Here is a 243,793-nt window from a genome sequence, read left to right on the forward strand (position 1 = left end):
CCCTGGAAGGTTTCTGGTGTGGTGGCACAGCCTGTTTGGGCTGGTGGCATCAGGGTGGTGCTCTCTGGCACCTCTCCCCAAAGCTGGGCTCCACCCCAGCTCACGACAAACCCACGCCTGCCCCAGCCCCTGCCCAGCTCCCAGGAGGCCTCTCTGGTACCTCCAAGGAGGCCAAGGAGGAGCCACAGCAAACCCCTGCAGGGAGGTTTGGCCAAGAGCCACCTACAGCCACGGTGGCACAACCACAAGCAGGGACAGAGGGCACAGAGCAGCCCCTGCCCCTGGCCAGGGTGTCCTTCCACCCCTGGCACTGTCCCCATCCCAGCCAGGCAGGTGGCAAGGGACACCAACTCAGGTGACCTGCAGGGACAGGGACAGGTTCTGTCCCCTGCAGGGACACACGGCCTGGCAGTCTCAGCCAGTCACTTGTCACCTTGACATGTGGAAGGTGCACCTCCAGAACCTTCCTCGTTCAGCCTCTCCTTCATCCCCCCTGCCCCCCTTCACCTCCAGAACCTTCCACATTCAGCCTCTCCTTCACCCCCCCTGCCCCCCTTCACTTCCAGAACCTTCATCATTCAACCTCCTCTTCCTCCCTGCTGCCCCTCTTCACTTCCAGAACCTTCCACATCTGCTGCCCCTCTTCCCCCCAGCCCCCCTCCTGCCCCTGCACCATTCCAGGTGGGAATGCTCCAGTCCTGCTGCCCAGGGTCCTGCTGGGCTGGCTGCTCCAGGGGCAGCTCCTGGGCTGTGAATAAAGACCAGACTGGTACCCCTAGGTGCCCTAGGGGCAGCTCCTGGGCTGTCAATAAGGACCAGACTGGTGCCCCTGGGTGCTCCAGGCAGCTCCTGGGCTGTCAATAAGGACCAGACTGGTGCCCCTGGCTGCTCCAGGCAGCTCCTGGGCTGTGAATGAGGACCAGACTGGTGCCCCTGGGTGCTCCAGGCAGCTCCTGGGCTGTCAATAAGGACCAGGCTGGTGCCCCTGGGGGCTCCAGGCAGCTCCTGGGGGATGCAGCCCCAGCCCAGGGGTGGCACTGCTGCTGCTGGGGCTGTCACGTGTCCCCTGTGTTGTTGCAGGAGCTCCACGGACCCCGTGGGCCATGAAGTGATCTGGGCCCTTGGAGCAGGCTGCAGGGACATCATCTCCCTGCAGGTCGCACCTCTGCATCCCTGGTAAGGCCTGGAGCCACAGAATGGGGAGGGACCCATCCAGGGCCACCCCTGCCACGGCAGGGACACCTCCCACTGTCCCAGGCTGCTCCAGCCCTGTCCAGCCCGGCCTGGGACACTGCCAGGGGTGGAATTGGGTTAGGAGGAGGCCACACTGAGTGTGAGGGGCACCGCTGAGCCCGAAAGGAATTGGGCTTCAGAACCTGATTTGCTTAGGGGATGAGCAGCAATCCTGGAGCCCAGCCCGTGGGACAGGAGCTCAGCCCATCCCTCCCTGTGCACACGGGGAGCTGCTGGGTGTCTGCACCTCCCTGCTGAGCCAGAATGTTCCAGGGAGCTGCTCACATCCAGATGAAAGGGATCTGTGCTGGCTCTGGGAGATGGCACTGAACATCAAAGGCCTGTCTGAGCTCTCCCTGTTCAGCAGCAGCAGCCCTGGAGGGCTGAGAGGGTGTCACTGCTTGGGGGGCTGCAGCAGCTGCTCTCCTTTTGGGAAAGCATTTTGGGGAGATGCTGGTGGAGCTTCATCTCCACCCCACAGTGTCTGGGTGCTCAGGAGCTGATGGCTCACACAGCAGGACACTCAGCTCTGTGCCTCTGGACAGTGCCTGGCACTGTTCATGGCCATGTCACCCCCAGGGGATGTCACCCCCAGGAGATGTCACCCCGAGGGGATGTCACTCCAAGGGGATGTCACTCCTGGGTGTCATGGCCTTGTGGCTCCTGTCTGGCCTGGGGGAGCAGCACATGGCTCGTGGCTTCTCCACCTGAGCCAGAGCCCAGGCCCTGCTGCTGCTCTGATCCCTGCAAGCAGCAGAGCCCAGGGCCTGATTTGGGTCTCCAAGGTTGGAATCACAGGATCCTAGAATGGTTTGGGTTGGAAGAAACCTTAAACACCACCCAGCGCCACCCCTGCCATGGCAGGGACACCTCCCCTGTCCCAGGGTGCCCCGAGCCCTGTCCAGCCTGGCCTGGGGCACTGCCAGGGCTGCAGGGACAGCCCCAGCTGCTCTGGGCAGGGTTTGGGGCGCTGGGCACACGGAGCTGCCCTGTCCCCGTGCCAGCACAGCCCGGGCGGTGCCGCTGGGGTGGGAGAGCTCCCCGTGCAGCCCCTCCAGCAGTGCCTGGGGGGCTGGCAGCCGTGCCACCCCAGCTGTTGTCCCTGTGTCCCCAGCCAGCAGCCGACCCGCTTCAGCAACCGCTGCCTGCAGATGATCGGGCGCTGCTGGCCCCACCTGCGCGCCCTCGGCGTCGGCGGCGCCGGCTGCGGCGTGCAGGGCCTGGCCTCCCTAGGTAGGCACTGTGGGTCACAGAGCGGGCACCGGGCTAGGGAGGGGCTCTGGGCCACCCACACCTGTGCCCCATGCCCACCCTGTGCCCAGCCCAGCACTCAGGATCACGGGTCACACAATGGGTCACTGGGCTTGGGAGGGGGCTCTGGGCCACCAACACACCTGTGCCCCATGCCCACCCTGTCCCCAGCCCAGCACTCAGGGTCACAGAACGGGGCACTGGGTTTGGGAGGGGGCTCTGGGGGCGCTGGGTCCACCCTGTCTCAATGGCCCCGTGTCACCAGCCCAGGGCACTGAGTGCCACCTGCAGGCATTCCCTGGACACCTCCAGGGGTGGGGACTCCAACCCTCCCCGGGCACCTCTCTCCTGCTCTGAAGGGACAAGGACAGGGCCCTTGCTGTGGGCAGGGAGGTGCTCCCTGGGGTCTCTGGGCAGCAGCCCACCCACCCCAAGCTCCATGGGTGCTCCTGCCCCCTGGTGCCCCCCAGCCCCTCTCCCTGGGCTGTCCTGGTCCCTTCCCCGTGGTGCTGATGGCTGTGTCCCCCAGCCCGGAACTGCATGAGGCTGCAGGTGCTGGAGCTGGACCACGTGGCCGAGATCAACCAGGAGGTGGCGGCTGAGGTGTGCCGGGAGGGGCTCAAGGGGCTGGAGATGCTGGTGCTGACCTCCACGCCGGTGACCCCCAAAGCCCTGCTGCACTTCAACAGTGAGTACCACTGCCTGGCAGCCCGCCCCACCCACGGGAGCTGCTGGCACTGGAGCTCTCTGGGGATCCAGCATCCCCCACCAGGGACGGGCCAAGGGGGGCTGATCTCGCCTTGGGCCACGGGGAGGATGGAGATGCTCCCTCCAAGGCCCCCAGGGGAACCAAGGCCTCGATGTTTGTCACACACCTGGGGCTTGTGACAGGCCCGAGTCATTGGCTGAAGCCATTGGCCAGGGCAGGAGGTCCAGAGCCCCAGGAGGGCCTGGCCTGGAGGTCACAGCTGGTGACTGTGGCTGGAATGCTGGAGCCACCCCTGTGGGTCCAGAGTCAGGGATCCCGAGGGGAGAGGGAGGACACCAGCTTGGGATGGTGTGGTGTTGTGAGGTCCTCAGGATGAGGTAAGAGATGAGAATTTGACTCCATGTTCTCAGAAGGCTGATGTAGTATTTTGTGATAGGATATTATATTAAAGAAATGATATACTAAAACTATACTAGAGAAATAGAAAGGATACATCAGAAGGCTGGACAAGAAATGAATAATAAAAACCCGTGACTGACCAGAGAGTCCGACACAGCTGGACTGGGATTGGTCATTAATTAGAAACAATTCACATGGAACCAATCAAAGATGCACCTGTTGGTGAGCAGCCTCCAGCCCACATTCCAAAGCAATCAGATAATTACTGTTTACATTTATTTTCTGAGGCTTCTCAGGAGAAAAATCCTGGGCAAAGAAGATTTTTCACAAAATATCATAGTGACAGGACAGGGCAGCCAGGGGCCATCTCACAGCCTGTGGTCTCCCCTGCCCAGTCCCTGGCCAGGCCTCCTCCATCCTCAGGAAGAGGAGTCCCCACACACAGGGGGCCCTGAGGAGCACAGGGTGGGCTCTGGGGTCCTGCTGCCCGTGGGGAGGCTCCTGTCTTCAGGGGAGGAGATCCAGGTGCTGTCTGTGCCCCCAGGTGTGTGCAGGAACCTCAAGTCCATCGTGGTGCAGGTGGGGATTGTGGACTACTTCAAGGAGCCCCACAGCCCCGAAGCCAGGAAGATGTTTGAAGAAATGGTGAACAAGCTCCAGGTAAAGGAGCCCAGTCCCGCCTGGCAGGGTGTCACCAGCCCTGTGTCCTTCCCAAGGCAGGGGCCACACGTGTCCCCCTCTCCCTCCCTTGCCTCTTTGCTTCCCCAGCAGGGATGTGAGATGATGCTCCCCCTCTCCCTTCCCCACCCATGCCTTCCCTGAGGCAGGGATTGGAGATTTCCCCCCCTTCCCTCCCTTGCTCTGTGTCCTTCCCATGGCAGGGATTCCCTCCTCTCTCCCTCACCCCATGCCCTTCCCATGGCAGGGATTCCCCTCTTCCTCCCTTGCCCCTTTCTTTCCCATGCCCAGATTGGGGCATTCCCTGTCCCTCCCTCACCCCATGCAGGATTTGGGCAGGATTTGGGGCATTCCCTGTCCCTCCCTCACCCCATGCAGGATTTGGGCAGGATTTGGGGCATTCCTTGTCCCTCCCTCACCCCATGCAGGATTTGGGGCATCCCCTTGTCCCCCCCTCACCCCATGGCAGGATTTGGGCAGGATTTGGGCAGGATTTGGGGTGTTCCTTTCCCTCCTCACCCCATGGCAGGATTTGGGCAGGATTTGGGGTGTTCCTTTTCCCCCTCACCCCATGGCAGGGTTTGGGCAGGATTTGGGGTGTTCCTTTTCCCCCTCACCCCATGGCAGGATTTGGGCAGGATTTGGGGTGTTCCTTCCCCCCCTCACCCCATGGCAGGGTTTGGGCAGGATTTGGGCAGGATTTGGGGTGTTCCTTTCCCCCCTCACCCCATGGCAGGATTTGGGCAGGATTTGGGGTGATCCTTTCCCCCCTCACCCCATGGCAGGGTTTGGGCAGGATTTGGGGTGTTCCTTCCCCCCTCCCCACGGAGCAGTGGCCCTGCTGGCTCCCCCCAACCCCGCTGTGTGCTCCTGTTCCAGGCCCTGAGGAAAAGACCCGGCTTCTCCAAGATTTTACACATCAAGGTGGAAGGAGGCTGTTAGCCCTTCAGGGAGCCCAAAGCACATTCCCTGCTCTGCCCGGAGCCCCGGCGGGGCCGGACGGGGACCCGCGGCTCGGGCACCAGGAGCCCCGAACTCTGGCAGCCCTGGGGGCTGTCCCAGGTGACAAGGTGCTACTCAAGGACAAGTTCTGGCTGCCCCAGAGCCGGGGCCGTGCTCTTTGCCAGCAGGGAGGATGGCTCTGCAGCCCTGCGGCCGCTCCTCGCCCAGGATCAAGGACTCTGCTTGGGGATCCCTGACCCCGTCCTGGGGCTCTTGGCTGGGCTGGCCACCGCAGCCCCAGGGTGCCGGACGTGGGCTGGGAGGGGGCTGCTCCTCCCCCAGCATTCCTGCAGGGTTTCTGCTCCTTTTCCTTTGGGATTTGGCAGAGGGGCACCGAACCGGGAAACGCTCCCCGGAGCCAGCAGCCAGCACAGCACAAGCCCGGGAGCAGAGCTGCACCTCGGGGAGCCACAGGACACCAGGAGAGATGGGTGCTCCTCCAGAGGGCTCCAGCCTCACTTCCTCTCCACCACACCCCTCCTGCCAAGGCAATAAACCATCTCCAAATCCTCACCCACCAGGAGACACGGGTCACGCTCCTGTGCCCACCATCCTGGGGTCCGTGGGCCCATGTGGAGAGAGAGACTGTCACGGGACACCCACGTTTGCCTTCCCGAGCAGCCTGAAGGAGAAACCCTGGCCAGATTGTCCTGAAATGATCCTGGGAAAAGCACCAACCAACAGCCCTGGCTGAGCCTTATCTACAGCCACCATTTTCTAAATCTGTTTTTTCTTCGGAGTGTCCTCAGCCTGCAAGGACATCTTCATCCCCAAAATATCATTTTTCCATGGGAAATGGCTTTGGAAAGGCATCCAGCAGGGTCAGGCATGTCATTCCTCCAGCCCGGGGAGAAGGTACCAGGAGGTGGCCCCGGGACTGGGGACACCCACCAGAGCACTGCCAGCAGTGGGGACAGCCCGGCCTTACCCACAGCCCCAGCCCCCTGTCCTGGGACCCACCGGGCTGAGCGGAGAGGAAGCGACTGGGAGAGTGGATCTGGGGCTTTTCCCTCTTCCCTGGACCAGCTCTGGAGGTTTTGGTGCCCGCTGGCCAGCGTGGCTGGGAGGGGACCCCTCCCCAGCCCTCCTGCAGCAATGGGCTCACGTGGAGCATCCCCCCAGGAGGGACCGGGCTGCAGAGCCAGCACACGTCCCTCACCCATGGCACAAGAGCTGCTGACCTCAGCTGGGCTGCCACACTGCCCGTGGGGATCCCCAGAGCAAGGAGAATCACCCCCAAATGGCCGAGGCTGGTGGGGCTCTGGAGGCAGCTCGAGACCCTTCAGCCACCCTCCATCCCGCCTGCTCTGAAGCAGGGTCGGGGTTTTGTGGCCACAGCCCCGTGGGAAGCAGCCCTGCTCCCCCTCCCGTGCAGCTTTCCAGGAGAAGGCTGTTCCTGAATGCACAAAATGTGGGAGCCCGAGAATGCCTGCGAGAAGCTCCTGCACCCCCAGGTCCCAGGATGCCGCCGTGGGTTTGCCTCCACCCCGGGGAGCCTGGAGCACTCCTAACCCAGGGGCAAGAGGAGCCGGGGATGCCCCAACCAGCAAAAACCACCCAGCAGAGCTACAACCCCAGGGACCCTCTGGGGCAGGAGCGTGGCCCGGTGGAGATGGCAGCGCCACAGCGCAGGGACTCACGGAATCCCTTAAAAACAAAAACACAACAAAGTACCTATTTATTTCTATAAAGAGAAGAAGGCAAAAAAAAAAGATTTTAAAGGAAAATTATATACTCAGCATGTTTATACACTCTATGCTTAAAGACTCTCGTGGCCCAGAGTGGTGGCCCAAGCCTGGAGGTGGCTGCTCCGGGTGTGCCTGGAGCCTCTCCCGACTCTTCGGCCGTGGGGAGGGAGAGGATGAGGGGATGGAGAGAGGGGAAGTGTGAGGACTCTCAGAGAAGCCTTCTGTGCCAGAAGAAGGGGTCAGTGAGTGGCTGCATGTGTGGTGGCCTTGGTGACCCTGTGACACCCCCATCCCTGCACTGCCCCCGGGGCTTTGGAGGCACGGCAGGACCCTCTCCTGGATTCTTGGTGCATCCCCAGGACCCTCTCCTGGATTCCTGGTGCATCCCCAGGACCCTCTCCTGGATTCCTGGTGCATCCCCAGGACCCTCTCCTGGATTCCTGGTGCATCCCCAGGACCTTCTCCTGGATTCTTGGTGCATCCCCAGGACCCTCTCCTGGATTCTTGGTGCATCCCCAGGACTCTCTCCTGGATTCTTGGTGCATCCCCAGGACCCTCTCCTGGATTCCTGGTGCATCCCCAGGACCAGATCAAACCCTCACCTCTCCTCGGGGCATTCCCGAAAAACCCAGCTCAGCAAAGGCACCTTTTTACACAAATCCTCTGATGACACAAGGCTTTGAGCGGGTTCAAGGATTAGAAGATGGAAAGTGGGGGTTTCTCCCTGTTTTGCTTGGGCTTGAATGGATCCCTTCCTCATCCTCCTCCTCCTTGGCTGGGGATGAAGGCGGCTGGCGCAGTGACGGGAGTGGTGGGAAGGAGGGCCCTCCTGGTGGCTCCTAATTGCCCAGCTTGTTAACGAGCTCATTAACGGCTCTGAAATGTCAGCCGATCCCGCCCCTGCTGCGTGCTCTGCCCTGTCCCGCACGGCTGTGGCTCCCCAAGGGCCCATCCCCGCGGGAGGCTCCAGCCGCGCTGGCCCCGGCTTCACCCCTGGATTCACCTCGGCCCCATTTCCTCTGGAAGTGATGGGAACAGCCAGAAATTTCCTGGGAAAGCCTTCAAGCCACACACAGCTCAGCCCCGAGGAGAAGCGGCAGAGGCGCTCTGCGATGACAATCCCAGTGAAATCCAGGGATCCGGGGACAGGACCGGGCTCAGAGCTGGCAGGGGCTGGATGGACGGTGGTTCTGAGTCTGGCTCCTGCAGGGCCAGTTCTGGGGAGATTTATTCCTTTTCTAATGGTTTTCCCAAAGTTTCCCCATGGCTGACATTGCCAGCATTCCCCTTCCCCTGCGTTTGGGCGCTGGTCAGGGATTTCAGGAGGAACGACATCACCAAAGGCAGCTCGGGGGCCAAAGCCATCCCAGATCCCTGGCTTTGTGTCTCCCTGGTTGGATTTCACTGGTTCCCCTCCCTCCCAGCCCCAGGGATGCTCTGGGGATCAGGGCCCTCCTCCTGCCTTGTCCCTCTGCCTTGGGGCTCCGGGGTGTCAGGGACTGGGGGGAATGGGACCCCCAGGCTGGCTCTGCCCCACCGGGGTTTAAACTGCTCTGACCCTCTTCTTGCCATGTGTCCTGGTCCCTGCTGCCACCAAGGGCAGGGCCATGGCAGGGGCTTGTCTGGATCCCCCAGAAAAGCCTGGATTTAGGGAAAACAACAAAAACAAACCAGGAGAAGTGTTGGTAATGGCTCCTGAAGTGGTTAATAGATGTTTTCCTTCAGCTTTTAGGGGAGGCCCCAGCCCAGGAGCTGGAGCCTTGCTTCAGCCTCATTTTGGGGTGAGAAAAAGCAGGTTGGGGCGGAGCAAAAGCTTTTGGGAATTGGTGCCAAATGAGAAAGTGCTTTAAAAGGGAAAAAATCCCAGGGCACAGGGAGATTTTGGGAAGCAGAGATGGTTTGTTGTGAAGCATTGCAGAGTGTTGTGAGGTGGTGATGGATCTTCCCCATCAGCAGGAGGCAAAATAATCTCTGGGGAGGCTGGGAGAGCACTGAGGGAAAGCTGCTGCAGCAGCGAGGAGGGAAAACTGCCCAAAAGCAAGGAAAAAAAAAGGATTTTCTAATGCAGCCTCGGGATTGAGCCTGTGGAGGCCAACGAGGCAGGTTGGGGCCGGGGACAAGTGGGTGCAATGGTATGGGGCAGTTTTTGGGAAGCGAGGGGGTGATGCACAGTTGCTTCGAGATAATCAGAGGAGATAATCAGTGCAGAGGATAGAGATACAGGAATCAGGAACTGGAGTCATTCCCTACAGCCCTGGATGGCAGCGGTGTACAGCGACCTCCCCTCCCCAGAGCTTCCCGTGGCCTCCCTCCCAAGTTATTTTTTTAACTCTCTATAAATTTAGGTCTATTTTAGTCTTTCTGCAGCGATGTGCCAGTGTCTGGAGAACCAAACATCCCTTCCTGCCCCCACCCCGTGGTCCCTGGATGCTAAACCGGGCGTGGTGTGAGATGTGCGAGCAGGGCTGGCTGGGCAGGGCAGGGCAGGGCTCGGGAGCAGGGCCAGCTCCGGCCGGCAGCCCGCGGGTTTAGCACTTTGGTTGGAACTCTCACCTGTAGATGCACTTTGATGTTGTTGCTTTGAAACTTTGGCAAGTGTAAACAATGTGTATTTAAAGAATTACAGAGAAACGACCCCCAGCCAAGTGTGTAAAGAGCTATTTTATGACTCAGTGTTGAATAAAGACTCTGGAGATCGAGCTGGGTTTTCACTCTGCCGGGGCTCACGCTGGACCCACACCAGTGACACCAGTTGCAGTCTGGGGCTTACTGGAAGTGAACTCCTGACTCCCTCTGCAGGTCCATGGGCTGCACTGGTCTGGCATCACAGGGCAGGGGACCAAGTGGGATACAGGGACACAGCATGGGGGGAAGCACCGAGGGTGTGAGGCCCTGGCACAGCGTGCCCAGAGCAGCTGTGGCTGCCCTTGGGTTCCCCAAGTGTCCAAGGCCACGCTGGACATCGGGGCCTGGAGCACCCTCGGACAGTGGGAGGTGTCCCTGGACGATCTTTATGGTCCCTTCTAACCCAAACCAGCCATGATTCTGCATTTCTTTCACTGTCCTCCTTTAACACCTGTAACCCACCAGACCCAAGTCTCCCCACATTCTCCCAGCACCATTTTCCTCTCGGAGTCCCCCCAAATGCCTGGATCCATTCTTGGAGCCCCTTGGAGCTGTCACAGCCGCTGCCCTGAACCTCCTTCCATGAAGCAAAGTGGAAAATGGAAATGCCCCATTGAGCAGAAGCCAATTAAAATGTCACTGAGCAATATCTGAGAGCTCCAAGCACACAGAGGTGCTCCATCCCAGACCACTCCTGGGCTGTGCCTGGAGTCTGCCCCGCCCTGCAGCACAGCACCTGCTTTGAAACGGGGCCAAAACCAGCCCGAAAGGTTCATTCCTAACCCCAGTCCTGAGGCCTCCCTGTGTGGAATGAAGCAGAGAACAGAGGACAAGCCCAGCTGCCACTGAGACAAACTCGTTTTATTGTGCTGGCGCCTGGCTTCAAACTGCCCAGCAGAACAAAACACAAACCGGTATAAATAGGCCCCAAAGCCTGCCAGTGCTGGCTCCAGCCCGCAGGAAGGAAGGGTCCCCAGGAAAGGAAGGGTCCACAGGAGGGAAGGGTCTGGTGGAGGGAATGCTCCTGAGGAGGGAAGGCTCCCAGGGAGGGAAGGCTCCCGAGAGAATACCCAGGCCACAGAGGCAGCTCCAGGGCTGTGGCTGCCAGCGCCAGGAGCTGCCCGTGACAACGCCCAGCCCGAGGCTGGCAGCCCTCAGCAGGGGATGGAGCAGCCACTGGCTCCAGCGGGTTTTGAGGAGCTCTCAGTGGCTGTGGGGCTGCCAGCCCTGGGCAGGGAAGGAGCAGCTGCTGATCCCAGTGGGTTTCCAGGAGCTCTCAGTGGCTGTGGGGCTGCCAGCCCTGGGCAGGGAAGGAGCAGCTGCCAATCCCTGCAGGTTTCCAGGAGCTCTCAGTGGCTGTGGGGCTGCCAGCCCTGGGAAGGAGCAGCCGCTGATTCCCGCAGGTTTCCAGGAGCTCTCAGTGGCTGTGGGGCCGGCAGCCCTGGGCAGGGAAGGAGCAGCCGCTGATTCCCGCAGGTTTCCAGGAGCTCTCAGGGGCTGTGGGGCCGGCAGCCCTGGGCAGGGAAGGAGCAGCTGCCGATCCCAGTGGGTTTCCAGGAGCTCTCAGTGGCTGTGGGGCTGTCAGCCCCGGGCAGGGAAGGAGCAGCTGCCGATCCCCGCGGGTTTCCAGCAGCTCTCAGTGGCTGTGGGGCTGCCAGCCCCGGCAGGGAAGGAGCAGCTGCCGATCCCCGCGGGTTTCCAGGAGCTCTCAGTGGTTGTGGGGCCGGGCGCGGCCGCGGCCGCGGGGAGCAGCGGCGGGGGGCTCCACGCTGGAGCGCGGGTTGCGGATGGTCTCGTCCACGGACACGATCAGGCACGCGGCCTCCGAGGCCGCCGTCAGCGCGTTGATGCGCACCACGGCCGGCTCCCACACGCAGGCCGAGAAATTGTCAGCGATGTCCTCGTTGGTCACGTCCACGCCGTACCACATCCCGCCCTGGGAACAGAGGGACAGAGGGACTCATCAGTGCCACAGCCTGCTCTGGGGACAGAGGGACACATCAGTGCCACAGCCTGCTCTGGGGACAGAGGGACACATCAGTGCCACAGCCTGCTCTGGGGACAGAGGGACAGGATCAGTGCCACAGCCTGCTCTGGGGACAGAGGGACAGATCAGTGCCACAGACTGCTCTGGGGACAGAGGGACACATCAGTGCCACAGCCTGCTCTGGGGACAGAGGGACAGGATCAGTGCCACAGCCTGCTCTGGGGACAGAGGGACAGATCAGTGCCACAGACTGCTCTGGGGACAGAGGGACACATCAGTGCCACAGCCTGCTCTGGGGACAGAGGGACACATCAGTGCCACAGCCCGCTCTGGGGACAGAGGGACAGGATGAGTGCCACAGCCTGCTCTGGGGACAGAGGGACACATCAGTGCCACAGCCCGCTCTGGGGACAGAGGGACAGGATGAGTGCCACAGCCTGCTCTGGGGACAGAGGGACACATCAGTGCCACAGCCTGCTCTGGGGACAGAGGGACAGGATCAGTGCCACAGCCTGCTCTGGGGACAGAGGGACAGGATCAGTGCCACAGCCTGCTCTGGGGACAGAGGGACAGGATCAGTGCCACATTCTGCCCTGGCAGACAGAGGGGACAGGGATCAGTGCACATCCCACCCTGCAGGACAGCAATCAGTGACACATCCTGCCCTGGGAAATGGGGATCAGTGCCACATTCCACCCTGGGGAACAGAGGGACAGCCATCAGTGCCACATCCCACCCTGCAGGACAGAGGGGACAGGGATCAATACCACATCCTGCCCTAGGGACAGAGGCACAGGGATCAGTGCCCCATCCCACTCTGAGAGGACAGAGGGGACAAAAGGGACAGGGACTGCTCATGGGGCTGGGTGGGACCTGGGGAAAGCCTGGGAGGGAAGGCCAGACAAAGGTGAAGGGAGAGGCTGGAGCCTCCCTCGCGTTCCACTGTGAAGGAAAACACAAGAAATCCAAGCTGAGCAGACTGTGCTTTCAGCCACCAGGGCCAACAGTGCCTCATGAAGAGGAGGCTCCTTCCAGTTTGGATCACAGAGTCACCGAGGCTGGAAAAGCCCTCCCAGACCATCCAGTCCCAGCTGTGCCCCATCCCCACCTTGTCCCCAGCCCAGAGCACTGAGTGCCACCTCCAGCCCTTCCCTGGACACCTCCAGGGATGGTGACTCCAAACCTCCCTGGGCAGCCCCTGCCGTGAAGCTGCAGAAGCCTCCCAGGCCTGACTCCCCTCTGCTGCTGCCTCACTGCCTGGTTGTGCACCCTCATTTTGGGGCACTCCCCTGAGCCCCACACCAGCAGCAGGGTGAAATGTGCTGAGAGTGACAGAACCCAAGGGACAACCTTAAAGCCCTGGAGTTGGGATGTCCACAAGACCAGCACTCGGGACCTTGAGCCTGCAGCTCCTGTGTAAAATGCTCAGCTCAGCCAGCTCCTGCACTCTGCTTCCTTTAATGTTAACACAGCAGCTCCTTCCTGACAAATGATGAGCTTTTAAGGAGCAAATCAGAACTCCCAGCTCAGAAAGTCACCCGACAGCTGGGATCAAAGGGAAATCAGCTCCTTTCCATTTATAGCCACCTGTGCCAGGCCCACACATGACGTGAAACAAACACGGTGCTGAATCAAAGGGGACACGGCTCCAACACGGGCTCAGCTGAGCTACACTGGCTCTGACAGGCTCCAGGAGGGAACTGGGGACAAAGGAACCACACACACTGCCTCTGGGATGCCCAGGTGTCTGAGGTTGAAAGATGCAACTGAGAGTGTGTATTTTATTGCCACCTGTCAGAGGTGGGGCAGGTATCTGCTGCTCATGGGGCAGTTTTCTTTATCTTTTCCACAGCCAATCCTCCCTCCAGGAGATCTCTGCTGTCCATGGGCCATTCATTATTAATTATCTTCTGTCCATGGCCAGGGAGTGTCCCTGCACGGCTGATCCAATTCCATCATCCCATGGGGAGATGCTGTGCCCAGGGCAGGAGCCAAGCATTCCTACCTGGATACAATCTGAGATTTCACACATTCCTACCTGGATACAATCTGAGATTGCACACATTCCTACCTGGGTACAATCTGAGATTTCACACATTCCTACCTGGATACAATCTGAGATTTCACACATTCCTACCTGGATACAATCTGGGATTTCACACATTCCTGCCTGGATACAATCTGAGATTTCACACATTCCTACCTGGATACAATCTGCCCTGGAACAGCACAGCAGCCTTTGCCCCCTGCATTCCCAGAGGAGCAGCTTTCTCCTGCCCTGCATTCCCAGAGGGAGAGCAGGCCCATCTCCAGCAGCCCTGGAGCTGCAGAGGAAAACTCCCCCCTTGTGCAGGATCCTGCTGCAGCAGAGCCACAGCTGGCACTGCAGGAGGGCTGAGCCCCATGTGATGGGACTGTGCCACCCTGGGATGGGACTGTGCCACCATCCTGGGATGGGACTGTGCCACCCCCATGGGACGGGACTGTGCCAGCACCGTGGGATGGGACTGTGCCACCACCCTGACACACAGGGGGACCAGGCACGCTCTCACTCTGGCAGGGGTTTGTTTTCTTTTTTTTTTTTGTACTATTGCATTTGTATTTTTAATTTTCCTAGTAAAGAACTGTTATTCCTGTACCCACATCTTTGTCTGAGAGCCCCTTAATTTCAAAATGACAGTAATTCAGAGGGAGGGGTTTCCATTCTCCATTTCAGGGGAGGCTCCTGCCCTCCCCAGCAGACAGCTGGCTGTTGAAGCCGTACCTGGGCGTGCTTGGCGCGCAGCTTGTTGAGGATGTTGGTGGCGTCGAAGCCGGCGTTGTCGCAGAGCTGCCGGGGGATGATCTCCAGGGCCTTGGCGTAGGCGCCGATCAGCAGCTGCTGCTTGCCCGGGATGGTGCGCGAGTAGTCCCGCAGGAACTTGGAGAGCTCCATCTCGATGGCGCCGCCGCCCGCCACCACCGAGTCGTTCTGCGGGGACAGGCACGGCACGGGGGCTCTGTCAGGGCTCTGCAGCCGTGCAGGGATGGCAGTGCACAGCCCTGCCAGCCCACAGCAATGCACAGCCCTGCAGGGATGGCAGTGCACAGCCCTGCCAGCCCACAGCAATGCACAGCCCTGCAGGTGTGGCAATGCACAGCCCTGCCAGCCCCAGCCCTGCCAGCCCATGGCAATGCACAGCCCTGCCAGCCCCAGCCCTGCCAGCCCTCAGCAATGCACAGCCCTGCAGGCGTGGCAATGCACAGCCCTGCCAGCCCCAGCCCTGCCAGCCTATGGCAATGCACAGCCCTGCAGGCGTGGCAATGCACAGCCCTGCCAGTCCCAGCCCTGCCAGCCCCTGGCAATGCACAGCCCTGCCAGCCCATGGCAATGCACAGCCCTGCAGGCGTGGCAATGCACAACCCTGCCATCCCCAGCCCTGCAAGCCCACAACAATGCACAGCCCTGCCATCCCCAGCCCTGCCAGCCCACGGCAATGCACAGCCCTGCCATCCCCAGCCCTGCCAGCCCATGGCAATGCACAGCCCTGCCATCCCCAGCCCTGCCATCCCCAGCCCTGGTGCTGCTGTCCCTGGGACCATCTGACAGCAGCACCAGGGACACACCAAGAACCTCCAGTGGCAGCTAGAGCAGTTCAGCCCAGCTGTGCACAGGACAAAGGGGGGTTTGGGGACACTACACCCAAAGGGAGGGATGGCAGCTCACAGCCAACTCAGGCCAGGGAAACTTCCCCACTCTCATCAAGGGTCCAAAACTAAAGCTATTGGCAGCAGCACCCTGCAGCTCAGTTCTGCTGCTTTTTCAGGAGAGAGATCAGGACCTTCTTTCTAAAAGCAACAGCTCCAAAACTCCTGACATGCTTCTCCCCAGCCCCCAGGACATGCAGCCTCAGAGCTGCTTTTAACCAGAAGCCCTTTTTACAGCAACACCTTTTTCTGTAACACAGAGCTCAGCAGTGTCAGCTAGGATCAAACACACATCCTGAGAGGGACTGTCATGCCTTCAGACTGGGCACCAAGAGAGGGGTCAAGTGGCTCTATGGGCATGGACACACATGTGCCATCAATCTGCTGTTCCATCTCCTGCAGATCCACCCAGCATAGCCAGGAGACTGTTCCCTTTAGGGTGGAGGATGGAGCAAGCACAAGGCACAGCTGCACAGAAGTGCAGGCAGAACCCAGGTGTGCCGGGAGAGCAGCTGCAAACACTGCAGAGCCACCGAGCCAGCCAAGGAACTGCACTCGAGTGACTGCAGGAGATGTGCTCACTGTGCAGAGCCCTCAGCCGAGCCCTGGTGCGTGTGTGAGGTGTCCAGCAGCTCTGGCTGTGCAGGGCACAGCGCTCACCTTGATGGCCCTCCTGACGATCATGATGGCGTCGTGCAGTGAACGCTCCGTCTCCTCCATGAACTGCTCGGCGCCCCCGCGCAGGATGATGGTGCACGTCTTGGCCTTGGGGCAGCCCGTGAAGAAGTTGTACCTGCCAGAGGAGGGTGTGCCATGCAGAAGCTGCTGCTGGACAGGCAGCGTGGGACAGAGCCAGCCCTGCAGCCGTGAGCCCCCCGCAGCCCCAAGGACGAGCAGGGCCAGGGAACGCAGAAGTGACGTTCCAGATAATCCAGGAGAATCCGTTCTCGTCCTGCTGCCAGGGACTCACACCGAACTGGTGCTCCCAGTCTGCACTTGGCAGGGCCACAGAGGGCAGCAGCCAGCCCCAAACAGACTGGAAGGACCCCAGTGTACCGTCCCCAGCTTCTCCTGCACTGACAGGGAAGTGTCAAGCTGCAACATCACAGAAGTGCCACAATCAACCCCAAAATGTGGTGGTTTTCCATTACAGATGCAACAGTACCACTGTGCTTTTTACAAGGCACTGCAGAATAAACATGTATTTTAAAACCTTTTACAAGAGGTAGGATCTCAATGAAATCTTGCTCCTGCCCCCTCCCCAAGCCTCAAAAAACAGCTTCTGGCTACAATAAAATATACAATAAAATATACATTTTGTGACAACCTTGTTTTCATCTCAACAGCTTGAGATGTTGACCCTGCCAATGCCTTGACCCCAACTTTTCCACCTGCTACGAGAGGGCTTGCACAGCTCCACAGGTTTGCATCTGGTGTTTTTACCTCTCTCCCCCAATCTGGGTCTCCTCAAAGAGCTCACAGCGGCCCAGCACATCATCCGACAGGGCATTGACACTGGTCTGGATGGATCCCCCACAGGCCTGCAGGGAATGGAGGCAAACATGGAATTACCACTGCTGAAACCCACACCAGCCTCCCAGCAGGCTCCACTCTTCAGGGACAGCCCAGCTGCTGAGTTGGTGCAAACCCATCCTTCAGATTCAGGAAAACCCTTCTCCCTCCCTCCCCTCTCATGGATCCAGACCAACCCTCGACAGCAAAATAAGTTTATGCAGCTTCAAGGTGCTGACTCACGGGCTCCAGAGTCCAGGAGATACACAAAGAAAGCTCAGGAAAAAAACGACTCATGATGGAACAGGGAAGAACACAGGAAAATAACTCTCTACTGATGCACTGATCACATCTTTGTATGTAACACCAGGCTGTCAGGGTGTGAGTGCTCACCCTGAAGGAACAGCCTTGTCCTCCCAAACCCTTGTGAGGGTGTGAGTGCTCACCCTCAAGGAACAGCCTTGTCCTCTCAAACCCTTGTGAGGGTGTGAGCGCTCACCCTGAAGGAACAGCCTTGTCCTCTCAAACCCTTGTGAGCAGCTGTTTGGGAATGCCCAGCCTGGGGTGTCAGCACTTTCCAAAGGCTTTCCTCAAGCCAGGGGAGCTCACCATCATGGTCCTCTTGAGATCCTCCTCGGGGACACGGCCAGCACAGAACATGTCCCTGTCTGCAAAGTACTGCGTGGCCACGTCCCCAATGGGCAGCTTGGACAGCACCACCTTGGCTCCTGACTTGTGGATTTTGTCCAGTTTGTCATACAGGATGTTCCACTCCGCATCCACGATGGCCTGGTAATCCTGGAGGAGGACAGGGGGACAGGTGTTCCAGTGCCAGGGGATGCCCCACGTGCAGCCCTGGCACAGTCACGAGGGCCCTGTTCCGTGGCACTGCCCAAACGGCTGCTGCAGCCCCAGGAGCTCCCGCAGCACTCCAGGCACTGCTGCATGAGCTGGCCCTGCCATCACCCCAGAGCTGGTGGCTCAGCACAGCTGGGGCACAGGACAGCTCACCAAGGTGTCCTGAGCCTGCCGTGCTTCCCAGTCTGCTGCCCCATTCCCACAGGGCAGCACAGCCCACCAGGCGTTTCCAAAGGTGAAGGGTGGGCAGGAAGCAAACTCATTTATCATGGAACGGTTTGGGTGGGAAGGGACCTTTTAAAGGTCACCCAGGGCCACCACCTGCCACGGGCAGGGACACCTCCCACTACCCCAGGCTGCTCCAAGCCCCATCCAAACTCACCTTGGACACTGCCAGTGATGGGGCAGCCATGCCCTGTGCCAGCCCCTGCCCACCCTCCCACCCAGGAACTCCTTGCCAAGATCCCAGCCCAATCTCCCCTTTCCCAGTGGCAGCCATTCCCTGGCTCCTGTCCCTCTGTCCCTTGTCCCCAGTCCCTCTCCAGCTCTCCTGGAGGCCCTCCAGGCCCTGCCAGGGGCTCTGAGGTTTCCCTGGATTTTTCCCTTCTCCAGGGGAGCATTCCCAGCTCCCCCAGCCTGGCTGGAGCCCTCAGCAGCTCAGTGGCCCTCCCATCTCATCCCTCCCAGGGGATGAGCAGCCCCAGGGGTGACAGGGAGGAGGAAGCAGGCCAGGCTCCCCTGGGGCTCTTACCTCCACCGTGTTGACTCTGACCTCGGCGTTGTCCTTCTCAGCCTTGAGCTCCAGCTCCACGTTGAGCAGGGCGATTTTGGGGGACTGGTACTTCTTGGGCTGCATCTCAAAGCCAGCGTAGGAGAAGGTTTTCTTAAAGGCAACTCCCGCCACCAGCTGTGAGTCCTGGAACACAGGGATTTGCCCGGGCTCAGCCCCCAAGGCTTTCTGCACAGGGTTAACAGCAACTCCCACAGGACACTCCCTGCTTGCAGAGGCCTCATTTACAAAGCCTTCCCAGCACTGCCTCCTTTGATTAACCCACTTTTAGAGGAAATAAGCAGCAAGCATTTCTTTCAGCTCACAAAAACATCTTCCTCTCTACCCATCAAAACTCCACAGCCAAGAACTCCTCAGACAACCTGAAGATCAAGGAATGGAGCCATCAGCTCTCTCCCTGATCTCCTTCCCATTCCTCCCCTTTGAACTTTTCAATATTTCTCATCCACAGTCCCACTGGGGGCTGGTTGTCTTTCCAAGTTCCATCACCACCTCCTGGATTTTCTGCAGCAGGACAGCCCTGTCCAACACCATTCCCTGGCATGAGCTCCTCAATTTCCTGGGTGAAGAAATCAGGATCTGAATCTCCCTCTGCACAGGGGCTGTCCCACAGCCAGGATCAATCCCCTACCACATATCCAGACACAACAGGTTCTCCAGCACTGAGGCATAAACCACACATCCCACCTGCCCTGCCCATCACTAAATCAGCTTCATGAGGTTTGCTCGCATTTTTCCCAACCCAGTAATCCTACATGCAACCAAGACTTTTGGATCCAGAAGAAACAAAGACTTCACACACAAAAAAAAATTATTATTTGTGGAGAGACAAATGGAATTTTATCAGTAGCAACTTTTGCTGCAGTGAGGTGAAGAGTGAATTTAGCTCAAAAACCAGAAACTCTACCTATGGAAAAGAAACCCTGCCAGGCTTCCTCCTCACACCAACAGCTTTGTTCCACTTTGGGAATTCCCCAACAGGCACTGTCAAGCCAGACTGCACTTCTGCTAGAGCCAAGGCACCACCAGAGCTGGGATCCCTGTCTCCCACCGCTTCAGGAAGGCTCCAGCACTTACCTCCAAAGCTCCTCCTTGCACCTTCTTTATCCCAATCATCTTGAGCTGCAACAAGTCATCCAACATCATCACAGCATCTACAACCATCTTGGAGAAAAACTCCTTGCTCTGGGAGATGAGCTTGGAGCTCAGGGCTGTGGCTGCACACTTTTCCAGCAGACTCCTCTGCTCACTGCAGAAAGGGAAGGAAAGGAAAAACAAAGCTTTGGCCACCTGCCAGACCTTTTCACAAGCCCCAAACACCATATGTGGCTTCACTAATCAGAGCTTTAGGCTGGAAAATATCTTTTAAGATCATTCAGTCCAGCACTGCCAAGGCCAGCACTGCCCCATGTCCCCAAAGGCCACATCCACAGGGCCCTGAAATCACCCCAGGGATGGGGACACCACCCCTGCCCTTTCCATGGGGAATGTCCCCAGTGCCCACCCTGAGCCCCCCTAGGGCCGTTCCCTCTGCTCCTGTCCCTGTTCCCTGGAGCACAGCCCGACCCCCCGGCTGTCCCCTCCTGCCAGGAGCTGTGCAGAGCCACAAGGGCCCCCTGAGCCTCCTTTGCTCCAGGCTGAGCCCCTGCCCAGCTCCTCAGGGATTCTGCAGCTCCTGCCCAGCTCCTCAGGGATTCTCCAGCCCCTCAGGGATTCTGCAGCCCCTTCCCAGCTCCTCAGGGATTCTCCAGCCCCTGCCCAGCTCCTCAGGGATTCTCCAGCCCCTGCCCAGCTCCTCAGGGATTCTGCAGCCCCTGCCCAGCTCCTCAGGGATTCTCCAGCCCCTGCCCAGCTCCTCAGGGATTCTCCAGCCCCTGCCCAGCTCCTCAGGGATTCTGCAGCCCCTGCCCAGCTCCTCAGGGATTCTGCAGCCCCTGCCCAGCTCCTCAGGGATTCTCCAGCCCCTGCCTAGCTCCCTCAGGGATTCTGCAGCCCCTTCCCAGCTCTGTCCCTGCCCTGGCCACGCTCCAGCCCCTCAGAGGCTGTTTTGTCATGAAGGGCCCAAAATCCTCTCTGACAGAGGCAAAGATCAGCTCCCTCCTGTCAACAGGGAGAACAAGGCACAAATCCCAGAGTGACAAATCCCAGTCTCCTTTTTAGAGCTTGAGCATCAGGCCAGCACTGCCAAAGCTGACTGACTTTTATGCACCTAAAATCAGAAAAGAGCAGGTGCTTTCCTTCATCCTGAGGCAGGAAGATGTTCCTGAAACCCTCTAAAGGCAGCGTTCACACTCCCTGAAGTACTAACTCAGGCAATGTATGTGCAGCAGTGGGTGACACAGAGACACCAGGGAGATGTGCATGCAGCTGCCAGGCTCTGTCCCCCATGGGAACCACTCTATTTCCCATCTCAGGACCACATTTGGGCGGTTTTTTCCAGCATTTTTTTAGAATTTGGTTTGGACAACCCATATTGGTTTATTCAAGATGCTTATGAAGTTGAAATACTTGTAACTCAACGCAGGTATCAGCAGGGTCAGGTGAACAAGAGCCTAAAACCCAGGGAGAAAAAGAACTCCAGTATTCTCACCTCAGCTGAAAGGATCACTGCTATGAGCTATCTACCTTGGTGTGTGACAGCTAAAAGGGGACCTGATCCTCAGGGAATGCTGAGATTTAACACTGCCACTGACTGCAGCAAGAACTGCAAAAAAGAAATCAGGCCACTTATTTTGGTGCCCAGCTTCCTCCATGAGCACTGGGAGACCCTGCCCTACATCATCCCTGCAGCCAAGTGGGAGCACAGCACCGTCCCTGCAGGAGCAGGAAATTCCAGGGAAACTGGGAATGACCCCAGCATGGGGCTGCACTCCAGGTCCCACCTGGAGATGTCAGCCAGAGCCACAGAGTCCAGGAGCACCCTCAAAGCAGTCAGCTGGAGCCCAGAACAAAACCAGGTCACCTCCAAGGCAAACTTACTCTTTATCCTCCTTCTTCACGGAGACAGCGATGTCTTTGATCTTGTTCACAGCCTGGCAAAAAGGCAACAGCTGGATTAATGATTTATGCTCCCGAGCTGCTGAGACCTCCAACCTCTCTCTCTGTACTTTATCTTTTGTTCTCTGCACCAACGTCACTGAAGTTGCAAGTTTTTAAGTTATTCCACCCCTGCCAGCACAGTAATTCCAAGGAATACACCAGTATATGAGGAGTGGGAGGAGGCCCAGAGCTGCTCTGCTGCTTCTGTTTTCAGCAGAGACCCTGGGAATCAAAGGGCTGTTGAGGAGAGAACCTCCAAAAATCAGCTTCATGGGACCAACAGGCTCCAGGAGACACACAGGTTACTAAGAAGCAGCAGAGAACAGGAGCAGCAGGAGAATGGGAAATGAGTTTTTACATTTATTCCCTGGGAGAAAACCCAAAGGAAGTGAAGGCACTCCAGAGGTACGGACTGCTAACAGCAGGCCTGGCACAGGAGGGCAGTGCTGCTGGCAGGGAGGCACAGGAGAAGGCTGCTGGCACTGCTCACACCCCCTCCCCCGTGGGCTGTCCCTGGCAGGGTGTCCCTGTCCCGGTGGGGCAGGCCCAGCTGTCCCTGCGTGCCTCACCAGCTGCGTGGCCGTGCGGAAGGCGCGGATGATGATCTGGGGATGCAGCCCCTCCTCCACGTAGGGCTTCACCTGCTTCAGGAACTCAGCTGCCAGCAGGGTCACAGACGTGGTGCCATCACCCACCTGCAGGGACAGGGGACACCGTGTCACCCCCCCTGTGCCACCCCCACACTGCCTGAGAGCAGCTGCAAAACCATTCCAGAGCTTCCAGGAAAACCAGAGCTCAGGATTTTCTCTGCTCACAGATTTGTGGCTGAATTCCTCAGTGATTCAGAGTGGTCTGGCTGGGAAGGGACCTCAAAGCCCATCCTGTGCCACCCTCAGCCTTGGGCAGGGACACCTTCTGCCATCCCAGATTGCTCCAAGCCCTGTCCAACCTGGCCTTGGGCACTGCCAGGGATCCAGGGGCAGCCCCAGCAAATCTGGCAATTCCAGCCCAGCCCCTGCCCACCCTCCCAGCCAGCAATTCCTTGCCAAGATCCCAGCCCAATCTCCCCTTTCCCAGTGGCAGCCATTCCCTGCCTCCTGTCCCTCTGTCCCTTGTCCCCAGTCCCTCTCCAGCTCTCCTGGAGCCCCTCCAGGCCCTGCCAGGGGCTCTGAGCTCTGCCTGGAGCCTTCCCTTCTCCAGGGGAGCATTCCCAGCTCTCCCAGCCTGGCTCCAGAGCAGGCAGAACAAAGCCCAGGACCCCAAGAGCAATTCCCAGAGCTAACACAGAGCCCAGGGCAGCAGTGGCACTCAGGCTGCTCTGTGTTCACCCCCAGGCCCAGCCAGGCTCCCCTCCCACCTCAGCATCCTGGGATTTGGCGATGTCCACCAAGGTCTTGGCGGCCGGGTGCACAACGTCCAGCAGCTTCAGGATGGTGGCCCCGTCGTTGGAGATGGTGGCTTTGCCTGGGGTTTGTGGAGAAAAGGAAGTTAAGGCAGCTTTACACCAGCAGGGGCAAGCCCTGTCTCTGGGGGCTCTCAGGAGATCGCAGCAGGTTCCTCTGCTCCACCAGAACAGAATCCTGCCAGCCTATTTGTGGAGCAGGTTCAGTGAAGTCAGTCTGAGAGCAGAACAAGTTTCCACACTAACAAAGGTTTGGAATTCATTTCCCTCTTCTCAAAGGTCTCCCCAGACAGATAAAACCATATTCTAGCCTGAGACTCTCATGAACAAAGAGCCTAGAAATCATATTAGTTATCACAGGAGACATTTAAATCAAATTATCCTTCTGAACAAGGATTTTTTTACAGTTCCTATCTGTAAAAACTACTTAAAGATAATACTAAACATTTTCACTCCACCCTTCAGTAACAAAAATAATAAATAATTAGTTTGGTGACTTCATATAAGTCTTTTCAGAGTGATGGCAAAGCTCATCTCTTAAATCACACTCAAAAAAAAAAAAAAAAGATTAAAAATCAACCCAGGAACATCCACTGACCTCACACTCAGCACACTGCTGAGTAACTCCATAGGTATCATGAGCCTCATTTAAAAATAGAGATGACCAAAAATACCTGAAAACAGGTTCAAGCCTCTGCTTCTCCTGTCTGGCACACATTTACACCGGATGCATCCAACTGATGCCTCGGGTTTTAGCTTTTCTATTCTTCAGACTCTGTGCTGCTCCAGTGTGTGGGTCTGAGCTCCATATTATGGGATGCTGAGCTCTCTGCACAGAGCAGGGAGACAAAACAATTCCTGCTCCAGCTGGGACCAAGGACAAATGATCCAAATCTCAGCCCAAGAGCACAAACCCCGTGGGCTGGAGAGAGAAAAACAAGCAGGGTGGGACTGCAGGGGCTAAAGCTGGGATGGGACAATGAACTGCAAGGTGCAAATGGAGCAGAGCTGATCCCAGGGAGAGACCCCGTGCCCGGCCGTGCATTTTGGGGCCATTTTGGTTTATCTTGGGTTCTTTTTGGGACCATTTTGGGTCATCTTGAGTTCTTTTTGTGACCATTTTGGTTCACCTTGGCTGCAGCCCTGGCTGGGCTCTTGTGCTGCCCAAGGTGGATCCATGGAGGGGATCCTTTTACTAAATCCCTGCTTTATTCTTGAACTCTGCCCAGCCTCTGCTCCCTCTGCTCTAGGGCAGCCTTCCCAAAGCATCACATCCCCCTGACTCTGCATGTCCCCAGGGGAGCAATCAGGGAATCCTCAGGCTGGACTGGCAATCCTCCTGCCTCCTACAGGGGACACCGAGGTGTTCTAGTGACACGCAGAGTGCCAGCCTCCCTCTGCCGTGAGAGGGGCAGGGGCTGAGGCTGCCCCAGATGGCCCAGATGGGTTCAGTGCTGCCCAGCTGGGTTCAGGGCTGCCCAGCTGGGTTCAGTGCTGCCCAGCTGGGTTCGGGGCTGCCCAGCTGGGCTCAGTGCTGCCCAGCAGGTTCAGTGCTGCCCAGCTGGGTTCAGTGCTGCCCAGCTGGGTTCAGGGCTGCCCAGCTGGGTTCGGGGCTGCCCAGCTGGGTTCGGGGCTGCCCAGCTGGGCTCAGTGCTGCCCAGCAGGTTCAGTGCTGCCCAGCCGGGCTCAGTGCTGCCCAGAGGGGCTCAGGGCTGCCCAGAGGGGCTCAGTGCTGCCCAGCAGGTTCAGTGCTGCCCAGCCGGGTTCAGGGCTGCCCAGATGGGCTCAGTGCTGCCCAGCTGGGTTCGGTGCTGCCCAGCTGGGCTCAGGGCTGCCCAGCTGGGCTCAGTGCTGCCCAGCTGACGCGCCGTACCCACCCCGGTCGTCCACGATGAGCTTGTCCATGCCGCGCGGGCCCAGCGTGGTGCGCACGGCCTCGGCGATCACCTGGCAGGCGTTGATGTTGCTGACCAGCTGCGGGATGCCCTGCGAGGTGTCTGTGCCCTCCTTCAGCAGGATAACCGGGGTTGGCTGCAGGAGGAGCACAGCACAGCTGTCAGCCCGAGCCCAAGGACCCACAGTGAACTCCTGACAGCTCAGAAGAGACCGGTGTGCAGGAACGAGAGCAAAAACACAGCCTCGCTCTAATTCCTCAGCCCCACACCACCCAGCTGCCTCCCACTGCCCCCACAGCACTGGGAATTCACAACTGCTCCACCCCAGGCTCAGGGACGCACAGGAACTGTCCCAGAAACAACGGGGCTTCTTTAGGGCAGAACCACTGAGGCTCTGATCTGAGGCTGGCCTGAAGAAGACAGAGCGTGCAGGAATTACAGAGACACTGAGGAACCAAACAAATCTGGGTGGTGGAATTCCCAGAGCAGTTGTGGCTGCCCCTGCATCCCTGGCAGTGCCCCAGGCCAGGTTGGACACTGGGGCTGGGAGCAGCCTGGGCCAGTGGGAGGTGTCCCTGCCACGGCAGGGCTAGCACTGATGGGATTTATGGTCCCTTCCATCCCAAACCATTCCATGAGAGCTGCAACCATCTCACAGGCAGAGCTCAGGCAAAGCCCAAACACTGCCCAAATTTGGGATGCACTGGCTCGAACAGCTGCCAGCAGCTGCAGAGCAAAATTGAACTGTGCTTGGTGCTCTGAGGGGCCACAGGCACAAGAAAAGGAGCGACTGCAGAGGGTTCAGTGATGGGCACAAAGAGCATCCCTGGGCTCTGGAGCATCTCTCCTATGAGGAGTGAGGCCTGCTTAGGCTGCAGAAGGGAAGGCTGAGAGGGATCCCATCAACCCATACACATCTCTCCGAGGCGGTGCCAAGAGGTTGGTGCCAGACTCTTTTTGGTGATGCCCAGTATCAGGACATAAATTAAAACACAGGAAGTTCCACCTCAACGTGAAAAACTTCTTGCCATGGAGGGTGACAGAGCCCTGGGAGAGCTGCACAGGGAGGGCCTGGAGTGTCCCCCCGGAGACATCCCAAACCCACCGGGACATTCCTGTGTCACCTGCTCCAGGTGACCTGCCTGGGCAGGGGGCTGAACTGAGTGATCTCCAGCCCTGACTATTCTGTGATCCCTGAATCCTGGAAAGATTCTGTGGAAAAAACGTACAGCTTTCCTCCACACCCCGCAGAGCAGGAATCCCAAGGGAAAAGGAACCGTTGGTGCCCGGGGAAATCAGGCTGGACACACCTCCCGCATCACCGCGGGGCTCGGAGCCGGCGGGGGCGCGGGCCCGAGGCTCCGGCTGCGGGGGCCAGGGCCGGGCGGAGGCTCCGGAGCGGGATGGAGCTCGGGGCTGCCCGCTCCCACCCTGCAGCCAGCGCAGCCCGGCCCCGGCCCCGGCTCCGGCCCCGGCTCCGGCGGGGGCGGCCGCGGCACAGCCCGGCTAGCGGCAGGCCTGCGCGCCGGGGCGGCTCCATCCGCGCGGCCCGGCCCGCCGCGGCCCCGCCACAGCCGCTCCCTGGGAGCCGGCGGGGGCCCCCCGGCCCGGGCAGGGCGGCGGGACGCGGGGACGGCGGCGGATGGCGGCGGATGGCGCGGGTCACTCACCATCATCGCGGCGGCTGCTCGCTCCCGGCCCCCCACAATGCACCGCGCACGCCCAGAACCTTCCCGGGGGCGGGCCGGGGGCGGGAGCACAATTTGGCAGAGAGGGAAGAAGGCGCGCAGCGTGGGGAAATGGAAAGGATCACTATTTGGCAGCGAACGCCGCGGTGACAGCGAGCTGCCCGCGCCGGCTCGCGCGTGATTGATGGCGGCGCAGACCAATAGGAAGGAGCGCCGTGAGCTCATCCACCAATGGGAAGCGCGGGGCGGGGCGGTGGGCGGGGCGCGGCGCAGCCATGCTGCTCTGGCTCTGGCTCTGCGTCTGCTGCTGGCCGGCCCGCGGTGAGTGAGGGACGTGGGAGGCACGGAGCGGGGACAGCGCCCGGGCCGCGCCGCCACCGCCCGCACCCCGCACCCGGACCGCGCACACACCCCAGGCATCCCGGGCCGGCCGCCTCCCCGCTCGGCGCACCGCGATCCCGGTGTATTCCCCTCCCGGCACCCCGGCCCCGCTGCGGTTCATCTCCCGTGTGTGTGTGCCGGTGTATTTCCCGTGCCGTGCCTGTGTCCCGGTGTATTTCCCGTGCCGTGTCTGTGTCCCGGTGTATTTGCCCTGCTGTATCTGTGTCCCCCTGTATTTCCCGTGCCGTGTCTGTGTCCCGGTGTATTTGCCCTGATGTATCTGTGTCCCCCTGTATTTCCCGTGCCGTGTCTGTGTCCCGGTGTATTTCCCCTCCCGGCAGCTCGGCCCCGTTGCGGTTCCTCTCCTCTACCCCTATCGGAGTACGGGGGCATTTCCCCTTGGTGCGCCCCCACCTGATTGCGTTTCTCCTCCTACATCCCGATCCGGGTGCATTTCCTCTCCTGCACCCCAGTCCAGATGCATTTCCTTGACTGCGTCCCAACATGGGTGCATTTCCCCTCCTGCATCCCCATCCTGGTGCAATTCCCCCAGTGCAGCTCGACCTAGTTGCATTTCCCCACCCAGCACCTCAATCCATCAGCGTTTTCCCTCGCTGGGGTCTGAGCCCCTTGGATTTCCCCCCGATCCAGGTCCATTTCCCATCACTGCGCCCCAGTTCCATTGCATTTCCTGCTGCATCCTAATCCAAGTGCATTTTCCCTCCCATTTGTGATCCTGGTGCGTTTCCCCTGTGTTCCCCTCGGTCTGGGTGCCTATCACCCCTCTCCCCTCCATGGTCCAGCAGCATTTTCCCCTTCCCCTTGAGCACCTCAGTCCCTGTGCTTTTCTTGCCCCCATCCCCTCTCGGCCCCTGGGAACTGCCCTGTTTGCCCTTGGAACACCCCAAAACCCTTGGGGTATTTTTGGTCCTGGGCCCAGCCAGGATTTGGCATTGCTGGAGGGCCTGTTCTCTCCCCCGTGGTTCAGGAGTGATAACTGGGACTTTTCCCCTTTTTTCAGGGACTTTGCCTTTAGTTTCCCTTGCCTCAGCTCTGTCCTTTCACCCCCAGGATTACGCATCCATGAGTATTTGTACTTCCAAGTGCTGAGCCCCGGAGACATCCGCTACATCTTCACTGCCACCCCAGCCAAGGATTTCGGTGGCGTGTTTGTAAGTATTAAAAACTGAATTTGCTTCTTCGGGTCCCTCCATCCCAATATTGCTCCTGGGTGGGACTCAGTGGTTTGGGGTTTTGATTAAAATGGAGCTCATTGCTCTTCCACAAGCATCCTAGGCCTCAGCAGAATTCCAGAGGAGGGGATTGGCCCTGGGGCTGGCTCTGAGTGTCCCTAAACGTGGGAGCCCAAAATCTCCCCCAAGCAGCCCCCAGAGGGATGAGCAGGGTGTAGGACAGCCCAGGTGGGCAGGGCTGGGGAGGGGGAGCAGCTCCATCCCCCGGCTCACCCCTGCCTGTCTCCTCGGAGAACACAAGGTACGACCAGATCCACCTGGTGCCGGCGGATCCTCCGGAGGCCTGTGGAGAGCTCAACAATGGGGTCTTCATCCAGGACCAGATCGCCTTGGTGGAGAGAGGGTAGGTCTGGCATCATGGCAGCTGCTGGGGGACCCTGCTGGGCAGGGGGGGCCCTGGCCACATCTCCCCATCACCTCCAGATTCATCCTGAGGCTTTCCCCACATAGATAAACCAGGAAAATGTGAGGGTGTTCCTACCCTGGAGAATTCAATCTTGTATTTTTTAGCCTGTGGCAAGGTAGAAAAAATGCTGTCTGGGTTCAGATTGAAAGAGAGTAGGTTTAGATTAGACAGTGGCAAAGAACTCTTCTCTGTGACAGGTTGCCCAAAGAAATTCTGGATGCCTCATATCCCTGGAGGTGTCCAAGGCCAGGTTGGACATCAGGGCTTGGAGCAGCCTGGGACAGTGGAAGGTGTCCCTGCCATGGCAGGGGTGCAACTGCATAAGTTTTAAGGTCTCTTCCATGCCAAACCATTCCAAGATTTTATTTCATGTTTTTTTAGCAGTGTGGGTGGCTTGTACCTAAAATGAGACTCAGAGGAGCAGGGTTTGGAGGAGGTGTGGAATCAGGGAGACAATCCCTAGTTTGGCTGTCTCCAGGCCAGCTCTGGCAAGTGCAGGCTCTGGAGCCACCTGTGGCCACCCCAGGTTGGTGACAGCATGGTCCCTCTGTGCCACAGGGGCTGCTCGTTCCTGTCTAAGACACGAGTGATCCAGGAGCACGGCGGGCGGGCCGTCATCATCGCAGACAACGCCTACGACAACGACAGCTTCTACATCGAGATGATCCAGGACAGCTCCCGGCGCACGGCCGACATCCCCGCGCTCTTCCTGCTGGGCAGGGACGGGTACGTGCCGGGCTGCCATCCCGGGTGGGACAGCTCTCCCTGCTGGGCAGGGACGGGTACGTGCCGGGCTGCCATCCCGGGTGGGACAGCTCTCCCGGGTGGGACAGCTCTCCCTGCTGGGCAGGGACGGGTACGTGCCGGGCTGCCATCCCGGGTGGGACAGCTCACAAACAGCTGAGTGACAACCTCACAGCAGGGAGGTTCAGATCTGTTAATTTAGGGTGCTCGAGGGGAAGGGGAAAATGCTGCTGGACCATGGAGGGGAGAGGGGTGATAGGCACCCAGACCAAGGGGAACACAGGGGAAACACACCAGGATCACGAGGCACTGAGGGAATATGCACTTGGATTAGGATGCAGCAGGAAATGCAATGGAACTGGGACGCAGTGATGGGAAAGGTACCTGGATCAGAGGGGAAATCCAAGGGGCTCAGACCCCACTGAGAGGAAATGCTGAAATTCAGTAATTAATCGAGTTGGGTTCAGTCCTGGTTAGTGGGCAGAGTTGGAGCTGGGTTGTGGTTTGTACTGGGGTCTGGCTGCACTCTCCCAGCCCTGGCAGCTCGGGAACAGCTGTCACCCCTCCGTCCCCCCAGGTACATGATCAGGCGCTCCCTGGAGCAGCACGGGCTCCCCTGGGCCGTCATCTCCATTCCTGTCAACGTCACCAGCATTCCCACCTACGAGATGATGCAGCCCCCCTGGACATTCTGGTAGCAGCAAAAGGCTGTGGGATCAAGAACTTCCTGGTGCATCCCAGGATCTTGCCCTAAGGACCAGGTTTGAGGAAAGGATCCCAACATGCTCCAGAGATCCCGCTGGATTCAGCCACAGGGAGATCTTTCTGCTGGCACTGGTGTGTGGCCAAGGGCAAACACCAATGCTAGGGGAAGCCTTGAGCCTGGCAAGCTGTGACTGTGTGGGAGGGAGGTGAGGGCCCAGAGCAGGCCAGCACTTCCCTGGAAACATTTGACCTTGTGCTGCTGATTTGGAGGGATGCAGGACTGGCAGGGATGGGGGGAGAGCGATACAGGCTTGGTCTGTACCAGCAGGACTCACCCAATGTCTGTATATTTTTGTCTGAGCTAATGAAGTCTGAGTAAGTTTTAGAGAAAGGGAAGTTTCTCTTTTATTTCCAGCAGTCAGCAGATGAAGGGATAAATCTCATCCTCAAATTTTTTCCTAGTAAAATTCTCCAAGTCCCTCCTGCAGCTGGGGCAGGGCTCATCAGAGCCTCATGGGACAGCACAGCCTCCAGTAGGGGAGGGCTGCTCACAAATCCAGAGCCCACACTTGCACAGGTGTCTGTTCCCTGAGCATTGTGTCCCCACAGGACCAGCCCCTGGCTCACAGGGGGGTGCCCTCTCTGCACTCAGCGCCCAGCAATACAAAGCACAGGTCCCCAGCTGTCACCAGGCTCGGTTTATTAGGAACACTGAAGGGGATGTGGCCCGGGACGGTTGGGGACAAGCAGTGGGAGGCAGGGCTGGCGGTGATGGCAGTGCCACAGGTATGCCACCCTCAGTCCCACAAACCAGCTGCCACAGACATAGCAGGAACACAGCTCCCTGAACTCCATGGAGGGAGGAAATAACCCTGGATACATCCTTGACCTGCTCCTGTCTTGAAGCCATTGTCCCTCCAGCCACATGGTCTGCACACAGGGACAGCACTGTGTGGCCTTGAGGGTGGCAGCATGGGATGGAAAACAAGGGGACATCCAGGGGGGCCATTCTGCATTGGCACATCTCCATGTGGAAGCACTGGGTGCAGGGAAGCACCCAGCACATGCTGCATCCCTGGGCACACCTTTGTCCCACGGCCAGCTGGAGGCAGGGACAACTCCCTCCCTAAAAAACCCAAAATGTCTTCTGGGTTTGGGATGACACCCCAGCCCACGTCAGCTCCTGGCCATGCTCCATCCCCACATGCTCCTGCAGTCACTACCCGGGGCTCTGTGTCACGGGAAGGATGAGCCAAGCTGGGAAGGAGGTGTCTGCAGGGTCAGCTCTGCTCTCCCTGCTGGACTTGAGCTCTAGGCCACCCTCCAAGGCATCCCCTGCAAGATCCTCCTGCCCCTCACTGCTGGCCAAGGCATGGGAAGGAGGATATATAAGGGCCTCAGCTCCATAGTGTGTAGATAGTGCTAATATAGACATTAAATAGTACCCTCGTGCACAGACACACGGACATACACACACACACGTTCCCCTCATCCCTGCAGGGTGGGAAGGACAAGCTCCTCTGCATCCACAGCCTGCACAGACACAGCAGAGCCACCTCACAGGTGACCAGCGTGGCGTCCCAGGGGCTCAATGGATCCCACTCTCCTCCAGCCTCCCCTGCAAGCACCAGCCAGCCCCACCGGGAACTGGGATGTGCTGGAGGGCCACTGGCTCACAGCTTGTCCTTGCAGGGAGGACAGGGACAGCCTGACACACACACACACGCACAGGGACAACATGGACAGGCAGGAGCAGGGCCTGCCTCCGGCTCCCAGCTGCCCCGCTCCAGCACCTTGGCACGCGGCCCCACCCGACCCCACAACACAACCCTGTTCTAAATTAAAGCTGCTGCCTCTTGGAGGAGCCTCCGGGCCCTTCCCTTCCCGTCCCATCCCTTCCCTCTCCTCTCGCCCGGGGCCAGGATCACACATCAGTCATCTCATCCTCCAGCTCGGCATCGTCCGTCTCTCCTTCGCCCTCCTCCTCTTCGTCCGACGTCACGTCGGCGTCGTCGGCTTGCGCGAGGCACTTGGGACACGAGCAGGTAAACAAGTAGTTCTCCCTGGCAGGAGGGCAGGCAGGAGACAGAGGCATAGTGTGGAGACAGGTACACTCCCACACTGCTGCTGGCCAGGGGTCGGGAAGAGAACAGCCGGGAAGGGGCTAAATGTGTCAGACCCAGAGGAGTCTGGGGGTTCCATGCTGCTGGCTCAGGCAGGGTAAAGGTACCCCAGGTGGAGAGGGGGATTCCTCAGCCCCACTGAGGTGATGGGACGGGGGACAGTGACCCCCAGCATGAACCCTTACCCTTGAGGGACAGAGAAGGAAAAGGAAGGGTCTGCAGGTGTAACCCTGCAGAGAGAGGGGGGAACCCAAATCCTACAACACATTACAAGGAGCTCAAAGCACCAGAAGCACCAGGTGCTGCACACATCCCCTGCCACGTGCCCACTGAAGTTCACAGCAGCCTGTGCACAGCCACACCCCGAGGCATACACAGCCCCGGGGTGGGGATGCTGCCCTGCTGCATGTTTGGGGTGTCAAGGGGTGTGAGGTGCCCCCCAGGTGGCTCCAGGCAGCCCCTACCTGAGTATCTTGTTGCGGCTGTGTCTGCTCCGCTCCCTCTGACAGCAGTCTAAGTAACTGATGCAGATTTCCTGGCAGCAAACAAATGGGCTGGCCTCAGAATCACTCCCCATGATCCCAAAGCAGCAGGATTTCTCCCAGTCCCTCTCAGAATCAGGGAGAAACAGGGGGTCTAGCAGCCCCTACATGGGATGGGGACTGAATTCCTCTGCCAAGATGATGCAGGACACAGGAGGTTTTGGGGCTGGGGTCCATGGAGGATGTAGGGGACACAGGGATGATGCCAAGGTGTGAGGTCATCTCAGGTCCACCCAGGCCCTGCTGTCTCACCTCTCCTGCTTCGATGTCCTCCAGAGCAGTGAGATGCAGGAGGAAGTTGTTTTCTGGGAAGGATGTCTCAGCATTGGGGATGCAGCTGTGGTTACCTACAGGCAATACAATCTCTGCTAAATACCTGAGTGACGCCTGGAACCACATCACATCTGAGTGCATTCAAGGCAGGACTTGGACCCATCACATCCACCCCATCCCGTCCCACAGACGGCAAGCACAAACCCCTTTCTCCAGAGAGAGAGGTGAGCCAGCCTAGCACGGGACATTTCCTTCCTCACTACTGGTTTTCCTCTCAGTCCTTGTTACTTACAGCAGCTCTGCAGCACGTAGAGCCCTGATCCCTCGCAGTTGAGGAACTCTCCCGACTCTGCAGCACAGAGAGAGGGGTTAGAGCTCTGCATGGTCCATTCCAGCTCTTCCACACACAAGCACGAAGGAACATCCATCAACATGGAACACCCACAGCCAGCACGGCCTGGGCGCTGCAGAGGGATTTCCCAAGAGCCTTTCTCTCCCACTGGGAGGGGATGGAGGACCAAGATTCATACCCCGAGGCTGCCTGCCCCGTCCCTGCACTCCCAGAGCCTCACCCTTCTCAATGTCCTTGTAGAGCTGGTCGATGAAGGCGTCCAGCTCCTCCCGCTGCAGCATGGGCAGGTCCAGCGCATCACACGCGTGCACCCACTGGCTCAGGGAGCTGGGGGAACAGGGGACATGCGACAGTGTCACAGGGCTTCAGGGAGCTGGGGAGCAGTGGGACAGTGCCACAGTGCCTGGGAAGCAGTGACACAGTGCCACAGTGCCTGGGAAGCAGTGGGACACTGCCACAGTGCCTGGGAAGCAGTGGGACACTGCCACAGTGCCACAGTGCCTGGGGAGCAGTGGGACAGTGCCACAGTGCTTGGGGAGCAGTGGGATAGTGCCACAGTGCCACAGTGCCTGGGGAGCAGTGGGACACTGCCACAGTGCTTGGGGAGCAGTGGGACAGTGACACAGTGCCACAGTGCCTGGGGAGCAGTGGGACACTGCCACAGTGCTTGGGGAGCAGTGGGACAGTGACACAGTGCCACAGTGCCTGGGGAGCAGTGGGACAGTGACACAGTGACACAGTGCCACAGTGCCTGGGGAGCAGTGGGACAGTGACACAGTGCCTGAGGAGCAGTGGGGCACTGTCACAATGCTGTCAGAAACAGCAGAACATTTTTACACTCCCATAGTGCTGTCAGCACACAGTGAGACCTTGCAGAGGTGATCCAAGGTGGCTCAGAGCAGCCAAGGTCTGACAGAGGGATGTGAAAGGGTTGGACACAGCCAAGATGAAGTTTTTTTAAGTCTGCCCCTGTCTCCCCATCTCTTAAACCCAGCCATTCACATTCCACATCTGCACTGCCTGGCAAGGAGCACCCACAAAGCCCCATTACCTGGTTCCTATGCCTTGGCCATTGGTCCCGACGAGGGCAAAGAGGGATCGAAAGCCTTCTGGAGTGAACCACTGCAGAAGGGACAGACAGAGGAACTGAGGCCAGCAGCCTGCAGGAGCTCCTTGCTCTGCAATGCTTCAGGGAGCTTTGGGGAAGCAAGGAACCAGCAGAGTCCCAGGGGAAGCCCTGGCCAACGCTCCTGGGCTATCTGGGAGGCAGATCCACTCACCCTGCTGAGATATTCATCATAGAGGGCTTCGGTGAAGAGCAGCCGCAGCAGCTCCAGCTGGCCCTGGCAGGGCACAGAGCACAGTCAGGGTGGGGGTGCTGTGGGTGCCAGCCCCGTGCTGAGGCTGAGCCCAGGCCAGAGGCTCCAGAAGGGCTCGGGCTCCCCGGCCTGCCCTGCATGGCTGGAGGCTGCTGCCCTCAGAGCCGTGAAATCCACCCATCTTAGCAGCAAAAGCCACCCACTCAGCAGCTAAATATCACGCTGTCCCAGCCCACAGCAGGAACATCTCCCCCACAGGAAGGAGCAGTATAGCCCATGAAAGCATCACAAGGCCAAAACCCTCTAAGCAACAACTTCCTCACTGTCAGGGCCCTCCCTTTAAGCCTGGAGTTTCCAGTGTTTCATATCCCTGCAGTAATGAGGCTTTTGCATCTGTCGGCTCACAGACACAGGCAGGAGGAGGAAGCCTCAAGGATTTAAGAGCTGCTGGGTCTTACCTTAAATTTGTCCCCCAGCAGCTTGTGCACAATCTCCTCTTCTTCATTTGCTGTCTTGTTGCAGAACTGGGAGAAAGCCTTGATCCACCACTCCTTGTCTTTAGCCTGACAAAAAAATCAAGCAGAGGCATTGCACCAACACCACTTTCCTCCCCAGCCCAGAGAGAGGGAGGATTGTCAGAATAAATGCTGAGAAAGCCAGGCCAAGGAAACAGAGCCTTGGGAATAACATCCACAGTGGGATAACAAAACCACCCACCGTACCTGTTTGATGGTGGCAACCATCCTGGCCATCAGCATGATGCTGGAGGTCTCTGGGGGGTAATGCATGTTTCTGTGGGATTAAAATGGAGAAGAGATGAGCAAATCAGGGCTGGCATGGGAATGAAAAGCTGGAGAGAGGCAGAAACAGCTGCCATAGGTATGGTCAGGCCTGCACTGATCCAGCACACCAGAGTGGTCAGTGCAGCATTGCTCTGTGGAGAGAAACCTGCACTCACCTTCCTGTTCCACCCATACAAACAATCACCCTCCATCCTGCTCACTCTGCTGGGGCTTGGGACAAGATTTGGGTCAAGGATGTTGCTTATCCCCTCTGGAACCCTTTTTTTTTGAAAGCAGAGACAGAAATGGGCCCATGGGATACTACAAGGAGGATCTCCCAGAGGGTGGAGATCCGCAGGAGCACCATAAAACTGCAGGAGTGAGGGATGTGCATAGCTCAGCGCTTTGTAGCTCTTCAGTGGGAGAGAAATAAGGAGTGCTCAGCCCAAACTCTTGGGCTGCCAATGTCACAACACCCAACCAGGAGAAAGAGCTGGGCACTGTACCACGGCCACCTCCACCCTCCAGCCACCTTGTGCAGGGATGCACAGCAAAGAGCCAGCCCAGGAGAGCCACCTCCCTTGCCATGGAGCCACAGGCAGGTCAGGCCCTACCTCCATGCCTCCTGCAGCTTGTTGAGGGGGTGCGTGGGGTCGTCCCGGGACGGGCCGAGGCAGAGGACCTGGTGGTACTGCTCCAGAGCTGCCTGCCTGCATTCTGCACTGCAGTACGTCACCTAGAGAGAGGGGACAGCACTGGCATTGGCTGTGGCAGCAGGAAAAGGGGCTCCTAGATCCAGATGAGCCAGCTGTGCCCCCTCCCTGACCAGCAGAGCCCTGGCTCTCTAGCCCATGGCATGGAAAGGCAGACAGCACAAGAGCCCAGCTGGATAGGAAGGACTCAAGGATCCCAGGAGAGCACAGTCCCTCCTGGAAGCCCCATACCTGGCAGCGGGGACACTGCTGGTGCAGGTCTTTCCTGATGCTGCACTGCTCCGGGTGAGGCAGCACCAGGGAGCTCTTCCCCAGCAGGCGCTGGGCGTTCTCCTCGGCCGTCTCCAGCGCCCGCAGGCAGTGATCACAGGCTGTGGGAGACAGGAAGGGTGGGTGGGTGGGTGGAGGGATGGAGGAATGGAGGGATGGATGGATGGATGGATGGATGGATGGATGGATGGATGGATGGATGGATGGATGGATGGATGGATGCCACAGGAAAGCCTTCAGAAAGCGAAGGGACCAGAACCCAAGGCAAAGCAACACAACTGGTACCAACACCAGAGAGGAAAAAGGGGATGGGGCTTGGAGCAACCTGGGCTAGGGCAAGGTGTCCCTGCCCGTGCTAGGGGTGGAATATGATCTTTAAGGCCCCTTCCAACCCAACCCATTCCAAGATTCTATGGTAGCACATTCTATCTGGCACATTCCTCCAGAGCAGATGGAAATCACCATCCCTCAGATGACACCTGAACTTGTCAACAGTTTAGTGCAGAGGAAGAAAAGGCAGCAGGGCCACCTTTACAGAGGCGCTATGACATATCCAAACCCTTCCCTTGGTACCTCTGCGGTCCCGCGCTCACCCCACCGGGACAGGTGACAGGGATGGGGACCCGCCACCAGCGCCAGCCGCTCACCCCGGTAGTTGTACAGGGCGTTCCAGAGGAACTGGGATGACACCACCGGCCTCTCCACGAAGACTGTTTCCCCTTTGCGGATGTTTCTGGTGGCGAACAAGCCCTTTCCCTGCCGAGGGACGACCACGGGTCAGGGACGCGCCCGAAGCCGAGTCATACCCGGGAGCTGAGGGAATCCCTCCATGTCCTCCATCCCTGCGGGCTTCTGCTCGCTGCGCCCCCCAGGCCGGGCGGGAAGGGAGGGACCCTCACGGAGGGCAGACCGCGGGCTGCTCACCTTGGCGCTGCTGATGAACCGCGCCTCCGCCGCAGCCCCGGCGTGTGGCCCCGCCGCGGCCGCCATCTTCGGGCGGCGACTTCCCCGCCCTGACCCGCCGGGCAGCGCCTCTTCCTCTTCCTCCTCCTCCTCCTCTTCCTCCTCCTCCTCCTCCGCCCCCTGCGCCCCTCAGGGGTCCGCGCTCGCCATCTCCCCCCTCAGCCGCGGGGCGCGGGGGCCGGCGGCCATCTTGGCCCCCCTTCCACAGCCCCCGGCCAGCGTCTGAAAACAGCGCCAAAACACCCGAAAACGGCGCCAAAACACCCCAAAACAGACCAAAACGGGGCCGGGGCGCTGCTGCTGCCGCCCCAAATCGTACAGGAGTTTGCTGTCTCTCCCCAGACAGTTATTATTATTTAATGGTTGAGAAATAGCCGTCACAGCCCTGTCAGGCACAAGTTCCCCCCTCACCTTGAGGTCTCCCCTCGTGGAGAGAGGAGGCATCGCCCACTGCCCTGCGCACCCGAAACTGGCCTAACTTCCCCAAAAAAGCCTTCAAAACACGCTACTGTGGCCGCTCTGCCCTCGCTGCCTCCTGCCTGGGGGTCTGCAAAGCCTTAAAGCCCAAGGAAATGCGTGTTTGGTTGTATTTACTAATTCACAGCGCCGCGGCTCAGCCCCGCTCCTCGCTGGCCAGGCGGCGGGAGCGGGGTTGGGAACGTTCGGGGCTTTGGGCAGTGCTTCGGTGTCACTAGATGTCACTGTCGGCTCGTGGCGGGGACACGACACCGGCTGACAAGGCGGGAGCTGCCACCTCCATGCCCGGGCCAGCAGCTGCAGCGTGGCCTCAGGACTGGCCCCGGACCCAGGGCTGGCCACTGCTCCGGCCACCCGGCGGGGGGACAAGGGACAAGCAGGCTGCCAGGGCCACGTCCCCTGGCCGTGCGGTGGGATCCAGGGCCGGTGGGGCCAGCGCAGGCGGTGCTCCGTCACACTGTGCCATGGCAGGGACAAGCGAGGCACAGTGGGGCAATCCTGCTGTCTCTCACCATTACATCCTCAGCGATTCATGGAATATTTGTGTGGGAAAAGCCCTCTAAGACTAATGAGTGCAATGTTCCCTGGCACTGCCAAGGCCACAACTGAGCCATGTTCCCAAGTGCTACATCCACACAGCTTTTAAATCTCACCAGGGATGGGGATTCCACTACTGCAGATATGCCAGGGCTGCACAGCCCTTCCTGTGAATGAATTTATCCCAACATCCAATATAAACCTTCCCTGTCACAGCCTGCGGCCATTTCCTCAGATTTCTTTATGGAAAGGGGTGGAATGGGCATTGGCAGGGTCTGCCCAGGGAGGTTTGGAGTCCCCATCCCCTGAGATGTCCAAGGAAGGCTTGCACGTGGCACTCAGAGATTTTGGGCTCAGTGACCTTGGAGGGATTGTCCAGCCTCTATGATCCTGGGATTCCTCTGCTCCTGTCCCTGTTCCCTGGAGCAGAGCCCGACCCCCCGGCTGTCCCCTCCTGCCAGGAGCTGTGCAGAGCCACAAGGGCCCCCTGAGCCTCCTTTGCTCCAGGCTGAGCCCCTGCCCAGCTCCTCAGGGATTCTCCAGCCCCTGCCCAGCTCCTCAGGGATTCTCCAGCCCCTGCCCAGCTCCTCAGGAATTCTGCAGCCCCTGCCCAGCTCCTCAGGGATTCTGCAGCCCCTGCCCAGCTCCTCAGGGATTCTGCAGCCCCTGCCCAGCTCCTCAGGGATTCTCCAGCCCCTGCCCAGCTCCTCAGGGATCCTCCAGCCCTTCCCAGCTCCTCAGGGATTCTCCAGCCCTTTCCCAGCTCCTCAGGGATTCTCCAGCCCCTGCCCAGCTCCTCAGGGATCCTCCAGCCCTTCCCAGCTCCTCAGGGATTCTCCAGCCCCTTCCCAGCTCCCTCCGGGATTCTCCAGCCCCTTCCCAGCTCCCTCAGGGATTCTCCAGCCCCTTCCCAGCTCTGTTCCCTGCCCTGGCCACTCTCCAACCCCTCATGCTAGCAGAACAGGAGCTGCAGAGAAGGCTTGGCCACATCTTGCAGACACAAGTTCTTGTTCTCCAGGAGCCTGAGCACCCCATATTCACCCAGCATGACTGCTCTTCCTGAAAATGTAGTTTTTTCTCGGAAGGAACCAGCCCAGAGATAGTAACTCCCTTCATCTACTTTGATATGGGGTCATCAATCAATTGAAAAAAAATCTTTATTATATATTTTGTCCAAAATAATTTATTAAGAAAAAAACCTCAAACTCTTTTGAGAAAGATGAAAATATATCTGGTTGGGGTTTTTTTTGTTACTAATTTCAAGTGAAAATTCAAGTGAGTACTTGGAAATTTTTCCATCTGGTTTTTGTTTTTACACTCAATCTATCTCTTTTTAAAATTAACTCGATTTTTATCAAGAGACAAAGTAAATAAATAAGTGACACATATTAAGGCAAAAAAAAAAAGGTATTTCTATAAATAACAATGTAAGAGTAAAGTGATATACAGTGTTCTAGGTCAGAAAGAGACAGAATAAATTATCCTGAGCTGATGGGCTGTGCTTGCTGCCGTAGGAAGGCAAGGTGACAGCCTGAGTCCTTAGACCTGGCCCCCCAAAGCCTTCCCTGCCCCCAAAAATCCAGCTGTTAACTGCATTGGGCAGCTCCAGATGTGCTGGAGCGCTCCAGGTGCTGTGTCCCAGGGCACCTGCGGGGATAATGAGGAGAGAACAGAGCAGCTGCTTGTGTCTGGGCCACAGTGGCACGTCTGGCCGCGGGGCAGGGGGCTGTCTGGTGCAGCAGCTGAGAGTTGGAGCTGGTTTTTACTGCAGCCTCCAGCCCTGCACCTCGGCCAGCCCCGGGGCCGGCTCCCTGCAGCAGCACACACACACACACACACACACACCCTGGGCAAGGACAGCAGTGCCAGGGGACACACACTGCTGGGGCTGGATCCAGCTCTGGGGAGCCATGGAAAAGGCACAGACACAGCAAGGCACTGACGGAGGAGGCACTTCTGCTCCAGGGCAGGGGCAGACACTGCTCCTCACATCCAGGAGTCTGAGTGTGGCAGCAAAGGGCTCCCCTCTTTGGAGTATTGTGGTTGTGATTGATCTGAACGTCAAACATGGGAGTCAAATTCAGAGGAAGAAGCGATCAGGGAGATTCTCCTCTTTCCTCCTTGGGGCACGCAGCCACACATAACATGAGTGACCCTGGTTTGAAATGTCCTTGTGCTCAGAGGCATCAGAGACAGCATCCCATTGCCTGCCCAGCATCACAGACTCTCTGATTGTCACTCCAGCATCAAAATCACCCTCTGATTGTCACCCCCACACCAGAGAAACCAGCAGATTGTCACCCAACATCAGAATCACCCTCTGATTGTCACCCCAGTATCAGTCACTCTGATTCTCATCCCAGCACCAGAGACACCCTGATTGTCACACCAGCCTCTCTGCTGGAAACTGTGTGTGTCCTGGTGCTTCATGAGCAAACAGGAGATCACCTGCCATCAAGTGTCGAAGCCCCAGGAATTACAGCACTTGGCTACCGAACAGCAGCCAAAGAAATTCGGGGGGTTCCTTCCAGCCAGCTGCAGTTTAGTCCTATGGCTCTCAGATCAGTCTCACTTGGACCAAAGCAGCCCAGACACGTCCCCAGGCACCAAAAACCAGCCCAGTCTCCTGGGCTGTTCAAAGCTCCACGTCCACGGGGTCCTCCTCGTGGTCCTTGCTGTCGGTGGAGTCGGCGCTCGCAGGCTGGATCACCCCGAACTGAGACAGCTTTGCCGCCTTCTGCTCCATGCTCTGCTTCCTCCACTTGATCCTCCGGTTCTGGAACCAGACTTTGACCTGGATGGGAATGGCGCAACAGCTTAATCCAAGGGCTCCAGAAGGCCTTTTCCAATCCACGTGCTTCTGAGGTGGGTAACCTCAAAAAGCAGGGTTCCTTAAATGGGGACCTGCGTTATTCCCTCAGGGAATAGTGACTGAGAACAGGAGGAGGTGAAACTACGGAGGCCAGAGCGGTGATGGGAAAGGATAAGGGGACAGCAGCTACACTGAGAAGGCTCTGGGCAGGGAAGTGAAGGAAGCAGCTCCCTGAGGAGCCCCTGAACCCATCCTCAGGACTGCTGTTACCACAGGGCATGAGACCCCCAATAATTATGCATTGTCCCCCAGAACTAGCCTTGTTTTTCTCTCCCTTTTTCCCAGCTGAATTTAGATCCCACTGTGGAAGATCACCTGGCTTCTTCTTTTCACACTAATCAAGCAGTTTACTGTGGGAGGAGCAGGAACTCACAGGGCAAAGCAGGGAAATAATTATATCCAGTGTCATAAAAGGACACTTGAAACAGTCTCCAGAGCATCATGGCAATGCAGACACAGCAACCAACCCAGCCTGAACTCTAAAGCACATCAGGGTTGTGCTCCTGAACGCTTTTTGTTCCACTTCATGGATTCAGAAATCTTATCCAGAAACCATCCAAACTCCAGGCACATCTCTTGAATGTCACCTGGCAGCAGGGTGTCCCACAGGTCACTTTGCACCGTGTTATCCTCCCACCACGCTTCCCAGTGGGAAGGTCAACACAGAGCAGTGGGACCATCAGCACAGAGCAGCCCCAGGATCAGTTCCACAGCTCAGCCCCACCACCCCTTACCTGGGTCTCTGTGAGATGCAGAGTTGCAGCCAGGTCCACCCTCTCCGTGCCCACCATGTACTGCTGCTTGAGGAACTCCTGCTCCAGCCGCTCCAGCTGCTCTGGTTTGAAGACCGTGCGCACTCTCTTCATCTTGCAGGGCCCCCCCGACCTCCAAGGCCCAGCAGGACCCAGCGGGGTGGTCCCCACACAGTGAGACAACTCCAGACCTGCCAGAAAGCAGCAAAAATTGAAGGGGTCTGCAGCAAAGGAGATGGGAGGAAGTAGCACCAAACCCAGCAGAGATGTCCCTGCCCTGTCCCTACCCAGATAATATCATCCAGGCTCCTTCTCCCATGAAAAGCTGGAGTAGAAGAACTTTTGAGGGCCTGTTTTGTGGTTCTACCCTCAGGGTCCACCAAGGACAGTCCTGGACAAGCAGCCAGACCCAAAGAAATCAGCACTCAGTGGGCGGGCAGGATTTGACCTTTGCCTGCACAGGACCTTTGTAACAGGACAATAAATTGCATCAAGAGCTGCAGAACACAAAATCCCACCTGTCTCCAGAACCCCTGAAACACAAATGTTAAATGTCTGGGGGAGTTGACTCCTGCCTGGCCCCTGGTTTTCCCCTTCCCTTGGCACACGGGCTCAGTGTCCAGGATCCAGCTCTCATTCAGGACCACATCCTGCACCTCTGCTCCCCATAAAGTTCCCAGGGGTGCTGATGATTTAGCAGGACTAACAAGTGTATCTGACCTGTCTGGTTTCCAGCTGTGGCCTGAGGATAACCGTAATTAGCATAAATTAACATACAATCCAACACCAGCACTGCCACTGGCCCCTGACTGAGAGCAGGTCTGCCTTCCCCAACCCCTCGTCCTCCCTGATCCAGCTGATGTCCCTGCTCACTGCCGAGCAGGTCCTTGAAATTCCCTTCCCAGCCCAGCCACCACGATTCCAGGTGATTGCACTGGAGAGCTCCTCCAGGGCTCCCAGCACAGCCCGAAGGGTTTAGGAGCCATAGGAGCCACGGAAGGCCAGCACTGATGGCACCACGGCTTCTCCAGCACCAGACTCACTTTAACATAACCCACTACTTACAGCCAGTGGGGTTTTCCCTGTGGAAAGCACCGAATGCACTGGCAGGATCAGACCATTAATGGTCCCCATCTCTGCTGCTCCTAAATATTGTGGCAAGCCAGGTTTCTCTAGCTTTTATGGAAATACTGCACATAATGATCCCCATTCACACCTGCTACTTATCTCTCCTTTAATGACTGATCTTGTCAAGTTCTCCAGGCACAAACCTGCACCTTGACCTACTTATTTTCATTAATTGGGTGCAAGTTCTGCTGTGTTTAAGGATTTGTGGGACGGAGACCTGACAGCTTAACAGCCGTAATTGCACTTTAAACTATTTTCATCATTAAAATCTTTTCACCCATCACTTTTTCTTTCTATTTTAACACTAGAATAATAGCAAGTGTAATTTCCAACATGAAACGCTGAGTGGAAATCGCTCTGCAAATTGTTTAACTGTGTTTTCATACCTGGATGTTTGATATAATACAAAGATTAACACAATTCTGCAGATGCTGTCTCGTGAAATAAATAATATATTAAATAGTTGTTCTAAGTACTTAATAAAAGATCAGCAAATGCTTTTGGTGTGTGAATATTGTAGCATCAGGATCAAATCTGGAGTTCTTTATACACAGGGAAACCTGGCTGCAGGTTTTGCCTGGACAACAGCGAGATCACCCTCTGGATGCTAAAAAGGAATACTTAATTGCAAGAAAAATACTTTGAATAGAGATACTTTGTTAAAATCACTTGGTCGTTGTCCTTATAAAGTTCCAGTGAAAATAGATCCGGCAGTATCATCCATCACCACGGTGCAAATTTTACCCATAAATCAACAAAAACATTTTTCTTAGATGCTTCTGCATTAAAAATATGCAGTTTTGAGGGCCAAGTGCTGCAAAACACTTGGCAGTTTCACTTCTGTGAGTGAAAAATTGCAGGGAAAGCAAAATTAGAGAGGGATGAGGGCAAACTTGGGAGAAGAGGGACCCACACAGCAGCAGAGGTGAAGAAATTAATTTTGGGAGAGAGGCTTTGGGAAATTACAGCAGGTTTTTGACTAAAACTCTGGCAGTGAAGTGCCTTCTTGCTGTATGAAAGGAGAAATGAATGCCAGCGTATGTAAAGTCACCCGTAAAATCTAATGGAACCACAGACTGCTTTGGGTTGGAAAGCTCCTTAAAGATCATCCAGTTCTCACCTCCGACAGCTTCCACTAGCCCAGGCACCGCAATACTGGTTTTAGCTCTGCCCTTTACTATTCAATCTATTCCAAATTTCTGGCTCCATCTCAAGTGCAAACAGTGAGTTTGGATATTCTGCATCGGGTTCTGGGCTGGGGACTGAATGGTGGATTAGTAAAATCCTGCAGCATCTTTAGGAATCAACCACAGGCTCTTTCTTTGGCCAACAGTTCAGAGACATCAGGTATGTTAGTAACTGCCTCGCAAAATAAACAAATAAACAAAAAACCCACACAAACCGTTCATTTTTGGTCTCGCTATATTGATCACCTACAGAGGGGAGAAAACTCCAAGGGAAGTTTTCCCTCTGCTCGTCCCCGTCCCTGTCCCGCAGCCCACCGCTTCAGCTCGGGGCCGCTCCAGAGGCTGCAGGGTTGAAAGCACAGCGGCAGCGGGGATCGAAGTGTTTTGGGGTGACCCCACCCCGTTATTTCCCCGCTCGGGTGCCGGCCGAGCGCCCGGCGTTCCTGTCCCGCAACCGCCCCGGTGCGCGGCATCCCCGCTCCCGCCCACGGCCCCCGCTCACCTGCACCGGGCCAGGGCCAGGGCCAGCCCCACGCTCCGGGCAGCGGCCCCAGCCCCGCTGCTGCGGCCGGGGCCGGCCCGGCTGCGGGTCCCGCCGCGGGCCAGCGCGGGGCCGGCGGCGCGGGGCTCACGGGGGCGGCGGGGCCGCGGCGCGGCGGCTCCCGGGCGAGCAGCGCTTCGATGTGGAACGGGGTCTTGGGGGGCGGCGGCCCGGGCCGGGGGCACGCCGGGCTCTGCAGCATGGCCGGGCCGGTACGGCCGCCGCCGCCCCGGCCGCTTATATGGAGGGCGGGGGCCGGGGACAGCCGTGCTCCTATGCAAAGCGGCGGCGGGGGGGCGGCGGGGGCTGCACACACCCCGCTGGCCGCATGCAACACCCCTACCGACAGCCCTGCTCCCCTACCGACGCCCCACCGACACCCCCGCTTCCCCACCGACGCCCCACCGACACCCCTGGACACCCCTGCTTCCCTCCCGACACCCCACCGACACCCCTGCTTCCCCATCAATACCTCACAGGCACCCCTGCTTCCCCACCAAGACCTCTGCTTCCCTACTGACACCCCTGCTTCCCTGTCAACATCCCCCCGAGGTTACCCCAGTTTCCGCAGTCACCTCTTCCTCCCACCGACACTCCCATGGAAACCCTCCTTACACTCAAGCTCCTCCATGGGCACCCCTTCTTCCACACCAGCACCCCCATGGCGAGCCCTGCTTCGACAGTGACAGCCCCACGGATCCCCTGTTCCCACGGACAGCCTCACAGTCACCCCACATTGCACAGCAGCACTCCCACAGACACTGCTCCTTCTGCCCTGGCACCCTATGGACACCCTCTTTCCATGTTGTCACCTCCAGTGTCACCTGCCCTGCATCTTCCCCTACAGTGACTGCACTCTTTGCCCATGGATCACCACACTGGCACTCCCTCCTTCCCCAAGGATGCCCCATGGATAATGGTTCCTTCCTCATGGACGCCTACACCAACGCCTGTTCCTCCCTCAGACATCCTGAACAGCACCTAAACCCCTTCCTGATGGACACCTCACACCAGTGCCAATCCCTTCTGCATGGACACCCACAGGGACACAAACACATCCCTCAGTGGCATTCCCAAACTCCCCCTGAGATCCCCAGGCCTCACAGGAGCCTCCTCAGGGCCCAGCCTATGGACCCCAGGCTGTGCCAGCACATCCTGCCCCTGTGCCAAGGGGTACCTGTCCAGGTGTGCCACAGTGAGTGGGAATATCTGGGATACAGGACAAGCACCTCAGGAGCTCACACAGGATCCGAGGTGACCATGTCCTGGGAATGGAACTGGTGCCATCCCTGTGTGACACCCTCAGAGCTGGGCACAGCCACATGGCTGATGGGGAGCTGTGGATGGCGCAGACACCTCTCCCAGGTGGGGATTCCTGTTCAAATCCCACCAAATTCTCACTGGAAATTCACTCTGGTGTGTACAAAGACAGACAAATCCCGGAGTCTCCAGGTTAATAAACACAGAGCAAAAATCCCCTGTGGTTTAATAACCTGGCATTAGCCAACCCTGCATGCACAGGCCCATGGGCCATATCCAGTAAATCCTGCCTTAAACAGGGATTCATGCCATTAAAGTTTTGTTTCCCTGCACAATGCATAGAAATAATTACCAAAATCTCTGTATTTTTGAGCATTTCAAAGCAGATGGGAATACACTGGCAGGATTATCCTGCTCATGAGGAAGCACCCTGGTGATGGCTACAGGATCCTCAGGGAGGAGGATGCCACAGGAGACAAAAGAGTCCCTGAAGTTTGCCTTTAAAACGCGTTTTTTTCCTGCCTTTTAGCATCCTGTCTTCCCCAGCAGCTTCCAAATAAGTGAATAAATACAGCTGCTGCTTTATTGCTCCTTATCCAAACAGGCAGCTCTGATCCCGCTGCCGTGGAGCCACGGCCTTAATTGGAATCACACGTTCAAAGCTGGGCAGGTGCTGAAGCCTCTCCCAGAAAAAGTCACCTTGGGAAAAAAAAACATCCTCAGAGATTCACAGCTCCTGGCTTTGCTGGCAGAGAGGATGTGTGGGGTTGAACCTGGGTGTCATTAGATGAGGTTTGGGGTTATTAAAAGGTTATTAAATCAATTCATGATTTTTGCTCTTTATCATAAGTCCTGACTGGTGCTGTGATTCCCAGGGAAAGCAATGTCAGAGATGCTGCAGTTATTAAAGGATCTGTGTTGGGGTTGTTGGGATGGGCGAGCTGCAGGAAGGGCAGGGATGCTGATGGATCCCCCTGGCAGGATGGGTGGACAGACAGATGGACAGGGAGCCACTGGGATGGACAGGGAACTGCAGCAGGGGTGGACAGGGAACTCCTGAGATGGACAGGGACCTGCAGGGACGGACAGGGACCTGCAGGGATGGACAGGGAGCCCCTGGGATGCACAGGGAGCCCCTGGGATGCACAGGGACCTGCAGGGGTGGACAGGGAGCTCCTGAGATGGACAGGGACCTGCAGGGACGGACAGGGACCTGCAGAGACGGACAGGGAGCCCCTGGGATGCACAGGGACCTGCAGGGATGGACAGGGAGCCCCTGGGATGCACAGGGACCTGCAGGGATGGACAGGGACCTGCAGGGATGGACAGGGAGCCCCTGGGATGCACAGGGACCTGCAGGGATGGACAGGGAGCCCCTGGGATGCACAGGGACCTGCAGGGATGGACAGGGACCTGCAGGGATGGACAGGGAGCCCCTGGGATGCACAGGGAGCCCCTGGGATGCACAGGGACCTGCAGGGGTGGACAGGGAGCCCCTGGGATGCGCAGGGACCTGCAGGGATGGACAGGGACCTGCAGGGACGGACAGGGACCTGCAGGGATGGACAGGGAGCCCCTGGGATGCACAGGGACCTGCAGGGATGGACAGGGAGCCCCTGGGATGGACAGGGAGCCCCTGGGATGCACAGGGACCTGCAGGGATGGACAGGGACCTGCAGGGATGGACAGGGAGCCCCTGGGATGCGCAGGGACCTGCAGGGATGGACAGGGACCTGCAGGGATGGACAGGGAGCCCCTGGGATGCACAGGGACCTGCAGGGATGGACAGGGAGCCCCTGGGATGCGCAGGGACCTGCAGGGATGGACAGGGAGCCCCTGGGATGCACAGGGAGCCCCTGGGATGCACAGGGAGCCCCTGGGATGCACAGGGACCTGCAGGGACGGACAGGGAGCCCCTGGGATGCACAGGGAGCCCCTGGGATGCGCAGGGACCTGCAGGGACGGACAGGGAGCCCCTGGGATGCACAGGGACCTGCAGGGATGCACAGGGACCTGCAGGGACGGACAGGGAGCCCCTGGGATGCACAGGGAGCCCCTGGGATGCGCAGGGACCTGCAGGGGTAGACTGAGGGGTGCCCCAGCAGCCAAAGCCCAGCTGACTTTTCCCTTCACTCCTGTGCTCGGCGCAGCCGCTGCCTAATGACGTGTCCTGTTTCCCATTAGTGCTGTGTGCTCAGCTAATGCATTTTGGTGGGAAAGCTGGAAATTTTCACCCGCTGGTAATGACTTGGGAAATGTAGCACCCAGCAGCCAGGCAGCACGGGGGGCTCTGGCCGGGACCCCCCACCTCCCCTGCCCACACCTGCTCCAGCCACTGGCCTCAGACCCTCCAGAGAGGGGACATGAAAGGATGGGATCTGATCCTCTTTGGTTTTCTGGTGGTGGTTATTTTATTTATTTTATTTTATTCACTTTATTCTATTCATTATATTTTATTCCCGTTTTGTTTTTCAAGAGTGTAGAAAATAAAAGGGGAAGGGGGGGCAATCTCTTAGGGGGAGTTTCTTAGAGAAGGGGTAAAAAAAATCCCAACAACAAAACAACAACCCAAAAAGCCCCCCAAAAAGCCCGCAGCCCTTTGTAAACATCCCCCCTGAGCAAAGGGAAGGAGGTGAAAAGCATTTCCTGATAACTCCATTAAAGAATGAGGCTGCATTAACATTCCAAGTCCCTCGACAAGAGATGAAAGTGGGGAACTCAGTTCAGCCTCTCCTGCTCCAGATGTTATTATGGGCTCCCTGAAAGGTTTTTTTATTTCTTTTTTTGCAAAGAGACAAAGATGTTGCCTACTTCAAACGGGGCTAATTGATGCTAATGACTATCAGATAGAGGGGGGGCCCTTTTTCCCCCTGCCAAGGGGAAAGAGAGAGCGCATTTTACAATCCCCCCATAGAAAACGCCCCACTCTTCAATCCAGGTTGGTGCTTTAGGGATTTTTGTTCCTCCCTGGCTGCTGCTTTCTCTCCTCCTCCTCATTCCCCCCCTCCCCGCTTCATCTTTTCTGTCCCCCTTCTTCTGGGCACCCCGCAGCTCTCGCTTGTTTGCCCATGAGAAATTTCACACCTCGCCTCTGGCCGGTGGGGAGAGCCCGGCTCCATTTCCATCCCTCTCCCAGCCGCAAACCCATCCCAGCGGGGCAAGAGGGGCGGCGGAAATTTCCCCAAACGCGCAGCAAGCACACGCGAAAACGTGACGGGGATTTGGTGCATCTGTAATCCGAGGCGTGAGTGCTCCCGCCAGCGGGAAACACCGCCGGGAGGGAGCGATCCATCGGGAGCACCCTGAGGTCAGGGGAGGATGGATCCCAGGATCCCTGCACTCAGGGGAGGCTGGATCCCAGGATCCCTGCAGTCAGGGAGAGAGGATGGATCCCAGGATCCCTGCAGTCAGGGGAGGATGGATCCCAGGATCCCTGCACTCAGGGGAGGCTGGATCCCAGGATCCCTGCAGTCAGGGAGAGAGGATGGATCCCAGGCTCCCTGCAATCAGGAGAGGATGGATCCCAGGATCCCTGCACTCAGGGAGAGAGGATGGATCCCAGGCTCCCTGCACTCAGGGAGAGAGGATGGATCCCAGGATCCCTGCAGTCAGGGGAGGATGGATCCCAGGATCCCTGCAGTCAGGGGAGGCTGGATCCCAGGATCCCTGCAGTCAGGGAGAGAGGATGGATCCCAGGCTCCCTGCAATCAGGAGAGGATGGATCCCAGGATCCCTGCAGTCAGGGGAGGATGGATCCCAGGCTCCCTGCAATCAGGAGAGGATGGATCCCAGGATCCCTGCAGTCAGGGGAGGATGGATCCCAGGATCCTGGTGTCCCTGCAATCAGGGGAGGATGGATCCCAGGCTCCCTGCAGTCGGGGAGAGAGGATGGATCCCAGGCTCTCTGCAGTCAGGGAGAGAGGATGGATCCCAGGCTCTCTGCAGTCAGGGGAGGATGGATCCCAGGATCCCTGTAATCAGGAGAAGATGGATCCCAGGATCCCTGCAATCAGGTAGAGAGGATGGATCCCAGGCAGGAGGGTGCTCGTGCTCATTGGAGTAAATGGCCCAACACTGCCAATCTGAGGGGCGCTGAAATCCTGAGCTCGTGTCTTTTAATGAAAATTGCCTTAAAAATGGGATTCTGAGCACCAGGGTTTGGCCTTACATCAGACTTTTGCAAAGGTTTCTCTTGTGCTAATCCAAAGTGACAGTGAATGGTAATCCATGAACAAGTCATGGGAAATTAGGAATGTTCTCAGCCCCATGGGTCCTTGGGCTGGTGCTTTGCCCCTTTCCAAACTGGATCCCACTGAGTTGTCTAGGCGAGGGGAATGGGGATCCCTCTGTGCAGTGGGAAGAGGAGCACAGGTTTTACCCGAGGAGGGTGATGGATGTGTTCCTATTCCTCCAAGATAACACCTAGAAAAGGTAAATTCCCCTGGCTCACGGCAATAGCTGTGGGTGCTCTGTGCACCGGGAGCACCTGGAGGTGGGTGCCAAGGAGCCACCCTGCATCTGCGCTGTCACCCTCAGGCGGGTCCTGGGGAGCTGCGGGGAGCTGCAGACCACGGTGCTGGGGTTGTCTCCTCCTGGTAAATCCTTCACAGGAGGATCCAGGTCTCCTTCTGGATCCTCAGCACCTCACAGGGTCCCACCAACAGCCCCAGACTGGGCAAGGACAGGAACAAGGGGAGCCTGGGTTCCAGGTGACAAGGGCAAGGCCACCCCCCGAGGACCCTGCCAGAGCCAGGTGTCAGTAGAGCATGGGATCGACAGGACAATTTGGGGACATGCCAGTGTCATAGGTCATCCCAAACGCTGGTCTGGAGAGGGGTCCGTGCCGGTTCTCTCCATTCTCGTTTGGTGTCCTGCGTGTCAAACCTCCCCAGGCTGACTCAACATGTCCCAGGCCAGGCTGGACGGGGTTTGGGGCAGCCTGGGACAGTGGCACGTGTCCCTGCCATGGCAGGGGTGGAACGAGATGGTCCCCAAGGCCCCTCCAGCCCCAGCCATTCCGTGATTCTGTGTCCACGCTATGGAAGATTCCCTGCAGTCCCCAAGGCCCTGGCTCTGTGCTCGGGGGAGGCAGAGGACAGCAGCCCCCGGCCCAGCCCAGACAGCCAATACACACCCGGGCCGCCCCTCAGACACCGCTGCCCGGCTTCATTGTCAGGTTAATTTGGGATAATGGCCTGCAAAGCACCTCAGCCCCATCCAGGCTCATTAGCACTTGATAATATCGAGCATCCTGAGGAATTAGGGCTTTTCCCCCTCCTCCCCAGCCGGGGCTGATTCATCACCCAGGCACCCGGACATGTCCAGGCAGGAGCCGCGGGCAGCCCCCGGAGCCAGGCGGGGCAGGACAGAATTCTGCCTTTCCTTGGCGAGAAACCCCGATCCCAGCGGGCTCCTTCCTGCGTGTCGCGCTCCTCGGTGCACATCTGGCCCCATCCCTCAGCCAGATGTGGAGTGAGGGAGCGGGACGTGCCGCACCCCCGCCCTCGGCCGGCGGCTCCCCGGGGTCCCTCCCCAACACCGAGTGCCTGGAGAGCGTGCATTGTGTCCACGGTCTGGTCGGGCTGGATGACCTTTAAAAGTCTCTTTCAAGCCCAGAATTCCTCGATTCCATGGGGCTGCATCCAGCTGACAGCAAAACCTGGAGAAACCCCCAAAATCAACACTCAAGACTCTCCGCGCTCCTCCCGTCACGCACGGCCCCGGAGCCCCCGCTCACAGGGGCTGCAATTCCAGGTGTCGAGAGCATCCCAAACCTGCGCATTTAAAATTAATTGGGAATTATAAACAAACTAAGCATTGAGGGAGCCCTGGGCCGGGCCTGAGTGCGCCATCAGCCCGCTGCTCCCTTCAATTATCTTTTTTTTTTCCCACATTGTTCTCTCCTAATGAGGAGACTAATGACCAAAGGATGGTTCATAAGTGGTTCCCAGACTCTCCTTGCCCAGGGCAAACACCGTCCACAATAGGATCACAAATTGTAGGGAGAAGCCCCGGCTGATCACATCAGAAACGGTGCAGGGATTTATCTCTCGGCCTTAACAATAACAGTATGTTCTTAATCGCCACTCCAAAGGGACAACTGGCGGGGGATCTGCCCGGCCTCATCATTAAAAGCTGGCAGCATCTTTGCTAGCGCTGCCCCTTTGTTCATCTTTCATTATTCCAATGCTCCGGCCCCGTTAATTCCTCTCCATCTTATTAAATCAATAGAGATGGAGCGGGGGGGATGGGGCCGATCCAAGCTCGGATCCGGCTCTGCTCTCGGCGGGGTGCGGGCTGGGAGCGGGGTCACGCCCGGCCCGGCCCCCGGGGCTCTGCTCACCCAGCTCCTGCGGCGGGGAAACTGAGGCACGGGAGCTTCACAGCCGAAACCAGCCCCAGGACGAGGTGTTAGAAGGGTTGGGAAGGACTTTATCTGCCCGCCAGTCCCACACCTTCGTCAGGATCCCCGTATTCATCCCGCAGCATCAGCGCTCGCTAATTTAACGATTTAATCCGTTTTTACAATAAAATCAAACATATTTTGTGCAAAGATGGTGCCAAGGTCACCCAAATTCATTCCACAGCAGCAGATATCACTTGACTGAATTATTTATTCAGCTTTTACAATAAAAATCACACCAGGCAGGGAGGTCTGGTGCCAGCTTCCCCCCAGGAAATCCTGGCTCATCCGTGCTGGGATGGCAGTGCCACAGGGACAAGGGGGTTAATTTTTAGCCACAAACCATTTGCGAAGAGGGAGATGGTGAAATTTCCTCCTCTCTCTCTCTTTTTTTTTTTTTTTCCTTTTTTTTTTTTAACAGCTCATTTCACCAGAACTGATCTAAAGCCAGGATTTTTAAAGCCGAAGATTTTGGTCACTGCAATGCTCAGTCCATAAAGGGGAACCCTCAGTTTACCGGTTCCCGTGCTGCATTTCCAGGCAGGTCAATCCAATTCATCCTTATTTTCATGTATCCAGGAGTGTTTAATTTAAAATGTGATGCCTTTGCTCCCTGTGCATGGCAGCTCGGGGTAAATTCATCCCAGATAGTCTGGAGAATAGGGGATGTAGTGGGATTTCCTCCTATTGCTCATGATGTCTCTTTTAAATTCCCACTGAAACCGGGCAGAGCCGCTCAGCAGCCTCGGGAAACTCATTTGATGTTTCACTCGGGAATTAGCGGGGAGGGAGAGGCAGGGGAAATGCTCCCTGACCATTTAACAAGATTACACGAGGGGATGGAGCCCGGAGGACGCACGGCCGCCCCCGGCCCGGCTCGGGCTTTGCCTTGAACCTCCGCCCGCGGCTCCCGGCTCCCCCCGGCACCCGGCCCCGGCTCGGGGCACGCTAATCCCATTGAGGGACCCCCTCCAAAGCGGGAACGGCGCTCCCAGCCCGGGAAGGGACGCGCCAGGCGCCTGCAGAGCAGCCGGGCCACAGGACGGGGTGCGGGGGTCCCGCTGCTCCAAACGCCCCGTCCTGCAAACACCGACCGCTCCATGAGCACAGCGGGAACCATCCCCGCAGGAACGGGGGCACCCCGAGAGCCCGAGCGCTCAGCCCCGCCTGGTTATCCTCTCTGCCATCTCTCCAGCCCGGTCCCATCCATCCCGTTTGGCCAGGCCCTTTGCACCTCTTCAGCAGCGCCCAATCATTCCCAATCATTCCCCATCCATCTGCCCCACTGCAATCCCTGGGGAAACGCCTCTCCGTGATCAGCATCACCCATCCCTGCCTGCCCCACTGCAATCCCTGGGGAAACGCCTCTCCGTGATCAGCATCACCCATCCCTGCCTGCCCCACTGCAATCCCTCGGGAAACTCCTCTCCGTGATCAGCCTCACCCACCCCTGCCTGCCCCACGAGCCTCCCGCTTATCGCTGGGGCCGAGAGGAGATTTGCCGGGAAGGGCTCAGCGCTGCATCTTTGGCAGATAACCTCTATCCCCTTAATAAAGCTGCTTAATTCTCACTTCCTTTTAATTATCTGTCACTGAAAGCCACCTCGGGTTCTGCAGACAGGTGAAAAAACAGCGTCTTTCTGAGAGCCATGGATGGGGAAGAGACTGGCAGGGTCTTTGGGATGTGGGGGGATTTGGGTAAGGACACACAGCTCTTATTCTTTCTTCATTCTTCCTCTTTATACACAGATTTCTGGGGGATGAGAGGACCAAGGCTCTGCCCCAAGTGGATCGATCGAGACCTTCCCAAGCATCTCTCTCCCGTATTTTCCACAGTGCCGAATCAGTGCCCAGATTGGATCCCAACCCGCGGGCCCCGGTGGAGCTGCCAGGAGCTGGGCTGAGCTGCAGACAGCAGCAGTGGCGGGGAAGGAAACTGCATTCCTACCCCCTGCCCAGGCTGGCAGGGCTCAGCAGGACAGAAATGACCGGGATGAATCCAGCTTTTCTGCAGGCCATCAACCCCATCCCATAACGGGGTCAGACCTGGGGCTTGGCTCTCCTCATCCCCTGCTTTGCCCCGCACAGTCCCTTCCCCGCCCCAAGGAACCTGCGAACAGCTCACTCGCTGGCTCTGGCCGGGAGGAAGACAAGGGACGGCATTCCCTGTGACTCAGCTGTCCCGAGGGGACAGAGCCATCCCGAGCCCTCAGGGGTTATCACCCCCCATGACAAAAACCTCCCGCTCAAATCCCGAGGTGCCAGAGGAATGTGATTTAATCCGTCTCATACACAAGAACATTTTAAAAACCCGACCAAGCCCAGCGGTTTTAATTAAATCATTGCCGGGTCGGACATTCCCCGCAGCGGGGGCCGAGCCGGGCAGACCCTGCGGGAGCATCCCCGGAGCGGGGTCGGGTCCCCCGCTGCTCCCGGGAGGAGCCCGGTGCTGAGCCCCGCCAGCTCCCGGGGGATTAAAGGTGTCCTGAGAACAACGAGAGTGCCGCAATCAGCTCAGCCCCCGGCCGGGCGGGATTGAAACAGCCCCGTGAGCCCTCTTGTCTCGGGGCCGATTGTAATGAACCACCGGCGTGCGAGATTAGCGCCTTAAACCCGCGCCCAGCCCGCGCTCCCGGCAGACATGTGAAGACATTAGCGCAGTTTGGGCTCTTTGAGATGTGCTGGCTAATCCCTGCGACAGCCGGGACAAAGGGCAGCTTCCGTCACAGCGTCCTCCTCTCCTTGCACTGTCCCTCTGTCCTTGCACCGTCCCCTTCTCGCATTGTCCCCCTTTCTCTGCATCACTCCCCCTCTCCTTGCACTGCCCCTTCTTATATTGTCCCCTTCTCCTGCGGCATCCCCGTTTCCAGGCGTCATTCCCCCTCCCCGTGCAGCATCTCCTTCTGCTGATATTGTCTTCTCTCCCTGCACCATCCCTTTTCCCTGCACCATCCCTTTTCCCTGCACCATCCCCTTTTCCCTGCACCATCCCCTCTCCCCACATCATCCCCTTTTCCCTGCGCCGATCTCTTCTCTTTGCACCATCCCCTTAACTGTTCCCCCTCTCCTGGACTGTCCCCACTGTCCTTGCCCCACGTTTCACACCTGCCCAAATAAATCCCGCACCTGAGGCTCTTCCTCACCCAGCTCCAAACCCAGACACAAAGCCGAGCTCCAGGAGCTGGCACTGCCCCCTGAGCACCCCATGTCCTCACTGCTGCTCTCCTCTGGCACACCCCAGGTACTCACTTGCTTTGCACCCTTCAAAGAGCTGCCCCACCTCCCATGGTTCCCACCTTTGGATCCTCCCCTGCTCAGTGTGCATCCCAAAACTGCCGGATTTGAAACCTCCACCTCTGCCTAAGCAGAGCCAAGCAATGAAAATCAAAGCCTGGCTAATCCTTGCCCAGCTGAGATGTCACCCCAGGAGCTCAGGTCCCAGAGCTCCATCCAGCTCTGTCTCCAGGTGCATTTCCCTGCTGTCCTGGCTCTACATGCCTGGAGAGGAAGGCAGCCCTGGGATTTATGAGCTGTGGGCAGAGCAGGGTGTTGTGGGGAACAGATCCTCTCCAGGATTCAGGGGCTCTGTGAAGCTCCTGAACTGGGAGTTTTCCAGGCTCCCAACACCTCTGGGATGAGCTGGGGCTGCAGTGGCTCCCACTCCCCCAGGTCAGCTCCCAGGAAGAAGCCCTGCAGGATGGGGGCTATTCCTGCAAAGATGAGCCCAAGAGTTGCATAAATAATTTATTTCACCCCCAAACCCCAGGGGTGCCCCCTATATCCTGTATATATTAGATATTGCCAGCTATAATACATCCTATAATACACACACACAAAGGGCCCGTGGTGGCTCAGCAGCTCTTTGTCACAGTCTGTGCAGGGGCTGTCCCTGAGCCAGGGCATGTCCTCCTGGCTGTCCCCTGACTCTGCCGGGCAGTCCTTGTCCTGCTCGTGGTGGCTCTGTGAGTCTGGGCTCCTCTGTGGGGTGCCCAAGGCCATTTTGGCCAGTTTGGCTTGTTGCTGTTCCAGGCTCTGTTTCCTCCACTTGATCCTCCGGTTTTGGAACCAGACTTTCACCTTGGGATCACAGAATCATGGAATTGTGAGTCTGGAAAGGTCATTGAGTCCAACCATGAACCCAGCAGCACCACCCTCACCACTAACCCATGTCCCCAGGTGTCACACTTGTGGGTTTGAGCACTTCCAAGGATGGGGATTCCACCAATTCCCCCCTGGGAAAGGGTCAAGCTCGGCTCTCCAGCCTGGCTGCTCCACGGCCCCCTGGGCTCAGGCAGCGTCCAGTCTGGCCCTGCCAAGATGGAAAACTGCTCCCTGCATCCCAGCAGCTGCACCTGCCCGTGCTGGAGGAGCCCAGCCTGAGGAGGGACACAAGTTCCTGGCTCTGGGACAGCCAAGCCCTGCCTCAGTTTCCCCACCTGCCATCCACCTCCCTCTTAACTGAAACTGGGGGCAATCAGCACCCCGGGGCTCTGTGCCAGGCTGAGGGACATGTCCCAGCTCCCCGAGGGACAGGTCACAGTGTCCCAGCTCCCTGAGGGACAGGTCACACATCCCAGCTCCCCAAGGGACAGGTCCCAGTGTCCCAGCTCCCTGGGGAACATGTCCCAGCTCCCCGAGGGACACCTCCCAGCTCCCTGAGGGACAGGTCACACATCCCAGCTCCCCATGGGACAGGTCCCAGTGTCCCAGCTCCCTGAGGGACACCTCCCAGCTCCCTGAGGGACAGGTCACACATCCGAGCTCCCCAAGGGACACATCCCAGTGTCCCAGCTCCCTGGGGGACATGTCCCAGCTCCCCGAGGGACACGTCCCAGTGCCCCAGCTCCCCAAGGGACACATCCCAGTGTCCCAGCTCCCTGGAGGACATGTCCGAGCTTCCCGAGGGACACGTCCCAGTGCCCCAGCTCCCCGAGGGACATGTCCCAGCTCCCTGGGGGACATGTCCCAGCTCCCCGAGGGACACGTCCCAGCTGCCCGGGAAGCTCCTGGAGCTGCCGGCGGCACAGGGGGTGAGGCGGGGCTCACCTGCTCCTCGGTGAGCTGCAGGGCCGAGGCCAGCAGGCAGCGCTCCTGCCCCACCAGGTACTGCTGCCGCGAGAACTCCTGCTCCAGCCGCGCCAGCTGCTCGCTGCTGAAGATGGTCCGGGCTCGCTTGGCTTTGCCAGGCTTGGCTTTGAGCAGGGGGAAGCAGCACTCGGAGATCAGGAAGCCTGCAGCGACACAGAGAGGGGGCAGGGTGGAGAGGAGCCCTTGGAAGGGTGCCCTCGAGAGTGTCCTGGGGTCCTTCTTTCCTGGAGAGGCAGAAGGAATCTTCCCATTTGGAGGTGTCCCCTTTAAAGAGGTTTTTTTTAAGAGGGTCCCGCATTTCCTGAGGATCTCCAGGGAGAGATGGTCTCAGGTCACTCATGGAGAAACATCCCTTTGAGGGAATTTCCCATGCAGAGGTGGAAGGAGTTCCCCCACGCTTGGAGATGTCCCTTTTGGGGGTGTCCCAAGAGATGGGCATGGATTCTCGTGGAAGAGATCCCTCCCTTTGGAGAGGCGAAAGGAGATCCCCGCTGCAGATGGCCCCACGGGAGAGGTGGACTCAGGGCCCCGTTTGGAGCCATTCCCCTGGGAGAGGGGGGCAGGACTGTCCCTGGAGGAACTCCCCTCGGGAGGGGTCCCTGGGAGGGGCAGGCAAGGGTCCCCCCTTGAGGATGGAAGGAGGTCCCCATTTGGGGGTGTTCCCGCTGGAGAGGGGGATCCCTCTGGAAGAGGTTTCCATGAATGGGACCCCCTGTTGGGAGAGGTGGCCAAAGGTCCCCCCTTGGAGTGACGGAAGGGGGTCCCCGTTTGGGGGTGCGCCCTGGGGAGGAAGGTCCCCATTGCGGGTGCCCCCCGGCAGAGGAGGATGTGGGGAGAGGGGGTCTCCCCTGTGGGAGCAGGGAGGGGTCCCCACTGCGGGGTGTCCCCGGGACAGGCGGCTCTGGGTCCCCTAGGGATGAGGAACCCCTCGGGGGCGGGCCGGGCTCCCACGGCGGGGTGTCCCCAGGGAGAAGGAGCCCCGTCCTCAGGGGCGGGTCGGGGCAGCGGTACCTGTAGCCCCGAGGCGGGCAGCCCAGGCGGGGGGCAGCCCGCAGGCGGGGGCGCGGAGCGGCGGCGGCGGCGGCCCCGGGGCCGGGGGGCAGCCCCGGGGCGGCGGCGGCGGCGGCGGGGGGGGCGAGGCGGGCCCGAGCAGCGCCGCGATGGTGAACGAGCGCCCGGGGGGCGCCGGGCCCGGGGGCGGCATGGCGGGGCCGGGGGCAGCGCCGCCGCCCCTTTATAGCGCCCGGGGCACCGGGGCGGGACCGCGGCATCGCCCCTGCCCCGCCCGCCGCCGCTCCTCGTCCCTGTGCCCGCCCGGGGTGTGCCCTCGCCGTGCCCGCCGCTCTGTCCCCTCGCCGCGTGTCCCCTCCAGTGCCCCAGCCCTCCGCAGGGATGTCCCGCCGCGGTGTCCCCAGATCTCGATGGCAATGTCCCCCCCGTGTCCCCTGCGCTCCGCTGGGTGTCCCCCCGTGTTCCCCTGCCCCCGTTGGGATGTCCCCCCACGTCCCTCTGTCCCTGGAGCAGAGACCCCCGTGTCCTTCCGCAGGGTGACATCAGCCCCGAGTTACTCAGTGGGACCACACAGGAACCCAGTGTCACCCCATGGCCACCAAATTCCCGCGGCAGGGACTTGGGGTCCCCCTTGGCTCTGTCCCCAGCCTACACCCCCCCCCCCCAGCCGATTTTTGGGGCTCAGCACAGCCCGGCCCAGCGAGGGGAGGGGACAGGCCCGGGGATGTGCTGGGGCTCTCCCTGCACCCCCCAGCTCGGCTGATGGGATTCAGATGGTCATTAGGGTCTGAGATTCTTACAAACCCCGCAGCTTGTCCTAATGAGCTGGGAAAAGTCACACCTCGGCCGGTCACAGCCTCCCCCGGGGCTCGGGGCTTTATTGGGGAGGAAATGGGGCCGGGGGAGCCGGCCCGGGGCCACATCTGCGCCACAGCAGCGACAGCAGCCACAGCAGCGACAGCAGCCACAGCAGCCCCCTCGTCCGGCCTTCCTGAGGGACAAACCCGAACTGCCCCGGGCTGGGAACAAACCCCGGACTGCCCCGGGCTGGGAACAGCCCCCGAACTGCCCCGGGCTGGGAACAAACCCCGAACTGCCCCGGGCTGGGGACAAACCCCGAACTGCCCCGGGCTGGGAACAAACCCCGAACTGCCCCGGGCTGGGGACAAACCCCGAACTGCCCCGGGCTGGGGACAAACCCCGAACTGCCCCGGGCTGGGAACAGCCCCCGAACTGCCCCGGGCTGGGGACAGCCCCTGAACTGCCCCAGGCTGGGGACAAACCCCGGACTGCCCCGGGCTGGGGACAAACCCCGAACTGCCCCGGGCTGGGGACAGCCCCTGAACTGCCCCGGGCTGGGGACAAACCCCGAACTGCCCCGGGCTGGGGACAAACCCCGAACTGCCCCGGGCTGGGGACAGCCCCGAACTGCCCCGGGCTGGGAACAAACCCCGAACTGCCCCGGGCTGGGGACAGCCCCGAGCATGGCTGGAAAAGGCATCAGGGGCTGTGCCCGGCCAAGGCAGCCTCCCCTCTGCTCTGCTCCCCCGGCACCCAGGGGACCCCCAGAGCCGCCGTGCTGGGGCACCCCCGGCCGGGAGCTGCAGGGGGAAGCTCCCCAGGGGGGTCTGGACTCCAAAAATCCAAAATATCCCTAAAATCCCGCGGGGGGCGCTGCATTCATCCCCCGGAGCAGCACAGGGACCCCTCCCACGGCCCTGCCACTGCGCTGGGGCAGATAAAGGCCCTGGGGAGGGGGCACAGATAAAAAGGGGGCAGCTTTGGTGTTACTGGGGGCAGATAAAGGCCCTGGGGAGGGGGCACAGATGAAAGGGGGGCAGGTTTGGTGTTACTGGGGGCAGATAAAGGCCCTGGGGAGGGGGCACAGATGAAAGGGGGGCAGCTTTGGCCTTGCTGAGCCTTGATGACGGCCTTGGGAAGATGAAAAGGCAGGAGGCCCTTGGTGGGCCCGGCTGTGTTTGGATAGGAGGTGCTTTCCCTTTTTTTATTCCCTTTTTCCTCTCCCTGGTTTGATGGAGCTCAGCAAACACCCCTGGAGCCCTCACACGGCCAGGTGGTCCCAGGATGGGGGTGCTCAGTGTCCCTGAGCTGGGTGGGGCCCTGGTGGCACCTGTGGGATTGGGATCCAGGTGCTCTGGGGCCAGAATGGGGACATTGGGGCCCAGTGGGGCTTTGGGGTCCCTGTGCTCTGGGGCTGATGGGGGATCCTGGTGTCCCAAACTGGTGTTTGGGGTCCATGGGGCTGGGGTCCCAGTGATGTGGGCTGAAGTGGACACAGAGGTGCCAGCAGTGTTTTGGTTCAGTTCTTTTGCAGGGGGGAGAGGGAAGGGGTGTCAGAAATCCGGGGGTGCTGCTGTGCAGACGAGGAGCAGGGAGAGCTGGAACTGGGTCACTGCCCCCAAACCCGGGCTCTCCTTCCAGCAGGCCTGGATCCTGGGGTGTGGGCCCAGGGATGGCTGTGCCTGATTTTGAGGATTAATTGCTGGAGGCTCCTGAGCTAATTAGTGACAAAGCTGCTCATTAGCCCTGGGTGGGGTGTGCCCTGCAGAGGGATGGAGCTCCAGGGTCCCTGGGCACGCTCAGGCTGATCCCAGAGCCCCAGGACCCCCCTGGGCTCTGTGTCCACCCCCTGTCCTGCAGCATCCCTCTGCCCATTGTCCATCTGTCCGTGTCCATCCCGGCCTTTGGAGCCTTTCCCCCCCACAAACCCCTTTGCATGTGACTGCCAGCCGGCACTGTGGGGCCAGGGACAGCCCCAGTCTGGGGGAAAAGGGACCTTTTCTACCAATTCAGCCGAAATTACTGGAAAGGAGGGAAGTGTTTGGATACCCACTGCCATCAAGTGGCTGAGGAGGGTCCAGACCTGACCCCAGTCCTTTGTGGGATCATCTTATCAGAGTTCCCCCAAGAAAATCCTCTCTTTTTCCAGTTATTAAAGGTCTCTCAGCCGCATTTGGGATGCAGAGCAAAGCCCTCCTTAAGCATCCTAAGATATGCAGCTCCACTTCTTCTCTCCAAAGACCTGACCCAGCTCCAGGGAGGTTTTCCCAAGCAGGACTTGGATGTGCACAGGTCACCCTGGCTCTTTGAGGGTGGAAATGCAGGAAAAATAAAGAAAAAAATATTTTTAAACCCTAGTAGATTTACTTGACCTGAGAAACTCCTTGCACAGAAGATTTTGGAAGTTGGGAGCTCCAACAGAGGAATTTCTGCAAATAATGACATCCATATCTGAATGATATGGGATTGAATCAAATCCCATATTTGATTTGAACCCCAAATCCCGAACTGGGTCCTGCAGCAGAGCTGAGCTGCTGGGTGCTGGGAGGGGGATCCTTGGGACTGGGGCAGGTCCCCCCAGGCTGGGTTTGATCGCCCCGGGGCTGGGACGGGTCCTTCAGGAACTGAGGCAGCAGAACAGGGAATGTGATGTTCAAAGCTTTTTCCCTGCACCTGAAGGAAAAAATGATGATTTGGGCTTTTTCTCCAAAATCTTCCTCATTTCTGATCTGGGGCTTTTGGAACTGTGGGGATTTCTGGGGATCCCTTCCCCTTCCCCTTCCCCTTCCCCTTCCCCTTCCCCTTCCCCTTCCCCTTCCCCTTCCCCTTCCCCTTCCCCTTCCCCTTCCCACTTTGGTTCTGCTCCCTACCCAAACTCCTTTGGATGCTGATGGTGTCACAGGAGCTACTTCCGGAAAAAAATTCTCTTTTTGGAGCATCTGGGTTTGATTCCCAAAAGCACCTGAAGTGCTGAGCATCTCTGGTCCACAGGGATCCAGGGACCCCAGTTAGCAGGGATCCCAGTTAGGGAACATCCCAGTGAGTGACAATCCCAGCCTGTGACAATCCCAGTGAGTGACAATCCCAGTTAGCAGGGATCCAAGTGGGTGACAATCCCAGTTAGTGACAATCCCAGTGAGTGACAATCCCAGTTAGCAGGGATCCCAGTGAGTGACAATCCCAGTTAGCAGGGATCCCACTTAGGGAACATCCCAGTGAGTGACAATCCCAGCTGGCACAGCTGCAGTCAGCTGCCAGTTCCCATCACCAGCCACCCCAATTAACAGGCTGCTAATTACTGGGGATGCCGGGCAGGGCCGATCCCAGCGAGTGCATCCAGAGACCCCGGGTATCGTTACCGGCTGGGAGGGGCTGCAGGGCAGGCTCCCAAAGCAGGGTCCCGGTGGGTCCCTGTGGGGTCCCGGTGCGGTCCCCATGGGGTCCCGGTGCGGTCCCCGTGGGGTCCCAGTGAGGTCCCCGTGGGGTCCCCGTGGGGTCCCGGGAAGGTCCCGGTGCGGTCCCCGTGGGGTCCCGGGAAGGTCCCGGTGCGGTCCCCGTGGGGTCTCCCTGGAGCCGTTCCCTCAGTGACCACCAGAGGGCGATCCCAGACCGCACTGGGCCCCGGCGGGACCAAGGGAGGACAGCGGGATGGGGACAGTGACATGGGACAGAGGGATGGGACAGTGACATGGGACAGAGCGATGGGACAGAGCGATGGGACAGAGCGATGGGACAGTGACATGGGACAGTGACATGGGACAGTGACATGGGACAGAGGGATGGGACAGTGACATGGGACAGTGACATGGGACAGAGGGATGGGGACAGTGACATGGGACAGTGACATGGGACAGAGCGATGGGACAGTGACATGGGACAGTGACATGGGACAGAGCGATGGGACAGTGAAATGGGACAGTGACATGGACAGTGACATGGGACAGAGGGATGGGGACAGTGACATGGGACAGTGACATGGACAGTGACATGGGACAGAGGGATGGGGACAGTGACATGGGACAGTGACATGGACAGAGTGATGGGACAGTGACATGGGACAGTGACATGGACAGTGACATGGGACAGAGGGATGGGGACAGTGACATGGGACTGAGCGATGGGGACAGTGACATGGGTCAGTGACATGGGGACAGTGTGATGGGGACAGTGGGGTGGGGACAGGGAAATGGGACAGAGGAATAAAGACTGCAGGATGGGACTGAGCCATAGAGACAGAATGATGGGACAGTGGGATGGGGACAGTGGGAGGGGACACACCAGAACAGGACACATCAGAGTGGGACACATTGGCTGCCACAGTGGGCTGGGACACACCAGGATGGGACACACCAGGATGGGACACACCAGGGTGGGACACACCAGGGTGGGACACCCTGGGCTGGGACAGTGGTCTGGGACACACCAGGATGGGACACATCAGGGTGGGACACACCAGGGTGGGACACCCTGGGCTGGCACAGTGGGCTGGGACACACCAACACGGGACACCCTGGGCTGGCACAGTGGGCTGGGACATGCCAGGGTGGGACACACCAGGGTGGGACACACCAGCATGGGACACCCTGGGCTGGGACAGTGGGCTGGGACATGCCAGGGCGGCACACCCAGTGCCAGGAGGTTTTTCCCTGGATGTTTGTCCCCGAGGTTTGTCCCGATGGACAAGGGGGGGCTCTGAGCCGTCCCCTCCCTGTGCTTTGGTGGCATTGGCCCACACGAGCTCTGGCTGAGCCTTTGGGTGTCGGTGTGGGACGCGTCCCCCCCACCCCGAGGCACAGCAGCGACGGGGACCACGGCAAGGGGGACGTTTGTCCTTCACGTGCTGATTTTGGGACAGCAGGACCAAACTCCTCTGACTTCCCCTGGAGTCCGCTCCAGGGGGTTGCAGCGTCCCCAGGGCCACCAGCCCCTCGGCGGGTCCCCCTTCTGTCACCATCTGCCCCCCAGACGCGGGAGGGGTCAGCGCCCCTCCATCTGCCAGCGGGAATGTCACCCGCGGTGTCATTGCCAAATCCAGAGGCGCCCGCGGAATTGATGGCGCCGGATTTCCACCCCGGTGTGTCAACAAGGCTCCTTGGCCTCCCGGGAGCCCCCTTAATCCCGCGCACAATTGCAGTTTGCTGTGCAAACAGCGCGGGGGGCTTTGCATGACAAACGCGTCCTTCGGGGGGCGGCGGCGGCGGGGCCGGCCCGGAGCGGATCCCGGCATCGCTAACGGGGATTGAGGCGCTCACCCCATCCCCCCGGGACCGGGGGGCCGCTCTCCCGCCCCGGTAGCCATTGATTGACTTCTGGGAAGGGTAATAACGGCCGGAGATTGATGCTCTGAATCCCGCCCGGAGATCAAATGGAGCAAATTTTCCATGTGGGATCCGCTGGATAAAGCCCAGAGCGTCGATTTTGCCCCCTGGAAGGGCGGGTGAAGGGGACGGGGGGGGCAAGGAGGAGGGGGAGGGGAGGGAGGGGCCTCCGGCCCTCCCCGCTCTGCCAAACAATCAGAATAAAAGCAAATTATTTCTCCCATTTCCTTTCCCTAGATGAGCGATAAAGTGTCCATCCCGAAAAGCGCCTGATAACGCTTTAATTTCACTGCCAGGCCTAAAAATGCCATTTCTACGCAAAGCAGGGCCCGCTCTCCTCCCCGGCCGCCTTTTGATAAATGTTGGGGGATTTTTCCTCCCCTTTTTTTGCCCATTCCCGGTGCGCTCGGCGCAGGGGAAATGCCCCTGGAGCTACGAGCGCCGCACAATAAAGCAAAATCATATTTTAGTCAAAATAGGCAGACGGCGCTCGCAGCCAACTTTCAAATTAGCATTTTGAGGGCAAATATGCAGCAATTTGAGATAATGAGGCCTGATTATTCAATCCAATGAATGTTAAATAGGCAGCGAGGGCGCCCGCGCCTTATCTCCCCCGCTTTCCATTTCTGTGACTTTAGTTTAGTTTTAATCGTTTCCCATTTGAACTCTTTATTTGTCTTGGCTCGGGCCCCTTCCCCCACAGCCCCGCTCCCCTCGGCTCCCTCCCTCCATTCCCGGCCATCCCTGCACTGCCCGCTGGGATTCTGCACCGCCGGCCCCTTCCCAATGGGCTGGAACAAGTTTTGCTGCCTGTATTCCCAGGAACTGGGGCTGGGGAGTTGGGTGTTTGGGTGTTGCTGTCGGTCCTGGTCCGTGTGTCCGGCTTTGGGGTGTGCATCCTTGGGAAGAGATGCCATGGAGCCAGGGAATGTTTTGAGTTGGAGGGGACAGAAAAGATCGTCCTGGTCCATGGGCAGGGACACCTCCCACTGCCCCAGGTGGATCCAGCCTGGCCTTGGGCACTGCCAGGGATCCAGGGGCAGCCACAGCAAATCTGGGAATTCCAGCCCAGCCCTGCCCACCCTCCCAGCCAGCAATTCCTTGCCAAGATCCCAGCCCAATCTCCCCTTTCCCAGTGGCAGCCATTCCCTGGCTCCTGTCCCTCTGTCCCTTGTCCCCAGTCCCTCTCCAGCTCTCCTGGAGCCCCTCCAGGCCCTGCCAGGGGCTCTGAGCTCTGCCTGGAGCCTTCCCTTCTCCAGGGGAGCATTCCCAGCTCTCCCAGCCTGGCTCCAGAGCAGAGGGGCTCCAGCCCTGCAGCAGCTCCGGGGCCTCCTCTGGGCTCTCTCCAGCAGCTCCACGTCCTCCTGCTGTTGGCCCCAGGGCTGGGGCAGCTCTGCAGGTGGGCTCTCACCTGAGGGAGGGCACAGGGACACAATTCCCACCTTTCCTTTGGCATCTGCCCAGGGCTGGGCTTTTTTTGGGGGTCATTTCCAGCCTCTCCCACCTTCGAGGTGCTGCATTCCCAGCTCTGGCTCTTCCTTCACTCCTTCCCTTCCCTGCAGGGCTGGCACTGCTCTCACTCCCACCCTGGCTCTCAGCTCCACCACACAACGGATCCAAAGGCCCAATGAGCCTTGGGAATGGGATCCGAGCCCTGGGAATGGGATCTGAGCCCTGGGAATGGGATCCCAGCCCTGGGAGTGGGATCCCAGCCCTGGGAGTGGGATCTGAGCCCTGGGAATGGGATCTGAGTCCTGGGAATGGGATCCCAGCCCTGGGAGTGGGATCTGAGCCCTGGGAATGGGATCCCAGCCCTGGGAGTGGGATCTGAGCCCTGGGAATGGGATCTGAGTCCTGGGAATGGGATCTGAGCCCTGGGAATGGGATCCCAGCCCTGGGAATAGGATCACAGCCTTCCCAAGCAAAGCCTGGCTCAGCATCCCCAATCCCAATCTCAATCCCAATCCCAATCCCAATCCCAATCCCAATCCCCATCCCAATCCCAATCCCAATCCCAATCCCCATCCCAATCCCAATCCCAATCCCAATCCCAATCCCAATCCCAATCCCACTGTGCAGCTCCTGCTGTTCCTGCAGTGCTTTCCTCCTCTCCCATGAAAATCCCATTTCTCTGCAGCCCCCACAAGGAGCTTCTCCCGTCCCTGGGAGGGGTAGCTCCAGGCTGGGCAGCTCCTGGGGAGAGCAGCTGCTGCACCCATCGGGATGGAGAGAGGGATTTTGGACCAAAAGTATGGAAAATGAGAAAAAAAGTCATTGCATTGGTGTTGTTTTCCAGCTTCTTGCTGGGATGGGAGCTGGGTTTGCTGGGAGCCCACACCCAGTGTGTCAGAGGAGCACCCAGGGAGCGGGAGGAGGAAGAAAAAATTATGTTAATCAAAAATTGAAGGAAACGTTAAAGTTGAGGGAGAAAGTAAAGGAAAAAAATTAAATTACTCAAAAATTGAAGGAATGGTTAAAGTTGATGGAGAAATGAAAGGAAAAAAATTAAATTAAAATTGATGGAAAAAATGAAATTACAGCAGAAATTAAAGCCAAAGCAAAAATTGATGTTAAAACAAAAATTAAACGTGAAGGAAAATTTAAAGCAAAAAAAAATTAAAGTTGGAGCAAGAATTAAAGGAAAGTATCACTCAGCCCAGGCTCGCTGAGGATGCTGCAAAGGATTCCTGTGTTCCCTTTGATTCCAGAGTGGAATAAAAAGTACAGAAATTGATTTAGGGGTAATTAAAGACCCTCCTTTTGCATCAAATGCAAAAGCGAGTGTGAAATCAAAGAGGTGAATAAATACGAGATAAATAAATAGGAGCAGGGCAGGGAAGGTGAAGGGAAATGGAAAAAAATCCCAATTATGGAGCTAAAAGATGGGAAGTGGCGGAGAGGAGGAGATGTGCTGAGAGTAGAGATAATAAGAGCATAAAAAACTGGGGGAAAACAATCAAAAGAAAGGAAAATCAAAAGCAGATGCTGAGGAGGGATAAGGGGCAGCGGGGGGAGCGGGAGCAGGCCCTGGACTGGAGGCATAATTGGATTGGAGTTCATCTCGGGCGATAAGCGGTTCCTGGGGACGGTTTTATGGAGCACATTTGAATGGGGCATTTGAATATGGCCGGGCCAGCACGCCCCAGTGGGAAAATAGCGGGATTTCCTGCGGCCCTCGGGTTTGCCTGGGGGCTTTTGGGGTGAAATGGGGCTCCTCTGCCCTCAGCAGCTTCAGCCCCGCCAGCTGCCTTTGGGGTGAGCAGGGAGCCCACGGGAGGGAAGGGACACGGGAAGGGACACGGGAAGGGACACGGGAAAGGGACACGGGAAGGGACACGGGAAGGGACACGGGAAGGGACAAGGGAAGGGACAAGGGAAGGGACACGGGGATCGTGGAATGACGGGGCTGGAAGGGACCTCAGAGCCTGCTCTGTGTCCCCTCTGTGTCCCCTCTCGGTGTCCCCTCTCTGTGTCCTGTCTCAGTGTCATCTCTCAGTGTCCCCACTCTGTGTCCCTGCTCAGTGTAGCCTCTCGGTGTCCCCTTTCTGTGTCCCCGCTCGGTGTCCCCCTCCCTCTCTGTGTCCCCTTTCTCTGTCCCCGCTCGGTGTCCCCCTCCCTGCTCGGTGTCCCTGCTCGGTGTCCCCCTCCCCTCTCGGTGTCCCCTCTCTGTGTCCCCGCTCGGTGTCCCCCTCCCGCTCGGTGTCCCCGCTCGTGTCCCCGCTCGGTGTCCCCCTCCCGCTCGGTGTCCCCGCTCGTGTCCCCGCGCCGGAGCGGAACGGGCGCGCCGGGAGCGGTGGCAGCGGTGGCAGATGGCAGCGATAGGGCAGGGCTGGCGCGGCCCCGCTGCCCCGGCCGCCCCTTATCGCGGCGGGATCGCCGCCCCGCGGGGCCTGACCTTGCCCCGGGCACGGAACGGCGGCGGGGCCGAGCTGGGGGGTTTAACGGGACATTAGGGACGCTGAGAGGGGACATTAGGGACACTGAGAGGGGACATTGGGACTGGGGCCCGGCCGGGGAAACGCTCCCGGGTGGGAGAGGTGAGCGATGGGGAAGGGGGCGCGGGGCTCGGGGCCACCGGGGCTCAGCCGTGGGGACACCGGGGCTCAGCGTGGGGACACCGGGGCTCAGCATGGGGACACCGGGGAGCTGCTCCTGGTGCGCCTGGTCACGGCAGAACGGCCTGGGGGGGCTCTGGCAGCTGGGGGGGCACACACAGGTGTGGGGTGTGCAGGTGTGGGGTGAGGGCAGGGCACACCTGGGCATGGGCACACCTGGGAACGGACACACCTGGGAATGGGCACACCTGGGAATGGGCACATCTGGACATGGGCACACCTGGGCATGGGCACACCTGGGAATGGACACACCTGGGAATGGACACATCTGGGCATGGACACATCTGGGAATGGGCACATCTGGGAATGGGCACATCTGGGAATGGGCACATCTGGGAATGGACACACCTGGACATGGGCACACCTGGGAATGGGCACACCTGGGAATGGACACATCTGGGAATGGACACACCTGGACATGGGCACACCTGGGAATGGGCACATCTGGGAATGGACACACCTGGGAATGGACACATCTGGGAATGGCACACCTGGGAATGGGCACACCTGGGAATGGACACATCTGGGAATGGGCACACCTGGGAATGGGCACATCTGGGCATGGGCACACCTGAGCACAGACACACTTGGGCATTAACACACTTGGGCATTAACACACAGACACACCTGGGCATGAGCACACTTGGGTACAGACATACCTGAGTATGGACGTGTATGTACATGTACACACACATACACTGTGAATGGACATGGCACACCTGGGCAGGGACACACCTGGGCAGGGACACACCTGGGCTGGGACACGCCTGGGCAGGAACACAGCTGGGCAGGGACACACCTGTGCTTGCACTCGTGTGGGTCTGGGGGACAGGCAGGCAGAGCCGTGCCGGGGATGCGGTTCCAGAGGTGCCCCGGGCCATGGCAAGGCGTGCAATGTGTGTGGTCGCAGGGGTGTGGCCGCAGGGGCGTGGCCACAGGGGCGTGGCCGCAGGGGTGTGGCCGCAGGGGTGTGGCCGCAGGGGTGCTGGGCGTCACCCCGGCCCCGCCCCGGCCCCGCCCCCTGCGCGCACCCCCAGCCCCGCCCTCTCCAACCGCCAGGCGGGGCGGGGCGGGGCGGGGCGGACGGGGGCGGAGTCAATGCGGGTGGGGCGGGACAAGGGCTGCCTGTGGGGCGTGGTTAAGAGTCAGGGGCGGGACAAGGGCTGACTGTGGGGCGTGGTTAAGAGTCAGGGGCGGGGCTAGCGCGCAGCGGGGCTGGTTGGGGCGGGGCTAAATCCGAGAGGGGCGGAGATAGAGCGCGTTGTGGGCGTGGTCATAGCGGTACGGGGGCGTGGCCAGCGCCGTTGCGGGCGTGCCCTGCCGTTTGCGGGGGGCCGGCCCGGCCGGTGTCGCTCGCGCTGCGGCAGCGGCGGCTCCGGAGCGGGGCCCGGCCCGGCCCGGCCGCTTCTCCCGGCCCCGCCCGGCCATGGCGCTGCTGCGGGCGGCCGCGCTGCCCGCCGAGGGCTGCCCGGCCTGGCTGCCCACGCACGTCCAGGTGACGGTGGTGCGGGCCCGCGGGCTGCGCTGCAAGGGCGGCGGCAAAGGCAAAGCGGGCGGCAGCGACGCGTACACCGTGATCCAGCTGGGCCGCGAAAAGTACAGCACCTCGGTGGCCGAGAAGAGCGGCGGCAGCCCCGAGTGGAGGGAGGAATGTGCCTTCGAGCTGCCCCCCGAGCCCGGGGCCTGCGCCGAGCTGGTGCTCACGGTGATGCACCGGGCGCTCGTGGGCATGGACCGGTTCCTGGGCCAGGCCCTGGTGCCCCTGGAGCCCGCCCGGCAGCGCGGCCGCGAGCCCGACGAGCGGTGAGTGCGGGGCGGCCGCGGCAGCGGGGCCGGGGCCGAGGCTGGGGCTGGGGCTGCACCGGGCGGCCCCGGGTGGGCGGAATGGGGTCCCAGGATGGGCACCCCTGTGTGCCCGGGGATTGGTGTCCTGGCGTCCTCGCCTGTCCCAGGGGGGTGTCACGGCGTCCCCCGGTACCTCTGCAGGGGCAGCGGGGTCACTGCATGCCCCAGGGTGGGCACATGGACCCCCCCAGCAGCCTGGCATGGCTGTCACTGTGTCACTGTGCCCCAGAGTGGGCACATGGAATCCCCCCAGTGCCCTGGCATATCTGTCACTGTGTCACTGTGCCCCAGGGTGGGCACACGGAATCCCCCCAGTGCCCTGGCATGGCTGTCACTGTGTCACTGTGCCCCAGGGTGGGCACATGGAATCCCCCCAGTGCCCTGGCATGGCTGTCACTGTGTCACTGTGCCCCAGGGTGGGCACATGGAATTCCCCCAGTGCCCTGGCATGGCTGTCACTGTGTCACTGTGCCCCAGGGTGGGCACCGCGGGGTCCCTACGTCCCCAGGACGGCTGCTGGAGGAGGAAGGGCATCACGGCTTCCATGGGCACCCTCGGGATGTGCCACGGGGGTTGGGGTGTGGCGGGTCCGGGCGTGCCCGTCTGGGCTCGGCGGGGCTCCCGCGCCGTCGGTGGCCGTGCCCGCCGCAGGAGGGGTGGCCCTGGGGAGGGGTCCCGAGGCCGGGCTGGCTGTGTCACCCCCCCGGAAGGACTCGGGGCATGGCAGGGCCTGGGGATGCCCGGGGAGGACGTGCGGGAGGGGTGGGACGTCCCGGCTGTGCCAGGAAGGGCTGTGGGACGGGGGTCCCCGCATCCCCCTGGAGGGAACCTGCCGGACAGGGCACCGCAGCATCCATGCCCCGGGCCGGCACAGCGTGGCCCGCGGTCCCTCTGCATCCCCCAGGGCTCCGCGTCTCCTGCACCTCGTGGTTTGTGCCCCGGTGGCCGCGGTGGCTTTGCAGCCCCCCCCCGTTGTCACCCGGTTTGTGACGGAGGGTCCCCGGTTTGGGTGCAGGGCCCAGCCCCGGCTGCCCCCAGCACAAACGCTGCGCCTGGGGGGAATCGCCGATCCTGCTCCCCGCCCAGAAGGGTTTCCAACAACCAGAATGTTTTGCAGCCTTTGCCCAGCACAGAAGCGCAGGAACGCGGCTGGGATTCCTGCAGGGAAGGAGTTCGGGGGCTTGGTTCGGGCAGGGCTGGCAGTGCCCCCCGGCCCCCCGAGCCCGGCGGCTGTGCTGGCTCTGTGCCCGGAGCTGCGGCCTTGCCGGGAGCCTCCCCCCGTCGCTCCCAGCCGGACCGGGGCAGAAGGGGCTGGGGAACGTTCCCCGTGCAGAGCCCGAGCGGCTCCCGGCGCCCAGGCTCCCGGCGGGCCCTGAGGGGAGCGTGGGCCGGGGCAGGCGTGAGGAGCCCCGGGGACACGGCTGGCGGCTCCCCCGCGGTTGTTCCGCTTTTCTTAGCACAACGCCGGAGCTGGGCGGGTTCGGGGGCTGGGCCGGCATTCCTGGGGCCTGCTGCAAACGGGGGATGTGGGAAAGCCCCGTGGCTGGGGAGAGCCCTGCCCTGGGACAGGCTTTGGTGGAGCTGGGCAGAGCAGGAGCCCCCCGAGGCCTGCTCCTGGCCGAGGCCTGCTCCTGGCTCCTTCCATCCCAAAGGTCTCGTCAGGGGCCGGTAATCCCACGGGAGCAATGTCCAGCCTCTGTCACCCTGTGACACCAATCCTGCAGGCTGGAGAGCCCCAGGGGCTTGGAGAAGGCTCCAGGGAGACCTTCCAGCACCTTCCAGGGCCTGAAGAGAAAAAGGTCCCTTCCCACCCAAACCGTTCCAGGATTCTGGAGCCCCTCTGCTCTGGAGCCAGGCTGGGAGAGCTGGGAATGCTCCCCTGGAGAAGGGAAGGCTCCAGGCAGAGCTCAGAGCCCCTGGCAGGGCCTGGAGGGGCTCCAGGAGAGCTGGAGAGGGACTGGGGACAAGGGACAGAGGGACAGGAGCCAGGGAATGGCTGCCACTGGGAAAGGGGAGATTGGGCTGGGATCTTGCAAGGAATTGCTGGCTGGGAGGGTGGGCAGGGGCTGGGCTGGAATTGCCAGATTTTCTGGGGCTGCCCCTGGATCCCTGGCAGTGCCCAAGGCCAGGCTGGACACTGGGGCTTGGATCCACCTGGGACAGGGGAAGGGATGAAATGGGATGGGTTTTGAGGTCCCTTCCAGCCCATGATTCTCTCATTTGCCATCTGTCTCCCTCCCTTCCTGTAGCTTTGCTTGCATAAGGAAAATTCACTTCCCCTTGAGGCATTCAGGATCACAGGAGCTTTTAAAACTCTATTTTCACCCGTGGCTCCGAGGATGGAAATGAGCATGGAAAACATGAGGGAAGCTCTCACACTGTGCCCCTCTGCAGCCTGGAGGGGCCATGCTGGTTTTTGGAGGAGAATCCCAGGGGCTGGAGCTTGCCCAGCTGGGTGGGAGAAGAATCGTGGGGAGCTCAGGGGGTTCTGGCTCTTTGGGAGCTTCCAGCCAGCTCCAGCGTCTGGAAACAACTTTGTTCAGGAGGAAATTTTGAGTCCCAGATTAGAAAGAGCAAAACAAACAGAGGCTCCCACCCTGGGGCTGGCCCTGCCGGGCCCAGGCAGGGCTGTGCTGGGGAGATAACGGGGCTGGGGGGCTGAGCCTCTGCCCTCGCCCTGCTGCCAGGGCAGGGGGAGCCTGCTCCAGCAAAGCATCCCTTGTCAGTGTGCTGACCTTGCTCTCATTTCCCTGCAGGTTTTTATTTTTATTGCACAGGAACTTGAGCAGTGATAATTGTTATCCTTGTTTTCGGCTGGCTGGAAAATGTTCCGTCAAGCTTGGACTCTTCCCCGGGAAGGAGGGCCAGGGGTGTTTATGAGCTGCCTGGTGCTGCTCAGCCTGGGCCATTTCAGTGCTTTGCCAGGGGAAAATCAACTCCTGGAGTTGCACAAGAGCAGCCTGAGAGCTTTCATGGCCTTTTTGGGCGTCCCGGGGTTTGTCCCACGCTCAGGCAGCTCCGGGGATCGGGCTTGGCAGGCAAAGCAAGCTCTGAGCATCATTTCCCCCTTTGCCCTGAGCCTTTGTGCATCCAGAGAGCCCTGGGCAGGATCTCCTGATCCTCACCTCCCTCCCCTGACCTGATCCTGCAGCTCCCTGTGCTGTGCTCAGCCCCTGCAAAGCCAGGGTCCAGCCCAGGAAAAGAGGGATTTTTGGGAACTCACAAGGCAGCTGTTGCTTCTTCTTCCCAACATCCAGGAAATGCCCTTGGAGTCCCCTGTGGGGCTCATCCTGTGGGGTGGCAGCGAGCCAGGGACTGTCCCCTGCACACCCAGCCCATCAGCTGAGAATCCTAGAGTGGTTTGGGTTGGAAGGGGCTGTAAAACCCACCCAGTGCCACCTCTGCCATGGCAGGGACAGCTCCCACCGTCCCAGGTGGATCCAAGCCCCTGTGTCCAACCTGGCCTTGGGCACTGCCAGGGATCCAGGGGCAGCCCCAGCTGGGAATGCTCTGGGAATTCCAGCCCAGCCCCTCCCCACCCTCCCAGGGAGCAATTCCCAATTCCCAATATCCCATGCCTCCCTGCCTCTGGCAGTAGGATCCATTCCCTGTGCCCTGTCCCTCTCCAGAGGACTTGGAGACCTTTTCCTTGGCCCAGGTGTGGCACCCCTTGGGTGAGCAGCAAGGGAGGGGACACTGAGGGACAGGAGGTGCCTAGGAACACCTGCAGGGCTGGACCCTGGATCTCTCTGCTGGGAAGCCAAAATACCCTGATTTGCAGGGTGAGGGTGAGGCTGATGGTGGGAGGAAGCAGCTAAGGTCCAAGGTGTCCTGGGCTGGCTAAAGCTGGCCCTCAGTGGTCATTCCCTGGTCCCTCCCTCTCTGCAGAACCATTTCCATCTGTCCCTGTCCCAAGATCTCCCAGCCCTGGGACAGGGGAGAGGTTGAAGGTACAGGCAGGGAGCTCCAGGGCTCAAACCCCAGGGTTGGGGATCTGTGTCTCAGGGGCAGTGAGTGCAGCAGGAGTCAGCATTCCTGATCTGCTTTTTCTGCAGTGACTTGCACTTGCTCCTGACAGGGAACTCGTCTGGGGCAGTTGTTCCCTCTGCAGAATTAGCTCAGCTCCCACTTCCCCAAAGCCCTTCCGTGCTGCACTTCTCTCTTCTGGTTCCCCTTCCTGCCCAGCTGTGGGGCACCTGCTGCTGGGGGGGCTCTGGGGGGCTGCCAGGGCCTGGGGCTCTCCTCCCTCTCTCCCAGCACAGGGCCCGTCCTTGTGGCCGCCAGAGCTTCTCTGCTCCGTGTGGGGATGGAGCAGCTCCTTGGGGAAGGGGACAGGGAATTCCTTGGGTTGGGGGAATGCCGTGGAGGCAGAGAGAGCAGAGAAGGAGGTGTGAGCCCCAGCACGGGCAGGGAGCCTGGGAGAAGGAGAGGGCTGACCCAGAGGCTCTCCAAAGGGGCCCATCCTGTCCCCAGCACCCAGTGATGGGTGCTGCCCATCTGCCCAGTGTGGTGGGACCTTGCAGGGTTGAGAGGCTCCCTCAGAGCCAAGGAAGGTCCCAAATGCCTGCCAGGTGTCCCACACCAGGCACTTGTCCCTTGCTGGACTGGTGGGACCAATCCTGTCCCCTCCTTGCTGTGGCAGATGCTTCTCTGGCACTGTCCTGGTGTTCCCCTTCGCATGGACCCGCTCTCATCTCCTCCCCCAGCCCCTGTGGAGCTCTGTCAGCCCACTCTGTCCCCGTGGGGTCTCCTTCCCTCCCTTGTTTAATGAAGATCAGGAGATCATTAGCGGTGGAATGGGGCTCTGGCAGCCCGCAGGCTCGGGGCTGTGCCATCTGCCTGGGACCTGGTGCTCCTTGTCATTCCCAGCCTGGCCTTGGCTCCTCGTGCCAGGGGAGACTGTCACACCCAGGCTGGAGCTCTCTCTGCTCCCTGGGGAGCTGAGCCCAGGCCAGATCCCTGCAGCTCTGTCCTTGGCACGGCTGTCCTTAGGCTGAGAGGGAGAGACCTTGCAGTGGGGCGGGGAGGAAACTGCTGCTTTGGGATGGGAGCTTTGCATCCAAGGGCAAAGAGAGTGCCCAGCAAGGCTGGTGAGGGTCTGTGAGGGGGCCAGGAGCACCAGGGAGCTCCTGGCATGCCCTGAGCTGGGATGGTTTTGGCTGAAAATGCAGCTCTGAGGCAGGAAACGCCCTGGAGTGTCGAAATGCTGCAGGGGAGGAGGGGCTGCTGCTGCCAAAAACTGGGGCAGGATGCTCTGCTGTGGGGGCAGGGGGGACAGCCAGGGCTGGGATGGCATTTGTGGTGACCAGGGTGGGGTGACACCCGTGGTGACCAGAGTGGAATAACACCCATGATGACCAGAACTGGGATAACACCCTGGGTGACCAGGGTGGGATAACACCTTTGGTGACCAGGGTGGGATAACACCCTTGGTGACCAGGGTGGGGTGACACCCATGGTAACCAGAGTGGAATAACACCCATGGTGACCAGAGTTGGGATAACACCCTTGGTGACCAGCTGGCCCCAGGCAAGCATTTGCCTCGAGCTGGGAGCCCAGGGCAGAGGCCCCAGGTGCTCCTGGAGGGGTGTAATTTTGGGTGTAATTTTGCTCCTGCCTGCCCAGTTAACCCTATTTTCACCCAGTTGCCATTGCTGGTTTAAGGAGTTTAAGGCCCTTGCTCTGCTCTCCTGCAGGAAAACTCTGCTTTTCTCATTTTTTAAGATATTTGAGTGGTCTGCTCCCAGCTTAGCTAATCTGGCACATTGGTCTGTTGGTGGCTGAGAGCACTGGTCCATCACCCTCCATCATCTTACACCCCAAAAAGCTGCAGGCTCAGGCTTCTCACTGTGTCACATGCATTTTCCAGGGCCCTGACTGCCTCCAGCTGCAGAAAAACCTGCCAGACAAACCTGGGCAAACCCCTCAGGCCTGTTGGTGCAGAGCTGCAGGCCTGGGGCAGCTGGTGCTGCTGCCTGTGCTGAGCTCAGTCCCTGCTCCAGGAGCCTCTCTCTCTTTCCTGTCCCTCCAGAGCCTGGCTGCAGGGTGGGCTCTGCTCCCCTTCTTTTGGGGGATGCTCCTTGTGGTTCCTGGAGGAATCTGCTCGATGCTGGAGCAGCCCAAGGAAAAGCTGGCATCCTCTCCAGTGCCAGGTGGGAATGGCCTTTGGGCCCCTCTCTGTGCCTGGGGCCTGTCAGAGCCTGTGCCTGGCTGAGGTGTGCTCAGACCTGCCCTGGAATTCTGCTCCATCGGGAGCCTGCCTGGAACGTGGGCTTTGGGAGCTCCATCCCTGGAGCAGCACCCCGGGGGCTCCTCCCCAGCTCTGCATTCCCAGGGGGCTCTTCCCTGACAAACCCGGCGAGGATGAGGGAGTGGAGCTGCTGCTGGGCTCAGGATTCCTTCCCTTTTCCCCTTTCTTTGTGTTTGACTCACTCCTGAGCACGGGCTGCCATGATGGATGAGCAATCCCTGTGTGACCTGTTCCCAGAGTGGCTGGAGCTGGTGCTTTAGGCTGTCTGGAGCCATGGGGCTGGTGTCCCCCTGGCGTTGGTGTCCCTGCCCTGGCATTGGTGTCCCTGCCCCGGCGTTGGTGTCCCTGCCCCGGCGTTGGTGTCCCTGCCCCGGCGTTGGTGTCCCTGCCCTGGCGTTGGTGTCCCTGCCCTGGTATTGGTGTCCCCCTGGCATTGGTGTCCCTGCTCTGGCATTGGTGTCCCTGCCCTGGCATTGGTGTCCCCCTGGCATTGGTGTCCCTGCCCTGGCATTGGTGTCCCTTTGGAGAACAGGCATTCCCCAGCCTCTGGGTGCTGGTTCTGTGTGCTCACCTGCCGTGCTGCCCCTCCCAGCCTGCAGTGGGAAGGGTTCTCAGCAGAGGGTGTTTCTCCTGTGCTCCCTGTGTCCTGGAGGAGCTGCCAGGAGCAGCTGCTCCCATGGGGCCTCTGCAGCAGCCCCTGGTGCTCTGCAGTCTCACAGAGTCAGCTCAGGGCTCGTGTTGGTTTAACTTTGGGTTCTTGTGCACAGGGCAGGGATCAGCAGCACTGCCAGTGTCCCCTTGTCCCCTGGGTTGCGGTGTCTGGGTGGCTCAGGTCACTGGGTGCCCACGAGCTGCCCATGGGAGGCAGCTGGGGGGACACAAACTGGGGGTGCTGAGCAGATAAATCCAACTGGGCTGATCACATCCTGACTCCTCCTCTTGCAGTCCCCAGTCTGCTTAAATCTTACAGCTCCTTAAATCTTCCCTCCTTCCCTCTTCCCACCTGTCCATCCTGTGCTAGAGAAAAGCCTCAGATCCCAAAAAAAGTGATTTGGGATGAAGCTGCTGCCTGTGCTCCCATGCCAGCCCCATCCTGGTGGCTCAGAGCTCTTTTCCATCCCTGGTGTCTGTCCTGGTCCCAAAGCTGTCCCCTCCATGCCATCCTCTGACCGTGCCAGGCCTTGTCCCATCCCTGGGCACAGCCAGCAGCTGGGACACCCGCAGGGCTGGCTTTTCCCTGCTTTTCGGGCTGTTCCTGCCACTGAGTCCCACTGGAGTGACAACATCTCTGTTCCTGGCCTCTGAGTGCTGGGATGAGTCCTTTGGCAAGTGCCTGTCCGTGCTGGGATTTTCTCACCTGGGTTCCTGGGTGTCCCAGAGGAGCAGCATGCCCAGGGCTCCCTGCCCTTCCACACAGCTCCTGCTCTGCCCGTTGGAGGAGCAGGGCTGGGCTCTGGCTGTGTGAGGAGCTGGGCTTGGTTCCTTGCAGCCTTGTTTGTGAGCACTTCTGGGAAGAGCATTTGGAGAGATGAACTTCCCACCTCGGCTGCTCCATCGTCAGGGAAACCAGCCTGTGTTTGTTTTCCATCTGCGCTTTCAGCAGCTCGCAGGGATCACCTGGCAGCATCAGCCATCCAAAACCAGCACGGGAACCAGCCCTACAGAAAAGCTTCCCAGCACTGGCAGGGGAAGCTGGGGCAGGAACATGGGGCCAGACAGAAAAGCACAAAATTCCCCTGGGCTGGCTTGTTTTCCACCCTGTGCTTCCCCTCCAGGCTAGGTGAGCTTCCTCCTGGCCCAGCTGCCTCAGCTGCAGGGAAATGTCCCTGTGCTGGGCTCTCAGGGGGGCTGTGCCAGGAGGAGCTGGCCTCAGTGTTTTCCCTGGATTGGTTCTCCGTGCCCTGCCCTGCTCTGTCACTGTAGCAGCCCAGCTAAATCCTTGATTGAAGGCTTGATCGGGGCTCTCCTGCCCAGGCAGGCTGACCTTGCTGCAGGGATGAATCAGCAGGAAATGCCAGCCTGGAGCAGTCTGGGAAGAGCCTCTGGCTCTGGGCTGGGATGTGTCTGTGTCTGACTGCAGCTCTGAGCTGGGCAGGGCAGGAGGATTTCTGCTGCTTTAGGTGAACCTGGCCTGCCCTGACAGTGCTCAGTGCTCTTGGGAGCCTTTGGGGGAGCACCTGAACTGGAAGTGCTCCAGAAATGCTCCAGCTGTGCCTCCTCCCCTGGTGCATCCCTGAACCCCAGGGGTCACCAAGGGACTTCACTCCCCCAGGAAACTCCTTTGAGCTCCCCGCTGGCAAAGCCCTGGGACCAGTCTGAGAGGGAAACTGGAGGTCCTGGTGCCCAGGGTGTGCTGAGCAGGGCTGGTGGGGCTCTGGAGGTGCAGCTGAGCTGGAGCTTGGAGGGGAATCTTGGGGACCCCAACCAGAGCCATCGGAGGGCAAAGACAGTCCTCCCTGGAATGGCCCATGTTCTCCCTGGGAATAACCCCTGTCCTCCTGGAATAACCTGCTCATGCCTTCCCAGGGGTGCTGGCTGTGTCCTGCTCATGCCATGTCCTGCTCATGGCCAGCCCAGTGCTCCCAAACCCCGAGAGGTTTCTCACTGATGGGGAGAGAGCAGTGCCCAGGCATTCCCAGTGTAGCTCCATGAGTTTTTCATGGGCCAGGGGTGTCTCTGTGCCCCCCTGGACTGTCCCCTGCTGCCCAGGGCAGGATGAAGCACAGAGGAGAAGGGAAGGTGTTTGCCCTGAGCAAATCCATGCCATCCTCATCCTCTGTGGGGTCACTTTCCCCCCATAGCCACATTCCTGTGCTCCTGTTTGCCCTTGGCTCAGCCTGGGGTGCTGCAGGACGAGGGCAGCTGTGCGCTCTCCGTGCCTGCCCTGATCCTGGCAACAGCAGATGTAAAACCAGACCTGGGGCTGTCTCCCCAGGCTGCTCCTGGCACTGCTCCTCTCCTCACAGGGGGAGCAGGCAGGAGCAGAGCCATTCGGGTGTCTGGGAGAGCTGGGCTGTGCTCATTAACCACCCTGACCTAGATGAGTGTGCACAGCCCCACCCTGGGGGCTGGGGAGCCTCTGCCACACGAGGCTGCTCCTGATCCGGGGGACAGGAGCTGCAGAGTCCCCCAGCTCCCCAGGAGCCTCCCCAGAGCCTGCAGCAGCTTCCCCTTGCCCGGCTCACCTGGCTGGGTTTGCTCTGCTTCCTCCCCCTCAGCCTCACCAGGCTGCTCTCCAGGCCCTGCCCTGCATGGAAAACAGATCTGGGGTCCCTCTCTCTGGGGATGCACCCCAGCAGTGCTGGCTCTGGGCAGGGCCACGGGGACAATGCACATTTGCTAGCAAAGAGAATGTCCCCAGCCTGTGGCATGTGCCTTCCGTCTGGCTGGGGCTGCTCTGCCTGGGTGTGACACCCTGCAGGTGTCCCTGGGCTCTCCATTCCCTGGAGGTGTCCCATAGAGGTGTCCCATGGAGGTGTCACCCTGCAGATGTCCCTGGGCTCTCCATGTGTCACCCTGGAGATGTCCCCAGGCTCTGGGTGTGTCAGCAGGACATCACCTGGCAGGGCAGGGGGCAGGAGCTGGGGAAAAGGAGCACAAAGGAGCAGCTCCCCACGGAGCAGGGGATGCTGATCCAGGAGGTCCCCTCCTCTGGGAAGCACATTCCAGCTGTAGGGAGCAGGGGAAGCAGCACAGGCTGGGACACATCTCCTCACCTGCAGCACTCCTGCTCCCCACCAGCTCTGGCTCTGGGACAGGGTTTCACTGCATTTTAACTGAAATTTTGTAATCTGCAAAGGCTGTGTGGGGCTGGGACCCCTCCAAACCTTGGGAGGGTCCCCCAGAGCGGGTGGCTGGAGGTGAGTGGCTTGTCCTGGGTGTGCTGTGCAGCGAGGGGCTGGATCCCAGCTGTGGCCTCCAACCCCCCCAGGAAGCAGATCCTGGTGGATCCCTGGGGCGGGATGTGCTCGGCACAGCTCCCTCCCTCCCCTGCTCCAGAGCTGACTGATGTAACCCAGTTCTGCTCCTTCAGACCTGGAAAAGGGATCTCATGTTTGTTTTTCAGGTGGGTTGTCTATTCCCATAAAAAACATCGTGTCCCTCTCCAAGATGTGACCTTGGGTGGCCCCAGCCCAGAAACCCCTCCCAGCATCCCCCAGGGGCAGCTCCTGGAAGGAATTTGGGAACCCTGGGCTGTGGGAGGGGGTTCCTGGTGGAAAGCTGCTGTGGGAGTTTGCGAGTTGCTGCCTGGGACTTGTTCCCTCCCTGATCCCTCTGTCCTGCTGCATCCCAGCAGTTTGCACCTCCTGTTTCCACTGGGGCTGATTCATAAAAAACCCAAGCACTCGACAGGGAGCAGCTGGATCCTCCCAAGCCCTCATCCTGTGCCACAAACTGAGAGCTCAGCCTAAAAAAAGCTCCGTGCCTGTTGGAGGTGTAGCCCCGACTGCTGATGAGGTCTTGGGAACCAGAAATAGCTCCAGAGTCCCAGCAGGAGCAGAGGTTTTGCCTTGAACAGCTGCTTTTTGGAGCAGCTCAGGCTCAGCCCCCGAATCCCCTTGGATGCTCATGGGGTGGGGGATGCTGGGGGCACGTCCAGGCTGTTCCTGGGGAGCTCCTGCCTTTCCCTGTGTTGATCCCCCCAGGTTCTCCCTGGTTTTTTCCATGGGATGATGTAAGGTGCACAAACTCCTTTCAGTTCTTTCTCTTTCCTGTGCAGTGACTCAGCCCCCCAGGCTCTCCCTCCCCAGCTGCCAGGCTGCTGCAGCCCTTCCCTCCTGAGCTGCTTCCAGCTCCTCCTTCAAGAGGAGAATGCACTGGGGGATGTTCCAGGCAGCCTTTTCCCCTCCAGTCCTTTGGGAAGTGTTCTCCTGATGCACCTGCTGCTGCTCCCTGCCAGGGCCTCAGCCTCTTCTGGGCTGCCCTGCTCTAAGGGGTTCATGCTGCCTTTTTGCATGGATTTGATTTTTTCTTTCTTGCCTGGCTATTTTCAAGCTGGCAACCTGAGCACCGAAAGATTTGCAGTGGGCATTGGATGATGGGGTGGGATAAGTGAGTGGTGGGAGTGGGAGTGGATTCACTGGGATTGAATTCTGTGTCTGTGCCCAGCAAAGTGCCAGGAACTGTCCCTCCTGCCTTTGTGTGCTGAGGGACCTGGGTGCTGCCAGCTGTGCCCCTGGGATATTTACCAGGGAATGAGGGCATTTTCTGCCCCCTTCATGGCATCCCAGACTGGGTTGGGTTAGAGGGACCTTAAAGCCTACCCAGTGCCACCCCTGCCATGGGCAGGGACACTTCCCAGTGTCCCAGTTCCTCCAAGCCCTGTCCAGCCTGGCCTGGGACACTTGCAGGCTGTGCTGTAGCATTCCCAGGCTTCCCAGCTCCTCCCTTCATCCAGGCTGTGATAACTTCCCCAGCAGGAATCCAGGAACTCCTGGAGGACACAACTCTAGTTTTTTCCTCACCCTGGTGATTGCAGCATGGTCACCCCTGCCCCCATCCCATCCTACCCCATCCCATTATCCCATTATCCCATCCCATTTTCCTTCCCTATTTTTTTTCTTCTCACTGACTTCACCCTCCAGGTGGATGTAAGACACCCCTGGGATTTTTATTTTCTGGGAAATTGTTAGTGCATGTTAGAAGTGCCTTCACCTCCCATTGCTCCCAGGAAGCACAACATGGAGAAACAGGATCTGTCCCGAGCCTGGAGCTTTCCTGGGGCCTTGTTAAGGGGAATTTGAATCAGAAATTGATGTAATACTTGGATCTGGGCAGGGTCAGGGTTGTGGCTGTGCTGAGTTCCTGCTCATCCTGCTGCACCCCTGGGAAGTGGTGCCTGGACTGGCAGAGATGGGGCATCCTGTGGGGATGAAGTGATTTTTGGGAAGGAGCAGATTTTGGGGAAAGAAGAGGGAAGCACCTTTCCCTGGTGGCCTGTGTTTGGTGCTGCCCCATTGGAATGTGGGAGTGGAGAACCAGGGGTGGCTCTGCCTGTGTCTTTGCTTTGGTGTCCCCAGTCCCGCCGTTCCTCCCTGCTGGCAGGACCAGAGCCCTCTGCCATCCCATTCCAGGGCTGCTCCATGCCCTGCCAGCTCCCAGCCCATTCCCTGAGGGAGCACCAGCACCTAAAGGGAGGCTGAGGGTGGTTTTGCCTTGTGCAGGGAATGGTTTGGAGGCTTTTCCAATGTTCCCCCATTTCCACGGGCAGCTTTGGAGCAAAGTCTGTGTTAAGGGTTTTGTGTGGGGTGGGACAGTGGGAAGCATTCCCAGGAATCCTCTGGAATCAGTGGGAGTTTGTGCTGGGCATGGCCAATAGCTCTTCTGGAACCTGCTGTGGGAATGTGGGAATTGCCCCCAAATCAGCAGCCTGGGCAGGGTTTGTGGGCTTGTGTTGGGTGGGGCTGGAGCTGCTCAGCAGCTGCTGCTGCCCCAAAGAACTCCTGGGAGGCATCACTCTTTAAAGCACTTGATCCAAGGACACTTCCAGGCAACCCTGAACATCTTTGTTGGAGTGAGACACAGCAGGTCTGGCAGGAAGCTGATTGAATGGATGCTGTTGAGCTCCTTTGCCATTGTGGGTCCGTCTCTGCTGAGAGGATCCCTGAGTCACCGGCTCTGGGAATTCCAGTCACGAGCACAAAATGCTGGTGGCTTTGTCTCCTTCCAAACACAGCTCCCAGCTTGGCCTGCAGAATCACCGTGCTGGCTGGAGGGCTCGGTGAGCTGCTGTTTTCCAGGCTGTTCAGTGGAAGGGCAGCATTTGGGGTGAGGACAGGGATGGACATGGAGCTGCAGGTGCACCAGGGAGGGATCAGGTCCCATGTGCCACCTCCCAGGTGCACCAGGGAGGGGTCAGGTCCTGTGTGCCACCTCCCAGGTGCAATGGGGAGGGGTCAGGTCCTGTGTGCCACCTCCCAGGTGCACCAGACAGGGATCAGGTCCCGTGTGCCACCTCCCAGATGCACCAGGGAGGGGTCAGGTCCCGTGTGCCACCTCCCAGATGCACCAGGGAGGGATCAGGTCCCATGTGCCACCTCCCAGATGCACCAGGGAGGGGTCAGGTCCCGTGTGCCGCCCCTGTGTTTGTGTCTCTGACTTGGGATTTAGGTGATACCTAAGGGTATCACCAAGGACACTTGGCTTAGAGTCCCAGCATCACTGAGGTTGGAAAAGCCCTCCTGGATCACTGAGTCCAATCCCCAATGCCCAAAGCACTGAGTGCCACATCCAGGCATTCCTTGGACACCTCTAGGGATGGGGATTCCAAACCTCCCTGGGTAGTTCTCCCTTCCCTGGAGAAACTCGTGCCAGATATCCCTGGTGCTTTCTCTCCTCAAAGTTCTGCTGCCTTGTGGCTCTGGGAGGTGACAGAGGGCCCTTGCCTTGTGTCTCCCCCGTGGCTGCAGGTGGCACAAGCTGCACTCCAAGGCTGGGAAGAAGGAGAAGGAGCGTGGTGAGATCCTGGTGAGCCTGCAGTTCACCCGGAACAGCCTGACCGCCAGCATGTTCGACCTGTCCGTGAAGGACAAGGCGCGCTCGCCCTTCGGGAAGCTCAAGGACAAGGTGACGGGCAAGAAGAAGTACGACCTGGAGTCGGCCTCTGCCATCATCCCCAGCAGCATGGCGGCCCTGGACACGGAGGATGACTTCGAGCTGGGGGGCAAGAAGTCCAAGCTGAAGGGCTTCTTCCTGAAGAACAAGCTGCGCAGGTCGTCGCTGACGCAGTCCAGCACGTCCCTGGGCTCCGACAGCACCATCTCCTCTGCCAGCCTGAGCCTGGCGGGCCCCGTGCCCGAGGTGCCCAAGTCCCCCGGCAGACACGGCAGCCTGTCCACAGAGCGCTCCGGTAAGAGGATCAGGGATAATCCCCCGGCTCCTTCCTTTCTGTGCAGGGGCTGCTGAGACTCCCTCGCAGCTCTGTTAACTGATTGCTTACCCAGCCACGGAACCAGGGACTGGGGAATTGGTTACTGCAGTTCCAGGAGTGTGGAACCAGCAGTGTGGAATTGGTCAGGTTGGAAAACCCTCCAGGATCACGGAGTCCAACTGTTCCCTCAGCGCTGCCAAGGCCACCATTCACTGTATCCCCAAGTGCCACAGCCACAGGGCTTTGAAATCTCTCCAGGGATGGGGACTCCAGCCCTGCCCTTTCCAGGAAGGAATTTCCCCAATATCCACCCTGAGGCTCCCCAGGCCCAGCCTGAGGCCGTTCCCTCTGCTCCTGTCCCTGTTCCCTGGAGCACAGCCCGACCCCCCGGCTGTCCCCTCCTGCCAGGAGCTGTGCAGAGCCACAAGGGCCCCCTGAGCCTCCTTTGCTCCAGGATGTCACTAAGAGGTGACATCCTGCACAACCCCCCCGAGACCTGTGTGCTGGCACTGAGGTGTTTGCCAGACCAGGAGGAACATCCAGATTTTGCTTTTCCATGCCTGCACCACGAGCTCCCAGGGTCTGGGGGTTCCTCAGGGCTGTTCCTTTCAGCCCCTCGGAGCTGTCCCTGCCAGGAGGGCCCGGGCCTGGCTGGGCTGGGCTGGGCTGGGCTGAGCTGAGCTGAGCTGAGCTGAGCTGGGCCTGGCTGGGCCGGGCTGGGCTGCTGGCCCTGCCCTGGGTCACTGCTCTCTCTCTCTAATGAGCCGCCTCCGCTCGCAGGCGAAGCCCAAACGGGGCCGGCTCCGGTGATTAAAACAATCTGAGCTCTTGGCACTCCCATGGCAGTCACTTACAAACAAAAAAGGCCCTTGTAGGGAATTAATTCTCCCTTGGAAACAAATACATCATTAAATGGTTCAGTTGGCTGGGACAGCACATTGCCAGGTTGGGTGGGAGTCCCTGGGGAGGCCCTGTGGCTTCTGCTGGTGAGGTTCCTGTGCTGGTTCCATCATCCTTGGGCTGAGCCTTCCAGCTACTGGGAGTTTCCCTTCCCATGGTAGGGGGTTGGAACTGGGTGATCTTTAAGGTCACTTCCAGCCCGAAGCATTCCACGATTCTGTGAAGGAAGCAGCATCTCCAGCTGGGAGAGGTGAGCAGCTGTCAGTTGTTTTCCTCGGGTTCTCCATGACTTTTACCCCCAAAAATTGGCAGTAGCCACGAGGTCATAGAATCACGGAATTGTTAAGGTTGGAAAACATTTTTAAGATGATCAAGTTCAACCCTCGAGGCAGTGGGAGGGAGAGGCAGGCACTGGGCCCTCCTGGCTCATCACACCAAGCAGTGGCCTGGGGCTCTTGGCTCCACCACTTGTTCAGTGCAAACTCATACATCACATGGAAGCCTTCAAGCCCTTTAAGGAGCTTCTGAGGAGTTCCTTGCATTTATTATCAAGCTCAGACAACGGGTTTGTCATCTTGCAGAGCCTCCTCTGGGGCTCCTCCCCTGCTGTGCTCGGGGACAGTTTTGTGTCCCCAGTGTGGCCCGCACCAGCGAGCTGTGCTTTGCATTCCAAGGATTTAATCACAATCCCGTGGCAGGGCGAGGGCTGGGGTGGTTTCCCGGCTCCCTTTGGCGTGTCCAGGTGGAAGAGAAGGATGGCCTGACCTGTTGTGTGTTTGCTCCCCGCAGTGAAGGAGCTGCTGGCCTCGCCCAAGCTGAGCCACAAGAGAGCGTTCAGCGACGACGTGTCGCGGGTCAGCGCCGCGGAGTCGGAGCCCCGAGCCCCGCAGAGCCCGCAGGCCAGGAGGGACCCCGCCTGCCGCTCGTCCCTGTGCATCAACGGCAGCCACGTGTACGGGGAGGACGCGGCGCCCAGGAACCCGGCCGGCTCTGCCCCCCTGCCCGTGCCCCGCAGGCAGGACGAGCCCCTGGCCTTCGCCCCCCTGCACGCCGAGCCCCACGAGGTGCCCTGGGGGCTGGGCAGCCTGGAGAGGGCTCAGCAGAGGGACGAGCCCAGGTTCATCCCGTCCCCCCCCAGCCTGGCCCTGCAGGAAGAGCTCAAGGTGTCCACCAAGGCCGTGACCCTCAGCAACCACCTGGGCAGGGCCAGGATGGAGGAGAGCGCCCGCCTGGAGGGCAAAGCCAGCCCGGCCGCGCCTGCTCCGGGCTTCCCCACGGAGCCAGCCAAGGACAGAGCGCCCGAGGACGCCAGGAAGGAGGACAAGAAAGCCAAGGGAGGCTTCTTCCACCACGGGGGCAAAGGCCAGGGGGACAGAGGGACCCCCGTCCACGCCTCGGCCGCGGGGGATGAGAGGAGTAAGAGCAGCGGCTGGTTTGGGTCCAAGGAGCCCAAAGAGTCCCCTCAGAAACCCAGGTCAGTGCAAGGGCCTGTGGAGGTCCAGGCTGGTGATTCCTGCCCCAAATTCCTGTCTCCAGCGGCTCCTGGGTGCTCCTGGGAGCGCTCAGGCAAGGGCAGAGCAGGGGAAATGCTTCCTTGCTCTTAAATGTCTCAAAGGGAAGGGAATTTTCCTGGATCCTCTCCTGGCTTCTGCCAGAAACCACCTCTGCTGGATGTGGGATGTGTTTTGCTCCCAGGAAAGGGAGGGATCCCCTCCATGGAGAGGTTTCCCTCTGCAGAGGTGAGGCTCAGTGTGGTCACACCAGGTGGTTCTGTGGCCTCAAAATACAGATTCATTATCCTTTAATGAGCTAAAAAAGCTTCCCTGGCAGTCAGGCTGGGATGTGGGATACTGGGATTTGTAATCACATTCCTGTTCTGAACCCCCCAACCCCCTATAGGGTCTGGTCAGGGTGCAGCATTTTGGTTACGTGAGATATCATGAATATTCCCAAAGTAACTAATCCCAACCCCGCTCTTTCCTCTTCCCATCCCACCCAGCCTTCCCTTCTCCCAGTTATGAATCTCTAACTGTTCTTGCTTTGTGTGGTGATTCATCCCTCCCAGTTCTGGGGGTTTGTGGTGTTTGTGCTGTTCCCATGAGGAATTTATCACCCGTGTCCCCCTGGAGCTGAGCTGGCAGTCCAGAGGTCGAGGGTGGTGTCAGTGGGAGGCAGGAAGTGGGGTTAAAACCAGCCAGAGAAAACAACCAGCACTCAGAGCTGCTTCAGTTTGCAGGCTTGGTTTATTAGAGGGGTTTTCTAATCTGGGCTGACTTTAACCTCATTTATTAAGCAGAAGGATCTGAGTTCAGTCTGAGCCTACTTTAATGAAGAGGGAACTCGTGGTTTATTCCTCATAACCTGGCTCCCACATGGGTTAAACTTGTGAGGGGATGAGCACACCCCTCAGCCTGGCTCCAGCACCAGCCCCAAGATGCCTCCTTTCCATGGGAAGGTGTCATGCTCGTGGTGGCCTTGAGGCTGCACAGGCAGAGCTGGGGACACTGGGACAGGCAGGAGCTGCTCCCCTGGACATCCCAGGAACATCAGCAATACCCCATCCCACTGGAGCTCGGTCCCACAAAGTCCAGCATTGGGAAGGAGCAGGCAGGAGAGACAAGTGTGAGGTCTGGGGGCTGCTCTGCTGCACCCCTGGCATTCCCTGTCCCTGGCAGTGTCCCAGGGATGGGGCTTGGAGCCCCCTGGCATGGTGGAAGGTCCCTGTCCATGGGTGGAGGGGATGGGCTGTAAGGTCCCTTCCAGCCCAAACCATGCTGGGATTCTGGGATTGCCGGGAGACTCCAAGCCCTGGCAGTGGTCTGGTGTCACATCCCAGGGCAGGGTTTGTGCATGAGCCTGAAGGACTCTGGTCTCTGCACCCTGTCCTTGAGGAAGTACAGAGCATTCCCACTCAAGATCGTTCTTTTGATTTTTCTTTCTAATTTGGGGATAAGAAACCTGCTGGTTAAGGCCTAGAATAAAAAAATCAAGGCTTAAAAATCTTGCTGTATCCAGGCAGTGACTCCACAAGTGCCTGAGGCAGCCAGGGAAGCTGGGATGGGATGGGATGGGATGGGATGGGATGGGATGGGATGGGATGGGATGGGATGGGATGGGATGGGATGGGATGGGATGGGATGGGATGGGATGGAGCTGCCCTTGGCATCTCTCTCTGGGGCCTTTTCCTTGGGAAATGGGTGAGGAGCCAGCAGGTTGTCCCCTGTTGGCAGTCCCGGGAAGGAGGCAGGCAGGGCCATGATCCTCTGGTTTCAAGGCAGGGATATCAGATCCAGCTGGAGTTCAGCTCCTTGTCCCAGTGGATAATCACCAGCAGTGCCCCTAAACACTGCTGCTTCCTGACAGCTCCCTGCCTCCCTCCTCCCAGCCTTGCTCCTTTCCCAGAGTTCCACTCCATGGCTTTGTTTAAATCCACTTCAGTGCTCGCAGTTTAATCTCAGGCTCAGCCAGAGCTGAGCTTGGAGCTGCCTTGCTAAGGACTTTGTGTGTCCCTGAGGAGAGACCCGGCTGAGCTGTGGCAGCAGCTCCTCTGGCTGGGGTTTTCTCTCCCAAATCCAGGAATGGATTCCAAACAGCACGAGCTGCAGGGAAGGAATTCACAGAACCCCTTTTGGGTGTTTAGGAACATCTGAGTGGGCTTTAGGTGCGGTTTGCAATTGAGAATGGGAAATGGAGCAGGGGGGATTGAGAGGAGGGGCTGGGAGGAGTGGCTCCTGGAGGATGGGGAAATGCTGGAGCTGCCTGGCTGGGAAGGGATTCTCCCTCCCAGTGTCCAGGGATTGGGCACGGGGATAGCTGAGAACCTTTGGGGAGCAGTACAGGAGTCATTTGGTGACTGAGCCTGATTTGCTGCAGAAAGGCCCTGTCCATCCTCACAGGGACAGGGTTTGTCTCTGCCCTGCCTTTCCCAGTGCTTCAGTTTTCCTGGCCATTCATTAGGACATCGTTACTCATTTAATTACAGACAACTGACCTCTCTGATTTCATTTTGCTTCCTTACAGTGAACGACCTTGTGGGCCAAGCTGGTGGTTCAGGTCAAGGCTGCGGAAGAGCTTTTAGGTCTTGGTGGCTTCAAAGTGCCAGAGGGCAGGGTCAGAAGGGATCTTGGCAAGCAATTCCTGGCTGGGAGGGTGGGCAGGGGCTGGGCTGGAATTCCCAAATTTGCTGTGGATTCCTGGAATGTCCCGGGCCAGGTTGGACACTGGGGCTGGGAGCAGCCTGGGACAGTGGGAGGTGTCCCTGCCATGGCAGGGGTGGCACTAAATCCCAATTTAAGGTCCCCTCCAGCCCAAACCATTCCAGATTCTGTAATCTCTGGGAGTTCTCTGATGTCCATCCCTGGCTGTTCAGTAGCAGTGTCACTCCTAGAGCTGAATTAACCCTTGCTCTGGAGAGAAGCAGCCTCTGAACTGAGCAGTTTTAAGTCTTGACTTATTTGCAGCAAGGACTTTTCCCCTCCTGCTCTCCTGACTCTGGATACTTCTGCCAGCAGCACCCTCTCGTCTGTTTGGCCACCTTGGATAGGCCAAGTTTAACCCAGAGCTGAAGGTGGTGAGAAAGCATCAAAATCAGTCACTTTGCCAGCCCAGAAGCCTCAGCCTGTAATTAGTTAAAAGGTCTGTAATTAGAAGGATGGTTGGAGTTTGCCTGCAGCAAAGCCCAGCCTGGCACAGCTCATCTTTATCCACTTGCTCTGCCAAACACACCCTTCCCAAAAGAAGGAGCTGCTGCTTTGGGCTGGGTTTAACTGGAGCTTTATAAAGAGGGTTTTGTTGTGTGCTGGGTGGGTTTTGCTGAGCCCTCAGTGGGAGCTGGCTCTGCAAACCTGTCTGTGCTCTCCCTGGGGACAGAACTGGGCATTTCTGCCTTCAGCCCTTATTTACACCCTGTTTTCCCTGATTCTTCTCAGGGAAGCAGGTCCCAAAGGCTCTGCTCATCAGCACTGTTCCCTGCTAATCCCTGGAGCTGCAGGCTTTGATTCTGGAGGGGATGGAGCAGTAGGAAGATGGTGTTTGCTCTTTGGAGGCTGAATAAAAGCCTGGTTGGGGGTTGTTGCTTTGAATGTCAGTGGTTAAGGGCTGTGTGTAAGGAAGAAGCTCAGCGGGTTTATTTGAGGCAAAGCCTGGGGCTGAAACAATCCTTTACATGTTTCCAGGGTTTCCTCCAATGTTATCAGAGCTCTGCAGCTCCTGCTTCCTGTGGAGAATCCTGGTGATAAAATGGGGCTGCATCTCAGGCCTGGCAGCAGGAGAAAGAGGAAATTGTGCTCTGTCCTATAAAAACAGGGGCATCAGTTCCATTTTCAGGTTCAGGCCCCTTCCCAGAGCCCATACCCTTGGATCCAGCAGTGAGGCAAATATTGACTCAGTTCTTCCCTGTTCCTCATGTGCTCCTAAAAAGTGCCTTTCCTAAGGGCTGGGAATGGGAGCAAGGCTTGGAGTGGCTGGAGCAGAGTGCCTGGCCAGGCTGGCATGGAGCATGCAGCTTGTGGCAGCCCCTCCAAAGCCAGCAGGACCCTCAGAGCAGAGCCTGGGAGGCTGCAGGGTTTGAGGGAGAGGGAGATGAAGGCCATGATGTGAAAGCAGGGTGTTGTGGCTAGCAGGGATGAATCCATGGGAGCCACCAGGGTCCCAGCTGTGGCACAGGGGGTGTATCCAGGAGAGTGCAGCTCTGCCCCTGCCTTGGAGCAGCCCCAGGGATGGGGTGGGGTCAGTGTGGGGCTGGAAAATGGCTCTTTGTGCTGCTGAGCCTGCCTTTCCCAGGGATGGACAGGAGGCAGGATGGGGAGCTGGACCCAGAGCTGGCACCAGCTCCACCCTGATGTGCTTTGGAACCATCCAGGAGAAGCACAGCCCCACTCCCACTCCTCAAAGTGGGAACTGGGGGCTGAAGTTGGCATCTCCCTGGGTTCCTACTGCCCAGATTTCTCCTATTTTAAAAAATTCCAGTGGTTTTGAGGGCAAATGTTTGTAAAGGAAGATCTGTCCATTTGAATGGGGATGATGGACAGGTGAGGCCCAAGGGAAGAACAAAGTGGTTATTGCACAGATAATTATTTTAGATCATTTATGGATTGGTATAGGTGATTTATTATAGAGAAACCCAGTCCTTCCACCTCTGGAATTCCTATTTAAAACACATTCCCTGACTCCTTCCCTCTGGTGCTCCCACCCTGTACAAAAATGTCCTGGGCTGCTGTTCCCACCTCTTCCCAACGCCTTCCTGCACAATTCCTGCTGTGCCAGCCCTGCTCCTGCCGCTGGGAGGAGGTTCCTGATCCCTGCCAGGTCTGGAGCTGCTGCAGGATGCTCCAGCACCTCCATCCTGTGCTTTTCCACCCAGGGGAGCCCTGTCCGTGGGAAAAAGGGGCCAAAAGCAGCTCGGGAGCGGCACCCGCGGCACAGCCCCGGGGCCAGCCCTCCTGGAGGATTTCCCTTGGGCTGCAGCAGGGCTCTGCCCTCAGCACAGCAGGGCTGGCTCCCTCCCTGCCCTTCCCCTGTGCTGCTTTCTCCGGCTGGTGCAGAGCCCCCCACCCTGCTGCAGCCAGGCTGGGCCCTGCAGAGCCCAGCTCAGCCTGAGAGCGGGCTGGGATCCGGAGGGAGAAATCTCCCTGCACTGAACAAGCTGTTTCCAATAGACTTTTTCCATCAGGGGGTTGCTCAGCAATATTTTATTTCCTTTTTTTTTTTTATTGCTGCGAGGCTCAAAGGCGTCTGTGAAGTGCTGCCAAACAAATAAATGAGGGCAGGGAGGTACCCGAGATTTATTTTGGCTGGCGGAGCCATGTGCTGGGAATGGGAGGGGAGGGAGGAGCGGCAGGAGGAGGAGGAGGAGGAGGGTGAGTCAGCGTTTCAGAGCCGCACAGAGCTGCTTCCATCAGACAAGTGTAGGTTTCCCTCTAGAGGAATCTGCCGTGCTCCACTCCTGCTTTCACCCAGCACTTCCAGCATCCCTCAGGGAGGGTGGAAAGGGCATTTTGGGCTCAGAGCAAGGCTCCTGCCGGTGCCAGGTGGTGCCAAACAGGGATGTTCATCCCAAGGAATGGGAGGGAGCAGTGATGCTGCCATTTGAAATCCCAGTGGAAAGTCACAGATTCTCAAACGGCCTCAGGCTGTGCCAGGGGAGGGTCAGGCTGGATATTGGGAACGTTTCTTCCTGTAAAGGTTTGTCCAGCCCTGGCACAACTTCCCAGGGCAGGGGTGGAGTTCCTATCCCTGGAGGGCTTTAAAAGCCCTGTGGATGTGACATTTGGGGACAGAGGTCAGTGGTGACCTGGGCAGTGCTGGGAGTGGTTGGACTTGATGGTCTTAGAGGGCTTTTCCAACCTAAACATTCCATGAGTCTTCTGCATGGAATTTGCAGCCAAGAGCCCCTGAACAAACCCCAGTGGGTCCCAGCAGAAATGGGGTTGAGAAGCAGAAAGGAAATTTCCACAGTGGAGCTGAAGGAGGAAAATGAGAATCCAACAAAGATGGATTCAAGATCTGCCTTTACATATTTAGCCAATATCAGCCCCATCAGGACTTCACAAGGGATGGAGAGACAGGAGGCAGGGAATGGCTGCCACTGGGAAAGGGGAGATTGGGCTGGGATCTTGGCAAGGAATTGCTGGCTGGGAGGGTGGGCAGGGGCTGGGCTGGAATTCCCAGATTTGCTGGGGCTGCCCCTGGATCCCTGGCAGTGCCCAAGGCCAGGCTGGATCCACCTGGGACAGTGGGAGGTGTCCCTTCCATGGATGGGGTGGAATGGGATGATCCTAAAGGCCCTTTCCCACCCAAACCATTCCATGGTGACCTGGGGAATGAAGACAGGATCATCTCAGGGGTGTGAGGAGGCCTTGAAGCTGTTCCTGCACCTGTGCAGGTGGGGATTGGTGCAATTCCAAGTGCCTGCAATTGCTGCTCTGGCATCAGCCCCCCTGAGGGGGAAACTTCACCCACTCAGCTTCTGGCAGCTGGCACAGTCGTTAGCAGCCAGTGCTCGTTAATGAGTGCAGCTGATTAATGCTCTGCAGCCTTTTAGAGCTGGAGCCCAGCAGAGCTGGATCAGGCCTGGGCTGCTCTTACTCAGCACAAAGGTTGTACCTCAGTCTGGAGCAAAACATGGAAGCAGTGCCAGCAGGACAAGCAGAGGTGGGGCAGGGCTGTGTGCCCCTTGCAGCCACCCTGGAGTCCTGGTGGTTGGACCAGATGGGAAGGAGAATTTGCCATGGTTTGCCCTGTTAAAACCTTTTTTGTGGAGGTTGTGAACTCATCCAGCTGAGTGGTCAGCAGCTGCTCCCCTCTTCTGGGGAGCTCAGATTCAAGGGGGATTGGGGAAAATGTCCAACCCTCTGCTGATCTCCAGGCTGGGAATGCCAGGAGAGGTTTCTCTCCATGCAGAGTGGCTGCCAGTCTGGGGTTCTTTGTGCCTCGGGTCCATCAGCTTCTGCCAAAACTTCTGGGGACTTTGTGTGCTCGCCCAGGGCTCCAAACCCCTGGGAGGAGCTGGGCTGCAGCTGTGGGGGCATTCCTGGCTGCTCCTCCCCGGCCCAAGCAGAAGGGGACCCGGAGCAGGGTGGGGCCGTGCGGGGACCAGGCAGGGCACGGCCACCAGGGCTGCTTTGTGACAGCAGGAGAGGGCACCCGCGGGCTGTCTGTGCCCAAAGGAGCTGCGGCTTTCGGGCAGCGTGAAGGGTCCAGGCTTTTCTTTGTCCCTGGGTTGCCAGGTCTCTTCAGTGTTGTCCTGTGGGTGCTGGAGTGGAGCCAGGAGTGTTCCCTGCCCCCAGACTGGCACGGGGGACTTTGGTGGGATGGATGGCTTCTGTGGGCACCCTTCCAAGGAGCTGCTCAGAGCAGGATGTGGGAAGGGGCTGTGTAGCTGCCAGGAGGGGAGTAGAGGGTGCTCATGGTGGGGGCATCACTCGTGGGCCGAGGTGCTGCCAGCCCAGCGCCCTCCCTGTTTTGGGACCGACCAGCTGCACCATCACCAGCGTCAGCTCTTGCCTCAAGGTGGCATTTTGTGCTTTAAAATGTGTCTGAGGCGCTTGATGGATGCACAATGACATGGAAATAGTTGTCCGAGCAACTTTGTGATCCTGCACTGCCACCTGCAATCCCTCCCAGCAGCTGGGCAGGGACATCTCAGGGCTGGACATACTCCAGGCACCTTGGCAAAGCAATTCATTTACTCCTTCTTCTCAAACCTTGGTGTGCCCAGAGCTGGCTGATCCACGCCCACATCTCTCCCCAGCCAAGAGGGGAACTCTCTGGTGCAGGAGGCATCAATCCCATGGGATCTGTTATGGGGCAGGGCCAGTTCCCCTCCTGGGGATGGGAGTGCTCCTCCCAAGGGTGAGGCAAGGGGATGGGCCCAGAGGAGGGAGCCTGGCAGTCAGAGCGCCAGATGGATGTGGGGTGTTCACACCACACCCCCCTTTGTGATGTGAAAACCTCTGAGCCTGGTGAGCCTCCTCGGGGTGGTGACTCCACATTGCTGCAGTTGTTCCCGAGGAAGATCAATGAAATCCCACAGAAAGGTCTCTCAGACCTGCTTGAGCAGGCAGGAGGGTGCTGTCAGCCTCACTCGGGGTGAGATTCTGAATTCCCGGTGTGCTGAATCCCTTCCACCTTGGGATCCCCCCCGGGGTTTCAGGCATCTCGGGCAGAAGTCATGTGACAAGGGACATAGGGGAGGCAGGGCAGAGTCCAGAGTGGGGACAGGGTCCTGTCCTGGCCACGTGCTCCCTCCTGCTGGGCTCTGGTTCCTGGGCTTCCCTCAGCCCTGTCCCTCCCTCCTGTGCAAGCCTGAGCTCTGTGTGTGCTCCCATGCTGCTCATGCTGGCAAACCAGTGAGGAGGCACTGGGGTGAACTGGGAAAGGCTCCTCTGTGTGCCTGGACTGATTCAGGTGACCCTGATCCAAGAGCCCGGGCTGCTCCTCGTGCTCCACCTGCCCCCGGTGCCACCAGCACCGGGACGAACTCACCTTGGGTTGCAAGAGGTGGGGAAACCTCTCTGGCTCCTGGGCAGAAGGGGAATGTGGAGGAGCATCCTGGGAGCAGGGCTGCCCCTTCCTGGGTGTGGTGCATGCCCTTTCCACGCCGTGACTCCATAATCATTGCTGTGCCTAACCAGAGCCAGGCATGGATTGGTCATTGAGCTGCTTGGAGCGTCTGTGGTGTGTGTGGTGTGTGCTTCCAGCCCTGTCACAGCATTAACCAGGAGGACTGTTCTGTCTTCCCTCCACAGCCTGGAAGTGTCTCCTCAGGTAGAAACCAGCTCAGATGCTCCTTCTCATTGTGCTCCCTGCTCCCCTGCCCCGTGCCCTGCTGCCCTTCCCGCTAGCATGCCGAGCTCTAACCTCCCTCCCGCTCCTGGAGACAGACAGGCCGGATGCTTGGCCCCCACCAACCCATTCCTCAACTCCCTGCAGAGCAATCCCTTCTTTGAGGAGCTCCTCGCTGACCAGGTACTAAATTCTCCTTCACCTACTCACTTTCTCTCTAGTTTCCCGCCTGGGCCGCGTGCTGCACCCGAGGTCGCTGGGAGCTTTTATTCCTCTGAGGATTGCAGTCCCTCTGGCTCCCCAAGGCAGACAGAGCCCCAGAGGGAGTCTCCAGCCCAGAGCGTTGGTGTCCCCGTGCCAGAAACCAGTCCCCCAGCACCGGGAGAGCTCCCTCCGGCCGCCACCGACCCCGCCGTCCCCCCGCCGCCCTCGGAGTGGGACGATACCTTCGATGCCTTTGCCACCAGCAGGCTCAAACCAGAGCGGAACAAGGAGAACTTCTTTGCCTCGGTGGCAGCAGAGGGCATGGCTTTCATCGATGACCCCAGAGCCAGCCCGACGGAGAGCTCAGCAGAGCCGCCCTGCCAGAAGGGCTCCAAGGTGTTCGAAAAGGCCGCTGAAATCCCTGCGGCTCTCCGCTCTTGGACAAATTTCTCCGCTTTAGACGTGGGGGCCAACCTGGTGAGCACCACCCAGGAGGCCACGGTGATCGAGGACGTGCTGAGCCCGGTGTCCGCGGGCTCCATGGCCAGGAGGAGGAAAAGCAGCACGCCCACGGTCTGGACAGCCGCGTTTGCCTCGGGCAACCCCGGGGACAAAGAGGCGTCGACGGCACCGAGCACTGAAAATAGCGCTAGGGAGGAAGGGGACAGCGGTGAGGAGGAGTCCTGCGGCACAGGGACGAACGGCTGGATGACCATAGCCACGGAGAGCGCCGCTGAGCCCTCGGAGAGCGCCGGCGAGCGCGCCGCTCCCCCGGGCCCCTTCGGCCCGCGCCCGCCCTTCCTGGGCGAGGGCACCTTTGAGGCCCAGAGCTCGTCCCGTGCCGCCACCCGCGTGCTCCCCAGGAGCTCCTTCCCGCCCGAGCCGGCCCCCGAGGCTGCGCCCGGCAGCGCCGTGGCGGCCGTGCCCCCGCGGGTGCCGGGGGACGCGGCGGGGCGGAGGCTCCCCGAGGCGGGCGCGGAGCCCGGGGGCGGCCCGGAGGGCGCCGTGGACATCCGCAGCTCGGTGTTCCGGCTGCAGGCCAGCATGCGGCTGGAGGCCAGCGAGGGCCTGCTGCAGTTCAGCTCCGACGTCCGCGAGAGGCGCGTGGTGCTGGCGCCGTGGGCAGCGCCCCAGGCCCGGCAGGAGCCGCCGCCCGGCCCGGCCAGGCCGCCCCCCAAGCCCCCCCGGCGGTTCGCGGCCGCCGTGGGGGACAGCGAGGATGAGGAGCCTGGTGGCGCCCAGCGAGGCGAGCGGGAGCCGTGGGAAGAGTCAGAGGGCCCGGGAGCGGAGATGGAATTGCCGAGGAGCCGTGGGAGCAGCGAACCCTCCGTGCCGGCGCCGCCCAGCCTGCCCGCACCGGGAGCGGCCGCCGCTGAAGGCGGGAGAGCGTTGGCAGCGTCTGAGGGTGCCAGAGCTGCTGCTGTGGACTCGGCAGCTGGCTCGGAGACGGGAGCCGGCCAGCTGGGGACAGGGGACACCTCTGTGGGGGAACACCCATCAGAGATGAACGATGTGACCGAGCGGTTTGAGACTTGCGCATCCAAGTTCTCCCTGGATGGACTGGACCGGTCGGGTGCTGAGGAGAGCTGGAGCCAGCCCCGTTTATCCCCTCAGGGGGCCACAGACAGTGCCAAGTGGGAAACGGCCTCCAGGCAGGAGCTGTTCCCTGACGAGCTCAGTATTTCAGGACTAAACCCACCTTCCAAGCTAGACCTGGGCCAGCCGACCAGCTGGACAGCTCTGGAAGAGCAGGAGGCAGCTGGGCATCCACACCCGCAGCCCCAAAGGTCAGAACACAGGCAGAGGCCATCCCGGCTGGAGCTGGCGTGCCAGGATGGCGAGGGGCGAGCCGGAGAGAGGCCCAAGCCCCGTGCCCCGCCCCAGGAGGCAGAGCAGGGCAGGACCCCCGGCAGCGAGGAGCCCGAGGGGCACTGGGCAGAGAGCAGGATAGACTTCAAGAAAGCCGATTTCTGGAAGCCAGATAGGGCAGAGAGGCACACACAGGGAGCTTCAGCCCCGAGAAACCCCTTTACCCTGGCGCTGAGCCCCAATTCCCCGAGCAACCCCTTCGTGGAGAAGCCCCCTGTCCCTGTCCAAGCTGTGCTGCCCGAAAAGCTTGAGCAGGGCGACTTCAGCTTCCGCAGCCTGCAGGAGGAAGCCCCCGGGCACGGCTTGCCGCCCACTAACGCTACCCCCCTGCATGTCAGCCAGCCCCTGGCCTTCTCCACCCCTCTCCTCGCGGCTGCCACTAACCCCGAGCCGAGTGGCCGCCCCCGGCCCCCCGCGGGGGTCCCCGCTCGCCGCGCCGCCGCCCGGCCCTGCCCGTGCCCGCAGCCCGGGGAAGCTTCGGCGCTCCTGGTTCTGCCCAGGGAGACACGGCCGGCTGAGAAGCCCCTTGGCCAGCAGACGACCAGGTGAGCACTGCGGGAAGGCGAAGGGCGTGTGTGTGGGAGAGGTGAGCCCCGGCCCCCTCTGCTGCTGGCCCCCTCTGCTGCTGGCAGGGCTGCGCCCAGCTGGGCTCGCTCCGAGGAGGCTGCTCCTGCTGCAGCTCCTGTTCCAGCTCCTGTTCCTCACCTCCCCTGGTCCCAGAGAGCCCAGCCCGAGCTGCTGGCAGCCTTGGCTCTCTGGGATGCTGGGGGGAGTGGCCGCTGGTGTCTGGTGTGGCCAGGGCAAAGGGTTCCATGCACCCACGGCCTGCCCCAGCTGGAAATTCAAAGCTGCACCCACATTGCACCCAGTGCTGATTTTGGCTCCATCATCCCCCCCGTGCTTGCAGAAGAAATGCCTTTCCCGTGCCTGCCAGGAGAGCTTGTGGCTGTTTGTGCTCTCCTGAGCTCCCTCATGGCATGTGCACAGCTGCTGCCCCTGCCCTCGCCATCCATCCAGCTTTGGCTGCTTTCCTCTCAGGTGCCCATTGGGTACTGAAAACCTTCTGTCCATAGGCAAAAAAAGAGTTTTCCCACCAGGGCGAGATGCCCCTCTGCCCTCCCTTCTGTCGAGATGCCCAGTGGTGATGAAGCACGTGGGATTTAGCCTTGAGGCTGATGGGAATGGGAAGGGTGGAAAGAAGGGGCTGCTCCTCCTCCCAGGTCAGTCCTGGGTCTGTACAAATGCCACGAAGCAAAGCTGGGGAGTTCAGGGCATGGAATCTTGCTCTGTGTCCTTCAGTTTGTCTCATTTTCCTTGTTCTCCTTCCCCCGGTCTGCCTGGGCTCTGCCTGCCCAGGGGATTTCCTGAGCTCCAGCAGGGATTTATTGATCAGCCCCACTGATCGTAACGCAAATGGAGCTTCCTGGGGGCACCAAAATGGTGAAATCCCACCTGCCCCAAGAGCAAGACTGGTTGTGGCTCTGGGGAGAGGAAAGGAGGGAGGATGGGACCGGCAGAACTCACTGAGCTCCAGTCCTTCCACCAGGGGATCCCTCCCTGGGTTGAACATGAGGTGCAAAGTGGTCTCGGGAGCAAAACAGCATCTGGCTGGATCTGTCAGATAATATTTTTTCTTCCTATTTAGGCCAGACCCTCCAATCATTTTTAATTGGATTATTCATCCAGCAGCAGATAGCCTTCTTTAAAATTTGCAGGGCTGCTGCCCAGAAATGTGGATTTTGTTATGTTTCATGGAAAGAGAAGTGTCCTGCTATCCCAAGGGGATCGCTGAGGCAGTGAGGGAAGCACAGGAGTCTCTGTGTTGGTAGTTCCTGCTCGTGGCCATCCCAGCCTTGCCTGTGCATCCATCCAGGCCTGGCTGGCTCCTGGGATGGAATGGGCTGGGATCCAAGAGCTGCATGTCCTGGATATCACTGCTGGCTTCAGTTGTGACACGTGGCCAGGAGCTCCTGAGCTTCCCTGCTTGGGTTCCTCCAGCGCCTTCTGGATACTTGCTGTGACTGAGGAACCTCTGAAGAGCTCCCGAGGCCTCTGGGGAAGGCTCTGAGGCTCTGAAGTGCTTTATAGGACTGGGGAGATGTGAGAGCTGTCCCAGGGTGAGGGAGGAAGGCTGGAAGGGATCTTTTCCCAATCCCCATGGCCGTGCTTCCCTTCCCAGGATCATCTCCTGTTGGAATCGCCAGAGGCAACAGATGAGGAAAAGATGGTAGGGAAAAGGTGGAAGGAAAGAGGAAATACTTCAGACTTGGAATGGGCATTAAGTCCTGGCTGGAACAAAAGGGTCTGCAGGTGAAGGGGAAAGGGTAGCTGGTGTGGGATGGTGAGAGTTTGGGGTGAGGGGCTTCAGTGCCTCCTCAAGAGAGCTGGAAACTGGGAGTGGGGTCCCACGGCCCTTCCCAAGTGGTCAGAGGCTCTTTGGTCATCTTGTGTGGCTGCTGGGGCAAGGGAACATCAGCTGCAGCTCCCAGGGGCCCTTTGCTGCTCCTGGGGATGGGGCAGGATGGTGCCTCCACTGCTGGGCACGTGTCACGTCCCTGGGACAGGAGGGACCCCAAGGACACCCTGGGGCTGTGTCCTGGGAGCTCCACTGCCTGGAGGAGCCCGGCAGCTGTGCAGCTCCTGCTGCACTGGATTGCAGCAGCCGTGCAGCTCCTGGCCTTTCCTTGGAATGCAGCAGCTGTGCAGCTCCTGGCCTTTCCTTGGAATGCAGCAGCCGTGCAGCTCCTGGCCTTTCCTTGGAATGCAGCAGCTGTGCAGCTCCTGCTCCTCCATTGGAATGCAGCAGCCATGCAGCTCCTGCTGCACTGGAATGCAGCAGCCGTGCAGCTCCTGCTGCACTGGAATGCAGCAGCCGTGCAGCTCCTGCTCCTCCATTGGAATGCAGCAGCCGTGCAGCTCCTGCTCCTCCATTGGAATGCAGCAGCTGTGCAGCTCCTGCTCCTCCATTGGAATGCAGCAGCCATGCAGCTCCTTCTGCACTGGAATGCAGCAGCCGTGCAGCTCCTGCTGCACTGGAATGCAGCAGCCGTGCAGCTCCTGCTCCTCCATTGGAATCCAGCAGCCGTGCAGCTCCTGCTCCTGCATTGGATTGCAGCAGCCGTGCAGCTCCTGCTGCACTGGAATGCAGCAGCCATGCAGCTCCTGCTGCATTGGAATCCAGCAGCCGTGCAGCTCCTGCTGCATTGGATGTGGGGCTGGCCCAGCATCCTGTGGCATGTGCAGGTGACAGGACTGGGGATGTCCCAGGTACCGAGGTGGTGGCACAGACTGTGCCTCCCTCATGGCAAGCGTGCAGAGAATGCTGTGTTCTGAAAATGAGGTGTCAGGTTAGGTGACCTTGTCTTGGTGATCCTCGTGGAGCCCCTGGAGCTGGAAGCGTGGCTTGGCCCACCCAGGGCAGATCTGGAGAGCTGATCCTGAGCCCAGCCATTCCCCCTCCTCCTCTAGACCCTTGCTCCACGGACAGCTGGCCCTTGGGTGCTGTGTGGTGCTCCAGGCACAGCAGCTGAGCTGTGGGAGAGGGATTCTCTTGGATTCCTTCTCTGTGAGGAGCATTTTGATGAGCATTTAAAGGCTCCCTTTGGGAGCTGCTGAGGGAAATACACCTGGTTTTTCCCTGTGCTCTGCAGTGACCTTGGGAGCGCCAGTGAAAGCTGGGACAGGGCAAGGCTGGCTAAGAGAGGGGGACAGGGCTGGGCCAGTGTCACCCTGAGATATTCCACCTTGGCCTTAAGCTCCATCATAACTCAGATCCAGATGCAGAACTGCATTGGGATGCAGTTCTGGATTAGGAGCTGGTGAGCAGCTGGTTCCACACTCCAGCTGATGTTCATGGACCAGGAGAGGAAACTGGTCCAGCTTCTTGGCAGGTCCACCAGACCTTCAGACCTGGTGTGAGGTGTGAAGCTCCCCTGGGGGACCTGGTGCCACCATCCCAGGACAAACACAGCTCAAGGAATGTCTCCAGCTCTTGGATCCTCCCAGAGACAAATGGAGGAGGCAGAGCCCTGCACACACCACCCTCAGTGGGAAGCAGTAGGATAAGGAATTCTTTTCCAAAGTACCTTTTCCAGCCCTGCAGCAGTGACTGTTCCCACTGGCCATGGGACTGGCAGGTGCCTGTCACCACCCCTGGGTGGGAATATCTCCCTGTTTCAGACACATCCAGGCATTCCCACTGGCTTCCCAGGGCAGCTCCCAGCCAGGCTCTGGTTGTAGCCTCTGTGCTGGCTGTGGGGAGGGTGCACAAGGTGACAGGGACATTTGGGGCTCAGGCCTGGCTGGATGAGCGGCCCTGGTGGCTGCCCCAGCCCTCTCCTCACCCCTGTCCTGCAGTGTCCTGGTGGTTGGAGCTCCTGGTCAGGGTTTAGTGCCAGCAGGCAGTGCTGGACAGCAGCTCCTGCAGCCCCTGGCACTGTCAGTGGCTCCCCGTGTGGGATCCCTCTCCATCCTTTCCAGCTGCCCAGGAGTGCTGGGCTCTGTCCTCATGCTTGGACAGCTCTGCCAAGGGATCAGAGAATCACAGAGTGTGCTGAGCTGGGAGAGACCCACCAGAGTCATCCATCCAACCCTGGCCCTGCTCAGACACCCCAAAATCCCACCCTGGGCATCCCTGGCAGCGCTGTCCCAACACTCCTGGAGCTCTGGCAGCCTCAGGGCTGTGCCCATTCCCTGGGGAGCCTGGGCAGTGCCAGCACCCTCTGGGGAAGAACCTTTCCTGATCTCCAGCCTGAGCCAGCTCCAGCTGTTCCCTGGTCCTGTCCCTGATCACCAGAAGGAAGTGATCAGAGCTGTCCTGTGCTGTCCCTTGGGAGGAGCTGATCCTTTGGCTTGTTGGAGCAGGTTGGTGGCTGCCAGTGCTGTCCCCTCCCAGCACAGGGACAGCAGGAGGCATCATCGTGGTTGAAGAGGATTTCCACATCCTTGGTATGGTCTGATCCCATCACCATGGCTGAGGCACCACTGGGACACACAGCTGGTGGGGTGTCACCTCTGAGAGGCTTTGCAGAGCTCCCAGGTGGAGGTCTGGATGTTTCCATCCCCGTGGATGGAGGTTTGAATGTTTCCATCCCAGTGGATGGAGGTTTGAATGTTTCCATCCCAGTGGATGGATGTTTGAATGTTTCCATCCCAATGGATGGAGGTCTGGATGTTTCCATCCCAATGGATGGAGGTCTGGATGTTTCTTTTCCCATGGTTGGATGTTTGGATGTTTCCATCCCAGTGGATAGAGGTTTGAATGTTTCCATCTCAAGGATGGATGTTAGGATTTTTCCATCCCCGTGGATGGAAGTTTGGATGTTTCCATCCCCATGGATGGAAGTTTGGATGTTTCCATCCCAGTGGATGGATATTTGGATATTTCCATCCCAAGGATGGTGCACAGCTGTGCCTTCTCCTTGCAGGGAGGGAGTATCAGGTCACTTCTCTTTCCATCACACTGAGAAGGAACTGGACTTTGTTCAAGCCCAGAAAGAACCTTTTGGGTGAAATGTGAGGCAAAAATAAATGAAAATCTAATTCCCCCTTAACTGGCTGTTCACCCTCCTTTTGGCCTCGTGGAGGGGACAAAATCTGTCGTGGCTTTCAGGCAGGTGACATTCATTCTTGGGCTGGAGCATCAGTGGTGATCCCAGACTAATCTGGGGGTCCCTGGGCAGCAAAAAGCTGCTCTGGGCAGTGGGTGCAGCAGGTTCTGATCACACTGGAGCTGTGTATGAGCCCCTGGCAGTCAGAGTTGTGACCCACAGCATTCCCAGGGAGGATGGGCAGTGCAGGTGTGGGCACCAGGATCTCACCAAGCACGTGCTGGGGCTCCTTGTCTCCTGTGTGGGTGGGAGCAGCTCCACGGGCTCTGCCCTGCCCTGCTGGCTCTCCTCGGAGCAGGAGAGCTCTGGGTGGCACGGACAGGGGGATTCAGCGGTTCCTCAGTCTCCTGGGTGGTGCCATCCCTGTACAATGCCAGGGACAGGGAGCACTGGGGGTGCTGACTGTCCCACCCTTGTTGCCCGCAGCCCCCACCCCGTGAAGCCCCTGAGCGCTGTGCAGGAGGGCTCCAGCGAGAGGAAGCAGCAGCACAGGGCCAGCCTGAGCTCGGCGCTGAGCAATGGCCTGGAGAGGCTGAAGACAGCGACCACGAGCAGCGTCCAGCCCCTGGCCCCGGCCTCCCAGCCGGACAAAACCGACCCCAAGTTAAAGGTAGGAGGCTGTGCCACCCCTGCTCCAGGGGTGCTGCTGTGGGGGGAGCCAGAGCAGGGCCTGCCATGGGGTGGGTGAGGATCCAGTCCTTGGGCTGCTCTGCCTCCCTTCTCCCATGGGCTCTGCACCTCCTCACCCCATCGTTCTCCCATCACCTGCTTTGCTTTGGGGGTGGTGTTGTGCAGTGTGTGAGTGAATCCCTGCTTGTAGAAACATGGAATGGGTTGGGTTGGGAGGACCTTAATTCCCATCCAGTGCCACCCCTGCCATGGTCAGGGACCCTTCTGACTGTCCCAGGCTGCTCCAAGCCCCATCCAACCTGGTCTCCACAAGGTATGGAAGGTGGAAGGTGTAGTAGCTGCCTGACTGATCCCCTGAAGGGTTCCTAATCCTGGCAGGGAGAAGGTCCTTCCTGGAGCTTTGCTGACCTGGATATACTCCAAACACAGGGGCCAGCAAAGCACCTGTGGCACCTCTGAGGACACAGAGAGTTTCTGGGGGTGACCCGTCCACTCCCACTCCGTTTGCCTCCCCAGTGTCGCATGGAAAATGCTGCTGGGGTTCACCTGATTGAAGGACAAGCACAACCCTGCAGGTCTCTGCACTCTGTGGGTGCTGCAGGGAGTTCAGCTGGTGCTTTATGAGCAGCACACGAGGTCTCTGTGGGTCCCCTGTACCGCTCCCGCCTCTCCAGTTTGGAAAGACAGACATGGAAAGTAGGAGCGCTCTGGCTGTCGCTGCATCCTGCAAACATTACCAGGAGCAGAGGTTTGAATCCCAGTCCCTGAATGTCCCTCTTGCTTCCCACCAGGACCCTGCCCAGCTGGACCAGTCAGCCAAGTATTACCACCTGACCCACGACGAGCTGATCCAGCTGCTGCTGCAGAAGGAGGGTGAGCTGAGCAAGAAGGAGGAGCACATCCACGAGCTGGAGAACTACATAGACCAGCTGCTGGTGCGCATCATGGAGCAGTCCCCCACGCTGCTGCAGATCCCTCTGGGGGGAGCCCAGGCCCCCTGAGCCTGCCCAGGGCAGCAGCAGCCAGCAGAGCTGTGCCCCAGTAACCACCACGCTGCCAACACCCCGCGCCCCCTCTCGCCCGAGGCCTCCGGTGGCTTCTGTTCCCAGAGTTAGCAGGAAGGGTTATCTGCTCCTTCCCAGCCCAAGCTTAGCCCAGCTCGGCTCCAGGGAGCTGTAGGGTGGTGGGCTGCCAGCACCCTATGGGGAGGAGCAGAGCCCTCCCCACCAGGCAGGCGCCTCCCTGGGTTCCCGTCGCTGTGACCAAGTGCCACCTCCCGGGCACTCCTCCTGCCAGAGCTTTAAGTGACCCCTGGACATCTGAGAGCTGGAAACCATCTCCTCGTGACTTCATCCTGCTGCTGCACCTCTGCCCACACTCCTCCTCCTCCTCTGTGCCCTGAGGGTGGTGTCCCCTGGGTGGTTTGGGCTGGTGGGTGACACTGGGGACTCTGAGACCTGGTGAGGCTCCCCCAGCACGTTCCTGAGCAGAGCCTGTGGGATGCCCCTTCCCCTCCTGCCCCAGTAACCCCCAGTGAAGGGTGAAGAACCAACTCCAGTTTGTGCCACTCCCTCACCACACTTGTGGGAGATGTTCCACAAAGGGACAGCGGCGGGCCCGGGGCGGTGTCAGAGCCTGGCTGGGCCGCGCTGGCTCTGTCACAGCGCCAGTGCCAGGGTGACACTGCCTGGGTCCCTCACGGCTGGACTGGGACATGGCAAAGGGCACCTGGGATGGTGCCCCAGGAGTGCTGCAGGAGATCCTCTGCAGGCCCCACCCAGCAGGGGCTGCTGTGCCCTGGAGGGACCGAGGAGTGCAGGATCCACACTGAATTTCCACTCAGCATTCCCAGGAATGGCTGCTCACAGCTGCCCTGCCCTGCCTCTGCCCCGTCTGTCCAGCACAGCCAGAAAATGCCCCCAGAGCAAGGCCTGGGGGGTCTGACCCCTCTGCAGGGTCCCTGCGGGGTCAGGCACCCCAAACACTCCTGGCACAGCCCAGAATTCCCAAATCCTGGCAGGGCAGTGCCCAGCCTGCTCCCCTGATCATATCCACATGCTGGGATCAGCTCTCCAGGGCAGTGCCCAGCCTCGGGGGCAGCTCTGTCCCCTGCTGACCCCTGAGTGACCACCCAAAGGTGGAGCAGCTTGAGACCACGACTCTTTGTTCCAGTTGTAAACCTGCGTGTTGCAATTTGCATCAAACGTCTCTTTTGGCGTGCCAATTTCCCTTTTTGTTTCCAGTTTTGAAGTAAAGTTATGTTTGAAGTAAAGTTATGTAAAATAAGCTGGCCAAGGCTGCAGGGACCCCCTTGAAGGCCTGAGGGGATCCCAGCCCATACTCAGTCTCCACAGATAAGGAACACTCCCGGGGCAGCCCCTTGGGATGGAGTGAGGGTGAAGAAGGTGTGGGACTGGTGTAACTGCACCAATTTGGAGGGGTCTCATTTTTGTTAAGTGGGGTTACATCTTTCCTGTGTGTAGACCTGGTGAGTTCAGGGTGGGTCAGGTGTTGGTTGGGAGGTTGATACTGAAGTTGGACACAATAGTGAGCTTTGGAAGACCCCAAGAACTCTAATTCCTGGGGTTCCTCTGGTGCTCAAGGCAGGCTCTTGGTCCATCTGTCCCAGGTGTCTACCAGGTTGGGTTTCTTACCTGTGTGTGGGTATTCATTTGCTGCTGAAGGAGCCCCTACCAGGCACACTGACAGGGGGCTGTCCATGCTGCCCAGGGACAGGCAGAGATTGTCCTGCTGTGAAGTCCTGGCCAGCGTGACCCAGATGTTCTGACTGGGCTGAGGGACAATCCGTGCACCAGCTGAGCATCCAGAATCCTGTCTGGAGCAGTTGGGGATTCCCTGACACTGGAGACGTGGCAGGATGCTTGGGGGTGATGAGTTGATCTGTGAGTGTGAAAAAATGGATTTTTAGACTTGTATGACTTTACCAGCCCCTCATATCTTCCCATCTGATCCTCTCAGTTTCTACTGAGTAGAAAAGGGGAGGGAAAACAAGAGGAGATAACAGTGCAACAAACTAATGAGGGCTAGCAGTAAAACCAACCAAGGAGGGGTAACAGTGCAAAACAGTGAGCAAATGAAACTCAACAGAGAGTCTTATCAACTTCTGGAGCAGTGCAGGCTCATCTTCTGTGACAAACATCTGTGCTTACCCTCTTTTTCCTTCTCTCCACACCACCTGAGCATGATCTCTTTGCTGTCTCTGAGCTCCAGGAGGAGTGTCTCTGGGTGCTGCATTTGGCAGTTTGAAGTACAGCTTGACATTCCTGCCTGGAATACACCTTGGGCCAGATCCTGTAGACATGCAAGCATAACCTCTGTAATTAATAATAATAACCCAAGTAATTAATGGGAATGGGCCCAATATTTGTTAGCACTGGGGGTCTTTGATTGGCACAGGGGGTTTCTCTGTGAGCTGGGAGGGATCTGTGCATGTTGGAGAACTGCCTGACACTGGGGGGATTTGGCTCTATAAAGGAATTATTAAGAAAATTGATGACATAAAAAGCCTTACATAATCTTTCTACATTCAGTAGTGTTTCAGCTCCCCTGTGCTGCTGACCAAGGACTCTCTTGAGTGTACAGTGAGCCCTCTCCACAATGGATTGCCTGGTTGGGGAGTGGGGAATGCCAGTGGTGTGTTTCACCCCCCATCGATCTAGGAGCTGTTTGAAATTTTTGGAGGTGTAAGCAGGACCATTATCTGTTTGGAGAGTGCCTAGGGTGGAAAATGCTAGGAGTTGGATGACATCTTTTGTCTTTTTTCCTGCATGGGCTGATGCAAATACTGCCCCAGAGAAAATATCTAGGAACACATTAATGTATTTTTATCTCCCAAAAGGTGCATAATGTGTGACATCTGTTTGCCAGAGCTGTAAACTTTCAAGGCCTGTGGGGTTAACCCTGGCCCTCACAGAGGGCAAAGCAAACAATTGGGGCAGGAGCCCATGATTGCTCTTGCCTGTTCTCTTGTGATTTTAAACATCTGGACAAGGGCTGCCACATTTTGGTGAAAAAACTGATGGCTCAATTTAGCCTGATTAAAAATGTCAGGTAGGGTGGTCTGCACTGCCATGGCTCAAATATCTGCCCTCCAGTTGCCTTTTGTAACTGCTCCTGGGAGGTCAGTGTGTGACCTCACATGCATTGTGTGATTGCTCTCGGCGGGAGAGGAGGTGTATTAAATTTGAGAGCAAGCTGTAGAAATCTGGATTTGGCTCTTCCTTCAACAAGGAATGTTCTGCTCTTTCTGCTATTCCAGCAACATAGGCCAAATCAGTAACTAAATTTAAGCGTTGTTTGAATTCCTCAAAGGCTCTGACAACAGCTGCTAATTCTGCAATTTGTGGGGATCCTCAAACAATCTGAACATCAGACCCCCACTCTTGAGTGTCAGGATTCTTGCACATCATAACTGACTTGTGGGATCCCCCTGAGCCATCAGTCAATGCAGTCTATGCCTTTAAAGGAGTTCTACTCTTTAATGAATTTGGGACCAAACTAAAGCAAGCATTAAAGAGTTTATGTTTCGGTAGGTGGAGATTTGGCCTGGCTGGCTGTCCTGAGTGAAGTGGAGGTGTTCCCTGGTTTGGAGCAGAGGTTCCAGCCTGTTTAATGTCGCTGGAAGACAGATGCCTGTGAATTCCCACCCCACTAGGGTCCTGAGGCGAGCTCTGGCCTTTCTGATAAGCTGGGCCATAAGCTGCTGAGGTGTTGGGATGGTCCTGCTTGGTTTGTGAGATTGAAACACCCGCTCTGTGATGAGGAGCTGATCTCTCAGAGCGGGGTCCCACTGGAAAATGAGCCCATGGAACTTGGCTGACTTACCCAGGATGAAAAATTGGAAAGGCAGATGGGATCAGTGGTGGGCTTGTCTCGTGGACAATGCTCCTGATACCTTCTGGATCACTACCTGGACTTCTGGTGTGATGGTTCCTGGGGAGGTGAGGTCATTGGGGCCTCTCAGGAGGTTGAAAAGGGCTGACAGGTCCTTGGTCACGATCCCTAGCAGTGTACAAACCCAGCTGGTGCTCCCATGTAGCTGATGAAGGTCCCTCAGGGTTCTTGGCTGTCCTCATGGTGAGCTGCTGGGGCATCATGGTTCACTCGCTGATCCAGAGTCCAAGGTAAATCCATGGGCAGCTGTGCTGAATCTTCTCTGTAGCAAATTCAAATCCTGCTCCTTCAATGGTTTGGAGAGGCTTTTTGAGAACAGTCTCCAAGTAACAGTCAGCCTCAGTGCTTGTCTGTAGCAAATTCAAATCCTGCTCCTTCAATGGTTTGGAGAGGCTTTTTGAGAACAGTCTCCAAGTAACAGTCAGCCTCAGTGCTTGGAAGGGTATCATCCATATAGTGAAAAATTATGGCATCAGGGAATTTTTCCTGAATGGACAAGAGAATGCAGGCAGATGGCTCATGAGTTTTTCATCCCTTGAGTAAGGTCTTCCCATTGATACCTTTTTTGAGGGGCTTGTCTGTTAACCGATGGCACAGAAAATACAAATCTTGGGGCATCTTTAGGATGGAGTGGGATCTTAAAAAACCAATCCTTAATATCAATGACTGCCAGTTTCCAATCTCAGGAGCATTGAAGGAGAGGGCAGGCCAGGCTGTAACAATGACCTTCCTGAGGTCCTGTGGGAGCCTCCACTTGTCTTTGCCCTGTTTGCAAATGACAGAGACAGGGGTGTTCCGAGGGCTAGTGGATGGTACTGTGTGGCCCTTAGATAGCTGCTCCTGCACTAGGGATTCGAGTGCCTTTGGTTTGACTTCTGCCAGGGGCCACTGCTCCACCCAAATGGGACCATCTGCCTTCCATGTGAGTGGTGAGATGGGGTGCTCTGCAGTGGCCCCAGCTGGAAATCCTGTGGGTGTGAAGGGATTTCTAGTCTGGCTCCCCATTGTCTCTGCCCCACAAAATGACAGGTGCCTTTACCACAGAAGGCCTTACTGTGGCAGTTTGACCCTCAGGACCTTCAGTAGTGATTGACCTTTTCCTCTGCATGGAGGTGGCAGCTGCTCCAGTCCCAGAGATGACTCCGTTGGTGGCACCAGTTCCCAGCCCTGTGGCCACTTGGAGTGAGCAGCGATGGTGACATCTGACCCTGTGTCAGCCACACCTGGAGGAGAAACTTTGGTACCTTTGTTAGACAAGCCACACTCCATAACAGGTCTGTCGTGGCCTAGCATCTCTGCCCAAAAACCCACAGGATTTTCTGGCGAGACATCAGCCCAGGTGGGTACAAGAAAAGCTGGGGTATAGGTGTGCCCTTAGACAGACACCAGGGTGGATCTACAGATATTACAGTGATCTCATCCACTGGCCCCACAGTCTGGACTGCTGGAATCACATGTAACTCAACAGTGTCTCCTATGATTGAAACGTCTCCTGGCCCATCAGGAGGTCCAGGTTTACCAGCTGGATTCAGCAGATCACTTCATCCTCAGATTCAACAGAAAGGGCTCTCACCGGCATTCTTTGTGTCCCTGCCTGGATGTGTTGGTAGGCCTGGGGGAGTCAGCACCCTTCCTCATAGTCAGTGTTGTCACAGATGGTTTCTCTGTGCCTGGATGCTCTGAGATTGTGGGAAAAGAGGGATGAAACTGCTCAAAAGAAAGATCTCGCAGGTCTCTCTGTGCCTGGATGCTCTGAGATTGTGGGAAAAGAGGGATGAAACTGCTCAAAAGAAAGATCTCGCAGGAGTTTCACTGGGTCGACCAGCCCTTGAGGTCTTGAGGGTTGTCAGTTGGCCCCTGAGAAATTCCCCAGAAAGTTGGGTTTTTTGCCCTCGGGGAACTGGAGCACTTGGCTGCAACTCAAAATCCAGTGGCTGGCCAGTGGAGATGCTTTCAAAGGGCTAAGGAGAAGCCCTATGGTCAGGGTGCCAATTTGTAGCAGCGTGGGGTTTAGATGGTGGAAGCTGCTCCCTAATTCCCAGGAAGCATCTCCTGTGGAAAAGCCACTTAGGTTTTTTTGTTTTTTGTTTTTTTTGTGGGTTTTTTTGGTTTTTTGTGGGGTTTTTTTGTTTGTTTGTTTGGTTGGTTTTTTGTGTTTTTTTTTTTTTTTTTTTTCTGCCAGATCCCAGAGTTGTGGCTGCTGGAGTCCAGCAGGCACGGAACAGTGGGGAGAGCTTTGTCCCTGAGCTCCTGGGGATCTCTGGGAGGCTGGTGCTGGCAGGACAGTTCTGTCCCCACAGTGAGGGGCTGGAGGAGCCCCCCAGTCTGTGCAAAAGTGGGATCTGCTCTGTGTGGGGCTCCAGGAGCAGCAGGGAGCGGGGACAGCCCCCTCCCTGCTCTGTCCCCACCCTGCTGGCTCCTCAGTCGCTGTCCCAGTAGGCTCCCAGCAAACCCAGTGAGCATGTGGCTGCTGCTGCTGCTGGAAGTGAGCCCGTGCTGGCCGTGGTGCCTCTGGTTTCCATCCCCTTATCCAGGGCAGGATCTGGCTTGTCCTTCCTGCAGGCCACCAGCCCGGCCAGCTGGGCCTTGGTGCTGAGCTTGCCCACACTGCGCTCCCAGCTCTCCATCCTCGGCCTCTTGCTGTGGGAATCCTCCTGCAGGATGTCCGTGGGTTCTGTCTGGGCTGTGGGATTTGGACAGCGTTTTGCTGGTTCTTCGTCAGAGTCAGAATCCAGCAGGAGCCGGCGGTTCTGGGCCTGTTCCAACATGGCCTTCATCTCCTGCTCGTCCTCCTCCTGCTCCTTGTGCCTCTGCTCCTCCTCCAGCTCCTTGTGCTGCTTCAGCATGGCCTCAAAATCCACGTTGGCCTGGCGCTGGTTGAGCTCCTTCAGCTCCTGCAGGTTCTCCAGGACCTCCATCTCCAGCTTGGAGTCCTTGATTCGGTTCTCCAGGACCTTCATGGGATTGTTGAGCTCCTCCTCTTCCCTCTCCTTCTGCATCCTCTTCTCCTCCTCCTCCAGGAGCTTCTCTGCCTGGAAGTTCCTGGTGGCGCCGTGCTCCATGGCGTAATCCGTGTTCTGGGGGTCTGTCTTGAAGGTGATCTCAGCCAGGCAGCGCGGGCACTTGATGTAGAAGCGGAAGATGGGCAGCCCCAGGTAGGACTCATTCTGCACCGTCTCCTTGCGGGCGTTGAACTTCTTGCCCTTGTAGATGTACTCCCCACACGTCCTGCACCTCATGTTGAAGGGGGCCATGAGCCTCACCACGTACTGCCTGTCCTTCGGGAGCCTCCGCTTCGGGACCTTGGCGGGGTCGAAGTCAGGGGGGTAATATTTGTTCAGCACTTTCCGTTCCGACATGGCCGCGGCTGCCCCCGATCGCCGGCGCTGCCCCCGCGCTGCTCACCCCGCGCTGGGCACCTCTCCGGGGCAGAGCGGGGCTCAGGGGGTCTGGAAGCTGCTGCCTAACTCCCAGGAAGGGTCTTGCCTTGGTTTGAAAAGCCAGGTGTCTGCTAAGGAAGGCAGGAGTCTCCCTTGGAATGGAAAATGCACACAGGTGGTTCTGCTGGAGCAGGGATCCTGCACAAGGGGGGAGTTTTCTCCAGGGCTGCTGGAGATGGGCCTGCTCTCCCCCTGGGAATGCAGGGCAGGAGAAAGCTGCTCCTCTGGGAATGCAGGGCAGGAGAAAGCTGCTCCTCTGGGAATGCAGGGGAGGAGAAAGCTGCTCCTCTGGGAATGCAGCGGGCAAAGGCTGCTGATGTGTCCCAAACCTCAGATTATATCCAGATAGGAAGGCTTGGCTCCTCCCCTGGGCAGAGCATCTCCCAGTAGGATGATGGAGTTTTATCAGTGAGTCTCAATGGCCCATTGACAGAAGATAATTAGTAATTAATGGGCCATTAACATAAGATATTTCCCCGAGGGAGGATTGGTTGTGGAAGAGATGAAGAAAACTGCCCAATGAACAGCAGATAGCTGCCCCACCTCTGACAGATGGGAACAGAATACACAACTAAACCTTTCAACCTAAGGCACATCTGCTGTGGAAAAGGAGTAAGAGTTCCCTGCTTGGGAAGGAATTCAGGCAAGGCAGTCAAGTCCACACACCACACTCACCACGGCCAGCTCAGCCAGGAGAGACAAGAAGGGCCTTTTGTAGGATAAATTCCAGCGAGGTTTATTCCAGCAGGCTGAAGGGAAATCAGGGACAAAGGAGGAGACCATGTGCTCTGCATGATCCTAGGTATGGGTCAGCAGGCAGTGACCCGAGGGCACAGGGGGGCACGGTGCCCTTGCCCTGCCCTACAGGGAGGGTGGGATGGGCACCAGGGATACCCAGTGAGGAAACAGGGAAAGGACAGACCACGAGAATCTGGGACAAATGGGGAAGGCAAGCTGGGAGGATCAGTGTTGTGAGGCTCCATGGGGAAGTCTTCTCTTTCAGCCTAGGTGAGGAAAACTCTATGGTAGATCTTTCCAGGCTGAAGCCTGGAGGTTTCAAAGGTTTCCACACCTGATTTACCTGGCTGAACTGGAGCTGCTGTGGAAGGGGATAGGAAGGATGTTGTTCCCTCCCTCATCCTGCCGGGATTTTGGCTGGAGAAGATGCCCGTGCAGGCAGAGGTTGAGTTGGAGTGGGATTTCAACATGAAAGGCATTTTCTTCCTCTTCTCTACCTCCCAAAGTCACTGTGTTCTTTTAAAACCCCCCTGCCCTTCTCTTTACCTGCTTCAGTGTAGACCATGCCTTTGAAGAATGGTGCCTTTTGCCATAGGCCAGTAGCAGTTTCCTACCCCACCAGGCTCTGCAACCCAGTTCTCAGTCCCACACAACCTGCCTGGGCCAGGTTCCTGCTCTGTTTTCCTTCTCACCCAAGAAAAGGGAGTTAATTGTCACCCAGGGACAGCAGAGCCTCCCCACGCCCTGTGCAGGTGCCCTGGCTCCTTCAGGAGTTCTGCACAGCACCTCAGGAGAGGTGGAGCAGAGATCAGGAGTGGCAGGGGCAGGCTGAGTATTCCGAGCTAAATGCAGCTGGAGGCAGACAGAATTGGGACAGGAGGAAAGGAGCTCTGCTTCTGTCCAAGCCTTGGACCCTGCATGAGGAGGAGGAGGAGGAGGAGGAGGAGAAGGAGGTGGTGTTCCCCGGGAGAACAGCAGCCATGAACCTCACACTCCTTGCTGCCTCTCCCCTCCTGGGAAACACCTGAGGTTTGCGCTGCTTCAGCCGCTCCTCCTCCCTCTGTGTGTCTGGGGTGGGATGGGCTGTCCAAGGGAAGCGTTCTCCCCTTTCAGAAAGCGCCAGGAACCTCCGTGCCCGTGGGGTCGGATGCCGTGCCCTGGCAGCCCGAGCCTCCCTGGGTGCCCAGCTGTGCCCCTGGAGCAGTCAGGGAGAGCTGTGTGCGCTGGGAATGCAGCCCTGGGAATGCCGCAGGGCACGGCACTGAGTGCTGGGGAAAGGGAGAGGGGTTCCTCGGGCGGGCATTAACGGGGGAGCTGCGGAGCCACCGTCTCCCGCGGCAGCCGGGCCCCTCTCCGGCTCCCAGCCTCGCAGACCTCTGTTCTTGGCCCCGTGCCCCTGCAGGGACGGCTCTCGGTGCTCCCCACGCAAGTGCCGATGTTTGCATGGATCCCACGGCCCCTCCCTCCCACCTCTCCCTCCTCTCAGTCGTGTCTCACCGCCTCCCTCAGCCCCCTCTGCCTTAGTCAGCTCTGCCTTGTTTTGCTCCAAAAGCCTGCACGTTTTGCACTTGAATATAAAAAGTTACTCTCAGAGCTCAGCAGGCTGTACCAGGTGTGCAGCCCTGCCAGCAATAGGTGCTTCCACACCTCCTGTTCACAGCAGTACCTGTCCTGTTCCCTCACCTCCTGTCCAAATACCTGTTCTGTTCCCAGCAATGCCTGTCCTGTTCCCTCACCTCCTATTCCAAATACCTGTTCTGTTCCCAGCAGTACCTGTCCTGTTCCCTCATCTCCTGTCCAAATACCTGTTCTGTTCCCAGCAATGCCTGTCCTGTTCCCTCATCTCCTGTCCAAATACCTGTTCTGTTCCCAGCAGTACCTGTCCTGTTCCCTCATCTCCTGTCCAAATACCTGTTCTGTTCCCAGCAATACCTGTTCTACTCCCTCATCTTCTGTTCCCAGCAATGCCTGTCCTGTTCCCTCATCTCCTGTTCCCAGCAGTACCTGTCCTGTTCCCTCACCTCCTATTCCAAATACCTGTTCTGTTCCCAGCAATATCTGTCCTGTTCTCTCACCTCCTATTCCAAATACCTGTTTCTCCAGTTCCCAGCAATACCTGTTCTGTTCCCAGCAATACCTGTTCCCCCCTTTCCTGCCTTTCCAGCAGCAGGTGCTTTGACATCTCCTGCCTTTCCAGCAATAGGTGCTTCCACATTTCTTGCCTTTCTAGCAATACCTGTTCTGTTCCTTCACCTCCTGCCTTTCCAGCAATACCTGCTCCTTCCATCTCCAGCCTTTCCAAGAATCCCTGTTCCCTCACCTCCAGCCTTTCCAGCAATTCCTGTTCTGTTCCCTCACCTCCTGCCTTTCCAGCAATGGGTGCTTCCATACCTCCCATTTCCAAGCAATACCTGCTCCTTCCATCTCCAGCCTTTCCAGCAATCCTGTTCTATTCCCTCATCTCCTGTTTCCAGCAATAGGTGCTTCCACACCTCCTGCCTTTCCAGCAATACCTGCTCCTTTCACCTCCTGCCTTTCCAGCAATACCTGTTCTGTTCCCTCACCTCCTGCCTTTCCAGCAATGAGTGCCTCCATAGCTCCCATTTCCAAGCAATATCTGCTCTTTCCATCCCCTGCCTTTCCAGCAATAAGTGCTTCCACACCTCTTGCCTTTCTAGCAATACCTGTTCTGTTCCCTCGTCTCCTGCCCTTGCAGCAATAGGTGTTTGCATATCTCCTGCCTTTGCAGCAATTCCTGTTCTGTTCCCTCACCTCCAGCCTTTCCAGCAGTGGGTGTTTCCACATCTCCTGCCTTTCCAGGAGTACCTGTTCTGTTCCCTCACCTGCTGCCCCATCTCCCTGCCCTGCCAGCTGCAGGCTCCAGGTGTGCAGGGCTCCCTGGGTGCTGCAGAAGTGTGGAGCAGTGATGGATGCCCTGTGTCTGTCCCCCAGTGTTCAGCAGCTCCCTCCCTGTGTTTGGGGAAGGTGTCCTACAGATGCTCCTGTCTCTGTTCTCTGTTTCCCCACCCTCTGGGCTGAAGATTTGGGGTTCCCCCTCGGCTCCCAGATTTTGTTCTGTGCAGAAGAGCAGCACAGCAGCACTGCAGTGGGGTCTGTGGTGCTGGGGATAAACCTCCACCTTCCCAAGGGAATGGTTCTGAGGACCTAAATGCTTTCCCAGAGAGGGAGGAGAGGAGGAAGATAACTGGGGAAATGTTCTCCAGTTGCCCATCTGGGATTTATTTCCGTGTTCAGTGACTGAATCTCCTACTTAGTGATTTACTGGGGCTCCCAGGGGCAGGAGCAGCGTTCCTGCTCTGTGTCCTGGCTGTGCCCTGAGCTCTGTCCCTCTCTGCTGAGCCCAGCCCGCCCCCAGGGTTTTCTGGGCCAGCAGCAACCTCTCCCTGTTGTGTTTCAAACCCGGCCATAAGAGCCCCTGTGGTTTTGCCTTTCTCCTGGGGTTTGTTTTGCACTCTGAGCTGTTCCCCGAGGCTCAGCAGGGTGCTGAGCTCTGCCTTGCTGCCAGCCCACCGCTGGGTTCTTGCTTCTCCAGAGCTTTGGCAATTTCTTTTCCCCTTGCCTGCTCCTCCTGGCCACCTCCTGGTGTGGGCCAGGAGAGCCACCAAGGTTTGTCCTCCAACTGGAACAGACCTGAGGGATGTGGATTCTCCACTGTGATGTAGACTCAGCCTTGTGTGAGAGGGAACCCCAGTTTGGGGTTAAAAACCTGGAAAAGCATCCCCAGGTGGGAGAATTGTTGGGGTCTGGAGTTGTTGGTTTCCCCCTCTTCACGTCCGCAGGAAGTGGGTTCTGTGTGTCTCATGTTTCAAGAGTTGCAACTAATGTTTATAAAGAGCTTGTTATTTACGTTTTAAGCACTTTAAAAAAAATAAAAGTTGTTCAAGCTGTTCCTAGACACTTCTGATTCATTGACAACAGCGTCTGTGCTGACGGCGCCTGGACACTGAGTGACATTTCTGTTTGTCTGCTGCACGAGGAGAAGGAGGAGGAGGAGGAGGAGGAGGAGGGTGTCCAACTCCTCCAGCAGCTTTTCCACCTGCCCTGACAGTCCCTGAGTGCACTGGGAATGATGCTGGAACCTGGAGTTCCACCCAAACCCTGCTCCTGGCCCAGGTGTGGGGCACGAGGGGCTTGGGGTCCTTGGGGTTTGGGAGGGAAGCTGGGGTTGGATGAGGGGTTTGGGATCCTTTGGGTTTGTTGTGGGTGCCCTGAGCAGGGAAGGAAAAGGAAGAGGAAGAGGAAGAGGACCTGATACCATCAGTGTTCCCAGGAGCTCTGCTGTTCCTCCCTGCCCCTTGCACTGACCCCAGACTCCTCCCCAGCTCCTGTTGCCCCACTCAGCCCTTTTCCTTCCCAGCTCCTTCTCTCCATTCCAGCCTTTTCCCTGAGCTCCCTCAGCCCCCAGGAATGACCCTGCTGCTCCCCAGAGGAGCTCCCTCAGCTCTACCCTGGTTTCTTTTCCCTGCAGCCCCTGGGGAGCCGGGCATGTCTGGGGGGCTCAGCAGGGAAATGTGGGGGCTGAGCTGGGACCCTGTGGAAGGGGATCCAGCCCGGGGCAGTCCCTGGCAGAGCTGGGCAAACAGGATTTAACACAAATTGCTGCTGAGCCCTGCCTGGAGCACGGGGCAGCCCCAGCCCTGCAGGAGGAGGGAGCCCGGCTGCTGCTCCAGGCTGCAAAAACCACTCGTCTCCAGAGCTGCCTTCCAGATGGAGCCTGCCAAGGAGGGTTCCTGTCCCTGGTCCCAGCTGTCCCCCCTGGGCACCCCACAACTCCCTCGTGCCTGGGGGGACCCTGGATGGGCGCCAGGTGCCCCCCAAAGCTGCTCTCACTCCCCTGCTCAGCTGGGCAGGGAGAGAAACCACAACAAAAATCCCATCTGGGGATGAGGGCAGGGAGAGACCCCCCAGAACCCAGCAGGGACTGCAACGGGCACAAGAGATGGAGGAAATCAGTTTAATTCATTAATTTAATTTAATTTATTGCCAATCCAACCAGAGCAGGGCAGTGAGAAATAAACCCAAATTTGAAATCACTTCTGCCCCCACCCTCCCTTCCTCCCCAGGCTCAGTCTCCCTCCTGCTGCTCTCCCTCCTCCTTCCCAGTGCTGCAGGGAACAGGGAATGGGGCTGTGCTCAGCCCCTCACACATTGTCACTGTGCTCTTCCTCCTCCTCCTCCTCCTCACACTCTACCCCTGTCCAGCATGGGCTTCCCTTGGGGTCACAGCTCCTTCAGGGGCTCCTCATGGGGTCACAGCTCCTTCAGGGGCTTCCCTTGGGGTCACAGCTCCTTCAGGGCTCCTTTTGGGGTCACAGCTCCTTCAGGGGCTCCTCATGGGGTCACAGCTCCTTCAGGGGTTCTTTGTGGGGTCACAGCTCCTTCAGGGCTCCTTTTGGGGTCACAGCTCCTTCAGGGCTCCTTTTGGGGTCACAGCTCCTTCAGGGGCTGCTCATGGGGTCACAGCTCCTTCAGGGGCTCCTCATGGGGTCACAGCTCCTTCAGGGGCTTCCCTTGGGGTCACAGCTCCTTCAGGGGTTCTTTGTGGGGTCACAGCTCCTTCAGGGGCTTCCCTTGGGGTCACAGCTCCTTCAGGGCTCCTTTTGGGGTCACAGCTCCTTCAGGGGCTGCTCATGGGGTCACAGCTCCTTCAGGGCTCCTTTTGGGGTCACAGCTCCTTCAGGGGCTGCTCATGGGGTCACAGCTCCAGGATGTTCTCACAGGAGGCCCCCTGGAGCCCCTCTCCCCAAACCCCATTTCTGGGTGAGCTCACCCCATTTCTGGGAGTTTATTCCCCATTTCTGGGAGTTTATTTCCCATTTCTGGGTGAGCTCCCCCAAGGCTGGGGGGTTATTCCCCATTTCTGGGTGAGATCCCCCAAGGCTGGGGATTATTCCCCATTTCTGGGGGTTATTCCCCATTTCTGGGTGAGATCCCCCAAGGCTGGGGATTATTCCCCATTTCTGGGGGTTATTCCCCATTTCTGGGTGAGCTCACCCCATTTCTGGGGGGTTATTCCCCATTTCTGGGTGAGCTCCCCCCAAGGCTGGGGGGTTATTCCCCATTTCTGGGTGAGATCCCCCAAGGCTGGGGGGTTATTCCCCATTTCTGGGTGAGATCCCCCAGGGCTGGGGGGTTATTCCCCATTTCTGGGTGAGCTCCCCCCAAGGCTGGGGGGTTATTCCCCGTTTCTGGGTGAGCTCACCCCAAGGCTGGGGGGTTATTCTCCATTTCTGGGGGTTATTCCCCATTTCTGGGGGGTTATTCCCCATTTCTGGGTGAGCTCCCCCCAAGGCTGGGGGGTTATTCCCCATTTCTGGGGGTTATTCCCCATTTCTGGGTGAGATCCCCCAAGGCTGGGGGGGTTATTCCCCATTTCTGGGTGAGATCCCCCAAGGCTGGGGGGTTATTCTCCCCTCCCCCAAACCCCAAAATTGGAACAAACCCTTGTTTTTGGCGGGGGGCTCCCCCTCCCAGCAGGGAAGCACAAGTTGCCAGCCGGGCCGGATCTGCCGGGGCTGCAGCAGCCAAGGAATTGATATTCTGCTGGGATGGCACCAAGAAGTGATAAAAGGGATCGTCTTCTGTCACTGCACATGGGCTGGGGATAAACAGATTCTCTCCCCTCTGCTGTCAGCAAACACGGCTGTGGCAGCAGCAGCTCCTGGGAGGGGCAGAGGGGGAAAGGGGGAAAGGGGGGAAAGGGGGGAAAAGGGGTTTGGGGCAGCCTGGTCCCCACACAGATCTGGGGTTTGGGGCAGCCTGGTCCTCACACAGATCTGGGGTTTGGGGCAGCCTGGTCCCCACACAGATCTGGGGTTTGGGGCAGCCTGGTCCTCACACAGATCTGGGGTTTGGGGCAGCCTGGTCCCCACACAGATCTGGGGTTTGGGGCAGCCTGGTCCTCACACAGATCTGGGGTTTGGGGCAGCCTGGTCCTCACACAGATCTGGGGTTTGGGGCAGCCTGGTCCCCACACAGATCTGGGGTTTGGGGCAGCCTCCATCCCCACACTGAGCTTTGGGGGCTGATTTGGGGCAGCCTGACCCTCTCACAGAGCCTGGCAGGGGCCTTGGGGACGGGTTTGGGGCAGCTCCATCCTCCCACAGACCCCAGGATGAGCCCTTGGGATGGATTTGGGGCCGGATTTGGGGCAGCCTCCACCCTTGGGGCACAGGGAGCCCTCCCAGCTTTGGCAGGGCTGGGTTGGATCCATGGCTTTGGTTTCTTTGGAGACAGAGCTGGGGGGAGAGGGAGCCCGAGGGAGCTGGGCTTGGGGTCAGGGCTGGGTTTGGGGTCAGGGCTGGGCTTGGGGTCAGGGCTGGGCTTGGGGTCAGGGCTGGGTTTGGGGTCAGGGCTGGGGTTGGGGTCAGGGCTGGGGTTGGGGTCAGGGCTGGGGTTGGGGCCAGGGCTGGGTTTGGGGTCAGGGCTGGGTTTGGGGCCAGGGCTGGGTTTGGGGCCAGGGCTGAGCCCACAGCTCCAGGGCTGTCCCTGCAGGGCTCTGGGGGCAGCTCAGAGTCCCCAGCAGCCATCCCAAAGCGCAGGGATGGCAGGGCGGGGTGGGGGCAGGGTCCTGTCCCTGTCCCTGTCCCTGTCCCTGTCCCCAGGGACACGGAGCTGTCACCCCGGGCAGCCAAAGCTCTGTTTCAGCAATAGCTCCGAGGAAAAGCAAACAGAAATGACAAAATGCCATTTTCCTGCTCTTTTCCACTCCCCTTTTCACCCCTCAGAGCCCCTTTTGCATCCCTTCTCCCCGGGGATTTGGGGGTTGGCTGGAGGGGGTCGGTGCCGAGTTACCCAAAATCGCAGAGTGCTGTGGCAGGTGGGAGGAAGGAGGAACCGGCAGCGATGGGCTCCGCAGCACGGCACAGCGGCAGGAACCCACCGCAAACGGGGCCCTCCCGCCTCCCCCGGGCGGCAAAAATACGGGATGGTTTTCTTTCAGGGGTGTTCTTTAATTCCTCCTTCGCTGGAAATGCTGCTCCAGGATTTCCAGCCCTGCCCTGCCTCCCTGCCCCTGCAGGCGTTCCGTGTTCGCGGTCCCCTGGGCATCGATCCGGATCCTCCCAACCCTGTCCCGGCCGGTGAAGGTGCCGGCGTTTCTGACCCGCTCATCGGGCCCCGCCCCGCCGACTTTGGCGTTATCAGTTCAGATCCTTATCAGCCCTGACCGTTATCAGCTCAGATCGTTATCAGCAGCCCTGACCGTTATCAGCTCCCCCAAGGGCGCTGCTGGCCGCGGCAGAGCGGGGGCTGCAATTCCACCGGGAATTGCTCCTGGAATTGGGAAAAACTCTGAGAGCACCGAGTCCGGCCATGCCCAGCAGCACCAGGGCCACCACTGTCCCTGTCCCCAGGTGCCACCTCCACAGGGCTGGAAATCCCCCAGGGATGGGCACTGCAAACCCCCCTGGGCACTCCCAGTGCCTGACCCCCCTTTCCATGGGGAAATTCCTGCTGTGCCCACCCTGAGCCCCCCTGGGGCCGTTCCCTCTGCTCCTGTCCCTGTTCCCTGGAGCACAGCCCGACCCCCCGGCTGTCCCCTCCTGCCAGGAGCTGTGCAGAGCCACAAGGGCCCCCTGAGCCTCCTCTGCTCCAGCCTGAGCCCCTGCCCAGCTCCTCAGGGATTCTCCAGCCCCTGCCCAGCTCCTCAGGGATTCTCCAGCCCCTGCCCAGCTCCTCAGGGATTCTCCAGCCCCTTCCCAGCTCCTCAGGGATTCTGCAGCCCCTGCCCAGCTCCTCAGGGATTCTGCAGCCCCTGCCCAGCTCCTCAGGGATTCTCCAGCCCCTGCCCAGCTCCTCAGGGATTCTCCAGCCCCTGCCCAGCTCCTCAGGGATTCTCCAGCCCCTGTCCAGCTCCCTCAGGGATTCTCCAGCCCCTGTCCAGCTCCCTCAGGGATTCTCCAGCCCCTGTCCAGCTCCCTCAGGGATTCTCCAGCCCCTGCTCCAGCCCCTCGGTGTCCTTTTTGCCACAGGTGTCCTTCAATAGAATTTGGGGTGGTTTTCAGGCGTTTCTGGGCTTTCAGCTCGCTGTGTTTCATTATTAGCTCGGTCTATTACTCAATTAAGGTGAAACTTTTCTCTCCTGTCCCCTTCCCCGCGGGACTACATTTCCCATGGTGCCCCGCGCCCAGCGCGTTCCCCATTGGCTGGCGGTGCGGGCGCGGCCCCGCCCCCGGCGGCGGCCGGCGGACTCCATGTCCCGGCGTGCTCCGCGGCAGTTGCGGTTGGCCGCAGCCAATCAGCGCGGGGCCGGCGGGGGGCGGGGCCGGGCGGCGGGGGAGGCTGTTTAAAGTGGCGCTTGCGGGATGGCGGAGCCGGCGGACTATCCCCCGTTCCAGCTGGGGAAGCCCCGCTTCGAGCAGGTACTGCCGGCGGCGGGGGGCGGCGGGGGGAACACCGGGAGCGGCGGCGGGAGCCGGCCCCGCCCCGCGCGCGGCATCGCCCCCCCACCCCGCGGACGGAGCCCCCCGCTCCCCGCTCCGCCCCGCCCCTCCCGCGGCGCCGCGCGCCCATTGGCCCGCAGCCGCCGCGCCATTGGCCGGCCGAGCTGTCGGTCAGGGCCGCCGCCCCCTGCCCGCGGCGGGCACTGCGCGGCCCCGCGGCCCCTGTGGCGCGGCGCGCAGCGCGGCGGGCGCGGGGCCCGGGGGTCGCGGGTTCGAGCCCCGCGGGGGCGCAGGGTCCCGCCGGGGCATGGCGCGGGCTCGTCCTTGCCCCCGGGGGCTGCTGGCCCGGAATGGGCTCTGCCCAGGGTCCCTGGGAGGGCAGGAGCAGCTCTGGGATGCGGTGGGCTCCCAGGAGCCGGGGGAGCTCCAGGTGGGCGCTTTGCCAGCCGCACCAGGCAATGCCCAGCTCCGGTGCCAAGGGATGGAGGGGGGGTTGTGACCCCCAGGACCATGTGCAGGTCAACAGAATGTGACACATAGCACAGCTGTCTGCTCCACACCTGCCAGCTGAGATGGGCAGGGCAGCCCCTGGGCAGTGGTACACCTGGCTCCAGGTGAGCAGGGCAGGGGTAGGAGTGCTGCTGCCACCCACTGTGGGTGACCAGAGAAAACTCGTTGTGCTGGTGGAACCATTCAGGCTGATAAAAAGGCTCATAAACCTCCACCAGTCCCTGCTGAGCTGGGCAGGACTCCCTGGAGGAGAGCTAGCTGCTCCTTACCTGGGGCCTGTGAGTGTGTCCCACCATGGGGACAGCCCCCATGGGGGGACCATTCCCACCATCCACAGCAACCCAGAACCCCAGTTCATCCCCTGTCCATCCCCTGTTCATCCCCAGTTCATCCCCAGTTCATCCCCTGTCCATCCCCAGTTCATCCCCTGTCCATCCCCAGTTCATCCCCAGTTCAGCCCCAGTTCAGCCCCTGTTCATCCCCTGTCCAGCCCCTGTCCAGCCCCTGTCCATCCCCTGTTCATCCCCAGTTCATCCCCAGTTCATCCCCAGTTCATCCCCTCTTCAGCCCCAGTTCAGCCCCAGTTCAGCCCCAGTTCATCCCCAGTTCATCCCCAGTTCATCCCCTGTCCATCCCCAGTCCATCCCTGTTCATCCCCAGTTCATCCCCTGTTCATCCCCTCTTCAGCCCCAGTTCATCCCCAGTTCATCCCCTGTTCAACCCCTGTCCAGCCCCAGTTCAGCCCCAGTTCATCCCCAGTTCAGCCCCAGTTCATCCCCTGTTCAGCCCCAGTCTGACTCCACACCTGTGCTTGGTGTGACCCAGCCACCTCTGAGCTGTGCATTTCCCAGGGAGCTGTTCCATGGTGGGACAGTTCCACACTGGGGCCAGTCCAGGGTGGATCTCCTGCCTCTCCCACACCCCACATCCCTCCAGGGCTTGGAGCAAGCTGGGACAGTGCAGGGCTCCAGGGAATGGGCACAGGAGCAGGAATGGGAATGGCTTTGGGGTCCTGCAGAGTCACTGGGCACATCTCAGAGCCCCAGGGAGGGATGCTCCAGCTGGGCAGTCTTTATGAGGAGGAGGAGGAGGAGGAGGAGGAGATCTCCCTCTCCTCCTGGACAGCACAGCCCTGGCAGGCAGGCTTGGCAGAGCTGCTGTGTTCTGCTCATTCAGGAGCAGCTGGCACTGGGGGCAGCCCTGGGGAACCTTCCAGAGCTGGGGCAGGCTGCTCCTGGCTGCTGGGCCCCGAGGGAGGCTCCCCCTCTGCTGGGAGAGCCCTTGGGAGGGGATTCTTGGGGAATGTTTGCCAGGGGGGCACTGTGAGGGGCAGAACCCCCTCTGTGCCCTGGGGCTGCATCCCTGCCCCGTGCAGGCTCAGGGAGCTGGGGCAGGGCTGGGAGCTGCTGTCCTGCTGGCTCCATCCACATCCCTGCCTTCCCAAGGCCGGGCTGGCAGCCAGCAGCACTCTGGGGGAGGAGGGCTTGGGGTGTTCCCAGGTCTGTGGGTCCTGGTTGGCTCTGCCCTGTTTGGGATGCAGCACCACTCACAGCGCTGCTCCCTCCAGGGCCTGGGAGAGCCCAGCCCCTGCAGCCCTGCCTGGGACACTTCCATGGGGAGCACAGACCTTCCATCCCTGCCTGGGACACTTCCACAGAGAGCACAGACCTTCCATCCCTGCCTGGGACATTTCCATGGGGAGCACAGACCTTCCATCCCTGCCTGGGACACTTCCATGGGGAGCACAGACCTTCCATCCCTGCCTGGGACACTTCCATGGGGAGCACAGACCTTCCATCCCTGCCTGGGACACTTCCACAGAGAGCACAGACCTTCCATCCCTGCCTGGGACACTTCCATGGAGAGCCCAGCCCCTCCATCCCAGCTCCAGCCTCTCCATCCCTGCCCAGCCCCTCCATCCCAGCTCAGCCCCTCCAGTTCTTTATTTCCCCCATCCTGACCTTTGCAGACTTTGTTCTGCAGGAGCCCCAGCTCATTCCCAGGGGATCAGGGACCCCCAAACCTCCCCTGCCAGGAGTTCTGTGCCTTCCCCAGCACCCCCTGTCCCAGGTGGATCCAGCCTGGCCTGGGCACTGCCAGGGATCCAGGGGCAGCCCCAGCAAATCTGGGAATTCCAGCCCAGCTCCTGCCCACCCTCCCAGCCAGCAATTCCTTGCCAAGATCCCAGCCCAATCTCCCCTTTCCCAGTGGCAGCCATTCCCTGGCTCCTGTCCCTCTGTCCCTTGTCCCCAGTCCCTCTCCAGCTCTCCTGGAGCCCCTTTGGGACTCTGAAGATTCCCTGGATTTTTCCCTTCTCCAGGGGAACATTCCCAGCTCTCCCAGCCTGGCTCCAGCCCTGGGGTCTCCTCTGGCTGAGCCTTGTCACAGTCCCAGTGCTCAGTGGCTTAGGCTGAGTTTTGTTTGCTTTAGCTTAAAATTCTCTCCCAATTCATTTCAAGCTGACACGAGCCTGGTTCTGAGCTCAGCCCCACCCCAAGCCTGCCTGCTTTTTGCTCTGGCTTAATTAAACCCTGTGTCAAAGCAGGCTGTAATTAAAGTGGAGGAGCTGTCCCTGCCTCTGCTCCTCGGGATTCTTTTCCTCCTGCAGGTGATTCACAGCTCCCCACTGGCCTCTCACCTTCTCCCAGATCCCTGCAGGGCAGGGAGGTGAGCTGGGATCCCAAATTCCAGCCTGCTCCCAAACCTGGGGGCTTTGGGACCAGCTGCACCTTCGGGGCCCAGCTCTGGGATGCTGGAAGGGAAGTGACATTCCCAGGCACCTCCTGTGCTGCAGCCTGCTGGGAAGTGCTCCCAAAATAGCCCAAATTCCTCAGGAAATTGGTGATTCTCACTGTGCTCCAGCTCTCTGCACCAGCTGCTCCAGGAGCCGGGCATGGGTACTGGGGAGAGCCGGGCCAGACCCGGCTCAGGAGCCCTGAGCCTGGCTCAGGGCTTAGGCAGGGCTGGATGAGCCTGGCTCAGGGGTTAGGCAGGGCTGGGTGAGCCTGGCTCAAGGGTTAGGCAGGGCTGGATAAGCCTGGCACAGGGCTGGATGAGCCTGGCTCAGGGGTTAGGCAGGGCTGGGATGAGCCTGGCTCAGGGCTTAGGCAGGGCTGGGATGAGCCTGGCACAGGGGTTAGGCAGGGCTGGGATGAGCCTGGCACAGGGGTTAGGCAGGGCTGGATGAGCCTGGCACAGGGAGCAGGGCTGGGATGAGCCTGGCTCAGGGCTGGGATGAGCCTGGCACAGGGGTTAGGCAGGGCTGGATGAGCCTGGCTCAGGGCTGGGATGAGCCTGGCTCAGGGCTTAGGCAGGGCTGGGATGAGCCTGGCTCAGGGGTTAGGCAGGGCTGGGATGAGCCTGGCACAGGGGTTAGGCAGGGCTGGATGAGCCTGGCACAGGGCTGGGATGAGCCTGGCTCAGGGGTTAGGCAGGGCTGGATGAGCCTGGCACAGGGCTGGGATGAGCCTGGCTCAGGGGTTAGGCAGGGCTGGATGAGCCTGGCACAGGGCTGGGATGAGCCTGGCTCAGGGGTTAGGCAGGGCTGGATGAGCCTGGCTCAGGGCTGGGATGAGCCTGGTTTAGGGGTTAGGCAGGGCTGGGATGAGCCTGGCACAGGGAACCATCCCCAGTTCTCAGGGAAACTGAGGCTGGGCTGGCAGGGGGGGCACAGGGCTGCTCCTCTCATCCCATTTGCAGCTCCTGCCAGCTCTGGGTTTGCTGCAGCACTGGTGAGTCTGGGAGGAATCTGAGAGATGAGGTGAGAGAGGAGGAATCTGACTCCAGGTTCTTATCATACCATATCATATCAATCATATCATATCAATCATATCATATCAATCATATCATATCATATCATATCATATCATATCATATCATATCATATCATATATCATACCATACCATATCATCCTGTACTAAAACTGTACTAAAGGAAGAGAAAGGATTCAGACAGAAGGCTGGACAAGGATGGACGATAGAAACTCGTGGCTGACTCAGAGAGTCCAGCACAGCTGGCTGTGATTGTTCATCAATTAAAAACAATTACCTGGCGAAGGGATTATTGAGAAAATATCCCAGTGACAGAGCAGGGAATCCCAGACTGGTCTGGGTTGGGTTGGAGGGACCCTGAATCCCACCCAGTGCCACCCTGCCATGGCAGGGACACCTCCCCCTGCCCCAGGTGGATCCAGCCTGGCCTTGGGCACTGCCAGGGATCCAGGGGCAGCCACAGCAAATCTGGGAATTCCAGCCCAGCCCCTGCCCACCCTCCCAGGGAAGAATTTCCCCCAAATTTCTGAATTATTGGTGAGAGGAACAGCGGATTTGTCTTTCCAAACCAGCTGCGGGTCTGCTGGGAGATAAAACCAGCACTGGGAGATAAAATAAACAATGGGAAGGATCCCACTGATTGATGAATGGAAAAAGAGATTTGCTTTTACAAATAAACTTTGGGTTTGCTGATAAACAAAATTAGACACTGAGAGATGAAAGAAACAGTGAGGAAGGAAAGAAAACCAAAATTCAGTGAGAATTAAAAATTAAAAGGAGGGTTATACATTAGAGGGAAATCTTCAGTATCAGGTGTATCGGGGAGCCTGAACCTCTCAAGGACCTCAGCCAGTGGGGAAAGAGAGAAGGGAAATTGGGATAAAAAGGAGGCTGTGTCCTGCAAAAATCGGAGAGATCCCAGGGGAATGCCCCGTGGCCTCTGCTTTATTCCAGTAAAGCCAGAAAGCACTCTGGCTCCTTTTGGGCATAAACCTCTGGGGTTTGAGCATCCATTTTCCTAACATTGGGAATTGCTGGGGCTTGTTTTTTGGTTTTTTGGGGTTTTTTTGCCTTGTGTTTTGTATGCAGCTCTGGGAAAACCAATCCTGAATTGAAAAAAAAAATTCCTTTGGCTTGCAGTGAGGAGAAGCAGCTGGGGCTGAGCTGGGGCTGAGCTGGGGAGCAGGGGCTGCTCTGGAGGGGGGGATGGCAGCAGGGGCTGCTCTGCCCTTCTCTGAGAGGGAACCCACAGTGCCAGGGCTGGGGAGCAGCAAACAAAGGATCCTTGTTGGGCTGGAGATGCAGCAGGGCCAGGAGCTGTGGGAGGGTGGGCAGGGAGCCCTGGGAGCCCTGGCAGCTCTGGGCTTGAGCCTGGCTCTGGGCTTGAGCCTGGCTCTGGGCTTGAGCCTGGCTCTGGGCTTGACCTTGGCTCTGGGCTTGAGCCTGGCCCTGGTTTAAGCCTGGCTCTGGTTGAGTGGAACCCTGGTGGTCTGGGTTTGAGCCTGGTTCTAGCTGAGGTGGAGCCCAAGGAACCCTGGTGGGGTGGGCTTGAGCCTGGCTCTGGGCTTGAGCTTGGCTCTGGTTTGAGTCTGGCTCTGGTTGAGTGGAACCCTGGTGGTCTGGGTTTGAGCCTGGCTCTGGGATTGAGCCTGGCTCTGGTTGAGGTGGAGCCCTGGTGGCTCTGGGTCTGAGCCTGGCTGTGGGTCTAAGCCTGGCTCTGGGTTAAGCCTGGCTCTGGGTTCAGCCTGGCTCTGGGTTTCAGCCTGGCTCGGGGTTAAGCCTGGCTCGGGGTTAAGCCTGGCTCTGGGTTAAGCCTGGCTCTGACTTTAAGCCTGGCTCTGGGTTTCAGCCTGGCTCTGACTTTAAGCCTGGCTCTGGGTTTCAGCCTGGCTCTGGGTTAGGCCTGGCTCTGGGTTAAGCCTGGCTCTGAGTCTAAGCCTGGCTCTGGGTTAAGCCTGGCTCTGGGTCTAAGCCTGGCTCTGGGTTTAAGCCTGGCTCTGGGTTAAGCCTGGCTCTGGGTTTAAGCCTGGCTCTGGGTTTCAGCCTGGCTCTGGGTTAAGCCTGGCTCTGACTTTAAGCCTGGCTCTGGGTCTAAGCCTGGCTCGGGGTTAAGCCTGGCTCGGGGTTAAGCCTGGCTCTGACTTTAAGCCTGGCTCTGACTTTAAGCCTGGCTCTGGGTCTAAGCCTGGCTCTGGGTTAAGCCTGGCTCTGGGTTAAGCCTGGCTCAGGGTTAAGCCTGGCTCAGGGTTAAGCCTGGCTCGGGGTTAAGCCTGGCTCTCAGAGGACTCTCGGTGTGGGGCAATGAGGCCCTGACTCATCAGAGCTCCCCAAACCCGTTCAGCCCCAGCCTCCCTGGTGGTTTTGGGGCTCTCTGAGCACAGAACGGGCAGGTTCAGGCAGCAGCCCCTGGAAATAAATCCCTGAGCGCCTCCTGCCCTGGCACAGAGTCCCCTGGCAGTGCCCAGGATGGGCACTGGGCACAGCCTGGGGCAGGGGACGTGTCCCTGCCGTGGCAGGGTGGCACTGGGTGGCTCTGGGCTCCCTTCCATCCCCCCCATTCCCTGATTCCAGGGTTTGGGCACTCAGCTCCCCAGCCACGGGCAGGGAATGTGGCACTGGGATATCACCAGGCTGGGGCTGAGCTGCTCAGACCTGCCCTTGAGCTGGGCCTTGCTGAGCTGGGCTCAGTGCCTGGGACATGGCCCCAGCCCCCGAGGGCCTGGGCAGCTGGGAGAGGGGGGCTGGTCCTGCCAGAGGGCATTGCCAGGCTGCCCCTGGAACCCCAGCTCTCCTTCCCCTCCCTGGCATCCACTCCTTGCTCAGGGGGAACACTGATGTTCCATTTCATTCCATTGAATTTCCATTGAATCCCATTGAATCCCATTCATTTCCATTGGATTTCCATTTCATCCCATTGAATCCCACTCATTTCCATTGAATCCCATTCCATTCCATTTGGGGCTGCTGTTCTCAGTGTGGCACAGGGATAAAGGCAGGGGGAACTCACGTTCAGGATCCATCCCCTGTCCTGCTGGTGGTGAAGGCAGCAATTCCAGCTGGTCAGCAGCAATTCCAGCTGGTCAGCAGCAATCCTGAGTGTTTAGGAGTATTTCCAGGTGTTAGTTTAGCAGCCATTCCAGCTGGTCAGCAGCAATCCCAAGTGTTTAACAGTAATTCCAGGTGTCAGTTTAGCAGCAGTCCCAGCTGGTCAGCAGCAATCCCAAGTGTTGTCAGTAAATCCAGTAAGTCAGTTATTAGTTAGCCATAATTCCAGGTGTTTAACAGTAATCCCAGCTGGTTAGCAGCAATTCCAGCAGGTTAGCAGTAATCCCAAGTATTTAGCAATAAGTCCAGCTGTTACTTTAGTAGCAGTCCCGGCTGGTTTGCAGCAATTCCAGCTGGTTTGCAGCAATTTCATGTGTTTAGCAGTAATTCCACGTGTTTAGCAGTAATTCCAGCTGTTAGTTTAGCAGCAGTCCCAGCTGGTTAGCAATAATTCCAGCTGGTTAGCAGTAATTCCAGGTATTTAGCAGCAGTTCCAGGTGTTTAGCAGCAGTTTCAACTGTTCAGCAGCAGTTCCAGCTGTCTCAGGAGCAGTTCCAGCTGTTAGCTCAGCAGTAATTCCAGCTGTTCAGCAGCAATTCCAGGTGTTCAGCAGCAGTTCCAGCTGTCTCAGGAGCAGTTCCAGCTGTTAGCTCAGCAGTAATTCCAGCTGTTCAGCAGCAATTCCAGGTGTTCAGCAGCAGTTCCAGGTGTTCAGCAGCAGTTCCAGCTGTTAGCTCAGCAGTAATTCCAGGTGTTCAGCAGCAGTTCCAGGTGTTCAGCAGCAGTCCCAGCTGTTAGCTCAGCAGTAATTCCAGGTGTTTAGCAGCAATTCCAGCTGTTCAGCAGCAGTTCCAGCTGTTATCTCAGCAGCAGTTCCAGCTGTTATCTCAGCAGTAATTCCAGGTGTTCAGCAGCAGTTCCAGGTGTTCAGCAGCAGTTCCAGCTGTTCAGCAGCAGTCCCAGCCGTTATCTCAGCAGCAATTCCAGGTGTTCAGCAGCAGTTCCAGGTGTTCAGCAGCAGTTCCAGCTGTTCAGCAGCAGTCCCAGCCGTTATCTCAGCAGCAATTCCAGGTGTTTAGCAGCAGTTCCAGCTGTTCAGCACCAATTCCAGCTGTTAGCAGCAGTTCCAGCTGCTGTCTCAGCACCAGTCCCACTGCCCTGGGCTCTGTGGGATGGGCAGGGCCGGCGCTGCTGCTCCTGGGGCTGCTCGGGGCTGGCTCATCAGGCATTGCTCACTCCCCCACCCACCCCTGGCACGTGTGGGGAGGGTGCTGCCATCTGCAGGGATCCCACACCCAAAATAAAAGGGAGGCAGCAAAATGTCAAGCTCAAATCCAGTCAGAAGTACCAGAATTAGCATTAATTGGATCCATGCTAATTAAAAACCGCTGTGCTTTTTTCCCGTTCTGTTCTCCTGTTCCTGGAGCCGTTCTGTTCCTTTGGGGGGTTCTGGTTTTGGTTTTTTGGTGCAGAACGTGGAGGAATGCTGGAGATTTTGGGGTCAGGCTGCAGTGGGGGTCAGCAGGGCCCTGGGCAGGCCCTGGCAGAGGGATCCCCAGGAATCAGGGGGTCCCTGGAGGAGCAGGGAGGAGGCAGCAGCCGGTTCTGGGAAGAGGAGCCAGCAGTGATCAGACGCCATTCCCACTGCTCCATCCCCACTCCTGGGCTATGAACACTCCTGTGTCTATGGCCCAGCCCTGCAGAAGGAGCCCAGCAGGAGATGGGCCATGTGGGGATGGAGAATTCCCAGGATCCCAGAGCTCCTGATGTCCCTGGGGCTCTGGGTGATGAGGAGAGGCTGCCCTGTGTCCCCTTGGCTGGGGTCTGGAATTCTCCTGCCCCAGGATCCTGGAATCCAGCTGGGGCAGGAGTGATGATGTTCCCAAGAGTGTCCCAAGGGCTCCCAGCCCCTCAGCATTTCATGGTCTGGTGCTTGGAGTTGGTACAAACTCCACTGATGTTTTTATTTTCGCTGTCTAAGTACTGAGTCGTGTTTTCTCCTCTGCCCTGGAGCTGCCCATGACCTTCCCTGCTGTCTCACGGATCCTCTCCCCTCCTTGCAGCCTTTTCCTGGCTCTGGAGGAGCCCTGAGCAGCCTGGCCTGGCTGGGCTGGTTCTTGGTGGCATTTTGGGAATAATCCAGGCTGGCTGTGCTCATGTAGGGATGGAAAAGCTGGGAAGAGCCTGAAGAGGCTTTTGCTGGGAGCAAAGGGAGGGATCCAGGGGATCCTGGAGTGCTTTGGGTTCCTATCCCAAATCGCCAGCAAAACCCTCCTTAACCATTACAAAAATAAACATTATTTATTTTCAGTTGATGCTTCATTCTGCCAAGGAAATAAACCCCAATTTCTCACTGGATGTGTTTGGTTTTTGTCTCCTGTTTTGCAGAGTTCATTTTATGGCAGATTCAGGCACTTCCTGGACATCATCGACCCCCGCACGCTCTTTGTGACCGAGGTAATTCTGCACTGCTGCTGGGGCAGGGGCTGCCAGGGAGCTGGGGCTGGAAGCCCCCCTGCCCTGGGAGCAGCAGGAGGAATGGCCCCGTGCCTGCAGTGGCTTTGTGCCTCTCAGGTGACTGATTGCCCCAGGACTGCTCGCTCTGCCCCAGCTCCCTCTGCCAGCCCAGCTGGCTTCTGGCAGAACTGCCCCTGCTTTTGTCCTCTCAGGAGGAAAATCCTGCAGGTCTGCATGGCAGAAGTGCAGGGGGGTGAGAGAGAGAGCAGATGTGAGTTCTGTGGGGCATGGACGGGGTGGGAGGTGGGGCAGCTCTGCAGGGGCTGCACTCCAGGGCTCCCAGCTCTGCTTTCCTCAGCTCCTGCTGGGGTTTTTCCTCATCTCCTGGCTGGGATTTCTCCTCACTTCTTGCCCTGTTTGCAGCAGGCTTTGGGGGTCCTGCCCCTTCCTTTCCATCTGGTGTGTCCAGCTTCGCTGCTGCTCTGTGCTCCCATGGCTGAGGGTGAAGGGGAAGGAGCAGCTCTGCCCTTTGGAACTCTGCCCTTTGGCCAGGAAACTTTGGAATTTCACTGAAGGGCAGCTGCTTTTTCCATCCTGAACCTCCTGTCCCTGTTCCCTGGAGCACAGCCCGACCCCCCGGCTGTCCCCTCCTGCCAGGAGCTGTGCAGAGCCACAAGGGCCCCCTGAGCCTCCTTTGCTCCAGGCTGAGCCCCTGCCCAGCTCCTCAGGGATTCTCCAGCCCCTGCCCAGCTCCTCAGGGATTCTCCAGCCCCTGCCCAGCTCCTCAGGGATTCTCCAGCCCCTGCCCAGCTCCTCAGGGATTCTCCAGCCCCTTCCCAGCTCCTCAGGGATTCTCCAGCCCCTGCCCAGCTCCTCAGGGATTCTCCAGCCCCTGCCCAGCTCCTCAGGGATTCTCCAGCCCCTGCCCAGCTCCCTCAGCCCCTCCTGGGGCTCCATTCCCTTCCCAGCACTTTTCAAGGCTCAGTCTCTGCTGCTCCTGGGGGATTTTCCTGCTCTCCAGGGATGCAGAGGGGTTTGGGCTCTGAACCCCTCGGGGTGACCCTGGCCCAGCCACACCTTTCCCCACCTGTGCAAGGATCCTCCCCAGGTTTGGGGAGGCTGGCAGGGTGTGGGCTCAGAGGGGTCAGCTGCTCTAACTGCATTTTGGGGAGGTTCTTCCAGGAAGGTGAACCCCAGGGGATGAAAAGCACCAAGTCTGAGTGGCCCAGTTTTACCCTGGGTGAGAACTGAGCAGTTTTGGGTCCCAGAGTGAGCCCAGCAGGGCAGGGAGGGCTGGAGTCCCTCTCTGGGCTGAGCTCCAGGAATGCCTGGGGCATTGCAGGGAGGGAAATGCCCTCTGACATTTCCTCTGGGGGTGTGAATGCCACGGCAGGGATGCCTCAGGAAACCTGACCAGAAATTCCCTTTCCCTGGAGCAGAGCGATCACCTGGGTGACTCCTGGGGCACAAAATCTGCTTTTTGCTGGCCCTGCTCTGTGTGTTTGCCGGAAATGGGGTGTGCAGCTGTAGGACTCCAAGGTTCTTTTGCTTTCCTTGGGTAGCTGAGGGGCAGATGAGAGCCAGGAGGGGTTTGCTGAGCCCAGGCTGTGCAGGGAGCTCCTGCCCTGCACACTTGGCTGCATCTCCCAGGCCCAGGACCCGGGGAACAAACAGATCCCTGCTTGCCATGGAGGGGAAAAGAGGAGATGAAGAAGTGTCTGACGGGAGGGGAGGTGAACCCCACGGAAAATGCTGGGAAATGGGGTGCTAGCGAATTTTTAAATATTTTTATTTTTCATTTTTTACATTTCTGTTTTAATCCTTTTTGTTTTGGTGGCTGTGGGTTCCACGGTGGCATCCTGCTGCTGGCTGTGCTCTGGGGAGGGGTGGAGGGTGGGGGTCACCAGTGCCACTCCTCCCTTGTCATTCGTTGCTTACAAAGCAGGTTCTGAGCACAGTTAGAAACTTCTGGTGCTCCAGAGGCCCCAGAGGAGGGGGAATGCTGGGGGGTGGCCCTGTCCTGCTGCAGCTGGGCTTTTGTCTGCTGGGGGACACAGCCCATGGCACTGGGCACAGCTGAGGGCACAGGGCTGCAGCGTGGCCTGGCAGGGCTGGCAGTGGGGTGGCAGTGGGGTGGCAGTGGGGTGGCAATGCTGGCAGTGCTGGCAGTGTTTGCAGTGCTGTGGCAGTGGTGGCCCTGGTGGCAGTGGTGGCCCTGGTGGCCCTGGTGGCCCTGGTGGCAGTGGTGGCCCTGGTGGCAGTGGTGGCAGTGCTGTGGCAGTGGTGGCCCTGGTGGCCGTGGTGGCCGTGGTGGCCCTGGTGGCCCTGGTGGCCCTGGTGGCAGTGGTGGCAGTGGTGGCCCTGGTGGCCCTGGTGGCCCTGGTGGCAGTGGTGGCAGTGGTGGCCCTGGTGGCAGTGCTGCAGCCCCTCTGGGGAGGAGCTTTGGTGTCTCTCCTCCCCCCCAGTGCCTCTGGAACCATCTCTTGGCACTGCACATTTGCAAACTGCTGCCTCAGAGGGACCCTGTGTCCTGCAGGGTCACCACGCTGTCCCCAGGGTGTCCCTCGGGGCTCAGGGCCTGGCCTGGGGACATGGGAGGGACAAAATGACTGCAGGGATCCCTTTAACTGCTGTGCCATGGGAAGGTCCCAGTGCAGGGTCTGGGGATGATTGCAGTGATCCCTTTAATTGCTGTGTAAAGAGGCAGGTCCCAGTGCAGGGCCTGGGATGATTGCAGGGATCCCTTTAATTGCTGTGCCATGGGAAGGTGCCAGTGCAGGGTCTGGGATGATTGCAGGGATCCCTTTAATTGCTGTGCCATGGGAAGGTGCCAGTGCAGGGCCTGGGATGATTGCAGGGATCCCTTTAATTGCTGTGCCATGGGAAGGTCCCAGTGCAGGGTCTGGGATGATTGCAGGGATCCCTTTAATTGCTGTGCCAGGGAAGGTCCAGGGGCAGCAGCTGCTGTGACCAGGGCACTCAGCCCCGTGCCACCAGCCTGTTGGCACTCTGTGAGAGGAGGGAGGCTGAGGATGATTCCCAGGAGGGAGGCTGAGGATGATTCCCAGTAGGGAGGCTGAGGATGATTCCCAGGAGGGAGGCTGAGGATGATTCCCAGTGAAACCAAAGCCAGGAGAGCTCCCAGGGGCTGCCTCTTGCCTGCCTTTGCTCCGTCTCATTGTTCAGAGCCTGGAGCTGCAGAGCATCTTGCATTCCCATATTTGGGGCTGAGATGGAAGCGGGATTAGATGTATGTTATTTATATGAACCATACCTTCTTACTCAGCAGATTGCCTGTCTGTGTTTATTCAGTGTCACAGCTGCCGGCTCCGCTCGAACAAAAAGTTTCTGGCTCCTGTTGTCTGTCACTGTGGATCCAATACAATGGGGCCAGCTGGAGTCGAGTCTGGTGTCTGTGTCATCCTGGGGCGCCCAGAGACAGAGCCCAGACTGGGCTGGGCCGCAGCTGCACCTCCACAGCTGCAGCCATGCCCCAGAGCCGCCTCCCCAGCCACAGCTGGGCTGCTGCTGCTGCTGCTGGCCACGGGGCCCTTGGGCTGGGCACCCCCCTGAACTGGGGCACCCCCCCCTTGGGCTGGGGCACACCCCCATTTTGGGTTGGGGCACACCCCCATTTTGGGTTGGGGCACACCCCTTGGGCTGGGGCACACCCCTATTTTGGGCTGGGGCACACCCCCATTTTGGGTTGGGGCACACCCCTTGGGTTGGGGCACACCCCCATTTTGGGTTGGGGCACACCCCCATTTTGGGTTGGGGCACACCCCTTGGGCTGGAGCACACCCCCATTTTGGGTTGGGGCACACCCCTTGGGCTGGGGCACACCCCCATTTTGGGTTGGGGCACACCCCCATTTTGGGCTGGGGCACACCCCTGGTTTGGGGCACACCCCCATTTTGGGTTGGGGCACACCCCTTGGGCTGGGGCACACCCCTTGGGCTGGGGCACACCCCTTGGGCTGGGGCACACCCCTGGGTTGGGGCGCCCCCCTGGGTTGGGGCGCCCCCCGAGCCATGTCTGGGCTGGAGGTGGGACCCCAGAGCTCAGGGCACACAGAGATCCTGCCCAAAATGTCACGGTGACAGTCCCGGGTGACAGTGCCAGGGTGAGCCCAGGGTGACAATCCCAGGGTGACAGTCCCAGGGTGACACCAGGCTGTCCCCTGAGCCCAGGGTGACAATCCCAGGGGTGACACCAGGCTGTCCCCTGAGCCCAGAGTGACAATCCCAGGGTGACAGTGCCAGGGTGAGCTCAGAGTGACAGTCCCAGTGTGAGCCCAGGGTGACAGTCCCAGTGTGACTCCAGGCTGTCCCCTGAGCCCAGCCCATCTCTGGTGTCCCCAGAGCCCCAGGCCTGGCCCTGTGGTGGCTGTGGCAGGAGGGCTGGCGCTGCTGGCACTGCCCTGCTGTGCTCTGTGTGTCACACCAGGGCCCCCAGGCTGCTCCAGCCCTGCTGGCACCAAGGGGACACAGGGCTGGGCTCTGCAGGGACAGGGGACAGGGACAGCTCAGGGGTGCAGGGGGCTGGCACAGGCACAGGGGACAGCTCAGGGTGCAGGGGGCTGGCACAGGGGACAGGGACAGCTGAGGGGTGCAGGGGGCTGGCACAGGGGACAGGGACAGCTGAGGGGTGCAGGGGGCTGGCACAGGGGACAGGGACAGCTGAGGGGTGCAGGGGGCTGGCTCAGGTGTCTGTGGGACCCAGCTGAGCTGTCCCTGTGCTGGCAGGGCTCAGGGTGGTGGCCATCGGCCCAGGGCCAGGGCTGGTCTCCTGCTGGGGCTGTTCCTGCTCCTCCTGAGCACCGGCCTGGGGAAGAGGAGCCTCGGGGGGAATTTCTGGCTCTGCTCAGCCCCCTGAAAGGCTGGAACCAGCTGGGAGCTGGCATCTGCTGCCAGGGAGCAGGGCAGGAGCAGAGGGGAGGCTCAGGGTGGGCACAGCAGGAATTTCCCCATGGAAAGGGAGGTCAGGAGCTGGGATTGCCCAGGGCAGGGCTGGTGTCCCCATCCCTGGGGGGATTTCAGAGCCCTGTGGCTGTGGCACTTGGGGACAGGGACAGTGGTGGCCCTGGCAGTGCTGGGGATGGTTGGAATGGTCTCGGAATTCCAGCCTGAGCAATTCTGGGGCTGTGTGGCTCTGTCCCTCCCCCTGAGCAGGGGCTGGGCTGGGTGCAGCGGCTGGCAGGGCTTGTCCCGTGCTCTGCTCTCCAGAAGGTCCCTGCAGGGGCTGTGCTGGCCCTGGTGACTCCAGTCTGTGCCCAGGAGCCCCTTGGCAGAGGGCTGGAGGGGCAGGAGCCAAACCCAGCAGAGATCCCAGGGATGGAAGCTCATCCCAGCTGGGGGGCACAGCCACCCCCAGGCTGAGGGACCAGCCCTGGCCCATTCCCTGCTCCTTCCAGAGCTGGAATCTGAGCCCTGGCCCATTCCCTGCTCCTCCCAGAGCTGGAATCTGAGCCCTGGCCCATTCCCTGTCCCTTTCCCAGCTGGAATCTGAGCCCTGGCCCATTCCCTGTCCCCTCCCAGCTGGAATCTGAGCCCTGGCCCATTCCTGCTCCTTCCAGAGCTGGAATCTGAGCCCTGGCCCATTCCCTGTCCCTTTCCCAGCTGCAGTCCCAGCCCTGGCCCATTCCCTGTCCCATCCCAGCTGGAATCTGAGCCCTGCCCCATTCCCAGTCTCCCCCCAGCTGGACCCTGTCCCAGCTGTTTCCAGCTGTGCTGCCCTGCAGGGCCGGGCCGGGCGCTGTCCCTGTCCCTGTCCCAGCTGTTTCCAGCTGTGCTCCCGGCCGGGCCGGGCGCTATCCCCGTCCCAGCTGTTTCCAGCTGTGCTCCTGGCCCGGCCGGGCACTGTCCCTGTCCCAGCTGTTTCCAGCTGTGCTCCCGGCCGGGCTGGGCGCTGTCCCTGTCCCTGTCCCTGTCCCTGTCCCTGTCCCAGCTGTTTCCAGCTGCGCTCCCGGCCGGGCCGGGCGCTGTCCCTGTCCCTGTCCCCATCCCAGCTGTTTCCAGCTGTGCTCCCGGCCGGGCGCTGTCCCTGTCCCTGTCCCTGTCCCCGTCCCAGCTGTTTCCAGCTGTTTCCAGCTGTGCTCCCGGCCCGGCCGGGCGCTGTCCCTGTCCCTGTCCCCGTCCCAGCTGTTTCCAGCTGTTTCCAGCTGCGCTCCCGGCCCGGCCGGGCGCTGTCCCCGGCTGCGGGAGCCGCCGCTGCCGGCAGGGCTGAGCTCCGCGAACATCCCCGCTGCAGATGGTCTGTCTGGCACCCCTTTGTGAGAGCTGAGACCCCAGCAGCCACCGCTAGAAGTGCTCGAGGTTTTTTCCTCTGAGGAAAGGGGCTGTGGAAGGATGAGACACTCCAGGGGAAAGAAAAAACCCCAAAATCCAAACCAAGCCCGTGGTGGTGGGTTTGTTTTTAACGGGGATGCTGTAAAATCCCGAGTGACACTTCATCCCACGGGCAGCAGCAGGGGAGGCAGGCGGCAGCAAACACGGGAGCAGTGGCACAACCCTGCCGGCAGAGCCGGTGTGCTGCTGAGGAGGAGCTGCAGTATATATTTTTATACATATTATAGACTTTCCTCCCTCCTTTCTCTGCAGAAGTTCCCTGTTGGACACATTGCAATATATTTTTCACAGTTCTATTTTTTAAAAGTATTTAGTCTCATTTGTAAAGCCGTCTTTTGAAACTTATTTCTAGTTCTAGTTTTCTCTCAACAATGTCTGCCTTATTCCATAGTATCTTTAAGGTAGTATTTCTTCTCTCAAAGATGTGCATGTTTTTTCTCTCAACAATGTCTGTCTCATTCTATATATTTTTATATTAGTGTTTCTTCTCTTAAAGTTTTCATCAATGTGTTTTTTCTCTCAACAATGTCTCATATTTTAAAGTGAGTATTTCTTCTCTTAAAGTTTGCATACAGATATATATTGTTTTTTCTCTCAACAATGTCTGTCTCACTTTATATATTTTTAAATTACTATTTCTGCTTTTAAAGTTTCCATACAGATGTATATGTTTTTTCTCTCAACAATGTCTGTCTCACTCTATATATTTTTATATTAGTGTTTCTTCTCTTAAAGTTTCCATACAGATGTACGTGTTCATTCTCTCAGCACTGTCTCATTCTATATATTTCAAAGTTAGCATTTCTGCTCCTGAAGTTTGCATACAGGTACATGCTGTGTAAACTTTCTGTTCAGTTCTGAACATTTTTACAAATCTGTTTCCCACAGTTCCCCTCTGTCCCCAGGGAGCTGGGAGAGGGAATTTGTGGAGGCTGCAATTTTTAAAAGCCAGCCTGAGCTTTTTTGTTTGCTGTTTGTTACCATTCTAAACAAGATGGGATCTGGCCAGGGTTGTTATAGTAACTACTGAGATTTCCTCAAGAGAAGGGGAAAAAATAGCAGCAGCCCATTCATGCCTTGCTGCAGCTCTCCATTCAGAGCTGCTCTGGGAGAGGGGAGGGGATGGCAGGGACAAAACCACGTCCCTGCAATCAGCACAATTATATAACACATCGTTATCTAGCTATTTAATTATGCACCGTTATATATGGCTCTGTTCATAAATAGAAACAGTCGTTAATGGGATATGATGCTACATAAATAATGGTTAATAGAAGATAATGTAATAGAGGAGATAAATAATGCAATCATGTAATATAGTCTATAAAAATAGAATAGAGTATAATATGATATATTATATAATATAGTATATAGTATGAAACAATATATAATATAATATAATATAATATAATATAATATAATATAATATAATATAATATAATATAATATAATATAATATAATATAATATAATATAATATAATATATTGTAATATAATGTAAATGTAATGTAAATGTAATGTAAATGTAATGTAATATTATATTATATAATACATAATAATAGTATAAATAGTGTATAGTAATATATTATATAATATAGTAATAATGATATAATAATGATATAATAATGATATAATAATGATAGAATAGAATAGAATTAATATAATACAATATAATAAATATAACAGATACAGTAATATATATAGTATAAAAACGATATCATAATAATAATATAATATAGTATATAATAAAATAATATAATATAGTATGGTATGATATGGTGTTATATAATGTAAAATATTATATGATTGATATAATGTAATATAATATAATGTAATGTAATATATAATATAATGTAATATATGATATGATATGATATGATATGATATGATATGATATAATGTAAATGTAATATAATATAATATAATATAATATAATATAATATAATATAATATAATGTAATATAATGTAATGTAATGTAATATAATATAATATAATACAATATAATATCATATATTGTAATATAATGTAATATAATGTAAATGTAATGTAATATTATATTATATAATATATAATAATATAAATAGTGTATAGTAATATATTATATAATATAATAATAATGATATAATATAGAAATGTAGAATATAATAGAATTAATACACTACAATATAATAAATATAACAGATATAGTAATATAAATAGCATAAAAATCATATCATCATAATAATATAATATAGTATATAATAAAATAATATAATATAGTATGGTATGATATGGTGTTATATAATGTAAAATATGATATGATTGATATAATGTAATGTAATATAATGTAATGTAATATATAATGTTATATTATATTATATTATATTATATTATATTATATTATATTATATTATATTATATTATATTATATTATATTATATTATATTATATTATATTATATTATATTATATTATATTATATTATATTATATTATATTATATTATATTATATTATATTATATTATATTAATTTTTAGCACCCTGTGCCGGTGGGAGGAGTCCCTGCCCATGCAGGTGGGCGATCCCTGAGCTCCTTCCCCCTCGGGGTTCCCTGCTGGGTTTCCTGGGCTGGCGCAGGGTTCTGTGCTCAGTGCCTGCTGTTCCCTTGCAGAGCCGCCTGAAGGAAGCGGTGCAGCTGCTGGAGGATTACAAGCACGGCACTCTGCCCCCAGGAGTCACCAACAAACAGGTCAGGGCAACTCTTCCGTTCCTGCTTCTGCTGCCCTTCCCTGGGAGGGCTCTGCCAAAGGCATTTCGGGGGTTTCTGTGGGCAAACGCCACTGCTCACACAGTTCAAGGGAGAAAAGGTCATTTTTCAGCTGGATGAAAGCTTTTTGTCACTGCTGTGAGTTCTTGTAGCAGCAGCTGGGCAGCCTCAGCCCCTGCCCTGCTCCTGTGCAATAATTTCAATTTCTGCCCTGATCCCCACCTTGTCTGGGCCATATCAGCCCCTGCCCTGCTCCTGTGCAATAATTTCCATTTCTGGCCCGATTCCAACCTCCTCTGGGCTGTTCCTGTGCAATAATTTCCATTTCTGCCCTGATCCAAACTTTTTCTGTGCCATATCAGCCCCTGCCCTGTTCCTGTGCGATAATTTCCATTTCTGCCCCGATCCCAAGCTCATCTGGGCTGCACCAGCTGTGCCAGCAGCAGTGGGGACATTCCTGCCCCAGGGATGGGAGCAGGGGGTGTGAAATGCCCAGGGATGGGAGCAGGGAATGCCCAGGGATGGGAGCAGGGAATGCTCAGAATGGGAGCAGGGAATGCCCAGGATGGGAGCAGGGAATGCCCAGGGATGGGAGCAGGGGGTGTGGAATGCCCAGGATGGGAGCAGGGGATTGTGGAATGCTCAGGATGGGAGCAGGGAATGCTCAGGATGGGAGCAGGGGGTTGTGGAATGCCCAGGGATGGGAGCAGGGGGTGTGGAATGCCCAGGATGGGAGCAGGGAATGCCCAGGATGGGAGCAGGGGGTGTGGAATGCCCAGGATGAGAGCAGGGAATGCCCAGGGATGGGAGCAGGGGGTTGTGGAATGCCCAGGATGGGAGCAGGGAATGCCCAGGATGGGAGCAGGGGATTGTGGAATGCTCAGGGATGGGAGCAGGGAATGCCCAGGAGGGGAACAGAAGTTGTAGAATGCCCAGGATGGGGTTCCTGAGGAAAGGATCATTTCTGGGGCTTTGGGATGGAGGGATTGCAGGGTGATCTCTCCAAGACCACACCAGCCCCATTTTCTGGGCTTTTCCCCCGTGTTCCTCTGCACATGGAGCTTGTGGAAGCAGAGATGAGGATTTTGGGGGAATCAAACTGCTTTTGGAGTATTTTACCTGCAAGTCAGTGCTGGGAAACAAAAACCATCCATTTCTTTTGGTGGGTGTTACCTGAAACTCTTCCCCATTCCTGTCCACGTTACCTCAAACTCTACCTCATCTCTGTCCATGTTTTTTGCCCAGAATATGGAGGGTTTTGCCTGGAATATGGAGGTTTTTTCCTATAATACGGAGGTTTATACCTGGAATATGGAGTTTTTACCCAGAATATGGAGGGTTTTACCCATAATACGAAGTTTTTTACCTAAAATATGGAGGGTTTTGCCTGGAATATGGAGGTTTTGCCCATAATATGGAATTTTTTACCTGAAATATGAAGTTTTTACCCAGAATATGAAGGGTTTTGCCTGGAATATGGAGTTTTCACCCAGAATATGGAGGTTTTTGCCCATAATATAGAGGTTTTTACCTGAAATATGAAGTTTTTGCCCAGAATATGGAGGTTTTTGCCTATAATATGGAGGTTTTTACCTGGAATATGGAGGGTTTTGCCTGGAATGTGGAGTTTTTGCCCAGAATATGGAGGTTTCTACCCATAATATGGAGATCTTTGCCCATAAAATGGAGGTTTTGCCAGGAATGTGGAGATTTTTGCCCATAAATTGGAGGTTTTTGCCTGGAATGTGGAGGTTTTGCTGGGAATGCGGAGGTTTTTGCCCATAAGATGGAAGTTTTTGCCTGGAATGGGGAGGTTTTTGCCCATAAGATGGAGGTTTTTGCCTGGAATGGGGAGGTTTTTGCCCATAAGATGGAGGTTTTTGCCTGGAATGTGGAGATCTTTGCCCATAAGATGGAGGTTTTTGCCGGGAATGCGGAGGTTTTTGCCCATAAATTGGAGGTTTTGCCTGGAATGGGGAGGTTTTTTTGCCCAGGCTGTTCCCGGCTGCTGCCAGAGCTGGGGTTATTGGCACAGGCTGTGTTCCCTGTGCTGATCCCCGGAGATGGAGGCACAGACCCGGGGCTGGCAGCCCTGCCCTGGCCCTGGCACCGGCCCAGGGCTGGTTCCTGGCCCGGTTTGTGCATCCAGCACCAAAGGCTCAGCCCTGGGGGGTTCATGCCCTGCTGGTGCCAGGGCTGCCCCAGGGATGCACTCCCAAACCAGCAGGGATGGAAGGGCTGGGAGCTTTACCCCACACCCTGCAGGCCAGAAATCCTCTGTCACCTCTTTACCAAGTCCACAAGCGGTGATTTCTTCTCATCAAACACAAACACAGGAGGTAAATGAAGGGAATGAAAACTCTGCTCACTGCAGCGGGTGTGGAAGGGGCTGTGCTGGGAAAGAGGAACAGCTCCCACAGAAAATAACTGGGAAATGTCACAAGGCTCTCCTGGGGTCACTGTGCTCTTCCAGGCAGCACCTGATGGGCAGGAGAAGGGACTGGGAAGGAGAAAGGGATGGGAAAAAGGGATTGGGAAGGAGAAAGGGATGGGAAGGAGAAAGGGATGGGAAGGAGAAGGGGCTGGGAAGGAGAAGGGGCTGGAAGGAGAAAGGGATGGGAAGAAGGGATTGGGAAGGAGAAAGGGATGGGAAGAAGGGATTGGGAAGGAGAAAGGGATGGGAAGGAGAAAGGGATGGGAAGGAGAAAGGGATGGGAAGAAGGGGTTGGGAGGAGAAAGGATGAGAAGGAGAAGAGATTGATTGGGGAGGAGAAGGGATTGAGAAGGAGGAAGGGATGGGAATGAGAAAGAGCTGGGAAGGAAGGAGGAATTGAGAGGAAGAGGTTGGGGAGGAAGGAGGGATTGGGAAGAAGGAACTGGGAAGGAGAAGGGGTTGGGGAGGGGAAGGAGCTGGGAAGGGGAAGGGATTGGGGGGAAGGGAGGGAGGCAGGAGGGAGGGAGGGATTGGGAAGAAGAAAGGATGGGAAGGAAGGAGAGATTGGTAAGAAGGGACTGAGAAGGAGAAGAGGCTGGGGAGGAGAAAGGATGGGAAGGAGAAGGGATGGGGAGGGAGGAGGGATGGGGGAGGAGAAGGGATTGATTGGGGAGGAGAAGGGATTGGGAAGGAGGGATTGGGAGGGAGCAGGAGTGAGGCAGCAGCAGTGACTCAGCCCCATCTGCCCGAGGCAGATGACACACAGCCACTCTGTGTGACAAATGACACACAGCCACTCTCTGTGACAAATGACACACAGCCACTCTCTGTGACAAACCACTCTGCAGACTTTTGACCCACATTTTGCAGAGTGACAGAGCCAGGCTCTTCCCAGGGTTCATTCAGAATTCCAGCGGGGGAGAGGCTGAGCAGGCTGGGAGGAAATGCAGGTGAGGGAGGGGAAGGAAAGGATGGGAAAAGGCCTTTCCTGGGAAATGTTCTCTCCTGAGGACCGTGGCACTGAGGTGAAGCAGCCCCAGCTCCCTTTGCTTGCAGCAGTGTCGGGGGGCTTGGGTGGGACTGCAGCCAGAGCTGCCCGTGTTTAATGAGTGCATTAATTAGCCCAGAGCTCAGCAGGGCCCGAGGGAGCTGCTGCAGCCCTGCAGTGCCCCAGGCCAGCCGGGCAGGGCTTGCAGTGTGTTCCTCCACTGGGCCATTTCTAGCTGGATAGCGAGATCCATGCAGGACCAGGGTTCCTCAGGTGAGCAGTCTGGGCCGGGCAGCTCAGCCTTCAGCAGGCCGGGTGTCTGAGCCCTCAGTGCCCTGAGCCTGGCACCTCAGCGAGCTCAGTGATTATCAGCTCTCAGTGCTTTTCTGCTCTTTTATAATTTCAGCTCTTTGCTCGCTAAGATGCGGCCTCAGTGGCACCCACAGAGCAGACGGGGAGAGAGGAGAAGGCGGCCTCGGAGATTCCACCATGGTTTATTGGCAGGGAGTTCGCGAAGGGTTCCGACGGCAGCTCTGCTCCCAGAATGGGCCAGGGTGGCTGCTTATATAGGGTTAGGGGGATTGAAAACTGACCAATTGTAAGGGTTAGGGAAAACTAGCCTGTAGGGTCACAGAGAGATAAGCTAGGCTGGAGGAGCTAAGTGAGGACTCCAGGCTTAGCTATTCTGACTCAGCATTCCCTTATCTCAGGCTTACATCCTCCACGGGGCCTCAGCCATCTCAGTGTCCACTACAACCTGTCCCCCTCAGAGCCCTGCACTGGATGTGGCTCACACAGGAATGTCTGAGCGGGCTGGGGGAGAGCCACGCTCACCCCAGGGGCTCAGAGGTGCTGGGGTCTCTGCTCTCTGGGCTGCAGCTGACCCCGAGGGGTTGCAAAGTCTCTTTTTCCCAGCCCTGAGACCGAGGAAGAGGGCAGCATTCCTTGGCTCTGTTCCCAAGGTTGTTTGTTTGCTGTTCCCTGTAACATTGTCTGTCTGTCCTGCTGGGGTCTGTCCGGCAGGTCGGGTTGAGGCACACTGACACCCTCAGGGCAGGGCTGGCTTTGGATACTGTGAACTGCCTGTGCTTTATTTGCAATAACTTCCCAATGCCCATCACCTGTGTCAGACATTGATGTAAATGATGTAAAAGAAATTATTGTAAATAAAGCACAGGCAGGTCACAGTCTGTCCCTGCTCTAAACCAATCCAAAGTGCCACCAGCACCCAGGAGATGGGGACAAGGAGAAGGACAGGACATGCCCAGACTCCTCCATCTGCCTCCTGAACCCCATTCCAAATCCCCACAATTCTACTTTTCCACCCTGTGACCAATTCAGCCTCATTCTGCTCACACCCCTGTGGCTGTGGCTCCTCACACAGAGCTGGGATTTGTTTCCAGGGGCTGAAATCCAAAGGTACAGGGGTCTGTGACCCCGTGCCAGGGTCCCTGAGCCCTGCCAGGGGCTGGAGCCCCCCAGAGTCAGAACCCAGGGAATTCCTCTGGCTGCCCTGGAGGGCTCCAGCCCTGCCAGGGGGCTCAGAGACCCTGGCACAGAGCCCCAGACCCCTGGGCCTTTGACCCTGACCCATGGAGCAAATCACCACCTTTCTGTGAAGCATGACAAGGCAAGAGGGTTTAAATAGAATAATAGTTAGTTTGTCATGGGGTGAAAAACAGATTTTGGGGGCTTTTAGAATGGGGGCTCGGGGTCCCAAGATGGAGGAATTTGGGTGTGCCCTGTCCTCCTTCTTTCTTCTTCCCAGCCTCCATGTTCCAAGTGATGGGGGCACTTTTGGATTGGCTTAAGGTAGAAACTCACTGTCTAACATAGGTGATGGGCATTGGGAAGTCATGGTAAATAATGGAATGGGAATAATGGTGAATAATGGAATGGTAAATAATGGAATGGTGAATAATGGAATGGTAATAATGGTAAATAATGGAATGGTAAATAATGGAATGGCAAAAAATGTAATGGTAAATAATAGAATGGTAAATAATGGAATGGTAATAATGGTAAATAATGGAATGGTAAATAATGGAATGGTAAATAATGGAATGGTAAATAATGTTATGGCAAATAATGTAATGGTAATAATGGTAAATAATGTAAAATAATGTAGTTTTTAGTGTAAAAAGATAACACTGCCCCAAGGTGGTCAGTGTGCTGACCTGGGAAAGAGAAGGGATTGGGAAGGTGGAGGGATTGACTGAGGAGGAGAAGGGGTGGGAAGAAGAGAGGATGGGAAGGAGAAGGGATTGGGAAGGAAGAAGGGATGGGAAGGAAGGAGGGACTGGGAAGGAGAGGGGACAGACCTAGGGCAGGTTGGAGAAAGAATGTTAGAGATAACAAATGTTAGAGATGAGAAATAAGAAACAGCCTTGAGACTGAGAACAGAGGAATCCTGACTCCTCCTTTGACTGGGAGAAGAGGCCGGGAGGGATCTCGGAGCTCTGTGAGTCCAGGGCAGGCGGAGGGCGGCTGTCCCGGCTCTGACACGCAGCAGCTCCGGGCAGAGTTTTGGAGCACCGATCCCCCGGCAGGCAGGCAGGCAGCTCTCCCCCCGAGGAGGCAGCTCTGAGCTCAGGCAGACGAGTTGTTTTGACAGAGCTCTCACCAAGCGCTGTCTGCGGCTCCGCGCGGAGCAGCAGCGCCTGACAGAGCTCGCATCCCTCTCGCTGGGAGCTCGGCGGCGAGGGTGGCGGGAGCCGCATCCTCCCGCAGCTCGGCACAGCCCCTGGCGCCTGCCGAGACGGTCTCAGCACGCGAGGAGCGGCGAACACAGAGCCTAGAGCTATGTCACAGCACTCCCTGACAGGGCTCCGTGGAGCCGGCCCCGCTGCGCTGCCTTCCGCAGGCGGCTCGTTCCAAACGAGCTGCAGCGCGACAGCCAGGGGCGAGCTGGAGAGAAAATCAATCCCTCCGGGGAGCTGCGGTGGGCTGGCAGCGCGGCCCCAGGCCAGCTCTGCAGAAATGCTGGGGCGCCGGGCAGCAGCAGTGCCGGCTCCTGCAGCTCTGCCCTTCCCACCTCCCCAGCTCTGCCCTTCCCACCTCCCCAGCTCTGCCCTTCCCACCTCCCCAGCTCTGCCCTTCCCACCTCCCACCTCCCCAGCTCCCCAGCTCCCCAGCTCTACCCTTCCCACCTCCCCAGCTCCCACCTCCCCAGCTCTGCCCTTCCCACCTCCCCAGCTCTGCCCTTCCCACCTCCCCAGCTCCCACCTCCCCACCTCCCCAGCTCTGCCCTTCCCACCTCCCACCTCCCCAGCTCCCACCTCCCCAGCTCTGCCCTTCCCACCTCCCCAGCTCTGCCCTTCCCAGCTCCCCACCTCTGCCCCTTCCCACCTCCCCAGCTCCCAGAGCCGGACTTCACTGCCCATTAACCCCAGGTGGGAAAAAGCCATTTCTGGGCCCTCATTAGCCAAAATGAAGAATTGATCTCACACCTGTTGATCGCTGCTGCACCGCTGAGAGCTCCTCGTGCAGGGGGGCTGCGGGGTTTGTTCCTACCTCAGAAAGATGTTTTAAAAACAGGATTTTCAGCCTGGCTGTATCAATTATGTGATCAGCAAAAAGGAGGAGAAAGAGCTGCTTGATCAGTGTTTATTCAGGGGAGCGAGAAAACACACTCCATTTCTTCAGCTGACCTTATTTCCTCGAGTTTTTATTGAAATGTTTAAAAGCCAGGCTTGGTTTTTTATTAAATATTCAGCTGAGTGTTTGCTAAAATGCCCCCAGCCCCAAATATTCTGTGCAGTGGGAGTACCCCACGCTGTCATTAATCCCCCTCTCCAGCAGGCTCTTAGGATTTCCTAATTTCTACTGAAATGCAAAGTTATCTTTGGTAATTGCACCTGTTTGGGGTGGTTTTCTGCTCTCTCGATTGTTGGGGTTAAATATTTGAGGAGGATTAGAGAAGATGTTTGGGGGAGAAAGCCCCTGATGGCCTTGGGGAGGTGAATTTGGGTGGTGGAACTCTGTGGATCCAGAAATGTTTGATGGAAACATGAGCTGTTAGTTAGCAGGGCTGGGAAGTTTTAGAGATTTAGGAATTTTTGCTGTGGGAATTCCAAGGGAATGGTGGGGTTTGGTGGAATTCCTCCTCCCTGCTCCTGTCTGTCCTCCTGGGGCTCCTGCAGAGGGTGAGGAGCGGTGGCACTGCTGGTCCCTGCGTCCCCTCTCATCCCCCTGTCCCAAAACCAGGGTCCTGAGGAGGGAGGGGAGGGGGGAAAGGAAATGTGGAGGATTTGTGCTGATGGAGAAGCTGCTCCAGTTGTCATTTATGCACCACCAGCTCTGCAGGGGTTGATTCATGGAGTCGTGGGATGGTTGGGTGGGAAGGGACCCAAAATCCCACCCAGAGCCACCCTGCCATGGCAGGGGCACCTCCCCCTGCCCCAGGTGGATCCAGCCTGGCCTTGGGCACTGCCAGGGATCCAGGGGCAGCCCCAGCAAATCTGGGAATTCCAGCCCAGCCCCTGCCCACCCTCCCAGCCAGCAATTCCTTGCCAAGATCCCAGCCCAATCTCCCCTTTCCCAGTGGCAGCCATTCCCTGGCTCCTGTCCCTCTGTCCCTTGTCCCCAGTCCCTCTCCAGCTCTCCTGGAGCCCCTCCAGGCCCTGCCAGGGGCTCTGAGCTCTGCCTGGAGCCTTCCCTTCTCCAGGGGAGCATTCCCAGCTCTCCCAGCCTGGCTCCAGCCCGGCAGCAGCTCCTGGCCCTGTTACTGCCCTTCCATGGAGATCCCCCCATTGCTGGCACTTTGTGCTCCTCATTTCACCGCCAGTCCCAGGATCCCAGAAGGTCTGGGCTGGAAGGGACCTTAAATGCCACCCAGTGCCACCCCTGCCATGGCAGGGACACCTCCCACTGTCCCAGGCTGCTCCTTAAGGGGTCCCGTGGTACCTCAGCCGGGATTCCTCAGGGACTGGGAGTGGGATGTGCCGAGGGTCCCTCCCTGCCCTGGATGTCCCTGTCCATGATGTCCCTGCCCTGACTGTCCCTGTGCTGGATGTCCCTGTCCTGGCTGTCCCTGCCCTGGATGTCCCTGTCCCCCCTGTCTCTGTCCCCTCTGTTCCTGTCTGGCTGTCCCTGTCCCGACTGTCCCTGTCCCGACTGTCCCCATCCCCGCTGTCCCCAAGCCAGACCCACTGTCCCTGCCGCCACTTGGTGGCTGTCCCCGGGGCTGGTAGGGTGTGTCCCGGGGCTGGTAGGGTGTGACCCGGGGCTGGTAGGGTCTGTCCCAGGGCTGGCAGGGTCTGTCCCGGGGCTGGCACGGTCTGACCAGGGGCTGGCAGGGTCTGTCCCAGGGGCTGGCAGGGTCTGTCCCAGGGGCTGGCAGGGTCTGTCCCGGGGCTGGCAGAGTCTGTCCCAGGGGCTGGCAGGGTCTGTCCCGGGGCAGGCAGGGTGTGACCCAGGGCTGGCAGAGTCTGTCCCGGGGCTGGCAGGGTGTGACCCAGGGCTGGCAGAGTCTGTCCCAGGGCTGGCAGGGTCTGTCCCGGGGCAGGCAGGGTGTGACCCAGGGCTGGCAGGGTCTGTCCCGGGGCTGGCGGGATGTGTCCCCAGAGCCCCGGTGGCTGCTGCGAGTGGGAAGGTGCAAATGACACACGCAGGGCTCGGGGAGCCAATTTGCAGCAGAAGGTGGAGACTGTAACAGATCCAATTCCGACTGCAGGCAGGGCAGCGATTCCCAAAGAGCCTCCTGGAGGGAACCTCCGGGGGAAGCGCTTTCATTTCGGGGCACGGCTCCTGCCTGGAAGCAGGGCTGTAAGATGCAGCCTGCTAAGCCAGGACCAAGAGCCAGCTTGCTTAGACCCGGCCCGTTCCCTGCTTTGGGAACGTTGGGTTCGCCTCCCCCCAAAAGGCTGGACCAGCTGCAGCCCATAATGGCGTGGCCTTTGTCCTCTGTCCCACTAATCTGTGGGGCTGCATCTGTGTCCTCTGGGCGTGTGAGTCCCCTGCCACCCTGTCCCCGAGCCCGGCCCAGCCCGGGGGAGCAGCTGGTGCTGGCAGGGCAGCGCTGCTCCGGGCTGAGGGAGGCAGTGCTCAATCCCTCCTGCTCGCGGCACAGCTGCTTCTCTGGGGGTTTGTGCTCCACAAAAGCCCTCTGCAGGGCTGAGGAACCTTGGGTGTGCTCAGGGTTTGGGCACCAAAGGTCTGCCTTGGGAGATTTGCAGGGGGGTATCGGCACTGGGGGGATTTCGTGATGAACTTCAGGTTCGTTCATCACTTCCTCCCCCAAAATACTTGAATTTTCCTCTTAGCTGGAGCTCCCTGCAGTCATTCCGTGCTGGAAATGCGTTTCCTTCCCCTTGCAGGCTGAATTTTGGCCTCAGAAACTGGGGTAGGAAGAGCTGCTGAGCTCCTGCTTTAACATCAGCGCTCCAGGTGAGCAGCCCGGGGTGCTGGAAGCTGCTGGGAGTTCAGAGCCCTGATCCCCCCTTGCCTTGTGGGTTCCCAGCACCCCACCCTGCACCAGTTCAGAGCCCCGATCTCCCCCCTTGCCTTGTAGGTTCCCAGCACCCCACCCTGCACCAGTTCAGAGCCCCGATCTCCCCTTGCCTTGTGGGTCCCCAGCACCCCACCTGCACCAGTTCAGAGCCCCGATCTCCCCCCTTGCCTTGTGGGTTCCCAGCACCCCACCCCGCACCCGCAGCACCCGAAGGAGCAGCGGGACACAGTCCCAGAGGTGCCTGGAGGTCACTCAGCCCCGTCCCTGCCCCGTGTCCCTGTGCCCAGCCCGGCTCCTCCGGCGCTGCTGCCAGCAGAGAGAGGCAAAGAGCCGCACAGCAGCGGGCCGGGGCTCTGCAGGGAGCGCAGCTTTTCCCGGGAGACATTCCGGGGTTTTTAACGCCAGCGAGAGGTTTGAAGTCACAGCTCGTTAATGGAGTTGTGAGAAATGCTGCTCACTTTCAAAAAAATGAAAAGGTTTATTAAAACCTGATCAAAACCACAACAGAAGGCTGAATAGGGAAAGCATTGGGGTGCCAGAGGCAGAGGATTCCTCCCACCTTGTGCTCATCACACAACGGAGGTTTTGCCTTTTAACCCTTTAGCCCCTCCCGAAGTTCTGTCCATCGAATCCTTCTTGCTGCCCAGTGCTGGAGATCACTTCCTTAAATCTTGATTGGAGCTCGGGTGCTGCCAGAGTAACAATCCCAAATGTCCCAAATGTCCCAAACCCAGGCCACGCCTGATAACAGCACAAGGGGGGAAAAAACATGACTATAAATCTATAAAACTTCTTGCTATTACTTCTCTATTTAACGTATATACATATATATATACTAATTCTCTATTTAACATATATACATATATCTATTCATTCTCTATTTAACACATATACATATAGATATTCATTCTCTATTAAACATATATACATACAAATATACTTCTCTCTAATTCTCTATTAAACATATATATACTCTACTAATTCTTTGTTAGACATATATACATATATATACATCTCTCTTAATTCTCTATTTAACATATATCCATATATATAGACTTCTCTCTAGTGATTTTCTATTAAACATATATCCATATATATACTTCTCTCTAATAATTCTCTATTTAACATATATGCACGTATATAATTATCTCAATTCTTTATTAAATATATATATTATATATGTCTCTCTATTAATTCTCTATTAAACATATATACATATATATAATTCTCTCAAATCTTTATTGAATAGATATGCATTATATATATACTTCTTTCTATTAATTCTCTATTAAACATGTACACACATATATATAATTATCTCTATTAATTCTTTATTAAAATATATACGTATATGTGCTTCTCTCAATTCTCTATTAATTATATATATAATTCTTTCTATTAATTCTTTATTAAACATATATACATGTATACTTCTCTCTATTGATTCTCGATTAAACATTTATACATATATATACACACACACTTCTGTCTATTAATGTATAGATATAATGTATACATGTATCCATGATATTTGCCTTTTCCTTGTGAGCGTGAGCCATGGCATCACTCCTGCATCACGAGAGGCAGCTCACTAATGAGTGCAGCTCATTAATAAGGGCTCCCCGGTCAGGCAGAGGGAGGTGCTGCCCGTTCGGGGCTGTTTTCCCCCCGAAGTTCAGCTGTGAGCTGGCGCGGCTCTGCTCCGTGCCCAGACTCCGGCAGGGAGGGAGGGAGGGAGGGAGGGAGGGAGGTGTGAAGCCCTGGCAGTGCCAGCAGTGCCACGGCTCTGCCTCCTTCTCCCGGCCATGTGTTCCCACCTCCCGAGCCTTGCACGGCACAGCTGGCGAGCTGAGCTTAATAAAGCTCGGCTCATTTCCCCTCTCCCAAAGCCTGCCCGCTCTGCCTCTGCCTGGCCGGGCTTTCCCTGCTGGCTGTGCAGGGTGAGGCTGGGCTGGGATGGGATAGTGGGATTGGGATAATGGGATAACGGGATAATGGCATGGGATCAGGGTGCTGGGGCTGTGCCCAAACAGCAACCAGCTGCAGCTGCTGAAGGGGAGAGAAAATATAAAATTCTATCAAATTGCTATTTATTCCTATTCAATTCTATTTGCATACAATTTTTATTGATAAAGAATCAACAATAAGCCCGAAGTGGAGGCTGGACATGAATCCAGGGGTCACAAAACCAGCAACAAACACCCCGAGCTGTGGATCTTGGCTGGCTAAAATCCTTGTAGCCACCAGACGCCGGGTTTAGGGTTTTTGCTCCGCGTCTCCCTCTTTGCTGTAGGATCACAGGCTGGAGAGGACCCGGGGAGGTCACAGCCGCCAGGGTTTGCTGCTGGAATTCTGCCTGATGTTTCAGTGGGTGTTTACCTGCACCTCGTGGGGAGGTCACAGCCGCCAGGGTTTGCTGCTGGAATTCTGCCTGATGTTTCAGTGGGTGTTTACCTGCGCCTCGTGCCAAAATGCACGAACACCAATTTGTGAGCGAGCGCAGCTCCATCGCTGACTCTGTACCCTCAGCCTCACCCCTCAGCATCAGGGGGAGAGGGAAAAGAGTGGGAAAAGAGTGGGAAAAAGAGGACTAACGGCAGCCAGGGGCTGCGAGGCGGCAGCTCTGCGCAGAGGCCCTTGCAGACGGGCTCTGTTCTCCGCAGCCCTTCCTGCGCGTTGGCGGAGCCTGAGCTGTGCCTTCTCGCTCCGCAGCCTCTCCAAACGCACTTCTGGCGACTGGCTGCTTCGAAACTGTTTCGTTTCTCCCCCATTAGGATCGGTGAAGTGCAAAGAGGCTCAGCGGCTTAATGGGCAGGTATTTATTGCGGTGCCGCCGCCTCAATCAGGCGAGCAGCGGGGAGAGGCGCTCCCGCTGCCGCAGCCGCCGCAGCGCCCGGAGCATCCATCAGGGATAAGAGCCTCCCTTTTGGGCAGTAATGGCTTTTCCTCACGGTGTTGATGAAGAGCGAAGAGCTCCATTTGCAGTAAACTGTAATTTTCCCCCTCTCCGGTCTCCCGCAGGATGCGATAGACCCGGGATGCGTCCTTGAGCTGCTGCTCCCTTTTCCAGGCAGGAAAGTGCCCCTTTTTTGGCCGAGGCTCGGGCTTGGGAATGTTCTCGGTGTCGCTGAGGTGAGCGGGGTTTAGGCATCCCTGTAGGACCACGGGCACGGAGGGAGCTGCGAATGCACCTCAGGGAACCTCCCTGGTCCGCAGGGGCCGCTCCTCAGCCGCAGCCCGGCTTTGTTCAGCTCGGGATTTAGGGACTCATCCCGATAAAAACGGGCCCATTTCAGCTCTCTCCGGATTTAGGGACTCATCCCGATAAAGACGGGCCCATTTCAGCTCTCTCCGGGCTGGCTCCTTTCGCCTGCTGCACTTTACTGAGGTGTATTCTGTACCTAGAGTAGCGGATTTCTTGTAACTACACTTTTAACCCCTTTTACAACATAATCACCAAACTAACAGCACGCGCTTAACGATCTAACCACTATTTTACAACAGTTTCTAACCTGTTTTTAACAATTCCAGCTTACAGAGCTGATTACATCCGCCAGCTTGGTGTGGCTAAAATGAGATTAAACAAATCTGATCTGGAGCGACCTGAGCTGGATTAGGGAGCCCAGGGAGGGTTGGGCACCTCCACAGGCGCCGTCCAACCCAAACCACTCCGTGATTCCAGCGGCATCCACGTCCTCCTGCAGCCCTGGTGCAAGGATGGTTTTCCGTGAATGATTCTCACTCTGCTGAAGCCTTTCCAGGAGAGTGCTGGGACGATTAATTAGTTAATGTTTATTGAGTGCTGGGAGGCTGCACCGTGGTATTTCAGAGCTGATTTTAGCCGTGGGGACTCGATTCTGGTTCCACCCACTCTTGGGTTGGGATCTGGCAGCAGCTCCTGGTGCTGGGAATCAGCAGGGCCAGGGCAGTGCCCGTCCCTGTGCTGGGGCAGGAACAGAGCTGGGAAGGGCTGGAGAATCCCTGAGGAGCTGGGCAGGGGCTGGAGAATCCCTGAGGAGCTGGGAAGGGCTGGAGAATCCCTGAGGGAGCTGGGCAGGGGCTGGAGAATCCCTGAGGAGCTGGGCAGGGGCTGCAGAATCCCTGAGGAGCTGGGCAGGGGCTCAGGCTGGAGCAAAGGAGGCTCAGGGGGCCCTTGTGGCTCTGCACAGCTCCTGGCAGGAGGGGACAGCCGGGGGGTCGGGCTGTGCTCCAGGGAACAGGGACAGGAGCAGAGGGAACGGCCCCAGGGGGGCTCAGGGTGGGCACAGCAGGAATTTCCCCATGGAAAGGGGGGTCAGGGATTGGGGGTCAGGGATTGGGGGAGTCCCCATCTCTGGGGCGATTTCAGAGCCCTGTGGATGTGGCACTTGGGGACAGGGGCAGTGGTGGCCCTGGCAGTGCTGGGGAGGGTTGGGTGTGATTGTCTGAAATCTTTTCCAACCTGAACAATTCCCTGATTCCATGGAGCCACTCAGTGACTCGAGGAGGCTCGGAATGGCAAAGGAAGGAGTTCTGGCATCCAGGAGGAGCTCCAGGCGCCTCCTGTGCTGCCCCACTGCAGCCCTTTGATCAGAGCCCTCTGGGATTTATGCCACTCCTGGGCTCCCTCGAGCTTTGTGTCCTGAAGAACCAAAACCTTCCTAATGCCGGGATTGTAGAGCAGGGCTGTACGAACTCCAGTGGGGAGTTTCCTGTGAGGAACAAGAAGAGCCACAGGACGGTGTCACCTGCTCTCCCAGGTTTATCAGGAATGCCAGGCCGTTCCATACCTGTGAGCAGCTGGACTTGGGCTGGTTTTCCCCGTTGTTTCAATCATTTGGGCAGCTGGGATTACTGGGAAGCACATCTGGGTGGAGGCTGCCCTCCCGAGGGTGCAGGAGGGGAGCTGGAGCTCCGCGAGGAGCTCTGCTGCATCCCACGTTCTGCACCACCCAATATTTGGAATTCAGCGTGGGCTGGGCGCTCCGAGCTGTGCTTTAATAAACCTCACAAGGGCCGGGGTGTGAAACCACTGGCAGCTCCTGACGGGGTGCAAACTGCCGGCTGTTACCTCGTTAAAATCTGCATTTCCTGGGTGCAGGGGGGCCTGCCGGGAGCTGAGAGCATCGCTGGTGGAGCAAGGGAACGGCTTTGGGAGCAGAACTGGCCGGACAGATGAAATCATTAACTGCAAACACTGTTCTTCAAGGATTTCCTCTCCTCCTTACAGAGGGGTTTGGGTGTGAAATGGTGCAAAGTCCAGCCCGGGCAGACCCCACTGAGGAGGGGCTCTCTGCAGGACTCTGGGTTCTCCTTTCCACTCTGGGCTCGTCTACCCCGTGCCTCCTAATTAGTTCTTTGTCTGTAATTGTGCCTTGTCATGATGAGTGATTAATGAGTGATTAATCAATGAGGGCTTTTCACAATCCAGGCAGTTATTCCTGGCATAGCTGGAGCAGGCAGCCATGGATTTAGGATCAGGGCTCAAAGGGTGGCACCAGGTGCTTTTGAGCTGAAGGAGGATTAGTTTGGATTAGAAATAAGGCAGAAGATTTTTATGGAGAGGGTGACAAATAAATTGCTGTCTCTGAGTGCAGGACTGTGAAATGTTCCTGTGTTTAATAGGAGGAGGCTCATCCATTAAGGAGAACTGGAACCCTCCGTGGTGTTTTATAGTGACAGGTGTTGGGGAAGAGATTGGGGCTGGATGGATTCTTTAAATAAATTCTTTTTTATTTTTTTTTAAACTATCTCTAAGCTGCAATTCTGCTGCTAAATAAGGATTGCTAATGAATGTCCTGACAAGCAAAGATCACATCTATTCCCAAGATTTATTCCAGTCTCCATCTCCTCACCACAGCTTTGGTTCTCTTTGGATTTTGGTGGTCTTTGAGACCCTGCCTTAAACATCATCATGATATTTGAGGTGCTGTTTCTGGATAACTGAACTCAGCTCCTGAGTTCATAAAATCCCAGAATCCTGGAGGAGTTTGGGATGGAAGGGACCTCAATCCCACCCAGTGCCACCCCTGCCATGGCAGGGACACCTCCCCTGTCCCAGGTGCTCCAAATCCCAATGTCCAACCTTGGGCACTGCCAGGGATCCAGGGGCAGCCAGAGCAAATCTGGGAATTCCAGCCCAGCCAGCAATTCCTTGCCAAGATCCCAGCCCAGTCTCCCCTTTCCCAGTGGAAGCCATTCCCTGGCTCCTGTCCCTCCATCCCTTGGAAATTGTCTCTCTTCAGTTCTCCTGGAGCCCCTTCAGGCCCTGCAGCTCATCCCAAAGCTTCTCCTTTCCAGGGGAACATTCCCAGCTCTCCCAGCTGAGCTGCTCCATCCCTGGGTTCATCCTCTGGACTCTCCAGCAACTCCATCTCCTCCCTGTGCTGGCACCCCCGAGCTCAGGGTTTTAAAACTGCTCCAGGTGGCGACAAAATGGTGACTCTTCCTTGAAAAAGATGTAGAAAAATCAGAATCCTGGAAAGGATGGGTGGAAATCTCTTCAGTGAGTCCTGAGAAGGTGGATGTGAGGGCACTTGTGAGCAGCCTGGAGCTGATTCCTGCCCATCCATGAGGGATGCCCATGAAGCAGAGCCTGGCCTGAACCCTGGCCTGACCCCTGTGCTCTCCTTTCTGCCTGGGGGGAGGGTGAAATGTTGGGGTGACACTGCTCCAGCCCTCTGGCCTGCCCTGGTGCAATCCCACCCTGGAGCACCCAAAGCTGAACAGAGACAAAGCCCCTGTGGGCTCTGAGGCATCCAGGGGAAATGCTCCATCCCAGGAGACCTCCTGGTGCAGGTGGAACTATCCAGGGGAAATGTTCCATCCCAGGAGACCTCCTGGTGCAGGTGGAACTATCCAGGGGAAATGTTCCATCCCAGGAGACCTCCTGGTGCAGGTGGAACTATCCAGGGGAAATGCTCCTTCCTGCTCCTGGTGCAGGTGGAACTATCCAGGAGAAATGCTCCATCCCAGGAGATCTCCTGCTCCTGGTGCAGGTGGAGCCATCCAGGGGAAATGCTCCATCCTGGGAAACCTCCTGCTCCTGGTGCAGGTGGAACCATCCAGGGGAAATGCTCCATCCTGCTCCTGGAGCAGGTGGAACTATCCAGGGGAAATGCTCCATCCTGCTCCTGGTGCAGGTGGAACTACCCAGGGGAAATGCTCCATCCTGCTCCTGGTGCAGGTGGAACTATCCAGGGGAAATGCTCCATCCTGCTCCTGGTGCAGGTGGAACTACCCAGGGGAAATGCTCCATCCTGCTCCTGGTGCAGGTGGAACTATCCAGGGGAAATGCTCCATCCTGCTCCTGGTGCAGGTGGAACCATCCAGGGGAAATGCTCCATCCTGCCCCTGGTGCAGGTGGAATTGTCCAGGGGAAATGCTCCATCCCAGGGTCCCTCCTGCTCTTGGTCCAGGTGGAACTACCCAGGGGAAATGCTCCATCCCAGGGTCCCTCCTGCTCCACCTGCTCCTACCCAGCCCCCCTGGGCTGAAATGCAAACCCCAGCAGGGATGTGGGGTCACTCCCCGAGCTCCAGAGCAGGTTCCCCAGTTCCCCAGTGGGAGGATGGATGCTCCTGCGGGGCAGGAGTGAAATCCCCCCAAACCCAGAGACTGCTCTCCCAAAGCAGCCGGGGCTGGCAGGGCTGTCAGGGAGCTGGAGCTGCTGGAAAACGCTGCAGACAGAAGAGGAATTAGAGGAGAAAGAAGTGAAAATGAGCTGGCAGAATCCTGAGGTGACTCATCAGGTGCATCTTGTGAAGTCTCTTTGGAGAAGTAATGAAACCGCGTGTTCTAACAATATTTGCACTGCAGCAGGGAAAGGCATAAATATTGGGATCAATTAATGAAATTAGAGAATTTGACCAAAAAAGCCCTCGTGCTGGCTCAGAAAGCATCCCTCTTCCTTTTTGCTGGTGTCAGAGCCTGCAGTGGGAGAGGAGAATCCCGCAGTTCTGTTTCCCAGCCTGCAGAAAGGGGATCTGGGCAGCCCTGGGGTCACTGGGTTATGCTGGGAAGGCTCCTGGAGCCCCGGGGGTTCCTCTCCAGGTGAACAATCAGCCCCTGGAAGGTCTCCAGCTGGCGGGCAGACAGAGCCTTGTCACTGTCTGGGTGTGGAGCCGCTTCCCTTTGGGTGTTGGGCTTTAGCTCCACCTGGTCTGTAGCACCAGGATTGTCCTTTGTGTGCCCCAGGCTCTGTTTTCCACCTGGGAAAGGGGGAATGGTGATTTTCCTTAGGAAGGGGATTTTTCCTCAGGGAAACTCCAGTGTGTATGTGACATTTGGATCTTCAGTTCCTCATCACAGGCGGTGGAGTTCATCACAGAGCTTCATTTTGGAGCTGGGATGAGCTGGGAGTGAAATCTGGGGTTGTTGGTACCAGTGGGTCAATTAATGCAATTTACAGCAGATTAATTACCTCATTCCAACAGCATTTCCATGGATTTCTATTTGGGGCTGGCAACAAAGCTGGGGTGAGGGACAAGGGCTAATTAACACCGTGGCAGCGCTGAGCTCAGCAGGGTGAGCACCTGAGGTGCAGGCTGGGTGGGTTTGGTGGGGAAATGCCGAGCCAAAAAGAGCCATCACCATGCTGGGATGTGGCAGCAGCAGGAGCAGAACTCCCCAGGTTCTCCTGGCCCGGGTTGGCTCCGGCACAACTCTGCTTGGAATAATTCCCCTGGCTCCTGGCGGCCTCCACTCGAGAGGATGTTGACAAATTGGAGAGAAGTGAAGGAGCCACGAGGGTGGGGAGAGATTGGCAAAGGAGCCTTGCCAGGGAAGCAGCCAGGCTCCTGGCTCGCAGAAAAATTGTGGGTTTTTAAATGGAAATGGAGCTTAAAAGGTGGATTTGCAGCTCCAAGTACCCGGGGAGGGGGAGAGCAAACCCAGACAGAGGCGCCGGGGCTGAACACGAGTTCTTGGGAGCAGGAGCAGCAGTGCTGGGGCACTGCAGAGCCCTGGCTGCCCAGCCCTCTCTGCACATCAGCCTTTGGGTGCTTTGGAGGTTTGGGTTCAGGTGCTTGGGTGTAGGAAACCCCTCTGCCTTGAGGAGGAAGGCAAACCCTGAGCTGTGTCTGTGCCAGGGCACCTCCGGGCTCGCTGTCCCCTCCGGGTCTCCTCCTGCACTCTCAGAGGACGGTTCCTCCTCCAGCCCCTCACTCTGAGCCACATTTGGGGGTTTTGAAGCTGCCAGGAGGCACAGGGAGAGTTTTCAATGAGAGCTTTCCCCTCCGTGAGCATTTCTCGGTGCATTTAGAAATGAGAGCTGGGGGTTGTTTATTGGATTTATTGAAGCCCAGGGTTTATGTGGAGAGCTCCCTGTGCTCCCTGCAGGGCTTGGCCCACCTTTGTTCCCCAGCAGGGCTGGATTTCCGCAGGAAGCTCATCCAGGGAGAGGCTGTGCTAAATTTGCCTGGAGATCTCGGTGCAGCAGAGGATTTGGGGTTTGCAAAGCTCTGAAGTCTGGCTGTTCTTGCTCTTTCTTCCCATTTAATGCCAGTTTAATATTGCCTCTCGCTGCCCACGCAGGTGTGAAGGGGCTCAGGTGTGTAAAGGGTCTTTAAATCCATCCTGGTGGGCTGCAGAAAATGAGATTTTTGTCCCAGTCCCTTGTGTTTGTTTATGACAGCAGCTAAAAGATGAATATTTGGGATAAAACTACACTGTTTTTTTTTACATTTAATGTTCTCTTTTGTTTTTCCAGCTGTGGGGAGCTCAAAAAATCAAACAGGTAATACACTTTTAAAAATATTTTCAGTTTTCCCTAATACTTTCAAGTATTGCTGCTTTTCCCTGTCCTCCCTCGTTCCCTTTGCCAATTGCTGTTTTGCCTTCCCATGGAAATGTAAATGCAGAGAACACTCTGCCACCAAAGAGCCTGATTTTTTTCTTTTTATATATATTTATATATTTTGATGTCTTCATTTTCTCCTTCCTGTCTAGTCGAGAGCTTTCTTGTCTGCAGTTTTTTGCAAACAGTTTGACAGTTCCTTGGGAGGGTTTGTGCCTGTGCTGTACCTTCCTCCCTGCAGCCCCAGATCCCCGGGGGATGGATTTCTCCTTCCCAGCGAATTCCAGCGCGCTTGTCAGAAAATCTGGGGGAAATGTGGGCAAAAAGGGGCCAAGGGAGCTTTGGTGCTGCTGGTCAGGGAGGCAGGTTTGGGCTTTGGGGAGGTTGGGATCTCCAGAGGCAGCAAGGCCGGCTGAGGAGCTGTGGAGGCACAGCAGGGCTGGAATTTCTGCAAAATCCAGGTCCTGTGTGGGGCTTTGGGGTGTCCCTTGTGGGGCATCCAGAGAGGGCTGGGCCTGCTTGGTGGAGTCCCAGCTGGGGCTGGAGCAGGGGGGAGAAGGTTCTGGAATGGGATCCACACCTGCAGTGGGGAGAAGGTTCTGGAATGGGATCCACGGCTGGAGATGGGAAGAAGGTTCTGGAATGGGATCCACAGCTGCAGGGGAGAGAAGATTCTGGAATGGGATCCGCAGCTGGGAATGGGGAGAAGGTTCTGGAATGGGATCCACAACTGGAGATGGGGAGAAGGTTCTGGAATGGGATCCACACCTGCAGGGGGGAGAAGGTTCTGGAATGGGATCCACTTTGTGAGAAGGTTCTGGAATGGGATCCACGGCTGGAGATGGGGAGAAGGTTCTGGAATGGGATCCACACCTGCAGTGGGGAGAAGGTTCTGGAATGGGATCCACGGCTGGAGATGGGAAGAAGGTTCTGGAATGGGATCCACAGCTGCAGGGGAGAGAAGGTTCTGGAATGGGATCCACAGCTGGAGATGGGGAGAAGGTTCTGAAAGGGGATCCACACCTGGAAATGGGGAGAAGGTTCTGGAATGGGATCCACACCTACAAGGGAGAGAAGGTTCTGGAATGGGATCCACAGATGGAGATGGGGAGAAGGTTCTGGAATGGGATCAACACCTGCAGTGGGGAGAAGGTTCTGGAATGGGATCCACAGCTGGAGATGGGGAGAAGGTTCTGGAATGGGATCCACAGCTAGGAATGGGGAGAAGGTTCTGGAATGGGATCCACAGCTAGGAATGGGGAGAAGGTTCTGGAATGGCATCCGCAGCTGGGAATGGGGAGAAGGTTCTGGAATGGGATCCACACCTGGGAATGGGGAGAAGGTTCTGGAATGGCATCCGCAGCTGGGAATGGGGAGAAGGTTCTGGAATGGGATCCACAGATGGAGATGGGGAGAAGGTTCTGGAATGGGATCGACACCTGCAGTGGGAAGAAGGTTCTGGAATGGGATCCACAGCTGGGAATGGGGAGAAGGTGTTCTGGGATGGGATCCCCTTTGTGAGAAGGTTCTGGAATGGGCTCCTCCTTGTGAGAAGGTTCTGGAACGGGCTCCTCCTTGTGAGAAGGTTCTGGAACGGGCTCCACACCGGCAGGGGGGAAGCTCCTGGGCTGGATCCCCGCCGTGTTTGTGCCTCGGGGGTTTTGGGGTCCCCTGTGGCCCCCGTGCTTGCCCTGCAGGATGAAGGGTTTTTCTCCTCGCCCTCCCCATCCCTCTGCCACAGGCTCGGCCCAGCTGTGCTGCCCAGCGCATTCCAGCCCCAGTGGAGGTGCTGGGAGCAGGCAGGGACAGAAATCCTCCTCCTCCTCCCTCCCTCCCTGCCTTTCCTGGGGCTCAGCTACAGCTGTGGGCGCCTCCGGGGGGCACAGAGCCGCTCCGTGTACCTGAGGGCCAGTGATTTCCCCCTAAATGACTGAAATTAATTAAAACTTTTGATTTAATGTCATTAGTTACTTCGGGAGAGGGGAGGGCAGCGCTGGGAGGGCTTTTGTGGAGGCTGCAGAGCCCAGAGTGCCTTTGGTGGAAGCGAGGAGAGTCTGGGCATGTCCCGGGGGCTCGGTGGCCACAGGAGGGGCTGGAGCTGAGGGGTGGCTGTGCTGTGCCCCATGCCCCATGCCCTGTGCCCCGTGCCTGTGCCCTGTGCCCCATGTCCTGTGTCCTGTACCCCATGCCCTGTGCCCTGTGCCCCGTACCCCGTGCCCTGTGCCCTGTGCCCTGTGCCCCGTGCTCCGTGCCCTGTGCCCTGTGCCCCGTGTCCTGTGCCCCGTGCCCTGTGCCCTGTGCCCTGTGCCCCGTGCTCCGTGCCCTGTGCCCTGTGCCCCGTACCCCGTGCTCCGTGCCCCGTGCCCTGTGCCCTGTGCCCCGTGCCCCATGCCCCGTGCCCCGTGCCCCGTGCCCCGTGCCCCGTGCCCCGTGCCCCGTGCCCCGTGCCCCGTGCCCCGTGCCCTGTGCCCTGTGCCCTGTGCCCCGTGCCCTGTGCCCCGTGCCCTGTGCCCTGTGCCTGTGCCCTGTGCCTGTGCCCCGTGCCCTGTGCCCTGTGCCCTGTGCCTGTGCCCTGTGCCCTGTGCCCTGTGCCCCGTGCCCTGTGCCCTGTGCCCCGTGCCCCATGCCTGTGCCCTGTGCCCCGTGCCCCGTGCCCTCACCGTGTCTCTCTGGGACGCTTTTGCAGGCCATCATCCACCCCGACACCAACGAGACCATCTTCATGCCCTTCCGCATGTCAGGTACGCCGCGCCGCCCTCCCCTGAGACTGGCAAAGGGCTGGGGTGGGGCTCTCCCCTGCTGGAACTGACCTTGGCAGCAGTTAGACCACGACCAGGAAGGAATTCCTGCACCAAAATCCTTTGGCAGGCCAGGAAAATGAGGATCCTAAATTCCACTGGGAGGTTTAGTTCTTAATAGTTCACTCTTTCCTTTCCTTTTTTCCTTTTTTCCTTTTTTCTTTTTTTCTTTTTTCATTTTTTCCTTTTTTCCTTTTTTCCTTTTTTCCTTTTTTTCTTTTTTCCTTTTTCCTTTCCTTTCTTCCCCCTTTCCTTTCTTCCCCCTTTCCTTTCTTCCCCCTTTCCTTTCTTCCCCCTTTCCTTTCTTCCCCCTTTCCTTTTTCCCCCTTTCCTTTTTCCCCCTTTCCTTTTTCCCCCTTTCCTTTTTCCCCCTTTCCTTTTTTTTCACTTTCCTTTTTTTCTCCTTTCCTGTTTCCTTTTCCTTTTCCTTTTCCTTTTCCTTTTCCTTTTCCTTTTCCTTTTCCTTTTCCTTTTCCTTTTCCTTTTCCTTTTCCTTTTCCTTCTTCTTCTCCTTTTCCTTCTCCTTTCTTCTGTTCCTTTTCCTTTCCCCTTTCCTTTTTCCCCTTTCCCTTTTCCTTTCCCTTTTTATTTTCCCTTTTTATTTTCCCTTTTTATTTTTTCCTTCTCCTTTTTCCTTTTCCTTTCCCCTTTCTTTTTTTTTCCCTTTCCTTTTCTTTCCCTTTCCTTTTTTCCCCTTTTCCTTTTCCCCCTTTCCTTTTCCCCCCTTCCTTTTTCCCCCTTTCTGTTTCCTTTCCTTTCTCCTTTCTCTTTCCCTTCCTGGTGGAGGTGACAGGCACTTCCTATTTTACCTGAAGCCCAGCCAGGGCCTTTTCTGGCATTTTTGAGGGGTCTGTCACTATTGGGAGCATTTTAACCTTGCAGGAAATGGCAAATCTTGCTGCTCACGACTTCAGGGGTGTAAAATCCAGGTCAGCAGCTGATCCTTCCTCCCTGGATGAAGAGGAGGGGGCTGGGGGTTTATTCTCCAGGAAAGAATGGGATGATCCCTGTTTTCCATGGGTTATGACATCTAATGGCCCCAGCACTGGGATTCCAGGAAGGATCCGCTCCTCTGTGCCTTAGTGAGCTGTTTAATGATTAAAAATTAAATAAAAAACCCTCTTTGGGGTTTCCCCCCCATGCTCAGGCACCCAGCAGCTTTTCTGGGAATGCCAGGGCAGCCCTGGTGCTTTCCCAGCAGATTTATTGGAACAAACAGGACCTTTCCCATGGGTTTGGGTACACCATCCCCTGAATTGGGCACAGGGGAAGTGAGCAGGGCTGGGGGTTTGTGCTCTGTGCTTTGGGGGATGATGCTGAGGGTGAAGGGGGGAGAAACCAGCACCCTCTGCTTTGCTGCCTCGTCCTGAATTTGTCTCCCAGTTTTTTCCTTCTCTCGGGTCTTTGCCCTTCTTGGCTGTGAATTGGAGGCAGGAAGTGCATTCAGTGATATTGGGGAAAGGCTCTGAGACCTCCCCTGGAAGTCAGGGAGATGAATTATAATTAGCACAGGAATTGGCAGCCACAGCAGGGGGGATGTGAAGCGTTTGATTTCTGTGGTGCTCAATAAAACTCGAGGAAAAGACTTGGGAGAGCTTGAGAAGCAAAAATAAAGGATGGGAAAACCAGGAAGGGGCTGCAGTCGTGGGTTGGAGCATCAGGTGGAGCTCCAGGATGTCCCAGGCTGGTGGCAGGGGGGGCACCTGGTTGTGCCAGGAGTCCCTGAACTGGGACATTTATTCAAATTCATTAATTAATTTTTTTTTTCCCCCCACAGGTTACATCCCCTTTGGAACCCCCATCGTAAGTATTTGGTTGTGGGCACCAGGGAATGATTGCTGAGCACAATTCTGCACCAGGGAATGATTGCTGAGCACAATTCTGCACCAGGAAATGATTCCTGAGCACAATTCTGCACCAGGAAATGATTCCTGAGCACAATTCTGCACCAGGAAATGATTCCTGAGCACAATTCTGCACCAGGAAATGATTCCTGAGCACAATTCTGCACCAGGAAATGATTCCTGAGCACAATTCTGTGCCAGGAAATGATTGCTGAGCACAATTCTGCACCAGGAAATGGTTCCTGAGCACAATTCTGTGCCAGGAAATGATTGCTGAGCACAATTCTGCACCAGGGAATGATTCCTGAGCACAATTCTGTGCCAGGAAATGATTGCTGAGCACAATTCTGCACCAGGAAATGATTGCTGAGCACAATTCTGCACCAGGAAATGGTTCCTGAGCACAATTCTGTGCCAGGAAATGATTGCTGAGCACAATTCTGCACCAGGAGATGATTCCTGAGCACAATTCTGTGCCAGGAAATGATTGCTGAGCACAATTCTGTGTCAGGAAATGTTTGCTGAGCACAATTCTGTGCCAGGAAATGATTGCTGAGCACAATTCTGTGCCAGGAAATGATTGCTGAGCACAATTCTGCACCAGGGAATGATTGCTGAGCACAATTCTGCACACTCCAGCTCAGCACCTCGTGCCATTCCCACAGCATCCCCACCTTCCCCATTCCAGTTATTGAGGGGTTTTATCTATGAATGTATTGAGGGTATTTATCTATTAATTATCAAGTTATTGACTAATTAACCCAACCTCTGTTTGAAGGGCTTTATCTATGAATGTATTGAGGATATTTATCTATTAATTATCAAGTTATTGACTAATTAACCCAACCTCTCTTTGAGGGTATTTATCTATTAATGTATTGAGGGTATTTATCTATTAAATATCAGGTTATTGATCAATTAACCCAACCTCTGTTTGAGGGTATTTATCTATTAATGTATTGAGGGTATTTATCTATGAATGTATTCAGGATATTTATCTATTAATTATCAGGTTATTGATGAATTAACCCAACCTCTGTTTGAGGCTGGGTTAATTCATCAATATCTATAATATCTATTTGAGGGGGTTTTATCTATTAATGTATTGAGGGCATTGATCTATTAATTATCAGGTTATTGACTAATTAACCCAACCTCTGTTTGAGGGGTTTTATCTATGAATGTATTCAGGGTATTTGTCTATTAATGTATTGAGGATATTTATCTATTAATTATCAAGTTATTGATGAATTAACCCAACCTCTGTTTGAGGGGTTTTATCTATGAATGTATTCAGGGTATTTGTCTATTAATGTATTGAGGATATTTATCTATTAATTATCAGGTTATTGATGAATTAACCCAACCTCTGTTTGAGGCTGGGTTAATTCATCAATATCTACAATATCTATTAGAGGGGGTTTTATCTATGAATGTATTGAGGACATTGATCTCTTATCTCTCAGGTTATTGATGAATTAACCCCACCTCTGGTTGAGGGTATTTATCTGTTCATATATTGAGGTTATTTATCTATTCTATATGAGAATACTGATGAATCAACCCAGCCTCTGGCTGAGGGTATTTATTTATTATTAAGGGGGTTTTATCCATTAATATATTGAGGTTATTTATCTACTGTTTATGAGGTTCTTTAGGAATTAACACAACCTCTGAGGTTCTTTATTGATCTATTATTGAGGTTATTTTTCTATCAATATATTTGGGTTGTTTATCTATTATCTATTATTATCTATCATATCTGTTGAGGTTATTGAAGAATTAATCCAACCCCTATTCAAGGTTATTTATCTATCATCGAGGTTATTTATTTTTTAATAAATTGAGGTTATTTATCTGTTATTTATCAGGTTATTGATGAACTAACCCAACGTCTGTTTGAGGTTATTTATCTACTATTGAGGTTATTTATTTATTCATATGGAGAGGTTATTTGATATTAAATATCAGGTTACTGATGAATTAACCCAGCCTCTGTTTGAGGTTAATTATCTGTTATCAAGGTTATTTCTCTATCAATATATTGAGGTTATTTATCTATTATCTATCAGGTTATTGATGAATCAATCCAACCCCTATTCAAGGTTATTTATCTACTACTGAAGTATCTATCAATATATTGAGGTTATTTATCTATTATCTATCAGGTTATTGATGAATCAATCCAATCCCTATTCAAGGTTATTGATCTACTACTGAAGTGATTTTTCTATCGATATATTGAGGGTTTTTTTTATTAAATATCAGGTTATTGATGAACTAGCCCAGCCTCTGTTTGAGGTTAATTGTCTACTATTGAGGTTATTTATTTTTTAATATATTCAGGTTATTTGTCTGCTATCTATCAGGTTATTGATGAGCTAACCCAGCCTCTGTTTGAGGTTTTTAGCTGCTATTGAGGTTATTATTTATTCATATGGAGAGGTTATTTTGTATGGAATGTCAGGTGATTGATGAATTAACCCAGCCTCTGTTTGAGGTTATTTATCCATTTAAAATCCTTCCCACAACCTCCCTCAGCACCTTCTTTTTCCCTCTGCAAAGCTGAACTCGTTGCTGGCAAAATGCAACTCCTGCAAGTCTCAGATTTCATTTTTGGACACTTTTATTCTGCATTTCTGTGGTTGGAGGGTCTGTTCCCAATGTGAGGAGCTCCAGCTCGGCCAGGCAGTGCTGGGTGCTCTCGTTTGGGTTAATTATCCCAAAGATGAAGAGGAAAGGGGAGAGATGAAGGTGCTGAGGGAGGTTGTGGGAACGATTTTAAATGGATAAATAACCTCCAACAGAGGCTGGGTTAATTCATCAATAGCCTGATATTTAATACAAAATAGCCTCTCCATATGAATAAATAAATAACCTCAATAGTAGATAATTAAACAGAGGCTGGGTTAATTCATAATAACCTGAGAGATAATACAAAGTAACCTCTCCATATGAATAAATAAATAACCTCGACAGTAGATAAATAACCTCAAACAGGGGTTGGTTAATTGATCAATAACCTCAAACAGAGGTTGGGTTAATTGATCAATAACCTCAAACAGAGGTTGGGTTAATTGATCAATAACCTGATATTTAATACAAAACAACCTCAATATATTAATAGACAAATAACCTCAACAGGACATAAATAACCTTGAATAGGGCTTGGGTTAATTCATCAATAACCTGATGTTTAATAAAAAATAACCTCAATATATTGATAGAAAAATATCCTCAATAGCAGATAAATAACCTTGAACATGGGTAGGGTTAATTAGCCTCCTGAGGCTGTGCCTGAGGGTGATTTCTCCTTGTTTGGGGAATTCTGAGAGTGTTTGGGTGCTCTCCTTGGCCAAAGGCAGAAGGGAGAGAATCCTGCCTGTTCTCCTCCTGCTGGAACGTCAGCTCACCCAAACAGGAAGGGTTCATTTAGCCCAGTTTTGTGGGAAGCTGAGGCACACTTTGCCCCAGAAAAATCAGAGTCAAGAGGCACTTTATCCTCAAAGCCACCACTCCTGCTTCAGCTTCTCGGCCCATTGAAACGGCCGGAGGAGCAAAATACACGAAATTTAATCTCCTGAACCCAGGCTGCTCTAGGCCTGGCTCAAGGCTGGCCCCTTCCCCTAGGAGGGGCTCAGCAGGGCTGCTGCTGTTTGTTGTGGTGGGCAAAGCCTCGGTGGGAACTTTGTGTGGGGCATTTTAAAAGAAAAGGTTAAACAAAAACGAGTTAACGATCAAATTGACAATGAAATCGGCCCCAATCCAGAGCTGTCAGAGGAGCCGAGAGCTGTCAGATGAGCCCAATTTCAGGAGCTGTAAAGGATAAACTGGAACCTCTTGTCATTTAGAAAAAAAAAAAAAAAAAAACCCAAACGTTTCAAATGTTAAAATTAAAATGTAACATTTATGCCAATCGATCTGTGAAATTTAGTGACAAAATTGGCAGCCTGCTCCAGCATAAAAACAGTTTGAGTCTTGTGTTCCACAAAGGGGGATGGGATTTCCTCAAGAGAGGCTCGGGCTGGGCCGTCCTTGTCCCCAGGGAGGGTCTGTGCCCGTCCCCAGGCGGGGTTTGGGGTCAGCCGCGCGCCCCGAGCCGTGAGCGGGCTGGGGATGAGCAGTTTAGGGCCATCCCCTCCCCGGGGTGCTCCCTGCAGGATAATCCACTCTGGGCCAGCTCATTGTGCAGGGATTAGGGCTTTGGGGGAATAATGGGGTCGTGGCACGGCTCCCCTGACACCTCCAGATCCCAAATCCCAAATCCCGGGAATGTTCCTTCTCCCCAAGGCCCTGCCCTGGCCTTGGCCTCTCCATCCTTTTGGGTTTGGGGCTGACCCCACAGCAGAGCAGAGGGACAGCCTGGGCTCTGGGGGACTGGGCAGCTTTGGCTTTGCCCTTTTCCCATTTCCATCCTTTTGGGTTTGGGGCTGATCCCAAGGCAGAGGGACAGCCTGGGCTCGGGGGGACTGGGCAGCTTTGGCTTTGCCCTGTCCCCATTTCCATCCTTTTGGGTTTGGGGCTGACCCCACAGCAGAGCAGGGGGACAGCCTGGGCTCTGGGGGAGTCTGTGCCCCTTTGGCTCTGCCCTGTCCCCATTTCCAGCCTGGATTTGGGGCTGACCCCACAGCAGGGGGACAGCCTGGGCTCTGGGGGCTGTGCCCCTTTGGCTTTGCCCTGTCCCCATTTCCAGCCTGGATTTGGGGCTGACCCCACAGCAGGGGGACAGCCTGGGCTCTGGGGGCTGTGCCCCTTTGGCTCTGCCCTGTCCCCATTTCCAGCCTGGGTTTGGGGCTGACCCCACAGCAGAGCAGGGGGGCAGCCTGGGCTCTGGGGGCTGTGCCCCTTTGGCTCTGCCCTGTCCCCATTTCCATCCTTTTGGGTTTGGGGCTGATCCCACAGCAGAGCAGAGGGACAGCCTGGGCTCTGGGGGCTGTGCCCCTTTGGCTCTGCCCTTTTCCCATTTCCATCCTTTTGGGTTTGGGGCTGATCCCACAGCACAGGGACAGCCTGGGCTCTGGGGGCTGTGCCCCTTTGGCTTTGCCCTTTTTCCATTTCCAGCCTGGGTTTGGGACTGACCCCACAGCAGGGGGACAGCCTGGGCTCTGGGGGCTGTGCCCCTTTGGCTTTGCCCTTTTCCCTTTTCCCATTTCCAGCCCAGATTTGGGGCTGATCCCACAGCAGAGGGACAGCCTGGGCTCTGGGGGAGTGTGTGCCCCTTTGGCTCTGCCCTGTCCCCATTTCCAGCCTGGATTTGGGGCTGATCCCACAGCAGAGCAGAGGGACAGCCTGGGCTCTGGGGGCTGTGCCCCTTTGGCTCTGCCCTGTCCCCATTTCCATCCTTTTGGGTTTGGGGCTGATCCCACAGCAGAGCAGGGGGACAGCCTGGGCTCTGGGGGCTGTGCCCCTTTGGCTCTGCCCTGTCCCCATTTCCAGCCCAGCAGGGACAGGATCCAGCCCCTGCAATCCTTCCCCTGCGGAGCAGCTGCTGGGCTGGAGCCTCTTCCCGGGGCTGCTGTTTCCTCCTCTGGGGGGAAGATTTCTCCACCCTTAGGAAATTCAGCTCCAACTTGGCCTCGAGGGCAGAGTCCTGCTGCCAGCACAGCTTTCAGCACCTGATTTCCCCCAGCCACCCAAAACTGGGGTCTGGGGGAGGTTTTAGGAACCTCTGTGGACCCAGGTGGGAATTTGGGGCTTCAGTGGCCGTCCCACCTCAGGCAGGATTTGGGGTTTGAGCTGGGGCTGCTCAGAGCTCCCTGATGTCCACGGGGTGGCTTCGGGCCACCAAGGGCCCCTCACACCTGATCACCAATTAAATTCTGTCGCTGACACTTCGCCAGTGTTTAGGAGCTTTTTTTTTTTTATATTTTGTTTTCCTTCTTAGTTATTTTTTCCCCTGACAGTAATTAAAAGTGAAATTGTACATTTCTTGACAGACTCTTGCACATATGGAGAGTTTGCATTTAAACGTGCCTCTTTCAGTCATACAGATTTTGGGTGCTCTTTTTTTTCTTTATTTATTTATTTTCCCGCCGGAATTTTCCCCCGGCGCTCAGCCCCAGCCTCTGCCTGGCCCTGTTCCTCCCCAGCCCCGTCCCCTCCCTGGTTTGGGGGCACCAGGGGCCGGGCTGGGGGTTAGGGGGGCTTCGTTTGGGGCTGCGTTAATTAATGCCGAGCTCCGCGTGGGGGGAACTGAGCCGTAAATTAGTGGGAGCTGGCTCCGGGCCAGGGAACAAAGTCCCTGCAACTCCACGGGAGTGGGAGGAAAAGCTGGAGGAGGAGGAGGAGAAGGGAGAGGAGATGGGAAGGCAGCGAGGCCGCCCAAGCCCCCTTGGCTGGGCGCCGTTCCCTCCGTCCTGGGGATGGCTCCAGCTCAGCCCTGGCAGGACAGGACTCCATCATCCCATCCCATCCCTTCCCAAACTCCTGGAGCGGGCTGGGAGGGGGCTCTGGGGAAGCTCTGAGGGTGGGGAGGAGCTCCCAGCTTTTGGAGGGAAGGTGTGGAGTTAAAGAGGTGCTGAGCCTTTGAGTTCCTGGGGTTCTGCGGGCAGAAATCACCTCCAGGAGCGTGGGGTGCTGGGGGCACAGGGCAAGGGTGGCAGGGCTTGCTGACCCTGCCTGGTTCTGCCTGGGAATTCTTTGTCCTGGCTGTGCTTGTGGGGCTGGGACCCCCTTGCCTGCATCCCTTTCCTCTTCTTCAGCTTTCAATGGCCTCAACCAGGAAAAATTGGCCCTAAAGCGAGATATGTGGCCCCAAAGCAGGAAACATGGCCCTAGAACAAGAAAAACTGCCTTAAACCAGGAAAAATCACCCTAACACTGGAGGAAAAAAATGGGTCTATAGCAGGAAAAATGTCCCTAAAGCAGGAGGGGAAAAAATGCCCTAAACTGGTAAAAAATGGCCCTAAAATAAGAAAAATGGCTCTATAGCAGGAAGAATGTCCCTAAAGCAGGAAAGATCGTCCTAAGGAAAGAAAAACTGCCTTAAAGCAGGAAAAATGGCCCTCAAACAAGAAAAAACCCCCCTGTTTTAGAGCAGGAAAGCTGGCCCTAAGGCAGGCATGTGGTGTGTCAGGGATGGGATTTGCAGAGCTGTGTCCCTGTGGTGCCCTGAGACACGGCCCAAGGACAGCCCAGGCCCAGGACACACCTGTGTGCCCTCAGGTGCTGCAGGGGTGACCTTGCAGAGCCTCAGGTGTCCCAGAGCAGGCCCCAGCAGGGAACATCTGGCCAGATGTGCTGGGCTGGGCTGCCCCAAGCCTCGAGGGGACAGTGATATACTAAAAAAGCATAATTAATGAAAATAAATTTAATGAAAATAAGTCCCAGGCTCCCAAAAAGGGGCAAAGGGCTCCCAGGTGGCTCTGCTGTCCTCGGATTCCAGAGGTTTTTTTCCTGGTACCCCAAGGAGGGAATGTGCCAAAGGAAAATGAGATCCCTGCCAGGAGGGACAGCTTTGAACTCTTGCCTCTGTGCAGGGTTTGTGTTTCCCTCCAGAGACACCTGGAGTAGGGAATTGTTTGGGTTTTCACAGGGCCTTTGGGCAGTGCCAGCTGCCAGGGCATTTTCAGGGTGTATCACAAGCAGGTGATTATTAATGATGATAATTAAAGGTGCAGAGCTTTCAGGGGCAGTGACATCAGCCAGTTCCACCCCTGGAAAACGGAGAGACAGGAGGCTGATAACGACTGGGATGACAAAAATAACGGGAATGAAATAGAGCCAGAAATGAGGATAATTTATTCAAGTCCCTGGAAATCAGCTTGGCTGTTTGCATGCCTGGAGAGGCACAGAGAGCAAACCAGGGATGCTTTAATAATGAGAGAATCTCTCCTCTTGCAGGTTGTTGGTCTCCTCCTGCCCAACCAGACCCTGGCCTCCACTGTGTTTTGGCAGGTGAGGCTCCCTGGGAAGGGTGGGAGTGTGGGGAGGGGTCTCTGTCTGAACAGCCAGGGGTCTGCTGGGGAAGGCAGGAGCCTCTCCTGAAATGGAACATGGAAACACCCTCCCCCTGAATTGTTATAAATTTGAGATTAAGGGGCTCTCAGGCAAAGATGTGGGTACAGGAATAACAGTTCTTTGGTAGGAAAATTAAAAATACAAAGGCAATAGTACCAAAAAAAAAAAAAAAAAGAAAACAAACACCTGCCAGAGTGAGAGCATGCCCTGACCCCCTGTGTGTCAGGGTGGTGGCACAGTCCCATCCCAGGGTGGGGGCACAGTCCCATCCCATGGTGGTGGCACAGTCCCATCCCAGGGGTGGCACAGTCCCATCCCAGGGGGTGGCACAGCCCCATCCCAGGGTGGTGGCACAGCCCCATCCCAGGGTGGTGGCACAGCCCCATCCCATGGTGGCACAGTCCCATCCCAGGGTGGTGGCACAGTCCCATCCCATGGTGGTGGCACAGCCCCATCCCATGGTGGCACAGTCCCATCCCAGGGGGTGGCACAGTCCCATCCCAGGGGTGGCACAGTCCCATCCCATGGTAGCACAGTCCCATCCCATGGTGGCACAGTCCCATCCCAGGGTGGCACAGTCCCGTCCCAGGGGTGGCACAGTCCCATCCCAGGGTGGTGGCACAGTCCCATCCCAGGTGGTGGCACAGTCCCATCCCAGGGTGGTGGCACAGTCCCATCCCAGGGTGGTGGCACAGTCCCATCCCATGGTGGCACAGCCCCATCCCAGGGGGTGGCACAGTCCCATCCCAGGGGGTGGCACAGTCCCATCCCAGGGTGGCACAGTCCCATCCCAGGGGGTGGCACAGTCCCATCCCATGGTGGCACAGTCCCATCCCATGGTGGCACAGTCCCATCCCATCCCAGGGGGTGGCACAGTCCCAGGGTGGTGGCACAGTCCCATCCCATCCCAGGGGGTGGCACAGTCCCAGGGTGGTGGCACAGTCCCATCCCATGGTGGCACAGTCCCATCCCATGGGGGTGGCACAGTCCCATCCCAGGGGTGGCACAGCCCCATCCCAGGGGGTGGCACAGTCCTATCCCAGGGTGGTGGCACAGTCCCATCCCATCCCAGGGTGGCACAGTCCCATCCCATCCCAGGGTGGCACAGTCCCATCCCATCCCAGGGGTGGCACAGTCCCATCCCAGGGTGGCACAGTCCCATCCCATGGGGGCTCAGCCCTCCTGCAGTGCCAGCTGTGGCTCTGCTGCAGCAGGATCCTGCACAAGGGGGGAGTTTTCCTCTGCAGCTGCAGGGCTGCTGGAGATGGGCCTGCTCTCCCTCTGGGAATGCAGGGCAGGAGAAAGCTGCTCCTCTGGGAATGCAGGGGGCAAAGGCTGCTGTGCTGCTCCAGGGCAGATTGGATCCAGGTAGGAATGTGTGAAATCTCAGATTGTATCCAGGTAGGAATGTGTGAAATCTCAGCTTGTATCCAGGTAGGAATGTGTGAAATCTCAGATTGTATCCAGGTAGGAATGTGTGAAATCCCAGATTGTATCCAGGTAGGAATGTGTGAAATCTCAGATTGGATCCAGATAGGAATGTGTGAAATCCCAGATTGTATCCAGGTAGGAATGTGTGAAATCCCAGATTGTATCCAGGTAGGAACGTGTGAAATCCCAGATTGTATCCAGGTAGGAATGTGTGAAACCTCAGATTGTATCCAGGTAGGAATGTGTGAAATCCCAGATTGTATCCAGGTAGGAATGTGTGAAATCTCAGATTGTATCCAGGCAGGAATGTGTGAAATCCCAGATTGTATCCAGGTAGGAATGCTTGGCTCCTGCCCTGGGCACAGCATCTCCCATGGGATGATGGAATTGGATCAGCCCTGCAGGGACACTCACTGGCCATGGACAGAAGATAATTAATAATGAATGGCCCGTGGACAGCAGAGATCTCCTGGAGGGAGGATTGGCTGTGGGAGAGATAAAGAAAACTGCCCCATGAGCAGCAGATACCTGCCCCACCTCTGACAGGTGGCAATAAAATACACACTTATCTTACAGCCCAGGGCAGGAGGGAGGAGCTGGGTTTTGCCCAGAGGACAGACTGCTGCCGTGGCTGTGCTGTAGGGACAGGATGTGCCTGGATCCATTCAGGGAAGGGCCTGCAAGGGGCTGGAAACAAATCTGGGCTCCCCTTTTCATCCCCCACCTTCCTGTGCCATGGCAAGGAAGAGGCAGGACAGGCCAGAAGCAAAAACCAGATTTTGGAGCCACTTTGTCTGGGTGAAAATGGTTCTTCCATGTGCACATCCGTGGAGGGGTTGGCCCTAAACTCACCCATCTGCCTTTGGGAGGATGAGGAGCTGGGATTTTCCTTGGGAAGGATGTTGGAAGGGCTGGGGATGAGGGGGGGGGTCCCACATAATAATTCCTGTTGCCAGGGATTTTGGGAATTGGTGTGCACGGCCAAGCCCAGGATTCCTGCACAGAGTCTGCTGCAGGAACTCTGGGGGAAACAATCTGTGTGTAGGGAGGTGCTGGTGTGATTTCCCGCTCAGATTTGGGAATTAGGAGTAAGGGGAGGAAGCAGGCAGGGGAAGGAGAGATCCATAGTAAACACACCACGAGTGTGATTCCGTCGCCAGCTGAAAGGAAGGCACGAGTTATTTTCAGCCTCCTTTCTATGGCAAATGTCTTTTTATTGTGTGCACTGAGAGCGGGGATGGAGCCGTGCAGCCGGGGAGGCTCTGAGCAGAGCGGGATCTGCCGGGAGCACGGCGGGACAGCCCTGCCACGAGTTTGGGCTCTGCTGGCTTTGGCTGGGAGCTGTCCCTCGGGAGGGGTGGCTGGGGACATCCTGGGTCACTCAGGGCTTTGAGGGCCACTCACTGCCCTGTTTGGGGACATCTGGGATGGAATCCCGGGCTGGTTTGGGTGGGAAGGGACCAGAAATCCCATCCCATTCCACCCCAGCTGGGCAGGGTCATCTCCCACCATCCCAGGGCACTCCAAGCCCTGTCCAGCCTGGCCTGGGACACTTCCAGGGATTTGGGGGGAGCCCCAGGTGTTCTGTTCCCACCAGTTTGATGCCATGTGTGTCCATAAGCTGGGCCATCTGCTCATCTCCTGCTCCTCAGGAGCCTCCTGTGGCCCTCTGGGAGCCTTTGGAGCTGAGGAAGGGCCTGCTGGAATGGCACTGCTGCATCCTGACTGCACGTGGGTTTGGCCAGGACACCAGGAGGAATTTCTTCACATTAAGGGAGATTGGATATTGGCAGGGGCTGCCCAGGGATTCGGGGGAAGACCCCATCCCTAGAGATGTCCAAGGAAGGCCTGGAGGTGGCACTCAGAGCTCTGGGCTGGGGACGAGGGGAGATTGGACACAGCCTGGGCTCAGTGACCTTGGAGGGATTTTCCAGCCTCAGTGATCCTGGGATTCTGTGGGATTAAAACCCAACAGCAGTGAGGGGGATGGGGCCAGGAGAGGAGCTGCCCATGCAGCATCCCAGGGAGCAGAGCTGCCCTCAGGACAGGATACCTTGGAATTCCCATCCCTCCATTTGAAGGGCATCAACTCACACCTAGACCCTGCTCCAGCCAGGTGCTGAGCTGGGAGCAGCCCAAGGGCAGACGAGGTTTCCCTCAGGACTCCCCCAAGGTGGGATTTTGTGGGGTTTGTGCTGATTCCGTCTCTCTGTCCCGCAGTGGTTGAACCAGAGCCACAACGCGTGTGTGAACTATGCAAACCGCAACGCGAGCAAGGTGAGCCGGCTGTGCCTGCCAGTGGGGGGACAAACACCCCTGGTTCTGATGGCAGGGGGAGGGTGGGGGGACAAACACCCCTGGTTCCTGACTTTGGGGTGAGGGTGAGGTGACAAACACCCCTGGTTCTGATGGCAGGGGGAGGGTGGGTGACAAACACCCCTGGTTCCTGACTTTGGGGTGAGGTGGGGTGACAAACACCCCTGGTTCCTGACTTTGGGGTGAGGGTGAGGTGACAAACACCCCTGGTTCCTGATGGCAGGGGGAGGGTGAGGTGACAAACACCCCTGGTTCCTGATTCCAGAGGGAGGGTGGGGGTGACAAACCTCCCTGGGCCCCGACTCCAGGGTGAGGTTGGGGGTGACACCCCTGGTTCCTGACTTTGGGGTGAGGGTGGCTGTGACAAATTTCTCTGGTCCCTGATTCCAGGGCAGTGAAGGTGGCCATGACAAACCTCCCTGGGCCCTGACTTTGGGGTGAGGGTGGCCATGACAAACCTCTCTGGTCCCTGATTTCAGGGTGAAGGTGGCCATGACAAACCTCTCTGGTCCCTGATTTCAGGGTGAGGGTGGCCATGACAAACCTCCCTGGGCCCTGACTTTGGGGTGTGGGTGGTGAAAATGAAAAGGAGCAGGTTCAATGGAGTTACCCAAAAAGAACTTTAATAAAGGGTGAAAAACAGCAAATGTGGAGAAGTCGAGCACAGTATGAGGGGCAGGATCCAAAGACCTGAGACAAAGGGAAAGCAAAAATTTATACAATTGGAGGTGGAATCTTCTGGAACTATAACCATATAGGTGAAACAAGTAACCAATAGGGGAGCAGAACTTAGCATGATATATAGGGGATACATAACAGGGCATAGCCAATAGGGGAGCAGGACTTGGACAGCTTGGCACAGCAACACCAAAGGCTTGGGGGGCAGCTCTCCAGCTCACCCTGAGTTAAACAATGACTCCCAGGGCTTGAAAACCATGCCTGCTTCTTTTGGGGTAAACTCTGGCTGACTCCTGGGCCAATTCATAGACACGGCCATGAGGCAGCTGTGGGCCTGCCCCAGGGCATTCCCACATGGAAACACCAATCCTGCCTCTTCCCTGGCCATGGAACCGCTGGGGTGCCCACTGGGGGGGTGCTAGACTGGCCACTGTCCCGTGCTTAAACTCAGTGTCACCAGCACGAGGATCTGGGAGTCACTGCAGGCACAGAAATGAGGCTCAAGGCCTTGGGGCTGAACCAGTCCAGGGTCCCAACTGGCCTGGAATGGTTTAGCTGGGATCTGAGGGAGCACTGAGCAGAATGGTGCCTGGGTTGGGGGAGCTCCATGCTCCTATCTCCCAGGGGTTTTGCTCATGCTGGTGGCAGTGGGAAGTGCTGGGGCTGTCCCTGGGAAATGCTGGGGCTGTCCCTGCTCCATCCTTGGTGATGCTGTCCCTGCTCCATCCTTGGTGGGGCTGTCCCTGTTCCATCCTTGGTGGGGCTGTCCCTGCTCCATCCTTGGTGATGCTGTCCCTGTTCCATCCTTGGTGATGCTGTCCCTGTTCCATCCTTGGGGATGCTGTCCCTGCTCCATCCTTGGGGATGCTGTCCCTGCTCCATCCTTGGTGATGCTGTCCCTGTTCCATCCTTGGTGATGCTGTCCCTGTTCCATCCTTGGGGATGCTGTCCCTGCTCCATCCTTGGGGATGCTGTCCCTGCTCCATCCTTGGGGATGCTGTCCCTGTTCCATCCTTGGTGATGCTGTCCCTGCTCCATCCTTGGTGGGGCTGTCCCTGTTCCATCCTTGCTGATGCTGTCCCTGTTCCATCCTTGGTGATGCTGTCCCTGTTCTGTCCTTGCTGGGGTTGTTCCTGCTCCCTTCCTTCTCCTCAGCCTCCATTCATCCCGTGTTGGGATGTGGGAAGCTGAGCTGGAATCCATCCAGCTCACTGAGAGAACATTTCACAGATAAAATATTGACTGTGGCGAGTTTGGGGTTCAGCACTCCAGGGTAGAAATGCTAATTTGGTACCATTTGCTGAATTTCACTCACATCCTTCCTTTTGAGCTGCTATTATTGTAATTTTCTGATGCCAATTAATTTTCCATTCCCTGTAACCTTGCTCAGGAGGCCACGATTTCCTCACTTTTGCCTCTTGGGATGACAGCCCATGTGTCACAGAACAATATGACAAAACTAAACCTGTCTCTGCTCCGAAACAAATGCACCAGAACCAAAACAAACAAACAAAAAAAAGGGGGGAAAATGGGTTGAATATTAATAACCAGAAGTTTGTTTATTGAAAATATGTTTTGTTTTTCTTTCCAAAGCCTTCTCCGACATCCAAGTTCATCCAGGGCTACTTGGGAGCTGTCATAAGTGCTGTCTCAATAGCAGTGGGTAACTCTTTATATCTCTGCATTTCATGACTGAGGAGCTGCTTGGGAGATGTTTTTTGGATTGCTGAGCATGTTTATATCTTTTAATTGACTAAACTCTGTTTTGGTAACCATCAAATGCTGTCACCTGGGGTGTGGCTGGCCCTGCATGCCCGAGCTTTGCAGCAGAAGCAGAATCCAGCCCCTCCTGCGCTGTGCCCCGGCTGCTCTGTGAACTCCCACTCTCCCTCGTGCTTTAATTGGTGGGGAATTAATTAACCAGGCTGGTTTAGAGACCTCGAGGCTGCAGGGCCCTGGGTGGCAGGAGAGGAGAGGCAGAGTTCTGGAATGTTCCACTGGGGATGGGATTACATCTTCCCCTGTGGATGTGTTTGAAGCTGAGCTGGAGTTCAGGTCACGGTGTGGAACCCTGGAATGGGTTGGGTTGGAAAGGTCCTGAAATCCCACCCAGTCCCCCCCCTGCCATGGCAGGGACACCTCCCACTGTCCCAGGTGCTCCCAATGTCCAGCCTGGCCTTGAGCACTGCCAGGGATCCAGGGGCAGCCCCAGCAAATCTGGGAATTCCAGCCCAGCCCCTGCCCACCCTCCCAGCCAGCAATTCCTTGCCAAGATCCCAGCCCAATCTCCCCTTTCCAGTGGGAGCCATTCCCTGGCTCCTGTCCCTCTGTCCCTTGTCCCCAGTCCCTCTCCAGCTCTCTGGGAGCCCCTTTAGGATGTTTAGGATTCCCTGGAATTTTCCCTTCTCCAGGGGAGCACTCCCAGCTCTCCCAGCCTGGCTCCAGCCCTGCAGCAGCTCCAGGGCCTCCTCTGAAGTTCTGTGTGAAATAATCTGAGAGAGAGAAGCTTTTGACATTCCTAAAATCAATATATTGTGGCTTTTATTACATTCCCAGGAGCACAGGTTGACATCAGGAACAGGATCAGCTCTTCCCAAAGGGGCAGGAACAGTTTTGAGGAGCAGCTTGGGAAAGTTATTCCTTACACTGGGGTTTCAGCCCCAAACCGAGTGGTTGTACCTTTTCCTTTGGAGCATTAAAGATCCCACAGCAGTTGGTGTTTTTCCCTCTGGCCAAGACATTTCCCCATTTTTTCAGGTCAGAAAGAATTTGCTCCTTTGCTGCCAGACCATTTTCCAAAGGGTGTGGAGCTGTTGAAGTGCCTCAAGGTTTTGAGGGAAAACTGCATTTTATTGGGTACCCTGTGCAGGATGGTTTGCCATGTCTCAGTCTGTGTGCTGAGCACTGCTGCTCCTGTCCCCTCTGCTGTCCCTCCTGCAGAGCTCACCCTGCTCCCAGCCCAGCCTGGCTCACCTGAGCTCACAGCCTGGCTCACCTGAGCTCACAGCCCAGCCTGGCTCACCTGAGCTCCCAGCCCAGCCTGGCTCACCTGGGCTCACAGCCCAGCCTGGCTCACCTGAGCTCACAGCCCAGCCTGGCTCACCTGGGCTCCCAGCCCAGCCTGGCTCACCTGAGCTCACAGTCTGGCTCACCTGAGCTCCCAGCCCAGCCTGGCTCACCTGAGCTCCCAGCCTGGCTCACCTGAGCTCCCAGCCCAGCCTGGCTCACCTGAGCTCACAGTCTGGCTCACCTGAGCTCCCAGCCCAGCCTGGCTCACCTGAGCTCCCAGCCCAGCCTGGCTCACCTGAGTTCCCAGCCCAGCCTGGCTCACCTGAGCTCACAGTCTGGCTCACCTGGGCTCACAGTCTGGCTCACCTGAGCTCCCAGCCCAGCCTGGCTCACCTGGGCTCACAGCCTGGCTCACCTGGGCTCACAGTCTGGCTCACCTGAGCTCCCACCTCCCTGACCCAGGCGCTGTGCTCACTATTCCAGCCCAACTTTAACCCTAATCCCCATCCTAATCCCATCCTAACAAGCTCAACGCTTCGGTTTTCCATCCACAGCTCCCAGGGGAAGCGTGGGATGGTTTCCCTGAGCTCCTCAGTGCTTAGGCCAGCGTTTTTGTCACCTCGTGAGTCCCTGAGGTGGCAGTCCCCAGCTGGACGTGCTGCTCCAGCCCTGGCACGCTCTGGTGCTGCTGAGCCCCTGGTTTTGGCATTAATGCTCCTCTCCCTCTTGGAACAGGGGCAGATTAGAGAGGCAGGACACACGGACAAGGATCTTGGCAGAGCTTTGTCCCCCGAGCAGCTGGGGGGCTCTGGTAAGGACCCCGTGGATGTGGAGGTGTCCATGCAGGGTTTGGGGATCTGGGGTTGCTGGGGTGCTCAGAGCCTGCAGGGCAGCTCCAGAGGGCACAGGGGACCTTGGGGCGCTCTGGGAAGCTCTGTGAGATGAGCAGGGAATAAAACCGGGGTATTATTTCAGCCTGGTGCCAGCAGAGATCCCCCTGCAGGGGACTGCTGCTCCCTCTGGGCAGTGCCACCCTGTCCCCCCACCTGGCATCCCAGCAGCATGCCCTGGGCCTGTGGGACAGGGCTGGCTCAGAGCTGAGCTGCTCCAGAGCCAGAGTCTGTCCCAGGGACGGGCAGGAGCTCTCCATGGGGCTGTGCATGGTCCAAGGTGGAGAAGGGCAGAAACCTTCAGGGGTTCTCCTTCCTGAGGTTGGAAACTTTTCCTCCAGGTGGAGCAGGAAGGGCAAAAACCTTCAGGGGCTCTTCTCCTTCCTGATGTTGGAAGGATGTTTTCTTCCACATGGAGCAGGAAGGGCAAAAACCTTCAGGGGTTCTCCTTCCTGAGGTTGGGATGTTTTCTTCCATGTGGAGCATAAAGGGCAAAAACCTTCAGGGGTTCTTCTATCCTGATGTCTGGGAGGTTTTCCTCCCCGTGGAGCTGAAGGGCAAAAACTTTCACGGGCTCTCCTTCCTGATGTTGGAAGGATGTTTTCTTCCACATGGAGCAGGAAGGGCAAAAACCTTCAAGGGTTTTTCTTCTACCCTGATGTTGGAAGGAGCTTTTCCTCCACATGAAATATGAAGGGCAGCAGCCTATAAAGGTTCTCCTTCGGATGTTGGAAGTTTTTCATGTGAAGCAGGAAGGACAAAAACCTTCAGGGGTTCTCCTTCCTGATGTTGGGATGTTTTCTTCCACGTGGAGCTGAAGGGCAAAAACCTTCACAGGTTCTTCCTGTTGTTGGAAGGAGCTTTTCCTCCACATGAAATATGAAGGGCAACAGCTTTTAGAGGTTCTCCTTCTGGATGTTGGGAGCTTTTCCTCTATGGGAAACATGAAGGGCAAAACCTTCCATGGGTTCTTCTCCTCCTGATGTTGGGATGCTTTCCTCCACATGGAGCATGAAGGGCAAAAACCTTCAGGGGTTCTTCTATCCTGATGCAGGAAGGAGCTTTTCCTCCATGTGAAATATGAAGGGCAGCAGCCTTTAAAGGTTCTCCTTCTGGATGTTGGGAGCTTTTCCTCCACATGGAGCATGAAGGACAGAGGCATTCAGTGGTTCCTCTCCTTTTGGATGTTGGGATGTTTTCCTCCACGTGGAGCAGGAAGGGTAAGAAAACCTTCAGGGGTTCTTCTATTGTGATATTGGAAGGTTTTCCTCCATGTGAAATATGAAGGGCAAAAACCTTCAGGGGTTCTTCTATCCTGATGTTGGAAGGAGCTTTTCCTCCATCTGAAGTATGAAGGGCAGCAGCCTTTAAAGGCTCTCCTTCTGGATGTTGGAAGTTTTTCACATGGAGCAGGAAGAGCAAAAACCTTCAGGGGTTCTCCTTGCTGATATTGGGATGCTTTCCTCCACACAGAGCATGAGGGGCAAAAACCTTCACAGGTTCTTCCAGATGTTGGAAGGAGCTTTTCCTCCACACGAAATATGAAAGGCAACAGCTTTTAGAGGTTCTCTTTCTGGATGTTGGGAGCTTTTCCTCTATGGGAAACATGAAGGGCAAAAACTGCTCCATCAGGGCTGGGCTTGGCCTCACTGGCCTGCAGATCAATGGGAAATCTTTGCACATATCCTGATTTTCTTCCCTTTTTAGAGAGAGAGGAATTGCTGCAGCCACAACTCCCCATTTCCAGCCCTACAGGGTGAATTTGGGGAGGAATCAATACTCTTTTATTCCACATTTTATTCTTTTATTCCACATTTTTCTCCCCACATTTCCTTTTCTCTCCAGCTGCTCCCATCCCAGCCCAAGCCAGAGCACAGAGCTGTGCCAGGTCCAGGATTTCATCCCTTCTCCCGTGTGACTCAGGTGAAGGAATCACTGGAAATAAGGCTGGGAAAGGTGTTTGGGCTGGCACAGATCCCAAATCCCACCCAGTGCCACCCCATCCATGGGCAGGGACACATTCCCCTGCCCCAGGTGGATCCAGCCTGGCCTTGGGCACTGCCAGGGATCCAGGGGCAGCCACAGCAAATCTGGGAATTCCATCCTCTAACACCTCCTTTTCTCTTTCTGTGACTGTAGTTTATTTTTATCCCACTTTCCCCCCACCAGCCTCTTTCCTGCCTTATCTTTTGCTCCCTCATTTTGCTGCTGTTCTGAAGAGTGATAATGTAATTTTTCCCCCCAACAATTGAGTGGATCCCTGGGATGAGGCTCCAGTTCCTGATATCTGGCTGCTGTTCATGCTGGTGGTGCATGAAGTGCAATTAACACCAGCTGGCTTTCCTAAACAAGGCAAACAAAGGCAGGGAGAAGTAAAAAGACTTGAGAAAGACCAAGCGTGTTTTAAATGTTTGGAATTTTTTTATTCCCCCAGTATTCCAGTGCCAAGAGCTGCACAGATCAGGGGGGCTGTGATGAGACAGAAACTCTTTCCAGCTGACACACACACTCTTACTCTGCTATTTTTCACGCTTTTAGAAGATTAAAAAAGCTGCACGAAGCCAATTTTGTTGGCAACAATTGCTTTTTAAATATAATAATTTTATATAGATAATAATTATTTATAACAACTTTATTATTTCTATGTGGAAGTTGGTTTCTTTTGCCCAGGGAAGCTGGGCAATCCCTGTTAGTGTCCCAGGGCAGCTTGGAGCCCCCTGGCCCAGTGGAGGGGTGGATCAGAGGGGATTTAAGGCCCTTCCAACCCAACCCATTCCAGGATTTTTCCGTTCCTAATTCCAGATCCCAGCTCCATTTGCTCTGGCACCGCTGATCCCTTTTGGTGCTGGCTCAGCCCTTCAGGACTTAGGTCAGGCTTTGGGTCAGAAGGGACTCTGGGGCTGTCTGAAGGGCCTGAAATTAGATCACCCAAGGACCCTGAGCAGCCATTCCCAGTCTCCTGCCTTGCCACTGCTGCTGGGACGGGTGGGCTGGTGGGGTCAACCTGGGCTGGCTCCTCTGGGACCCTCTGGGGTCATTTTTTGGGTCCCTCTGGACCTCCTCCTTGAAGCACCTCCCAGTTTTGCTGTGGGATCGGAGCTTTCTCCATCAGCCCTTCAATTTCCCCCATCACAGCTGCCAGCTCTGCCCAGAGCAGCTCCAGACCCTGCTCCTTGTGCTGCTGCTCCTTGTGGGGACCCTCTGGGGGTTTCTCTCTCTGGCAGCCCCTTCTGGCCACGTTTCCTGGCAGCTGTGCTGGGCCAGCCCCTCCTTGCCCATCAGGTGCCACTCTGTGTGCCCTGGAGGGACCCTGGCCACGGCTGCTGTCCCCTCCCTGGGACAGGACGGGCTCTGATGGGCCCTGGCAGAGCCTGTGGCTGGTGGGAAAGGAATTTGTAGAAAATTCTTAAAGTTTGCTAGAAGGTTCACACTGTGCATTTGTGTACAAACTTTGAAATGAGAAATATTGGTTTAGGAATGCTGTGGAATAGGACAGACCTTGCTGAGAGAGAAGTGGAATTAGAAGTTTGAAAAGGTGGTTTTGTAAATAAGATTAGATGCTTTAGAGACATAGAATTATGAAAGGTGGGTTGTAGTAGGATTTATGAGGGGTAATTTTAAATGCTTAACTTTAAGGTATTTATAAAGCTCATAGGTTAAAAACAACACTTATAATGTATTATAATTCAGAAATAGTTTCTGCTAGTAATTGTAATATCTGTATTGTTTTACCCTTCACATGAGACTAAAAACAGAATAAAAGTTTTTAAACTCCTCTTAGTTGCCCCATCTCTGAGTCAGAAAAGGGCTCAATCCAACTTAGCTCAGCCAGGAAAGCCCTTGGTGACAGCCAGGGTGACACTGAGCCTCCTGTGGCAGGGCCTCAGCTGTCCCCAGTGCAGGGAGCCCAGCCAGGTGTGCCCTCAGCCCCTCAGGTGTGCAGGGTTGGGGCTTTGCCCCATTCCCTCCTTCCCCTGCCTGCCCAGCACGCCGGGGTCTGGCACTTCCAGCAGGATTTATTTCAGGGCAGCTTTGGGGTTTATGGCCCTCTCAGCACAGACACAAATAAATATTGGTTCTCACGTGGCAACCTGAGCTCAGTTCTGCCAGAAGTAGGTGTTGTGTCTTCCTCTGGGTGAGAGGGAGCAGCAGTGCCACTGCCCACGCTGCAGCCAGCTTTGGGGACATCCCTGCACTTCCAGTGGCCCTGCTCAGCACCTTGATGTTCCTTTTCCTTCTCCTCACAGCATTAACATTCAGGTGATTAATGCCATCAATATCAGCTGCTAATGACCCACCCTGGACTCACTGCTGGCCCCAGGAGAGGGTTTGAAGCAGCTCTTCATGGGCAGACCCAGAGCTCTTCATTTTGGGGCTTCCTGACCCCAAATCCTGCCTCTGCAGGAGCTTCTAGGTGAGGAAGGTGGGGAGCAAAAGCAAAATGCCACGGCTGCCAGGGGGATTGCTGCTGCTCTGGGTGACCCCAGTGGGCACCAGGCTGGGCAGAAACACCTGAGAGTGTTTGGAACCGAACTAGGTGAAAGCTGGAGAGGAGCAGGAATGTTTGAGTGTCCTGCTCTGCTTGGCTCCTGGGGCTGGAGCACCTGGAGCAGCTGAGGGAGCTGGGAAAGGGGCTCAGCCTGGACAGGTTCAGCCAGCAATCCCAATCCTTCCATTTCCAGCAACCCCACTCCTTCCTTTGCCAGCCATCCCATTACTTCCTGTTTCATCAATCCCACTCCTTCCCACACTATCAATCCCATTTCTTCTCTTGCCAGCAATCCCATTTCTTCCTTTTCCAGCAACCCCATTTCTTCCCTTTCAATCAATCCCAATCCTTCCCTTTCCAGCAATCCCAATCTTTCCATTTGCAGCAACCCCATTCCTTCCTTACCCATTCCAGCAATCCCATTCCTTCCCATGCCATCAATCCCAATCCTTCCCATTCCAGCAATCCCATTTCATCCCATTCCAGCAATCCCTTTCCATCAGTCCCACTCCTTCCCTTTCCAGCAATCCCTTTCCTTCCCTTTCCAGCAATCCCATTCATTCCCACACCATCAATCCCATCCCTTCCTTTCCCATCAATCCCATTCCTTCCCACACCATCAATCCCATTCCTCCCTTTCCCATCAATCCCATTCCTCCCTTTCCCATCAATCCCATTCCTTCCTTTCCCATCACTCCCATTCCTCCCTTTCCCATCACTCCCATTCCTTCCTTTCCCATCAATCCCATTCCTCCCTTTCCCATCAATCCCATTCCTCCCTTTCCCATCAATCCCATTCCTCCCTTTTCCATCACTCCAATTCCTCCCTTTTCCATCAATCCCATTCCTCCCTTTCCCATCAATCCCATTCCTTCCCACACCATCAATCCCATTCATTCCTTTCCCATCAATCCCATTCCTCCCTTTCCCATCAATCCCATTCCTTCCCACACCATCAATCCCATTCCTCCCTTTTCCATCAATCCCATTCCTCCCTTTTCCCATCAATCCCATTCCTTCCCACCATCAATCCCATTCCTCCCTTTCCCATCAATCCCATTCCTCCCTTTTCCATCACTCCCATTCCTCCCTTTTCCCATCACTCCCATTCCTTCCTTTCCCATCACTCCCATTCCTTCCTTTCCCATCAATCCCATTCCTCCCTTTCCCATCACTCCCATTCCTCCCTTTTCCATCAATCCCATCCCTTCCTTTCCCATCAATCCCATCCCTTCCTTTCCCATCAATCCCATTCCTCCCTTTTCCATCAATCCCATTCCTCCCTTTCCCATCAATCCCATTCCTTCCTTTCCCATCACTCCCATTCCTCCCTTTCCCATCACTCCCATTCCTCCCTTTCCCATCAATCCCATTCCTCCCTTTCCCATCAATCCCATTCCTCCCTTTTCCATCACTCCAATTCCTCCCTTTTCCATCAATCCCATTCCTCCCTTTCCCATCAATCCCATTCCTTCCCACCATCAATCCCATTCATTCCTTTCCCATCAATCCCATTCCTCCCTTTCCCATCAATCCCATTCCTTCCCACACCATCAATCCCATTCATTCCTTTCCCATCAATCCCATTCCTCCCTTTCCCATCAATCCCATTCCTTCCCACACCATCAATCCCATTCCTCCCTTTTCCATCAATCCCATTCCTCCCTTTTCCCATCAATCCCATTCCTTCCCACCATCAATCCCATTCCTCCCTTTCCCATCAATCCCATTCCTCCCTTTTCCATCACTCCCATTCCTCCCTTTTCCCATCACTCCCATTCCTTCCTTTCCCATCACTCCCATTCCTTCCTTTCCCATCAATCCCATTCCTCCCTTTCCCATCACTCCCATTCCTCCCTTTTCCATCAATCCCATCCCTTCCTTTCCCATCAATCCCATCCCTTCCTTTCCCATCAATCCCATTCCTCCCTTTTCCATCAATCCCATTCCTCCCTTTCCCATCAATCCCATTCCTTCCCACCATCAATCCCACTCCTTCCCGCGCCGTGGGGCTGCTCCTCCGTCCCCGCTCGCACGCTGACCTCTCACACACCATTTCTCGCTCTCCTCTCCAGGTGGAGGTGCCCTGTGGATTTTTCCAATCCGCTCCTCGTTCCCGATAATTGTCTGCGAGGCTGCGCTGACAGCCTGTGAATGGGGTGTGATGTCCATAATCAGCCGGGAGAGCTGCAGCCCTGCCGGGGCAGCCAGGAGACATTCAGGGGCTGGGATGGGAGGGGATGGAGCGTGGCCTGGCTCCCTCCTCCCTGGGAGCAGGGGGAAAATCCCCGGGGATCCGAGGAGCTGGGGATCAGCTTGTCTTTTAAATGAAGTTTAAGTTTGAAATGAGGAGGTGCCTGGCTCTAAAGTCTGCATCTCTCTGCTCCAAAGCTGCTCCTGCACATCTCTGTCCCTGTTCATTCTCAGAGCCCAGTAGGGAGTGGTTGGATCTCTCAGCCTGGAAACTCAGCCTGGCAGCTCCTCCATGGGGCCCCGAAATCGCTGGAGCTGAGCAGCCATTCCCAAAGGCACAGCATGGTGGGGACAAGGACATGGGGCTCTTTGGGCACGCTCCCAGGGCCAGCACATCCTGTCCCTGGGGTCAGCAGCACCTGGCACCATCCCTGGGAGTGTCCCAGGCCAGGCTGGACAGGGCTTGGAGCAGCCTGGGATGATGGAAAATGTCCGAGGCAGGGGGTTGGAAGGAGATGATCCTTAAGGTTCCTCCCGTGACTGTCCCCTCCCAAACTCCACGTGCCTCTCTGCAGCATTTTCTCTCTCCTTTCACTGGGATGTTTCCATTTTCAGCAGGTTTGTTCTCATCCCTTCCTTTCCCTCTGCCCCAGCCCATCCCCACCAGCCCAGGAGTGCTGCTGCCTCTGGGCAGGATCCAGGTGCATGGAACACTTGGTATGAGACAGCACCCTCTTGTCTTGGGCATGGCCCCTCATCCTCCTTGCTCCACCGTCTCCCAAACCAAGTTTGCTGTGTTCTCAGCATGAATCCCACTTTCCTCCAGCCTTGCTCCATTCTCTTCCCTTGAAGCATCCAGCTGTGGGGCTGCTGTGGCCATCCCTGCTGGGATTTTCTTGGGAGTGGTGTCTGCTCCTTCCCTACTCTTGCTCCTCTCTAAGTTCCTTCCCCACTTGGATCCCGATTGCTTTCCCTTCCCTTAGGCTCTTCCATTCTGTTCTCCTTGGCTTGGGAAAGCTCCAGTTGGGAAAGAGCCCAGTTTTCCATCTCTCTGCCTCCATCTTCACCTCCCAGCCCTAATGAATGAGTTTTTTCCTTCCTTCTCCTAATGCTCTTTTCTCCAGCTTGGCTGAATGGGACTCATCAGATCCAATTAGTTCTAATCCAATCTGGTGACTAGGGGATGAGGGATAACCTCCTTTGGAGCCAGTCTCTCTTTCCAAGTTGACTTTCCAGGTTCCCTGAACAGCCAGCTCCAGCTGCAGTGCTCAGGGCTGCCCTGGAGTTAAATCCCCCAGATCAGTGGAGATTTCTCCAGCACAGTCCATGAAGTCTGGAGAGTGGCTCAGCAACGTTTGGGTGGTGTCATCTACCAGCTAATGCTTGCTGGACTCCTGAGATTCCTCTATTTCATAAAAATTCCCTCCCAGTGGGAAATGAAATAACTCCTCTGATGGATATACTGCTCTAGGCTGGGTTTAAGAGGTGTGGGCTTGGTTATTGCCCATGTCAGGCATTCAAAACTATCTCTCAGGCTTCAAAAATCTTCATTAAAAGGCAGAAAAAAAGCAGGTTTTGGTTTTTTTTAATCCCTGTGGTTTTAGAACTGGTGTCTTGGTGGACATGAGGTCAGAACTTTGTGAGACAAGAAGGAGAAGGAAAGGAATGAGAAACGTTGGTCTCTGACAGCATCTGATGGTTCTGCTTCAGTGTGGTGACCTCACAGACGTTCTGCTGAGGGAATGTTGTTGATGCTGAAACAAAACAACAGAACAGGAGCTAAAGAAATGGCAGGAATCCTTGGCACTCGAGGAGGAGGAGGGAGGGAGGAAGGGCAGAGTGCTGCCAGAGGCACAGCAGGGCCCTGGGTGAGGTTTCCCTCCCACTGACGCTGTTTGATCCGGGTTTTGTGTTGAGGGATGTCAGGAAGTGTTGGTGTCACATATCCCTGTGTCCAGCCGTGTGTCCCTGTGTCCAGCCGTGTGTCCACTCATGTCCCTGTGTCCAGTCATGTGTCCCTGTGTCCAGTCATGTGTCCTTGTGTCCAGCCGTGTGTCCCTGTGTCCAGCCGTGTGTCCACTCATGTCCCTGTGTCCAGTCACGTACTCCTGTGTCCACTCATGTGTCCTTGTGTCCAGCCGTGTGTCCCTGTGTCCAGCCGTGTGTCCCTGTGTCCATTCATGTGTCCACTCATGTGTCCCTGTGTCCACTCATGTGTCCCTGTGTCCAGCTGTGTGTCCCTGTGTCTAGTCACGTACTCCTGTGTCCAGCCATGTGTCCCTGTGTCCAGTCACATATCTGTGTCCAGTCATGCGCCCCTGGATCCAGCTGTGTGTCCCTGTGTCCAGCCCTGTGTCCCTGTGTCCACTCATGTATCCCATGTGTCCCTGTGTCCAGCCCTGTGTCCAGCCATGTGTCCCTGTGTCCAGCTGTGTGTCCCTGTGTCCACTCATGTATCCATGTGTCCCTGTGTCCAGCCCTGTGTCCCTGTGTCCACTCATGTGTCCCTGTGTCCAGCCATGTGTCCCTGTGTCCACTCATGTATCCATGTGTCCCTGTGTCCAGCTATGTGTCCCTGTGTCCAGCCATGTGTCCCTGTGTCCAGCCATGTGTCCCATGTGTCCCTGGGTCCAGCCACGTGTCCCTGTGTCCCCTCATGTATTCCATGTGTCCCTGTGTCCAGCCCTGTGTCCCTGTGTCCAGTCACATATCTATGTCCAGCCCTGTGTCCCTGTGTCCAGCCCTGTCCCTGTGTCCTGCTCCCCAGCTCCCTCAGCCACACCAAGGGAGTGCTCTGGAGGAGGGAACCTCAGCAGAGCAGGCCATTGGAAAAGCTGGGTTCACCCTGGGTCACAGTGCAGGAATTTGCACCGTGCATAACTCCCCATTCCTGGCAGTGTCCCAGGCCAGGTTGGGCACTGGGGCTTGGAGCACCCTGGGACAGTGGCAGGTGTCCCTGCCTGGGATGCTCTTTAAGGTCCCTTCCCACCCAAATCCCTCTGGAGTTCTGTCAGACTGCCCAGAGAAGCTGAGCTGCAAAGGGACCCACAGGACAGGACAGGAGGAGGCAGCTTCAGGCTGTGCCAGGGAAGGTTCAGGGTGGATTCCAGGAAGAATTCCTTCCCCAAAGGTTGTCAAGCACAGCTGCCCAGGGCAGGGCTGGCGTCCCCATCCCTGGGGGGATTTCAGAGCCCTGTGGCACTTGGGGACATGGAGCAGTGGTGGCCCTGGCAGTGCTGGGGATGGTTGGACTCGATCTTGGAGGGCTTTTCCAGCCTCAGGGATTCTGTGGTTGTGCCAGGTGGGGTGAGGTGAGTCCCCCCTGGTTCTGTTCCATGTTTCCATCCCCAGGGCAGCAGACCCTGCTCGGTGACTGGGTGATGGTCACAATAATTAACCTGGGGTTGGTCTTTAATGATGAATTTGCCTCAACAGCGTCCTTGGGCCAATCCCAAGTAATTAAACTCATTAGCATCTCCTTGATGACCCTTTTGCTTTGGTGGCCTGAGGTTGAGCAGTTCCTGCCCTGTTTGCCCTCATCCCACCTCATGGCCTGTGGGAAGGAGTTCACAGATCAGCGACAGCAATTTCCAAACTGCAGAAAACAAACCCTCATTAGTTTCCTATATCCAGCCCTTGTGTTGAGGATTTGGGAGATGGGATTTAATCTCCAGCAACATTTAATTTCGTGTTCCCGGCAGGGGGGTTGCTGTAAGTGGGGACTGAGTTCATCACATTAAATCTGGAAGTAAAATGCTTTTATTTCACTGCCCTCACAGTGGTGGCTCTCCCAGACTCAGCTTTTCTCTTTCAAAAGCTGCTGCTCTTCCACTTCATTGTCAAATCCTCCACCAAACCTCCAAGCAGGGGCTGCAAACTCAATAAAATTTGTCATGGACACAGATTAACCGTATCCAGACTAAATACCCAAATCCATGGGCAGACAAGCAAAGCCAGGCTTAAAACTGGCTCCTTGTAAAGCAACACATTTTACACTGTGTTACAGTTTCTAGAGGTGTTCAGACTTTGAAAAGACTCATCATAACAATTGGAAAATTTTTAAAAATTAAAATATGTAGTCATTTTTGAGGGGGAAGAAGTTCAAGACAAGCCCTCGCTGCTGTCCAGACTAAGCAGACTCACCGTGGCTCTCTTGGACTCAGCTCTAGGGCTGCATTTGCTGAGGGCAAGAGGAGGAGCTCTGGCTTGGGGTCTGGGTGAAAACCTTGGGAAAGGCTCTGGAAATATTTCCTGGGGCTGGAGAAGCAGCCCTGTGCTCATGCAGGGCTTACCCAGCAGTTGTGCTTCTCCCCCTCTTCCTCCCAGGCTCCGGCACGCCGGGATGTGCTGGGATGTGCATGTATAATGTAGCAGCCTGCAAAAAAATCTTCTCCCAGGCTTCTCTTTGCTTTTTAAACACCCCCCCAAAAAAACCAAAACAAAAAATTTTGCTGTTTTCTGGCAGCTTTTTGGTTTTGGCTGATTTTTTTTTTTTAATTTTTAATTTTGCTGCATTTTGGGCTGAGAACATTTCTGCCACACATTGCTCAAGGCTTCCATTTCCAGCTGAAAATTCCCAGGTTGGGGCTGTGGGGTTTATTTTCGTGTATCTGGGGTTTTTTTGGGGGGGATGAAAAAGAGAAAATATTGCAAGGAAGAGTAATTTAAAGACAGAAGTAATTTCCCATGAATAGATTTGGTTATTTTTTAACCCCACATGTGCATGAAGCCAGCTTTGATGGAAATTCTCCCAGCCCTCAGCGTTATCAATGTGAGAGTCAGGAGGCAGTGACTCCTCTGTGTTTCTGTGAACATCCACAACAACCCAGATCCATGAAAAACGATGGAGAGTTCTGCATTGTTCAAGGGTTGGACAAGGCAACAAAAATTAATCCAGCCCAAAAACTTTACAGCCCAAATGTTGGCACTGGATGGGGTTGTGCAGTCCAGACCCTTGGAGAAGGAATTAATTGTGTTGGGCCACCACCAGCTCTGAAATTTGGGTTTTACCCAGCTAGGTGGAGACTGCCACTCCCAAGGATTTTGTGGTGGATGGGGAAAATGATGGTGACCTGGGCAAAAATCCAGCCAAGGGCAATTCCAGAAGGACTGGATGGTGTTGGAGTGGGTTCTGGCTTATCTTTTAGTTGGGAAGGTTTAAACCAAATGGTTGGGTTCAACCCTCCTTATAAACCCAGCAGCTGGATTCTACCCTCCATATAAACCCAACAGTTGGGTTCTACCCTCCATTTAAACCCAGCAGTTGGGTTCTACCCTCCATTTAAACCCAACAGTTGGGTTCTACCCTCCATTTAAACCCAGCAGTTGGGTTCTACCCTCCATTTAAACCCAACAGTTGGGTTCAACCCTCCATATAAACCCAGCAGCTGGGTTCAACCCTCCATTTAAACCCAACAGTTGGGTTCAACCCTCCATTTAAACCCAGCAGCTGGGTTCAACCCTCCATTTAAACCCAACAGTTGGGTTCTACCCTCCATTTAAACCCAGCAGTTGGGTTCTACCCTCCATTTAAACCCAACAGTTGGGTTCAACCCTCCATTTAAACCCAGCAGCTGGGTTCTACCCTCCATTTAAACCCAACAGTTGGGTTCAACCCTCCATTTAAACCCAACAGTTGGGTTCAACCCTCCATTTAAACCCAACAGTTGGGTTCAACCCTCCATTTAAACCCAGCAGTTGGGTTCAATCCTTCATTTAAACCCAACAGTTGGGTTCAAACCTTCATTTGAACCCAAAAGTTGGGTTCCATCCTTCATTTAAACCCAACAGTTGGGTTCCATCCTTCATTTAAACCCAGTTGTGTGGTCCAGTCCAACCATTGGGTTCAACATTTTTGTGTAAACCCAATAGTTGGGTCCAATCCTTATTTAAACCTGGCAATGGGTTCAACTCTTCATTTAAACTCAAGAGTTCAACCCTTCATTTAAACCCAGTGGTTTGGTTCAATCCAATGGTTGGGCTCAGCACTTTGGATAAACCCAAGCATTGGGTTCAACCCCTTCACTTAAACCAAATGGTTGGGTTCAACCATTCATTTAAACCCAAGAGTTGGGTTTAATCCTTTTTTTAAGCCCAAGGGTTGGGTTCAATCTTTCATTTAAACCAAATGATTGTGTTCCATGCAATGATTGGGCTCAACATTTCATACAAACCCAAGCTGGGTTCAACCCTTCATTTAAACCCAAGAGTTGGGTTCAACCCTTCTTGTAAGCCCACGGGTTGGGCTCAATTCTTAATTTAAACCAAATGTTTGGGTTCCATCCAATGGCTGGGTTCAACACTTCATACAAACCTGAGCTGGGCTCAACTCTTCATTTAAACCCAAGAGTTGGGTTCAAGCCTTCATTAAACCCAACAGTTCAACCCTTCATTTAGACCCAATGGTTTGGTTCAATCCAGTGGTTGGGTTCAGCACTTTGGGTAAACCCAAGCATTGGGTTCAACCCTTCATTTAAACCCAAGAGCTAGGTTCAAGCCTTCATTTAATCCCAAGAGTTGGGTTCAAGGCGTCATTTAATCCCAAGAGTTGGGTTCAACTCTTCATTTAAGCCCGAAGGTTGGGTTCAACTCTTCATTTAATCCCAAGAGTTGGGTTCAACTCTTCATTTAAGCCCGAAGGTTGGGCTCAACTCTTCATTTAATCCCAAGAGTTGGGTTCAACTCTTCATTTAAACCCGAAGGTTGGGTTCAACTCTTCATTTAATCCCAAGAGTTGGGTTCAAGCCTTCATTTAATCCCAAGAGTTGGGTTCAACTCTTCATTTAAACCTGAAGGCTGGCTTCAACTCTTCATTTAAGCCCAAAGGTTGGGCTCAACTCTTCATTTACTCCGAAGAGTTGGGTTCAACTCTTCATTTTAAGCCCAAAGGTTGGGTTCAACCCTTGTTTTGAGCTCAACAATTGGATTTAACCCTGTATTGACTGAAGGGTTGAGCCCAACAGAGCCAAACCCTGCCGATGGGGGAGGTTTAGTTCTCAAAAACCTGTTCATGGGGAGGGACCCCAGACTGTGCCATCTGCCCTGCTGCTGGTCATTAACTCCCTGCTCCTCTGGTTTGCTTTTCTCCATTCCAAGGTGGGCCTTAATGTTCTGATCCAGAGAGCAAACAAGTTTACCCCGGCCACTCGGCTGCTGATCCAGAGGTTTGTGCCATTCCCCGCTGTCGGTAAGGAAACATTCCTTTTCTTTGTGCTCCAGGTGGTGGCTGCAAACCTGCAGGTGCCCAGAAGCCACTGGGATGGACACAGCTCCTCCCTTCCTGCTCGTGTCCCCTTGTGGTTGTCCCTGAGCTGGGGCAGGCAGGGATGAGACTCTGCAAAGCAGGATTTGGGCAGAAAAATGCTGCAGAGCTGCTGGTGGAAGCAGCTCCTCAGGCTTTTCAGCTGCACTTTGCACTCTGAAGCAGCTTCAGAAGCGATCAGCATTGAGTGGTCCTCGACCATTCCAGCCTGAGAGCATTTCATTTGCAGGATCTGGGCTGAGCTGTGTCACAAATAAGCAGCAGCACTGGGGTCATTTTACAGTAAAATGCAGAGAAATGGTTCTGCTCTGAACGTGCAGATTTCTGAGAGCCACTGATTAGGAGCAGCCCCACGTGTGTGCAGAGCTGAGGCTGCTCCTGCCTTGGTGGAGCATTTTATTGTGGTTTTACCAGCCCTGGGTCTGAGGGCAGGGATGCCCTGCACTCAGCCTTTGCTGGGCCCTCTGGTTCCAACCTCCAGCACACTGAGTTATTTTAGCCCTGAAGAAATCACCAGTGGCTTTGGGGTAATTTTTTGTGCAAGCTTGTTTATTTACAAAGAAGGTGCAAAACCACTAAAAAATGGGGTTTTCTCCCTGCTCCAGGTTCCTTTTTCAGCCATATAAAGCCAAATTTTCCTTTCAGGTTTTTCCTTTGCTGTGCAGGTGCCACATCCTCAGAGCTCTCCTGAGCCCCTTCACCTGCCTGCTGCTCTCACTTTCTCTGGCCTTTCTGCTCCTTTTCTAGCAGAGAATTGGTTGTTGTGTCCCTCCAGCCCTCAATTCCTGAATTGCTGATTTTTTTTCCCCTTTTCTGCCCCAAAAGCAGCTGCCTGCCTTGCCTGCAGAGCAGGGGGGACAGGGATTGTGCTCTGGGGTTGCACTGAGCATTTTCCTCGTAGACCAGGGGTCTCTGGGCATTGTTGTTGTTTTCCTGGGACTTTTCTGGCATCTGTTTAAGGGGGATCCAGCTTTCCTTGGGGTTTTACAGCCAGGAGAGCACGAGGGATGAGTTCCAGCCCAGGAGGCAGCTCTGAGGGGTGTTTGAGTCAAAGCCAGGCAGGGAACCCTTGCTGCAGGGCTGATCTGCTTTCACACCAAGGTGCTTGTGTTGGCATTGATTGAGGACCCATAATTAATTTGTTTAGCCTGTAATTAATTCCCCCAGCTAATGTTTTATTTGTCTTGCTCTGTTATGAGCCAGGACATCAGGGATCCTCCCACTAATTGCTGGTTTGTGGTTTGCAGACCTGGACAAACCCTTCATTAAGATGTGTCTCCCAATTCCTTTTGAACCTCCAGCCCCCAGCAGAAAGGCAGAAATTCTCTATTTCCACATGAAAAGCCAAACACTGGGGTAAAGCTCTTGCTCCAAAAACCCCACAGATGTGGCCCTCAGGAACGGGGTGGTGGATTTGGCAATGATGGTTGGACTTGATGATCTTAGAGATCCTTTTCAGCCTTAATAATTCTGTGCTTCTGTGAAATTAGAGAGTTTTCCCCATCCCTGCCTTTTCTCCCTCTGCACTGACCTCCAGAGCTGTGCTGGGTGGGGGCAGCTGGAAAACTGGGGGTGCATCCAAGCCTGAGGGTCCCACCCCAAGCTGCCGTGGGAGAGGGCTGGAAGGCAGCCCAGAGTGCAGCAGGGATGCTCCTGAGGGCTCCACAGAGCTTTGGGAAGCTGGGATGGGTGCTGGGGAAGCTCTGGGGGCTCTCAGAGAGGTCTGTGCCTGCTCCAGGCTGTGTGAAGGTCGTGTTTGCCCCATCAGGGAATGCCCACCTGCAGCAGCTCTGCCTGGGGGACACATCTCCACCAGAGCTGCTGGGTCAGGCCCTGCCCTCAGCCCCTCCCAAGGTGAATTTGCAGCAGCTGAAAACCCCAAATTGTCCTAAAAATCCCGCCCAGGAGCAGGGGTTGGGTGCAGGAAAGCAAGGCAGGGGAGCAGCTCCTGGGGAGCAGCCAAGGCCCTGCAGGGCCAGGGGCTGCCCTGCTCAAAAGGGGTTTGGGGTCGGGGTTGGGGCACCCTCGGGGGCTGGAGGGGTTCCCTGGAAAAGCAGAGAGGGGAAGGAGGTCTTGGAGCCTGGGTTTGAGCAGGGAGGGGCTGGAGAAGGATCTCAGTGTCCAGGGGAATCCAAGGAACCCAACTCCCCCTTTTCTTCCCCAGAACTGGGTGTGAACAGCTGGCCTCGAGGCCAGGGTGTCACTGGGGAGGGTGTGCTCTATACTGGAGATGTCCATGGCTAAAAAACCTCAGAACACCCCAAAACTCCCATCCCAAACCAGATCTAAGGGAAATTAAAGCTGATGGAAAGATCCTAATTGGAGAGAAGGGGGAAGTTCTTCTCATTGGGCTTTTTTGTGTGTGTGTGGTTAAAATTGTTGTGTTGAGGCGATGCCCAAGGGCAGATTTAGAGTATTTAAAGTGTGGAAAGCACCTTGGGATAGAAGAATCCCTACAAGCTCCCAGGAGTGGGGTGCTGCCTTGCTTTGGAGCCCAGTTTCCTCAGAGTGCTTTCACAGCCACAGTTTCCATCACCACAATTCCTTCCCAACCCCTGCAGATGACTTTGTCTGCACATATATTTATTTATTTCTCCCCCCCACCCTGGTGCATTTGAGACATGCATGCAGTCCAAGTTTAGCCATAATTAGCAGCGTTTCTGCTCTCTCAGAAGGCAGAAGGGAGCGGCGACGTGAGCGCCTCGTCTCAGACAAACCAGGAAGCAGCTTTGGCTCTGGGAGCAGGGCAGGGAATCCAGAGCCTTGGAAAAGCATCTCGGGACCATCAGGGCTGGCCACCCCATCCTGGTCTGTCAGGAGCTCTGTGCCAGGGCGTCCCTGGCCAGAGCAGCTCTGCTGGGCTCTTTGATCTGCTCGGTTCTGACTGACAGCGAGGGGGACGGGGCGTGCGAGTGCTAAAAATGAAAAAAAAAACAGGGGCTAAACTTTCTCTAAATGAAAGGCCTTGTTTTGTTTTTTCTCTGGGATTCAGGAGCTGAAGGGTTGGGAACACAGATATTTTGATAGATGGGAAGAGTGGTCTGGTAGTTGGAATATTAAAGAGAGAGACAGAGTGTGCGTGTGTGTGTGTTCCTCTCCCTCGCAAGTGGAAGGAGCATTTGTCACCACAAATCATCCTTGATTGCACAGAGCTGCCTTCAGAGAGGGCTCACCCACCCACCACCCTCAAAAAATTAGACATTTGTTATATGACATGAATTGAGATTAATTAGTGAATATTAACCCATCAAGCAGCGCAGAAACACATTTTTGGAAGGCACTGGTACTTGCAGCAACAGTGGGTTTGTCTCAGTTCTGGGTGGAAAGTTTGCAGGGAAATGTGGTGTGGGGGGTGCTGGAAAATGCCAAAAGTTTTGTGGGAATGAGCAGCTTTTCTCTGGGAGGAGTTGGGAAGTGCCTGAGTGAGGGGAGGGGCAGCACGTGGTGCTCAAGCCCCACTCTTGGTCGGACTTCAGGCAGAATCTGGGGTCATCCTGAGGCCTCAAAAGCCACAGGCTGGGCAAGGAGGAGGGGTCAGGTGGTGCACGGAGCCTTTTCCCCCGAAAATGTGTGAAATTATGGAATGGTTTGGGCTGGAAAGGACCTAATGACCATCTAGTTCCAGCCACCTTGCACTAGACCTTCCTGTAGGCCTGTTTACCTTTATTGCCCAGAGGGAAAAAAAAGGCTATTATTCTCCTTGAGAACCCCATCTTTTCTTGGGGATCAGAACAATTCACCTCAGCAGATTGAGGGGAGGAGATCTGGAGGGCAAACAGAGGGGACTGAGCAGGGCTGATCCTCCTGCCCTTCTCCTCCTCAGCCAGTGCCAACATCTGCAACGTGGTCCTGATGAGGCACACGGAGCTGGAGGAAGGAATCGATGTGCTGGACACCAACGGGAACATCGTCGGCTCTTCCAGAGTTGCTGCCAAACACGTGAGTGCAGGAGCTGGGAGGGCTGGGCCACAGCTGATCCCAGGCCCACACGTCCCACAGCCCCTGGAACCCGTGGCTTTGGCAGCTGGGAAGGGAGGAGGTGCGGGGAGCACGGAGATTTGGGGCAGGGTGACAGGACAGATCCTGGTGCTTCCGTGGGGATTCCTTGTGGAACACCCAGCAAGGATCCTCCACACCGGAGCTGAGCAGCCTTTCAAGCCTTCCCTGCCAATCCTGCACCAAAAAGTGCCGCCCAGGGCTGGCTGGGGGCAGCCAGATGTTTTTAACCTGGCGCACAGCTGGTTTGCTTTCCCTGTCACCCACCCCGTGCCCCTGCCTGGAGCTGCTCCCTCCCATCCCTGGGCGCAGTTCTGGCCCCCCAGCACTCCCTGAGCACTCCCTGAGCTGTTGTTTCTGAGTGGGCTCTGCCTGAGATGTGGAGCTGTGCTGAGCACACGCCCAGGCACAGGAGTTAATAATATAATGCTTGGCATTTCCCTCCCTCCTTCTGTCCAAGGCGCTCCAGAGACAGCAATTAATGCACAGCTCTGCAGTCCTCGGCAGGAACGGGGAGATCTCGAAGAGCTCTCCATATTGTTGGTTAGCAGGGGGATTAAAACAATCTGCTGAAGGGCTCACAGACACTTCTTGGAGCCAGTTTTCCTCACTTCCATTAACTGGCTCCAGGACCCGCTTTCCCCTCTCTGTCCTGATGGCTGAAAGAGAAAATGAAGATGAAAAGTGAAGGCGCTGTGAGACCGATGGAGGTGGAGCTTAAACACAAAATTTGGGAGTTCTGGGAACTTCTGCTCAGCTGCCATCCAATCCCAGCTCTTCTTCCTGGATAGGCTAATCCTGCTTTTTGTCATGTGAGACGTGGCAGATCCTCAGTGTGACTCAGCTGTCCCTGTGTGAGGGTTTGTTGTGACCTAGATGTCCCTGTGAGATAAAATCATGGAATTCTTTGTGTGGAAGGGACCCTAAATCCCATCCAGTCCCACCCCACCCATGGCAGGGACACCTCCCACTGCCCCAGGCTGCTCCAGCCCCAGTGTCCAGCCTGGCCTTGGGCACTGCCAGGGATCCAGGGGCAGCCACAGCAAATCTGGGAATTCCAGCCCAGCCCCTGCCCACCCTCCCAGCCAGCAATTCCTTGCCAAGATCCCAGCCCAATCTCCCCTTTCCCAGTGGCAGCCATTCCCTGGCTCCTGTCCCTCTGTCCCTTGTCCCCAGTCCCTCTCCAGCTCTCCTGGAGCCCCTCCAGGCCCTGGGAGATCTCTGGGCCTCAATAAATCCAAACCCTGCTTTGGTTGAGGAGGGAAGGATTGTGGAGGCACAATGCAGCTCCATGGTTGGGGTTTCCAGGGAGAGGAGAGCCCTGCATGTCCCAAATCCCCGCAGGGAATGAACCAGCAGTGATGGAAAAATTCCTGGAGCAGCAGCAAGGAGCTGCATCCCCAGCACAGAGCTGAGATCAAAGCTCAGCTCAGGCAGGAAGGGCTGAAAGTGCTGCTTGGCCCATGGTGGGATATTTCCCTAAATCATCTCCCCTACAACATTTCCTCCCCAATGTCTCCCCTACAACATTTCCTTACAGCATTTCCCTACAACATTTCCTCCACAGTTCCCCTACAACATTTCCCTACATTTCACCTCCAACATTTCCTGCACAATGTCTCCCCTACAACATTTCCCCTTCAACATTTCCTCTACAACATTTCCCTACAACATTTCCTCCACAGTTCCCCTACATCTCCCCTCCAACATCTCCCCTCCAACATCTCCCCTACAACATCTCCCCTACAACATTTCCCTCCAACATCTCCCCTCCAACATCTCCCCTCCAACATCTCCCCTCCAACATTTCCCTCCATCTCCCCTCCAACATCTCCCCTCCAACATCTCCCCTCCAACATTTCCCCTCCAACATTTCCCCTCCAACATCTCCCCCACAACATTTCCCCTCCAACATTTCCCTACAACATCTTCCCTCCAACATCTCCCATCCAACATCTCCCATCCAACATCTCCCATCCAACATTTCCCTCCAACATTTCCCCTCCAACATCTCCTCTCCAACATTTCCCTCCAACATCTCCCCCCCAACATTTCCCTCCAACATCTCCCCTCCAACATTTCCCTCCAACATTTCCCTCCAACATCTCCCCCCCAACATTTCCCTCCAACATTTCCCTCCAACATCTCCCCCCCAACATTTCCCTCCAACATTTCCCTCCAACATCTCCCCCCCAACATTTCCCTCCAACATCTCCCCCCCAACATTTCCCTCCAACATCTCCCCCCCAACATTTCCCCTCCAACATTTCCCTCCAAAATCTCCCCTCCAACATTTCCCTCCAACATTTCCCCTCCAACATTTCCCCTCCAACATTTCCCCACCACCATCTCCCCCACAACACTTCCCCTCCGACGTTTCCCCCCAACATTTCCCGTCAGTGATTCCCATCTCATTCCCATCAGTGACATTTGTGACATCCACCGATTCAAGTCCAGGCTCTGGCCAAGCTCTGGCTCTGCTCAGATGGGATAATTAATGATAAACCCAGATGTTTTCTGCATCAAAAAGTGTCCAGGTCGCTTTGGCTCGGCAGTTGGAGCCCCCGTACATGACAGCTGAACCTGCTTTTAAAGCGAGCTGAAGTGACAATTGTTATCTGGGCACGATTTTCCAGCTCTCTACTGCTCTGAGGTTTGTCAGCTGCTGCAGACTCTGGGGGGACAGTTCAGTGCCATCAGCAGAGCCCCCCTGAGCCCGGCAGGTCCGTGCTGGGTTGGTTTGGGATGTCTGCATGTGTTTGTGTGTTTGTGTTTGCTCCACAGGCCCTGCTGGAAACAGCCCTGACCAGAGTGGTCCTGCCCATGCCTATACTGGTTCTACCTCCCATCATCATGTCCGTGCTGGAGAAGTGAGTCTGCCCAGGGGCAGGGAGGGAGGGGCTCAGAGGGTGCCAGGCATGGATATTCTATGGAATTGTGGAATGGTTTGGGTTGGAAAGGTCCTCTAGGGTCATTGAGTCCAACCACTTTATGGGATCATGGAATGGTTTGGGTTGGAAAGGTCCTCCAAGGTCATTGAGTCCAATGATTTTATGGGATCATGGAATGGTTTGGGTTGGAAAGGTCCTCCAAGGTCATCCAGTCCAATGATTTTATGGGATCATGGAATGGTTTGGGTTGGAAAGGTCCTCCAGGGTCATCCAGTCCAACCATTTTATGGGATCATGGAATGGTTTGGGTTGGAAAGGTCCTCCAAGGTCATTGAGTCCAACCACTTTATGGGATCATGGAATGGTTTTGGAAAGGTCCTCCAGGGTCATTGAGTCCAACCACTCTATGGGATCATGGAATGGTTTTGGGAAGGTCCTCCAAGGTCATTGAGTCCAACCACTTTATGGGATCATGGAATGGTTTGGGTTGGAGAGGTCCTCCAAGGTCATTGAGTCCAACCACTCTATGGGATCATGGAATGGTTTTGGGAAGGTCCTCCAAGGTCATTGAGTCCAACCACTTTATGGGATCATGGAATGGTTTGGGTTGGAAAGGTCCTCCAAGGTCATTGAGTCCAACCACTCTATGGGATCATGGAATGGTTTTGGGAAGGTCCTCCAAGGTCATTGAGTCCAACCACTCTATGGGATCATGGAATGGTTTGGGTTGGAAAGGTCCTCCAAGGTCATCCAGCCCAGCCATCCCAGCACTGCCACCCATGTCCCCAAGTGCCACATCCACAGGGCTTTTGTTGGGTTGTGTTTTATTCTGGTTTAGAGGTGGGGTTTTAAAAACTTTTGGGTTTTTTTTAGTCTCATGTGAAGGGTGAGATAATACAGATGTTGTAAGTTGTGTTATTGCAATCAGAAGCTGTTTCTTAATTATAATGCACTATAAGTGTTTCTTGGCTAATTAGCTTGAGTTCCACTGTGTTGTAAATGCTTTAAAGGTAATGATTTGAAATTAGCCCTGGTGGGTTTTACTCTAATGTATCTTTTATAGTTCTATTTCTCTAAAGTAGCTAGTCTTTTTTGTAAGGTTATCTTTTGAAACTTAATTTCTCTCTCAACAATTTCTCTCTTATTCCATGGCATTTCTAAGTCAGTATTTCTTATCTCAAAGTTTACATACAGATGCACACCATATGAGCCTTCTGTCAGGCTTTGAGAATTTCCTATAAATCCATTTCCCACAGGCTTTGAACTCCCCCCAGGGATGGGGACCCCGGCCCCTTCCAGTGCTTCACAACCCTTTCCATGAAGGAATTTCCTCAGGTCCATCCTAAACCTCCCCTGGGGCCGTTCCCTCTGCTCCTGTCCCTGTTCCCTGGAGCAGAGCCTGACCCCCCCAGCTGTCCCCTCCTGTCCCCTCCTGTCCCCTCCCTGTGCAGAGCCACAGGGTCTCTCCTCACATTTTATCCACCAGATGGATTTTTTGCATATCAAATTTCCACATTTAGGACCGGTCATTTCCATCATTTCAATCAATTTCCATCATTCAGGACCAGTGTCCAGCTTGGTGAAGTTTTATCCTGAGATGATTATTTTAACTCACCCTGACAGCCCAGCAGTTTGAACGACCCATGGTGGAAGGTCAGAGTGAGACAAAAGCCCTGAATTCATGGAAAACTGCCCCTGATTTTTAGGAGACATTAGGGATTGAAAGGGCTTGGCTGGTGTTCAGAGAAATTATCGTGGAATCATGGAATTGCTCGGGTAGGAAGAGACCTTAAAGACCATTGAATTCCAAGGAGGAGCAGATTCTACCCCTCCTAATTTTGTGCTAAACATTTGAATTTTATTTCCTTCTCCTTCTGGACAAAATCTCGACAGCCTCTTCCCTGCTCCAAGTCCTTTGTCACCCACAAAGTCAGGATTTACCTGCAGGATCTGCTGGGAGTGGCTGTGCCTTACTCTGGAGTAACTTACTCTGGAGTAATTTACTCAGGGCTTACTCCAAGTCGTGTGTAGGAACCGAGGCTTTGCACTGAGGTGGTTTTGTGTGTTCCCGCTGGTTTAACTGGTTCCCATTTAACCATCAAAAAAATTCAATACTCAGGACAAATTATTTTATTGCTTCCAATGATTTTATTGCTGAGTATCCACAGATATAACCCTTAAAAATTTGGAGAAATTTGTAGAAGACTCCTGTCTAAATTAGTTAATTAATTATTGTCTACAGCAGGACTCACTGAGGGCCCATCCTGGGCCATCCCCAGGCTGAAACAAACCCGGCAGTAAAATTGGATTGGCACCTGGGGAGAAAATAAAACTGATGGTGAAATTTGCTCCATCCTTTGCAGCAAAATAAAAGCAGTAAATCACTTCTTTGTCCTCAGGGGCATCATAAATCCTTGGATTGATACAAGTTTTGCTGAATGCACCTGTGCTCAGTGCAGGCCTTTCTAAAACTGATTTTATCTGTGAACCTGCAGGAGATTGCCCTCAAAAAAACCAAAAAAATCATCATTTTAACTTATTGAAAGCTTTAATTCACGTTTGTGAGAGAAAATTTTCCTTCTTGCTGCCACAAAACTCCGTGGGTATAAAAATATCCGGGCTCTGCTTTTGCCTGCCTGAATTGTGCCCGGAGCTTTGTGCCTGCTGCATTTTCCATCAAACATCCTCGGGTTCCTGCAAGGCTGGGAGTGAGAAGCAGCAGGGATGGGGAGGGAGCTGGGGCTTGGCCACGGGGCTGGAGCTGGTGGTGGCTCTGGAGCAGCCATGGGACACCGGGAGTGTCCCCTGGGACACGGGGAGTGTCCCTGTCTGTGCCTCGGGCAGCTGGAGCCAACTCACAGATCTTAAAACTCGTTCCTAAGGGCTCACTCAGAGCTGAAAGCTCATTTGGGGGGAAAAAAAACCCCTTTGGAGCGTTTGGGGAAGGTGTAACTTGATAAATTTAGTAGGGTTTGAGTTTGAGGAGGGTGGTTTTAATGGGGGTGAGATCCAGGCAGGCATTATCCACTTATTTATAGAAATCCCTACAGGGGCTGTAAATGGGAAGGATGGAGGTGTCACTCTGCAGAGCTGGGATCAGGAGCCACAAGCTGGATCCTCCAATGGGTTTGCAGTTGGGATATGGGAAGGAGGGGATGGTTCCTCCAATGGATTTACACTTGGGATTGTGGGGAAGGAAGGAATGATTCCTCCAATGGATTTACACTTGGGATTGTGGGAAGGAGGGAGCGATTCCTGCAAGTCCTTTGAATTTGGGATGTGGGGAAGGGAAGGAACAATTCCTCCAATGGATTCACATTTGGGATGTGGGGAAGAAAGGAAAAATTCTTCCAATAGATTTGCATTTGGGATTGTGGGGAAGGAAGGGAGAGGTTCCTCATTTGCATTTGGGATTTGGGGAAGGAAGGGAGAGGTTCCTCATTTGCATTTGGGATTGTGGGGAAGGAAGGGAGAGGTTCCTCATTTGCATTTGGGATTTGGGGAAGGAAGGGAGAGGTTCCTCATTTGCATTTGGGATTTGGGGAAGGAAGGGAGAGGTTCCTCATTTGCATTTGGGATTTGGGGAAGGAAGGGAGAGGTTCCTCCGAGTAGTTTGAGTTTGGGGTAGGGGAAGGAGGGGACGATTCCCGTGCCCGGTGTGATCCCAGGTGCAGGTGGGTGATGGTGCTCACCTGGGTGGGACCCCCACCCCTCCAGGGCCCGGCCCCTGCCCCCAGCAGGCTGTCAGAGCCCAGGAGTTCTCCCCACCTCGCCGCTCCCAAAGTTTATTTTAAGTGGCCAGTTCCCGGCCGCCGTCTCTCCGCTCGCATCCAGGTCTTCCCTCTCTCCCAGCCATCTCTCCATCTGCATGTTTTAACTCCCCCAGCTGCCTCTCTCGTCTCTTGTGCCATTTTTTTCAGCTCTCTTGGCTCCTCTCTTCTCTTTGCCTGCTGTGTATTTTAACTCCCGGGGCCGCCTCTCTGCTCTCCAAGTAATTCCATGTTCCCTCCCACCGCCGCTCCCGTTCTTGCCCATGTTTCATGCATTTCCTGCTGCTTGGACTCTGCTGGAGCAGTGAACATATAGAAGCAATGTTTATTTTCAGCCTGCATATGCCACGCAGGGAACACGGTGTCAGTTATCCATGCAGATGCATCCCCATTGAGCTTTTAGAGATGATATCTGCGCCGGCAGCTCTGGAGGGGCCTGGCGGGTGAGGGTGACGGGCTCTGTGGTGTCTCTGTGTCACACAGGCCTGGGGACCTTGGGCTCTTCACCCCCATCTCCCTTGTTTCCCTTTCTTCAGCCCCTTCTGGGAGTCCTTTGTGTGGTCGTCACGGTGGAATTGGGGAGATGGAGCTGTGGAATTTGGGAGATGGAGCTGTGGAATTTGGGAGATGGAGCTGTGGAATTGGGGAGATGGAGCTGTGGAATTGGGGAGATGGAGCTGTGGAATTTGGGAGATGGAGCTGTGGAATTTGGGAGATGGAGCTGTGGAATTGGGGAGATGGAGCTGTGGAATTGGGGAGATGGAGCTGTGGAATTGGGGAGATGGAGCTGTGGAATTAGGGAGATGGAGCTGTGGAACTGGGGAGATGGAGCTGTGGAATTTGGGAGATGGAGCTGTTTGCTCCCAGCCACCAGGCACGGCTGCTCCAGCAGCTCCCTGCTCCCTGCAGGGCTGCAGCTGCTTGGCGTGGGGCAGGCCAGCCCCAAGTGCAGCTCAGGCTGAGCTCTGTGCTGGAAGAGCCCCAGTTTTTGGCTCCTGTGGTCTGGCACAGAGTTGGAGAAGCTCAGTCCACCAGCAGCGTCTGCTGGGGACACTTTGGGGGATCCCTGAGTGCAGAATGAGGAAGCTGAGCTCTTCCTACATCCTTATCCTATCTTGAACCTCCTCTGTGCCCCTCAGAGAAGACCTTCCAGAGGGTCTGAGGCACTGAGAAGGTTCCAAGGGCTTGGGAATGTCAGAATGCACTGGAGAAGGCCTTGGAGCTGGCTGGGCAGTGTCTGTGGAAGAGACAAAGCTGGAGCTGCTGGCACAGGGCAGGAGCTGAGGGACAAATGGGAGCAGAGCAGTTGTGCCCATGGAAGAGGAGCATTTCTGCTCTCCTTCATCTCCAGATCCTCCTGGTGCAGCAGCTGCTGGGGCTGGGAGCCTGTAAATCCCAGAAAATCAGGATGCTCCAGGGCTGGGCCAGCCCTGCAGAGCTGCTCTGGCTGGGACGAACCAGCGGCACCAGGAGGAGCAGGAGCCACAACTGCATCCTCCAAGGGGTTTGCAGCTGGGATATGGGAAGGGGGGATGGCTCCTCCAGTGGGTTCACATTGGGATTGTGGGAAGGAGGGATGGCTCCTCCAGTGGATTTACATTTGGGATTGTGGGGAAGGAGGGATGGCTCCTCCAGTGGGTTCACATTGGGATTGTGGGAAGGAGGGACGGCTCCTCCAATGGATTCACATTTGGGATGTGGGGAAGGAGGGGATGGTTCCTCCAGTGGATTCACATTTGGGATGTGGGGAAGGAGGGGATGGTTCCTCCAGTGGATTCACATTTGGGATATGGGAAGGAGGGGATGGTTCCTCCAGTGGGTTCACATTTGGGATTGTGGGGCTGGCCAGTGCTGTGTGGTGCTGCAAGGGCATTTCCTCTGCTGGAGCCTGGTGTGTCCCTGCAGAGCTGGGGTGAGGCAGGATCCCCCCTGGCCCTGGTGTCCCTGGGCTCTCCTGGGATGTTCCCCTGCCAGGGAGGGCAGGATGCTCCCAGGTGCTCCTCCTCCTCCTCCAGCCTGTCCAGCCCAGCCCGCAGTGAAGTTTGTTTGGGCTCAGCAGCTGCCAGCAGTGACACCTTCAGCTGCTGGGGCTGTTCCAGAGTAAACACGGAAACTGCTCCTTTCATGGTGTCAGTCAAGCACAAACCCCAGCCTCCCTCCTCCTGCACCTGCTCTGAGGGGCTCAGGGCTGGGGCTGCGGGCTGGGGACGGTGCTGGGTGGGACAGAGAGCTGTGGGGCCAGGGCAGAGCTCACATTTCCCAAAGGGACCCAAAGCGGGCGAGAAAAGCTGGGGAACAGAGCAGAGAGACCTGACAGGCCCAGCAGGACGGGGATCGGGGATCCCAAACTTCCTGTGTGCATCAGAGGGGTGTTGTGGGGAGTGTGGGATCCCTCAGGACCCCCAGGATCCCCCAGGATCACTCAGGACTCGCCAGGACCCCCCCGGACCCCCCAGGACCCTGCAGGATCCCCCAGGACCCCCCAGGATCCCTCAGGATGACTCAGGATCTCCCAGGAACCTCCAGGACCCCGCAGAATCCCCCGGGGTCATTCAGGATCACTCAGGACTCCCCAGGACACCCCAGGATCACTCAGGGTCACTCAGGATCCCCGAGAACCCCCCAGGACCCCCCAGAACCCCCGAGAAGCACTGAGGATCCCCCCAGGATCCCCCAGGATTCCTCAGGATCACTCAGGATCCCCGAGAATCCCCCAGGACCCCCCAGGACCCCAGAGAATCACTCAGGATCCCCTCAGGATCCTCCAGGATCCCCAAGAACCCCCCAGGATCCCTCAGGACCCCCAGGACCACCCAGGATCCCTCATGATCCCCAGGACCACCCAGGATCACTCAGGACCCCCCAGTGTCCCCCAGTGTCTCCCCAGTGTCCCCCCAGTATCCCCCCAGTGCCCCCCAGTGTCCCCCCAGTGTCCCCAGGCCCCTCGGCCCCGGTCCCGCTGCCCCGTGCCCGCGGCGGTGTCTGGCAGTGCCGGCGCTGCCCGTTTCCCGGTCTGCAGAGCAGAGGATCCCCCGGCTCTGTCAGACTCGGGCTGCTCCCGCCGTGTTCGGTTTGCAGGAGCAGCAGAGGATCCCCCGGCTGTGTCAGACTCGGGCTGCTCCCGTTGTGTTTGGATTTCAGGAGCAGAGGATCCCCCGGCTCTGTCAGCCTCGGGCTGCTCCCGCCGTGTTTGGATTTCAGGAGCAGAGGAACCCCCGGCTCTGTCAGACTCGGGCTGCTCCCGCCGGGTTTGGATTTCAGGAGCAGCAGAGGAACCCCCGGCTCTGTCAGACTCGGGCTGCTCCCGCCGTGTTTGGATTTCAGGAGCAGAGGATCCCCCGGCTGTGTCAGACTCGGGCTGCTCCCGTTGTGTTTGGATTTCAGGAGCAGAGGATCCCCCGGCTCTGTCAGCCTCGGGCTGCTCCCGCCGTGTTTGGATTTCAGGAGCAGAGGATCCCCCGGCTCTGTCAGCCTCGGGCTGCTCCCGTTCGGTTTCCATCCCACACCTCCTCCCCGGCACACGCGGGCCGGGGTCGGGCTCCCGATAGCTCCGGGGAGAGCAGCGCTGCCTTCCATATGGAACACAGCGCAGCACCTCCTGAAAACGCCAGAGGCAGCTGCCAAACCGTGCGAGATTTAGAGCACTAATGAAGGCGGCGAGGAGGGCTGGAGGAAGGTGTGTTTACACGAGCTGCGGCACCGCGCCCCGCGCACCAGATGCGCTGTCGGGGCTGTTGGTACCTGCGGCCGCGCTCCCTGAGCCTGCCCGGCCTCTCCTCCCGGCACAAAACCTGCCCTGAAACGGAAATAAACGGGCAGGAGGTGTTTCTCCTTTTTAATGCCTTTAGTGGAAGTGATCACTCAGGTGGGGGTGGGACAGGGTAGCAATTCTCTAGGGTAGAAATCCGTTTTGATGGAGGTGAAATGCGCATCTTTAAGTCTGTAGTTTGCTGTTTAGTCTGACTGCCTGTTCTCTTGAAGGGCCTGGGCTTGGAGGGACTGCTCCGGACGAAGGACGAGAGATAAGGGGGGAGGAGGGGAGCAGACAGAGCAGGGCGACCTGACCCGAGTGTTCCCTCTGAAGAATTAGTAGCAAGTGGCACGTGAAATCAGGAGAATGAATATGTATGAACCTGTTGTGACATTGTGTGCATATGTATTTGAGAGGGGCATGAAAACAGACCTGAAGTTCGCAGAGGCACGCGTGCCTTTTGAGGATTAACACGCCGACTTCGCAGCTTTCACAAGTTGTGGAGTTTTGATCTTTTCAACACGACAGGGGAGAGCCGATGGGTCGCTCCCAGGAGGTTGAGCGCAGCTTCATCCACAAGTCCGTGGGCAGAGCGGGCGATTCCCTCCTCAGAAGAGCACCAAGCCAGTCCCCATCTCCCACTTTAACATTTGAGGTCCTCTGCCCAGCCAACATCTTTGAGGTTATGGTGAGGGGCAAAAAAGGTCTCAGCGTCTCTGCAGGCTCTGGACTCTGCTCCCCACGTCCCGACATCACTCTGATCTCTTAATTCTGGCTTGGCTGGTTGGTGTTGGGGGTTCATTTGATGAGTTTGGGGGGGGTTACCCCGCTGCATCCTGGCTCCGAGGTTATTTGCATGTCCTCCGAGGTCCCTTCCCACCGTCCGGGGGATGCCATCCTCCTGGCAGCAGGCACGGTGGCACGGGCAAAACGGGGAATTCTCGACAATGGGGAGTTAACGACGGGCTCTTAACAGGTGGTTACAAGTGAAGCTAACAAAGAACTCTCCTCTGCTAGACCTGGCTAAACTGGTAATTCCACAGCCTTTTCTGTAAAAAAACGGGCAGCTCTTTTTATTCATCACAAAACCAGCGCAGGTGTGCAGGGAAATGGCAGGAGGAAGGGGCAGGGTCTGGAGGGGCGAAGGAGCAAAGCTGGGAGAGAAAGGGGCAGAGGAGGAGGAGGCGTTGTGGGATTTGCTGCTCTGTGCTCTCCCAGGGCCAGGGGAGGATCCCGGAGCAGTTTGTTATCCCAGTGGGACAGAGCCAAAGCCTTGGGTTATGGAACTGGGGGCGATAACATGAACATGTTAAAGGGGGCTTAGGAAAGGCTGGAGAGGGACTTTTCCCAGGAGCAGGGAGTGCAAGGACAAGGGGAGATGGCCTCCAGCTGAGGGAGGGAGGGAGGTTTGGGTCGGATCTTGGCGAGGAATTGCTGGCTGGGAGGCTGGGCTGGAATTCCCAGGTTTGCTGGGGCTGCCCCTGGATCCCTGGCAGTGCCCAAGGCCAGGCTGGACACTGGGCTTGGATCCACCTGGGACAGTGGGAGGTGTCCCTGATGGGCTGTAAGGTCCCTTCCAATCCCCACCATTCCATGATTCCATGATTCCCTTGTCCTCCTGCAGCTTTCCAGGGCCAGACCTCTTGGTGCAAACTTTCCAAGCCCTTGTGGAATCACCTGACCCAGGGTTTAATTCCAGAGCTGCCCCTGCCCTGTGTGTGGGGTGAGGTCTCTCACCCTCCTGTGAAACAGCACCAGGATTTCTGCAGGGTTATGCTGGGGTGGGATGGGGTTTGCTCCTGTGAGTAAATCAGGCTCCTTCCTCTGCTTTTCGAACATCTCTGGAGATGTGCAGTGATTCTGTTTTTAATATCTCTATTTTGGGTACCTTTTGAGCCACTCAAAATGCACCTGGACACAGTCCTGGATTCTGTGCTGGAGCAGGCAGGTGGCACTGGGTGACCTCCCTCCCACCCTCGCTCACCCTGGATTGTTCAGGCTCCAGAAGATGCCAGAGCTGGGCTCTCAGGGGGCTCTGAAGGTCCAAACCCCCCCATTCCCTGACCCAACCCTTTGGCAGAGCGGTGGTGTGAACTAAATCCCTCCTCACCACATGGATATTCATTTTATTTCCACGCCGATATTTCATTTTATTAATTTATTTTCAATCTGTGCTGATCCTCTGCAGTGAAACCCCTTGGAAGCTCCTCATCACTCCCCTCCACTGGGGGGTTAATGGGTGCAAAGAGGGATTTGCAGTGCAGCTGACAGCTCCTCACAAAATGCAATATTTAACTCCCCTTCCTCCCCAGCTCGGTGTCGGGAGCAGGCATCCAGGGACAGGAGAAAACTGGACCTCTTGGCTAATTATGAGTCATTTATTCTGAACCACACAAATTCTCCAATCTGAATCCCAATTAAGACATTACACTACATGTGTTAATTAGTCTGCTCTCCTTTTTAAATCGAGCCATAACTCTTCCTAATTAGGAGGTCGACCCTTGTAATTTGAACTGGCCTGGGCTGGAAGCACCCCTGGAAGTCACACCTGGGGGCTGGACCCGGGATCCTTTTAAATTGGTTGAGGTTTTACTTGGGTGATTATAAGGTCCCCGACAGGGCAGTAATTACAGAGGGTGCAGTTCCAAATTAAGGTGTCAGGGGTGGTGTCAGCAGCGATGCTTTGGCTCTAAACTGGGCCCCGGGAGGCTGCAAGATCTGCTGCTGGGAGTGTCCCAGTGAGGGCTCTCACGGGTCACAGCAGCTTCAGCAGGACAGAAACCAGCCCCAGGCACTGCCCCTGAGCATCCAGGGGTGATCACAGCCCCAGGAGCTGCCCCTGAGCATTGAGGGGTGATCACAGCCCCAGGAGCTGCCCCTGAGCATCCAGGGGTGATCAGAGCCCCAGGCGCTGCCCCTGCCCATGCCAGGGGTGATCACAGCCCCAGGAGCTGCCCCTGAGCGTCCAGGGGTGATCACAGCCCCAGGAGCTGCCCCTGAGCATCCAGGGCTGATCACAGCCCCAGGAGCTGCCCCTGAGCATTGAGGGATGATCACAGCCCCAGGAGCTGCCCCTGAGCATCCAGGGGTGATCACAGCCCCAGGAGCAGCCCCTGCCCATGCCAGGGGTGATCACAGCCCCAGGAGCTGCCCCTGCCCATGCCAGGGATGGTCACAGCCCCAGGAGCTGCCCCTGAGCATCCAGGGGTGATCAGAGCTTATCCAGGGCACTCCTGGAACAGGGCAGGTGTGACAGGGTGTGGAGTGGGTCACCTACCTGCTGTCCTGCTGGGACAGGTGACCTTTCCTCCTTGGATGGGTCACCTCCCCTCCTTGGACAGCTGTCCTGCTGGGACAGGTGCCCTGTTCTCCTGCTGGGACAGGTGCCCTGTTCTCCTCCTTGGACAGGTGTCCTGCTGTCCTCCTTGGACAGGTGCCCTGTTCTTCTCCTGGGACAGGTGTCCTGCTGTCCTGCTGGGACGGGTGTCCTGCTGTCCTGCTGGGACAGGTGCCCTGTTCTCCTGCTGGGACAGGTGCCCTGTTCTCCTCCTTGGTCAGGTGCCCTGTTCTCCTCCTTGGACAGGTGTCCTGCTGTCCTGCTGGGACAGGTGCCCTGTTCTCCTCCTTGGACAGGTGTCCTGCTGTCCTCCTTGGACAGGTGCCCTGTACTCCTCCTTGGACAGGTGCCCTGTTCTCCTGCTGGGATAGGTGCCCTGTTCTCCTCCTTGGACAGGTGTCCTGCTGTCCTGCTGGGACAGGTGCCCTGTTCTCCTGCTTGGTCCAAGCCTTGCAGGCTCCTCAGAGAGGCTCCGAGCTGCAGCCATGCTCTGTGCAGCGCAGAGCAGCTCAAGATTGGAGAACAGAAGTTTGATTTTCACAGCACAAATTGATAGGATCAACTCTGTCTCGAGAGCTTATTAGTGAGGAGCTGAGCTCCTGGGGGAGTTAAACCCTGCTGCTGGCTCTCCCCACGTCTCAGCAGGGTGGGGAGGCTGAGGCAGGAGCAGGGCAGGAATTCCCACCCTGGCCATCCCAAAGGCTCCTGGGGCTCTGGCAGCCTCAGGGCCGTGCCCATTCTCTGGACAGCCTGGAATTTTACCCCTGGATTTTCTACCCCCCTCAGGGAATGGGTACAGTCCACCTTTCCCTAAAATCCAGCCTAGCTCCAGCTGCTCCTGTGTCCTAAATAACCCAGCAGCAAATCCAGCCCCTCTCCACATTGCTCCAACACACTGAACATTCCAGCAAAGCTCCCTGTCCTGGTGTTGCTTTATATTCCCTTTTGTTTTTTTCAGTTGAATGATATGGATCCTTTTTGTAAATGGCTCTGGAATAAATCCTTCACAAATGATATTTTCCCCTTTAACACTGGCAAACTGCCTGAGGCAGTTATTATCTATAATATTTATTTTTATAAATTATAATACTTATTAAATATTCTTATTTATAATCGCTAATATAATATTTGTAGTGCTTATAATATTTATATATTACTTACAAATAATATTTATTATTATTATTATTATTATTATTATTATTATTATTATTATTATTATTATTATTATTATTATTATTATTATTATTATTATTATTATTTATAATATTTGAATTAATATTTATCCTGGAATATATTTAATATACCAGCCAAATGTTGTCCCAGTTTTCCAGAGTTAGTTCCATCAGAAGGGTCACTTTGGGGTCATTACCAGAACCTGCCCTTGCAGGTACCCTCAGCAGTTTGCTGTGAGCAAATCTGGAACTCACAAACATCCCCCAGGAACAGGAAATGTCCGAACATCCTGGCCACCCCTGCAGGTGTTGGATTTGAACAAATTGAGGGATTGTCAATTTATGAAGCTCCCAGTGCCTTTCCCAAAGCTCCCAAAGCTCCCAAAGCTCCCAGTGCCTCTCAGGGACCTGATTGCCTTCTGCTCACGGGGCATCAGCTCCAGCCTGCTGCAGGTGTGGGCTCACCTGTGCTGGGCTCACCTGTGCTGGGCTCACCTGTGCTGATCTCACCTGTGCTGATCTCACCTGTGCTGGGCTCACCTGTGCTGATCTCACCTGTGCTGATCTCACCTGTGCTGGGCTCACCTGTGCTGGGCTCACCTGTGCTGGGCTCACCTGTGCTGATCTCACCTGTGCTGATCTCACCTGTGCTGGGCTCACCTGTGCTGGGCTCACCTGTGCTGGGCTCACCTGTGCTGATCTCACCTGTGCTGGGCTCACCTGTGCTGGGCTCACCTGGGCAGGGCTCACCTGTGCTGGGCTCACCTGTGCTGGGGTCACCTGTGCAGGGCTCACCTGTGCTGGGCTCACCTGTGCAGGGCTCACCTGTGCTGGGCTCACCTGTGCTGATCTCACCTGTTCTGGGCTCACCTGTGCTGATCTCACCTGTGCTGATCTCACCTGTGCTGGGCTCTCCTGTGCAGGGCTCACCTGTGCTGGGCTCACCTGTGCTGGGCTCACCTGTGCTGGGGTCCCCTGTGCAGGGCTCACCTGTACTGGGCTCACCTGTGCTGATCTCACCTGTGCAGGGCTCACCTGTGCTGGGCTCACCTGTGCTGATCTCACCTGTGCTGGGGTCCCCTGTGCTGGGCTCACCTGTGCTGGGCTCACCTGTGCTGATCTCACCTGTGCAGGGCTCACCTGTGCTGGGCTCACCTGTGCTGGGCTCACCTGTGCTGATCTCACCTGTGCAGGGCTCACCTGTGCTGGGCTCACCTGTGCTGGGCTCACCTGTGCTGATCTCACCTGTGCAGGGCTCACCTGTGCTGATCTCACCTGTGCAGGGCTCACCTGTGCTGGGCTCACCTGTGCTGGGCTCACCTGGGCAGGGCTCACCTGTGCTGATCTCACCTGTGCTGATCTCACCTGTGCAGGGCTCACCTGTGCTGGGATCACCTGTGCTGGGCTCACCTGTGCTGGGATCACCTGTGCTGATCTCACCTGTGCTGGGCTCACCTGTGCTGGGCTCACCTGTGCTGGGGTCCCCTGTGCTGGGCTCACCTGTGCAGGGCTCACCTGTGCTGATCTCACCTGTGCTGATCTCACCTGTGCAGGGCTCAGCTGTGCTGATCTCACCTGTGCTGGGCTCACCTGTGCTGATCTCACCTGTGCAGGGCTCACCTGTGCTGGGCTCACCTGTGCAGGGCTCACCTGTGCTGATCTCACCTGTGCTGGGCTCACCTGTGCTGGGCTCACCTGTGCAGGGCTCACCTGTGCTGATCTTACCTGTGCTGGGCTCACCTGTGCTGGGATCACCTGTGCAGGGCTCACCTGTGCTGATCTTACCTGTGCTGGGCTCACCTGTGCAGGGCTCACCTGTGCTGGGCTCACCTGTGCAGGGCTCACCTGTGCAGCTGGGGGTCCCTGGCACAGGGGAGGGTCCCTGCCCTGGCAGGAGGAGGGGTTGGGTGGCCCTAAAGGCTCTTTCCAAGCCATTCCATGATCCCCTGAGGGGGCTGGCACCAGCCAGGAGAGGGGCACAGCAGCTCTGGGGAGCAGCAGAGCCCATCCAGGATGTCCTGCACTCCCCTTTGGGAAGGGGGAAAGCTGGACAAGAAACTCACACACACAAGCTGTGTGCTTGGCAGAAAGATCTCTGGGAGCAGAACAGAGGTGGAAGCGAGTTTTGGGGTAGAAGAACAATAGATGTGTAAATTGACAATTGCTGAGCCAGGACCTTGACTGCACAACCAAGAAAGCAAAGGTTAAGTTGAGCTGGAGGGGGGTTTATGACTAGAGCGAAGGATTTGTTGGCCACAAACAAAAAGATGTTTTTTCCAAGCAGAAATAGGTCTAAGGAAAAGCAGAAAGATGCAACAGGAAAACAAAGGTGCTGATGTGGCAAGCAGGAAAAAGATCTAAGAATTTTCCACTGCAGGAAAACTGAGAAACAACTTTAAGCTCAAACTGTAGCACACCAACCCGTGTGGTTGGATAGTATTGACCATAACTGTAACATGCTAACATGTCTGGTGATGATGATGCTGACTTGTGTGGTCATTGTCACACACTGACTCATGTAGGTAATAGTAAAGGCATTGGTTGGGTGTTATTATTAAGATGCTCAGCCAAAAATAAATATAAAATGCGGTGTAAGCAAAACTAAAGGGTCTTAAGGCTTGCTTTTCCATTGCAACAAATCTGAAAAACAACTTTAAGCTTAAACTGTACCACACTAACTCAGGTGGTTGGACAGGATTGACATAACATGGTAATGATGGTGGTCATGATAGGCTGTAGGCAGTAGTAAAGGCATTGGTTGGTTGTTAAGTATTAAGATGCTCAGAAAAGAAAATAAAAATGCAGTGTAACCAGAACTAAAGGGTTCAGGCTTGCCTACAGCTGGAGCTGGCAGCTTTGGGCGTGGCTGTCACCCACCACCCAAGGCTGCTGTAACACCTTCTCTACACTAAACCCACTTTGGAGAGCTGCCTGCAGCCCCACAGCTCTGCCTCAGGACCTGGCTGTCCCTGGGGTGCTCTAACTGAGCCCTTCCCTTGCAGGACCTGGCTGTCCCTGTCCCTGGGGTGCTCTAACCCACCTTTCCCTTGCAGGACCTGGCTGTCCCTGTCCCTGGGGTGCTCTAACTGACCTTTCCCTTACAGGACCTGGCTGGTTCTGTCCCTGGGGTGCTCTAACCCAGCCTTTCCCTTGCAGGACCTGGCTCTGGCTGTCCCTGGGGTGCTCTAACCCACCTTTCCCTTGCAGGACCTGGCTGTCCTTGTCCCTGAGCCTTTCCCTCTAACCCCGTTTTCCCTTGCAGGACGTGGCTGTCCCTGTCCCTGAGCCTCTCTCTCTAACCCCGTTTTCCCTTGCAGGACCGGGCTGTCCCTGTCCCTGAGCCTTTCCCTCTAACCCCGTTTTCCCTTGCAGGACCGGGCTGTCCCTGTCCCTGAGCCTTTCCCTCTAACCCCGTTTTCCCTTGCAGGACCTGGCTGTCCCTGAGCCTCTCTCTCTAACCCCGTTTTCCCTTGCAGGACCTGGCTGTCCCTGAGCCTTTCCCTCTAACCCCGTTTTCCCTTGCAGGACCTGGCTGTCCCTGAGCCTCTCTCTCTAACCCCGTTTTCCCTTGCAGGACCTGGCTGTCCCTGAGCCTCTCTCTCTAACCCCGTTTCCCCTTGCAGGACCTGGCTGTCCCTGTCCCTGAGCCTCTCTCTCTAACCCCGTTTTCCCTTGCAGGACCTGGCTGTCCCTGAGCCTCTCTCTCTAACCCCGTTTTCCCTTGCAGGACCTGGCTGTCCCTGAGCCTCTCTCTCTAACCCCGTTTCCCCTTGCAGGACCTGGCTGTCCCTGTCCCTGGGGTGCTCTAACTCAACTTTCCCTTGCAGGACCTGGCTATCCCTGAGCCTCTCTCTCTAACCCCGTTTTCCCTTGCAGGACTTGGCTGTCCCTGAGCCTTTCCCTCTAACCCCGTTTTCCCTTGCAGGACCTGGCTGTCCCTGTCCCTGAGCCTCTCTCTCTAACCCCGTTTTCCCTTGCAGGACCTGGCTGCTGCGGTGCCGGCCGCGGATGCTGCTCCCGGTGCAGAGCCTGGTGTGCCTGGCCGCCTTCGGGCTGGCGCTGCCGCTCGCCATCAGCCTCTTCCCGCAGATGTCCGAGGTCAGTGGGCTCGGGGCTCTGGGGGGACAGTCCAGGGTCCCTTTGCCCTCCTGGGGTGCCCCAGTCCCGTGGGTCCCCCCCCATTGCTGTTGGTGCCCCTGTGCTGGGCACTGCTGGGGGCACACCTCGAGGGCTGTGCCCAGCTCTGGCCCCTCAGCTTGGGAAGGACTTTGAGATGTTTGAGCCCATCCAGAGGGGGCTGGAGAGGGGCTGGGAACACAAACCCTGAGAGGAGCCCTGAGGGAGCTGGGGGGGCTCAGCCTGGAGGAAAGGAGGCTCAGGGCTGCCCTCATCACTCTCACAGCTCCTGAAAGGTGCCTGTGCTCAGCTGGGCTGGGCTCTGTCTGCAGGGACTGACAGAACAGAGCACACAGCCTGAGCTGTGCCAAGGGAAATTCAGCCTGGAGAGCAGGGAAAGCTTTTCCAGAAAGGGGATAAAGCTGTGGAATGGCTGCAGGGGAGGTGGTGCAGTCCCCATCCCTGGGGGTGTTTAACACAGCCTGGATTGGCACTGGGGGCCAGGGCTGAGTTGGGGCTTGGGGCTGGGCTGGACTCGAGGATTTGAAGGTCTCTCCCAACCTGGCCATTCTGTGAGTTCTGTGTAGAATTCTGTGTAAAATTCTGTGTAAAATTCTGAGAATATTCCTCTCCTGACCAGCACAGCTTCCCCAGGCAGGGGAAGGCCCCTCTCCCTCACACTGGGGTTTCCTTGGAGTTAAAATATTGATTTAAATCCAAGCTCTGTCCATGAGGCCAAGAGCCTGGACCAGCCCTCTGAGGGGGAAGTTCTTCCCCAGAGCTTCTCTGAGGGATTTTTGCTTTTCCATCTCCTGGGAAGGCCCAGCCTGGGGGTGAACAGAGGAAAAGCAGCCAAGGGAACAGGGAGTGACCAATGCAACCACCCAGACCAATGCAGCTGAACGAATTGCTCGGGTGGGTTTAGTTTGTCTTGCATTTTGGTGATTGGAGCTTTTCCTGGCTGTAAATCTGTGCATTTCCAGAGAAGGTCTCTGTTCCTAAGGAGAAAAACAAGGGCTCTCTCACAGGGTTCTTTTCCTGTCGGCTGGATCAGGAGTTTGTGTCACTGTCTGCACGTGAATTCATTTTTTTTTTCAGTCTGGATGGGTTTATCCATGACTTCCAGCCAGGGAATCTTGCTGTACACTTGTGTGCTGACTGACAAACACGTTGGGAATTCTCTGTTGTCCTTCTTGCTGTCTCCAGGCTGAGAGAAAACTGTCCCTTCTCTCTAAGAACCCGAATTTATCTCAGTCTTGGAGCCTCTTGCTAAAAGACGTGTTTGCTGAAGCTTTAATGATTCATATGGCTCTTCCTTAAACTTTTTCTAATTAGTCAACATGGTTTTTGGAGCCCTTCCATCAGGAGCAGACACAGCCTTGCAGTCAGGAGCTGCACAAGCCCCAGTTGCAGGAGCAGTGTGATTTCCCTGCCTCTCCTGGGCTCTGCCCAGAGCCTGGCAGCGCTTTTGGCAGAGCTCAGCCCCAGCCCCAGGCCCTCAGCTCCAAGCTGGTCCCAGTTCTGCTCCCAGGCTGGGCTGGGGAGGCTGAGCAGCGCTGCCAGCTCTCACACCTGCTCAAGGTGCGGCTGGAGCGCGTCCAGCCTGCCCGTGGGAAGGAGCTGGGGCACACAGAGCCCTTCTGCTCCTCTCCCAGGGAATCTGAGCCTTTTGGGGGCTGGAAAAGCCCTCTGGGATCAGCCAGTCCAGCTGCTCCCCCAGCACTGCCAGGCCCCCCCGTCCCTGTCCCCAGGTGCCACATCCACAGGGCTGTGAACCCCCCAGGGGTGGGGACACCACCCCTGCCCTGGCAGCACCCTCCAGTGCCTGACCCCCCCTCCCAGCAAGAATTCCTTCCTCATATCCAGTTCAAGCCTTCCCTGGCCCAATTTTCCCGGAAATTTCCAATTTCCTCCCCATTTCCAGGAAAAATCTTTCAGGATAATCAGGGGAGCCAGGCCACAGCAGGCACCACCAACCTCACGTGTCCCAGAGGAGACATTGCCACTGTTCCTCCAAAACCCTGGAATTCTAGAATGGTCTGGCTTGGAAGGACCTCAGGGAGGCTCTCATGGTTTCCTGCCGTGCCCAGGGGCAGCTCCCACTGGAATTGTGGCTTTCTGGGTGACAGAATCACAGAGTGATGAGGTTGGAAGGGACCTCTAAGATCACTGAGCCCAGCCTATGCCTTAGCACCACAACCAGACTGCAGCACCAAGAGCCATGGCCAGGCTTTGTTGAACACACCCAGAGGTGGTGACTCCACACCTCCCTGGAAGAGCATTCTGGCACTTGGTTATTCTCTTGGTGAAAAATGTTTTTCCCAGCAATAACACCTACTTCACATAGCTTCTCCTGCGCTGTTCCAGCAGGGAAAAATCTCATTGACTTCAGGAGCTGAATGAATTCTAACCCAGAGGGAAAATTCAGGGGTGGTTTGGCTCTGGGGTCACTGGGATTGCAGGCACCAGCAGCCTGGAAGTGGCAGCAGGGTGGGGAGTGACCTGGTGCAGGCAGTGGGGAGTTCTGAGCAGAGCAAACGTGAATCAGCCCTGCTGAGGGATCAGGCAGGATGATGTGTGCTGCCCACACACCCTGCCAGGGAAAAGGGGCCCTCAGAGCCTGCCTGGGCTCTGCCTGCTGCCCCCAGCTCTGCTCCAGGGGAGGGGAGCCCTGCCCAGCTGGGGCCCACACCTGCTCAGGGCTGATCAGTCACAGAATCCTGGGATGCTCTGGATCAGGAGGGACCCAAAATCCCACCCAGTGCCACCCCTGCCACGGCAGGGACACCTCCCACTGCCCCAGGGGGATCCAGCCTGGCCTTGGGCACTGCCAGGGATCCAGGGGCAGCCACAGCAAATCTGGCAATTCCAGCCCAGCCCCTGCCCACCCTCCCAGCCAGCAATTCCTTGCCAAGATCCCAGCCCAATCTCCCCTTTCCCAGTGGCAGCCATTCCCTGCCTCCTGTCCCTCTGTCCCTTGTCCCCAGTCCCTCTCCAGCTCTCCTGGAGCCCCTCCAGGCCCTGCCAGGGGCTCTGAGCTCTGCCTGGAGCCTTCCCTTCTCCAGGGGAACATTCCCAGCTCTCCCAGCTTATTTTCCCATTATTTTTGCATTTTCTATAAACATGTGTTTACAAAGGGCATTCCCCCGTTCTCCAGAATCCCCTTGGAGGTTTCTGTGGGGATGCTCAAGGGAGCAAAGTGAGTGTTCCACCTGGACCAACTCCTCTGGATCCATTTCTGGATGGGAAATCCAAGTCTCCTTGCAGGGAGTGTTTCTCAAAACCTGTGAATTTTTGGGCACTCATCACCAGACCCTGAACCTCAGTGGTTGGGCTCAATGACCTTGGAGTCTTTCCCAGCCTGAATGACTCCATGATTCTGTCCTGTCAGATGAGGAATCCAGAGGTGTTGGAGCACTGATCTCTGTGGGAAAGTCTTTGCTTTCCCCACGGCCTGGGCACAGCAGGACAGGACCAGGCTGCTGCACCAGGTCAGCAGCAGGGTGTGGGAGATGTGCTCTGTCCAAAAACGGGGCTGTGCTGTGCTGTGAGCAGCAGCCCCTGCAGGAGCCCTGAGTGAGCCAAGTTCTGCCCTTGCTCACACCCTCAGAACCTTCTGGAAGCCAGGGAGCGAACAGAGAGGCTGATGTGCCGTGGAGGGGGCTTGTTTTGGGTCAGGAATTTGCGTGGCCACCTTTGATCCCAACGGGCTCAAGCTCACAATTGGTTTCCCAGCAGAACTGAAGCCTTGCAATAGGTTTAATGAACTTGCTGGGGAAATGCAGCCCCTTGTCCCATCAGCTGCAGCTGCTCCAGAGTTACTCCTGTGTTACAACAGCTCTGGTTCAATCAGAGCTCAGCCCTGGCTGCACACAGGGGCACCAGGGTCGGGCAAAGGGAACTCTGGAGGGAGCACCCTCCACGTGCTGGGAAGGTTCACGCACCCTGAGCCTCTTTTGGGTCCCTACCCAGCCTGGCCGAGGCCTGGGTTTGGTAGGGATGAAATTCCACTTGGATTTCTGCAGCGGTGCTCCAGAATCACAGCTTGTTTCTGGATATCATGGCTCTGAGGAGAACGTTATAAAAATAAACCCCTCGTATCAGCCCCGAAACCACGGATCCACGGGAATACTCACGCTGGAGCTGCTGAGAAACGCTCCTGTCATCCCAGGCTAGTGTTAACTGTGGTACCTAAAGCATCAATATGCATTGAGTAATTCACTGCTGTTAAGTTTAGGAGAAACATGTAGTTAATGCATTTAGCCCACAACCTCCAACTGCCTCCCATGCCCCCCGGGGAATCTCTTCCCTCTCCCAATCCCGCAGCATCCCCACTGACAACTCCTACTCAGCTATGCACTGCCAATGGAAACAGCTGTGACAGCTCCAAACCGAAAATGGGACTTGTGCAAATGAAATTCAGTGTAGCAGCAGAAGAAAGAACCACGGGGTTGCTTCCCTGCCCCGTGGGCCCTGCTCCTCCAGAGCGCTCCTCTGCAGGTGCACCAGGAGCTCCTGGCACCCCCTGCCCGGGGACCTGGGGACAAAGGAGGGCAGGGCCAGGTGAGAAAGGGAGAAATGGGGCTGGAGAGGGGCAGAGCAGCCTTCAGGCACCTGAGCCCCTCACCTGGGGAAGTTGGAAGGGCGTTTTCAGGGGGATGCTCAAGGCGAACCGAGGCGGAACTGATTTCAGCCTTTCCTTGAAAATAATCTTCCTTTTGGATCTCCAGGACAAGGGGAATAAACAGCCTAAAATCCAAGGCTGAGCTATTGTTTTCCAATCTGTTTTAGCCTTCATCTTGTTGGCAGGCTGCTTTAGAAAAGCAAAAGGTTAATGAGCCAATGTGCAGTGGGATTATTGCAGTAAAGATGACAGTGAACCAGTAATTACTAATTAGATGCAGTTTAACAGGAGGAACAAGTGAAATCTCCTCTTCACCAACTGTCAATAATTAGCAGATTTGGTGAGGTTGAAATGTGTCCACAGTTAAAAGGCTGATTTTTTAATGAAATGGCACTTGACAAAAGAGCTGTATGGAGGTCACAGCCATAGCCCTCGAGACGCTTCCCCATTCCATACTTAGGAGGGAAATCAGATGCAATCCAGCAGGGGGTCCCCATGGAACCATCCCTCCCTTGGGATCGCTTGGCAGGGGGGGAGGGGAGCAGGAGGGATTCTCTGCTGTAATTTTGTCCAAGTTGGATGAGGAGCCAGGGAAGGGATTTGCCAGCTGCCATGGGGAAAAATGTTTGAGAAGTGAGAAGTTCTGCCTTGCTTCTGGGGCTGGGGAACGGTTTCCTGGGAGCCCTTGGGATGGAGGCTGGGCTTGGAAGGAGCTGCTCTGCCACGAGGTCCTGGGGGGCTGGCAGGAGGCTCAGTGGGAAATGTCTCCCAAAGACTGCACAGGATCCAAGCTGTGCCTCAGAGATCCTTTCCTCTGCTCTGGGAGCACCAAGGGGTTCATCTGAGGTTCCTCTCCTGAGTGCTGACCCAGCTTATCTTCTGGTTTATCTGCTGCTTTATCTTCTGGTTTATCTGCTGCTTTATCTATCTTCTGCTTTCTCTTCTGCCTTATCTTCTGGTTTATCTGCTGGTTTATCTATCTTCTGGTTTATCTATTGGTTTATCTTCTGGTTTATCTACTGGTTTATCTTTTGATTTAGCTACTGGTTTATCTCCTGCCTCATCTTCTGGTTTATCTACTGGTTTATCTATCTTCTGGTTTATCTACTGCTTTATCTCCTGCCTTATCTTCTGGTTTATCTATTGGTTTATCTTCTGGTTTATCTATCTTCTGGTTTATCTGCTGGTTTATCTTCTGGTTTATCTGCTGCTTTATCTTTTGGTTTATCTGCTGCTTTATCTATCTTCTGGTTTATCTTCTGCCTTATCTTCTGGTTTATCTACTGCTTTATCTTCTGGTTTATCTACTGCTTTATCTCCTGCCTTATCTTCTGGTTTATCTATTGGTTTATTTTCTGGTTTATTTACTGGTTTATCTATCTTCTGGTTTATCTGCTGGTTTATCTTCTGGTTTATCTATTGGTTTATCTTCTGGTTTATCTATTAGTTTATCTTTTGGTTTAGCTACTGGTTTATCTCCTGCCTCATCTTCTGGTTTATCTATCTTCTGGTTTATCTACTGGTTTATCTCCTGCCTTATCTACTGGTTTATCTTTTGGTTTACCTCCTGCTTTATCTCCTGCCTTATCTTCTGGTTCATCTTCTGCCTTATCTTCTGGTTTATCTCCTGCCTTATCTTCTGGTTTTTCTATTTTCTGGTTTATCTATCTTCTGGTTTATCTTCTGCCTTATCTTCTGGTTAATCTCCTGCCTTATCTTCTGCTTTATCTCCTGCCTTATCTTCTGGTTTGTCTCCCACCTTGTCTTCTGCTTTATCTTCTGGTTTATCTCCTGCCTTATTTTCTGGTTTATCCTCTGGTTTGTCTCCTTGCCTTTCCCTTGTTCTCCATGTCAGCCTCCAATGAAGAGGTGATCCCAGGGGGCTTCTTTAGTGCCCATGAAATGATGGATTTGAGCAGAACCCCCAGGGTTTGCATGACAGTGGGTGGCTGGACACTGGCATGGTTCAAGTAGGACTTAAGGGAAAATCTGAGGTATTTGGGAATGTCTTGAGCCCCTTTCCAGCCTTCAGAGGAAGGGTGGTGGTGTTATTGATGTTTCTGGGGTTCCTCAGTGAGGATGGACTCAGAGGCTGGAGAATGTGAGACCCTTCCAGAGCACTGTGCTGCCCCTGGCAGGGGGAGGTGGCAGGAGGGGAGGTGACACCTGGGGACAGCAGGCCCCAGAGGCTGCACAGAACTCCAGTGGGAGCTCCCAGCCCATCTTTGATGGAAATGATGGCCTAAGGAAGCCCTAAACTCCACCTGGACTCCCAGCCCCAGCAGGACCTGAGCACAGCCTGGGGCCCTGGCCGTGGCTGGTGGATGTCCCCATCCTCCCTGGAGCAGTTTGGGTTTTCCAGCTGATCCTGGAGGCTCCTGCTGCCAGGGGAGCTGCCAAGAGGTGAAGGCTCCCTTGGGAGGGGAGAGTTTGTCTGGTGGGTGGGCACAGGGGCCATCCTGCTGTCCTGGCTCCTGCAGATTCCACTGGCCCACTGCAGGTGCTGAGATGTGGGGTTAGGAGTTCAGCTGGAAATCTATTGCAGAGTTAAGTGAAGTGTGCTGCTGGGAATTGTTCAGTCTGTAGAGTCTGTTAATTTGGTGTGTTCGTAGAAAACCTGTGCTCACAACAACCTGTAGCTCACAGAACTGCCTCAAACAAGGTGAAAGGAATGTGAACTTCCAAGCCAGAAGCAGATAAGGAAGGGGCCTTAAACCCTGAAACAAGAAGTAAACCAAAACTAAAGGTGCAGGAGGTGGACAGACAACCAGAGAGCTCTCTGCACAAAGAAACAATGTGAAATATTATTTCTAGTAAGAAATAAATATGCATAAACCTATTACAAAACAATGCATATCCAACAAATTGGAGACAGAGAAAAAGTTTAGACTCTCAGAGGGTGCACATGCCTTTAAAAATTATTCAGCTTGTGCCCAGTGCTGTAATAAACACAGCACTTTTCAACTGTAATTAGTGGAAGAGTCGTCTGTTCATCCATCAGTGTTCACAAGTTGTGCTGTGGTGGTTTCTCCTGGGGTCTCTCAAGGCTGGTGGGATTTATCTCAGCTGAGTTTTGACTCCAGAGGACCAGAATGCCCCACTGAGGGGGTCAGGACAGGCCCCAGCGTTGGGGGGCAGAGATCTCCTCAGGCTCTGCTGCCAGGCTCGCAGGTGGGGGGCACATCTGTCACCCCCAGCTCAGATGGAGCCACACCTGGCTGCTCAGATGGAGCCACACCTGGCTGCTCTGCTCTGATGGAGCCACACCTGGCTGCTCTGCTCTGATGGAGCCACACCTGGCTGCTCTGCTCTGATGGAGCCACACCTGGCTGCAGGGATCTGCCCCGGCTCCTGCTCCCCCTGGACCTCCTCTCTCCTCTGTGGCATCATCCCCACCCACAGAAAATCCTGGGGCTGGATTTGCTTTGGAGCTTGCAAGGTCAGGCCACCCTCCATGGGACAAACCCAGGTCAGTGTGACAGCAGAGCTTTTTGGGGAGCCCAGGTGCATTCCAGGCAAGGACAGAGGCAGGTCCAGGTGCTCCAGACCTCCCTAGGGCAGTCCAGAGCATTCCTGGCTGAGGGTGTTCCCAAGAGCATGGGAAAGGATGCCAGGCTTAGTCCTGCACTGTCTGTGCTGTTGTACTTTCCAGTGTCAAATGGCAGGTCTAGAACACTGTACAGCAAAAGTAAATGTAAGGCACAAGGAGCAAGGAGTTTCCCTTTTTGCTTTCCAAGTAAAGCAGCTCCTCATCTGCCTTCACAGAAGAAACACCACGGCATGTTTTCTCCTCCTCCATAGGCAGTCTCCAGAACACCATTAAAAGTTCTCTGTGCTCAATATGCGGGAAGGTTTTTTGACAAGAGCGAGGAAAACACAAAATTCAGAATAAGGGAAGAACTGCAGTGACTGAGAACGAAGGGCTGGCTTCTCTCTGTGTCAGGGAGGGAATGAAGTCAGGCCCAAGCAGTGACAGCTGTGCCTAGGGGCCATACCAAAGCCAAAAGCGGCTGCAGTGGTGCCCTGTCCTGAGCTGCCGGTCCAGCGGCCTCCAGCCCCTTCTGCAGAGACCACACAACCCAAACATTCCTCTGCTGGGACCCTCCAGCCAGGAGAATCCCCAGACTCTCCTGTTGGACCACACAACCCAAACATTCCTCTGCTGGGACCCTCCAGCCAGGAGAACCCCCAGACTCTCCTGTTGGACCACACAACCCAAACATTCCTCTGCTGGGACATTCCAGCCAGGAGAACCCCCAGATTGTCCTGCTGGACCACACAACCCAAACATTCCTCTGCTGGGACACTCCAGCCAGGAGAACCCCCAGATTGTCCTGCAGAGACCACACAACCCAAACATTCCTCTGCTGGGACACTCCAGCCAGGAGAGCCCCCAGCCTCTCCTGTTTGCATGGCAGCTCCTCATTCCCACCGTGGGGTGATGCTCCCTGGGTTCTCCGTCCGGGATGGAGCAGATGCTGTGTCCCTGTAATTCCCTTCTGCCTGCTCCACCTGTTGGGATTCCAGCTGCAGATCCACAGTGGTGATGCCACAGAGGCAGCACTTGCCCTGTCCCAGGGCATCCCCATTTCCCAAACTCACCTGGAAGCTCTTCCCTGCCGGGATTCGTGTCCCAGCACAACTGAAACTCCTCTTGCCCAGGAGAGAAGGAGCCGGTCTGGCCAAGCAGAGAGCATTTCTGGACCATGACATCTCCCATTTCCATGGGGTTTTCCCCCCCATTTCTTTCTCAAAATCTCAAAATCATTTCCCTGCTCGCTCCCCAGGGCTCTGGAGCTGGGAGACCTCGGCCACTTCTTCTGGGAGCAAAAGCTTCTCTTAAATCCTGGAATGATGGAATGGTTTGGGTTGGACCCACCTTAAAACTCATCCAGTTCCACCCCCTGCCATGGCAGGGACACCTCCCGCTGTCCCAGGCTGCTCCCAGCCCTGTCCAGCCTGGCCTGGGGCTCTGCCAGGGATCCAGGGGCATTTCCAAGGGGAAAGAGAAGGAGAAGGAGAAGGAGGAGGAGGAGGAGGAGAAGGAGAAGGAGAAGGAGAAGGAGAAGGAGAAGGAGAAGGAGAAGGAGAAGGAGAAGGAGAAGGAGAAGGAGAAGGAGAAGGAGAAGGAGAAGGAGAAGGAGAAGGAGAAGGAGGAGGAGGAGGAGAAGGAGGAGAAGGAGAAGGCTTTCAGGGCTCCACCACCGCTGCTCAGGAGCCCCTGGGCACTTCGGGGTGGTTGAATTTCCACCTGCTCCGCCTGTTTGGGTGATTACGGGCTCGGTGACACCTCGGGGCCAGGGAAGGTCAGCGGTGAGCAGGGCCCTGCTGGCCGTGGGGGCTGTGCCTTTGTTCTCCCTTCGCTGCCTGTCCCACCTTTGATTTGTGACCCAGCTGGTTTTTGCCGGCCGCTCCTGGGAGCGCTCTTTGTCTCGCCGCTCGGAGGTGCTGAGCACTTTGCAGGTGGAGCGGCGGGGCTGAGGCTGAGCCGAGCCGCTCTTTGTGGTCAGGGCTGGCGGTGGGAGCCGGACCCTCTGCGGCGCCCAGGGGCTGGCGGGCAGGATCTGGTTTCATGTTTATAGCCCTGGCCCTGGGAGACAGGTTCAAGTATGTAAACTATCCCCCCGCAAGCGCGGGCTGCCGCAGGTGTGTGGGTGCTGGTGGGCATAAGAAAACATTCCTGACACCAGCTCTTTTGAGGAGTCTTCACCTCCTGATGGCTGTAAGCCATTAGGAGTCAAAAGAAAGAGCTGACATCCGACAAGTCCGGATAAACAGCTAAACATTAACCCTTAAAGTGGCCCGAAAAACAGACTTAAAAGGCTCTTTGTGGAAAGAAGCCATTTTTTTTTTTTGCAGGCCTGTTAATTGCTGTCTTTCTTCAGGACACCTTTCAGCAGCACCTACTGTAAACAGAGGGGCTCCTGCCCAGGATTCCTGCCCTGCCGTGGCCGTTCCTGAGCCCTCCCGCGGCTCTGGCCTTTGCTGATTTATTCTGGGCCTGAAAACCAAGTCCCTGCCCCTGCTCTGCCAGCCCAGCCTGGCCACTTGCTGGGAATCATGGAATACCCTGAGCTGGAATGAGGAATGATCCATGAAGAGTGAGGAACAGAGAGTCTGACTCCTGGCCCTCACAGGAATCATTAAATCAGAAAAAAGCTTTGATATCATCACTCTTGGTCAGAGGCCTCTTTATCTGCTGCACCCCCAGATCTTCCCTGCCCCTCTCTTGTCACACAGGGTTGGATTTGTCCTTTTTGGTGTATTTGGAGTTGCTTTGGCTCATCTGGAGCAGCTCTGGCTGCTCCAAGAGGTGCAGGATGCAAAGGAAGGGGATCAGCTGTCCAGACTTGCCTGCTTAGGGCTGAGCATGCCTTATTAATCACATCTTGCATATGTAATTATCTGTAATTGCTTTTTGAATTTCCTGTTCCTAGTGAGGCCGGTGGTCTGTGAGAGAAGGAAATGTGCTGGAGGTTGGGATCCTGAGGAGTTTGCTCAGCTTCCCTAAAGCACCCAGGGCATCCCTAAATCCTGCTCTTCCCTCGTGCTCTTCCTCCTGAGCAGCAGGAGAATTCAGGGCTCCATGTCTTCAGCAAAGAGCCACAAATTCCTTCTTCCTTGGCAGAGCTGCTTGAGGAATTCCTGCTGGGATGGACCTGGGAGCCCGTTTTCATCCAAATGGAAACTTTCTAATAATGTCCGCCTTCAAAAGAAGGATTTTCTTTTCCTTCCAAGAAAGGAGAACCTCTGAGTGTCACTGTAGGTGCTCTCCATTCCAGCAAGGATCAGGAATCATAACCAAACTCTGCAATTCTGGGAGCTCTCAAGGCCATATTTAGAGTGGGCTGGTGACTTTTCCACCAATCCACTGGCTCAGATGTTCCAAAAAAAACCAAAACAACAGCATCCTGGAATGTGAGGGTGCTTCCAGGAAGCCAGGGAGAGGCTCCTTCAGCCCTGTCCTGAGGAAGGACACGAGCCCTGAGGTCACCACGCTGCTCCTGAGCCAGCTGAGACCTTTCTGGAGCTGCTGTGGAGATGAATTTGCTGTGGTAATCTCAGGTTTGCCCCATCCCAGAGCAGAGGGGAGAAGGCTCAGCCCCCACAGAGGCCTTGGGTGTCTCCTCTCTCAGCAGGACACACACAGTAAATAGTTTCATCTTGCTGTTAGGAATCTTAGGCTCTCACAGCTTTCATTTGGGGGTTTTTGGTGGTTTTGTTGGAACACCTGAGGTTTCTGGAGTGGTGGGCAGAGGGGTGGGCAGCCCTCTGCTTTGCCAGCAGACCCAAACTCACAGCTCTGCAGTGACCTGGGGCTGGGGGCTGACCTTCCAGTTCTTGTAAAGCTGGAAGTGCTGAGAGCTCAGTGTTAACCAAAGCCCCAAAACCCCAGAGAAAGGCTCAGAAACCTTCAAGCAGCAAGGCCAAAAAGGAGCTCCTGGTGTCTCAGGGGTCCCTGATGTCACCGTGAGGCCCCAGCAGGGTCCCTGGGGTGGGGCAGGGGGCAGTGGGAGCAGGAGAGATCCTGGGGATGGGCTGGGGATGAGCAGGGGCTGGAGCTCGGGGCTGCTGTGCTCCAGGACGGGCTGGGACTCACAGGGAGCGGGGTCACCTCCCCCAGGGTGGGGCTGGTCCCCCCTGTGCTCTGTCACCTGTGCTCTGTCACCTGTGCTCTGTCACCTGTGCTCTGTCACCATCACCCATTCCAGAGACACCCCGGGCCAAGGCAGCTCCCTGCTCCAGCCACAAATCCACAGGTCCAAATTTCCCTTCCCCAAATCCACATTTCCCTTCTTCCCACCTGCTTTAATGTCCAGGTCTTTGCTGAGTATTTTTCCTCCCAGAAGCTGTGCTGTGGTAATTCCCCAAAAGTGAGATTAAAAACTCTTGATTGCAGAATCATGAAATCAGGTTGGAAAAGACTTCTAAGGTCATCAAATCCAACCATGAACCCAGCACCACCAAACCACAGAACCACAGGGTCATTTAGGCTGGAAAACCTTTAAAATCATCAAATCCAACCATGAAGGCAGCACTGTGAAGGGGGGGAAGTTGCAGTCCCACAGCTGCCCCAAAAATCCTGAAATCTGCTCTGCTTCTGGGCAGTTGGTTATTCCCATTTCAGCTGAGGGCGGGGACATCCCTGCAAAGCATCCCTGGCAAACAAAAAGTCTCCTGAAATGGGAAAACCTTCAAAAACCACAATGGCCAAATATTCCAGAACAGCCAAATACTCCGGGACAAAAGAAATCTCCTGAATTTAACAACTCTCAAAATCTGCCTTGCTGAGGAGAAGCACGAGTTTTGTCTGTTGGTTTTAACAAAGCTGAGCTGATAACCTCTGGACACTTGCATGGGAGCTCTCTGGCAGGGGAGAGCTCCTCAGGGCAGCAAATGGATGAATGAAGAGCTGGAATTGTGGATTTAGGGAAGTGCCAGCCCTGGGGGTGGCTGCTGCTCTTTGGAGCAGGACATGGAGAAGCCTTGGGGCTCCACAGCTGCTTGGGCTCTGGAGCCACAGGCTGGAGATCCTCTGAGAAATGTTTTCAGTGATAAAATCTGAAGGTTTTTGGAGTATTTCTTGGATTCTCTCGTGTTCAGGTCACCCTCAGTTGGCTGCAGGTCTGTAGCAGTTCCAGGAGGAGCTCCCGAGCCAGCGCTGTTGTCCTGGTCTGATTCCTGAGGGATCGACCCATGGGGGCACTCAGGGGTTGGGATGGGACCTAAAAACCCATCTCATCCACCCCCTCCATGGCCAGGGACAGCTCCAGGGACAGCCTCCATGGACAGGGACACCTTCATGGGTTAGGGACACCTTCCAGGGACAGCTCCAGGGACAGGGACACCTTCCAGGGACACCTTCCAGGGATAGGGACACTTTTCATGGCCAGGGACACTTTTCATGGCCAGGGACACTTTCCATGGACACCTTCATCTAGGCCAGGTGCTCCAAGCCCCATAATCCAAGGGGAACTGGTTGGTGACCTGAGACAGCCCCAAATCCGTGGGACAGGATTTGTGGATCTCCATCCAGAGGGGCTGGGAGAGCTGGGGGAAGGAAGGACCCATGGAGACATTTCCCATCATTTATCAGCCCCCCTGGATAACTGGGAAAGTCCCATTTGACTGGGAATGCAAATGGGTGGGGTCCTCATGACAAGAAAGGGGCTGGAGCTGGCCAGGGCTGGAACAGAGCTGGGAAGGGGCTGGAGAATCCCTGAGGGAGCTGGGAAGGGGCTGGAGAATCCCTGAGGAGCTGGGCAGGGGCTGCAGAATCCCTGAGGAGCTGGGCAGGGGCTGGAGAATCCCTGAGGAGCTGGGCAGGGGCTCAGCCTGGAGCAAAGGAGGCTCAGGGGCCCTTGTGGCTCTGCACAGCTCCTGGCAGGAGGGGACAGCCGGGGGGTCGGGCTGTGCTCCAGGGAACAGGGACAGGAGCAGAGGGAACGGCCCCAGGGGGGCTCAGGGTGGGCACAGCAGGAATTTCCCCATGGAAAGGGGGCTCAGGCACTGGGAGTGCCCAGGGGGGTTTGGAGTGCCCATCCCTGGGGGATTTCCAGCCCTGTGGCCCTTGGGGACATGGGGCAGTGGTGGCCCTGGCAGTGCTGGGGATGGTTGGGCTTTGTGCTCTCCCAGCTCCTTTCCAGCCCCAAGCATTCCATGACTCCCTGGTGCCACAGCCCTTCCCACACCTGGCTGAGCTTCCCGCGGGCTCGGAGCGCCCTGCCCTGCCCTGGGCTCGGCCCCGCTGACCAAAGGCCCGGGAGGAGCTGCTGGAAGGGCCGGGAGACCTTTCCCAGGCTCCCAGGGAGCCACCAGCTCCTCTCCCCGCTGGCAGCAGCGGAAGACACGGTGACCGTGCCGGCCCTCCCTTCCCCCAGCCCGGAGCGGCATCCGCCAGTCCCCCTGACCCTCCCCCTCCCAAAATTGGCTGCTTTCTCCCTTCTTCTCCCCCCCTCCTTTTTTTTTTTTTTTTTTTTGGCTGAGTGATGAGCTGTATGCCAAATCCATCTGCTCCTGTCTCCCCTAGCTGCCTTCCATATCGTTCCAGGATCCCTGGCAGCCAGCCTAGACCTATCTCTCTCCCCGCACTCTCCGGAGCACATTCCTTTCTACACCTTTTCCCGAGCTGGGATAGAAATGAGTATCAACCCCAAACAAAAAGCATCTGCTTCCTGCCTGCTGCTGCCTCACCGGCCGCGCCTGCACGTTACACCCGTGTCAGCAGCCATGCAAAACACACAGAGCCCCCCGCCAGCCCCCCGTGCAGCGCCGGGGCGCCCCGAGCCCCCCGCGCCCGCTCCCGCGCCGGCTCCGCAGCACCAGCTGTGACCACCGCACCATTTGTTCCTCCAGCCCACGCCAGCTCTCCGAGCCAGTTCTTTATCACCCCAATTAGCCTTGTCTGAGCTGATGAGAGGAGAGAGGCTCCCGCTGCAAGGCAAGGGATGGGGGGAAGAGAGCTGGAGAGCCGCGGGTACCGGGAGGCGATCGATGCCCAGCTTTGTTCCCCGGGGCTGGGATGGGTGGGCTTCACCCCGGGGCCGGCATTGCTGCCGTCCTGCCCGAGCTGCCTGAGCCATGAGCAGGTGCTCAGTAGGGTTCAGGGCACTGAGATTTTGGGGGTTTTCCCCCGTTTTCCCCTCATGCTCTTGGCTCTCTGCCAGAGGGAAAGGAGCGTCCTCAGGTTCACCTGCTCCCAGGGGCTGCCATGGGCTGTGGTTCATCCCAGCCACGTTCCTGGGTGAGTTGGGAGGTGCATCCTGGTGAGGATCTGTGGCAAAGCTTCCAGGGGCCTCATGGGACACTGAAGGAATTCCTGCTTCTCCCACGGCCTCATTGAGCTCTCCATGTTGGGTGCCAAGCTGTCAGTGCAACCATCAGCCCCAAATCCTGGGGTTTGCCCCGAACAGCCCCCTTGTAGCACGGTCTGGGAGTGGTGCTTCCCACCCTGGGCCCCTCAGGGAGCTTCTGTCCCTCCTGGAATTCTGCTGGATTCACTGGTGCAGGCCCTTCCCTGCCAACACCCCAGTGCCATCATCCCAAAGCCAGGAAGGACATCCCTGCCTTGCCCTGGCACAGACAGAGCTGGGAAGAGGAGGATGGATGTGATTGAACCCCAGTCCCAGGGTGGGCGCTTGTTTTGAAGGGTCAGAGTGCCCTGTGTGGGACAGAGGGACAGTGGGACAGAGGGACAGGTCCTGTCAGTGTGGGCCCAGCCTGCTCCTCAGAGCACCCTCCAAGGCACCTGCTCCTTCACAGGAGGGCTCCCAGCATGGCCATGACCATGACTGGGGTCGTCTTGGCAGCTGAGACACCAAAATCTTGTGACCAGGAGCTGTGGTCTGCACGTCTGTCACAGTTCCCTGGCTGAGCAGGTCCAGGATTCTGGACAGCTGGAACAGCAAAACCCCAACACGAGTGAAATTACAGCTTCCAACAAAAAACCCCAGCAAGGGAGGGAAAGGCTGGTGCACAGCAAGGTGGGGATTTGATGATGTCTTGGTACCTGTAACCCACCAGCATCTCCCTCTTCTTCTCCATCTGATTTCCAGGTGGGAGGAGTAGTTTCCTCCTGATGGATTTCTGAGCAGCTTTCCCAATTTCCTGTACATCTTTCCTTGGTGCAGATGCACCCCTTGGAGCTCCTGAGTCTCTGGAGCAGATTTTAGTCCCTTCTTGACTGAAGTCAGCCAGAAGGAGACCTGCAGAGGAGGCTCCAGTCCAACCAGTCACCCCCAGTTTCTCCAGCACCTTCCCAGGCTTCAGGAAGGTGCTTGAGTCTGGGGTCACAGCTCCAAAGCAGTGTCTGTGACTGGGGGTGCCACAGGGGTCCCTGACTGGGTGCCCATCCCACATGAGAACCATGGGATCATGAAAATGGAAAAGCCCTCAGAGTCCATCCAGTCCAACCATTCCCCCAGCACTGCCAAGGCCACCCGTGGCCGTGTCCCCAAGTGCCACAGCCGTGTGGTTTTTGAGCACTTCCACCTTATGCAGGAACCCTAAGGCACGTCCCAAGTCCTCCTGCTCAGTGAGCAGACCTATCCCACCTCCACCCCATCTCCCTGGAGCCACCTCAGACCCTTCTGTACATCCTTGCCGTGGGTCAAGAACCCATTCCCCACGCAGGGAAGGAGCTGTTTCTCCCCTGGCCTAGGGGATGGAAGCTGGAAGGATCTCCAAACAATTATCTCATCTCTTCCTTCCACCAAGACAAGCTCAGCTCTGCCTAAACTATTCCTGATGGCTTCCCTGTAATTTGTGCTGAAAACTTCCCACCACAGACGCCCCACACCTTCCCCCAGCAGTCGGCTGCGATATTTTGCTCTTCCCACCAGGATACTCTTCCTGCTGTTCAGCTTGGATTGTGCTGGCTGCTTCTTGAATTGTGTCCCACGAGAGCGTGAGCACAGCCCTGCTCCTTCCTTCCTTCCCTCTCTCCCAGCCCTGCTCCTTCCTTCCCTCCCTCTCCCTGTGCAGCCTCGTGCTCCCAGCTGGGCACAGCCCTGTCCCCAGCACCCCGGGGCTGTCCCAGCGCTGAGCTGGGCTCCCCCAGGGCAGCTGTGCCTTCCTTGGGGCTCCCAGTGCTCCAAACCCCTGCAGAGGGTGGGACTGGGGGGCCTCTCAGTTTGGTTTCTGTGGAGCAGGTTGGGTTTGAGCTGCCCCGTTTCCCACGGACGGTCGGCGCCGACCCTCCCAGTTCCAGGTGGAATTTGTTCCAAAGCACAAAATCCCGGGATCACTGAGGCTGGCAGAGCCCCCTGAGATGACAGAATGCCCCTGTGACCCATCCCCACCTTGGCACCAGTGAGGCATCACCCCCTGCAGCCATCCCAGGCCGGGGCTCCAGTTCCTGAGCCCACCCAGCCCCAAAGCCTCGGGGCTGTTCTGCGTGTCCCTGGCAGAAAAATCCCCAGACAATGGGAGGAAAAGCTGCGTCAGAGGCAGGCAGAGCCCAGCAGAGCAGAGCAGAGCAGAGCAGAGCTGATCCTCCCTCGGGAGGGATCCGTGGGATCTGGATCCCCTGCACCTTTCCCGGTGCTCTCCCGGCACAATGCTTCACTTTGTGCTGCAGCACTGAAAGGAATGGTGAAGTTGCTAATAATGGCACTAAAAGAAAATATGCTACATCTGTTATGGATAGCAGTACAAAATTAGCTGATCACACCTCTGACACCCAAGATGTCTTCACTTAAAATACTCGTTGGCTTTACTTTACATAATTTGCTGATTATATTTAAAAGAAATACAATTTTGCAATTACTGTTCTTTCTGGTGTGCTATCTATGCATCATTTTCTTTTTATGTTTATATATTTCTCCTTCATTAGTGCAGTCTGAAGGGTGATTAGATCCCTTCAAACATTTTACAGAGGTTAAACGTTGATTAAGATTTAATTATTACTGTAAATAGCTTGGAATGACATATGGTGCAAAAACCTGACATATGTGCATTTGAATAAATGAAGTGCTATTTCCCATGATGCTTCAGTAGCTGTTTAACAGCTTTGCTGAAGGGTTATGTTGCACCTCATGTTAAGATTGCTTTGATGTTATATTTTGTTGGGTTTTTGCAGCTGAAAGCTAAGAACAGTTTTTCCAGTTTTTAAAAACATTGAATATTTTAAATACCTAAATTGTTTTGCACAAATTTTTGCTAATTTGTCTAACTAGGTTAAACATTTTCAAAAGCATTTCGATTTTTAACGTGGGTTCCTCGCATTGTGTCAGCACCGGCGTGGGTTCGGTGCGCAGGATTCCCAAAATTCCAGGTTTTCCCAGGTGTCCTGGCCCGGCTGGGATCGAGGTCTTTGCTTCCCAGGAGTGCCACGGATCCCTCCTGGGGATGCAGAGATTCCAAGTGATTTCAGAGCAGGGGAAAGCTTCAGGAGGAGCTGGTGGAAGGAAAAAATTGGGAAAGGGATGGAGATTTCATGGGGATGGAGAGAGGGGCAGGAAGGGTCTGGCCGTGAGGGTGGAGCCCAGCCAGGCTCTTCCCTCGTGGCTTTGCCAGGTCCAGCTCCGGGCTCTGGATGCCTGGAGCTGCGGGGAAGGAAGGGCTGGAGGCTGGGCTGGGTGGGATGTGCTGGAGCCTCAGACACTCTATAATTCATTGAGCGCTGCCAGGCGCAGAACGTGCGGCGTTCCGCGCGCTGCACACCCATCCGCATCGGGGGGGCACGCCAAACACCAGCCACGGCGGGGTTGGCATGGAATTATCCCCATCTCCTCCCTCTCCAGGAATCAGTTCCCAGCTGATCCATCCCTGGGCTCTGATCCTGCTCCTCTCTGCCTCCGCAGATCGAGACGTCCCAGCTGGAGCCGGAGATCGCCATGGCCACCACCAGTAAGACTGTGGTCTACAACAAAGGGTTGTGAGTGGAAGAGGAGCATCCCAGCCCAGAAGGTCTGGGGAGGGAAGAGGGGAAGCTCCAGCCCTGGGAGAAAACAAGCAACAACAAGAAGAAGATGAAATAATAGAGCTCAGTGATAGGAGCTGCTCCCGGCAGCCCGGGAGTGAATTAACACCTGCAGAGAACTGACACCTCACACCACTCAAAAAGATTCATATTAAAAGTTTTAACTTAGCAACAGGAGCAGCAACTACAACAAATAAAATCACCTTGAACCACTTTAGAACTAGCTAACAAAACCCAGAACGGCTGGCACTGCACGGAGGGAGCTCAGGGGCGAGCTCTCAGGGTCAGAGCTGCCTGCACGACGTCACCCAGCACCTCCTGTGTCACTGAGCTCAGTGCTCACTGCTGCACAACACCAGCTCTGCAGAGACCAAGGGCTGTGTGGATGCCACTGATCAGGGCATTGGGAATGCCCAGTGTTGATTTCCTGCCCATCCCACCCCAGCCCTCGTGCGCTGAAGAGGAACTGCCACGTCCGTCCGTGTGCCCAGCCAAGGGCTGGGCTGTGCCCCTCCATCCCTCCTCCTCCTCCTCCTGCTGCTGGTGGCATCCTGCCCTTCTCTGCGAGACTGGCTGGCCCTGGATCCCACCCCCTGCAATTCCACAGGGCCTTTGGCCTGGGCTTCAAGATCCTGGAAAGCCAAGGTGCCCACGGGTGGAGTGTTGGAGCAGAAATGGTGCTGGAGCTGCTCTGTTCCTCTGCACAGCCCTGAGGGGGGTTTGTCCCACCCAGCACCCTCTGACAGGGGTGTTGCTAATCTGAGGTGACTAAGCCACGCTTTGCTGAGCTGGGGTCTAAGGACGGGATGTGGTTTAAGTTTGGATCAATCCCCAGCTGGGCAGGCAGTTGGACAAGGATCATGGCAGCCCCTTCCAACTGGAATTCCTCTCCTCTCCCTCTCCCTCTCCCTCTCCCTCTCCCTCTCCCTCTCCCTCTCCCTCTCCCTCTCCCTCTCCCTCTCCCTCTCCCTCTCCCCTCTCCCTCTCCCTCTCCCTCTCCCTCTCCCTCTCCCTCTCCCTCTCCCTCTCTTTCTCTTTCTCTTTCTCTTTCTCTTTCTCTTTCTCTTTCTCTTTCTCTTTCTCTTTCTCTTTCTCTTTCTCTTTCTCTTTCCTCTTTCTCTTTCTCTTTCTCTTTCTCTTTCTCTTTTCTCTTCTTTCTCTTTTTCCTTCTTTTTTTTTCTCCTTCTCCCTTCTTTTCCCCTTCTTCCTCTTCCTCTTCCTCTTCCTCTTCCTCTTCCTCTTCCTCTTCCTCTTCCTCTTCCTCTTCCTCTTCCTCGTCTCTTCTCTCCCCCATTTTTGCCAATCCACCCAGCAAAGCCAACTCTGCCCAAGGCCTTGTGCTGGTGCAGACAAGGACCCAAAGCCAGGTCCTGGCAGCTGTGCTGAGCTGATGGCTGTGACACTGCACCTCTGGGGACATCTGTCTGTCTGTCTGTCTGTCTGTCTGTCTGTCCCTTCAAGCTTTGGGGTGGTTAAAGGGGAGAGCTGAGTCACCCCCACACTGCACCGAGTCCGGCCCTCCCTGGGTTTGGGGCCACACTTTGGCTTTCTGGTATCTCACAAAATTCAACAAAAAATTCACCCCAAATCCAAGCCCGAGGGACTCCCTCAGGTTCATGTGGAGCGTGGCCACCAGCAGAACATTCCAGAGCAGGGTGTGCCTGCAGGACCCATGTCCCTCCCTGCAGGATCCCCGTGGAGGGGGCACCGTGGTGCTGCTGGGGTGGCACAGGCTCTTCCCCTCCAAATGCCAATTTCTTGTGGGTTTGGGGAGGGTGGGGGAAGGGGAAAGCGAATCTCCAGGGACACAGAATGTATTGGCTGGATTTATTGCAGTGCCTGGGGCTGGGACCCCCACGGTGGGGCAGCCCAGGGCCACGGAGCCGCCCTGCCCCGGTGTGATCAGCAGGAATTGCACAAGGGAGGGATGCTGTGCACTGCAGCGGGCAGGACAGGAGGGGCAGGACAGGGGCAGCTCCAGGGCAGCTCCAGGGCAGCTCCAGGGCAGCTCCAGGGCAGCTCCAGGGGCAGCTCCAGGGGCAGCTCCAGGCCCCTCAGAGCTGCTGCTCTGGGGCAGCTCCTGCTCCCAAACCCTGCTGGGAGCCCAGAGTGGGCCCTGCTCACCCCTGGGGCTGCTCCAGCTTTGCACCAGGGCCAGCACAGCTGGGCTGGGCCCTGGGGAGCCCCTTAAGCACTAGATGAGATGAATGTACCTTCCAGGGGATGATCCCGCCCAGCTGGGATCGGGGGAGGCCACAAGGAGATGACAGCTGTCCTGGGGACATTTCCATGGCCATCTGTCCTACTGGCAGCAGCCTGGGACAGACAGCTCCTGCAGCAGTGAGGGGGGAGCCCGGGGAGGGGGCAGGGATGCTGGCAGTGCCCAGGATGGGGAGCAGGGATGCTGGCAGTGCCCAGGGATGGAGCAGGGATGCTGGCAGTGCCCAGGGATGGAGCAGGGATGCTGGCAGTGCCCAGGGTGGGGAGCAGGGATGCTGGCAGTGCCCAGGGATGGAGCAGGGATGCTGGCAGTGCCCAGGGTGGGGAGCAGGGATGCTGGCAGTGCCCAGGGAGGGCAGAGGGATGCTGGCAGTGCCCAGGGAGGGCAGAGGGATGCTGGCAGTGCCCAGGGAGGGCAGAGGGATGCTGGTAGTGCCCAGGGTGGGGAGCAGGGATGCTGTCAGTGCCCAAGGAGGGCAGAGGGATGCTGGCAGTGCCTGGGCCTGGCAGAGCAGCTGTGAGTCTGGGACAGGCCCTTTCCTTGGGGCTGGGGGGTGCTGGGGTGCAGGTACCCCTGGCACCACACCCGGGGGTGTGTGGAGCAGGGCAAGGCTCCTCTGAGGTGGAATTCCCGTTGGCCAGGGGGCCCTGCTGCAGGAGGCAGCCCTCGCTGCCCTCCTCCTGCAGGGTGGGAGCAGGGCTGAGGCTGGGGCAGCTCTGCAGCTGACAGGGAGAGCGCTCCTGGCTCGGGTGCCTGTCCGGGGCAGCCTCTCCCCTTCCCCCTTCCCCGAGGGTTCTGTTCAGAGCTCCCTCATCCCAGAGCCCTGCTTGGAGCAGGGGGAAGCAGGAGCAGGGGGATGGAGGCTGTGCTCTGCTGTGAGATCCCAGAGAGGAGGGAGTAGAGTTTGGGTTTGGGGGTGATCACAGGGCCGAGGTGTGGTGTCTGAGCTGGGGTTACCTGCAGGGAATTCCCAGTGGGTGGAAGGAGGCTGGGCTCTGCTGCCATCAAGGAAAAGCAGGGACCGATCAGGTTCTGCCTGGGGAAGGGGCCAGCTCCGGTTTCCCGTGGTGGGAGTGGCTGCGGGCGCTTTCCCTGCGGGGACCATCACCTGCAGCGATCGCACATCGTCAGCAGCGCTGCCCATCCCCTAACCCAGGGACCATCGGCCGGGGCTGAGCCAGCAGAGCCGCGGGGTTATCAAAGCCAGGCAGCTCCGGGAGTGCAGAGGGCCTGATCCTGGGGAGGGGCTGGGCACCAGCTTGGGGATGGCAGAGGAGCTGTGCTGCGAGCGTGGCTCGGCTCAAAGGCAGCTGCTCCGTCAAACAAGTGACAATCAAAGGGCCTAAATGAGTCTGGGTTTGTGTCTGCCCGCACAAACCCCGGCAGACTTGTTTGGCTTTGTGTGGCAGCAGAATGGGACTCAGTCGGCTCGGCGGGGTTTGTGCTGAGGAGCGAAACGCCCCGGCCCTGAGTCAGCCTTTCCCCAGGGCTGCCTCTGCCAGCCTCTGGCAGCAGCGGCTGCCCCCAGATTTTGTCCCAATGTCACTCCAAGTGTCGTGGCCCTGCCCAAGGCACGGGGCAGCAGCTCCCGGGGGAGGTGGGGAGAGCCAGCAGGCCCTGGGCTCGGTTCCCTTCTCCAGCCTCCTCTGGCAGCACGGAACCGTGGAATGCTTTGGGTTGGAAGGGCCCTGGAATCTCATCCCATCCCATCCCAAACCCCTGCCAGGAAGGGCTCATCCACCGTCCCTGCAGGCCTGGGGTGGGGAGGTGGCCCTGGACACCCTGGCACTTGTCCCCACGTCTCCCAAAGCCAGTGCATCCCCCTGGGACAGTCAGGACACTGCAGGTCCCTCTGCTGCCCTTCCCCGGCTGTGCCCAGCCTGGTGACGAGCAGGACGAGGGCTCTGCATGAGGAGCACCTGGTGGTGCCCTGTGCTCCCAAACCCTCGGGCAACCCAGAGTCCTTGGGCATCCCAGCACGGGGACACCACGATCCTGGTGTCCCCAGCTGAACCCACCCGGTGTGGGTGCAGCCCCCACGAGGGCTGGGGTTGAATTTCATCCAGGGCAGCAGCACAGCCCAGCAGCCCCAGAGCTGAGCCCCAGCTCACTGCCAGGCAGCTCGAGGGGGGCTCCCTCCCGGAGCCGCCCCAGGGCCGGGGGCTCCTGTCCCTGCCCTTGGGGAGGGAGCGATGGGAATGCACAGGGGAGTGTCCCAGGTGGGAGTGTCCCAGGTGGGAATGTCACAGGTGGGAATGTTACATGGGAATGTCACATGGGAATGTCCCACATGGGAATGTCACAGGTGGGAATGTCACATGGGAATATCCCAGGTGGGAGTGTCCCAGGTGGGAATGTCACATGGGAATATCCCAGGTGGGAGTGTCCCAGGTGGGAGTGTCCCATGGGAATATCCCAGGTGGGAATGTCCCAGGTGGGAATGTTACATGGGAATGTCACATGGGAATGTCCCACATGGGAATGTGCCACTTGGGAATATCCCACATGGGAATGCCCCACACAGGAATGTGCCACTTGGGAATGTCACATGGGAATGCCATATGGGAATGCTCCACATGGGAATGTCCCACGTGGGAATGTCCCACATGGGAATGTCCCACATGGGAATGCTCCACATGGGAATGCCCCACATGGGAATGCCCCACATGGGAATGCCCCACATGGGAATGCCCCACATGGGGATGCCCCACATGGGGATGTCCCAGCTGGGAATGCCCCACATGGGAATGCCCCACATGGGGATGCCCCACCTGGGAATGCCCCACATGGGAATGCCCCACATGGGAATGTCCCACCTGGGGATGCCCCACCTGGGAATGCCCCACATGGGAATGCCCCACATGGGGATGCCCCAGCTGGGAATGCCCCACATGGGGATGCCCCACATGGGGATGTCCCAGCTGGGATTGCCCCCTCAGCCCTTCCAGTGGCACCAGGACACGGAGCTGGGGCAGGGCTCCCCGCTGGCTCTGGCTGTCAGGCCAGCGGGCGGTGCCAGGAAGCTCCACAGCCCAGCTAATGACAGCGCCTTCGTTTAATCGCTAATTAACCTCCTGAGGCACAGAGCGCAGCCCCGGGCTGGCGGGAGCGGCCGGAGCGCTCTGTGCCCGGTTTGCTGTCGCTGGGAGGGGGACAGGGAGCTCACATCCAGCCCCTCACCCCGGCACAGAACGCTAACGAGATGATCGGCTCCCGCGGCATTTAATTAGAAATGGCGCGCTTAATTGATTTCTTGGCGATGTTAATTAAGGAGTAATGAGGACCAGGTTGCAGCGCAAGGTGCCAGCGAGAAGTTTGGAGTGTCTCTCCTGGAGGATGGCTCTGTCCCCTCCTGGGACAGCCGGGGACAAGCCCAGGGCGTGTC

General features: G+C 56.5%; 9 protein-coding genes across 14 annotated transcripts in view; 4 read left to right on the plus strand and 5 right to left on the minus strand.

The window, feature by feature from the left end:
- The window catches only part of FBXO41 (F-box protein 41), a gene marked incomplete at both ends in the record, with an annotated part of 13,748 nt that extends 8,536 nt beyond the window's left edge, over nucleotides 1-5,212 (plus strand). Inside the window, 5 exons of the mRNA XM_084204429.1 lie at nucleotides 1,081-1,176; nucleotides 2,348-2,466; nucleotides 3,014-3,172; nucleotides 4,137-4,252; nucleotides 5,150-5,212. Coding sequence (XP_084060555.1) covers nucleotides 1,081-1,176; nucleotides 2,348-2,466; nucleotides 3,014-3,172; nucleotides 4,137-4,252; nucleotides 5,150-5,212 — 553 coding nt within the window. The remainder of the gene's footprint in view (nucleotides 1-1,080; nucleotides 1,177-2,347; nucleotides 2,467-3,013; nucleotides 3,173-4,136; nucleotides 4,253-5,149) is intronic.
- A 5,213-nt stretch (nucleotides 5,213-10,425) lies between these two features.
- Nucleotides 10,426-26,486, minus strand: CCT7 (chaperonin containing TCP1 subunit 7). Its single transcript, XM_084204811.1, has 12 exons — nucleotides 26,426-26,486; nucleotides 24,738-24,891; nucleotides 22,816-22,922; nucleotides 22,028-22,153; nucleotides 21,399-21,451; nucleotides 19,497-19,668; nucleotides 18,381-18,545; nucleotides 17,381-17,569; nucleotides 16,703-16,800; nucleotides 15,920-16,052; nucleotides 14,337-14,543; nucleotides 10,426-11,521 (listed from the first exon to the last, which is right to left on the minus strand). Exons 1-12 carry the CDS (start codon nucleotides 26,429-26,431, stop codon nucleotides 11,294-11,296), a joined length of 1,638 nt encoding a protein of 545 aa, XP_084060937.1. The 5' UTR covers nucleotides 26,432-26,486; the 3' UTR covers nucleotides 10,426-11,293.
- Nucleotides 26,487-26,705: 219 nt separating this feature from the next.
- PRADC1 (protease associated domain containing 1) lies at nucleotides 26,706-30,448 on the plus strand. Its single transcript, XM_084203830.1, has 5 exons — nucleotides 26,706-26,764; nucleotides 27,896-27,996; nucleotides 28,311-28,420; nucleotides 29,042-29,209; nucleotides 29,805-30,448. Exons 1-5 carry the CDS (start codon nucleotides 26,719-26,721, stop codon nucleotides 29,923-29,925), a joined length of 546 nt encoding a protein of 181 aa, XP_084059956.1. The 5' UTR covers nucleotides 26,706-26,718; the 3' UTR covers nucleotides 29,926-30,448.
- Nucleotides 30,449-30,457: 9 nt separating this feature from the next.
- Nucleotides 30,458-37,358, minus strand: SMYD5 (SMYD family member 5). The gene is made up of 13 exons (XM_084203829.1): nucleotides 37,231-37,358; nucleotides 36,954-37,062; nucleotides 36,268-36,407; nucleotides 35,938-36,059; nucleotides 35,264-35,333; nucleotides 35,000-35,104; nucleotides 34,503-34,565; nucleotides 34,274-34,344; nucleotides 33,443-33,549; nucleotides 33,163-33,219; nucleotides 32,850-32,944; nucleotides 32,520-32,590; nucleotides 30,458-31,995 (listed from the first exon to the last, which is right to left on the minus strand). The coding sequence occupies exons 1-13, from the start codon at nucleotides 37,294-37,296 to the stop codon at nucleotides 31,857-31,859; spliced, it is 1,215 nt and encodes a 404-aa protein (XP_084059955.1). The 5' UTR covers nucleotides 37,297-37,358; the 3' UTR covers nucleotides 30,458-31,856.
- Nucleotides 37,359-40,918: 3,560 nt separating this feature from the next.
- LOC311153136 (homeobox protein not2-like) lies at nucleotides 40,919-42,021 on the minus strand (the record flags this gene model as incomplete). The annotated part of the gene is made up of 2 exons (XM_084204746.1): nucleotides 40,919-41,077; nucleotides 41,890-42,021. 2 exons carry the CDS (start codon nucleotides 42,019-42,021, stop codon nucleotides 40,919-40,921), a joined length of 291 nt encoding a protein of 96 aa, XP_084060872.1.
- Nucleotides 42,022-56,277: 14,256 nt separating this feature from the next.
- LOC311153318 (uncharacterized protein) lies at nucleotides 56,278-58,718 on the minus strand (the record flags this gene model as incomplete). The annotated part of the gene is given in 4 exon segments (XM_084205092.1): nucleotides 56,278-56,329; nucleotides 56,331-56,503; nucleotides 57,473-57,657; nucleotides 58,526-58,718. Coding segments are annotated over 4 exon segments (603 nt in total).
- Nucleotides 58,719-70,109: 11,391 nt separating this feature from the next.
- Nucleotides 70,110-106,515, plus strand: RAB11FIP5 (RAB11 family interacting protein 5). 2 transcript variants are annotated; one of them, XM_084204714.1, is made up of 6 exons: nucleotides 70,110-70,562; nucleotides 84,264-84,703; nucleotides 86,414-87,098; nucleotides 96,130-98,526; nucleotides 104,017-104,200; nucleotides 105,012-106,515. In XM_084204714.1, the coding sequence occupies exons 1-6, from the start codon at nucleotides 70,186-70,188 to the stop codon at nucleotides 105,219-105,221; spliced, it is 4,293 nt and encodes a 1,430-aa protein (XP_084060840.1). In that variant the 5' UTR covers nucleotides 70,110-70,185; the 3' UTR covers nucleotides 105,222-106,515. The 2 variants fall into 2 exon arrangements, with proteins under 2 accessions (XP_084060840.1, XP_084060841.1); XM_084204715.1 differs by having other exon boundaries at nucleotides 96,130-97,899.
- A 4,342-nt stretch (nucleotides 106,516-110,857) lies between these two features.
- Nucleotides 110,858-113,424, minus strand: LOC311153037 (splicing factor YJU2-like). Its single transcript, XM_084204585.1, has one exon. The coding sequence runs from the start codon at nucleotides 112,491-112,493 to the stop codon at nucleotides 111,555-111,557; it is 939 nt and encodes a 312-aa protein (XP_084060711.1). The 5' UTR covers nucleotides 112,494-113,424; the 3' UTR covers nucleotides 110,858-111,554.
- A 9,166-nt stretch (nucleotides 113,425-122,590) lies between these two features.
- On the plus strand, nucleotides 122,591-238,545 carry SFXN5 (sideroflexin 5). Of its 5 annotated transcripts, none has more exons than XM_084204192.1 (14): nucleotides 122,591-122,695; nucleotides 132,431-132,499; nucleotides 141,497-141,574; nucleotides 161,154-161,180; nucleotides 163,927-163,981; nucleotides 165,816-165,841; nucleotides 173,725-173,778; nucleotides 177,493-177,549; nucleotides 179,860-179,925; nucleotides 195,943-196,033; nucleotides 199,932-200,047; nucleotides 202,889-202,974; nucleotides 219,006-219,123; nucleotides 238,069-238,234. In XM_084204192.1, exons 1-14 carry the CDS (start codon nucleotides 122,639-122,641, stop codon nucleotides 238,144-238,146), a joined length of 978 nt encoding a protein of 325 aa, XP_084060318.1. In that variant the 5' UTR covers nucleotides 122,591-122,638; the 3' UTR covers nucleotides 238,147-238,234. The 5 variants fall into 5 exon arrangements, with proteins under 5 accessions (XP_084060318.1, XP_084060320.1, XP_084060319.1 ...); XM_084204194.1 differs by having other exon boundaries at nucleotides 195,943-196,010; XM_084204193.1 differs by lacking the exon at nucleotides 219,006-219,123 and having other exon boundaries at nucleotides 238,069-238,545.
- Nucleotides 238,546-243,793: the final 5,248 nt, after the last annotated feature.

The sequence above is a fragment of the Fringilla coelebs genome (genome assembly GCF_963513975.1).
Source record: "Fringilla coelebs genome assembly, chromosome: 4".
In the NCBI taxonomy this organism is placed as follows: Eukaryota; Metazoa; Chordata; class Aves; order Passeriformes; family Fringillidae; genus Fringilla; species Fringilla coelebs.

Bases quoted from the DNA above. Each gene is read 5' to 3' on its own strand.
- CCT7 (XM_084204811.1), bottom strand. The intron at 22,923-24,737 runs GTGGGTACGGCG...CACAAACCCCAG, and splicing joins GCTCATCGTGGACGACCGGG to GCAAAGCCACCATCTCCAAC. The intron at 18,546-19,496 runs GTAAGTGCTGGA...CCTGTGTTCCAG, and splicing joins TGCAAGGAGGAGCTTTGGAG to GACTCACAGCTGGTGGCGGG.
- PRADC1 (XM_084203830.1), top strand. From the start codon at position 26,719: ATGCTGCTCTGGCTCTGGCTCTGCGTCTGCTGCTGGCCGGCCCGCG. The intron at 26,765-27,895 runs GTGAGTGAGGGA...TTTCACCCCCAG, and splicing joins CTGCTGCTGGCCGGCCCGCG to GATTACGCATCCATGAGTAT. The intron at 29,210-29,804 runs GTACGTGCCGGG...CCGTCCCCCCAG, and splicing joins TTCCTGCTGGGCAGGGACGG to GTACATGATCAGGCGCTCCC.
- SMYD5 (XM_084203829.1), bottom strand. From the start codon at position 37,296: ATGGCGGCCGCGGCGGGGCCACACGCCGGGGCTGCGGCGGAGGCGCGG. The intron at 36,408-36,953 runs GTGAGCGGCTGG...TGTCTCCCACAG, and splicing joins CGCCCTGTACAACTACCGGG to CCTGTGATCACTGCCTGCGG. The intron at 33,220-33,442 runs GTGAGGCTCTGG...TCTGTGCTGCAG, and splicing joins CTACAAGGACATTGAGAAGG to AGTCGGGAGAGTTCCTCAAC.
- RAB11FIP5 (XM_084204714.1), top strand. From the start codon at position 70,186: ATGGCGCTGCTGCGGGCGGCCGCGCTGCCCGCCGAGGGCTGCCCGGCC. The intron at 70,563-84,263 runs GTGAGTGCGGGG...CCGTGGCTGCAG, and splicing joins GGCCGCGAGCCCGACGAGCG to GTGGCACAAGCTGCACTCCA. The intron at 87,099-96,129 runs GTCAGTGCAAGG...CTTTCTCTCTAG, and splicing joins GAGTCCCCTCAGAAACCCAG to TTTCCCGCCTGGGCCGCGTG.
- LOC311153037 (XM_084204585.1), bottom strand. From the start codon at position 112,493: ATGTCGGAACGGAAAGTGCTGAACAAATATTACCCCCCTGACTTCGAC.
- SFXN5 (XM_084204192.1), top strand. From the start codon at position 122,639: ATGGCGGAGCCGGCGGACTATCCCCCGTTCCAGCTGGGGAAGCCCCGC. The intron at 141,575-161,153 runs GTCAGGGCAACT...TTGTTTTTCCAG, and splicing joins CAGGAGTCACCAACAAACAG to CTGTGGGGAGCTCAAAAAAT. The intron at 200,048-202,888 runs GTGAGTGCAGGA...TTTGCTCCACAG, and splicing joins CCAGAGTTGCTGCCAAACAC to GCCCTGCTGGAAACAGCCCT.